This window comes from Canis lupus, chromosome 4 (assembly GCF_011100685.1).
Source record: "Canis lupus familiaris isolate Mischka breed German Shepherd chromosome 4, alternate assembly UU_Cfam_GSD_1.0, whole genome shotgun sequence".
Classification (NCBI taxonomy): Eukaryota; Metazoa; Chordata; class Mammalia; order Carnivora; family Canidae; genus Canis; species Canis lupus.
This window is the reverse complement of record NC_049225.1, coordinates 39,020,120-39,308,477: the sequence shown is the minus strand read 5'-3', so window position 1 is coordinate 39,308,477 and position 288,358 is coordinate 39,020,120.

The window sequence follows — 288,358 nt, the reverse complement described above, 5'->3', positions numbered from 1 at the left end:
CGTTCTGCTGTGTCATCTTCCAACCTGGAGGGGAGGGCTGAGGGAAAGCCGGGTGCCCCGGTGTGCTTCTCACTGCTGCACTCAGCAGCTTTTTCTGAGCAGGCACCGTGTGCCCGGCCCAGAGTGGGTGCTGACATGGCCCCTTGTTGCAGGGAGCCAGCAGCAAGGCCAGAGCAGGAAACTGACCTTTATCCAGCCCTTTGCACTCTACCAGAGCCTATGGTGTGCACACAAAGCAGTGATAGCAATTAGATTAACAACCACTAGACTAGAATGCAAGTTCCCTGAGAGCTGGGACTCACCTTGCTCTCTGGTGACTCCCAGGACCCCGCCCAGCACCTAGCACGTCAACAGGTGCTCGGAAGATGTGAAAACTTGGAGCAGAAATGGTCCCGACAGAAGACCCAGGTGGTGGCAGATCTTGTGCTGGGCCCTCCATTGAATATACTTGACAACAACCGTAGAGAGCAAGCAACATCCCTTTCCTCATCATGTGGGAAATAGCAACATAGAGGTAGTCAAACCACTAGGGTCACACGCTTGTGCATGGCCAGACCAGGATTCCAAGCCATTTGTGTCCAATGCCAGGGCCTGTCTGTGAGCCACATTGCTTCTGAGACTTGCTGGTGAATGCCTGTCACTCTCTATGGCTTGAGTTATAACAGGTCCAGACTTGGATGGGAATGCTGGAGAGGGAAGGGTTAACTCAGCCTAGTGCAGAGAGAGATTGTGAAAAAGGAAAGCAAGGAACTGACATTTGATCTGTGTTGATTCTCTGTACTTGGCTTCCCCCCCACCCCCATGCTGGTACTGGTTTAATTTGGATTCATTAAATGAGAATAAAAATTAATTGACTTTATTTGGGAAACTATTAAAAGGCTCAAGTCTTGCCTGCAGGAATAAGTCACCAAATGGGGCCTATAGCTTGATGGTAAGACATTTTTTGTCATTGCATATATTTTAAAATAAGTAATCCTTGCATGTAGAACAGATTTTAAAACATGCCTTTCTAGCACCATTCCCTGCCCCCACTCTCCTCCCTGTTTTCTTCCCAGAAAATAACCACCAATACCAGGTTTCTGTATGTGACCATCCATACACTCTCTGTGTGCGTGCAAACGTATAAAGAGATACTAAGTTTTCACACAAATGATCGCATATTTTGCATTCTGTTCTACAATGTGCTTTCCTTCTCTATGTTTTTATTCACCTAAGTTCATAAATAATTTTCTTTTTCTTCTTTAAAATTGTATTCCATTGTATGGCTCTCACCATGGCTTATTTAAACAGTCTCCTATTCATGGGCACTTCGGTTGGTCAATCTTCCGATAGCATAACACTGAAATACAGAACTTGGTACCTACTTTGGTGTGCAGATGTTGGATGGTATTGCTGTAGATAAATACTTAGCAGTGCAATTTCTGGATACATTCGGAGCATGCACTTGTGATTTTGACAAGTAGAGCCAAAGTCCACTCCCTAACATCTGGACCATTTTACACTCTCACTGTGAGTGTGCCTGATTCCCCACAGCATCGTCAGCATCTGGGATTATCAGACTTCTCCATCTCTGTCAATTTGTCTGGTGCAAATAGCTTTTCCTGTCTCTTACCACAAGTAAGATTTAGGATGTTTTCACCTTTTTCAGAACTACCTGAGCTTCTCTTCCTGTGGATTTCTCTATTACTTGATGGCTGCAGCAAGAGATGGAACATCATCCATTTGGATGGTTGCTTTTTCTGTGCTTCTGGGAAGAGTGGTCAGATTCTGCTCATGACTCATCAGGGGAACTTTCATGGGAGATCTAGCCCTGACTTTGCCATGGAGGCTGCAGATGGTGGAGGGGAGAACCCAGGCTTTCACAGTTCCCATACCTGGCCTCCAACTTCACCTGTTTCACTGTTATGGGTTGAATTGTGTCCCTCCCAGATTCATATATTGAAGTTCTAACCTCCAGTATCTCAGAATGGGACTGTATTTGGAGATAGCGTTTTTAAAGAGGTGTTTCAGTTAAAATGGGGTTGTAAGGCTGGACCCTAATGCAACATGTCTGTTGTCCTCATAAAAGAGGGAAGCTGGACGCAGAGATATGTACAGAGGGAAGACAGTCATCTATAAGCCAAGGAGAGACGTCTGGAATTGATTTTCTGTCACAAGCCTCAGTAGGAAACAACCTGCCTATATCTTGATTTCAGACTTGTAGACTCCAGAACTGTAAATAAAATACAATTCCATTGTTTTAAGCCACAAAGTCTATGGCACTTTGCTACAACAGCCCTAGCAAAATAATACACTCACCCACTTGTTGGTGTCCTGGGCAAGGACTGGGGTGGGGAGGGAGGCAGTCGCCTCTCAGGGGCTATTGTCTCATCTACAAAAGGGTAGTAATGATCCCTTCTTCATAGATGACTACAAGTGCTTGGCTCATGTCAGAAGCTTGTGGTGTAGCATCTGAGAGATTTGAGTCTGCTCCCTGGCAGATCCAGAAGATGTCAGTTTGGGTCCTAAGAAGGAATTGACTTGTCACCAAAGAGATTTTTCAGATGTTATATATATCTATATCCAAGGTTAAGGCCATTCAGCAGAGTGGATGGTCTGAGAACTAGGTTCTCTCTCACTTCTGCTATAAATTGGAGGCCTCTTAACCTTTCTTGGCCTCAGCTGGTGAGAAGAATGTATACAATGATCTCTAACAACACTCTGACTCTAATATTCTGTACTTAGCTTTGAGGAAGATAATCCGACAAATATATTCATTCTCGGCAAGCAATCCCATAAAAAGAAGTCCACAAATTTTTCTAAAGCTGGTGCTTCCATGGAAATGATTCCCAGAGGAATGACTTGGAAAGAGAAAGCCCATAAAATGATCTATCGGTATAGATAAGCAACTCTGTCTGAAAAAAAAAAAAAATCAATTACTTACCTATAGCTACTGTACTTACTACAATTGTCCCTGAACTCCACTACCCGGTATGGGAGGTAAGACATAGCAATATTTTTCTCCAGCCTTGCATGGCTGAAGCTGTTGAGTTGGTTCAACAAATGTGTATCAGGCACCTAGGGGGTCTCAAGGATTGCCATACTGGGAGTGACTCCGACCCAGCGGAGTCCCAGCCCTGTCCCATGGCCACCATGAAGCTTTGGATAAATTGCTCCTCATTTCTGGGAGGACATAATAATAACATCTATTTCATAGGATGGGGGTGGGATTAGAGGTGACAATGTGCATAAAGGATCTGGCACCCAGTAAGAGCTCAGTTCAGGTGGCTGTTTCATTTGCACGATGTCGTTTCTTCTCTGGTGGCCGTTTTAGAAACAAGGCTCCAGCACATCCTTTCAGGAGTGAGAAGATCTAATTAGTGTCTGGGCCTGCTGCTTCCAATTCTAGCCTGGTCTGTGAGTCATCATCAATTACCCAGCAGCCAGGGGCCAGAGCAGAGCCTGGCAAGGCAGGACAGAGCATTCCAGGGTAGGGACCACATGTCAGTCACCTGGGTGTCTGTCACATGGCAGGGTAGGGAGGTGGGGAGTAGAAGGAGCACAGGCCTGAAGGATAATGTCTGTCTCCTCCTTCTCTGGGCCTAAGAATTCCCCTCTGGGAATATGGGTGCCCTCTGAGGCCTCAGTTAGTGCTCACACTCTGGGATTCTAGCCAACTGCTCTTGATGAACATTTTAGACATCTTTCTTTTTAAAATTTTAATTGTGGCAAAACACACATAACAAAATTTATCATCTCAACCATTTTTAAGTGTGCAGTTCAGGGGTATTATGTGTGTTCACATTGTTATGCAGCTGTTCCAGAACTCTGTCCATCTTATACAACAGAAACTGTGCCCATTAAACCACAAGCCCCCATTGCCCCTCCTGCCTGGGCAACCACCATTTGAATTTTTGTCTCTATGAGCATGGCTACTCTACCTCATCTGAGTGCAATCATGCAGTATTTGCCTTCTTTGTGATTGGCTTATTTCACTCAGCATCATGTCCTCAAGGTTCATCCAAGCTGTTGCAGGTATTAGAATGTCCTTCTTCTTTTATTTTTGATGCTAAATGACACTATTTTTGTATGTGTATGTCACATTTTCTTTACCTACTCATCTGTTGATGGACACTTGGGTTGCTTTGACCTTTTAGCTATTATGAATGATGCTGCTGTGAACATGAGTATGAATATCTCTTTAAAATCCTGCTTTTAATTCTTTGGGACACATACTCAGAAGTGGAATTGCTGGACTCTATGGCAGTCCTATCTGTAGTTGCTTGCGGAATGGTCATACTCTGGTCCATAGCCGCTGCACCATTGTACTTTCCTCCCGGCAATACACAAAGGTTCTGGTTCTCCACATCCTTCTTGCCATCACTTGTTATATTCTGTTTTTCTTTTCTTTTTCTTTTTCTTTTTTTTTTTTAATAGAAGCCACTTTAAGGTTGTGAGGTGGAGATTTAGAAATATTTACTTGGCCTGTTCTTGGTAAACCCAACCACCACTGTTGAGTATAGCTCTCAGACCACTAAGGGAAGTATTAGGTAGACAAAGCTTTCTGTAATACTTTGTAACTATTTACTGTCTGCTTGGGGTCACCAGTCTGCTAAGTGATGGAAAGGCGATCAGAGTTCATGCAGTAGCCATTGCTTGCCCTGGAGTCACATCCAAGTGGAACAGTGCAATAATGAAGTGCTCCTCTGGTCCTCGCTACTGGCCTGTGCTGGCACTCACTGGAATGTCCTTGTCTCCATTGCCCAACACATGAGCTGCTGCTTAGTCACTGTGCCAGTCAGTATTCCAGAGGCTGAGGACAAAAATCCACCACAGAGTAGGATCTATCAGAAGGTGTAAAGTTGCACAGAATCTCTAGAAAGACCTGAGAACAGAGGTAGGTTTCTCCCATCCAGGGACAACACAGCCAGGAGAAATGCGAACCACCTTAGGACTCAGGGGGAAATGCACCACTGTCTATGCTGCCTGCCACTTGGCCTTGCAGTGTGGGGACCAGAAACTGTAAATCTCCTCACAGCTGCCCCAGCAGAAGCAGACCCATCCCTGGCCCTTCTCACTACTGGTTACATCCTCCCCCAAAGGCTTTCTTTAGTGCCCTGCAAGGCAGCTGGAGAAAGTGGGTGGCACCTGCAAGCCTAATCTACAGTAGAGGTAGGACAGCTACCAGGGAGTTGAAAGAGGCAGTGAAGGGGCAGACTGTGGGCACCATCACCCATGAATGCTGATTAAGAGCTCTTTACACATCTTTGAGCAACTCTCAGGCACCCCCGAGAGGCCTTCTGTCCAGTCTTATCATATAGGTTCCTAGCTCTGAGGGTTGTAACCTCTCAGGGCTCTACCTGGAAAATACTGGTCATGGCGCCCATGCTACCAGGTCTGGGAATCCCATCTTCTTTCCTACTCTGGAGAGAATCCACAGCCAGCCTTCTACGGGACCCACTGACTTCTAACTTCTGCTCTCTTCTGCCCCCAACTCCTCCTCCCAGAACCAAGATAATCTGGTCTGGCTTTGCTGGTGGGGATCGTATCTATGTTGTATTTTTCTACGTTTATTGTATTTTCTAGAATTTTTGCACATTCTCCACGAGGCCTCAACTTTTGGAATTGAAAGGCTTTTGCTTGGCATTCCTTCTCAGCGATGATGAGCCCCTGAGCTGTTTGGATGAGTGGGGACCAGGGCTATAAGGAAATGCAAGGTCAAGAAAGATCTCAGTTAAAATCCTTCAACATATGGGGACGCCTGGGTGACTCACTAGTTGAGCATCTGCCTTTGGCTCAGGTTGTGATCTGAGGTCCTGGGATCGAATCCTACATCGGGCTCCCTGCATGGAGCCTGCTTCTCTCTCTGCCTGTGTCTCTGCCTCTCTGTGTGTCTCTCTTGTGAATAAATAAATAAAATCTTTTAAAAAAATCCTTCAACATATGATTCTACCAAGTTCCACCGTGTCCTTCCCATGTGTCTGGTCTATCACCAATACAATCCTTGTAGGTTGAGAACTCCTAGCAGAGAAGGAGAGGTGGCACGCACCCTAGGCCGTGCAGGCAGGGGCCAAGGCAGTGTGCACGGGGATCCAATCACAACCCTGCAGGGCACATGTTATCATCTCATAGATGGGGAAAACTCATCTTACACAAACTATACAGTGACAGGGCAAGAGCTAGAATTCTCTACCCTATGTCTGTCTAACTCCAAATCAGGAGCTTTTGCCAAGAGCTCTCTTTGTGAACTCACTTGTTTTGAACTTTCTGACATAAAGCAAAATTCATTTTTAAATCATCTCTGCCTTGTTGAAGTGGGAATCCAAGAATGCTACACATTTACAGTCTGAAGGCTAAATTCCTCTTTGAGTTCTTTAGATAATTCTGATTTGTGCTCATGCCCCCGGCAGGGGAAGGCAGGAGCATAATTAGAACTGTGAAATTTGAAGATAAAGGAAAATTCTCTTTCCTTCTCCTGGGTCTGGGTTTGGCATTCCTGGCAGATGTCAAAACAATGGGCCTTCAGGGGAGGGGCAGGAGAACACCGGCATAGGGCTGCTCACGGAGCGTGGCATCTCCCGCTCTGGCCCATATTCCCCCCACCCCCCCTTGGATGGCTGCCAGCTGACCTGCACCGTTGGCGCGTGCAGTGGCCGGTGGCCCGTGCGAGTGCTCACCGACATCTGCTCTGCTTCCCTCTCAAGGCACAGAAGCCTGTTCTTCTCCATCCTCTGCTGTTGGCTGCGGCCGAATGACCAGTCCTAGCCAGTGAAACACGAGTGGAGTGACAGTACCGCTCCAGGGCCAAGATACTGAGAAGTCCTTCCCTGGTCTCTGGTCTCTTTCTTCCTGGAACACGGCAGATGTGGAGGGGACTTTGTGTTAGGATGGTACAGTCACGAGCTCAAAACAGCCGGAACTGCTGAGGAGCAGATCGTTTTCCCCGACAGAGATGCCTGGACCCCACTGGACTTCGCAAAAAGCATAAAATTGATCTTTGCTGTGTTGAGTCTCTGAGATTTGAGTTACTGTGAATGACGTCAGTGTAAGCCTGCTTATCTGGACTAAGGCTGCACGCCAGAGAAAGATTTCCCTGATTTCCCCGACATGCTGGGCTGCAAGGGCTCCACTTGGAGCCTGCCTAGGGCCCAGCAACCATACAGACCCCAGCCTGGGGCGCGGGTTGGAGCCTCTCCCCTCCCAGCTGATGTGGGAGGACTAGAAGGCAGCTCCCCGATCCAGAAGAATATCAGTAATTTTTTTGGTCCTTGTGGTACGTTGACAAATGCCAACCCCCCTCCCCCCAGAGGTGTTCACATTCTAATCTCCGATCCCTATGAGGGTCACCTTATGTGACAAAAGCGTTTTGCAGGTTTGCAGAAATGAAGGGGTTTGAGATGTGAGATGATGCCAGCAGCCTGATGTGCTTCCCATGCTCCTGGTAAAAGGGGCACAAGATGAATCAGTTAGGAGAAGACCTCAGGCAGCAAGAAACAGAGGTCTGCATGATGAGTTTCAAAGGTGGAGCAAGGAGCCAGCAGCTGAGGTGTACAGGCCACCCCTAGAAGCCAGAAAGTCAGGAAACAGCTTCTCCCCTCAGAACCTCCAGAAGGAACTGGTCCTGCCAACATTTTGACTTTCAGCCCCGTGAGACTGGGCTCATACTTCCGCAACCATAAGAGAACGAATTTAGATGGTTTTGAGCCACTAAGTTTGTGGTCATTGATTCCAGCAGCAATAGGAAACGGATACACTCATCATGCCCTCAAACAACCTTCTTATGGCATCAGTCACATGATGCAATTCCAGCAGTTTTTTGCCTTCTAGGTAATCTTGAGGCTGGAACAACATGGAAGCAAACCACAGACCTCAGGGCAAGGGGGTTGAGGATGTTGTAAAGGAAGGTGGTCATGATTGACCAGGGCATTTAGGTAAAAGGAAGAAGGGATGTGAAGGAGGAAGGGACAATGACAAGTCAGTAAGACTGTAGGCCTTCCTGGGGCGTGATCCCAGGTCCAGAGATGGAGCCTCACATCAGGCCCCCCCACAGGGAGCCTGCTTCTCCCTCTGCCTATGTTTCTGCCTCTGTCTGTGTCTCTCATGAATAAATAAATTCAATCTTTTAAAATAATCAAAGAGTGTAGGCCCTGCTGGATGGAAGGTTGTGGGTTTGGGGTATTGGAGGGACTGGGCTGAAAAGTCAGGGGGCAGGGAAGGAAGATGAAGTATCCAAAGCTTTCTTCAGCCCAGGGATTTCTGCTTTCCCACCTATGACTTTGGCCATGTCATTCTCTCCATGTGGAACGTGTTCCCAAGACCCACCTTCTGTGGATACCCATAGATTGTACAATTCTCCAGTATCCAATCCCCTTTCCCAGATGTACCTAAATTTCCTGGCTATGGAAGTTTAGTGAAATTGACTCCACCCATGGCTCCAAGGTTGAGCCCTTACTGGTGTGAGTCTGGCCACAGTGATAGCTTCAAGGATGGACATATCACTTAACTCGGGCCAGTCAGAGACAATATGACTCACCTTTAGGTTAGTCACCTTTCACATTAATTAGTAAGGCAGATTTTCTTTACTATTAGATTTGCATATGGAAGCACATGACCTGGGAAATTGCTGGTAGGCAACTTGCAACCCTGAGCCTGTGAGACTGAAACCATTCTGAGGGGGCAGAAATGTAAGATGCTAGGTTACATTATTAGAGTGGCTAGATCAAGCCTCTCCTGAACGTGACCCTGAACAATTTAGCTAGGCAAGGCACTCAGTTCTCTTTATTGTTAATGGCTATCCTCTTTCCCAACACCCTACAAATCCAATGTCCAAAACCTCTAGAAAGGGGGGGACACCCCTTTTTCCTTTGATAATCACTCATCCTTTGGCTTTAGGATCTTAGGATGTATGCAGGTAAAGCCACAGAGACATTTCTCTTTCCTGTAGCATTTCTCTTCAAAAATGAAAATCCATAAAGAAGATATTAAAATGGAGTCTTGAGACTCCAAATAACTATGTAATAGAACTTTGTTTTCTATTTATATTCACCAATTCTTTCAAAGGAGAATGAAAAGACAAAACGGGAAAGGAATGGATCCTGTTAAATGAAGCTGGAGAAAAGTGAAATGAATCCTGTTAGATGAAGCAGGACCTAGAGGAGAGTGAATTATTCTGCTTAACGGAGGGAGAAGATTTTTGAGTTTTCAGAGCAATTCGAGAGGAAAGGAAGAGAATGACACAAGGATGCAGATGATATAGGGAAGAGGCTGTCAGCAGAAACTCTCCACCAGCAGCCAGAGTAAGAGAGGGGGCGGGGAGAGAAGCACATTTGAAAGGACCTTGCTCTGTTCCAATCAGTATTCTCCATTTTGAGGATTAGGATTAGCACCCACAGGATAGGTGCTAATATTTATTGAATGAGTGGATGAACAAATCAACCAAAGTTACAAGGATTTTGCAAATGAACATCAAGAAAAATAACTCTGGGGTTAAGCAAATTTCTAGGTGATAAACCTTGAAGGTGTCAGCTTCAATAAGTGAGTGAGGGAGGCACCCATGCAAATGCTATTCCCAAATGTAGATTAATCTGCCTGAAGTTACACCCGAATCCCATATGCCTCAATAATATGAAGACAGAATGAAAGAAATAGAATTGCAACTGATGCAGTCTCCTTCCGTAGAGAACCACCAGCAGCTGATTTTCCTAACACTCAGTTCCTACTGAGGGTGACAAGACTGGAAGCTGCAGTCTTCCAGGCCTGAGGCCACAAGGACGTCTTGGTGCTCACAGAATGAAAAGCTCCAGAAACAGCTTAGGCATTTCTCAGAACAAAATTCATTCACTCATTCAACTGCATTAGTGCACAAGATGCTCACAATCCTTACACTCATGAAGGAGGAGAAATGACAAGCCATCATAAAAACAAATGTAAATATTTAAAATTCTACTTTATGAAAACCAATGATAAATGTCCAGAGAGGAATGGTGACATCTACTGCAGTCTGGGGCATGAGGAAAGTTTGTATCTGTATCTTCCCATTATCCCCTAGCTCCTGGCAACCACCATCCTATTTTCTGTTCCCATGAAATTAGCTTTTTTTTTTTTTTTTAAGTTTCCACGTATAAGTAACACCACACAGTGTTTGTCTTTGTCTGTCTGGCTTAGTTCACTTAGCCTAATACCCTTCAGGTCCATTCGCATTGTCACAAATGGCAAATTTCCTTCTTTTTTATGGCTGAATAATATACATATATATAAATAATTCATATTCATATATGTGAATAATATTCATATAATACTATATATAGTATATATATATTCATATATATATATATACTAGTTTAAATGAAAAACATTATGTGAGTACATGCTGCCTTTAGGGCATCATGCCTCCTGTGCTGGATGGATATTCTCACCCTAGAAAAGGTCTGAGTTGAGGTGGTAAGTGAATCAGGCTACACCTGTGTTACGAGCCTCCATCAAGTGAGTCTGGAGGGGCAGAGAGGGGTGAGGTGAGGCGGGAAGACCCCCACAGTGGCTACACTGTGGGAATGGGATTAGCTGTTTATGATTACTCTGGCCCCAGACATGGCACAGTCCCTTTGCCTTCTAGGTCCCCCTCAGGTCTTAACATCCTGGACAGCCCTCCACTCCTTCCTTCTCTAAGCCACCACACCCTTTGATCTGTCCTGCCCAGGGTCTGATATCTGTCACAACAATGTGTCCCTCATCTATCTGCACTTATCAGGACTGTCTGGGTTTCAAAGGACAGGCCCCTGGTTGCCACTGACATAGGGAGTAAAGGGAACTTCTTGGCTCTGGGTTCATATGGTGGCATCAGCATGCAGCCCCATGACCCATGCTGTCTCCCTCCTCAGTAACTCTTATCTCAGCTCCTTTCCATCTGTGGGGGTGAGAAGTCACCACAGTACTGCCTCAGAAAGGTCATGAAATTGCAGTTCATCAATTCTGGCAGGTTGCATGCCCTTCCCTGGGCTAATCAAGAGGCCAAGAGACAGGTGCTCTGTTCAGCCACACCTGGTCATGCACCCATCTCTTGAGGCAGGAGAAGAGTCAACTTCTCCCAAAGCTGATGGACTGATCACAGGCGAAGAGATTGTCTCCAGTGTGGATGGAGGTGCTCTTCCCAGCAGAGCCGGGCACGCAGGGGCGGGCAGAGCAATACACAGACAGTTGTTCTGTACTCTCGTGGTCAGCGGCCACCAGGAGAGAGGGGCCACATTACCCATCTCAGACACTTGGAGTGGCCATGATAACACTGTGTCGAAGTCCAGTCAATATTCCCAGTAGAGAAGATACCATCTTGGCCTTATATAGCTTCAGGAAACCTCCCCAGACTCTAGTTCTACTCCAACACCACCTCTAACCTGCTCGGTGACCAAAGAGAAATCTCTTAGAATCTCGCGGGGCTCTATTTCCCTATCCACAAAACAGGGATGCTAACAAAGGCCTGAATGGACATCTGAGAAAATGTCATTCCTTCCCCTGTGTCTGTCTGTACAGTAATATTGGTGTGGTCACCTCCCCTGTGAGTATTTGGATTTCTTGGGGTCATGAATTGCATATGATTCATCTCCATATCTCAGCTCCCCTCACCTGTAAAGTGGAGGCAGCTTTCTCCTTTGAAGACATCTGCGAAGATTACATGAAATAATGTATGCAACCCACTGATTGAGAAAGAATGGAAATGGAAGGAATGGACAAATCCATGAAACATGAAAATTATGCTAAGACAGGAGAAAAGGATGGGGGGAGGGAAAGCGGTGCTGGGGGGAGAACTGGAATGATTTCCCTCTGTGTTCTCTGCAGTGGCAAGTAAAGGCAGCCCCCAGATCTCAGGCTTCCGTGGGGTGTGGACTGCCAGAAAAGCTGTGATTCCCAGGCTGTTAATTGCTGGAGTGTTTGCTTCTCTCCCCAAGGCATTTTGGCTCCGGTTTAATCATTTTTTCCCCGTTTAAGAAGTTTCAAATGTGTAAATATCTCAGAGAACGTTACATCCCTCCAGGAGGGAGGGGTGGAGGGAAGAGATGCGTGGGGCTGTGGAGGCAAGAAGATGCGAGTGAGGAGGTGAGGAGAAAGGCAGGTGGGCGGAGTTACCTCTGCGGATGGCCCCGCCCCCCCTCCCTGCAGGCCGGAAAGGTAGTACGGGGTAGAGCAGCAGCTACCCCAGTAGCCTAGGCCACCCGGACCCGATTTTCTGCTAACCCTTTGGAGTCACGGAGTAGCTTAGAAGATAACGCGCTGGCAAGAAAGTCCAACTCCCAGGATTTTAAGAGATTTCTTTCATGGCAATTGCTATGTGGGCCCACCTTCACTGAGAGCTCCCTGTTGGCCAGGCACTGGTCAAAGCTCTTCTTTAATCTCCAGAAACATGACAGAGACTAGGGTTGGGGGCTGTTGAGGGGCCTAGGGCACCAAATCTAAGGAGTGCTCACTGCATTCACAGTAAGAGTGAGTACCTTCTTAAAGGGCCCTCTTGTCCCAGTTTTGGCCGTGTCCGCAGAAATCACTTCAGACGCAATCTCTATTCCATTTCTACGGATGGGAAGGCTGAGGCACAGAGAGGTTGAGTGAGTACTGCAAGGCCACAACAGGTGAGGGATCCAGAGGATTCAAACCCAGACCCGAAGTAGCAAACCTGCATCCGTGCCTCAGTAGGGTTAGAGTGCCCTGCCCCAGCACAGACCTAAAGCAGAAAGGTTGCAAAACCATTTCTCTTCCCTTTGTGAAATTTTGTGATTTTCCCTCCATTGGATCTCACTCAAAACTCCCCAAGGGGATAGGAATTGTGGCATGGGGAGACTGGGAGGGTAAAAGTCAGAGACCGGTCCCCTCTGCCCAGAAGGCCTCCCCTTGTCACCCCACCAGCACTCTGCACGGAGGCCTTCAGGTCCACCCTGGCTTAGGACTACCTCTACTATGTCCCAAATCCACGGGTCACGTAAACATCTGGAATTTTATAGGACTTAATCTGTCAGCTGGAAAGAAAGGGAAGCAGAGGCAGAGTGGCTTTTTAAAAAACAGTTTATTGAAATACAGTTCACCCATTCGGAGTGTAAAATTCATTCACCACGATCAATTGTAGAACATCTTAATCACCCCCAAAAGAAACCCTGCACCCCTTAGCTATCACCCACCAAACCTCGCAGCCCCTGTAAACTACTAATCTACTAATCTTTCTGTCTGTATTTGCCTATTAGGATCTTTCATATAAATGAAACTATACAATATGTGGTCCTTTGTGTCTGGCTTCCTTCACTTGTCTTGTTTGCAAGGTTCGTACATGTCGTAGCATGTGGCAATACTTTCCTTCGTTTTTATGGCCAAATACTATTCTGTTACACGGACGTGTAATGTAAAAAAAAATCCATTCATCTTTGGATGGGCATTTGGATTGCTGAATAGCTTTTTTATGGGTAAGATTAATGTTTCCACTTGGCAGAGGAAGGATTGCCTGAAACATGGTTTAATCCTAGAGTTGCTTTAACTCCAAACTTCTCGAGCTTAATCAGGGAGCTCCAGAGAGCTCCCTGCACTCAGAGCAAAGCTCCCCACCAGCTAATGGCCCCATATTACAGATCAGGACCCCGAGTCCCAGGAAGACGGGGCACTTGAGCTCAGGGTCAGGTAAGTGCCACGAAGCATCAGGGAGGGGAGCTCCGATGGGTATTCTAGCTCCCAGGCCTCCCCAGCCATCTTGCCAGCTCATCGTTCTGTTCCAGAAAATCTAAGACACCATGGGCTGTGAAAACACATTTCTCCAAGAAAGAGAAAATGCTGCCAGCAAAACTATGACACGTGGCTTTCTGGACACATCACGCATAAAATGCATTCCAATTCCGGAGATGTTGCCATGTGAGAGAACACGTGTCCTGAAGCTGAGGAAATATGGTCTCCTTTCAGCAGGTGTTGGGAGGTCTGCTCATCCTCTCTTCCTCCCCGCAGTCCGGCTTCCTTCATTCTGATGCTTGTCTTAACGTGGTACATTCCAGGCCTCCACCAGTAGTCCCAGAGTCTCCCTTTGTCCTCCTCATTCCCTCTACTTGCCACCTCATCAGTCACCTCTCCTGGCAAGGGCTCCTCACACTGGCCAACCCCTCTCCATCCCCACTGCCAGGGCCCTGCTTCTGGCCTCTTCCTCATCTGTCAGTGCTCCTGCAGCCTTTCCCATCCTCTGTGCTGCTCCCATCACTGGTGGGACAACACTGCTCTGCCCTGCGTAAGTCTCTGACTTGGTGCCCCTACACCTATGGAACAGAGTAGAAACTCCCTAGCACAGTGTCCGGAGGCTGACTTGCCTCCTGGATCTCCCTCCAGGCTCTGCTGTGGGTGCCAGACTTGCTGTTTGAGGAGAATGCCCTGGACTCCTTGCCTTTCTTCACCCAGGAATGCTTCCACCAGGAATGTTCTTCCCTTTATTCTTATTTGGGACATCTAGGTCAAGTTACTCTGCTTCTGTCTCCCTGTCCTAGCTGAACTGATGGCACCCTTCACTTGACTCCAAAGCTCCTTGCACAGCTCCCAGGGACAACAGCTTACTGTGTTCTGGAACACACAGAGGAGAGACTATGATTTATTGAAGCTTGAATCTGTCTCCACAATTCAGCCTCCGTGTGACAGGTGAGGTGACACAGGTGAGGTTACACACTCTCTGGGAGCTCTGGCTTGGGGACCAGCCCTCAGTGCATACTGGAAAAGGAGGAACACAAGCTACAGAAGGGACTTTTCCCATTATACCACTCCTTTCCCCAGCTTCCTTCCAACTGAGAAAGAGAAGTACAGTTGCAGATCCCTAAGAGCCAGGAGCAGCCCGGGTGGCTTAGCGGTTTAGTGCCGCCTTTGGCCTAGGGCGTGATCCTAGAGATCGGGGATCAAGTCCTGTGTCGGGCTCCGTGCATGGAGTCTGCTTCTGTCTCTGTCTCTCATGAATAAATAAATAAAACCCTAAGAGCCAGGTGCTCCATGGGGCCGAGGGCCTCTGTGCCTGCAGGATCAGCATGCTGGGCACAGTGCTCTCTGGCTTTTTGCTTTCAAAAGTGGAGCCTGGCTTCCAGGCTTGCATCTTTCTTCCTTGCCTAGGAAGCTTCATGGGCAGATGTGCTCAGGAGCCTGGTCATCATTCTTTCTGTGAATCAGCCCCAGTTCATGCTGGTCCAATCATGCTGGTCATGACTTAGATTTGGAAAGGGGGCAGTCTGACTGAGAAGAGGTTTATTGAGGCTTCCAACCATGCTGCATGATTTCAGCCCAGGTTTTGCCAGAAAGCTCTGCTTTTAGAAAGGTGGGTAAAGGGAGCTGTTGGTACCAGACAGTGGCTCAATTAAGCACTTCTTTCCCCCTTAGCTCTTGCTGCTTGCACACTGCTGTCTTGCTTCAGAACCCTGTAGGGGCAAAGGTGACAGCAGGGCTGGATTGAGGTATCCCTGGACCTCCATCCCAGTGCTACCCAGGTACCAAGAAAACACCTCATCTCACCTTGAATGGTCACCACCTTCATCTTTACCCTCCTCATCTGGGCCTCCCTGTGAAGACTGTGGACGCCTGGAGGAAATGTGCGTCTTACTCATCACTGTCTGCACAAGGCCCGCCTGCAGCAGGGTGGGTGCTCCACATGCTGGCAGATCTGAAGCAGGATTTAGGCAGAGCTGCCCAAAGGGACAAATGGAACCCTGTTCTGAAATGCATGTGACCTATTGGATGGGGGGAGGGGATAGCCATGTAAATCATGAAGGAAGTATGACTCTGACATGTGACATCTGCATTTCCGACTGGCTTGTCTCCTCTGAGTGGTGTGGACCTGTGCCTCCCAGGCTCCACGTGCCCAGAGCCCTGAGCTTCCCTTTGTCTTTCAGGATGAAATCCAATCCCTTCGCTTCTTTATCAAACTACAGCTCCTGGCATCTCTTCTGTTCATTGTGAGTTTAATGAACTCCGGGAACCGGGGAGGTCCAGCAAGCCCTAGTGACACCCATACACGTGCAGCTTTATGAAGCAGGAAAATGAGAGAATATACAGAAAAAGGAAGGAGGGCTGAAACATTTCTGGACTTTAGACCCTCCTTGTTCTCTCCCCTTGAAGAAATCCGAGAGAGATGAGACTTGATCCACACTATTCAAACAGTTGGCATTCCTTATGGAGGTTTCTGTTTGGCTGGGACAATTGTGAAGAGCACAGGGACAATGGGACCAGACTGGGTGTGCTGTATTTTGCCTGGTGACCGCCCTTGGATTGGAGCCTCTCAAGACTCAGAGCAGAGACCAGTAAGCCTTGAACTTTTCTTGGCGGCTCATAAAACCTCACTTTGGCTCAAAATGACCTCAAACTAAGGACCTGTATATCCCATTCTACCCAAATACCCAGTAGGTCTGTGAACTTATCATGTGTCCATGTGTCTGTCCATCTTGCCCCCAGTCATCCTGCCACATAAATGCTGATTCCATGATCGTGGTTGCTCAATTTAGAAACTGGGGACCTATTAGAGATTCTTCTTCCTCATCTTCTGAGAAAGAGGCAATGTTCTGGGTTCCTGTCCCCTTGTCTTCCCCAACCTCTTCTTCCTCCCATCCCCACTTCCACCCCTGCTCTACCCACCCCTTCCCCTGCTCTGTCCACCGTCACCAGTGGACACATATCTGTTTTTATATATATAAATTTATTTTTTATTGGTGTTCAATTTGCCAACATATAGCATAACACCCAGTGCTCATCCCATCAAGTGCCCCCCTCAGTGCCCGTCACCCAGTCACCCCCACCCCCCACCCACCTCCCCTTCCACCACCCCTAGTTCGTTTCCCAGAGTTAGGAGTCTCTCATGTTCTGTCTCCCTTTCTGATATTTCCCACTCATTTTTTCTCCTTTTCCCTTTATTCCCTTTCACTATTTTTTATATTCCCCAAATGAATGAGACCATATAATGTTTGTCCTTCTCCGATTGACTTATTTCACTCAGCATAATACCCTCCAGGTCCATCCACGTCAAAGCAAATGGTGGTTATTTGTAGTTTCTAATGGCTGAGGAATATTCCATTGTATACATAAACCCCATCTTTATCCATTCATCTTTCTTTTTTTTTTATTTTTTTATTTATGATAGTCACAGAGAGAGAGAGAGAGAGAGAGAGAGAGGCAGAGACACAGGCAGAGGGAGAAGCAGGCTCCATGCACCGGGAGCCCGACGTGGGATTCGATCCCGGGTCTCCAGGATCACGCCCTGGGCCAAAGGCAGGCGCCAAACCGCTGCGCCACCCAGGGATCCCTCCATTCATCTTTCGATGGACACCGAGGCTCCTTCCACAGTTTGGCTACTGTGGACATTGCTGCTATAAACATCGGGGTGCAGGTGTCCCGGCGTTTCATTGCATCTGAATCTTTGGGGTAAATCCCCAACAGTGCAATTGCTGGGTCATAGGGCAGGTCTATTTTTAACTCTTTGAGGAACCTCCACACAGTTTTCCAGAGTGGCTGCACCAGTTCACATTCCCACCAACAGTGTAAGAGGGTTCCCTTTTCTCCACATCCTCTCCAACATTTGTGGTTTCCTGCCTTGTTAATGTTCCCCATTCTCACTGGTGAGAGGTGGTATCTCATTGTGGTTTTGATTTGTATTTCCCTGATGGCAAGTGATGCGGAGCATTTTCTCATATGCATGTTGGCCATGTCTATGTCTTCCTCTGTGAGATTTCTCTTCATGTCTTTTGCCCATTTCATGATTGGATTGTTTGTTTCTTTGCTGTTGAGTTTAAGAAGTTCTTTATAGATCTTGGATATTAGCCCTTTATCTGATACGTCATTTGCAAATATCTTCTCCCATTCTGTAGGTTGTCTTTTAGTTTTGTTGACTGTTTCTTTTGCTGTGCAGAAGCTTCTTATCTTGATGAAGTCCCAATAGTTCATTTTTGCTTTTGTTTCTCTTGCCTTCATGGATGTATCTTGCAAGAAGTTACTGTAGCCAAGTTCAAAAAGGGTGTTGCCTGTGTTCTCCTCTAGGATTTTGATGGAATCTTGTCTCACATTTAGATCTTTCATCCATTTTTGAGTTTATCTTTGTGTGTGGTGAAAGAGAGTGGTCTAGTTTCATTCTTCTGCATGTGGATGTCCAGTTTTCCCAGCACCATCTATTGAAGAGACTGTTTTTCTTCCAGTGGATAGTCTTTCCTCCTTTGTCGAATATTAGTTGACCATAAAGTTGAGGGTCCACTTGTGGATTCTCTATTCTGTTCCATTGATCTATGTGTCTGTTTTTGTGCCAGTACCACACTGTCTTGATGACCACAGCTTTGTAGTACAACCTGAAATCTGGCATTGTGATGCCCCCAGATATGGTTTTCTTTTTTAATATTCCCCTGGCTATTCGGGGTCTTTTCTGATTCCACACAAATCTTAAAATAATTTGTTCCAACTCTCTGAAGAAAGTCCATGTTATTTTGATAGGGATTACATTAAACGTGTAAATTGCCCTGGGTAACATCGACATTTTCACAATATTAATTCTGCCAATCCATGAGCATGGAATATTTTTCCATCTCTTTGTGTTTTCCTCAATTTCTTTCAGAAGTGTTCTGTAGTTTTTAGGGTATAGATCCTTTACCTCTTTGGTTAGGTTTATTCCTAGGTATCTTATGCTTTTGGGTGCAGTTGTAAATGGGATTGACTCCTTAATTTCTCTTTCTTCAGTCTCATTGTTAGTGTATAGAAATGCCACTGATTTCTGGGCATTGATTTTGTATCCTGCCACTCTGCCAAATTGCTGTATGAGTTCTAGCAATCTTGGGGTGGAGGCTTTTGGGTTTTCTATGTAGAGTATCATGTCATCGGCGAAGAGGGAGAGTTTGACTTCTTCTTTGCCAATTTGAATGCCTTTAATGTCTTTTTGTTGTCTGATTGCTGAGGCTAGGACTTCCAGTACTATGTTGAACAGCAGTGGTGAGAGTGGACATCCCTGTCTTGTTCCTGATCTTAGGGGAAAGGCTCCCAGTGCTTCCCCATTGAGAAAGATATTTGCTGTGGGCTTTTCATAGATGGATTTTAAGATGTCGAGGAATGTTCCCTCTATCCCTACACTCTGAAGAGTTTTGATCAGGAATGGATGCTGTATTTTGTCAAATGCTTTCTCTGCGTCTATTGAGAGGATCATATGGTTCTTGGTTTTTCTCTTGCTGATATGATGAATCACATTGATTGTTTTACGAGTGTTGAACCAGCCTTGCATCCCGAGGATAAATCCTACTTGGTCATGGTGAATAATTTTCTTAATGTATTGTTGGATCCTATTGGCTAGTATCTTGTTGAGAATTTTTGCATCCATGTTCATCAGGGATATCGGTCTGTAATTCTCCTTTTTGGTGGGGTCTTTGTCTGGTTTTGGAATTAAGGTGATGCTGGCCTCATAGAACGAATTTGGAAGTACTCCATCTCTTTCTATCTTTCCAAACAGCTTTAGGATAATAGGTATGGTTTCTTCTTTAAACCTTTGATAGAATTCCCCTGGGAAGCCATCCGGCCCTGGACTTGGGAGGTTTTTGATGACTGCTTCAATTTCCTCCCTGGTTATTGGCCTGTTCAGGTTTTCTATTCCTTCCAGTTCCAGTTTTGGTAGTTTGTGGTTTTCCAGAAATGCGACTGGACACATATCTTAGATGCATTTCCCATGCTCCTCTGCAGCTGGTCGTGGTCACATGACTGACTTCTAGCCAGTGCGATGTGGAAGCAGTACCACCACTTCCCGGAGGCCTGGCCCAAGAAACTCCTTGCACGGGGATCCCTTTCTCGTTTTTCCTGTTCACTTGCTTGGACAGGACTCTGAGGGCCTTGGGGACAGCAGAGGCTCAAAAGGGAGGGCCTGAGTCTCTGAGTAATTATGTGGAGTGTAGTCACCAACTGGACTTTATATAAGTGAGAGATAATTTAAGTCACTGAGATTTTGGTGCTTATCACAGCAAGTGTTACTGTATCTACACACTCTAAATATAATTGGATCCGAAAGCCTGAATTAAGGTAGAGAATAATGCTCTTAAATATGTTCCATCCTTGCAGTATTTCCCAAGACCACCTCACTCTTCTCAAGGAACTGGTTTATTAACCTCCTGTCTTCGGTTTCCATCCTGTCCCCCCAACCCACCCTCAAGCCTCCCTACGATTTTGTCTCTCATCATGTCCCTCCACTTTGATGATCAAAAGCCTCTTTTTGGCAGGCAGGACAAGGCCCAAACTCCAAACTCCAAGACTCCCCAGCCACCTGGTGTCATCCCCATGCTGGCCATTCTTCTGGAAACACTAGAATACTTTCTGCCTCCTCAGTTGAGAATGCCTTCTCCTGCTTGTTCCCCAGACAAGTATTCATCTTTTGAAACCTTGCCTTTGAAATCGCTTGCTGGTAGCTTCTCTCTGACATCCCAAAATAGAAATAATCACCCTTACTTTTCCTGGTCACTTTTCTCCTTGTCTTAGGACACTGACTCCATGCGTTATTTTCTGTGCCTGCTTCTTCCCCATAGACAATGCATTTCATTTTTACCTCCCATTGCTTTGCCTGCTGCATGACAAGAGCTGCACATTTACAAATTTACAAATGAATGAATAGATGCAGAGGCAGCAGGGATTTCAGCTTGAACCTGGTTATAGCCTCTGTTCAGTTTCAGCCTGGATGTCTCTATGACAATCATAGGCCAGGTGTGACAGGCATTTAGTGGTTGGCATTAGCTGGCTGGGAGGCTGGGAGGCTGGGAGGCCAGTCAGTGGGCTAACAATGAAACAGGATAGAATACTGGTATGCTGCCAAGAAAGTGTGTCTTCAAGGAGTGCTCTTAAGTGTTGTTTCCTGAAGCGCTCTTGGTTCAGAATTCCCAACCAGACAAGACTGAATTTACCTTTTCAAGGGGAACAGACTCAAGTGCCCTCAGAGGCCAGATAATAATGAGAATGATTGATGAGAGTCTAGGGTGAGGTAGTAGGGAGTGGTGGAGTGGTGAGGACCGTGGCAAACTGGAATGCAATATACTTCGTTCAACAGGAGCAACAGCCTCTCAGTTCTCTAACTAAAGGCTGCCGTTATTTATCAGACCTTCTGAGTTTTTGGATGGGAGCTAAAGAGAGAGCTTTTGGGAGAAATACCGTATCTCATCAAATTTAAGATATCATCTATTATAAGCCGCATCATTATTTTATGTACCATTAAGAAAGAAAATTGTACCAGTTAAGCTATAACACAGGGCTTTCTTACCACAAAAGCTTTATTTTATATGTCTAGAAAGAGCTTTTAGACTTATTTAGATACAAAATTTCTGTCATATACCAAGCTTGTATATATATGAGAAGGAAATCATATGCAAAATTAATTGGGTAAAGTTCTTCTGAAATAGCTTCCCATTTAGAATGTGCTTTGTGTCGGTTTCTCTGCCAGCATTGTGGGACTATGCATTTCTGCCACACAGTATCATCCTCTGTGCCTACTCTACTGTTGCCTCCACAATTTTTTTGCAAGCTGCTAACACCCATTCTGCAAGTATCAATGGAACATGCACAAGCAACGATGTGTCACAGCGTATGCCTCATCGACAGTGACTTTAACATGCATCTTGATTTCAGGGATGCTAAAATGAGAAAAAAGAAAAAAAAAGAAATACAGGAATTCAAATGGAAAAAAAAAAAAAGGAGCTAACAAGCACGGGAAGCATTGACATTACATGAGAAGAAATAGTACATCTCTGGGCCAGATTTGGCCACACAGCTGGCGGTTTGAAGGCCCTGATGAGTAAGCATCCCTTTAGAAAGTCTTTGGGTTCCCAGTGAAATGGCCTACTGTCTTTTCTCCACTATTTTCTCCAGTCTTTACAATCGATCCCCTCTCCCACCATGAGCAAGCAAGGATGTGGTCATGAAGTCCAGTGTCCAGTGAACTCTCAAGTAGCATCAAAAGCTGGCAGGCTGGCAAGAACAAAGGGACTAGGGCAGGATGGGGCAGGACGATATGTGGGGGAGCTCAGCGGCTTTGGAATTACAAAGAACTGCATCTGCCTCCTGGTCTTGCCACTTGTGAGCAAGGTGATTGTAGGCTATTATTTCCCCATCTATGAAATGGGGAAAATAATAGTACTTTCTTCTTAGGTTTATTGTGAAGATTGAGTGAAGTCTTGCACATAAAGCATGTGGCACCTGGCATTTACTAGGTGCCAGTGAGTGTTAGGACCATTATTCATTTCTGATCCAGGGTATTTGGCTGAGTAGAGGAGATTCTGGGAGTCAGGACTACATATAATGGGCCTCATTTTTTATCTTCTGCTGCATGTGCCCTTCTTGCCAAGTGCAGGGAGCTGAACCCAGTATCTGTGATGTCCGTATAAGGTAACATTCACAGGTTCTGGGGATGAGGATGTGGATATCTTTGGGGGCCATTATTTACACTCTAATGGCCAGCATGGAGGGGTGGCCATGGCTGGTGCCCATCGGCAGCATTGGGCAGCTACAGCAGTCAGTCTGAGTTACTCAAAACATGCGTGTGAAGTCCTCTCTGGAAAAGACTTAGCTGAGATTAGAGAGGGACAGAGGAGAGGCAGAAGCAGAAGAGACAAATGAGAAAGTGTATGCGTGAGCCAGGTGAAGGCAATTAGCCAGTAATTTAGCCTTTATAGCCAGCCTGTCAACGCCAGAGAGGAGACATCTTTCCAGGTCTTGGGATAAAGTGAAGCAAAAAGGGAAGATGGATGGGGTCCCCTACCCTGAGTGCTGGCAACCCACGTTATAGTGCAGGAGTGGGAGGCCATCTCTGGTAAAGCTGACCTGAGATTGCTGCTTCGCTGAGCTCAGCTAATGGCAGGCCTTGGGTCACCCTGGCCTTGCATCCCTGATCAGCCTCCCAGACAGAACTCTCATCTCAGGCCCCCTGAATAGCTCGGCATAGGGAATAGAACCAATTAATTAGAGAAAGTGGTCTCCACACGCACACTTTCTGCAGAGAAGATAATTGGATTTCTGTGGTTATGAAGACAAACTCGGTTCAGGCTTCTCCAAGAATGGGACCATTTTCAAGATGAACACAGAAGACTTCCTCCTGCTTCATTGGATAGGATTCCATCATATGATGGGGTGCTTGGTATATAATGGGGGTGAAGACTGTCAGGGGCATGAGGTCCAAGGATGAAGTCCTCCAGGACCTCCAGAGTGAGGCCAAGTCTCTAGGGGGACAGAAGAACCTTCCTGATGTCAAGGCCATATAGGGATCTGGCTCTGGAAGACAAATATATTTAGGTAACTCCAATCATTGTGGGGTAACAAGTCATTGAATAGCTGTCTGATAGCCAGCTTCCCTACTTTGGTAGCAGCTAGTGATTCTAGTTTGGGGACCTGTTCTGACCCCATGCAGTTTTCTGGGGCTTCACTTTCAGTGTCAGAAGTGGAACTCCCTTGGGCCAATCAGCAAATTCCATCCCCAAGGCCCTCCTGGACACAGTGACCAGCTCAAGGATTGGGCACAGGCCTGGGGCCAACACAATCAAATTGGGTTGGAGCCAACCAAGGGGCTATGCTTATGGCCTCCAGAGGAAGCATTTACACCTTCCCTACTGGTTGTAGAAATGAGAGGGTAGGAGGAAGTGAGCACAGGAGCTGTTGGACACAACTTGATGCTAGGGTGAGAGACTGTGGGATATGGAGCCAAGAGTGGGACATCCTGGAGTACAGCCTGTTGGTATTTGAGCCCCTGGATCACATGGTGCCTGAAGCTGTAAACACCAGATTTCTTAATTATAAGGCTGATACGTTCCTTCTTTTTTTTCATTTTGGTAGTTTTTAAGTCAGTTTGGGGGGGATTTTCTGTTCTTAATAAATTCTAACTACTAAAAGAACTTACAGCTTTCTTAGGGCTAGTCACTGTGTGAGTCTAGGATGTGCTGCAGACTTTCATCACCATCATAGTCCTGTCAGTGTGGGTGAGGTACAGGGGAAGATGGCCAATCAGGGGCAGAGCTGAGTAGGTTGGACCTGCTCTAACACCATCCTCCTCTGAAGCCCTCTGCAATGTAGACAAAATCTGCCCTAAACCCTAACCTCAGCTCCTACCACCTCATCCCCAGAACTGTCTGCCCAGCTGAGGTGCCCCTGTCCTTGCACACCTGCCTGAGAGAAGAAGCACCTCTTACCTCGGGGCCTGCGGCCCACTCTGGGTTTCTCATGGGGGCCCACTCTTCTCCCCATGCCCCGCTTTCAAGGACTGGTGAGAGGGCAAAGGACAGAGCCCTCCTGGGCTAGCCTTCTCTGGGGAGTAACTGAGGCTGTCACATTATTTGCTAGGGTATGCGCAGCTGCTGGGGACTGGATAAGCTCAGAATCCTGGAGGGGTTTCACGCTGTTTTGGGAAGAACATGAGTTCACTTAATTCTCCTGCCTTGTTAGGCAGCATCTCCATTTTTCTGATGAGCCAACAGAAACTCAGTAAAGGGAGGTGACTAAGTTCCCCTAGCTGGTGGTGGGTGGCAGAGTCAGGGATTGCCCCAGACCCAACTTGTTCCCAAGCTCCTGCTTGTTGGTGCTGGCCAGGGCCTCACTGGTGGTGGTTGTGTGTATGTGTGTGTGTGTGTGGGGGGGGGGGGGGGGGCTAGCACCTCCTGTCTGGAAAGCCGAGGCCCTGTTAGTAGGAGCTGGAAGCAGCAGGTCAGGCTTGTCGCCAAGATGACAGGTATGGGGACCTACTAGAACTCCATCTCATTCACTGAGCCAGGCTGGACAGCTGGAGGCCTGGGTCTGGGCTGGGGGTGGGGGGTGGTTCTGTGTTCTCAGAGCCTTTGTGTTTCAGCCTCCCCAACCCTGGGGGATGGCCCACTTTGCTGCTAGCTCTGGAGTCCCCACACCAGGGCCTGCCCTGAGGCAGGGTCAGCCGGCCGGGCTGTGACATGAGTCCCGCACCTCAGGGCCGAGCACAGCGCCGTATGCCCGTCCGGGGCTGGGGTCCTGCCAGGGGCAGAAAGCCCGTCTGGAGCCCCGCTGCATACCTAAGGCACTGTCCCTATCAGCGCTTCACCTGCATGTCCTCCTGCCGCCCCCCGCGGACCGTCCACCCCGCCCACCCCTTCCAGATGAGGAAACTATGCCAGAGGGGTGAGGCGAGTGCCCAGGCCATGCCCAAGTTGGAGGAGGGAAGGCAGCATCCACACCCGCCCCGGCCCGGCCCGCAGCTCTCCCGCATCCTCTGTGGGCCCTGAAGGCTTTCTCGGAGAGGTGGGCTCCTGGCCTCGGCGTGTTTAGGGGCCGCGATGCTGCGGGTACGTGTGCGGGGGGGTGCCAGACAGCAGGCTAGGCCCGCCCTGGATTGCCGAGATGCCCCGCGGGGCCTCCTAGCTCTCTCCGCCTCCGGGAGGAAGGCCAGGGCCCGGGGGGCCGTGCGTGCCGCCTCTGAGCCCCCGGGCTGGGCAGGGCTCTGGAGAGGCCGCCCCCGTCCTAGGTTTCCAGCTAAGAGCAGGGAACCCCGGTCTTCTGGGGCCACACTTAATGGCCAAGTCTCTGAGGACTCCCCCTGGGAATTCCCGAGGGCTATCTTCATGTGTTCCATTCTCCTAACGTCCCTTGTGCCTCTCCTGCCCCCAACACAATTAGTGACCCCCCTCAGCTGCTCTCCCCAAAGCTGCCCCTTCCTTCCTACCCCCAGCCCTTCTAGGACTGACTGTGACGTGTTAGCAGATTCGTCTTGAACCTGTTTGTTATGGGCAGCCCGGGTGGCTCAGTGGTTTAGCGCCTCCTTCAGCCCAGGACCTGATCCTGGGGACCCGGAATCGAGTCCCGCATTGGGGTCCCCGTGGGGAGCCTGCTTCTCCCTCTACCTGTGTGTGTGTCTCTCACGAGTTAATAAATAAAATGTTTAAAAAGGAAAAACAAAAAAAAAGAACCTGTTTGTTTGGTACCAGGGGGAGTTGCACAGAGCGGGGAAACTAGTTATTCCAATCCCTGCTCTTAAATATTCCACCTGCACTCAATGACTTTCTCCTGGAGCCACTTTCTCCCCACAGCCCAGCCTGCTCCCCTGTGGCTGGGACCTTCTTTCTTTTCCTTGCTTCTCTGGATCTCCCAGATCCTCCCTGCCTCCTCATTGCCCAGCAGAAGCTCCTCATTCCTCTGACTTGATAATGCAGAGAAATGTAGCATCCTCTGGGCCTCAGACAAAGCTCTGAGCTTCCTTTGCCTTAAACCCCAAAGGGCTCAGAGTGAATTTTTCTAAATAAAACAGTCATCCACCCTGGGTCTTTGCCCTGTGAAATGAGGGACCTACAAGTCAGTTTGAAAGCATGATTGTCTTTTGCTTGTATCAGGTCAAATTTCTAGGCAGGCCTTCTTCCTCCAGCAAAGAGACAAAATGTCCTGGGAGGCTGATCTCCCTCCCTCCCTCCCACCCATACCCCCTGGACTCCACAGGGAAGCAGGGCCTAGGGGCAAGCATGGTGGCCTGGGGCTTGGGGCTGGCCTCCAGCAGAGGTGGGGATTTGAGTAAAGGCCACAGGGCAGGAACTGGAGAAGAGAAAGAAGATTCAAGGTCAAAGACATAACGTGAGAGACTTCTAACTCTGGGAAACGAAATAGGGGTGGTGGAAGGGGAGGTGGGCGGGGGGTGGGTGGGGGTGACTGGGTGACGGGCACTGAATGGCACTTGATGGGATGAGCACTGGGTGTTATTCTATATGTTGGCAAATTGAACACCAATAAAAAATAAATAAATAAATAAATATATATATATACACACACACACACACACACACACAAAACAAACAAAACAAAGGTGAAAGAGCTAGGAGAAAGCCCCAGAACCAGAGCAGGTCGCCAGCTGGGTATTTCTGGGGAGAAGTCTGGTGGATCAAAATGCAAGATTAGATCAGAGTGGACTTGCTAAATTTGAAGAGATGGTTCTTGAACACGAAGGAGTTCACCCTGTGGGGTGGGGAACAAAGGACAAAGGCAGGAAGTGTTGAAGGTATAGGATCTGGAGAAATATGATTTAGGGGATAGACTTTGTACAGCTCCACACTGACTCAGCTGTTTAGCTGTCCTGGAAAAATGAAAAAAGATACAATCCACAGCCCAGCTTTAGAAATCATATCAGAATTGAAATCTACTGAAAGCAAGTGCCTGCAGATGCCAGGCAGGTAGCTCATGTGGGACCTGCCTGACTGCGCCTGGGAAGGCCACGGGAGCAGTTCATGGGGCAGCTACCACCATCAACAGACACTCGAAGTAAAAATACTCAAAAACCCTGAGCCATGCAGACAAACACATGAGGGCAAACTCGAATGGCCATGCCAAGCAGCAGTACGATATTGCTTTTAAAGGCCCACTTAGCACAAACTAAGAAAGGAAGTCATGGAGCTGCTTGCTGGCTTGCTGGGGAATCATCACTTTGGAAGGCGCTGGGTTCCACAGATGCTTGCCGGATGCGGTGTGATTGTGCTGCAGGGGAGTGCTGAGCTGCGTCTGGAACAGGTGGATCCTTTTTGACACACGGTTTCTGATTTCCGAATTAATTGCTCAGGAGAATCTATTAGTGTGTGCATCCATTCGTATTCAGATAACCACCAGGCCACCTACCTTTCTATTCCCTTCACCCCAGACCTGCCATCGCCATGGCTGTTACTGGCAGATGTTTATAGAATCCCCACTCAAGGCTGGACACCAGAGGTGGACGGTTCTAATTCATCCCACTGCTTGGAGGAAGTGAGGATTTCCTCATCCAGCCTTCCTCCCATACCTTGGAACTAGGTATGCTCTTTGAAATGTGAGTGGCTGTTAACTCGGCTGGCGGGGAGCCCATTTGTCTCCCATGTCCCCCACACACTATCTGCTTTCTCTTACCGCCAGCTCGAGATAACAGCTTATCCCTCCAGGACCCAGCTAGGACCGGGATATAACTGGGAGAATAGAAGCCATGTGCAAGTTTTTAATGACATCATACCAGCTTTGCAATACCCACGCCCATATTTCTTTTATAAGAGAGAACTTATTTCTATCTTTTCAAAGCATTCTTTTTTCTTTTCTTTTCTTTTTTCTTTTTTTCTTTTTTTTTTTTTTGCTTTTCTATTTGAAGCAGCTGCACATAATACTGATATCCTGAATATGTGTGGTTTCTGCCCGACATCCGTTCACTCCGCTTGAAGCCACTTACCAGTTGCCTTCCGTCGGGCCACCTCCTTCACCACTTTCAGCCTGTGTCTTTCCGGAGGAGTTGACTGACCCAGGACTGAGTAATCAACATGCCATAGCCACTGGTGACAAGGATTGATTAATTTGGGCATCAGCATGTACCCCCAAATTTCCAATCAGAACAGATTCCAGGATTTACTAAGTAGGCTGCCTCAGTGAGGCTTACATATTTCTGTTGGCTTTGTATTCAGATGTCTGAGCCCTGAGAGCTTCAATTAGTTATTTATGATCATAGGCAGCTTGCAGAGAAGGAAGCCACACTGAAGAAAACAGAAGTAACAAATGGACAGAGAAACTCATTCTAGTCATATAATTTTGCCCCTGGATCAAGCCTTGCCTGAAGCCTCCAGACTATGGCTGAGGAGGGACACAAGAAGGAGAACTGACAAACTACAAAGACCCATCCACAAACTGAGGGTTACTGCAGGGAAGGTGGGTAGGTGAATGGGATAACTGGGTGACCTGCGTCAAGGAGGGCATGTGATAGGATGAGCACTGGGTGTTATACTATATGTTGGCAAACTTAATTTAAATTTTAAAAATAAAACAAAATAAATAAAAAACGTTCAGGTCAATGCCTGTCATGCTCTGACCTAAGATCCAATGTTTATCTGCAAAAAAAAAAAAAAAAAAAATTAAAAACTTTATTTCTAAAAATAAATAAATAAATAAAGACACACACACACACACACACACACACACACACACACACACACACACACCTTGTCTATGCCCCAGGGGAATTTTCCTCTTACACAGCAAACATGACAGTCTTTCCCAAAGCTTGGCTCAAATAATACCTTGCTGGTTAATAGGGTAATTTCTGGTGGCGTGTGAATTTAAAAATGTTTTTCTTTGATAGTTTTGAGCTGTGTAATTTCAAAATCCTGTTTTTTTCTACTTAAAGTAAGGTGATAGCCTTTTCTCTTAAAATACATTGATTAAAAGAAAATATTAAGTCATTAACATCGAAAGAGGTACAGCATTTTGATGAGATTGGGTTAGCTATGTGCCAATGACTGGGGTGTGGGAAAACCACATTACTTCTTTCAGCTTTTGCAGTGACCCGGCTCTTCTGGGGAGAATATCACCCATTCTACAGAGCAGGACAATGAAGCCCAGTGTGGTGAAAGGCAGAGCTTATACTGGACTTCAAAGACCTCGATCCTTCCATGAGCCCCCAGTCGTAGGGCACAGGAGCTCTGTCTGGGACCCCTGTGAGAAAGCCAGGCCAAGCAGCCCCCTCCAGAGCAGCTCCCTCCCCCGGGAACTGGGGGTGGGGATGGCTGGAGACCCCCAGCAGTGGGCTGTCATGGAGCCGGTGTGCAGTAGAAAAGAACGTAAAGCCTGACCTTTCTGGGGAACTGCGCTATCCTTTGTTTGAACAGTTTCCAGGGAAGCCTAATTAATCCCATTGTTGATGCTAATGCGCTGCTTTTTTAAGACTCAGAGTTGATGCTGCAAGCAAATTTCTCTTTGATTTAAGGCTTTGGAAAGAAGACAGAAGTTTTATCAAACGTGCCTGGATTATGCTGTGGGTTCCATGCGCTGAGAGATGAAGGCCCGTTTAGCTGTGGTGGGGTGGCCAGCCCCCCTAAAACACCGCTTCTTATGGTGGTCACTTTCCAAAGACCTTTCTCTGTTTGGATTTTCTTTGGTGAATTTTCACTCTGTTGACTTGTTTTACAAACATATGGATTAAGAGTCAGGCAACCACATAAATTTTGTACCCATGACAGCAAAATACTTGTAATAATAACAGTAATTACAATGATAGCAATAGCTACCATTTATTTAATTCTTACACACGCGGACATTTAAATATTTGGAAACAGTTGAAATATAGGAAACATTTTCTGAATGCTAATTGTGTGCTGGGCATGGAGAAATGAATTAGACTTAGTATGTAGGGAAGGATGAGGTACAGACTCACTCCCCAGCAGGCAGAAGATCTTCAGCCCCTGGCTGGGGTGTCTGCTGCCATCCTTGGTCACTAGTTCCCAGGGGAGGGGTCTGTGAGGCCAGGACTGGGGGCTAATGGAAAGATCTAGGTCTTTGAAGTCTGGTATAAACTCTGCCATTTACCTCTCTGGGCTTCATTGTCCTCCTTTGTAAAATGGGTGTGATATCCCCCACAGGAGAGCAAGGTGGTCACGAAGATTAAATGAGATAATATAGTTTTCCCAAACTTCAGTCCTTGGCACAAAACTATCCCCGTAAGCAAGGCAAGTGGATTCATAGCACTCTGACGAAGTCGAGGAAGGCTTCCCTAAAGAGGGGCCGTTTGGACTGGGTATTGCTGTATGAGTAGGAGTGTGCTGTATGAAGAGTAAGGATAAGGGGCAGTCAAGCCTGGGGAAAGCTTCTGCAAAAGATCACAGAGTGGCAGTGTAGAGTCCCATAGCTATGAAGGGATAGAGCAGGGATTTAAGTTCAGGCTTCTTGGACTCGGAAGGCTGGGCTGATGAGCAGCAGGCTCTTCCACTGAGGAGGTAGAATTGACACTACTTGAGGAAGAGCGCCAGGAAGGACTGAGGCTCCACTCTGAGCAACCGAATGGATGGTATGGCGGGGGCTGCACGTGCTTGCCCACTGCTATCCATTCTCACCCTCCTCTTCCATGATAAAGCCTCCAGTTCCTTGATGGATATCTAGAAGAGGCATCCCAGGAGATAGCTGTGGAATGTGGTTAGCTTCCGGGCAATGGGATGTAAGCAAAAGGATGGTATGGCAGCTTCTGGAAGGCATTTTTAAACGTAGCTGGCCCATTTGTCCCCCTTTCCCTCCTTCCATATCCTGCCCTTTGGAATATGGATATGAGGGCTGGGATTCCATCTTGAACCACGAGGCTGGTACAGTTCCTAGGGGTTGGGGGGGAAGGAAGCAGGAGATAGTCTGGGCCTATAACTAAGATGCAGGCATCACACTGGCCCTGGATGACTTATTCTGGACTAGCCATATGTGAAAGAGAAATGACAAGTTCTATGTCAACTCCCTTGACCGAGCTGGCATGACCTAGGACTTCATCCATCTAGTGGCTCTGGTTATAAACCTTGGAATCATCCCAGACTTCTTTCCTTCACTCCACATGCATTCTTGGCGGCTCCACTTTCAAAATGTACCCAGTATCCAAGTGTTTGGTTACTGCCATCACCCTGGTCTGAGGCACCATCCCCCTATGGTAGGAGCCTCCTAAGTGAGATTCCTGCTCCCACCTCTGACCCCTCCAGTCTATTCTCAGCATGGCAGCCAAGGTGACTCCAAAGGTAATCCCATGGCATCCCTCCTCTGCTCACAACTCTGCAGTACTCCCACCTCATTCAGAGTAAAAGCCAAAGCGCTTCCATGGGCCTTATGTGATCTTTGCCTGGTCCCCATACCTCCCTGGTCTGTACTTTTTCAAACTCACTTCACTCCAGCCACACTGGTCTCCTTGCTGTTGCTCAGACTTAGCAGGCACTCTTCTGCCTATTGCCTTCGCTTTGGCCATTACATCTCCCAGCCATGCCCTTCCCCCTGACACCCATTGGCTGACTCCCTCATCTCCAGCAGGTCTTCACACAAGTGTCTCCACCACTCAGTTCAAAGTGAGAACCCACTCCCTCTCTAACTCCTAAACCCCCTTGATCCACTGTTCACAGTTTCTCCTATAGTCTTAAACATAATAATCAAATTCCTAGTCCCTCTTTCCCCACCTGAAGAGCTCCGGGAAGGCAGGAATCTTTGTTTTGTTTCTGATGTATTTCAAGCGCCTAGACTAGTGCACAGCATATGGTAGGTGCTGGACAAAGTATTTGTTAATGACTCTTGCTGAAGGCATTATTTTTCAAAGTGTTAAAAAATTACAATATATTTCAAATACACATAAATAATGTGTATAGAGAGATAGAGAGAATAGAGACAATAGGATAGCTCCCTCTAATATATCCATCATCCAACTCTGACAACTGTCAATCATGAACAACCTTTTGTCATCTACACCCCCTTCTATCTGCATCCCAGATGATTTTGAAGTGAATCCCAAATGTCCTATCATTTCATCTGCAAATATTTCAGTGTGCCTCTCGAAAAGCAAAAACTTCTATTTTAGCAGCTTTAGCGAGATATTACTGACATATAAAACTTGTGTATGTGTAAACTATACAACTTGATGGTTTGATATACATACACATCATGAATGATCACCACAACCCAGCTATATAGCATATTTATCACTTCTACATGTTTACCGTGTGTGCGCGTGTGTGTGTGTGTGCAGGCGTGTGTAGTGAGAAGATTTAAAATCTATCCTCTTAGCCATTTCAAGTACTCAGGACAGTATTTTTAACTATAGTCACCACGCTATACATTAGATCTCCAGAACTTATTCATCATGCATAACTGAAATCTTGTACTCTTTGACCAGTATCTTCCCATTTCCCCTCCTCCAGCCCCCAACAACCACCATCCTACTCTCTGTTTCTAGGATGAAACCCCACCCTTTAAAATCACAATATCGTCATCACAGCCCAGAACAGTCGATAGTAATTTCTTCATATCATTAGTCATCTAGTCAGTGTTTATACTTCCCACTTACCTTATACATGTTTTTTAAGTTTATTTGTTTCAGTTGAAATCCAAATAAAATCTATTCTGTGATTAGTGTGTCCCCTAAGATTTTTTAAAACTGTAGATTCTTTCTTCATCCTCTTGCAATCTCTTGTCATTGGAAGAACGGATTCATTTGGCCTCTTAGTTCTCCCAGAGTCTGGACTTTGCTAATTGCATTCCCTTGGTGGCATTTAACAAGTTCCTTTGTCCTCTATATTTCCTGTAAGTTGATGGTTGGCTCTAGAAGCTTCCCAGGTCTGGATTTGCTGCTCTGGCAGCCCCACTGTGTATGCAGAACTATGTGCAGGAAGCAGCTTAGATCTGACTGTCTCTTTTCCTGAGGTTAATGTCCTCTCATTATTAATACCGAAATCATTCTTTCCTTAAGGGCTGCAAAATGGCGAGCAACCAATTATACCTTCCTTCTTCCCAGGATAGAATGAGGAGTTTCACTGCATCAACTGAGATGCAGTATGTTTAGAACTTCTCAGGGTTTTTACTTGTGTCCAAACCAGATCCAATCACTCTAGATGGTGATGCCACTACACATGCTGTGAGAAGAGCAAGTGGGAGATGGGGGAGGGAAAGAAGATAAGTTTGGGGTTGTGTCACAAACTGAAGTGGTTTTGTTTATTGTGTGGCCTCAATGAGGCCAGAGCTGATGGCAGTGTAGCACCGTCCTCAGTGTCTGGTTGGTAGGAGTCAAGGAATGGGTATTGCCTGGCCCAGAGCAGGTGTCTTCTGTTGACAAATGGTTGGGTGGATGGATGGACAGATGGACATAACTAGGGATTACTGTCATACACCAAGTGGTCATAATCAAGAGATTACCTAAGGAGAGATAATATAGAAGAGTCGTTGTCATCACACTCAGGCTCTAATCTTCTTTTTTTTTTTTAATTTTTATTTATTTATGATAGTCACACAGAGAGAGAGAGAGGCAGAGACACAGGCAGAGGGAGAAGCAGGCTCCATGCACCGGGAGCCCGATGTGGGATTCGATCCAGGGTCTCCAGGATCGCGCCCTGGGCCAAAGGCAGGCGCCAAACCACTGCGCCACCCAGGGATCCCTCTAATCTTCTTTACAACGCCTTCACAGAAGAAGAGCAAAGACTTTTTATTTTAGTATTTTTCCACTCAGAAAATCAATATTTTTAATTTTTTCACTTGGAGACGTAACATTTCCCTTTCAAGGGGCTATTTAAATTTCCAAGGCCACGAGTTGCTTCCTTGACCTGCAAAAACAGCTCCTGACTTGTCTGCGGCCACCTCTGTCTTCGGAGCTCTTGATCCTGGTAATGCAGAGTAGAGACCCGCCATAATGTTCCCTGGCTCCCCCATTAAATGCTAACGGCTTGATGGCTTGGGGGAATAATTGGCAGATTTGCAGCTATCTGATCCAGAGGGAGGAAGAGAAAGAAAGAGATTTAGACTCCACTGATGAGCAAGAGGCAAAATTATGCCAGTCATGTCTCTGCCTACTGACAGCCCTGCTTACACAGTCCAGAGGGCATGGTTTTCCGCTACCTGTTCTTGAGGATGCCCTCTGACCACCACATGCTGTTTATTCCCAGTCGCTGCTATGGTTGGCACTCAACAAGTATCAGGAAACCATACAGCCTGGTGGGTAAAACTCTGACCTTTGCATATGATGAACTGAATTTAGATTCTCTCTTAACAGTTGCATGCTGTATCCATTTGGGTCAGGCATGTAATCTCCCTGAGCCTTGATGTTCTCATCTACAAAATGGGAGAAACTATCCTTACCTCGTAATGTTTTAGAAATGGTCAAATAAGAAAATGCAAGTTAAACACCTTATGTGTTTTCAATCAATAGTAGTTGTTTCTGTCATTGTCTCTTGTCCTGAATTGTGCTTTTTCAACTGCGACGTTCAGCCACCCATAGGGGATTTTCTGATGGTGCACCAGAGGATGGATATACACATTTGTGGGATAAAGCTCTTCCTGAAGCTTTGTGTTTTTTAAAAATTATTTTTGATGATAAAATGAACATGATACATTATGGACTAGAACGCACACTTTATGTTCATTTTTAATGATGGCATGGGTTTCAAGATCATTTCACAGATGCAGTAGCTGCTTTATACTGTTCCCCCAACCTTCTAGAATTGCCCGTGCATTCCTGTCTGCCTACTGCTCCTCTAAAAAGCTTGAAAAATGGTCATCCCACAATCTGGTGCCACAGAGACCCTCATTGTCCCCATTCTGCAGACAAAAGAGGAGTTTCAGATATTTGAAGAGGTGAGAGCCAGGATTTGAAACTTCACTAGGAGTCCACCCTCTTTGCCATGACTGCCATTATACTAGAGCTGAGAAGAGAATAATTACGTAATATGAAGTGTGTCAGTCAGCGTTGTCCAGAGAAACAGAACAATAGGGTAGATGTAGAATGAAAGAAAGAGATTTTCTATGAGGAGCTGGCTCATGCAGTTATGAAGGCTGAGAAGTCCCCTGATCTGCCATCTGCAAACCAGAAGCCCCCGAAGCCAGTGAGGAGTCCCAGTCTGAGTCTGAAGGTCTGAGAGCCGGGAGCACTGATGTCTGAGGGCAGATGAGACAGATGCCACAGCTTGGGCAGAGAGCAAACCAGCCCTTCTTCCTTCCATCTCTTTGTTCTATCCAGCCCCTCAGTAAATTGGCTGATGCCCACGAATGCTGGTGAGGGTGATCTTTACTCAGTCTACCAACTCAGATACTAACTTCTTCCTGAAGCAATATAATAGACACACCGAAAAAATAATGCTTTGCCAGCTATCTGGGCATCTCTTAGCCTAGTCAAATTGACACGTAAAATTAACCCTCACAGAAAGCATTCCCGACTGAGGCCCCACTCGCCTCTGGGCTGGGTCACTTGGCTTCGGTCCCAGCTACCGCTTCCTCAGCAACATCTAGCACTGTTTCCATACCTGTAAAGCCTGGGCTGCAATTGCTGGGGACTCAGCATCTAAACCGGCTGTGGTGTCAGTGTTCCTCCACCACGCCTCCATGGTGCTCGCTCGTAGCAGGGAACACTGCAGTGCTAGCAGCCCAGACCCACGGGGGCTGCCGAGGCTGGGTGACACCCTCAAAAAGTGGAGAGGTCCAGTCCAGTGGAGGATGGAGATGGGCAGTTGAATTAGGTCACTCTCCAGAGGCTGATGGAAATTTCTGAGACCCAGATGGGTCTATATGGTCTTCCAGAATGTTCCAAGTGATCAAGTAACAGTAATGAACCGTCTTCAGCAGGTTGCATTGGCTTTCTCTCCCCTCCCCCTCACTTTCATGACCCTTATTGTGCTCCTTTGACATTGTAGCCCCAGGACCCCCAGTGGAATATTAGCACATAGCTTTTCCTCCAGCTCTGTTTTCTAGAAGACCTAGTTTACCATTGCAAATTGAGCCTTTCTTTTCTAACTAGATGTCCTCAGGCTGGCTCATGTCCTCTCTATGTTGTTGATGGTTGGTTTCTATGCTTTTGTGAGAATTGCATATAGGAAAATACACATGATTATGGAAAGAACAGAGAAGCATGGCAGTCAGGGATCTATCCTGCCCTCTCTCTGTCGTTTTCTAGCAGCATGACTTTGGGCTTCTGGCCACTTCAGTTTACTTAGTGGGGGTGGGTGGCCAGTGCAAAGTGTAGAACCGCTTTCAGGTAAGGCAGACATGGGCTCAAGTCTGTGGCTTTGTCACCTTCTTGCTGTGTGCCTTTGAGCATATTACTTAATTTCTCTGAGATTCAGTTCCCCTTTTTATTAAAAATAAAAAGGATAATATACTTATCTGTGAGGTTGCTCAGAAGATGATGTAAGATAATGCAGATAAAAGCCTACATAATGGATCTTCATCCATCTAAAGAAATAAAGGGTTTAGATGGCTCGAGCATTTCTGAATTCTTCAGCAAGTATCCCTTCTATTTTTTAAAAAATTGTATTTATTTATTTGAGAGAGAGAGAGAGAGAGAGAGAGAGAGGCAGACTCCCCACTGAGCAAGAAACCTGATGCAGGGCTTGATCCCAGGACCCTGAGATCATGACCTTAGCCTAAGGCAGACACTTAATCAACTGAGCCACTCAGGTGCCTGCCCCAAGACCCCTTCTATTTTCCCCTCAATTATTTTGAAAGATTTACCTGCTTTTCAACAAGAAAACTATTCAACAAGAGTAATGGTTCTCTCATTTATTCATTTTTAAGCAAAGATGCTCTTAGAACTGCTCATTAACATAAGGTAATCGATGTGACCTCACAGAACATAGACTGTTTCTAGGTGGCAGCAAAAACACCTTCCTTCCTTCCTTCCTTCCTTCCTTCCTTCCTTCCTTCCTTCCTTCCTTCCTTCCTTCCTTCCTTCCTTCCTTCCTTCTAGCCTTCCTCCCACTGTGTGCTGGCTCTGTGCTGGATGCCAAAGCCACTGGGATGACCAAAAGCAGACATGGTCCTTACTCTCATGGAGCTTTGCATCCAAGGCAGAGTTAGATATTCATCAAATAACCCACAAACCATATAGTCACAACTGCTGTACAGGAGGGACATACAAATCAAGGGAGATTAGAAACCAGAGACCTGCTTGACAAAGAGTGCTAGAGGTAATGGAGTTTGAGCTGGGCACCGTAGGATGAGTAGGTTAATTATACAGAGAAGGGAGGGAAAACTATTCCAGGCAGAAGGAACAGCATGGGCAAAGAGCCTGTGGTGGAAGAGAGATTGATGTGTACAGGGCACTGATTAAAAGGCAGAGTGGCTGGGACACAGGAGCAAAGGGCCATGTGGTGAGAGGTGAGGCTGGAACCCGGTCTTGTAAGGCCCTGGACCCTGTTAAGGATTGTGTTCTTCATCATAAGATGTGAAAACACTGATATGATATAAGAAGAGGAGTGACATGGCCAAAAGTTTATACTTCAGCTACAGTGTGGAAGGAGTTTGGAGCAGACAAGGGAGAATGGAAGCAGAGTCCAGGTACGAAACTTTACAGTTGCCTCGTTGAGTGATTTTTGGAGTAGGGTGAAGTCCAAAGGTATGGAGGGAATAAGTGGTTTATGAAGTGTTAGGAAGGGAAATCGACAGGACCTGGTGATCATCTAGATACACAAAGAAAAGGAGAGAGCGTTGCCAAGGGGGATTTGTAGGGTTCTATTGTATGTGGCTCAATAGAGCAAGTCGCCTTGTGTCAACAGGAGAATGCCAGCAAAGAATCTGTTTGTGGGGGCCATGAGTAACAGGGAGGAGATGAGCTGAGCTGGGATGACTTGAGAGCTGCAAGAGGAGAGGCAGTGTAAACAGATTTGGATTCAGACCTGGATTCTGGAAAAGGGGTCTGTGCTAGAGGCAGAAGCCTGTGAGTCATGGCTGTGAAGGTGGTGGATGGAGCTGAGGGTGGATGAGATCACTGCTTGACATTTCAGGGAGCAGTCAGTAAATGGAGAAGCACTATTAAGCTTTGTAAAATATTTAAAAATAGCTTCTGCTCTACCACCTGTCCTACCCTCATCACATCAAGAACTTAAAAGATTTTAGAGGGCCAGGTCTGAAACCAATAATCTGCTGGGTTTTCAAACTGACTTTGGCTGTGGGATTTTCTATTCATACGAATAAGCTCAATAAGTGATAAAGTCCACAAAGTAAAAACAGAAAAGAAGGTCTGGTTAAAGCAGGGTTGTGAAGGGCAGGTTCCCTGCTGCTCAGACTTCTCCCACTCACAGGTTATCTCTGGAGACTCTCAGGGTTTCAAGTGTCAGGGTTTCAGTGTGCAACTGGCTGGCCTGAACGATTTTCCTGTTTGCCTCTACCTCTGAGGGGTTCTGGGTCTTTGATGGTCTGATAGGAGTGTACTGAACATCATCGGTAGGCCCAGGATGGTCCACAAGGACCCCAGGACCTCATCAGAACTCTGGATCATCTTAGCAAACCTCAATGATCCCTATCTCTGAACTTCTGACACTTCTAGAAGACTTCCAGCTGACAGAACAGGCCAGCTCTTACACAAGAAGCAATTTAGAAATCCAGCTTTTGTCAGCCAAGAGTCTCCTTGACAGTGAAGGCCTGTTGGGTTTCCCGAGTGGCACCCTATTTAAAAAAAAATGCAATTTAACTGTCAGCGGAACTAAGGGTATGTGTTGGATACTGCTCAGTGGTGCTACTTCTGCAGTGACAAAGAAGTGGAGAATGCCAGGAGAAGCTCTTGGGTCTGGGAAGAAGAGGGAAGGGTAGCATTTGGGGAGTTTGCTAGTGCTAAATTGCTCCATCTGTTGCATTAATAACCAATCAGTCCAGGGGGTTGGGAAAATGGGTAATTGAAGCATACGGTACCTATTAGGACCTATCTGCACATATGTAACTGCTCATTTCATCTGTACAAATGACTGCTTACTTATGCAAATGGCAGGTCTGAATGCCCATATTGGGGAATTCTGCTAGGAAAGCTTTTCCTCAGGAAAGGCAATGTTCGAACCCCCAAAATGCTGAAAAGTCTAGGACCCACGATGCCATACATGCAAAAAAGAAAAAAAACTACAGGCAAGGTGGAAAGAATAAAGTCCTGTTAGAAGGATGAGGTATTGAAGGATATGCTTTTCTAAAAGGGGCTGGTGAGCATGGCTTGCATTGGCCAGAGTGAGGCAGACTAAGGTAAAGTGAAGCACTCAAAGCAAAGCTCACTGAGGGACTAGGGATCCAAAATTTGGGAGTGGTTGGGCCAGATAGCTTAGTATGATTTGTGGTATAGACACAGGTATTAGGAACGGTAACATAAGTAGTCATGTGAGCCTGATATAGCCTGGGGCTATATTGCTGAGATGGCAACGCTAAAGTCTAACTTAGGGAACTAGATGTCTCTTTGTGATTTGGGGGCAATTCATGGGGAAATACTTGTGATTCTTTCTGTCTTCATTCACCTGCTTTCTTGTGTGCTGTTATTTCACTTATTTCAACCTATAATCCCTAGAGGCCACAATCAGCTCTGTCACTAGTTTGTATATGTGGTCCACATTATGTGGCTTTTGGATGCTTGTACTGGAGTGGGCAGATGTGAGGACTGTCCAGCGGAAGGTGTGACAGCATGCGGTTCCTAGATTTCCGCCATCTCCTCATTCCCTTCCCTCCTTTTCTCCTCTTATTCTACCACTTGATGCCCTTCCAAGCACAAATAATACCCTCTCTGTTCTGTTCAAGCTCAAATGCTTCACATTCTCTGCTGTGACCTCAAACACTTACCAGACTATTTTCCCATTAAAATAGTGATCACTTTCTAAGAGGAGTTTTGGTAAATGCAATTTTCTTTGATTTGTTACATAAAAATGGACCCTGATTCAAATCTAATATAAGCTTCTATGTATAACATTGATCATTCTTCTATTTCTGTTGCTGGAAGGAAAAGTGGGTTTAACTAAGTATTATTGGGTCTTGGACAGAGGAGACTTAGGATACTTTTGGCTTCAATTCAAATTCAGTGATAAGGCAATTTATATCTCACCTCATAAGAACTCTAGAAGGGAGGCAGCTCTCTCTGGGTTGGCTAATTTGGTAGCTCAGTTATTGAACTGAAGATCGATATCTTGCCACCCTCCACTCTGCCACTTTCGGTAAGTGAAAGTTGTTTTTACATTGGCCCTCCAAATGCACGCTAAGTGGTAAAACACTTCCAGGCATGATGATACACAACCATGTTCAGAGAAGAAAGAAATCCAGGCCTTCGTCATGTCCCTTTGGAAGAGCAAGAAACCATTTTGCAAAATTCTATAGGAGATACTCCTCCCTATCCTAATGGACCAGTAATCTGCCATATGCTCATGACAATATTTCACTAGTGTGGTAAACGGACTCAGATTAGCCTGGGTTAATCAGAACACAATCCCTGCAGCTTAAAGGGCAGAGGTTGCCTCCCTAAAGCCCAAGGTCTTGGCTTGGGGGAGGGGAGTTCCTAAAGCAAATCTGGACTCTGTTGAAAAGAAGAATTGAATTTCTTTCTCTCTGGACCATGAATGCTGGGATTTGAGCAAACCTTTGACCTTATCTTATCTGCCAGACAAGCCCAGTGGCAATTTGGTTTCGTTCTTTTCATTTACCAGTCTTGTAGCTTCATCACTGAACACCATCCTTACCCCAAACCTGAGCATGATGGGTCCCCTATAACTTGTGGATTCTAATACATCAACTGCATTTACCAAAATGGGCATGTCTGGGGTGGGTTACAGAATTAAAGCCATGAATGATATGCTGAAAATGCCCCCCTAAAGATCCAAGACCTGATTCCTAAAACCTGTAAATATTACATTATATGGCAAAAAAAAGGTGCTAAGGATCTTGAGCTGGGGAGATTATCCTGGATTATCCAGATTGGCCTTAAATACAATGAAATATATCCTTATGAGAGAGCAACAGAGGGAGAGTTGAAGCAGAAGAGGAGAAGATGATGTGACCACAATGCAGGATTTGAAGACAGTCTCTTAGAAGAATGAAACGAGCAGCTGCAAACCAAGGAAGGCAGCAGCCTCCTGTAGCTAGAAGAGGCAAAAACTGGATTCTTCCTTAGAAACCCCAGAAGGAGGGCAAACCTGTTAACATTTTGATTTTGTCTCAACGAAACTAATTTTGGACTTTTAGCCAGCAGAAGTGTGAGAGAGTACATTTCTGTACATTTCTACTATGTTTGTTATTATTTGTGACAGCAGTCATAGGAAACTAATACACCAGATCTAATCAGAAGGACAGTTGGTGTGAGAGGTGTGGGTGAGCAGGTCATGTTGCCTTAGTTTTTTTTTTTTTTTTTTTTCCCCAGGGGTTCAGTCTTCAGGATACAGTGAATGAGACTGACATAGATTGAACCTTGATTGTTTGACAGATGCCCTGTGGAGATGCCCACCTGCACAGACCATATATCATAGAAGACACAGGAGGTGTTTGAGCTCTGGTCCCACTACCTGAACAGCAAGGGATGGCCTCAAGGCCATTGGAGAAAATGGCCAAAGGGACATATTCTCCTCTATACCCAAGGGGAACATGCCCTTGGGAAGGGGCTTCTTATTAGTGGTCCAGCTTGTGAGAGAGAGCCAGAAATTCCATTTGGAGGAGCAAGTCCGGAGACTTCAGTGTATTTTCCAGGTTCATGGAGTTTCAGAAGGCGTTTGTTACTTGGGTATTTAGGTAAGAGATTGGACTTACCTCATGCCCAGTTCCATTGATAGTGGCTGCTTGGAATGCCATTTTGAGAAGGGTTCTGAAAAAGATGTCCATGACTGATGATCAAGGTCCCTTGATGACCTGGCAGGGGAAGGGACAGCCCTCTCAGCAGGTGTCCTTTCCTGGAATTCCTGGTGCATCCTCAGAGTATAATACCCCCCTTTAGTTAAGAAACAACTTTCCACCTGACTAACTTACTGACCCATCAGTCAGAATCACAGAGCACATCTATGTTCTAGGATCTGTGCTCAAAGTTGTAACAGAGAAAAGTGCTTTGAGGTCCTTGCTGTCTAGAGGTCATATTCAAGTGGAGGTATGTCTTTTTTTGCCTTCTACGGTGTCCTACTGCTCATCTGGGATCACTGAAAGAGGGAGTTGAACAGTGGGAATTTAATCCAGTGCTTTCTACACCTGTAGATTTCTTGGAGTAATAAAAATAAATAAATAAATAAAACATTCATTTTTCCAAGTGATGACAGAATAATAACCCTATCATATAGTATGACAGAAGGATAATCTATGATGATAAAAAAGTGGAGTAAGTTTAGAATTATAAAGACTTTCCTACACTGTCCTTTCTTTTCTTGATTTCCTTCAGACCACTGGCAAGTTGCTCATGGGCTGTCACTGAAGCAGCATTTGGGGCCATAGCAACTTCCTCAGGCTGCCATAGTGAAATACTACAAACAGGGCAGCTTCAACAACAGAAATTTCATGCCTCAGGGTTCTGGAGGTTAGAAGTCCAAGATCAAGGTGTTGGCAGGGTTGATTCCCTCTGAGGGTTGTGAGTGAGAATCTGGTCTTGTTCCTGTCTCTTAGCTTCTGGTAGTTTCAGGCATTCTTGGCTTGTAGGTGACTGTCTCCTATATCGTCACACCATCTCTTTCTTATGTGTCTAAATTTCTCCTTTTTTATGAGGACATCTGTCATTGGATTCATGCCCACTTCAATGAGCTTACCTTACCCCGACTGTCGGCAAAGACCCTATCACCAAGTGAGGTGACTTTCACAAGTAGTGCAGGTTAGGACTTCAACATTTTTTAAGTAGACACAATTCAACCCATAATAGGACATTCACTTGTCAGACAGTTTACAAAATATTTTCATAGCTGTTAAATTCTCATGACAATCATGTGGGGCTCCTAAATTAGGTATGCCCATTTTACACAAAGACTCTGAGGCACAAATCCTGTACAAATCCATGAGCCATTGGTCAGTGCCCAGATAGGACTGAAACCCAGATCCCAGTCAGCTTCTTTGCCAGGGCTCTTTTTGGAGTCCATGCTGATGAGGGAGCAGAAGGCGAGCTGAGAACAAAGCACAAGCTGACACTCCTCAACCCCTCCTCCCACCAAGTGGGATCTATGTGACATTCCTCAGGTACTCCTGGCTGCCCTAAAACTAAGGGAAGGGAAAAACAAATGGTTAACTAATAGAGATCACAGTCCTGCAAGACAGGAGTCCCTATAAGTTCAACAATGTCTTAGTGATTTACAAGGAAAAAGCATTCTTATCAATAGCCGAACTTCCAGAGACCCATAACTCAATTTCCTGGAGCCCTAACACCACCTTATCCTCCACAGTGACATGGGAAATAAGGGTAGAAGGGGAAGTAAACAACAACAAAAAAAGACAAATACTTGAGGCAGGCAGAGTATAACGCTCCTCCAGGAAATTTCCAACTGTCTTAAAGTCAATGCTTTACTAGAGGAAAAAACAACCTTAGATTAAAGATAGCGGGCAGCCTCGGTGGCTCAGTGGTTTAGTGCTGCCTTAGGCCTGGGGTGTGATCCTGGAGTCCCTGGATCGAGTTCCATATCGGACTCCCTGCATGGAGCCTGTTTCTCCCTCTGCCTGTGTCTCTGCCTTTCTCTCTGTCATGAATAAATAAAAAATCTTAAAAAAAAAAAAAAAAAAAAGATAGCAAGGCCTCCAGTATCCTGAGACTCTTCTTAAGTATATCAAAGTCGTTTTGAACACCTCCCTTTTTCCTTACCTCTCCCAAGTCCCAAGTATATAATCAACCACCGTGCACATCCCCCAGGCAGCAGCTCTTTCTTTCCACCAGTCCTGTCCCCATGTCTTTATAAAATCACCATTTTTGACCAAAGATATCTTAAGGATTCTGTTTGGCCATCAGCTCCAGATCTCACCAAGGTTCCAAAACTATATCACGTGTTGCTTCTCTCCTAGGAACAATCTGGCCAGAGGGAAAGAGGCCACCTGAACAGCAAGCATGGTGGTGACCATGAAGCAAGCATTAGAGCTGGAGAAATTTCTATCTGACACCATGTTTGTTGCAGGTTGATTAACCAGCTGAGTTACCTCTTTCCCAGACCAAAGCCAGTTAAAAATGGAGGAAGCTGCTGGGGTACTGTTGGTGTTTGGTCTTGCCGTGATAACATTTTCTCCCATTTCTGGTTCTGTGCTTTGTAAATTATTTGGCTAATTAATTTTTCCGGTCCCTTTCTGTCTCCTGTGGCCATCAGGAAACTCGTGGCTTCATGACTAAGTGTGTTAAGCTCATGATCTGCACATCCACACCCCAACTTCTTTGCTGTTCTTGACATTCTCATGGGATGCATATTTTCTTCGGTCCTGTTTTTTTTATTTATAACCTCTACTTTATTGAAAGCATTCATGTAAGCTGCTTCTATTCCTTTTGGGGTTGAAATAGGGTATAAAGAAATAAAATATTTTTCTAGAGAAAAAAGATGTTTTGGAAAATGAAAGTTCTTTTTTTTCATGATAGGAATAGAAGATAAGGGAAAGATTATCTAATTTCAGAAGCTTTGTGCTCTGGAGAATACAGGACTCTGATGCTCACTATTAAATGCGTGGGCTACAGCATAATTTCTACAATCAGAATAATTGTGCCAATGTTGTTATTTTCATCCCCATTAGAACTTTTACATGTTGCTATTGGGAAGGGGGGAAAAGTAGGATTTGAATTCTTTCATTCCTTTTATTCAAAGTCAGGTTTATTGAGATTTAATTTACAAAGAGTAAAATTTACCCTTCTTAGATGTGCCATTCATTGCATTTTGACAAAGGTTTAGAATCCTGTAACTGCTACCACAGTCCCAGGTATAGAATATTTCCATCACTCCAGAATGTTCCCCAGTGCCCCTTTGCAGTCGGTGGCCTCTCCTCCCCTCCCCTGCTCCTCATCCAGTCCACTCAGTTGATTTCTGTCCCATAGTTTTGTTTTTTCTCCAAGTAACATATTAATGAAATCGTATCTCACGGAGCCTTTTGTGTCTGGCTTCTTTCAATTAGCATAATGTGTTTTGAGAATCATCCATGCTGTTGCATATATTAGTAGCGGATCCCCTTTTATAACTTAATAATATTTCATTGGATAGACATTTATTCATGAGTTGAAGGATATTTGGATTGTTTCTAGGTTTTGATGAATAGGGATAGAACTCCTGTGAACATTTGTATACAGGTTTCTTGTGGGCATAGCATTTTTCTCGGGTAAACATCTAGACTAAAATTGCTGTGTCATACATACAATTGGTGTGCAACTATATAAAAAATTGCCAGTCGTTTTGCCAGAGTGGCTGGATGTACCATTTTGCATTCCTGCCAGTGATGTATTCCAGTTTCAATTGCTCTACATTCTTACAAGGTGTTTGTCTTAGTCCATTCCGGCTGCTCTAAGCAAGTACCACTGACTGGGTGACTCTTAAACAACAGAAATTTATTGCTGGAAGCCTGAGATCAGGGTGCTACCATGGTCTGGGGAGAGCCCTCTTCAGGGTTGAAGATTTCTCCTTGTGTCCTCACAGGGTGGAAGGTGTGGGGGAGCTCTGTAAGATCTCTTTTATGAAAGCACTAATCCCATTCATGAGGACTTTACTTTTATAACTTAATCACATCCCAAAGACCCCACCCCACTAATCCCATCCCCTTTGGGATTTCAACATAGGAATTTTGAGGGCGGGGGTGGGGAGGTGGGGGGGTGAGGGGGGGATACAAGCATTTAGACCATAGCGGTATTGATGGCTTTTGTTTGTTTGCATTTACCATTGTAATAGGTGTGCAGAGGTATACCCCTGTGGTTTTGAGTTTAGTTAATGGCTAATGATGGCAAGCATTTTTTTCATGCGCTTATTTTGCCATCTGTATCTTTACTTTGAATGAGTGTCAGTTCAAATCTTTTACCCATATTTTGAATAGTGTTTATCTTCCAATCATTGAGCTGTAAGAGTTCTTTATACGTTCTGGACACAGCCAAGTATCAGATAAGTGTTTCACAAATATTTTCTCCCAGTCTGTGGCTTGTCCTTTCATTTTTTTAACAGTGCTTTATGAAGGGCAGAAGTTTTTAATTTTAATATAGTCCATTTGATGAGTTTCTTTTTTTATGACTTTTGCTCTTTGTGTCCTATCTTCTGTAAAAATGTTTGCCTAAATGAAGGTCACAGACATTTTCTCTAGTGTTCTTGTCTTGTGGCCTTAGGCTTTACATTGAAATCTAAGATTAATTTTGAGTTGATTTTTGTATATGGTGCGAATTGAGTGTTCACATTCATTTTTCCCATGTGGGCATCTAATTGTTCCAGCACGATTTGTTGGAAAGTCTCTTTCTCCTTTGACTTACCCTGGTGCCTTTGTGAATTCTCTCATCCTTGATTTGGAATGAGATGCTGTCATTCACATCCTGCCCATGCTTTCCAAGTTTCAGCCTGGCATTGAGCCTATATGGAGACTTTTGTTGCATTAGGTAACCATCTGTAAAGGAGAAAATGTTTGCTGTAAGTGACTAATAAAAAAGCCTCCTAAAGCCTGATGAATTGGCCTCGACATCTAAGTGCTTCCCCCAGGTTTTAAAAGAGAAGGCTGAAAGACATCCAGTCTCACCTGCTCAAATGAAATTCAGCTTCCTCTGATTGGATGGTCATAAAATCTGCTTTTATCTGCCGCCTTAGCCTTTTCAGAAAGAAATCCAATTTAGCAAGTAGAATGTAAAACCATTCCAGCTGATAAATACAAGCTGGTGGCAAGCCATGGACAGCCTCTCTGCTCTGGCACCTAAAGACTGGCTGAGATGAAGATGGTGTGCCTGAGTCCATGGTGGGCCATCCATCTTGGGACCTGGGGCCAACTGGGGCCATCATAAGCTGTAGGGAAGGAGTCTATGGCATCCAGGGAAGAAGCAGAGGGCTTCAGAGTCACCAGGTTCTGTCATGGCTGAGTTTTCTGATCTTGTAAATTGTTTCCCCTTTGTAAACCTGTTTCCTCACCTGTAAACTGGAGATAGAAGGACCCCGTGTCAGGGTGAAGAGAAGATGCAATGCAAATGAGATCATGCAGGTGCTGGTCTAATGCTTAGTACTTAGGAAGTTCTCCATGTTGATAACCTGGTAAGAGAAAAAAATCAGGTGGACTTGGAGAGTGATGCCAAGGTTTAAATCCCTGTACTGTGACTTACTACGTGAGTGATGATAGAGGACTCTCTTCTCTAATCCTACTACTTGTAGGGTTGCTGAGTGGATGAAGAATAATCTTGGTTCAGTGTTCTCAGCAGTGGAAGCACTTGATTAAGGAAGTAGTATGAGTTATTATTTATGGGAAACTCAATAATGCTCCTCCCCTCAAATATGTCATGTCCTCACCCTTGGAAACTTACATGGCAAAAGAGACTTCACAGATAAGATTATGTTAAAGTTCTTGAGATAGGGAGATTGTCTTGGATTATCCAGACAATAAGCCCCAAATGTAATCACAAGGGTCCTTATGGACGGGAGTCGAAAAGGTTGGGACCAGAAAAGGTGGTGTGGTGAAAGCAGAGAACAACTGGAAGATGCTACACAGCTAGCTTTGAAATTGGAGGATGGGACTGTGAGCCAAGGAATGCAGGAAGCTACCAGAAGCTACAAAAGACAAGGAATTGGAGCCTACAGAAAGAAGGCAGCTCTGCTGATACCTTGGTTTTAAGACCTCTGACCCCCAGAACTTTAAGCAAATAACTTTGTTTTGTTTTAAGCAACTAAGTTGGTGGTCATTTGGTATAACAACAATAGGAAGCTCATACATTTAATATTATTATTATTATTATTATCATTTATACTAGTTATCAAAGAAGTTACAGACCCTCTTCTATGCATAGCAATCCTATAGTGTTCTCTCTGCCTTGGAATATTAATTACACAGCTTTTTGTCTTCAAGGGCCACCTTTTTGTTATTGCTATTGTTAAGGCTTCCCCACTCTAGGCTTCATGCTTTGAACCTGTGGATCATCATAAAAATGTACTTTTAGCTTTGTACAGATAGGCTATGAGTGGGACTCCCAAATGACCCTTCAGTAGGTTGAATGATTCAAAGGTGGACCAAAGTGGTAGTGGATGCCTTGAGTCATTCTGTCTAAAGGTTTTCTCTCTGATCAGCATTCCAGGGATGGCATGCAGACTGGGCAGACTTAGGAATCAGACCTGGGTCTGACTCCTCCTCTACCCTCACAGCCTGAGGTAAGTTACTTAATTTGTCTGAGCCTCAGTTTCCTCCTCTGTCCCATGGGGAAGTATGATGGCTCCCCTAAGACAGCACCTCTGGGACAGCTAGCACGGAGGGCTGTAGGGTGGGCAAGCCGCCATGGGCATCCCCATATGCTGTGGCATCTGCTGGGCATAGTCAGGCCTTATAGATCCTGGTCTGGAGGATTCCACCACTTGGATAACTGTGATCATACTTCTGTTCCCTCACAGCTTGAGGCCTGTGGTCACACTAGAGACCATTGGTTTAGACCAGCGCTGTCCAGGAGAGCTTTCTGTGATCAGGGAAATGTCCAAAACTCTTACACAGATACAGCTGCAATAAGGCAGTGAGCTCTTGGAGCATGGCTAGTGAAACTGAGAGACTGAATCCTTACTTTATTTAATTATATCAATTCAAATTTAAATAGCCAGGCTAAGACTCAGAAAGTCATGCTGGGTTTAAATAGCAACTTCTAGCAGAGTCAAGAATGAGGAAAACCACAAAGGTGCCAGGGTAAATAATGAGGAAATCAGAGTTTCTTTCACCAAACAGATGCTGGATATCTATCTATTTTTTTAAATGGCAATTTAAATTTAACTTTTATTTTATTTTATTTTATTTTAAAGATCTTATTTATTTATTCATGAGAAGCACACAGAGGGAGACAGAGACAGAGGCAGAGGGAGAAGCAGAATCCTCCTCCATCGAGGCCCAATGCGGTACTTGATCCCTGGACCCCAGAATCACGCTTTGAGCCGAAGGCAGATGCTCAACAGCTGAGCCACCCAGGTGTCCCTAAATTTAACTTTTAACCAATTAAAATGAACCAGAGTAAACATTTATTTTCTCACACTAGCTGCATTTCAAGGGCCCAGTGGCCACACATGGCGAGTGGCTACTGCGTTGAGCAGTGCACACCATAGAACATTTCCATCTCCCAGATGGTTCTATTGGACAATGTTGATCAATACAAGACCATCTCAGATTTTACAGTTTTGTTTTTTGTTTTTTTCTAACTCAGATCCTTTGCAGTGGCTGTTGGTGGGCTCTGTTGAGAAGGACTCTGAGTTGGAGTCTGGGCAGGGCAGGAAGGAGTACACGGATGGGTTAGCAAAATCTGCCCTGGGACTGGATGAAGAGTACCTGCCAAGGCATCTCCTGTTTGCGCAGCCTGACACAGAGGCTGGGACTCTGGCCACACTCAGCTCCTTCCTTTCTTCCCCAGCCACATCCCTGAGTGCTGGAAACCCCAGCAATCTGGGTCAGCCAGAGCTACACGCTTCCTACCAGCAACACTGGAGTCTCCTGTGAGCACTGGCCTTGCCTTCAGCATTAGCTAGCTGGTCCATTTCTGAAACCCAATGTGCACCTGGGGGTGCTAATCCCCCTGGAAAGTGTTCTCCAGTCAACTATTTGTACTTAGGAATGTCTGAGTGTCTCCTTGGTTATTTATCAGAGTGGAAAATGCTCCCTGCAATTCTCAGGACAAATGCTCCCCAAGACTACAGGCTTAGTACACTTGAACATTTCCAAATCACACAGCTGCCTGTAAAATTCCACTTGGGCTTTGTCTGGGACTCAAGGCCCCCATGGACTGCTTCCTGTACACTGAGCTCACCGCCCAGGAGGCCAGAACATTAGCTGATTGCTGTTCCTCCTTCCTTCCCTCCTCCCCTCCTTCCCCCTTCCTCCCTTTTCTTCCATTTGTTAGCACTGATGATCACATAGGAACTTTACGCCTCTTTTGTGAGCCTCGCGGTAGCCCTGTGAGATACCTTTTCTTCTCAGACCAAGAAATACTTTCATAACAGTAAGTTGGGAGAGAAGATTGCCGCCAGGACTATTTCACAAAGCAGGGGAAGGAAAGGTGCAGGATAGGTGGTGTCGCTGTGCCCTAACAAGACACACGGGATTCTGAGGACTGTGAGCAACCAGGGTAGCCACATGCCAGTGGGTATATAGTAGGATACCGGGTAACCAATGAATCTGAAAAGAGAAAATGGCACCAGATTTGGAAGGCAATGAATGGCAGGCCAAAGAAGTGGAGACTTTACTGTGCCAACAACAGGGAGCCACTGATGATTTTCAAGCAGGAATCTGCATACCTATGTTTGAATTTAAGAAACATTATGTCGGGGGTGGACTGAAGGAAGAGACAAGAGGCAGATAAATCTAGGAATCAAACAATCAGTCAATGGATAAGAAAGGAGAGGAAGGAAAGAAAATACAGATGAGTCAAACTGGTTAATCGGGAGTATCTTCCTCTGGAATGGGATTTTGCAGCTGGTCTTTCTGAGATGCAGAGAAGGGCACACAAGCACCATGCCTAGGCCTCTGAGGCTGGCTCTACATACAATTGAAGAGCTGGTTGTCAATGGAAGGAAAGCCATTTAATGAGCCTTCCAGTGTCTTACAGAGATCATAAAATTCAGTGTATATACAAATCATCTGGGGCTCTTGTTAAACTGTGTAAGTATGAGGTGGGGTGTGAGAATTTGCATTTCTAATAAGCTCTCAAGTTAAGTGGAGGCTGTTGGTCTGAGGATCACATTTGTAAGACTGAGGACAAATCCTAACATAGTTATTATAGTAGTTATATAGCATCTTTTTTTCCATTTAGGAAAAACCCATCAGGGTATAAGGCCATACCTATTGGATATCATCTCCCACTCAGAAACAGAGTAGCAGATGCTGTAGGAACATGAGTCTCTACTTTAAAGAGGACGGAGTCTGACAAAGAAAGGTTTAAATCTCAATCCCTCTACTAATGGCTGCGTGACCTTGAGCAAATCATGTACATTCCCTGAGTCTTCCATCCTCATTGGTAACATGGGGCTGCTAAACCTCATTCTAATAATGAAAGATGAAATGGGGATCCCTGGGTGGCGCAGCGGTTTGGCGCCTGCCTTTGGCCCAGGGCGCGATCCTGGAGACCCGGGATCGAGTCCCACGTCGGGCTCCCGGTGCATGGAGCCTGCTTCTCCCTCTCCCTCTGCCTGTGTCTCTGCCTCTCTCCCTGTGTGTGACTTTCATAAATAAATAAATAAATAAAATTAAAAAAAAAAAAAAAAAGAAAGATGAAATGGGAGAGCAGGTCTAAGTCATGTGTATGCTCATCAGATACATGTACTCCCCACAGTTTGTACATTCACATGACATTTCTTTGCTTTTGGAAAGGCCTACATTAGTACCCATTTTTGCTTAATGGAAAGAAATCCAAAGAGGATTTGTACTTTTGAGGGAAAAGAGAAACAAGTGAAAGCAGTGTTCCATGTTTGTTTTGCTGTGAGGCATTGTAGAGGGAGGATGCACCCTGGGCAGGGAGAGTGGCCCCACCAGCCCCTTCCCCGGGAACCACTCAGCATCTCAGCGTCAAACTGCCAGAACTCTGAACTGTGTTTGTGAGCATCTGGGCTTTATCTCGATTTATTTTGTGCATCCATTAGCAAGATATGTCCTAAGGTATCAGAAAAGCAGAAGAGGTTATTTTTTGGGTCTGGGAATGCTAAAAAAAATTTCCATATTAATGAATGTTAACTGCTTCTTTGATGTATGCTATTGAGACTTGTGAAAGGTTTTATAGGAATGCTCTGTTTTCAGGTAGCAGGGGACACCTATAGCCAGTGTCTAGGCCATGGGAACTACGGGGTAATATATGCATGTGGACAGCCTTGTCTTACCCACAGCACACAGGGACTCTGGCTGCTTCCCTGCCTTGGGCGGTATGGATTTATATGTGTCACACAGGACCCCAGGGAAGGACGCTCAGCACAACAGAATACATTTTTTCAAAGCCCTAAAGCTGCAAGATAAGCATTCTGCTTGGTTGGCCAAAGCATCCTGGAGAGATAAGGAAAACAAACAGGCCCCCAAAGCAAGATTCTTTGAGTCAACTAACCATGATGTAATTTAGAGCAGCTTGAAGATTGGATGTACTTTTCGTAGTAGAAAAGGGAATTGACTGCATATCCATCAATTCTCATCCCACTCTCCAATTGCTGAGCATGTGGACAAAATGGGAGAGGGAAAAAAAAAACCCTGTAATCTTTTGCAAGGAGGCATCACGGCACCATGCCACATCAGTGTGGCTCTGAGTTTCAGCTCTAATACTGGCTGGGCAATCTTGGGTGAGCTGCTTCATTTCTCTAAGTCTTGTTTTGTTATCTGTGAAGTGGAGATAACACTAGCTCACTCCCAGAGTTGCTAGAAATGAGATCACACACGAGAGAAGCGGTGCCAGGCGCAGGGAATGCCCTGACAAGGCTTTCTGAGTGAAAGATTTCACGTTACCAGGCTCACTGTAAATGTCTGGAGGGCAGCAAGTTTTGTTCATTATTTACAGCCCACTGTCTTAGACATAGTAATTACTCAGTAAGTGCCTTTTGAGTTAAATTGATGCATCTGTTTCTCTGAGATTGAAAATAAAGTATCCTAGGGCTAAGGAAAATGGGTCTTTTTTACTGTCTTGAGATCAGAGTCATTTTCCTTAAGCACAAATATAAGCCTGGTGGCTCCTGCATGTACCAGGCCTGAATGTCTCTCCAGTCTATGGCAGGGATGCTCAACAGTTTCCATCTCAACGTTCCAGCTCGGATTGGTTGGCTATGGTTACCTAGAGTGCTGTGTGAGGAAGACTAAAGGGCTTAGTGGAAAAGATGCAGGGGCTGAGTCAAGATATCAGGTGTAGTTGTGACAGGTGACAGTGATGGCACATGTACTAGAATTGGACGTCACTGGCCTACACAATAAAAGCTGTGAATGTTTAGAATTAAAAAACAAACTTCTGAATAACGTATGACTTCATAAAGACAAATTCATAAAGAAAAATTTAAAAATACTTAGAACTGAGTGATAATAAAAATACTATGTTACAAAGTGTGAGATGTAGTTAAATTGCTTTTTAGGAGGAATTTTATAGCTTTATAGCTTTAAATAATAATGTTAGAAAAGAAAAAAAAAAAAGATGAGAGTGAAACAAATGAGCTAATCATCCCACTTAAGAAATTAGAAAAAGTATAAGCAAATAAACTCAAAAGCAATCAGAAAGAATAGATGGATTTAAAAATAAAGGCAAAAATAAGAAAAAGAAGAGGAAAAGAAGAGGACAAGACCCATAATCAGTTTCTTGAAAACTATAAAAAAATTAATAAACTTCTAGCAATATTGACAAAATCCCAAGCAAGACAGAAGGCTCAAATTTTAAAAAGCAGTTGAAATGGGAAAACAGACAAATGCAGATTCAGCAGAGGTTTAAGCAATAAAAAAATAAGAGACCCCAGCAATAATTTTATCTTAATAAACTTCAAAGCAGGCATAATCGATAAGTACTAGCAAAATATAAATTATTAAAAATGACACACACACACAAAAAAAAACAGAAAGCTTGGGCAGCCTGGGTGGCTCAGCAGTTTGGTGCTGCCTTCAGCTCAGGGCCTGATCCTGGAGACCCGGGATCCAGTCCCACGTCAGGCTCCCTGCATGGAGCCTGCTTCTCCTTCTGCCTGTGTCTCTGCCTCTCTCTCTCTCTCTGTGTCTCTCATGAATAAATAAATAAAATTAAAAAAAAAAAAGAAAAAGAAAAAAGAAAAACAGACAACCTGGATGGCCTATTAACTATTATGGGAGTTGATGATAAGATTAAAAATTTTTTCATAATGGAACAGATAGTTTCAAATTCCACACAAGTTCAAAGAGGAAACACTCCCCGACTCACTTTCTGAAGTTCTTGCAACCTGACATCTAAACCAGACAATATTTAAAAAGCCAAATGTGGACCCATCTTATTCAAGCATGTAACTGAAAAAATTCCTAAATCAAATCAAATCCCTCAATCAAAATTAGAAAATGGAACCCAATAATGGATAAAAATGTTGACATACCATAATTAGGTTGGTTTTATTTCAAGAAAGCAAAGTTGATTCAACAACAAGAAAACCTATTTACATAAATTACCAGATTAACAGATTGAAGAGGGAAAAAAAATCATCTCATCAACCTATTAGATGCAGGAGCAAGGTTTGACAAAATTGAGCCCCCTTTATGATTAAAAACAAAGCTTTTCTAGAAGTTAAAAGTAACTTCTTTTGCCTGATAAAGTTTATGTAAAAAAAAAAACAAAACAACAGCGGCAATAAATAACTACTGAAGATACCTTCCTCAAAGGTACAATGTTAAAAGCGTTTCTTTTTTTCCTTTTTTATTAAAACAATTTTTGTTTTAATTTGAGAGAGAGAGAGCACGCACATGCATGTAAGAATGAGCATGAGTAGGCGGCAGTGGCAGAGGGACAGGGAGAAGCAGACTCCCCAGACGTGGGACTAAATCCCAAGAATGTGAGATCATGACCTGAGCCAAAGGCAGACACTTGACTGCCTGAGCCACCCAAGTGCTCAAAAACATTCCCTTTTTATCTGTAATAAAACAAGGAAGTTTGCTATCTCCACTAATCATCTTACACTGGAGGAAAAATAAATGACAGGATGTGAGGAACAGAAACAAAGAAACTGTAATTATCTGTAGAGGATATAAGTGTCTACTTAAAAAAATGTATGTAAAATTATTAATGAAAATGTTTATCAAGACTGTTGGGACATACCACCAAAATATAGAATTCCCCAGCAACAATTAGAAATTTTTAACTTAAAAGACCTATACAAGTATAAAATTTATAAAGATATACCAGGACTTGATACAAAAAATTATGCAGAAAATTATACTCTGCTAAATATATTTTTTAAAGACCCAAATAAGTGGTATGACACACTGCATTTATGGGTAGGAATAATCAATATTCTAAATATATCAAATTTCCCCAAAATGATCTCTAGACTTGATGGCTTACCCATCAAAATGCCAGCATCATTTTTCATGGACATTAAGAAGCTGATTCTAACATGAAAAAGCAAAGGGCCAAGAGCAGCTAAGCAATTTCTGAAGAATAATAATATGGGGAACTTGTCCTACAAATAACAAAATGGTTTGATGTGACACAGGGATAAACACATAGCTTAGTGGGAAAGATCAGAGGATCCCAAGGTGCCTTGAGTTACCCTACACATGTATGACAACTTGATAGGTGACAGAGATGGTATTGTAGAGTAACTTAATAATTAGTGCAGAGACAGGTTGTTATCCACATGGGAAAGATGAAATCAGATAACTTCCTTATAGAAAAACCAATATGGGATGGATTAAAGATTTAAATGGGAAAGGAAAAGTTTTAAATTTTTAGAATAAATTTTGGAACTTAGAGGAGGGAAACTTTTTAAATGTAAAATAAAAATGCAAGCTGTGTCATATGATGGGCATTGAGGAGGGCACATGATGTGATGAGCACTGGGTTTTACATGCAACTGATGAATAACTAAACTCTACCTCTGAAGCCAATGATGTACCATATGTTGGCTAACTGAATTTAAATTTTAAAAATGCAAGCTGTAAAGAAGAATTTCTATAAATTTAACTATTTGAAATTAAGAAGCCTTAATGAATGGAAGCAAATCACAAACAGGGAAACTTATCTAAAACCTAAAAAGGTTTAGTGCTCAGAGTAGATAACAGAACTTGTAGGCATCAAGAAAACACTGTCACTACTGATCACAGCCAAGCAACCTACTAGAACAAGAGGCAAATAATCTGAACACATGATTCAGAGATGAGGAAATACAAATGGTCAAAAAGCATATGAAAAGATATCAATCTTATAAGGAATCAGGGAAGTGCAAAATACAGCCACAATGAGATACCATTCAGTACCCAAAACATTTGCAAGAACCAAAAAAAAAAATCAGTTATTAAATATTGGACAGCATGTGAACAATAGAGGTCTCATGCTCCTAGTAAGAGTATAAACTGCCATGAATACTTTGGGACATTATCTAGCAAGTCTTAATATGGCCCACTGTGCGAGCCAGCAATTCCATTTTTCTGTATAGGTTCCAGGCTAGCCAGGCATTGCCACATTGTTTACAATAGCAAATTAATACAAACTGCCCAACCGTCCATTAGCAGGAGAATGGATAAACAGGTATGAAATACCATTTGACAATGAAAATGAACCACAGATAACTGTGTCATATAGCTACATTGATAAATATTAAAACCAAAATATTGGTCAAATATTGAAAAAATGGTAAAGTATGATTCCATTAATTCAGACAGCATGATTCCATCCTTTTAAGAAACCCCAAATATGTAAAATATTGGTGAAAATACTGATTTGGGATGCATATATAGATATTTAATAAACCTATGAGACACAAAAGTGAATGATTAACACAAAATTAGGGATTTAGGTAGCCACAGGTGTTTAAACAGGGAGGTAGGGCACAGGTGTTAAACTTTATTATGTTCTATAATATAAATATAAATATAAATACTATATTATTATTATTTGTTTATTATCATGTTATTTGTTACTATACGTAGTAGATGATGTACCTCGTAATTTCCAGGATTAATGTGAGTAGGTGTGTAGGGTACCCTGTGCAGTGACTTCCTGTCCTTTCTTCTTCACACTGATCTGACACACCAGCCACCTATTTCAATTTTGGTTCAGTATAAGTGATTATTTTTTAACTTTATGTCCCAAGAAAACTACTTGATTTTCCTGTCTTCTCCTTCCATTTCTCTTTCTTTTGTGCCTAGAACAGACCCCAAAAGGTATTTTCTGTACAAACATCATTGCTCCATAAATGCAATAAAACCACATCATCTTCCAGCAGGGTTATTTGTAAAGGTTTTTTTTCTTGCTTGCTTAGCAATTTGATTAGAAATAAACTAAAATTGTTAACTTTTAGAGTGATTTGAAATAGAAATATAAAATCGTGGAAGGGACAAAACACAACAAAAACAGCAATTTTGTGGAAAGCAGTATGTTTGAACTAGAAAAATGTGGCATCTGATACCACCATGGTTTCTTGTGTGTCTGACTCCCCAAACCCAAGCTGTTAATCACTGCTGCATAATCCCTAAATTGATTACCTTTGGAGGCTTGGTCTTTTTATCTGTAAAATGGCACATTGTCTCTCTGAGTCTGTTCCCTTATCATGATCTCCATGTCACAGGCTGTTGTGAGAATAAATAAGAACATGTGCATGGGTCCTACAAGATGGCAGTTCCTCAAAAAACTGAAAATAGAATATAATCGAGCATTTCCACTTCTGGGCACATACCCCCAAAAAACTGAAGGAAGCAACTGGAAGAGATGTTTGCACAGCCATGTTCACAGCAGCATTATTCGCAGTAGCCAATAGGTGGAAGCAGCCTTAGTGTTTCCTAACAGGTGAATGGTTACACAAAATGTGATATTTACATGCAATGGACTGTTATTCAGCCTTAAAGGGGAAGGGTATTCTGATAAGTGCTGCAACATGGATGAATCCTAAAGATCTTAAGTTTAGTGAAATAAGCCAGTCACACAAAAAAACAAAGACTATGTGATTTCACATACATAAGTTCCTAGAGTAGTCAAATCCATAGAGACGGAAAGTGGACTAATAGTTGCTAGGGGCTGGGGGTGATTGGGGGTAGAATAGAGAATTGTTTAATGGGTACAGAGTTTCACTTTGGGGAGATGAAAAGAGTTCTAGAGACTGGTTGTATAACAGTGTGAAGGTGCTTAATGCTACTGCCACTTAAAAATGGTTAAGATGGGATCCCTGGGTGGCGCAGCGGTTTGGCGCCTGCCTTTGGCCCAGGGCGCGATCCTGGAGACCGGGATCGAATCCCACGTCGGGCTCCCGGTGCATGGAGCCTGCTTCTCCCTCTGCCTGTGTCTCTGCCTCTCTCTCTCTCTCTCTCTCTGTGACTATCATAAAAAAAAAAAAAATGGTTAAGATGGTAAATTTTATGTTATGTGGACTTCACCACAATTAAAATATAAATAAATAAATATATATATATATGCCTATTGTCACAGTGCTTAGCACATAGTAAGAATGCATTATGATTTATCATTCTACCTTAGAAGCTTACTTTTTTTTTTTCATGTTATGAGCTGGAATTCACTCCATCATGAAGACCATATGGTCATTCTTACTTTAGAAGTGCCATCAACAGATGACCTAACTCCTCCACTGGTGGTTATGATGTGAACAGAGGCAGTTATATATAAGACACTAAAATGTTTCTCCCAGAGAGGCACATGGCTGCTGCCCCTTCACAGGCCAAGCCCTGGAACATGTTTGTGCTTCTTCTGAAATCAGTTTTAGGGCTTCTACATGCTAACCCTGGCATCTCTATTCATAATTGACAGGGCAGAGAGTGAATTAAAAATTAATTCAAAATGCTTGAAAGGAAATGAAGCCGATGTTTTCATCCGACTGTTACCATTGCTTGGAATGTTCCACACCTCTGTTTAATCCTGGCTCAGAAAAATCTCAGTGGTCATGCCTGCTTGACCACCTGTTTTCTCTCATGCTTGGAGGAGGACAGAGAGAGAGTTCCCACAAAACAAATAATCTGATTACAGTTAGGTGTTGCTTCTCTTCAGAATGACTGAAGAAATAGATCAAAAGACAAGCACCACTCCCAGGCTGTGTCCTCAGCGTGATGCTGTCTGCAAAGATTCCAGGACAGGTAAAAGGCTCCTGATTCTTCCTCCTTGCTCCCATTCAAGAAGGAAGGCTAATAGGATTGCATAGAGCCAGGTTCATTAACTCGAGGATAGGAGGGGTCATGAAAACTTCATCTCTGCTGGAGGGCAAGCTGCCTGCCCTGCTCTGTTGATCCAGCCATCTTGGTGTTTTTTCATGTCACATGGTCTGCTACCCAGCTCGCTGGCGCGCGCTCTCTCTCTCTCTCTCTGTACACTTAAGCATGGTGACCAGTAGATGTTCCTGTAACAAGTGGTTCATGCAACACTGACAAGATTGTAAACTTTTAGTTAGGCTTAAAGAGAAATACCAGTCCCAACTCAGGCCTTGAGGTTAAGCCATGTACCCCAACCAGCTTTACCAACCAGACGTCCAAGCATTGACAAAGTGGTACACACTTTGGTTCTCCTTTGCCAATTGTCCTTATAAGAATAACTGCATCTGCAGCCCTGTGGGAGATGAAGAGGTGGGCCAGGCACCATCCAGGCACCCCTGCATACTTGAGTTGATTACCATCAACCCAATCTGAACCCTTCATAGTAAATGTAGATCATATCAAATTATATCCAGAGAGAAAATGTTCCATGTTCTGTTTGTTGTTTGGCTGAAGCTCAAGAAGACAGTGTGATAAAGAACAGTGTTACACCCAGACAGCTCTAAGTTCAAACTGGGGCTCTGTGTCTACTTTAGAACCATAGAAAGTTACTTCTTTCTTTCTTCCTTCCTTCCTTTCTTTTTCTTTCTTTCTTTCTTTCTTTCTTTCTTTCTTTCTTTCTTTCTTTCTTTCTTTCTTTCTTTCTTTCTTTCTTTCTTTCTTTCTTTCTTTCTTTCTTTCTTTCTTCTTTCTTTCTTTCTTTCTCTTTCTTCTTTCTTTCTCTCTCTCTTTCTTTCTTCTTTCTTTCTTTCTTTCTTTCTTTCTTCTTTCTTTCTTTCTATTTTTAAATATGTTATTCATTTTTTTGATAGAGAATGAGAGAGCGCATGAGTGCGGGAAGGGGCAGAGAGAGAGAGAGGGAGAAGCAGGCTCCCCACTGAGAAGGGAGCCCAGGACCCTGGGATCATGACCTGAGCCAAAGGCAGATACTTAACCAACTGAGCCACCCAGGCTCCCCTACTTCATCTTTCTGACATTAATTTTATTATGTTGTAAGTGGAAAAAATAATAGACTGTAACTCCAACTCTGGGATTTGGAGTATTAAATAAAATAAGTCATGGAAATAGTTTGTTGGTTTCTCATTATTGGCTGCTGTTAATGTCACCTTTATTATTGGGGCCCAGATTGGAAAGACTCTGAATGGACTCTGGCCAGTAGTACACTTTGCTGTTCTGATGACCACTGAGAGTAACTGTCCTTCCTTCCAAGATGATATCTGAGAAGGGGACTGCTCGCTGACCAACTTGTTGGGCGATTATTTTACTCTTCCAAGAACTGGTTTATAAACCCTGTGTTTGCATTGATCTAAGAGTCCTCTGAAAACCATTTCATCTCAAGTTGCCCAAAAACAAATGACTTGGGGGAAAGGGAGACACTGACCTTATTCTTCTCAAACCTTCACATTATGCAGGCATCATCTGCCTTCTCCTAGCAATATGCTACTTTTGGGTGTGTCTATGCTTTTGGAGAGAGAAAGGGGATTTTGATAGTACTTACTCTGTTACAATGAGGTATCTGGTTGAAGCAAATATAAACACAGGCTCAAATTCTGGAAGAGGATATTTTTCTTTGGATTTTTTCTTTCTTTTGATATTATCATGTAACAAATGTTATTAGAAGAAAATAAATTAAAAATTAAAAAGAAAAAGGAAAAAATGACCACTCACATATCCTTACCACTCAGAAATCACCAGTGTTAATATTTTTAAGCATTTTAAAAAGATTTACTTATTTATTTTAGAGAGAGAGAGAGCATGTCCAAGTGGGGGAAGAGGCAGAGGGAGCAGTAGAGAATTTCAAGCAGACTCCATGGTGAGTGCAGAGCCTGACAAGGGGCTCAATCTCATGACCTGGGCCAAAACTAAGAGCAAGACACTCAACCATCTGAGCCACCCAAGTGCCCCTGTTAATCCTTTCAGATATTTTTCACTATTCATCTATCATCCTTCCTTAGAGAAAAAGTGGGGGTGCTCCCACATAAGCCTTTTTATATCTTTTTTTTACTTTACCATTTTCCCACAGAAATAGATCTGTATAGTAACTATACGCAATGGCTGCCAGACATTCCATTTTGTGGTTATATCACACTTTAACTGGCTACTACCATTGCATATTGTAATGGACACTTGTTGATTGTTTATCCAGAATTCATTTAAGTATTTTTCTAATAGTCGTCTAATTTTCATTCAGGAGACCACATGTCCTCCCTGTAGCTGAGGGACTAGGGGGAAACTGACTGCATCCCCAGTTCCAGGAGTGGGTGCCAATCAGCACTCTACATTCCCCCAGACAAAACCCTTTGTGGTTGTCTTGTCGCCTCAGTTGGTCCAATTAGTCAGACTCATCTCACTGTTATTCTTATTTGGAATGCTAGAACAGATGTTTCCTCTCTTTCTCTCACAGATGAAAAAACAGGTAGCCCTAGGAGATGTTGGCAACCGTCTTGCAACAACAAAGGGAACCAGGCTTAAAATGTCATGTGCTGCCTGATTCCAAGACTGAAAGGCATTGTTTCATATATTTTGTACATTTTTTTAGTTGTCTCTGATAGGAGGCTAAATCTGATCCCTGGCACTCCATTTGGCTGGAGGTGGAAATCTGAAGCATCTAAATGTCAAATGGAGGACAAAACTCTAATTGCTACCATAAGGATCATACATCTTCTCCTGTGACCTAGTTTATGGAGGGAAAAAAGTCACTAAGGCCACACAGAGTGGACATGGGTTAGTTCATTAAAGAAAAAGGGCTCAGAAGGCAAGCTCTGCCTATTTTAGCATCTTGCTGGATTGTCATGATGGTTAATTGAGAAACTCTATGAAGAAGGAATGAACAGGCATTTCTTTCAGCTATGTTTTGTAGTTTGAAGTATATAAGTCTTTAATTTCCTTGGTTAAGTTTATTCCTAAGGACTTCATTCTTTTTGATGCTATTGTAAATGGGATTATTTTCCTAATTTCCATTCACATTTTTCATTGTGGACGTATAGAAATACAACTGACTCTTGTGTGTTGATTGTATTCTACAACTCTGCTGAATTTGTTAGTTCTAACAGATTTTTGTTCATTTGATTTTGGTGGGGACTGTTAAGGTTTTGTAAGGTACATGTAACACCACATCTGTGTGAACAGAGATCATTTAACTTCTTTCTTTCCAATTTGGTCTTTTATTTCTTTTTCTTGCCTAATTGCTCTGGCCAGGACATCCAGTACTATGATGAATAGAATAGTGAGAATGGACATCCTTGACACGTTCCTGATCTTAGAGAAAATTGTTTTCACTTTTTCCATGGAGTGTAATATTAGCTATGGGCTCATTCAGCCTCTTGTTCACTGCAAGAAGCCTCTCTGCAGCATTCATAGTGGATGGCCCTTTAGCCTCTGCTTGAATAGTCCCATGAACAGGAAACTCACAACCATTTTATTGTTGAATAATTCACCTCACCCATCAGGTGCACACCCAACCCACAGGGCCTTTACATTTCCTTTGCTAAAGCCCTCCCTTCCTTCAAATCTTTGCTCAAAAATGCCCTTAGACCACCATATTTAAACTGTAATCTCCCCTCTATCACTCTCCAGCCCTTCCACTCTGATATATGGATTTGTTTGTTTGTTTTTTCATAGTCCTTATCACATTCTGATATAATCTCTACTCTCTTTTCTCTATTATGCTTATTTTCTGTTTGCTTATATTAGAATATGAATTTCAAGAAGACAGGGATTTTTATCTGTCTTGTTCCCAATATACTTCAAGTGCTTAGAGGAGTACCTGACATATAATAGGCTTGATAGCTATTTAGCAAATGACTAAATTATTAAGCTTATTTTCAATTTCTTGTATCACTTTTATTTGTTACCTATTTTTCAAGCCCTTATGAGCTCTGGAAGAAAGAGAGTAAATGGGATACTATCCTCACCATCAGGAAACTCAGATTTCTGTGTGATGGCACCAGTGAAATTACAAGGTTATGGGATAAGCATCAGGAGCAGCTCCCAACCCAACTGGGCAGAGGACCTAGAAGGGGCATAATGCACAGGGAGGTTTCCTGAAGGTGAAGTTGCCTGCATTAAGTATCGCAAAAGAAGCAGGAGTTGCGCAGTGGTCAGATTCTGAATAAACAAATTTCAAATAAATAGAGAACAGAAGGTTGAGAGAAATATTACACCTTGTTTTTTTTTTCCTCACTGAAACAAAACAAAACACAGCCCCACTGGCTATGAGGATGACTGTAATTATGGTAATCATTATTTTCCTCTTCTGGCATAGCATAGTTCAACCACTATAGTCAATGGGCTTATATTGTGGGAAGGAGATGAGGGGGGCATTTTTCACTCTCTCATTATCAAGTTTTTTCAAATAGAGATGCCATTGGAAGGTGACAGCAGAAAAACACAGCCATGAATTATTCACTATGCCTAATCTCACATGATTTCATTTTCTTTATGAGTTACTAATTAGCCAATGCAGGTTATTTAAGGAACAGAAAATAGCTCTTTAAAGTCAGGGAAAAGGAAGTCCTATGCTCCTTGTTTAAAAAGTAAGTAAATGAAACTGCAAACAAATCCCCTGAAAATCCTCAAGGAGCTGGCTTCCTGGGCCTGGCTGCTTGTGGGAACGTCTCAGAGCTGCAGGGCTCATGGAGAAGAAAGGCATTCAGGGTCAAGGCATCATTCGTGGTGGCCAAAATGTCAACACTTCTGTGAAATTCAGGCACTTGGCAAGATTTTAAATCAGTAGAGGCTTGAACATCCAAGACATTCTGCTGGCCTAAGGAGTTTGCACCACTGTGATTGGGCACATCTACATAAGGCATAATTATAATACCTGGGACTGTTAGGCAAGGGTGTCTGGGAGCTCCCATCCCTCCATCCCCTACTTGGCACTCTTTTTAAGGAAACTATCCTGAGTGGTGGCTGGGCAGAGATGGGCACCAAGGAGTACTGATAGCCAGCACCTCCTATAACTTTCTTATTTACAGAGCTGCGAAGAGGAGCCAGTGACATAAGAAGTATCACAATTTTGGGTTTTAGCTTGCACATAGGAAGTGGTAATTATTATATTTGTATTGTTAGTGATAGAGGTGTTCTTGATGTTGCACAATTGAAAGGTACAGTAAGATAAAAATATCAAGGGTTGTCATGCTAGTCATTCTCTGCTTGTCCCCATTCCCAGACCCTCTCGTCTCCTGGCTGAGGCTACACTCTATCTGGCTCCCTGTTGGCTTTCTAGCCTTCAGGCAGTGGGCTGCTCTGATCAAAAGAAAGAGGGGTTGTGCATTCTCCTCCTTCCTCACTTACTTCCTGCTCTACTGCTTTTTGGTTGTTTCTACTGCCATGGCCTCTCTTTGCTTCCACTGCTGTCTCCAGGCTCTGCATACTCTGTTCCCTTCCCTAGCTCCTGTTGTGCCCAAGATTGCGAATCCGAGAAACCACCAAGGAGCTGACACGGATGCAAGTGTGCAAGGGTTTATTAGCAAGCTCGAGCTTGGGTCCAAGTATACCCTCCACAGCGGAGCAGGAACTTGGACCCTGAAGTGGGTTACAGCTGGGTTTTTTATAGTCTGGTCTAGGGGATTTTCAGAAGGGGTGGAGGAATTTCTCAAGTTCTATATACATTCTGATATGGGGCTTTCAAGGGCATTGAGCTCTGTTCTCATTCTAATGTGGGACTTTCTACCACCGGTGTGGGCTCTGTTGTCTTTCTGATATGGGATTCCTTGCCAAGGACATTCTTTAGTTTTTCCTGTAAAGTTCAGCTCTTATTCACAGGGGCCTAAGATGGCTGTACTTGTGCTAATGCTAAACTTGAGGTGGAATGGCCTTAATTTTTCTCGGCCTCCATAACTCCTTAGGCCTAGGAGGGTATGAATCAGAAGATCAGCCCCTGTGGGTTCTCTTAACCCTGCCCACACCTCCATAAATACCCTTTCCATTCAAGCTCCTCAGCTAAACCCTTGAGTCTGTGGTCTGTAGCCTGTCGAGACCCTGACTATTGAGTAATTTAAACCAAATTCCCACATAGTCTTCAATATTAAGCAAAGAAGGAGCCAAATATGGGACTAAGCCCAGAGATTCTTGATTAATTCTGCCCAGCATGTGGCTTCCACTGTGCCCGAGGCTGCTATTATTGGCCTAGTCTCAGCTAATACTGTCCCATGTCCCACTCCATCTTCAAAGCATCACCTAGTATTGGCAACCTTGGCTCTCTGAGTTAAGAAAGCTGTGAGATACAAATAAGAGAGCATCCAACAGGAGCTTAAGCACATATAGAACTGATTGTTTTCAAACTGGAAGCCTGATGATGGGCAGTGCAGGCTTGGGGCAGTGGCTTGACAACACGTTGAAAGTTCAGATTTCTCTGTCATTTCTCTGTCATTCCCTGATAGCTTGTTGGCTTCGTCTTTCCATAGTAACATATTAGCTCCTTTCCAGGTATCCCATCCAGGTTCAGAGAAGGAAGAGAATGGGAAAGGCATGGTACCTACTGTGTATGCCACTTTTATGTAGAAAATAACAGCTTTCTCTAAAACTAACCAGCAGATTAACACTTACCTCTCACTGGCCTGAGATCAGCTACATGTAGCCCTTAACAGCAAGATTAGATGGGAAAATTAGTATTTAGCTTCAATGGTTGAACATACCAAGGACTGCTGGGTCACTGGAAGGTAGACTTACATTACACTATCCAGCCCCTAACCCATCACTCTGCATAAGAATCAGTAAAATTGTACTAACAGCATTATCTATTATATTAGCATCTGCCAATATTGCCATGAAAATAAACAAAAACCCCCAGGTTGGTTTTGTCCACCATTTACATCTCTTGTGTCTGTCATAGTTCTCTACATGTGGTTGATGTTTAAAAAAATTAACTGAAGGTAACGATGCAGTTAAGTATTGTTATAAGCTTTAGTATGAGCAAAGAGGCATACTAGGTATATATAATTTCATCTTATTTTTAAAACAGCTTATGAGAAAGGGTTTATTAATTGCATTTTAAAGACAAGGAAACAGAGATTCAGAGGGATGAAGTCGCCAGCCCAGAGTCCCAAGAACTGGAAGCCTGGTCAGCCTGCTTCTCAGTCCAGTCCCCGGGTAGAATGTGTTATGGCCTCTGATGGAGGGAAAACCAGAGAGAACTGAGAAAAGCTTCAGACCCCTGCTCTGAAGGTGTGCATAAAAGCTGTATTTGGGGGAGCATCTGGGTGGCTCAGTGGTTGAGTGTCTGCCTTCGACTCAGGTCATGATCCCAGCGTCTTGGGATCAAGTCCCACATCAGGATTCCCGCAGGGAGCCTGCTTCTCCCTCTGCCTATATCTCTGCCTCTCTTTCTGTGTCTCTCATGAATAAATAAATAAAATCTTTAAAAAAAAAAAAAGCTGTATGTGGCTACAATAATGTTTCCATGGAATTCTTGAGTTGTGATTATGGCTTAGCACTGAAATGGCAGGAAAATGAAAAATAAAAATAAAGGAAGGGAAGAGAGAGAACAGGTGTATGTAATGGACCATATTTTTTTTTTTACTTTATGAGCTCATGAGAATTGATCTGTAGCACTGTCTCCATTAGATGCCCTGGCTCTCAGCTAGACCACAAACATCTGGCTCCCTAAGAATCTGGCCCTTCTGGAGATTCCAAGACCATTGCTGGAATATTTGAAAGAAACTAGAGCTCTGATGAAATTCCTGTGGCAAAAATTCTATTGGCAGTTTGCCAATTGACTCAAAACCTGCCCAGATTCCACAGAAAGGCTCATTATCTTGGGAGTAACACTTGGTAATTAAAAAGGTATGATAAATTACCCAAGGACTGTCTTCCAATAGTGTTGCACCTTGGGGCTGGGTCTGATGGCTGCTCAAGGAGTTTTTGCTTATCAGATTAGAAGTAAATGTGCTTCTGAGAGGAGGAAGCAAAACGTCTGGGAAGATTGGAAATGCCAAAGCTCCTTACACAAAACAACCCTCTCACTCTGTGTCTTTAACAAGAAGACTGTCAGTGACCCCATAATCAGGCTTTCTACTTCAAAAGTGTAAGTCTTTAATGGTCGCTTAACAGTTAGGTAAGACTCTTGTTCCCAAGGCCACATTTACTGTCTATCCTTAATGTTCTGGCCATTATGTTGGAAGTTGGGACCCTCAGCTATGCAAAGAAGCAGACAATGTTTCAAATTAATCAGTCACTGTCCATCTACCTATCTATCCACCCATCCATCCTACATAACCATAGCTCATTCAAAAATTTTTACCCATCCATGTAACTACTCACCTATCAATTAGCTTATTCACTCATAATTACATACGTACATTCATTGATTGAAAAATCCATCCATCCATCCTCCTATCCATCTATCACCTGTCAATCAGATCATTCATTTATAAATTTATATCTACTTACTGATTGAAAAGCCCATCCCTCCATTCATCCAACCAACTCTCCACCTACCCACCCACTCAGCCAAACACCTACCCATCCACCAACTACTCATCCATTCATTTGACTACACATTCATTCACTCTTTTATTCAACTAACATTTACTAAGAACTAATAATAATGATAAACATTTTAAGATATGCCAGGCACTGTGCTAAGTACTTTATAGGGATTGTTTCATTTGAGTCTTAAAACAAGACCCTATGGTAGGTGTTATTATCATTTCCATTGTAGAGATGAGGAATCTGAGTTTCAGAGAGATTGAGTAATTTTTCCAAGGGCACACAGCTATTAAGTGGCAGAGCCCATGTCCTTCCTCCCTACTTGCCATCATAGGCTATGACCCAAGACCATGGAATGATACTGTAGAGGCCATGGTCCTTAAGATGCTCACAGTCCACGGAAATGTCAGACACATTAAAAGAAAAATTTTTAAGATTTTTATTTATTTATTCATGACAGCGAGAGAAAGAGGCAGAGACATAGGCTGAGGGAGAAGCAGGCTCCCTGCAAGGAGCCTGATGTGGGACTCAATCCTGGATCCTGGGATCACACCCTAGGCCAAAGGCAGACACTCAACCACTGAGCCACCCAGGCATCTCAGAAAATTTAAACACAAACTTCCATTGCCTGTTTTTTGCCAATGGGGACCTGACTTCAGAGAGGTTGACTTTCCTAAACTTATACAGATAAGAGTCAAACTCAAGACTGCCTTATTCCAAAATCACCTTTCCACTCAGCCAGTGTCACCTAATCTTCAGTTAGTTAGATAATGTCTTTAAATTCTTTTTGCCATTCTTGTACCTCCAAATTCTTTAACATTTTTCTTCAACTCAAAATCTTAAGCATTGCCCTGAGCACTATCATCTATGATTTTGGGGGTTTTAAAAAGATTTTGTTTGTTTGTTTGTTCGTTTAGGGATAGCTTGAGCAAAGGGAGAGGAGAGAGATAATCTCAAGCAGACTCCATTCTAAGTGCGGAGCCTGACACAGGGCTTGATCTCAGGACCCTGAGATTGTGACCTGAGCCAAAATCAAGAGTCAGATGCTCAACTGACTTCGCCACCCAGGTGCCCCTGATATTATGTTTTGATGTGTCACTTATTTATTTTTTCTTGGCACACATTGTATTAGTAGTCTGCAAGGGCTGCCATAACGAAATACCATAGATGGAATGGTTTAAACCACAGAATGTATCTTCTCACAGTTTTGGAGACTGGAAGTCTACGATCAAGCTGCTAACAGGGTTGATTTCTGGTGGGACCTGTTCTCCTAGCTTACAGAAGGCCAGCTTTTTTCTATGTCCTCACATGGTCTATCTACTGTGCATGTACAAGTCTGGTGTCTCCTCTTCTTATAAGATCACTAGTCCTATTGGATTATGACCCCACTGTTAAGACTTTACTTAACCCAATTACCTCTTTAAAGGCTCTGTCTTCAAATACAGTCACTGTGAAGTTTGGAGCAGCATACGAATTTTGGGGGGAATACAGTTCAGTCTCGTTAATGTTCAAGTCTGAAAATATTCAAGTCTGAAAATATTCAAGCACATACCCTCCAAAATCATTCTACACACCACCAACAGAATACTCAGGGGAACATGGCACTACCCAATATTGATGTTCATAAAATAGTGATAAAACAGCTGTTGGAAGTGCTTGGTGGATACAGACATACACCCAGATGGAGGGAGAAAATTGGGGTAAAGAGGAATAAGAGTCCCCAGTGTAGTAGCGAAGTCATAATTGCTGAGCTGCTCCCCAGGGACACTGATTAGCAGGGGAAGATGGAGCAAAACAGGTGTCTGGATAGATGGGACCCAAGCAAGGAGCCATATTTGGCTCTATTAGAAATGTGCTCATTTGTTATAAATTAGATGCCAGCCAGGCTGGAGCTGTGCTCTGCCCGCTGCAAAGTGGAGCGTAGGTCTTTGCTGCTGCCCTGTTTATCCTGCAGCTGTTGCCTTCCTGCTGGGGCCTACATGGAACAAATGTTTGTTGTTCCCCTAATGAAGCTGTCCCCATATTTCTTCCTTTGGTGACAGCACAGTCCTTGATGGACTCTGTCACTGTAGGCCAGAGTCTTTCTGGATATTTCACTCGTGTCTATAATGCTTGAATGAAAGCCCAAGGGGTCACCAGATTCTCAGGAGCACAAGAAAGTACTTGGAGAAGTTGGAGACTAACATAGGAGTTGGCCACTGAAGAAAACCAGAGGATGATAGTAATTTCTGTAGCTATTATTATCCTAGTCTTCATCGTTGGAGGGTCTGTTAGATGGCAAACACTGGGATGGGGTTTGTATGCACTGGATCTCTAAGTCAGGTGACTTCAGGGAACACAGTACTGATGAGATTGAATGAAGAAAGCCAGGTGATGTGGGATGGTGAAGACACATTCCATCCCAGGGGACCCCTGCTCTGCAGCTGTGAGCAAACATGTGGAACATGTTGGTATGTGGGCCACTATGGTTAGAACTTTCAGATTTTTCAAGAGAGATCTGAAATCTGCATTTTTCTTTGACAGCTCACTTTTTATAAAAATATTGGCAGCTACATTTTTAACATGTGAAAACATAGTGGTCCAAAGAAAGTACAGCTGTGGGTTGTATCTGCACTTTGGGTGCATTCTTATTCTCTGGAACACTGGTTAAGACTACTGGTTTCAGTCCCAGCTCTGCACCTCATGCTCCACCTTTCACTGACCTGCTCTTTCCTTTGGCTTTTTCCTAAACTGGCAGCAACCCGACAACTGGGACCCTAAGTTTGTCTTCCATCTATCCTTTGTGCCACTAGGACCGAGCACAGAAAGCATGCTACCTGAACACTTGCGCATTTAATTGAATTAAAGCCCAGGGCTTCAATAGGGAAACACTGAGTCAGCCAGGCTTTCATTGGTTCTGGAGGGTTCTACGAAGGGTCATTCCAACCAATTCTTACTTTGCTTGGGAGTGAGCCTGCCAGGTGGGAGACTCACCCAGGACTTTGATGCTTCCCTGACCACCTCTTGCCAGGTTAGATTACCTTGTTGTCTCATGACCTTGAGCCCTTGCAAATGCCATTCATTTTGCTGGAAACACCCTTCTAGCACATTTCCTTTAATTAGCCAACTCCTACACTTTCTTCAGAACTCAGCTTAGGCATAACCTCCCTTAAGACTATTGTACATGACCTACCAGACAAAATTAATCCAATCTTTTACTACAGAAAATACGACCCTGCCTTGTTATCGAAGAATCTTTAATTCTTCATCCCTCTACTAGACAGTGAGTTTCCTTGAGGGCAGCGACTCACGTCTGAATAAATAAGCCAAGTATTGTCCTCAAATCCAGTGTTATTTCAATCATTGGGCTCTGCATGGGTCCTTTGGGAAACTGAAGCCTATTCTTCAAAAGTGCAAGCACTTGGGATTTTTTTTTTTTTTTTTTTTTTTTTTTTTGCCTCCAAAAGCCATGTCAGACCCAAACAGGGGAGCTCTGGGGAGCCTGAATTGGAGGACAAACAGATGTGCCCATCAAGGGCATGGGAATATACTGTTCACACTGCCAAGAATGGTCCTGCCTCTGTCTACCATGTGTCTGTGGAGCCCTGCATGGCACTAGATCAGGGATGAGTTCAACCAATAACTCTACACTGAGCAAGTAAAGATAAATTGACAAAAATGTAGAGAACTAATGTCCTATATAACTTGTTTTTATGAAATTCTCTTTAGAGTGGTTTGCTTGCTGACATGACATGGTTTTCTCTCTCCTCCAGCCTGGAGCTGAGATGATGGTCATCTGGACCTTGCAGGAGCTGCCATGTCCCAGGATTTTGTGTATGTAGAGACAGGGAACTAGTCTTCCTTCTACGTAAGCTGTAGGAGTAATGGTTCTTAGATGATGCTCCATCTATGACTCACTCTGGCCTCATTGCTGCTACCGCTCTCTCTCTAATGTCATTTTCCACCCACAGCACTCCCCCGATGATGAGCCAGGCTTTGTCAGATGTAGGGTGGTGAGGCCACTGTGCCCTGAGGCTCCTCAGGATGGAGGATCACCCTGATTCCCCAGTGCCGACTGGAGTTCTTGGCTTATTGCTTGTGCTCCATGAGCACTTAACAAAATAAACCAAATTGCTTCTAAAATTAAACAATCTAGCTTGGCCTCCCCTCTGCCCCCATTTTGCCTAATGAGTGAAAACAATGGCTGACACTTCTTGCACAGATTTTCTGCCTACCCTTCAAACCGGTTTTTACTGAGATTGGACACAAGTGGCATACGGGATGCAAACAAAACAAATCAAAATTAATGAGAAAACTTAGGAAACCCGCTTGGGCTTAATTTGGACATTCCTTTTATAATTCATTATATTTCATAACCTGCAGATTAACTCTATTTAAGCTTTACAAGTAGCATAAAATTACTGGTCAGATTTCTGCCAATAGTATCACTCCCGGTCCAGATGTCCCTTCCTCACTATGCTGTATGATGAGCCTATGACCTGCAGGGACTCCACCATCTAAAGAAGTTTAAAAACCTTTGTTTCCAGAAGCTTTTTGCCATCTGCTCTTTCATTTTTCTGTATAAACTCTCTCTCTCTCTCTCTGTCACACACACACACGCCAAGATGTTTAAAAAATATCCCTATAAAATGTTTTTGTGTGGGCACCTGTATGTTGAGAAATATGATTAGCTTTTTTGATTTGATCCATGACTTCTGGAGGTGTTGGAAAGCTTGCAGGCCAAAGACATCCATCTCTCCTTCACACTGGTTTTGGGACCCTGGCCAAGTCACTGTATAACCTGTCCAGAACCATAAAACATGTGGTTGCCCTGAATAAATTTCTACAGAGAGAGCCAGAAGTCTAGGATTCACAGAAACTTTGAGGTCAACTCCTGTACTATTGCTCAAGAGGGCACAGAGTGTTTGTAAACCCCAAGCCCCAATACAGACATTCAAGACATGAACTTCTATTTGCCCTAAAACTGGCTTTAATGTCTATCTCTAAGCTCTGTTCTCCAATCCGTTGTGGGTAATTTAATAATTCTAGCTTGTTCCAGATGATCTCATCAACTTAGAATCTCTTTACCCAGGGCAGCCCAGATGGCTCAGTGGTTTAGCGCTGCCTTGAGCCCAGGGCGTGATCCTGGAGACCTGGGATGGAGTCCCACGTCAGGCTCCTTGCATGGAGCCTGCTTCTCCCTCTGCCTGTGTCTCTGCCTCTCTCTCTCTGTGTGTCTCTCATGAATAAATAAAATCTTAAAAAAAAATAATCTCTTTACCCAAGTTGGGGGCTTTCTTGCTGCCTCACCTTCCCAATGTGTCTGAGTTCTTGGAGGCTTATGTAGGGCCATGGCATCATGGGCAGTGGGTCATCTCATCCCTACTTGTTTGAAGTCGATGCTGGCACAGTCTTAGTGTCCAGCACTCCATATCATCCTTGCTTGTCCTTGCCTGCACCTGTCAGTGGTGTCTTTACTCCTAACTCCTCATTCTTTCCAAGTCCTGCTCCCTCAGCTGTCCTTTGGTCAGGGAAATGGGAACATTTCTGATCACAGGAGGTGCCACATGCTTATCTCTGTCCTTCCTCATCTGGCTGTGACATGTCACCATTTCTACTCTACCATGCCTAGGGGACAAGTTACCCAGCAAACTTGCCACCTCCCTGGGCCCTACCTGGAATGCAAGGAATAGATTTTGTCCACTCTCAGAGGGTCCCCAGTGTCCCCTGGGCTTTCCATGCCTTCTGGTCTGTTTCCTCCCCCAGGGCTCACCAACATCTTTGTCTCTGACCCTTTCTCTACCCACCCTAGTCCTTATTTCACATATTTATCTAGACTCCCATTTCAGGCACAAGAAAGTAAGCAGTGCTGGTTTTGCTGGATGGCATGTTTTTCCAAATCTTTTTATCTCACCTGGACTTCTGGCTTTTAAAAATCTGAGAACTTGACTCTTTTGTTCCAGAGTTCCAGTTCCACTGTGTCAGTCTCCTTTTGAGACACTTGCAGCCACAGCCTTTAGGGGAAAAAAAAATATGTATATATATATATATCTGCGAATATATCAAAATATCGTCTCACTGTGGCTTTATTTGGGGAACAGTGGCTGGAGTGAAAAGAATCCGTATCTGACAGTTCCCATTGTCTCACTCACATTTCCCCAGTTCGTAAGTGGCTGTGAAATCTGCAGACGGAGCCACGTTTGCCAGAGGGTGATGCGCCATTCAAACCTGGCACAGTTGAGCTGGAGCTGAAACTGTGGGAGGAGGGAGGGAGAGAGAATGAGTTTTCTCCCCTCCACACTCGAGGCTGTATTGCCACACCATCTGGAGCCAGAAGGGGAGAATGGGGCTGAATAAATATAAGGTGTAAACGCACAGAGCGTAAACGCATGAAATTGGCAATGACTAATTCATCATTTCACAAATCTGTCTTTACAAAGAGAAATAAAAATCAAGTCAGTTTGAGCAATATGGGAGGAATACAGCTCTTCCAAGAATAGCTAATGAAAGGGGGGAGGGGAATGAGAAACTGATTGGAAAATATGCAAATTTATGAAATTGGCAGATTCAGATGACACTTCGGGGTGATTAGTATGCTGATTGGTGCGCTTTGGGGAGTACTAAGGAAACATCATATTGTTCCTTTAAAAAAAATAATAGTGAAGCAGAATAAAAGAGCCCAGTGCTTCCTTACTGGAGGCCAAGTCTACAATGTCAGCTGTGCCTTTGTGAATGGTGAGACGTGCTTTGTGTGAGCACTCTCTACATCACGGAGCTGTCTTAGATGCAAAGCTGGCATAAGCTACTTTACTTACTTACTTATTCATTCAATTAAGGTTTGGGTGCAACTCCTCTATGCCAAGCACTGTGCTAGGTGTTTAGGGCACATGAAGAATCGGGCACATCCTCTGACCTTGAAGACCTTAATGTCTGGTAAGAGAGAGAATGTAAGTTAGGTCCACTGGAACAAGCACTACAATATGGGGATTTGAGCCAAGTGATGCTATAGCACAGCAGAAGGAGAGTTGCATTAACACAACAGAATGAGTTGGTGGTGATGGGGAGAAAGGAGGTGGAGAAGCTTCATAAAGAAGGCTGACATTTGAGCTGAATTTGAAGGATGCATAGATTTTTTTCCAGATGGAGAAGTAGGCAAAGGGTATTCAAGGCAGAAGTAACAGCATAAGCAAAGGCATGGAAGCATGAATGTACTTAACACAGTTTCTGGAATGACAAGACTCCTGGTAAATGGTTCTTCCTGAGCCTGCCCACCTGAGAGTAATCACTGGATGCATTGGTGAAGCAGGATGCTGGGGCAGGGCAAAGCTCAACAGCAGTGGTGTGGCAGAAATGCCCATGATGGGCTTGGGACTCACTGGTAGATCCCTCATATTTCCCAGCTTTCTGGACATCTGGGTTCCTGGAGGATAATGACAGCCATCTTAAATTTTAATTTTGGCACATCTCCTAAAAATCCACAGGCCAGCTAGAAGAGAAACACACACACACACACACACACACACACACACACACACACACCTAGTCTACAGCAGCTGTAGCTTAACAAGGAGGAAGAAAAGGTACAAACTTCAACTTAACACTTCAATCTAGAAACATGTACTTGAGTTGACAAGGGTTGGAGTCAAATCCTGACCAGCACAGGGAGAAGTACTGGGACTAAGAGGAAGAACAGTCTGAAGCAGGGCCCTACAAGTGACAGAACCCAGAATACATTAGCAAGTTTCACCCAAAAGGAGAGAGGCCATCCCTTGGTCGGGAAGCAATGAGATCGGTTTTAAATGTGATGGGTGAGCAAAAGTGAGGGATTTAGAAGAAAACGGGAAAACGGGACCAGAGGGACAGTTGATTGTGGGAATGCATTGTTTTTTTTCATCATGACCTTTTTTTCCTTTTTTGTCTAGTGTTACCTCGGTTTTCATATTGGAAGCCTCGTATCCTAGGAAACCCCTCATTCCCAGACCAGCTGGGAAGATGGATCACCCCATTTTTCTGTACAAGGGAAGGAAGACACTTAGAAGAAATTATATCTCAACACAGAGATTCCATATATTAAAAAAAAGCTACCCTTCACAGTAGAACAGAGAATCTTGGAATTGAGAAAGTGGAAAAGTCACACAAACACCTCTTCCTCTATCCCTTTTGTCACAGGAAGCATTGTTAATAACTAGTTCAGGAAAATCCCACACACTCAAATATGAAAAAAAGAAGAAACAAGACTTGGGAGGTTTTATACGAAAGATGACAGAAAATGGGAATAAAAACATCTCCAGAGGCAGAAGAACACCAGAAGAATCCCATGAAGAAGCAGAGGAAAACTGAAGCATAATATTCTAACCTAGATTTAAAAATAATTATGTAAACAATTGCAGATACCTATTAAAAGACACCACAGAACAGAAACACAAAAACTCATAGAAATATGTAAAAAGGTAACTGATAAATTTCAAAACAAAAAAAAAAAACCAAAAGACAAAATCATTTCAGAAATACAGACTCAATTTTAAAGTACAAGAGGGAGGAAAAATATGTCTCAGCGCTGTCAGGGGACCTAGAGTACAGAAGTGAGCAAAGCTGAGAAACTGAATCAGAAATACAGATAAAAAGATCAGAGAGGACATTGTAGCTATAGGAGACATGCAAAGAAGATTCAACATAGAACTGGGATTCCGGGATCCCTGGGTGGCACAGCGGTTTAGCGCCTGCCTTTGGCCCAGGGCGCGATCCTGGAGACCCAGGATCGAATCCCACGTCGGGCTCCCTGCATGGAGCCTACTTCTCCCTCTGCCTGTGTCTCTGCCTCTCTCTCTCTCTCTCTGTGACTATCATAAAAAAAATAAATAAAAGAAATAGACTTTCTTAGTCTATTAAAAAAAAAAGAACTGGAATTTCAGGAGAAAAGAAACAAAACAAAACACTTGGACATAATATTTAAAGCTTTAATTTAAGAACATTATACAGAAATGAAGACCCACATCTCCATATTGAAAAGGCAGACCATGTACTTGGAAAAATTGACCAAGAGAAGCTAAACCCAAAGCATCCTGATAAAATTACTAGCCTTTCAGTATTTTTTTTAAAAAAGAATTTATTTATTTATTCATGAGAGACACAGGGAGAAAAAGAGAGGCAGAGACACAGGCAGACGGAGAAGCAGGCTCCATGCTGGGAGCCTGTCGTGGGACTCGATCCCCGGTCTCCAGGACCACGCCTCGGGCTGAAGGCAGCGCTAAACCGCTGAGCCACCCAGGCTGCCCTAGCCTTTCAGTATTTAAAAAAAAAAAAAAAAAAAGAAAAAAGTATTCTCTGGACCTCCAGTCAAAACAAAACAAAACAATTAAAAACAAAACAATTAAAAACAAAAACCAGGAGGGGGAGGAGCAAGATGGCGGAAGAGTAGGGTCCCTAAATCACCTGTCTCCACCAAACTACGTAGAAAACCTTCAAATTATCCTGAAAATCTATGAATTCGGCCTGAGATTTAAAGAGAGACCAGCTGGAATGCTACAGTGAGAAGAGTTCGCGCATCTATCAAGGTAGGAAGACGGGGAAAAAGAAATAAAGGAACAAAGGCCTCCAAGGGGGAGGGGCCCCGCGAGGAGCCGGGCTGAGGCCGGGGCGAGTGTCCCCAGGACAGGAGAGCCCCGTCCCGGAGGAGCAGGAGCTGCACCGACCTTCCCGGGCGGAAAGGGGCTCGCGGGGAGTGGGAGCAGGACCCAGGAGGGCGGGGATGCCCTCGGGCTCCCGGGGACAGTAACAGCAACTGCGCGCCCAGGAGAGTGCGCCGAGCTCCCTAAGGGCTGCAGCGCGCACGGCGGGATCCGGCGGGACCCGGAGCAGCTGAAGGGGCTCGGGCGGCGGCTCCGCGGAGGGGGCTGCGCGGCCCCGGGAGCAGCTCGGAGGGGCTCGGGCAGAGGAAGAGGCTCCGTGCAGAGGGGGCTGCGCGGTTCCAGGAGCAGCTCGGAGGGGCTTGGGCGGCAGCTCCGCGGAGGGGGCTGCGCGGCCCGGGAGCGCGAATCCAACAGCGCAGGCGCCGGAGCACAGGGCGCCGGGACACAGCCCAGGATCCGGCCTCCCCCGGGACAGGCAGAGGCCGGGAGGGCCCAGGACAGCAAGGACGCTCCTGCCCCGAGCTGAGCAGATCAGCGGCCCCGCCCGGAGCCTCCAGGCCCTGCAGACGGAGAGCTCTGGAGTTACTGCGGGGACTGAATCCAGGTTTCCAGAGCTGCCCCGCCACTGGGGCTGTTCCTCCTGCGGCCTCACGGGGTAAACAACCCCCACCGAGCCCTGCACCAGGCAGGGGCACAGCAGCTCCCCCAACTGCTAACACCTGAAAATCAGCACAGCAGGCCCCTCCCCCAGAACACCAGCTAGACGGACAACTTCCAGGAGAAGCCAAGGGACTTAAAGAACACAGAATCAGAAGATACTCCCCGGTGGTTCTTTTTTTGTTTGTTTGTTTTTGTTTTTGTTTTTGTTTTGTTTTGCTTTTTGATTTGTTTCCTTCCCCCACCCCCTTTTTTCTCCTTTCTTTTTCTTTCTCTTTTTCTTCTTTTTTTTTTTTTCTTTTTCTTCCCTTTTTTTTCTCTTTCTCTTTTCTTTCCTTCTTTCTCTCCTCTCTTTTTCTCTTTTTCCCAATACAACTTGCTTTTGGCCACTCTGCACTGAGCAAAATGACTAGAAGGAAAACCTCACCTCAAAAGAAAGAATCAGAAACAGTCCTCTCTCCCACAGAGTTACAAAATCTGGATTACAATTCAATGTCAGAAAGCCAATTCAGAAGCACTATTATACAGCTACTGGTGGCTCTAGAAAAAAGTATAAAGGACTCAAGAGACTTCATGACTGCAGAATTTAGAGCTAATCAGGCAGAAATTAAAAATCAATTGAATGAGATGCAATCCAAACTAGAAGTCCTAACGACGAGGGTTAACGAGGTGGAAGAACGAGTGAGTGACCTAGAAGACAAGTTGATAGCAAACAGGGAAACTGAGGAAAAAAGAGACAAACAATTAAAAGACCATGAAGATAGATTAAGGGAAATAAACGACAGCCTGAGGAAGAAAAACCTACGTTTAATTGGGGTTCCCGAGGGCGCCGAAAGGGACAGAGGGCCAGAATATGTATTTGAACAAATTCTAGCTGAAAACTTTCCTAATCTGGGAAGGGAAACAGGCATTCAGATCCAGGAAATAGAGAGATCCCCCCCTAAAATCAATAAAAACCGTTCAACACCTCGACATTTAATTGTGAAGCTTGCAAATTCCAAAGATAAAGAGAAGATCCTTAAAGCAGCAAGAGACAAGAAATCCCTGACTTTTATGGGGAGGAGTATTAGGGTAACAGCAGACCTCTCCACAGAGACCTGGCAGGCCAGAAAGGGCTGGCAGGATATATTCAGGGTCCTAAATGAGAAGAACATGCAACCAAGAATACTTTATCCAGCAAGGCTCTCATTCAAAATGGAAGGAGAGATAAAGAGCTTCCAAGACAGGCAGCAACTAAAAGAATATGTGACCTCCAAACCAGCTCTGCAAGAAATTTTAAGGGGGCCTCTTAAAATTCCCCTTTAAGAAGAAGTTCAGTGGAACAGTCCACAAAAACAAAGACTGAATAGATATCATGATGACACTAAACTCATATCTCTCAATAGTAACTCTGAATGTGAACGGGCTTAATGACCCCATCAAAAGGCGCAGGGTTTCAGACTGGATAAAAAAGCAGGACCCATCTATTTGCTGTCTACAAGAGACTCATTTTAGACAGAAGGACACCTACAGCCTGAAAATAAAAGGTTGGAGAACCATTTACCATTCGAATGGTCCTCAAAAGAAAGCAGGGGTAGCCATCCTTATATCAGATAAACTAAAATTTACCCCAAAGACTGTAGTGAGAGATGAAGAGGGACACTATATCATACTTAAAGGATCTATTCAACAAGAGGACTTAACAATCCTCAATATATATGCTCCGAATGTGGGAGCTGCCAAATATATAAATCAATTATTAACCAAAGTGAAGAAATACTTAGATAATAATACACTTATACTTGGTGACTTCAATCTAGCTCTTTCTATACTCGATAGGTCTTCTAAGCAAAACATCTCCAAAGAAACGAGAGCTTTAAATGATACACTGGACCAGATGGATTTCACAGATATCTACAGAACTTTACATCCAAACTCAACTGAATACACATTCTTCTCAAGCGCACATGGAACTTTCTCCAGAATAGACCACATATTGGGTCACAAATCGGGTCTGAACCGATACCAAAAGATTCGGATTCTCCCCTGCATATTCTCGGACCATAATGCCTTGAAATTAGAACTAAATCACAACAAGAAGTTTGGAAGGACCTCAAACACATGGAGGTTAAGGACCATCCTGCTAAAAGATAAAAGGGTCAACCAGGAAATTAAGGAAAAATTAAAAAGATTCATGGAAACTAATGAGAATGAAGATACAACCGTTCAAAATCTTTGGGATGCAGCAAAAGCAGTCCTAAGGGGGAAATACATCGCAATACAAGCATCCATTCAAAAACTGGAAAGAACTCAAATACAAAAGCTAACCTTACACATAAAGGAGCTAGAGAAAAAACAGCAAATAGATCCTACACCCAAGAGAAGAAGGGAGCTAATAAAGATTCGAGCAGAACTCAACGAAATCGAGACCAGAAGAACTGTGGAACAGATCAACAGAACCAGGAGTTGGTTCTTTGAAAGAATTAATAAGATAGATAAACCATTAGCCAGCCTTATTAAAAAGAAGAGAGAGAAGACTCAAATTAATAAAATCATGAATGAGAAAGGAGAGATCACTACCAACACCAAGGAAATACAAATGATTTTAAAAACATATTATGAACAGCTATACACCAATAAATTAGGCAATCTAGAAGAAATGGACGCATTCCTGGAAAGCCACAAACTACCAAAACTGGAACAGGAAGAAATAGAAAACCTGAACAGGCCAATAACCAGGGAGGAAATTGAAGCAGTCATCAAAAACCTCCCAAGACACAAGAGTCCAGGGCCAGATGGCTTCCCAGGGGAATTCTATCAAACGTTTAAAGAAGAAATCATACCTATTCTCCTAAAGCTGTTTGGAAAGATAGAAAGAGATGGAGTACTTCCAAATTCGTTCTATGAAGCCAGCATCACCTTAATTCCAAAGCCAGACAAAGACCCCGCCAAAAAGGAGAATTACAGACCAATATCCCTGATGAACATGGATGCAAAAATTCTCAACAAGATACTGGCCAATAGGATCCAACAGTACATTAAGAAAATTATTCACCATGACCAAGTAGGATTTATCCCTGGGACACAAGGCTGGTTCAACACCCGTAAAACAATCAATGTGATTCATCATATCAGCAAGAGAAAAACCAAGAACCATATGATCCTCTCATTGGATGCAGAGAAAGCATTTGACAAAATACAGCATCCATTCCTGATCAAAACTCTTCAGAGTGTAGGGATAGAGGGAACATTCCTCGACATCTTAAAAGCCATGTATGAAAAGCCCACCGCAAATATCATTCTCAATGGGGAAGCACTGGGAGCCTTTCCCCTAAGATCAGGAACAAGACAGGGATGTCCACTCTCACCACTGCTGTTCAACATAGTACTGGAAGTCCTAGCCTCAGCAATCAGACAACAAAAAGACATTAAAGGCATTCAAATTGGCAAAGAAGAAGTCAAACTCTCCCTCTTCGCCGATGACATGATACTCTACATAGAAAACCCAAAAGTCTCCACCCCAAGATTGCTAGAACTCATACAGCAATTTGGTAGCGTGGCAGGATACAAAATCAATGCCCAGAAGTCAGTGGCATTTCTATACACTAACAATGAGACTGAAGAAAGAGAAATTAAGGAGTCAATCCCATTTACAATTGCACCCAAAAGCATAAGATACCTAGGAATAAACCTCACCAAAGATGTAAAGGATCTATACCCTCAAAACTATAGAACACTTCTGAAAGAAATTGAGGAAGACACAAAGAGATGGAAAAATATTCCATGCTCATGGATTGGCAGAATTAATATTGTGAAAATGTCAATGTTACCCAGGGCAATATACACGTTTAATGCAATCCCTATCAAAATACCATGGACTTTCTTCAGAGAGTTAGAACAAATTATTTTAAGATTTGTGTGGAATCAGAAAAGACCCCGAATAGCCAGGGGAATTTTAAAAAAGAAAACCATATCTGGGGGCATCACAATGCCAGATTTCAGGTTGTACTACAAAGCTGTGGTCATGAAGACAGTGTGGTACTGGCACAAAAACAGACACATAGATCAGTGGAACAGAATAGAGAATCCAGAAGTGGACCCTGAACTTTATGGTCAACTAATATTCGATAAAGGAGGAAAGACTATCCATTGGAAGAAAGACAGTCTCTTCAATACATGGTGCTGGGAAAATTGGACATCCACATGCAGAAGAATGAAACTAGACCACTCTCTTTCACCATACACAAAGATAAACTCAAAATGGATGAAAGATCTAAATGTGAGACAAGATTCCATCAAAATCCTAGAGAAGAACACAGGCAACACCCTTTTTGAACTCGGCCATAGTAACTTCTTGCAAGATACATCCACGAAGGCAAAAGAAACAAAAGCAAAAATGAACTATTGGGACTTCATCAAGATAAGAAGCTTTTGCACAGCAAAGGATACAGTCAACAAAACTCAAAGACAACCTACAGAATGGGAGAAGATATTTGCAAATGACATATCAGATAAAGGGCTAGTTTCCAAGATCTATAAAGAACTTATTAAACTCAACACCAAAGAAACAACAATCCAATCATGAAATGGGCAAAAGACATGAACAGAAATCTCACAGAGGAAGACATAGACATGGCCAACATGCATATGAGAAAATGCTCTGCATCACTTGCCATCAGGGAAATACAAATCAAAACTACAATGAGATACCACCTCACACCAGTGAGAATGGGGAAAATTAACAAGGCAGGAAACAACAAATGTTGGAGAGGATGCGGAGAAAAGGGAACCCTCTTACACTGTTGGTGGGAGTGTGAACTGGTGCAGCCACTCTGGAAAACTGTGTGGAGGTTCCTCAAGCAGTTAAAAATATACCTGCCCTACGACCCAGCAATTGCACTGTTGGGGATTTACCCCAAAGATACAAATGCAATGAAACGCCGGGACACTTGCACCCCGATGTTTCTAGCAGCAATGGCCACGATAGCCAAACTGTGGAAGGAGCCTCGGTGTCCAACGAAAGATGAATGGATAAAGAAGATGTGGTTTATGTATACAATGGAATATTACTCGGCTATTAGAAATGACAAATACCCACCATTTGCTTCAACGTGGATGGAACTGGAGGGTATTATGCTGAGTGAAGTAAGTCAGTCGGAGAAGGACAAACATTATATGTTCTCATTCATTTGGGGAATATAAATAATAGTGAAAGGGAAAATAAGGGAAGGGAGAAGAAATGTGTGGGAAATATCAGAAAGGGAGACAGAACGTAAAGACTGCTAACTCTGGGAAACGAACTAGGGGTGGTAGAAGGGGAGGAGGGCGGGGGGTGGGAGTGAATGGGTGACGGGCACTGGGTGTTATTCTGTATGTTAGTAAATTGAACACCAATAAAAAATAAAAAATAAAAAAAAACAAAAAAAAAAAACAAAAACCAAAGTTTCCTCCAAAAGTAAGAAAATCAAGTTGTCATTAGCTTTCTCAAGAGCAAGAATGTCGAGTACATCCATAAGACATGCAAAGAATGGTGCTTCTGGGATCCCTGGGTGATGCAGCGATTTGGCGCATGCCCTTGGCCCAGGGCGCGATCCTGGAGACCCGGGGTCGAATCCCACGTTGGGCTCCCGGTGCATGGAGCCTGCTTCTCCCTCTGCCTGTGTCTCTGCCTCTCTCTCTCCCTGTGACTATCATAAATAAATAAAAATTAAAAAAAAAAAAAAGAATGGTGCTCCTGGGTATCTCAGTGGGTTAAGCGTCTGACTTTGGTTCAGGTCAAGATTCTAGGGTCTGGGGATTGAACCCCATGTCAGGCTGCTTGTCCCTTTGCCCCTCCCTCAATTTGTGCTTTCTCTCTCAAGTGAATAAATAAAAATCTTTTTTTTAAAAAAAAAGACATGTGAAGAAAAAAAGCGAGTTCAGGATTTTGATTACAGCTAAATTCTTTCAAGTATCAAGGCGAGAGAAAAAATAGTTTGAATATGCAAAAGCTTGGGGACAACTATACCCTTGAACTCTTCTTAAGGAATCCAGAAAATATCAAACTTTACCCAAGCAACTTTGGCAAATGACAAGAGCAGACTGGAGTAAGGGGAGAAGAATAGCACGCACACGTTAAGTACCCCTACATAAGAAGTATAACACAAGTTTTAAAGTGGGAGAAGGTGGAGGTAAGAGGGAGAATGGGAGCCATTCACTGTTCGTCTTTAAGGTAATAGACGAGGGAATCAAAGAACATGACTTCAAACTGACAAACTAAACATCGGAAGGTTAAGTCTACCTAACAATGGAAAGGTCAATAGAAGAGAGATCTGCAGATGGAAAGTGGGTGGTGAAGGAGAGGGGGAAGAAGAGGAAGAGCCTGTGGTCTGACACATACTGCTCAGAGCAGAAAGCCATTGACACCATCAAAAGAGAAAAGGTGACTGCAGGCATTATTTAAGGAGAATAACGTAAAGGTGATCACGGAAGTAAACAGACACATCTTCCTAAATACTAAAAGAAATACAAAAATAAAATATAGAAAAGCAGAGACCATATGTGAAAGGTTTTAAGATATTTATCTTGCCACAAAATATATAAAATAACTAGAACTAGGACCAGATTGAGTAATTGTAACCATACACACAAATGGGCTTCACTTGGATATTAAAATTTTCCAATTTCTTTTTTTCTCTTTAAGGGTATTGGAACAGGTATTACTGAGCCCTTGAACATAAATAGGGTCCTGGAGATTCTTAAACTTATTGACTGAGTGGGTGCTGGAATGCTGGGGAGGAAAAGGCATTCTCATGAAGCCAGGAAGTGATCTGGATCTGCCCATTGTAACTATTAGAGGCACAAATTTGTTTTTAACTTAGCTCATGAAATCAGACATACCAGTTAAAGTGAGATGGGGGTCCATATTGAGTAGGCCCCCCACTTATCAGAAGCCCAGTCCCATTGCCTGCATGTTCCAGCCATAAGACAGGCTCCGAGACTCCACGTCACCACCAATGTGCACTTGAGTTCAAACATCCTTTGTGCCTGGTGCTCCTTGTCCACCAGACCGTTCCCTTCTGGCACTACCCAACCCTGTGATTTGGACCCTTTAGACTAGAAGGACTTGGATTCATCTCTCCTCTTTGAAGCGCAAATATCAAAATCTCAACTGAAACAAATTTAGGAAAAAAGAAAATGTATTGACTCATTTAATTGAGAAGTCTAGGGATATTCTGACTTCAGCCATGTCCATCTTCTCTGGTGATCCTTTCATTCTTGGACAGGCTTTTCCTAAGTGTAGGTGGAGATGACCACCAGCAGCTCTGAATCCAGCACAGGAACAGAGCCCTTCCATCAGATTTCATCAGCTTCCTTCAAGTCACATGTCCATGAGAACCAATGGTCATGGCTTTGATTAACAGACTGGGTCACGTGTCCAATCCCAATCTTGTAGTGGAAAAGGTGAAGTCAGCCTCACTTGAGCCAAATGACCTAAGCATGAGGGAATGGTGATTTACAGAAGAAAATGGAGCAACTGGCCTCTATAGGGCTGGACTTATATTATTTGGCCAGAAGAACTTTGGGTCATCAAATCTAAGTCTTAATTCTGGCTCAGTTGCTTAAAGTCATATGACCTCTGGCAAGTCTCTTAACTTTTCTGAGGCTGAGTTTTTCTTCTGGTTAAAGGTAGCTAATAGGTACTTCTGGTTAAAAGTAGCTAATAGGTATAGTAGTAACTTCTCTTATAACTATTATAATTGGGCCTATTGTTCACCCTCATATGCCAAATATAAGTTCTGCAGTCACAGTATAACTTCAGCCCAGAAAATGATGCTAGCTTAGCTGGGTGGTGGCAGTGGAGCAAGCACACTTCCCAACCCCACTGTCTCTATAGTATAAACTGTCTATACTGGAATCACTCCTCTGAGCCATCTGAAGTCATTTTTATTTTTTATATGGCAGGCTGAGGGTGTGGATTCACCACAGTTCAGCAAGGTGACAGCATATTTAGCAACATAATGGAACACCTCTCTACAAGCCCACGCTAACAGGAAAATCCTGTTGCCAACAGTAAGAGTTAATTAAAAGTTTATCACGTTCAGTCAAGCTGATATCCCTTTGGAGAGAATCACCAAAGGTGTTAATTACTTAAATTTTGAAGAGCCAGATTTTAATAATTTGTGCAGCAATAATAACTCAAAAGGCAAAAGTTAACCTTCTGGCTTCCCAAATAAGCTCTGGCAAAGTAGCCATGCTTGCGGTCAGGATCTCATGTGAATAAAGCCTTCACGGACAGTAACAAATACCTGCCACCTATCCGAGGGTCACATAACTCTCTGTCCTTGTCCAAGACGGGGTTCAGCTTCTGATGTGACCACTGCTGGCATAAAGACCATTAGAAACATACGTATAGCTTTCAACTTTTTCTTTATTGAAATTTGAGCCATTTCATATGCAGAATTTCTGGAACTGGAAAATGGGACCCCTAGGGGTTGAATTGTGTCCTGTTCCAATCCAAGTTCCTATGTTGAAGTTCTAATCCCCAGTACCTCTGAATGTAACCTTATTTGAAGATAGGCTTTTTAGAGAGGTAATCAAGTTAATCAAGTTAAAGTCAGGTCATTAGGGCGGTCCCTGATCCAATATAACCAGATCCTTAAGTAAAGGGGAAATTGAGAGACCAACAGCAGAGAGAGCACCATGTGCATATGAAGATGGTCTTCTACAAGCCTGGGAGAGAGGCCTGAACCAGATCCTTCCTTCACAACTTTCAGAAGGAATGAAACTTGTTAACACTTGACCTAAGATGTCTGATTCCAAAACTGAGAGACAATACATATCCATTGTTCAAGCCACCTGATATTTTGTTACAATAGCTCTAGCAAACTAATACATGTGTAGATAAAAACTGGAGACATTTTTGTTCACTGATATTTCTCTAGAACAAAGCATCTAATTGCACCTGCTGAGGGCCTTGCCCTCCAGAATAATAAAGCCACAAAAAGTCTTCCCTTAACTTCTATGAATGATAAAGGTTAAGAAATTTGTTTTGATCATATATGGAGGTAGGAGAAAATGCTGCAGAGAGTGGGTAAGTGTTACCCTTGTTCCGAGATCCATGACCCATACATCTTCACTGAGATCTATAGAGGTTCTCCAACTATTTCACCCAAATGGATTTCCTTTAGACACCACCAATGCTGGCACTGAGTTTTGTGTCTCAGTTGTTGTAGGACCTGAGGTAGAGAAGTCATGGGTATTTAAGCCCTCCTAAACTGGCAGAAATCTAATGAAAGAGTCTGGTCTGCCTAAAGCCACAGGATGGTGGCTCATGACAATAAGATCTATAGATATGAGGATGCCTGGCCAACCTAAGTTATACTGAGAACAGTAGTGACACCCCCCCCCCCAAAAAGGAAATGGAATATTAAACATGTAGCAATGTAATTGTCATCAAATGATTTCCAGAGTCTACACACTGGCATTCCAACGAATCAGGACTCAGCAGTGTCCCATCATTTGGTTGCACAGACTTGATCTCAGAACTTTGCATTTGGCTTGAAGTACAGTAGAGGGGAAAGTGATGAAGTCTGTATAGATCAACTTGGATCAGTTTGATTAAAAAGAAAAAGATGCATGATTATGATTAGGTCCTGCTAATGTCATTTACATGTGGGCTGCTCCATTACAAAATATTGAGGATATGGGGAGAGAGTGACAAGGGCAGAAAAATATGACACAGTGTAATAAGATTTTTTGAAGTGGTTCACTCTAGAGGCATATGAATAGAACCTCTAGAACCATCATCTTTTTTAAACCACAGTCTAGTGGTTCTATTTGTGTGGGTTCCCCCCCTATTCTGCCCATTGCCAGAATGGCCCGTTCCACTAACTCCTGAAGAATCATAGCTCCCCCAGGGTCCCCCCAAGTTACAGAAGGAGTTTCAGTAATCTTAATGCCCTCACCCCACCCCATTAAGAACAATGAGGTTGTGCAAATTGGTAAATAATTGGTAAACATGCCAAAAATTGTGTTCTACCTTCCTCTTCTTGCTCTCAAGTCAGTAACTCACTCAGATAAATTAAAGCCTGCAACTGAGGACTCAGTCCCCTTGCTATAGTCTTTCAGTCTGACAGCTTTTGTTGCTTGTCACTCACCCACCACATGAAGAAGGCTGAGTTTTGGGGAATGAAGGAAACTGCATTTGCTGGGAAACCAGACAGGGGCATGATAGGAAATCCCTGTAAGAAGATCCTCTGAAATAGAGATGAAGTCAAGAAAAAGAAGTCTAAATGAGTCTAAATATACTCCAGGATGAACATAAAAAGAAGACAAAAACCGATGAGTGAGTCATTTTTAAAACAGATCCTTTAGGGCGCCTGGATGGTACAATTTGTTAAGCAACTGACTCTTGGTTTTGGCTCCGGTCATGATCTCAGGGTGGTGAGATGGAGGCCCATGTTGGGCTCTGTGCTTAGTGAGGAGTCTTACCAGTGTGTTTGAGGTTTTCTCCCTCTGCCTCTGCCCCCACCCTCTCTCAAATAAATAAATAAATAAATAAATAAATAAATATTAAAAAAAAAGAAAGAAAGAAAACCTGACATCCTTGAGCACATACCCCTAATAGTTCTTTCAGTAATGAGTTGTTGAGTAATAGGTGCTGCTAGGTCCTTTCTTGAACATCATCCCAAGCTCATGCCATAGCACGGCAGAAGAAATTAGCTTCTTATTTCACAGGTAAGACAACTAAGGTAAAGAGTATTGCCCGGAGACACAGCCAGAAAGAGAGAAACAGAGGGTAAGGAATCCCATCTCAGACTCTAATGCCAGATCTTGGCTTCCTTTCATGATATTTCTATTAGCCAGGTGTTAGATTAGTTTCCTAGGGCTGTTGTATTTACAGAGTACCATACACAGAGGGACTTAAAACAACAGAAATTCCTTCTTTTCCAGTTTTGGAGCCAGAGGCTTGAAATCAAGGTGTCAACAGGTCATGCTCCCTCTTCAATTCTGAGTAGAATCTTTGCCTCTTCCTAGCTTCTAGCACTGGTAGGCGATCTTGGGCATGCCTGGGCTAGCAGCGGTATCACTTTCATCTCTGTCTCTGCCATCAAATGGCAGTAACCTCCTGTGACCTCACATCCTCTCTTACAAGGACACCAGTCATATAGGATGAGGGGCCTGCCCTACTCCAGTATGACCTTATTTTAACTAGTGATATGGATCTAAATATTCAAGTGAATTGTGGGAACTCTATCTTCCTTTCCCTCTCTTTCTTTTTAGTATATTTCTGTTATCACTCTTTCCTTTAGAGATGTTATCCTGATATGGTGGCCCTAAGTAATCCCATAGCTATATTCTATTTCTGCTATTTAAAAATGCTTCTCTTTCTGAGTAGATAGGGCAGGATCGAGAAAAAAATCCTGACTGGCAGGCTTGGGGTATGTGTCCATCTGGAAGAAATCACTGGTACAGCCCAGGGAGGGATGGGGTGGATCCCCAAGGAAAATTATTATTAGTCATAAAGAATAACTTAACAGATACCTTTAGAGCATGATTTGTGTTATGAGTTTATGCACAACAATCCTGGGAACCCAGTGGGGCCAGCTTTCTTGGAACTGTTCATCTGAATAGAGCTCTGGAGGATTTTGTGCGTGAGCAATTTCCCAGGCATCAAGGCTGGGTCCGTTTACCGAGATCCAGACAAAGCTTTCTTATTAGTCACCTGTTCCCTTATTTCTATGGCAACTGTGAGATGGGAGGCTTGTTTCTATGTGGGCTGTGCTGTTTTTATCTGGCACCACTTTGGAGCTATTCAGCTAAGGTTGAATTTGGGCTGCAACTAAATTCATGGGGTGAGTAGGAAATTCAAGACCAGCAAAATCACAGTAGGAGAGAAAAATACCAGTTCACTTCAGTTTCAGTGTCTTGGTGCCTCTGAAGCTAGAGAAAAGAAGAGCATTTCTCTACCCTCTGTTTCCTCAATTTTCTAAGACTCAGATTGCTGAGAATTGAAGAAAGTAAGATATTTGGAAAACAACTCTAGCCTTAGAAGCATCTCTCAGGGACTCTTGATAAATAGCTGGGAAAGAGGTTTTAGAGTCAGATGTCACAAAAATAGTGTCCATTTAATGAGCATTCATGTGCCAAGCACTGTGCTAAGGAAGTATGTATTAGTTAGCCAGTGCTGCGTAACAAATTACTCCAAAATATTATAATTTAAAATAACACAATTTATTATCTCAGTTTCTGTGGGTCAGGAATCTGACATAGTTTAGAGGGTCTTCTGCTTCAGGTCTCTCACAGGATGTAATCAAGGTGTCCTCCAGAGCTTTAGACATCTCAAGGTTCAACTAGGGATGAATCTGCCACTAAGCTTTTATATAGTTGTTGACAAGATTCAGTTCCTCATGGATTGTTAGCCTGAGGACCTCAGTTCTTCACTAGCTGCTTACTGGAGATCACCCTTAGTTCTGTGACATGTGGGTTCCACATGATACTTATTGTATCTGGTGGAGCATGAAAGAAGAGCCAGGAAGAAGAAGAAGAAGAAGAAGAAGAAGAAGAAGAAGAAGAAGAAGAAGAAGAAGAAGAAGAAGAAGAAGAAGAAGAAGAAGAAGCTGGAGGAGGAGGAGGAGGAGGAGGAGGAGAAGAAAGAAAGAAAGAAAGAAAGAAAGAAAGAAAGAAAGAAAGAAAGAAAGAAAGAAAGAAAGAAAGAAAGGAGAAATCGAGCAAGTGCAAGGCAGAAGTTACAGTCTTGTGTAATCTTATTTTAGAAATGGCATTCCATCATTTCTGCAATGTTCTATTCATTAGAAGCAAGCCACTAGGTGCAGCTCACACTCAAAGGGAGAGGATTACACCAGAGTGTAACTATCAGGAGGTGAGAATCATGGGAGTCAATTTGGAAATGTCTCCCACACCTAGGCATACATCATAGAGTGTCAGCTCTCCACAACATTGTCTAGTACCCATGCTCCCACAGCCCATATCCAACTTGCAAACAAATCCAGGTGTAAACTGAGCCTGTCTTTGGGCCATGAAAATGAATCCTCCTCATACCAAAACATCAGGAGGAACTGTAAAGGAACTTGTATTGTTTCTCTGTGAAAGGACATCCCCAGGGTCTTCATGGCCCCTTTCTCCATCCTTTATTCTCTCCTCCAGTAGGGAAGTTGAAGAGAGAGAAGAAATATACCTCTCTCTCTTTCACATCTGCCTGACTTCAGGAAAAGAGTATTTTGGTCTATTTGCCTGCTAACTTAGCAGAGCTCTGTCTGAAGTTTGGGCACATAAATTCAATTCAGGGGAGCTTTAACAAACCATTTGTCATACCTAAGCCAAGTCCTCCATCACAGCTCTTTCAGTAATAATGTGGCACTTTGATCTCCATCTCTCTGATCCTCATTCCCTCCCAATAAGCACAGGAGGTAGATGGGGTTACCTACCAACAACCACTTGATCTGACCTAGGTTTTCAAAGAACTCTTCTCTCTACTGCTTGGATTGGACTGTAGAGGCAATGGTAGGATCAGGGAGGCCTGAGAGGGGGCTCTTGCAATCTTTAGGCAAGAGAGGACAGTAGCTAGTCCAGGCTGGTGAGAAGTGAGAAGCTCTAAGAGTAGAGACAACAGGAGCAGCTCGTAGATTGGAGGCAAGATGTGAGAAAGAGGGGAGCCAAGTGTCTGTAACTTTGGAAAGGATGGACTCATCATCCGCTCAGACTGGGCTGGCTGTGGGAGGTGCTGGCTTGTGGGGCTGGGGGAGCAGAAGTTTAGATGTGGATGTGTCAAGTCTGAAATGTTAGACAGTGTGACAGGCAGAATAATGGCCCCTGAAGATGTCCACACCCATGTCCAGAACCTGTGAATAGGTGACCTTACATGGCAAAGTGGGATTAGAGTTGCAGATGGAAATGTTTACTAATCAGCTGACCTTAAAATTGGAAGACTGTTCTGGATTATTTGGATGTACCTTGTGCCATCACAAGGCTCCTTGAAAGTAAAAGAAGGAGGGAGAAGAATTAGTGCCATGTGAGGACTCAACTGGCCACTGCTGCTTTGGAGATGGAGGAAGGGCCAACAAGCCAAGCAAAGGTGGAAGCACCTAGAAGCTTGAAAAAGCAAGGATAAAGTTCCCTAGAGCTCTCAGAGGAACATTACCCTGCCAACACTTTGATTTTAGCCCAGTGAGACATGAGACACATTTTAGACATTTGACCTCCATAACAGTAAGAATAAATCTGTGCTGTTTTAAGCAGACACTTCATGTCTTCTCCCTCTTTTAGGGTCAAGAAAAGAGGAGGTCTCTGCTCACTGGCTGCTCTTGTTCCCTCAATCTTTTGATCATCACTGCTTCTTTGGACATTTGTGGTAATTTGTTACAGCAGCAATTGGAAATTAACACCAACATCCAAGTGGTTGCCTAGTGCTGTTGGCTAAATAAATTAGTAATTAATGTAGTGAGAAACTGAGGGAGAGATAAAAGATGGAGAGACAGAGACAGAGGGAAAGAGGGCTGGAGATGGGGTCCTGGCTCTTGAAGACCCGCCTTCAAGAGCTAACCCATTATTCTTTCCTGATTATGTGAGCAATAAATCCTTTTTCTGCTTAATGTAGTTTGAGTCAGTCACTCCAGTCCTATCTCACACATAAGTTTGTAATGTGGCCTGAATGGGACACCATCTACAAGGTGCTTGGCTGATGCTCAGAGCTATCCAAACACTATAGGTCATCAGAAGTCTGGTCTCAACTGTTTAGAACTATACCTTCTTCTCTGGTTTAAGTTCCATCTTTTCCATCCTTCTTCTATTTTCCTTAGCACCAGTCAGACTGGAGTCTTGGGAGTGGGGAGAGAGTATAGTCTGCTCTTCATTTCTTTCACCTCTTCCTGACTTTGTAGGATGGTGAGCTATTGCCATCTCTCTGAGACACATCTTGTCTGCTCCCTCTTCTAGAGTCAAGAAAGAGGAGTGAGAGGGAATAGGACAAGTCTCTGCTCACTAGCTACTCTTGTTCCCCTCAATCTTTTGATCATCACTGTTCCTTTGGCCAGCACTGATGGGACTTTGATGGCCTCTGTGTGGAAGGTGTTGGAAGGCTTCTCACAGGGGCACACATTTGGGCCCTGGAGGAGGAAGGATGAAGCCCCCTATACTCTGAACTCAGATGATGGCTCAAAATTCCAAAGATCTCTTCTTCCTTGACTTCTTATCTTCTGCTTTATGTAGCCAGGAGGTGTAGGATAGGTTTGGGGTGTTTTTGTGGTTGCAATTCTGTCCTTAGTAATCCCTTGAGGGAAGTCTAACCTTGGACATCTGAGGGCCCCAGTCAGTTGGCCTTGTGTAACTGCCTTCCTGGATCCCGAGCTTGGAGAAGCCAGGGAATGTGTCCACCTCACTTCTGTGCCATGGAGCGTGAAACAGATGCCAACATGTATTGTTGAATGAATAAATGAGGGCATTTAGTGGCTTTACAAAGCAGAGTAATTGAAAGAAAACAGACTGAGATTTATCCAAGGAAAGGGAACTTAAAAGTATCCACCATCTGCCAGAGATGTTGACAAAGAATGGAAAAGCAAATTTTAACAACACACAGCAGAAAGCAGTGATGAGAGAGAAAGGAGGCTTCATTTTTATATCCCCACCAAATCCACAAATGTTTTAGAAAATGTTACATGACATGTATTATTTCACTTACCTCTTGCAACCACCCTCTGAGGGCAGATATTGTTCATCCACTGTGCCATGTGAAAATGGGCTCAAGAGGCAGAGTGCCTGCCCAAGGTCACGCAGATGATGGCTATGGTACTCAAACTCACAGCTGCTGGCCCTAGACCTTTGATGGCTCCAAGATGCTGCCATCAGCAAGAATCACCGAAGTCACTTAACTCACAAAGAAGACTCATCCTGGCAGCTCTCCTCAGCTCTTCCAGGAAGCCAGACAAGGCCAGGGCAGCTGTGTCAGAAAATATCTCTGCCTCAAGGTTTGAAGATCTAGGAGTTCTCTGACCTCAAACCTTCAGAGCCTCTGAAGTGACTTAAAGAGACAGTTACAAGCTTCTCCAGCAGAGAGAAGATGTTTCTTGGGAACTCTTTTTTCTTTTTAATATTACATATGTCTCCTGCGCCCCTCCCCCCACCACTGGCACTCAGTTTTTTTCTGTCAAGATGGTCTTGAGAATGGCAGAAAGGCAGTGGTCATCAAAGTAAAAGTGATGGGTACAGGGGAATCACTGTTAGTCTCTCTGCTTTTACATACATGTAAGATTTGCATGGGCTGAGGTTCTATAGCAGGGTGGATCTGTGACCTGTAATAGATGGGAGCATGGCTCTCATGATTTTCATGTAGTGGGAGAAATAGTGTTTTTGATTTCTGTCTAGGTCAGGAATTAGCAAAGTACAGACTGCCTCGTTTTTTGTTTTTTGTTTTTTGTTTTTTTGCAAAGTTTTATTGGAACACACCAACTCTTTCATTATATACTTCTATAGCTTCAAAGTGGGCTTCAAAGATAGTCGAGTAGTTGAGACCAAATGGCCCACCAGTCCTACGATATTTACTTTCTGGTCTTCTTTCTTTAAAAAGATTTTATTTTTGTATAATCTCTACACACAACATGAGGCCCAAAGATCAAGAGTCAGCCCCAACATCAAGAGTTGCCTGTTCCACCAAATGAGGCAGCCAAGAGCCTCTATTATCTGGTCCTTTGGAAAAAAATGTTTGCTAACTCCTGGTTTAGATCAATGTTGATGAAGAAGAAGAAGGAGAAGGAGGAGGAAGAAAAAAGAGAAGGAGGAGGAAATGAAGATGATGAATATGGTGGTGATTATGAGGATGAGGATGATGATACTGATGATGATGATGGTGATGATGAAGGTAATGTTGATGTGGATAGTAGTGGTAGTGATGATGGTAGTGGTGATGATGATGTAACTGACTTTCTTCAAAGCAGGCCAAAGAATACATGGGTGCTTACTTGGACCAGATGTGGCTCCAGCAGCAGGGAAGACCAGCTCGGAGTGGCCTTACATTCTGCTGAGAGGATCTCCTGGAAGAGGCAGCTAGCACTGAATGCAGAAATGGTTCAGAAAACAGGGCCTAAGGACAGACCTGTCAGACAAAGGAGAGACATCACCATTATAAGTGTTACAGCCAGGGCGGTGTGGGGGGAGAGTGAGGGGCTCTAGCACGGGAGCCTCCTGAGAGCCCACGGAGGCACTCTCATAGAGAAAGTCAGCTTTAACCCCTGTGCAAGCCAGAGAAGCAAAGCCACTTACCAAGTTGAAACCATTGCTTCCCCTTTCCTTTCTCTGCTCCCACCCCTGCTGGGATATGAAAGAGTGCTGGTGAGTGCGTGGGTGAGCAGACATTGTTATTTCCAGAATTAAAGCTGTGGCTGGGGACTTAAGTGGGTTATGCCTGTCTCTACTACCCCAGAGAAGCATGGTGGCCACCCCACTAATGCAGGAGACAAAAATAAAGTTGCTTTAGGACTACATCCCATGAGTCATTCCTGTTCATTGAGCACCCAATCAATAACAATGACGTCTTACTGACACCCACACACTCTCTCTGCCTTGTGGACCCCTGGCCCGCATGACAAAGTCCCTGACCTTCAAAATGATTGTCCTCTGATCTACCTGTCTCAGTCCTCCTGTGGCCTGCCTCACTTGTGTGCTGAGCTCTGGTCCTGCAAGTGCTGAGGACTCGCTGGTCTCCTGGGATCAGGTCCTCCCTCTGCCAAGTACTTCCCTCTCCTTCCCCTCACAGTCTCCTCCGAAACCCTGAAGACTTCCTGATCACCCAGTGTAAGGTTTCCACCCTCTCTGTCTCACTGATCCCCCTGCATGGCTCTTATCACTGTCAAATAATGTCACTGCCATGTAATGCTTGCCATTGGTCTGCCATTAGTGCTTACCATCGATCAACCCAGGCCTCTTCCCTCTTCCCACTGTGCTCCCGCACGTAGCTGTGTGCTCTACATGCAATTTTCTCTTCACAGTAGAGGTATAAAAATTTTTTTAAATATAGTGCAGGCCAAATAAAACCTGTGTCCAAACTGGATTCATTGCATAGCCACCTGTCTTGGATGGACATTCCAGGAAACTTTCTGAAATCCTAAAGAGGGGGCAAGGACCTATGGCATCCAGAGCTCAGGAGGCCACAGGAAAAGGTCCTGATGAGAAGAGAAGGTGGCCAGGTGGAGAGAAACAGAGTGGCCGGAGGAAGGGGGAGGGCTCCAGGTCCAGGGATCCTTCCGGAATGGCCCCTGTCTCAACACCTTCTGTCCAATGACACAGTCTCTGCCATCACCAAGGGCAGTGGCTTGCTGGCCTCTGCTCCAACTTGAGCTCAGAAAGAATGCTGCCTGTAAATCCAGAATGCCAGTACACTGCGTTTGTGATGCATGACCAGGCCCCAAAATAGCATCTGTGCCTGCACCCTTCCTCCCTGGAAAGCCCTAAGGTTCTGCTTCATTATTTTGGTGTCACTGTCTGCAGTCTGCCCTGTTTTCTATTCCTTCCTCCATCCTGCACCCCCGGCTAACTCTCAGTGGGGAAGCTGTGAACTCAATTCTTAATTAAGTTCCCTTGCTGCCAAAAATAACTAGACCTACACACGCGCTCGCGCCCATGCACACATGTGCACACAGGCATGCATGCACATGCATACACATAGACATGCATATACATGCATGCACACATGCAAATGCACATGCACACACATAGATAGACATGCATATACATGCATGCACACACATGCAAATGCACATGCATACACACACGTGCACACAGACACACATACACGCATACACACACACACACATGCATGCACATGCACACGCAGAGGCTCCCCTGACCCCTTTCCCGGTGCATCTGACAAAGCTGGATTTGGAGAAGAGAAGATTGGTGCAGAGGATGCCAGTTCCACGGTTCATGCTGCCCACTTTCCATCCTTCATCCCAACCCAGCCACACTTCAGGGCCAGGCAGTGAGAGAGTTTGGGATAGTGACAGACTACTCAGGTTCATCCCAAGTCACTTCACCTCTCTGAGTCTCTGTGTCCTCATCCACAGTGAGGAAGATCATATCCATATGGCATGGCATTAAGTGGTAAAGGTCCCGTAAGGTGACTCCCACTCTATAAAGGAGAAAATTGACTTGAGATGATGCCAGGACTCACCCCCAGCTGTATGGTGTGCTGGAGGTTCCAGCTTGGATTGGAGGTCCCCGGTCTGTTTAGAATCTGATCACGTCACTTAGTTGTTTGAACTTCTTCAGTGTTTCCCACGGTTTTAGGCCAGAGACCAAAACCACTGCCAATCCTATCAGGACTTGTGTGGCCTGATTCTTCTTCCCTTGCCCTTCTTTGTTGGAGCCCCATCTCCAACCTTTGTTTTTACCGTTTTTTCCACCTTAACTATACTGCTTTTGTTTCCCTTGCATGTCCTATGTTTCCTCCTGCCTCAGGGCCTCAGGCATGTACTGTTCCTCTGCCTGGATGCTATTCCCACACCGCCACCTCCGTTCCTCCACTCTTTAACCAACATCTCTTCACACCTCAGGTTTTGGCTCAAACTTTCCTTTCCCAGAGAAATCATCTCTGAAGGGCCCCAGACAGAGTCTCATGTCTCTCTCTACTTCTTGACATTTATAGTTAAACATCATTTGTGGATTAACTAAGATGACTGTCACTCCCATTAGCCTGTGAGCTCCTCAAGAGCAGAGGTCACACAAATCTTGCTCACCATTTGATCTCTGAACTTAGAAATGTGTCAGGACCACAGTGGAGGCTCCATAGATATTGTCAATATGCAGAGATGAATGATGGAATTGAGAAATGAATGTACCTGAATGCCCTCTGAAAGGAATCAGCATGGCCTTGAAGGCCCACATCCATCAGCTGGGGGCTCTGACACCAAGGGGTTCAGCTACTACTTCATGAGGTGGCCCCATGGGCACCCAACACCGTGCAGATGAGCCTGCCTGGCAAGTTGAAGGAAATACTAATTAATAAGCGACAGGCACTCTGGAAAAATACAGCTGGTGCAAATGCAGCTGTATGCAGCAACCTCCACCATGGAGCTCAAGGCGATTTCCACTTGGCTCACCCATGCTGTCATGCTTCCCCCATTCCTGTCTCCTGCACAAGGTCCTGGGCTCTGGTAGGGGCTCTGATGTCAGTGAAGGGGATGAGGACTTGCCTTTGTCTTTTCCCAGACACGCCAGCCCCAGCAGATTCTGCTTGCCTTGGGAGGCAGCTTCCAGCAGGGCTGTGGCTCCTGCAGTGCGGACGCCAGGAGGGAAATAGGATTTTGGCAGCAAAACCCATAGAGCCAGCGGAGGAAGCTGTGTTGCTGGGGCTTCAGTTTTCTTAGCTTTCCAGTTTTTGTAGTTTTCAGGAGCAGGGGAAGGATCCCTCTTTGTGTTTTCCCTATCAAGATCACCACCACCGCCACCACCACTACCACCACCGCCACTTCACATCAGGAAAATTGGGGGAAATAGATGGGAAAAATCTCCTACAAATCCAGTGCTCTAAGAGTGCAAGGCTGCATATTTTGCAGGCTCTGACCACAGGCAGCTCTGTTTTTGCACAGCTGAGATCACAGTGCAGAATCAGTTTTGCTTTCACATTGTTTCTTCATTCAAGGTCACACACAAACATTTCCCAGGTGGCTTCATGGTGCTTCCAATTATCAGTGTCAACTGCTGCAAAATACAGCTTCCCCTCCGTGGCAGTGCCCTGTGTCACTGACCAGCCTCACCTTCTAGCACTTCCAGACCTTCTCTCTCCCACGACCCAAGTCCCTGCATGCTGGGCCTGCTGTGGCCAGAATCTGGGGGGAGAATGGGGTCACTTGGGGGCAAGCTGTGGGAACTTTTTGAGCTCCCGTATCTTGATGTTTACCTGGAGGACAGTAAGAGTGTGTTCCTTGCAGGCAGGGCTGCTGTGAGGATGAGCAGAGCGCATTCATATCCTAATGCTGATACAACAGATAACCACAGACTGGGTGACTTCAAACTACAAAATGTGTTCTCTCACTAATCAGGGGGCCAAATGCTCTGCAGGTGTTGATTCCTTCCGGAGGCTGTCAGGAAGACACCATCCTATGCCTCTCTGTTGGCTTCTGGCAGCTGCCAGGTAAGTGCAGCTGGCAATCCTTGGTGTTCCTTGGCTTATGGACACAACTCTCAATTTCTACCTTCATCCTCATGTCATTTTCTCTGGATCTCTGTGTCCTCTCCTCTTTTTTCTAAGGACACCAATCATTGAATTTAGTCAGGATGATTTCCTCTTAAAGTCTAAAAGAATGTGAAAAAACTCTGTTTCCAAAGAAGGCCACATTCTAAGCTTCCAAGCAGACATGGGTTTTCAGAGGACACTAGTGAACTCACTAGATGACACTAGGGAGTTATAGCACCAACAAATCTATCACTACCAGCAATGGCAGATGTTCAATAAACACGGAGTGACTTAATGGGGCTGCTATTGGGGTGGACTTATGTACCAGGTGACAGCCGGCCTGGCTGACCCTTCATCACCCATGCTGACATCAGAGCCCCTGGCAGAGCCCAGGACCCAGTGCAGGAGGGGATCAAATAAGACATGAAATGTAGGGTGATGGAGGGGAGGGGAACAGATATTCTTAATGACCCATGAAAATGTTTCAATTTATTTTAAAGTAAGAGAAAAAAAAGCAATATTACCCAGCTGGAATTGTATTTATCTTTATACCAGTATAGTCATAAAATGTAAATTTTAAAATTATTTTGTGAGGAAGGAGCCTGTGAAGGCAAGAACACTTAGGACCCATGACAGTCCCAGTGGCATCCTAATGCCTGTGTGCGGGGCCACACGAGGTGCATTTATTGTACTGTCTCATTATATCCTTATACCGTGATAAGTATCATTATTCCCATTTGGGGGTGAAGACACTCAGGTTCTGCAAAGTCCATCTGTATTAGCTCCAGATTGGAAGTGACTTTGGACACCTCTCATCTGGCCCCCAGGATATGGCCAGCAAGGTCACGGCACTTGCCCCAGGCTGCACTGAATCGGGACAGAGCCGAGTCTCCAGCCTGGCTTTTCCTGACGCTGGGTCTTATGCTCATTGTATTCACACTTGTTTCCCCTGGAAGGTACACGTCTCTATAACTCAAAAAGATACGTGGGCTGCTTTCTCTGTAAATCCACCACCTGACCTACAGACAGACAGACAGGTCCCTGCCGAGTCCCCAAGAACCTCCTCCATGGGAAGGGACATCCCTTGTGAGGCCAGTGGTACACTTGCTCGGCACAGGCCCAAGGGAGGCTCAGTGGTCCACATCATCAGAGGAGCTGGATCTTCCTGTGAGACTCCCTGGTCTGTCCCCACATATAGTCTAGGTCCCATCTTGTCCCCAGCCTGGGGACCTACAAATCACTGGTCTTCAAGACCACTCAGTCATGAGGGCTTCCCCTGGGGATGATTGTTCAGGTGAGACCTAGTGATGGATAGGTGAAGAAAGAATGTGTGTGTGTGTGTGTGCGTGTGTGTGTGTGTGTGTGTGTGTGTGACAGGGTAGGTGGGAGCCCATGTGTGCAAGGCAGGTATGCACAGAACATTCCAGAAGGGAACAGCAGCTGCAAACTTGGGGAAAGAAGATTGGGCCAGTGAGGTGGAAGACAGAGGAGGAGGAGGCCAGAGAGGTGGGTGAGGATCAGCTCATGCCAGGTCTCAGGGGCTTGGATTATATTCTGCATAAAATGGAAGCTGCTGGAAAATTTAAACAGGGGAACAGTGTGCTCTGACCAAGGTTTTTCCATAGTAACTCTGACTGCTGGGGAGACCAGATTAGAGAAGGTGAGAGGTGTGAAGGGGATATAGGGAGATCTGTCTGGGGGCTCTTGTCATCAGCTGAGTGACAGGTGTTGTGGGCTCAGCCCACAATGCTGACAAAGAAGATGCCAGAAAGCTGAAGGATTTGAGACATTCGGTAGAGGAGAAAGAGTAAGCAACTCTTCTGGGGACACCGAACTCAGAGATTGAATCAGGGAACATACCTCAAAAGAGGTGGTGCGGAATAGGGTTTTGGAGGCTAAGGAGAAGGCTACTGAGCAAAGGAAGGTGAAGAGGCTCCTCCCAGCAGTGACTGGAGCAGGGACGTCACGGAAGGACAGTCCTCAGTGGCTGGAGGGATACAAGACCAAGGGGCCACCAGCGGGAGGACAGAGTGCGGGCAGGTCAGGGCTGCCAGGAGCCTCGAGTGCCGTGCCCCAGTTTGGACCTGGCCTCCCAGAAGCCACGTGTTTCGTTCACGCACTGGCTTTCCACGCAAGGACTGGGAACCATCTTCCAGGCAGAAGGCATGAATGAATGACTCCAACACCCTGTAAAATCCCTTTCACAAAGTCCAGAGCTGATAATGGCACCTGAAGGAGAGCTGCCAGCTTCGCCTGCCTCGTCTCCCCACCGTCCCCCCAGCAGTCCCCAGGCACAGGACCCGGAGCTGCGAGCCGCGGCCGGGCCTTCCCCTCGCCAACCGGGGGCCTTCCCCGGCCTGCCCGGCCTGAGCGCAGCAGCGGGTTTGCCGTCATAACCCCCTGAGTTTGTACCTTTGTAGCAGCGACACTTTCTCCTTGACACGTATAAGGAAAAAAGATAATTAGCTCATCAAAACCATTCTTTTACACATCATGTTCCTGAGATGGAGCTGGATGTACATCAGTATAAGAAAACGAGAGGGGCGCCCGGGGGGCTCAGCAGTTGAGCGTCTGCCTTAGGCTCAGGTTGTGATCCCCGGGTCCCGGGATCAAGTCCCGCATCGGGCTCCCTGCGAGGAGCCTGCTTCTCCCTCTGCCTGTGTCTCTGCCTCTCTGTGTCTCTCATGAATAAAATAAATAAATATCTAAAAATAGATAAATAAATAAATAAATAAAACCAAAAAAAGGAAAGAAAAGAAAGGAGCAGGATGGGGGTGGTGCTGACATGGCAAGGTGGTAACCGGAGCTCAGGGGACACGGCTTTGTTCTTTGGGGACCCTCCTTCCTCTCGGCTCCTGCACCAGGCTCTGAGTGATGCATGCTCACACTTCACACACGCCCCAAGGTGTGAACGTGGGCTCTCTTCTCTGGAACCCAAGCTCAGAATGGTTGACACAGAGACACTTCCTATGGGAAGGACAGCACAGAGTGTGGAAGGGTGGACAAATGTCTCCCCGCTCACAGAGTAAAATGACGGTAACAACAGTAAACGCGAACACTTAATAACACGCCCATTCCATGCTCTGTGCCCTTTACACGCACTTCACCATCTATTCTTCCCCCAACCCAGGGAGGTAAGCATTCTTACCCCTTCTGCACAAGTGAGGAAACTGAGGCTTCGGGCGATCAGGCAAGTTTCCCAGGTGACCCGGCTGTGGCAGAGCGAGGATTCCAGCCCAAATATGTTGACACCAAAGCCCAGAGTTTGAATGACGAGCTGGAGGCCAGGCTGAGTTGCAGATGTGTTTGGTTTGGCCGGCTCAGTGTTTAATTCTTTTCTAATTGGTTGGCAATATCAAAGGATTGAGAGATTTCACATGAAAATCCATCATCCTGACTTCTCTAAGTGGAACTGGGCGATCGGGCCACAGGGGCCCACCTTCTCACCTGGCGACATGGGTGGGGCTGCCCCGACTCACTGTCCCTCCCCACGGAACCCCGCCAGTCCCCAATGCGCCGCTCATGCCTGCCCACCTCACCCACTTCTAGAACCAGATGGGGCGGGCATCTGAGTTTGGAATGTCCACTCTGCCTTGTCCACGGTGGCACAGAGAGAGTCCGGGCCTCCTTGGAAAGGCCTGCTTTATTTCTGCTCAGCCCTGGCTTCCATTTATACCTGAGCATACAGCTTCCCTGTGTCCACAGCCTCAATGGGGAAACAGAGGCCCAGAGAGGGGAGGGCATGCATGCATTTCCTATTACTGCTGTAACAACTTTCCATGAATTTACTGCCTTAAAACAACACACATTTATTCTTTATGGATCTGGAGGCCAGAAGTACAAAGTGAGTCTCACTGGATAAAATGAAGGCATCACATGGGCCCTTCTTGGGGCACTGGAAGAGTGTCTTAGTCTGTTCGAGCTGCTGTAACAAAATAGCACAGACTGTCAGGTCAAGGTGCCAGTATGGTCAGGTGGGGCCCTCCTCCCTATTGCAGACTTCTCATTGTGTCCTCGGTGGTGAGAGGGGCAAGGGAGCTCTCTGGGGCCTCTTTTATAGAGGCACTAACCCCACTGGTGAGGCCAGAGTGACCTGACCATCTCCCAAAGGCTCCATCTCCTAATACCATTGCGTTGGTGGTTAGGATTTCAACACAGGAGTTTGGTGGGGGCACATTCGGGCCATAGCAGAGAGAACGGCTGCATGCCTTCCCTAGCCTCTAGAGGCTGCATGCATTCCTTGGCTCATGGTTCCCTTCTCGATCTTCAAAGCCAGCAGCACATCCTGTTCAAATTTTTCTCCTGCCTCCCTTTCACAAAGAGCCCTGTGACGACACTGGGGTTCCTGGATCATTTCCCCCTCTCAAGATCCTTGACTCAACTACATCTGCAGAGTGCCTTTCACCATGTGAAGTGAGATTCATAGATACAGGGGATTCGGATGCAGACACCTTTGGGACAGTCACTGAGGCTCCCACGTGGGACTTGTTCCAGGGACTGCGTGAATGATAGGCAGGGCAGGGGGCCCAACTTGGGGCTGCGTTTTTGTCAGTGCTCTTTCTTGACACCATGCAGCTTCCCTTAAAAGAAAATGCTTACATCCTGATGTGTCACAAAGAATGAGCAGGAAAGGACAGGAGCAAGGATTTAGGTAAAAGCTGATCGAGGAAGCCCCCAGATTGCAGGAAGCCAGAGGGTGTGGGTGTTCAATGGTAGAGCACACCTGTGAGTATAACAGAAATGGAAACAGCCCAGCTCTTTGGTCTTTGGCTGACTCCTGTGTTCACCTGCTCTATCCATCACCCTGGGGGACTCCTGGACGCCCCCTGGCTTGGCCTGTCTCACCCCTCTGATCTGCATTCCACAGGCCTTTCTAGGAAGGCAAATCTGAGTACTCCGCTCTAAATCTGCCACGGCTCCCAGGGTGAAGTTCGATCTCCTGCATTCAAAGGACCCCCAACTGGGCCTCACCATGTCCACCCTTCTGACCTGGATTAGGGACCAGGAACTCAGTGCCTCTGTTGCCCTGACTACATCAGATACATCCACATTTGGGGTATTATTCCTTCACTACCTGAGCAAAATGCAGTGTGTGGCTGACCCCATTTCACAAATAGAAAGTGTCCAGAGAGGTAGAGTGGTTTCCCCAACATCACACAGCTAGTGAGAGGCAGACTTGAGGTTTGTACTGAGGGGTCTTTATGTCCACTGCCTGGAGTACACTGTGGGCTTGGCAAATGAGGTCACTAGGACTGCCTGGGGGCTCTGTGAGCATCTTCAGCTCTGATGCCAGCAGCCTCCTGACAGGCAGCATTGTAAATAGAAAGCCATAGAAGTTACCAGCACCAGTCCTGGAGAGTTATCTTGGAAAAATAATTCAAGGCATATGACCAGGGCTTAAGACAAAAGGCTGCCAGCGTGGGCCCCATGCAGGGTGCCCTGCCCTGTACTGCCCCAGGATGCAGTTCGCAGACCTGGTACAGATCCAGAGCCCGGGATGGTGGTGGTCCCCTCCCTGCCACCACCATGGTAAGGCCAAAGCAAGCTGTCCCCCTCTCTGTGCTGACCCCTTCCTCTCTCTCCATGGTTGCCTCTAGCTCATGAAAGGGAACAAGCCAGACAGGGGAGGCAATCCAGGCTCATGCCCACAGGAGGGTGTGAAAGCGGCTGTCGCAGCAGGCTGGCAGTACCCTCAGAGCTCCAAACCCACTGGTCGGTGCAGCCCTTCCACTGACAAGCCCAGTGCACCATGCATCTCCTGACCTCCCGCCTGCAAGCAGCTAGCAAGGTCATGGCTGGCTTGTCCCCATGGCTGACTTTAATGCCTCTAGCGAGTATTCTTTTCATGATCCCATTAGCAGGAGGAAGGGGCCCATGACCATGATGCCCGGACATGGCAGCCTTAGCCTGGCCCTCCTGCTCCACATGGTCAAACTCCAACTGTGTTCTTGGCTCACTGCATTCCCACGGGAACACTGACACGGGCCCTCCAAAGCCTCCGTCCATCATCTTCATCTTCGCATGGATCATGCACCAAGATGGTTTTACTAAAGTCAACGATTTCAGTCCGTTCTGTTTCTGCTATTAAAACACACAAAATGTTTGCAAAGTACAGGCCATGTCACTTCCTGTCTATAAACTCTTTCACCAAATACACTCTAAAGGATTTCTTAATTCATGTGTAGCAGAAGCATTCTTCCTCTTCCAGACGAGCCCTCACTCCTGGCCTGGGGATGGTGGGGAAGATGGGGATGACGTCACATAGTCCCTTGGTCTGAATGTTCAGTCATTCATTCAACACCTCGGTGGTGTGTCGGGCAAAGTGCTCTGTGTGGGGGACACCAAGGTGAACAAGATTGACACTGTCCCTACCACCTGGAGCTGAGTTGAGAGGGGAGACAGACAATAATAGTCATACGAGACAGGGGGAGAATAGCCTGTGTCAGGTGCTGGGCCCCTCTGAAGACACAGGATGGGGAGGTACCAGAGAGAAGGGGAGAGTCCTTGAGATCATAGGCCAAGGCCAGGAGGAAGAGGGTGGGCCGGTTCCAGAAGGATGGCACAGCACTGTAAGGTGCAGTTGGAGCTGACATGGGTCTATCCCCTGCCCTGTGCCTCAGGCTTCTCATCTGTGGCCAAGGCAGCCTTTCGACAACTCTGCAATGCTATTTGAGGTTGAAATGAGGAAATGCACAGCAAAGATGTTTTCCAGCAGAGGGCGAGTGTTCACTACCCAGCAAGCATCACCTTTGGGTCTGTGTGGGTGGGAGACCAGGAGATGCCATGCAGATAGCCTGCCTGGGCTGAGATGCCAGCTCGGTTGATGGCCAAGTCTTCTTCCCGGTGCAGGGTTCACCTTGGGTCTGCAAAGGACTCCCAGCCCAGGCCAGGGGCAGGAGGCTGGGGACACCCTTGGGGCACCTCCAGGCACCAGGGCACCCCTGGAACCCACAGAAAGATGGACCAGCAGCCACCAAGCTGTGCCAGGGGGCACAGGGATGACTCAGATGTGGTCCTGATCCCAACGGGTCTCTGTCCCCAAGCAGATCTTCCCAGGCCTCACGGTCAGCGCCGGGATAGACACAGGCACTGGCGGCTCTCCCAGCCCAGGAGCCCAGGCAGCTGGGGGATTTCTAGGAAGGACTGGTTTCGGGGCTCCCTTTGGACACAACGCGGAAGAAGGTTTTATTTGGGGGGAGGGGGTATGTCTACATTTGCATCAGCACCGCACACAGGAGATGCTGTCGCGCCCGCAGGGGGCTGGGGGAGGGGGGGCCGCGCCCGGGCCACGGAGCATCCATCTGCGTGTGCACAAGGTGAAGTCCCCGTGAAAGCGAGGAACTGGGAAGATCTTTGAGCCAGGCCCCGAAGATGACAAGAGAGGGTGGCGCAGGGGGGCGCCGCGGGGCTGCGGCGGGGCGGGCGCGGGCGGGCGGGGCTCACCCGGCCCCGGGCGGTGGGTGCGAGCGCGCGCTGCCCCCTGGTGGCCGCCGGCCCTGCAGCCCGCGAGCCCCCCCCCACCCCCACCCCGCCTCTTTGTTTCCCGCGGCGGCGGGAGCCCGGGCTGCCTGGGGGCTCCGGAAGGCGGGCTCCGGGGCCGGGGGCGCCCCACCAGGAGGCCAGGACCGAGGGCGGCGCCGCGGCTCCCGGGCTACAAGACCTTGGCTGGCTCAGCCGCTGACAGCCTCCGTTTCCCCCTCTGTAAAATGGGGACAAGGAGCCACCCAACTCATGGGACAGTGGGGGCACTGGATGTGCTCCAGACGCTGCCCAAGGTCTTCTGGCCTCTACCCCTCCTCCGCCCCGTCCCCGTCCCCGTCCCCGTCCCTGCATCAGCTAATGGGGGTTTGTCTCCTGACCCTGGTTCCGGCTCCTACGCAAGTTCCATTAAGAACTCCACTCCCATGCATCGTTTTGTGAGCTTGAGTGAGATCTTGGAGGAGATTCGGGGGCGGGAGGCCTCAGCACCCGAGGCATGACATCCCTCCCCACCTCTCCCCCCTGCATTCTTCTGAGCCCCCGCCATACCTTCCCCTTGTCTTAGAACCCTCCGTTTAGAAAATATCGTTTGTTGCCGGGGCCTGCCCTCCTGGTTTCATCCTACACACTCAGACATTGTTCCCGAGTAACTGCCGTGCTCATCCCGGGAGGAATCTCGGTGAATGGCTTGTGCTCCGTCTTGGCCTCCGGGAAGTGTGTGGTGGTGGATCTCTGCTCATTAAATCCTTTCCGGAGCCGGATCTGCCGCCAACTCACTTGGAGACTACTGTTCCCTCTTTAACTCGATTTTTTTCTGTCCCACCAGATAAAAGAGGAAAAAAAGAGACAGAAAGAAAGAGACAGAATGAATTCATTTGCTGAGGCTGCCATCAGTAACTAGTATCACAGTTAGACAGTTAAAACAACGACAGAAATTGATCTTTTCACAGATCTGGAGACTGGAAGCCCAACATCAAGGCGTCAGCAGGTTTGGTTTATTCCAAGAGCTCGCTCCTTGGCTTGTGGATAGATCTCCATCTTCTTCCTCTGTCTTCACACCACGTTCCTTCCATGTCTGTGTGGTCATTTCTTCTTATAAGGACACCTCTTATATTGGACTAGGGCCCAACCTTGTTTCAACTTAATTGCCTCTTTAAAGACCCCGCCCTAAATACTGTCCCATCCTGAGGCACTAAAGGTTAGGACTTCAATACACGAACTTTGGGAGACAACTCATTCCATAATCAAAAGAAAGATAGAAGCAGGGTGGGGTGGGGGTGGGGGTGGCAGAGAGAAGAACAGTGTTGCCCCATATTGCTTCTTGCTTTCTCCAACTGGAGCCCATTTCCCTAGGGGCATTGCAGTTCCCCACACTGCGCACCTGTCCACCCCACTCATCATCGTGAAGGGGCAGCTTTGTCATGGGGGCACCGGCAGACTTGAATGAGCCAGTGGATGGGTACCTGGGGAAAGGCATGCTAGACAGAGAGAACGGAGTATGCAGAGTGTTTGAGGAGTGGATGAGAGGCTGGTACCTCCAGACTTCCAGTTACAAAATAAGTAAGTTTCCAGGGATCGGATGTACAGCATGGTGACTATAGTTAACAACGCTGTACTGTACACTTGAAAGTGGCTGAGACAGTAGATAAAAGTCCTCACCACAAGAAAAAAAAATTGTAATGATGCGTGGTGACAGATGTTCTCTAGACTTACTGTGGTGATCGTTTTGCAATGTATACAAATATTGAATCATTACATTGTACACCTGAAACTAATAGAATGTTGTATATCAATTATTCTCAAGTTTTAAAAAAAGAAGTAAGAGAAAAGAAAACAGAGAGCAATACCTGAACCAGACAGAGGTGGGGAGTGGACAGGGAAGTATCAGGGTATCAGGGAAGTATCAGATGGTGAGGCCCTGGTACGGCTAGGTGAGGACTTTGGATTTTATGTCAAGTGAGATGGGAGCCGGTGGAGAGCTCTGAGCAGAGGAGAGAGAGGATCTGACTCATTCTGACAGGACAAGTCTGGTCCCCTGGAAGCAGCTGAGGAGGCCCAGGCCTGGTAATAATGTGGCTCACAGTGGGGGGTCAGTGTATGGGGTGAGCAGTGCTCAGGCTGGAGCATTTGCTGCATTTACTGCATTTGCTGACTGATCAGATGTGGGGCAGGAGAGAAACAGTTAAGAATAAGACAAGGTTTTGGGCCCAAGCACTTGAAAGTGTGGAGATGGGGGCCCGCAGGAGGTAGGGTTTGCTCCTTTGCACTGCCAGCCTGTGTTGGGCACTCGCATCTCTGTCCTCTTCAGGCCTCAAGGCAGACGACGGGTGGGAGTCCTGAACACCGTCTATTATGAGGCAGGGCAGAGGAGAGGTGACCCTCCGCTTGGAACAGGAGCTGTGGGCTGAGCTGTGAAGATGCGCGATGAGATGTCAGCATGGACTCTTCCACCCGTGCACACTGGTGCCAGGCACCCTGCTGAGTGCTCTCCCTGCAGATCCCCTGTCAGGCCCCCCACCGCCGTGGTACAGGGGTGGCCCTGCCCCAGCTGGCAGATGAGAAAGCCAAGCTAGGAAATGGGACATGGCCACCTGACTGCGGACCTCTGAGCTCGGTGGTCTTTGCAGGTGGGCAACATTGGACACTGAATTTTGCTCGGCACCACACCTTCCTAAGTCTGGGTGGGGCTCAGGAACGCTGTCCTCCCAGTGTGCCTGCTGTTGTCGGCATGGGACCGTGCTTGTCACGCTGAGCTGTTACAGGTTGACAGGCACCCGCCTCTGTTGCTCAGTAACATGGAAAGATGCTGCCCTACAGGTGAAGACCCAGCACCTCCCTGTGTGCGTGCACATGTGCGTGCAAGCGAGCATCTGACGGGAAAGAGGGAAGGAGGGAAGGAGGCGGGTTTTGAAAGGCACCTTGCCCTGACCCTTCCACCCTGCCAGCGAGCACTGCTTGTGCCCAGGGGAAGGAAACTGAGGCCCCCTCAGACCACAAGCCCATTAGGGTGAAAGCTGGGGGTTTACTCAGCACTGTTGCAGGGCCCTGCCTACATCTGGAGCAGGACAAATGTGAGCTGAATGAGGGCATGAGTGGGTGGCTTCTTTGTTTTGAAGCCCCGTGTACTCACACTCACGGAGAATCTCACCAGCACTCTGTGATTGCAAGTGTCACTTTACAGGGAAGGGATCACGACTCAGGAGCCCACCGAGGGGGAAGCGGAGGGGGGAGGGGGTGGAAGGGGGCGGCCCAGGCCCCAGAAGGGTTGCAGACCCTTCCCTCTCTCCCTCCTCCCAGCTGAGCTGAGTTAGGGAGGAGAGCCTTGTGGTGTCACCTGGGCCAGATGTGAGTCCTTGCTTGTCCCCATTCTTGGCGTAGCCTGGTGACGGTCACGGCCCTTCTGTGCCCCTTAGTCTCATACTCTAGAAAATGGAAGATAATGACACACACCTCCGAGGGGGGGCTCGAGAACAGGATAGATCATCGCTGCGTAAGCTCTAATGATGATGCCAGCGGCCGGATGCTGAGGACTCACCTTGTGCCAGGCACCCTTCTACGCTCATTTAACCATCACAGCACGCCCCGAAGGCAACACTAATATCCTCCCTGCTTTACAGGTGAGGAAACCGGAGGCTCCCAGTGCCCAGGGTCTCGTCATGGGGTCTCTAAGGGGAACCACTCGGCTTAACCGGTAATGCGCTGTGGCCATGATCAATTTTCCCATTCTTGAAATCAATGCTCTTTGAGTGTAAGGACACTAAGGTTTCAGTCCTCTCCCCGGCACCCCCACTGTTTCTCCTGCACCCCCGGGGGAGGGCCCTGGGGGCTGGGGGTCTGCAGACCGAGAGCGCAGGCGGGGAGCTCCGGGGGCTCCCCTCGGGCTCTTCCGCGGTGTTTGCGCTTTGGCTGTGGCAACACTGGCCCCCAGTGGTGAGGCTGCGGCATAGCCCCTCGCACAATCCGGACGCTCAGACCCCTGAATCCTGGAGAGAGGATGGTGTCCGAGACGAACCACAGACTCCTGGCTCATTGGAGCGGACAGATCTTCCGTGCGCTGTGAAATTAATCTGTGTCCATGCATTTCTTGCTGCAGGGAGTAAGCGTGTCTTTGAGTAAGTAAGGGCTTCTGCTGACAATGCCTACACCCCCCTTTTCAGCTCCTGTGGCAATAACATGGCAACAGCTTCACAACCGGCTCCCAGGAGGTTAACCCTTACCGAGCAGCCTTTGCCAGCTTTCCGTGGCACAAATGCTACTAGGGTGACCATCCCTCAGAGGAGCCCCTTGTGCTCGGGGCTGTGGAGTCCTCTCCAAGCGGGCTTGGGGTTTTGCTCTGTGCTCATCCGTACCTTCACATTTGCTGGGACTTTCGTATGACATAAAATGGGATGGTGTCTCACACATTTCTCTTCCATGTACTATTTTTGCTGAAGGATCAGGCCCGTCTCTCCGGTTGGTGTAGACAGATCCGTCTCTTGCTCTGTAACTGGTGCAAAGCAACCCTGTTGGAGGGATTACTTGGATGTATTTACCCAACACACACCAAGGAGCATCCAAGTGCAGGCTGGGTGAATCCCTCCTCTTCTGTCTCCAAAGTCGAGGTTGAAATATGAGTCTTCATACTTGTATCCTCATACTCTAGAAGATGGATTTTCAAGAGTGGGATTTCTGGACCCGAAGGGAAGTGTGTATCAACCTATAATAAACAATATCAGAATTCCTTCCAAAACAGTGGTGGCCGGTTAGCGCTCCTACACCCACTGCGAGAGAATGTTCCTTGCCCCACGTCAGAATCCGTTCACCATTTTTTCAACATTGCAGATCTAATGGGCAAGAACAATATTGTGTTTTATTCTGATTTTGCACTTCCCTGATGACAAATGAAATGGATTTGCCTTAGTATACCTTGGTTCATTTTTAGATTACATCGTTTGCCTTTTATTTATTAATTTGTAGTTCTTCATATATTGGGGAAAATGGACTCTCTGTCATAGATGCCATGTTTCTCTAAATCTTCTGCCTTTGTGTGGAGAACTTTTTACTCCACAGAATTTAAGCATCTTGGGAAGTCAGCTCTGTTTCTTCTCCTCTAAGGCATCTGGGCTTTCTGTTTAAGATGCCCATCTCTATCCAAAGTCATTTTCCTAAAATGTCATCTGCTATTTTCAGTTTGTATTTTACATTTGGATTCTGAATGCACTTTGAACCTTTAAAACAAATTACCATGCTTCATACAGTCCAGTTTTTGTTTTCTTCCAATTGTAAAGCACCATTTGCTTCTCACTGCAATGAAATCTCACCATTTTAAATATTAAATTCCTGTGTAAACTTGAGTATATGTCTAAATACTGTATTGTGCATCACTGTTCTCTTATTGGTCACTGCCCTATTGGACCTTTGCTGCCCCTTGTAGGTTTTTTTTTTTTTTTTAATATCTATGGTCATGCCATACTGTCTTTATGACACTGGGCTTAAGATGAATTTAAATATTTTCCGTTTTCAAGACTATATTGAATTTTTGACATTTATTCTTCTTCCATGAGAACTCTAAAATAATGTTGTCCTTTCCCCAAAATATTGAGATCCTAATTAGAATTCAATTAAACAGGAAGAATTCACATTTTTATGGTTCTTCATGTTCCTCTTCAGGAAGGGAGAATTTCTTTCTGCTTGTTGTCTTGTGTTTTGCTCTCAATAAGATTGTGGAACTTTATTCTTAGAGGTGCTGAGTCTTTTGGGTTAATTATTGCTAGATATTTCATATTTCGCCTTTAATGTAAATAATTTCATTAAAAAGTTTTTGCTTCTAAATGGTTAGTGTGAATGCAGAGAAAAGCTTTTAATTTCACGAATATCTTTACAATAGCATAGGGTGCCTGAGTGGTTCAGTCAGTTAGGCGTCTGCCTTCAGCTCAGGTCATGATCCCAGGGTCCTGGGATCGAGCTCCACGTTGGGCTCCCTGCTCAGTGGTGAGTCTGCTTCTCCCTCTGCCTGCTGCTCCCCCTGCTTGTGCTCTCCCTCCCACCCTGTCAAATAAATGAATAAAATATGTTTTTAAAAAAAGAGAGCATTATTGGGGAGATTGTTGTTTCCCAGACCCTAGTTCAAGCCTGTAAGAGGAGAACTGAGCTTCAGCTGGACCCAGTTGGCAACAGGACATGGTGATCACGGGCTGGGTCTGGCAGCTTCTCTAGCAGAGGCAGCCTCTGATCCCCTCCGGGCCTGTCTTGCAGCCTCCCAGCAAGGCCTAAGCTGGAGGGAGCCATGATTCAGGCCCTCATCATAGTTGATCCTTGAACAACACAGGGGATTGGAGCCCTGACTTCCCACACAGTTGAAATGAATTTTGACTTCCCCAAAACTTAACTACTAATAGCTTACTATTGACCAGAAGCGCCACCAAGAATATGTATGTCAACCCATATTTTGAATGTTACATATTATATACTGTATTCTTACAATAGTGCAAGCAAGAGAAAAGGAAATGTTATTAAGAAAATTATAAGGAAGAGAAAATACATTTACAGTATTGTACTATATTTATCAGGAAAAAATCCGTGTATAGGTGGCCCCACTCAGTTCAAACTCGTGCTGTGCAAGGATCAGCTGAATCACCTATGAGCTGGGTGTGCTTGGCGGAGCTCTTTTCCTCTCTAGGCCTCTGTCTTCTCATCTATACACCAGAGGTGATAAGCCTTGGATCACAGAGCTTCACACATCATAGGAACCCAATTCAATTCCCTTCCTCCCTCTTCTATTTTATCAGGTAAAATCTGTATTACTCCTGACACCCACGCCCGTCCTTCTTCGTTTGCCATCTCGGTAAATCTTAGTCCCCAGGCACATTCAGAGCCCCCTGTGTTGGAAGGGGAGTTGCCTTACCTCTGCACCGGCTTCAGCCATTGGGTAGAGGTGGCATCCTCCATATGGCTGTGGCCCCTGCTCAGCAGCCACAGGGCTGCCTTCAGAAACCGAAGGAGTACAGAGCCGGCCCTGAGAGGTCTTCAATGTGCACAGTGGGCTCCAAGTGACTTCCTGAAGACAGCAATCAACTCCTGTTCATGCTTGCTCTCTGGTTGGCAGGCTCCTAACAGGTAGATGGAAGATGACATCGTGGCCGAATGAGGCTGATGTCCGTGTCCATCCCTGGACATTCCCTGAAATGACTTCTATCACCATGTGGGACTCAGAGAAAGCCTACAGTGGCTTTGGGAGGTGTAGGTTTGTCCCCCTGCCTGCTGGAAGAGACTGGAAAAGATTTGTGTGTGTAAATGTGTGTGTAGGGTGGGGAGGTCTCACCATTGTGGCTGCTGCTCCTGCTATTTTTGCTCCATTTGTCCATCTATCCATCCATCCATCCATCCATCCATCCATCCATCCATCCATCCAGGCCCTTCCTCGGTCTTTCATTCATGAGTTATTTAGGGAACACTGACAGATACTCCAGGTCCTGGAAGGGTCACCAAGGGATGGAACCTTGGATAGCTCCTCACACCAATTGTTTGTTGACTGAATGCATCAATGAATGAGTACATATCAAGATGAGGTTCATACTCTTAAGGGAAATACAGTGTTGAGATAAGTGCTGCTGTAGACCAGACAGGACATGAATCCGACAGATAGAAGGTGGAGAAGCTGAGGAGAAGCTGAGACTAGAGCATTCCAGGTGTTGACTGAGACAGAGTGATGGCAAAGATTCTCCCCTTGACCAGACTCCACACAGGCTCCTCTGAGCTCTTTTTCAATGAGGCCTTGGACTTCTGTTTTGCCTCTGCATTGCCCAATTTTAGCAAGAATCCTGCTAAGTCAATTTAACCAGAATCCCTCACCCTCAATATCCAATTAGATTCCTCATCCCTCCACCCCTGCCCCCCCCCCCCCCCCCCCCCCACCAAGGTGATGTCTGAACACCCTGGCCTGTCTTCAGCAGGAATCTGGTTGGGTCAATTTAGCTAGAATCCTTCTGTTGAGAGTTTAGCTCAGCTACTCCCTGGTACTGCTGCCATACCAGGCAGCTGGGGGGCCTTACACTAATACTGGCCCCTCAGGCAAGTGCACACCCCCCCCCCATAGTAGCTGTAACCCACATGCTAATGTAAGCTTCCATTTACTTCCTCAACAGCCTTTGTGATCGGCAGTCACCCCTGCCTCCCAGCACCTGTGTACCTTCTGCCCCTCCTTAGATAAGACCCCCAGGGGGCTTACCAAAACCCCACTCATTTGGTGTGAATTGGCCAATCTGGCCCTAGCCCTGGGACCCCTCGAGGCATGCCATGCATCTCCTCCAGGACTTGTGAGCACTAAACTTTTCCATTTGTTTTTCTTGGGGTCTGTTGTGGAACAGAGGCTCACCAGCTGTCATCCCTGTGCTCCACTTAACTGGTGCTCATTTGGTGATGCTAACATCTCCCTGCCCCAATGTGTCCTTCATGCCCTGGGCCCCCACCCTGCTCCTTGGCTATGAATCCCCACTTGCCCATGCTGCATTCAGAGTTGAGCTCATCTGTAAGACCCTGCTGGAGGACCCCATTGCAGCAGCCCCTAGACCTATGGGCATGGTTCCTCTTGAATAAAGTCATCCTTACTGGCTTCAGCAAGCGTCCTGGTGAAGACTGCAGGATGGCAGCTCACTTCCTCCCACGGACACACAAAGTCTATATAGGGAACAATCCTCTTTAAAGATCCCTAAGGACTGGCTGAGTGACAACCACACATTGGGTAAGCGAGAAGAAAGCCACATCAAAACAGGTAGGAGACGCTGGGACCCAACCTTGCCATAAGGTCACAGCGACCCATGTCCAGGAGGAACTCCAAACCCAGAGCTTCTCCCTGAAGAGCAAAGGGTTCGAACCCCATGACAAGCACTGCAACTTTTAAGACATACATTTGAGAGGAAACAAATAAATAACAAATGTCATAAATAATTTTTTATAGTCAGTGGCACAGGTTTGGTGATGACAGCTGAACCTTCAGTCTACAGCAGCCCCACACTGGTTGTGTGCACCTGAGAAAGTAATTTTACTTCCCTGAGTCTCTGTTTCATTATCCAGGAAGTGAGGTTAATAAAGTCTCTCTCAGGGTCATGTGGAAAGGGTTTGGCTCAGGAATGTCTATGGGGGAGGGGATGCTGGGTTATCAATGTGCTTCCTGCCCTGAGGCACACGTGTGGGTAAGACCAGATTTCCTCTTGCTAGTCTGAGCTGGGGGCGGCAGCGGTGGTGGTGGTGAGGGGTGGTGGTGGTGGTGGTGGTGGTGGTGGTGCTGCTGCTGCTGCTGGGATCCTTTGCCTTTCTCCCCAGACAGGGATCTCTTTATTTTCCTGTGATGCATCACGGCTGGTAGGAACCTTCTCTGCATTTTTATGTGCAGGGGAATCCTCTCACCTCGGCACTGTAAACATTTTTTCCTGTTCTCCTTTGCTGATATGTTTTTTTTTTTTAATTGTATATCATTGTTTCACTTAAATTTTGAAAGAGTGTGAAAGCCTAAATTCCATTCTCCACTAAGAGAAACCAGAGGTCCTTGGAGTGATGTCTGACTCCAGGTCTGGGACTGGGAATTACAAGATGAGTGTGAAATATCTCATCCTGCCTGAAAGTAAGAAGCTATCAAAGACATCTAGATGGGGAGAGAAGCCAATCTGAAGGACCTCTCTTCTATCTAAAGATGGGATGATTCTAGCATCAGAAAGAATAATGACTGCAAAGGATGGAAATACAGCAAAAGCATAATGATGTTACTATTCACTTTTGGAGGTTGCTAGGATACCAGTTCATTATTCTGAAAATTAATAAATAAAGGGAAAGAATAAGACATTTATCTTGCCTTTCCTCTACAGATCATATTTCAGGATGAGCAAATGGCTTATGAAGAAATGTTCTTTTTAGTAGAATCAAAGCTAGAAAAGGCAGGTGGAATGATAGACTTGGAAAATGAACTTCATGCAAATAAAACACTTCATCTTGGCAATGGTAGTTAATGTCATTTGCTTGCAAAAATCTCACAACCCTGTAGGCTGGGGATCTTGCTTTTGCACCCCATTCCAAAGCTTCAGTGAATTCACCCAACATGTAGGCCACCTGTTTAACATGGGACCAAAAAGCAGACCATGTTGTCAAGATACTAATTGGGACATAAATGAAATGGGCCCAGAGTGCCTTTTCCCCAAGCTACAGAGTGCAGGTTGGTGGCAGGCATACGAATTCATGCCCATCTTCCCCTGGGGCAAGTTCATCAACCTCTCTGGATCTCATTTACTCTTACCCTTAAAGTTAACAAAAATCTTAGTCCTCAAGACAAAATGAGATCACATCTGCAAAACATTAGCTCAGTGCCTGGCACTAAGTGCTCTATAAAAACCTCTCTTCTTTCTCCTCCTGCTGCTACCGCCCTTACGTACTACTGCTATTTGTGTTACCATCCTCATCACCGTTATCGTTTCAATTATTTCCATGAAGTGCCCGGCCTTACAGCTTGCCCCAAAGACCTCTCCTTGAAGCCGCTTCTCTGTGCTGCCAGAAGAGGGCGCCATTGCCCGCCAAAGGGACCCCCAGCAGGCCACACCCACCCCCAGCCCTATTCCACAAGTGGGATCAGGTTTCTCGGCCTGGCCTGGCCGGAGGGCCCTGGAGAAGGAGGGCCACATGGCTCTGGGGCCCAGGGTATAAGTCAGCCTGCGCTGCCTCAGACCTGTCACTGCCCTCCTGGCCAGCACGGTCCTGCTGGAGGAGCCTCTGCCTGGCCTCCAGTTGGGGGACATTTTCTAACAGGCTACCATTGGACTCTGTCTTTCACCTCTTACCAACCCATGCCCTAGTTTTTAATGTGTCCTGGAGGAGAATGATCAGAAAAGGGTCTATGTGTTGTCCACCCGCCTTCCGAGGTCTTTCTCCTGGATCTTTCAGTATGGGAGAGCCAGGTGGAGCTAATCCCTGCCTGTCCTGCTTCTCTAATCACAGGCCATGCAACCCTGGGCTTGCTGAGCTTCAAATTTCCTCCTCTGTGAAAAGGAGAAGAGCCCCACGTGAGACTTGGAGGAGCGGATGCTGGCAGACGTGCTTGCCCCGTCCTGAGGGCTCAGTCGGCAGGGCACGTCTAGGTTTCCCCTCCGTGCTTTGGAGACTCTCCTCTAGTAGTCCATGTAAGGAAGGTTCTAGGGGAATCTAGTGACACCCGGTGACAGCTGGTGATGACAATAATGCTCGATTAGCCGGCCATAGTTCCCCCCAAAAGTCGTCACATTTATTTTTTTAATCCTTACAAGAACTCCATAGAATAAGATGTATTTTTACACCCATTTTACAGCCAAAATGTTAAGGTGAGGTGGGGGACCATTTCCTCAAATGAAAGGTGAATGGCTATTCATTCAGAGCTTTATGTTCTGGTTGGGACATCGTTGTCTCTGGCCTGTCTGTGGGGACGGCCCCTAAGTGGCTTCTCCGTGCCAGGAGCTCAGATGGTTCTATGCAGGTGTCCTTCTATGTGTTCCTCATGGCAACCTTAAGAGGTAGGGGGTTTCTCCATCTGTTTTACAAAGAGAGGGAGCTGAGGGAAGTCAAGGAACTTGCCTGGGGCGCCAGGGTTGGAAGGCAGGGTGCCTGACTCCAGATTCATGCTGGGGCTGCAGCCCACAAAAAGGGAGTGAAAGGAAAGGCATGCAGAAGGGGTGGGAGCCACACTCTCACAAGACTGGGAACCTGACCTTGATACCCCCTCCCTCTGGCAACCTTCTAAGATTCTCAGCCTCCCGATTTGCAGAGAAAGATCTGTGCTTCCTGCCAACATCAGGAATTATTCTGAAGCTCACATGAAGGAGCAGATAGAAAATTGTTTCCTAAACTGAGTTGGAGAGCGAGGATTCAAGCTGAGCCCACTCTGGAATTCAGACAAGCCTGGGCCTGTTTGGGGAAAGCCTGGACAGGCCAGCAAGGAGGCAATTTCGTGAGATTTTTGGTTTGTTTGTGTTTAAAGGAGAACGGGGATATGGCTTTGCACGCCAGGGTCTCAGGATGGCAGTGGCCAGGAACCCCCAGTCTCTCCTGGATATTGTCCTGCAGGCTCAGCTCTGGTACCTGCGTGCATGCCCAGGGACCAGTGATGCTGCTGAGGGACTTCTTTGGCCAGGGCATCCCTGAGCAGGACTGGAGCAGCCACAGAGTGAACATGAGACCAGGCAGGACACAAAGTGACCCTTGAGAGGTGGCTGGAGCAGAAGGCAAGAAGACTGTGTGAAGTCTAGTGGAACCCTTCAGGGCTCTGCAAAGTATGTGTACACCTGGAGGCCCAGCAGAGCCCACCTTTAAAAAGCTCTGGTGGCATGTTGGCTTGTTTTTCATTCTCAGGAGAGGAGTCAGAAACACGAAATGATCTCCTGGCTGGGTCTCCAGAGATGTGCCACCAGTAGGTGCTGCCTGCCCCTGTCCTGGTGGGAGGCAGAGTGTCAGGCTTGGAGTCACCCAGTGCTAACTTCAAAGCTTCACTCCACCTTTACAAACAAAGTGGTCTCACCTCTGTGAAGGCCGCTCCCAGCCGCTGTGAAATGTAGGTGAAGACCCGTCACTGCTAGGTTGTGGAGGCTCCTTAGCAAGACGTTGAGTGATGTGCCTTCCATAGCAGGTGGTGCTCACCCATGTTTTCCAGTCTTTCTTTCTCCTCCCTCCCCAATCCCTTTTCTTTCATTCATTCAAAACAACCCATCATGCCGTGTGTGGTTCTTCAGGCTGTAGTCAAAGTGTCCTGACTCTTTGTTCAGCCAATTCATAGTCACTGCAGGAATTAGATTCAAACGGGCTTCTGAGAAATAATCGTGTCAGTGCATCTGGGGATACAATCTCAATGCAGCCCATTGTTCCCTTCCAGAAACAGGACAGGTCAGGAATCTCCCTGCGAGAACCTGGTTTGCATCAGTTCCCCATGAAACTGTTTTGCTCTGTTCCCTTTTTAATCACAGCTGATCATGATAATTTGCTCATTTGTCTCTACTTTTCACATGCCCATTTCATGGAGAGGCCAGCTGAAGATCTGGACATCAGAGAAGTCAGTCTGCTGAAAAAGGATGTGGTGTGATGTGTGGGAAATGAAGAAAAAAGCACACAGAATAAAATCAATAGAGGATCTATTTAGAGGATGGGATAGGTAGGAAGAAGTTAGCTTCTGTGTTTGCCAAAAGGCTTGGGCAGGGCAGAGATGTTCACATCCTCTGCTGCCAAAGGACTAGAGGAGGATGGCTTTCTTTGCAAAATCAGTTACCTTTCCAAGAATGCAAAATCAAATAGTGGTTCACTGTAATAAGTTAGATGCCTCTGACATCTAAGGCCATGTGCTAGTTGGTACAGAGGAGTGATGGCCCAGGGGATCAAGGGGCTGCCATTCTTTTAAAAACGGTGAGGGCCGGGGGATCCCTGGGTGGCGCAGCGGTTTGGCGCGATCCTGGAGACCCGGGATCGAATCCCACATCGGGCTCCCGGTGCATGGAGCCTGCTTCTCCCTCTGCCTGTGTCTCTGCCTCTCTGCCTCTCTCTCTCTCTCTCTCTCTCTCTCTGTGACTATCATGAATAAATAAATAAAATCTTAAAAAAAAAAAAACAAAACAGTGAGGGCCATACATAAAAACCATGATAATATCACAGTGAAGTAAAAGCATTTTGCCAAGGCCTTTTTAAAAATTCCCTTTCTCAAGCCCATGAACCAGATATTTAAAAGAGTACAGTTGATAATTTAGGAAAAAGAACAAAGAAGGTGAAAAATTTTGAGGAAATCTGGCCTATCTTTCTGTCCATTTGGATAAAGTGAATCTAAGGCTGGCCTGGGTGGTGGCAGCTCAGGGAGCAGTGGGAGAGGGGGCAGCATTGTTGGCCGGGCACAGGGTGGTAGCTGAACACACCGATTTTTAAAGCCAGATGGCCCTGGGTTTAGATCCCAGCAACACCGTTTGCTAACTGTCAGACACTGGGCAAGCTTTTGTAACTCCTCTCAACCTCTGTCTTCTCATCTGTAAAATGGGATAATCATGCTGACTACCTCCTAGGGCAGCTGTGATATTAAGAAAGGTAAGAGTCTACAGGGAGCCCTCCATAAAGGGGCATCATCATGTTTGTAATTTGCACAGCTGATCACTAGGAGGCTCTTTCCGCTTCTCCCTCTTCATTTTGCTCTTCCTTTCCAACCAGTCACAAGTAAGATTAAGACTTTCTTGAAAATATCTTCCAAATCCATCCTCTCCCTTCCATCCATCCTTTCAGTGCTTGTTTTGGCTTCCACATCACGTCTCCTGGACTATTCGACAGCTGGCATCTCTCCTCCAGTTGCTCTCTTCCAGCCCACCACTCAGAGTATGCCAGGAGAGCTCCACCACAGAGAGCTGACCACAGCCTTGACTTAGAACCCTGTAGTGTCTCTGTTCCCTTCTGGACAAGACCCAAGTGCCTTAGCAGGAGTATTGTGTTTATCAGAAAATGTTCAATTGAAGGCGACAGAAATCTACTTCAAACTGGCTTAAGGAAGTAAAAAAGGGGGGGGGGGCGGTAGGAGAGTTAGTTCAGGTCCTCTAAGGAAGCAGATGCCAAGAAGGGAATAGATTTGCAAGAGACAGAAGCACCTAGGAAGGTTCAAGGGGAGAGGCAAGGTGATTCAAGTCTGATCCTGTGAAGGAGAGAAGGAAAGCAGCCAGGCTGGGTGGAAAGAGTCTCAGACACAATGCAATTTCTGAATGTTTTGGCCCAGCCAATGGGCAATCCCACAGCCAAAGTCACCAGATCGAGGGGACCCTCAGGGATGAGACATGGGACGTTACTGCTATCCCCAAATGCTCAGTCATTGGCTAGAAGCAGCCCAGGGTTGGTGTATTAGGGGGTAGGGGTGGGGGTGAGGGCAAGGCTTGGCCTGGGAGCAAATGGGGTGGTGGATGCAGAAGGGCTACAAGTCTACTATGCTTCACAGCAACAGGTCTAAGAGGCACATATTCGTGGCCACCACAGGAAAAGACTCGAGTGCTCACACAAGTCCAGAAAGAGCATTGCTCCAGGTCTGGCTCTATCTAGGTTTCTAGATGACATCTCTACAATATTTCTTCATTTGGTGGCTCTGCTTTCCTCAGTATGGGCTCCATTCTCCAAAAGGTTTTCTCCATGAAGTGGCAAGAGAACCATTAACAGCTCCAGGCTTACTTCCTCTCAGGTTCAGATTCAGCCAGAAAGAGCATACCTGTTTCTTTCCCTGATCTTGTATATAAATGTCCCAGGAATAGCTCTAATTGGCTCTGACTGGATCATGTGCCCATCTCTGAACCAATCACCATGGCTGGGGGAAGCTGCGCTGGGGTTGACCAGGGGTTGGCTCTGCCCCGGGGGCTGGGGGAATATGGGCATGCCCACCACACCTGAGTGTGTGTGTGTGCAGGGGGGTTCCCTGAGGAACACTGGGGAAAAATTGGGGCTGCTTAGCAGAAGAAAGGGAAGTGAATGCAGAGTGAACCCAACACATGTCCTCTCCCCCTAGATCTTTACATTTCTCCCTGAGATACATCCAGTGGGGTTTCACTTATCTCTTGATGGGCAACAAGCCACCCCTAAACGTAGTGGCTTAAACCGAATGATCACCACTAGACTCTGAGCACGCTGGGCATGTTTCATCCCAGGGCTGGGCCCAGGAAGCCATAAGACAAGTGAGCACAAAGCCTTTGGGACTGGCAGAGCCAAGTCCTCATCCTGCCGGTAGCACTTGTATGCATGAAAGTGCCCAGCAGCAAGACCCTGCCTGTCTACTCACAGCTGTTTCCCCAGCACCCAGCACAGTGCCTGACACACAGTAAGTGCTCAATAAATATTTGGTGGACAGATGAATTAACCTCCCTGAGCCTTATTTTCTTCACCTGAGAAATCATGGTAACAACAGTAACAGTAACATCTAACACAGTCAAGATGATAATGCCAAGACCCAACCTCTCAAAATAACCTGTGATACTCTGCATAATCTGGCCTCTATGTACTTCTTCAGCCTCATCCCCTATGAAGTAGTGTGGCTCTCTACACTCTAGCCACTGAACTTTGTTCCAATTTCTCATATTTATCCATGCCCTTACCTCAGGACATTTGCACATGCTATTATCTGTACCAGATGCATTTTCCTCCCCTTCTTCACCTAGTTAATTAACTACTGGCTGTCTCTAACATCCCAGCTTTATTGCCACTCCCTGGGAGAAGATACCCATCAACCCCTGGACAAGCTGGACACTCCTACTGCATGCTTTCAAGACTACTATATGACTTTTCTTCTTGGCTCTTCTCAAAGGTGGTCTTGGGGCTCTCCAGAGAACAAAACCAATAAAAACAGAACACACACACACACACACACACACACACACACACACATCCTATTTATATGTAAAGAGATTTATTGTAAGGAATTGGCTCACATAATTTTGGAGGTTAGGAAGTCTACAATCTGTTATTTATAAGCTGGAGGCCCATAAAGCCAGTGGTGTCGTTCCAATCTGCATCCAAAGCCCTGAGAACCAGGAGAACTGATGGTGTGACTTCCAGTGCGACAGCAGGGGAAGACTGAAGTCCCTGTTCAACAGTTAGAGAGCAAATTCTGCCTTCCTCTACCTATTTGTTCTAGTCAGGCCTTCAACTGATTGGATCAAGCCCATATGTGTTAGAAAGGGCAATTTCCTTTACTAGGCCTACCAATTCAAATGCTAATCTTATCTGAAAGCACCCTGATAGACACACCTAGAAATAACATTTAACCAAATATTTGGGCTCTCCATGTTCAGGTAAAATTGACACATTCCATCAACCATCACAGAGATGGTAGCTACAGTGCGCCTGTTCCTGTTTGGTTAACATCAGTCTTCCCCGGGAACAAACCACCCTAAACGTGTCCTCGGCTCTGCAAGGCTAGTGATGTGGCTGGTTTGCTCCATCATGTAAATCCAGAACTTACAGGTACCTGGCACATAGTAGGTGCTTGACACGTATTGGACTGGAAGGATCAATGGGTGACTGCTTGGCATGGTGCATTGTGCCAAGAGGGCACTCACCCAAATGTCAGTCCCTTCAGGAGGTATTAGTAAATTCTATTTAAGTAAATGAATGAATGAATGATCTAGTGAATGGCTGGAACCAATCTATTGTACAAATTTGTGGGAGAAGACAAAATCAGAAATGTAATTACAAAGCAATGAGCAAATGTCAGAAGAATTTAAGCAAATAACTGTAGCAGTTCCCCAGCTGTCCCTCTCATTGTTCTGAAAATAAAAGAATTTCTGCTAATGGGGATGGGGGAAAAATGAAAAAGCCACATGAATGAAAAGAAGTGACCCCAAGAGCTGGCATCCCAGGAGGACAAGCTGGAGCCATCAGTGACTTCATGACAGGCTGTCATCACCGTCACCATGAAAGCCAGCAGAACTCCCCTCGAGCCATCCCAGCCCCACGGAGCCAAAAATGTACCAACGTCATGTCTGCAGTTGACCTCGGTTCCCAGTGCCCTTCCTCACATTCTTGGGGAGGCACTTGTGAAACTCAACCCAGATGCTGCACAAGGACAGGCGAGTGAGCGCTTTGGGAAGTGAGCGCTCATCCACATACCTTCCCCAGCTTCCCAGCTGCAGACTGGCAGGCGCCTCTGCGGGGCCCACGCCCACCCCAGAAACCACCCCTGGGCCAGGCTTGAACCCCTACACCAGTGTGTTGGAATTGGAAGCGGCTCCAGGAGCCTTTGGTCTGCTCCTTTTGTGCAGAGAGGGAAAATGCATGCCCAGGGTCACACAGCACGTTAAGTCAGCAGCATCTGCCAGGTCATAGTGAAGCCTGAAGCAAAAGGAAGGATCGGTAAAACTGATTTTGTTTTTATTTCAAAATTTGGTATTTTGTTTATCACGGATTTTTGCATTAACTCTGATATTGGAAAATACTGAATTAAAATATTATTAATCTTGATCACTGAGTTTTTTTAATGCCCCCTTAAATTCTGCTCCAGAGGTGGGTGTCTCCCCCGCCAGTGCCAGCCCTGGGAGTCAACCCACATTTCTTGGTTGGGAAGCCCACCACCTCTTTTCAGACAGGCAGCACACACTTCCGGGGCAGAACTGGCTTTGTGGGTAGGCCCATCTGGATCCTAATTCCACCTCTAGCAGGTCACTGAACTTCTGTGAATTTCAACTTTGTCTTCTAAAAATTTGGCCATCCCTCATTCGTCTAAGTGACCTTATTCAGGCTTCCATCATGTGCCTGGCACAGAGCCTGGCCCTGAGTATGTCGAGCTATTGGCCAAATATACTGGGGCTAAATACACTAATTGCCCGGGGCAGAGCCTAAGGATAGGGCCCCGAGTCATTATTACCCTCTCCTCTTTTCCCTTCTGAAATGAGGCAATAGGCACTTGGTGCTTAACATCCCCCAAACCAGCCTGCATGCTCCCAGCAGATTTGGCAAGAGGCTCTGGCCCAGCGTGGGCTGTCCCTGTTCTGCACGGGATGCTCCAGAAATCTGACCTTCTGCCTCTTGCACCCTCCCCTCCCTGCCAGCCGCATTCCCCGACTCTCGAGCAGGAGATAAGGCTGCTGTCTCCTGCTTCTTTCTCTCCTGTCTGGCCTGCCTGAGTCAGTGTGTATGATCTTAGTTTTCTATATTTATAGCAACAGGGGTGGGGTGGGGGACGTGAGCAGGGGGTCGGGTGGCTGGCCCGGAGCTCCTGGGCCGGTGGAAGCCGCTGGCCACAGGGGGTATTTAACTCTGGGCCCGCTGGTTGTAATTCTGGGGCTAGTAGAGCTGGTTGGGACCAGGTCCCTCTGGCTTCGATGACAGGCCTTCGGCAGGCACTATGATTGCAGAGCTGAAACCATTCATTTTCTCCCTGGCAAGCTATAGTTAAAGAGGTGCTAGCGGGCAGCCTGCTTGTCTGCAGGGAGGCTGATCAAAGGGCTCAAGGCATCTGTTTTGTCTCTGTTTTCTTTCCCCCACCCCCCTTTGAAAAAAAAAAATAGTTAAAAAGTAATTGATGAAAATGAATACCTGTCCTTCTCCCGAGGCTAAAAGGCAGCCACATATTAGAGATATTAAATATGCATCGGGTGTTTTTTACACTTCGGTCAGTTTTATAATGAGAAAATTGGACCTAGAGAATGCTCCCAATGTGTCTACTCCCATTAAAACCTCTCTGCAGGGTTTTTATAATATTGCACCCGACTTTTTTTACACCGTAAGGATTTCTTGAAGAAGATTAAATTCTCCCACTTCCAGCCTATGATTGGTGATAGTGTCCTGGTGGGCCCCTACCCCTCAGACCTCTGCAACCCACCTCTCCCCCTGTCCTGGAGTCCAGCACAGAGGCTGCCCTGCGAGAGCTTGTCCAGGACTCCAGCCTCTCCCCGCTCCCAGAGCCCCGAAGCTATGGAACTTGCTCTTCACTCGACTGCTCGAGAAAAATTTTCAGCTTAAAAATGCACACACTTAACTCTTGCATACTTCTCACTTGGTTTTGTAAGAAGATAAAGGGGTTTAGGCATGAGGATAAAATATCTTGAGCACAGGTGAAGAAGAAACTGCTTGGGACTCTCAGGAGGTGGGATACTTTTAAGGAGACCTTAAGAGAATAATTTATTAAAAACAACAAACAAACAAAACACCCAAAGGGGCATCTGGGAGGCTCAGTCATTTAAGTGTCTGTCTTTGACTCAGGTCATGATCCCAGAGTCTTGGGATTAAGCCCTGCATCGGGTTCCCTGCTCAGCAGGAGTCAGCTTCTCCCTCTCCCTCTGCCTGCCGCTCCCCTTGTTGTGCTCTCTCTATATATAAAATTAAAATAAAATAAAATAAAATAAAATAAAATAAGTCTTTTAAATAAAAAAAAAAAAACTAAACTAAAAACATATGTGACATCACTGAGCTGTGGGAAGTGAGGAGAGGCCTCATCAGCCATCCTCCATCCTGCACGCAGGCCTGTGGCCTTGCTTAGAACTTTAGTTCGATCGTTCATTCCCTCAGTCATGTGCACGTGAATGTTTCCCTATACCAGCCCAGGAGCTGGGAATACTCAGAAGTCCTGGTCTGCTGGCACCATGTGTGAAGGGCTCACTGTGCTGGCTTAAAAGCACCCTGTCCTATGTTCCTTTTATGTCCTTGCATGCCAAGATTTTACTACGCTACCTCTGTAGGCACTCAATATGGACCAGCTCTACCTTGGGGGATTTCTAGCCTGCCACGTATAAGGGTTAATTCTCCACCCTCCTTGCCACTCTTCCTCTTGCTCTCTGAGTCCCTTTGGAAAAAGTAAAATAAAACCATCTGTGCATGTATGGACAGAGAATATATAGTTTTCAGAGTATCTTCATAGCCCTTATTGCAATAGAATCTCCACCATGATCCTTTGAAATAGACATTGCTGTTTCCATTTCACAGATGGGGATAATCAGGACTCTCAGGTCACATGGCTAATAGGTTGTAGCACCCACATCTGGGTAACTCCAAAACAAGTTGCTATGTTACAACCAGACTCAAGAGAGTTTTTCAATGAAAGAACCCAGGCCTTGGCACCTGGCACCCTGGTTGGAAACTGACTCTAACGTTGGGCAGGTCACTTTCCTAACTTATCTCAGTGTCTCAGGGTTTGGAGGGGCCACAGTAATCTAGAGCCTGGCAAAGTGAAGGCTCCGGATAGACGTTATTGTCCTCCCTTTGATGAGGTTTGGCTCAAGGGGCAAAAGTCACCTATTTTGGGGTCTTCCAGCCATGCTTGGACCATACAGTTTTTCCTTCCCTCCCCTGGTCTGAATGTAGCCTTGGAAAATAAAACAAATTGCTCAAGCCTGTGGGCGTGGAGATGACCAGGCACTGGTCCCTTCTTGACTTCATGCCCACTCACTTTCAACAGGCCGAGATGCTTATTAGCATAATTCTGCTGCCTATTGGTATGGGCCATGTGAATATTCTTTCTGGTTCCCCAACACCCCAAGGAAAGGAGGTCTGTGCCACCCCCACTGTTTAGTAATTCCATTAGATGTGCCAGGATGTCGCTCCATGTGGAATGGTCCAGCCGATTGAAGTATTTTCTTCTAATGGGCTTTAATTTTCTTCCAGAATGAATGCCCTGGTGTGTCAGCTTTCCATTCCATAGACTCTGGACCTCTGCCCGAGGAAGCTCAGCTAGATGGAATGGAGACAATCTCCCCACTTTCCTGACATGCAACACACGGACTGGGATGGATTCAGGGGCTACCTTCTCATCCCCTCTCAGCATCTTGGTGGAGACTAATGGGTTGATTAGATTTTCAAGGACAATTCCTAGCCATGGGCTAGTCCAAACTGAGGGAAAAAATGAACATCTACTATGTATCAAGGATTGTACTAAACACTTTACAAATAATTTCTCCATAATGATATGCAATGTGCTTACCATGTGCCTGATCTTGAGGTAAATACTTTCCACACATTATTTCTCATTCGAGCTTCAGAAATACTCTTGAGATCTATACTACTATTATCCATATTTTTAATGTAAGGAGACATAGACTAGAATAATAACTTGCCCAGGATCACAGTTAACCAGCAGTAATACACCTGAGTTTGTGTGATTCAAAATCCTAGTATGTAAACCAGTTTTGGAATATCAACTAATGTGATCTTTATAATAACCCATGAGAATGAGGTTATAAATTCCATCCTATAAGTGAGAAGATTAAGGCACATAGGTGGTATAGAACTTGAGTGTGTCTCTGAAGTCATGTGCCTGCTAAGTGGGAAGGATAGGATTTAAATGTATGAAGTCTGAGTTAAAAGTGATACTCAAAAGACTAGGCTCTAAAGCCCCACCAGATTCTTGAAGCTTCAGTTCTCTCATGGCTAAATGCTCTTTCTTTGCCTGTTCTAAGTAGTGAGCTTCTATATATCACTCAAGACCCAGTTCAAATGTCCCTCATCAGGAAAGACTTCCCTAATTATTCCAAACATGTTTGTGCTTCCTTCTCTGTGTACTTAGATAACCAAGACTGTATACCCTATTGTCACTTTTATTTGTATCTGTCTCTTTCATTAAATAGTAGCTCCTTAATGGTGGGATTCAAATCTTATTTGTCTGCATATCCTTAAGCATAGCAAACAGAATAGACATCTAAATAATGATGAGGTATAGAGATTAGCTCATTTCTTTCAGCCACTTTGGGATCTTTGAATATATTACTTGATATACTATATCCATATAATCTATTTAGTACTTATATAGATCAATGATTTTCGATTGAGAGTACACATCGCAATCACATATGGAATTTTTAAAAGTTCAGATTCCAGGGCTAAAGTCAAAAACAGAAGAAACAACAAGTATTGATGGGGATATGGAGAAATAGAAACCCTCGTGTACTGTTGGTGGGAATGCAAACTTGTGCAGCCACTGTGGAAAACAGTATGGAGGTTCTCAAAAAATTCACAGTAGAGCTACTCTATGATCTAGCAGTTGCACTACTGGGTATTTGCCCAAGGAATACAAAAACACCAATTCAAAGGGATACATGCACCCCTATGCTTATTGCAGCACTCAGCCAAATTATGGAAATAAGGTAAGCTTCTATCAACAGATGAATGGATAAAGAAGATGTGGCATATATACATGATGGAATATTATCCAGCCATAAAAAAGAATGAAATCTTTCCATTAATAACACAGATGGATGTAGAGAGTATAATGGTAGTGTAGTAAGCCAGTCAGAGAAAGACAAATACCGTATGATCTCACTCATATGCGGAATTTAAGAAATAAAACGAATAAACAGAGGGGGGAGAAAAGAGACAACCCAAAAAACAGACTCTTAACTATGAGAACAAACATATGGTTAATGGAGGGGAGGTGGATAGGGGGATGGGTGAGATAGGTGAGGGGGATTAAGAGTACACTGTGATGAGCACTGAGTAATGTATAGAATTGTTGAATCACTATATTGTACACCCAAAATGAATATAATGCTGAATATTAACTATGGTGGAATTAAAATTCTTTTAAATGGTTAAGATTTCAAGATCCTTCCTGAAGCCTACCAAATCATATACTGTCATAGCTAATATCATATCTGTCCAGGACCCAATCATTCACCTTCTTACTAGACAGGTAGAAACGTCACCTCAGTTGAAGCAATCAGAGTCCTTCTCTGGGAATTTCCAACTAGAACCATTGGGAAGTGTTTTCTTTGTCCTTCCAGTCATAGAGCTGGGAAAATGTGACTCTGTGGCTGGCAAAAACTGTACTCCCCAGCACCCATGGAAAGGCTGTCTTCTGTAGGAGGTAGGGTGGGAAGAGGGGGACATTGAGAGAAAGAGAGAGAGAATACCCAGCCATCCTCAAGGTCCACTCTAGTCTTGCCCTTTGGGAAGTTTGATGGAATGAGATGAAGAATTCTCCTCTTTTTATTAAGCTACTTTATAAGAGGTTTCTGTCACTCACAAATACTGTGTGTGGTGTGTATATATATATTATGTGGTATATACACATTTTAATGAATTATAATGTGAAACAGTACCTTTTATATGAAAAAATAAATGAGTGTGGAAATACTCCTTATACCTTGACCCAGTGGTATAATGTCATATAACACTTAGCTCGGGAATACGTGCCTGTACACAAGGAGGTCCTCTCCCCTGATATGGTCTGTGTGTGTGCCCCACAGATGGAGAGAGTGGAGAGGATTTCACAGGTTTGAGGAAAACCATCACAACTGAGTGGAATTCACTTTTGTGAAGACAAGTCTCTTGAAGAGTAATAAAATCTTGCTTCTTTAAAGAGACAACTGGATGGAAAATTGAAGACCACCACCAAAGATGGATTGAGAAAATCATCTGTGGGTTAGATATACAAAGGCATGTTTTTGGGTTTTTGGTTATTTGGGGGGATTTAAGATATTTTCAGGGCGAGTCTTGATTGTTCCAACTTTTACTTTACTTGTTGACTTCACATTCAACATGATCAGCCTTCATGGTACCTAATAAGTAATCTCTTAATGTTGTCTGTCTGTTGCTGGTGGCCTTTCAAGAGTGTTACAAATGACCTCTCAGCCCATCCCCCTCCTTCAGAATAATCTTCCCCATGTTTCTCCATATCTTTGTGTTCACTTATCTTTTATAATGAATGCAGGTGCATCATTCATTAAGCCATTAGCTAAGCATCTGCTAGATGGCCAGCCTTGTGCTGGGTTGTGTGACATCAACACAGATCAAAAGTAGCTCCTGCCCTCAAGAAGGTTATAATTTCTTGTCTTCTGAGAGGCAGACAAGGAAATAGAGAGTAGCATGTGCTGTGACAGAGGGGTTGATAAAGGGTGGTCCAGGCACAAGTGGAGGGGTTCCCTAGCACTAGCCGCAGCTGATGTCAGGGGAGTTCACAGAACAGGGCAACTTTGATCCAGGCTTTGACATACATGTAAGAGTTTACCAAGTAGAACGAGAAGAAGAGCATCCTAAGGCTGCATTCCAATATATCCTAATCCAACTTCAAAAACTATGTCCCCAAACATGTACTTCACAGTAAAGGATCTTTTTTATTCTTACAAAAAAAAATGTTTGGAGGAGGGAAGAATTTATATTCTACTTGGAGATTTGTCTGGGGCCTTCTCCTAACCTACACAACTGCCTCCTGAGGAAAGGAGAATCTGGCAAAATATCTCATGTCTAAAATCCACAAAAAAATACAGAGCAGAAGCCAAGTTTGACATATAAATACATTATATAAATGCATTCACAGCTCAATTTCCTCACCCTCTGACTGCCAGTAATTTACTCAGACAGCTTCAGCTGAAACCATTTCTCACTTGATATAATAATCTGGAAAGGTGTGTTAGAATTTTCTTCATTCTGCAGGACTTTATTCTTTCCTCGCCAAGAAAGCATTATATCCTTTAGCTTTTGGCTTCTCTGATTTGAGGTAGGTGGAAAATAGACCCAACTCTCTCTGGCAGGAAAATCGAGTGATTTCTGTGCTGGTGGATGTTTTCTCTCAGTTCAGTTTTGATTGATGTGTCCAGTGCCTTAGAGCTTCTTTGAGGATTTCATCCTTCGTTTACAATGACCCAGGGAGAGGGTCCTATGATTCACCTTCTTTTATAGGTGAGAGAACTGAAGCTCAGGAAAGGAGGAAGAACAGAAGGAAGAAGGGGAGAGAAAAATAAAGACCAAACAGGCACTCGTTTTTGCAGGTACTTTTCACACATGAGATCTGATAAGTCCCCCAAACAATCTTAAAAAGCAAGTATTATGAGCCCATTTTACAGCTGAGGAAACCAAGACATGAAATGAACCATTAGAAATCAGCAAGGTCCTCATGTGACCCTGGGCCCCTCACCAAGCCCCTGCCTGATACCTGGAGCCAAATCTCATGACTCTTTGACACCATCATGTTGCCTCCACAGGACTGTCCTAAGGACCTACTGTGTGCCTATCAGTTGTGGGAGATAAAGAAAGGTGAGAGATGGACGCTCCTCTCCCAAACCCCGATCTGGATGAGAAGGAAGGATAAAGAGAGACATTTCCAAAGGAGGGAACAAATGAAAACTGCCTCCTCTAAAGTCCTGACACAAGCCAGATGCTCACTGAGGGAAGCATTTGGTCAATTCTCCTGACAGTCTGGTAGGTAGAAGTGAATATTAGCTGAGATTTTTTTTTCTTAAAGATTTATTTATTTATTTGAGAGAGTGAGAGAGAGCAAGAGAGTGAACAGGGGAGCGTTCCAAGAGAGAGGAGACAGAGACTCCCCAAGCAGACTCCCTGCTGAGCATGGAACCTGATGCAGGGTTCAACCCCAGGACTGTGAGATCACGACCTGAGCCTAAACCAAGAGTCAGCCACTTAACTGACTGAGCCACCCAGGAGCCCCATTATCTGAGTTTTATAGCCCAAAGCCTAATGCCTCGAAATCCGCAGTGGATTTCGACACAGGCTGCTTGATTCCAAAGTGCAGGGTAAAGTCCCAGAGCTTACTCAGTCTTAGAGTCACACTGCCTAGCTCCATGCCTGCTCCTGCCTCTCATTAGCTGTGTGTGCTTGGGCAAGTTACCTCCCCTCTCGGAGCCTCCAATTCCAAGGCTGTAAAATGAGCAATTGACTAGAGGTGGTGTTGCGATGATTAAATGTTGAGCACCTTGTATGGGTGAGAGCCCCCTTCTGCCTTCTGGCCATTCTGGGGACATATCTACATACCGATTAGATACACTCTAAGAATGAGGGAAAGAGATACACCTCGAATGTTCTCGTCTTGGATTCTGGACCTGCTCTTTAGCAGAGGGTGGCCAGTTTCTCTGGAGGTAGGGAGAGCTGGATGAAATGTTGCAGGTCTTCCTATCTCCACCCATACCCACACCCCCCCAGCACACACACAGCCAACTTCCACAAAGGCAGCCAAAGAAAAGAACTTTTTCTTCCTCTCAGAATTTGTGAGGTCTGACCCTCAGGAAAGGTTTGCTGGCAGGTGAGGGTTGGGGGGGGGGGGCGGCAAAAGTGTGCCTCAGTGAACTGTGCCTAAGAACCAAGCAGAAGGAGCTTTTCCCTAAAATGCCATTGCATTTGGGAAGCAAGCTCATGCCTGGGTTCCTTCCCTTAGACCTATCTATCCCTCTTATTTATCCTCCTCATATGTGTTATTCAAGGCAAGTAAAACAGATTCGCAAGACTCTCTGATGGACTGTAATGAGGAACCCTATTGTCTGTGGGGGAGCTGGAAAGAATCCCATGGGACCAAGCACACCACCTGCTCCCCACTGGCTGCGTTGGAACCCAGCTCAGCCACCTGGTAACAGTGTCACCGGACCTCTTTTCCCAGAGGAAGCCCCAGTTTACTTTTTTGCAACATGGGGGTTTCCTATGGCTGCTATAACAAAGTAGCACCAACTAGGTGGCTCTCAACAGCAGAACAGTATTCTCTCACAGTTCTGGAGGCCAGAAGTTCAAAATCAAGGCATGGTAGGGCTGTGTTTCCTCTGAACGACTGAAGACTGAGGGGAGAACTTATCCCTTGCCTCTGTCCTCCCTTCAGGTGTTGCTGGGAATTCCTGGCATTTGGCTTGTAGATGCATTCCTACAACCTGCACCCCTGCATCTCCATGGACACATGGCCTTCTCCCCATGTGTCTCTGTCTCTCTTCTTGGTATAGGATGGGGGCCACCATAATGGCTTCATCTTTTTTTTTTTTTTTTTTTTAAGTGTCCAACCCCTGATTGCTTTCATTCGGAGGCTTGTGAATTCATTTCTCCCATGTTCCACCCCAGTGTCCCCAGAAACATCTGGGCCCCATTTTGTTGTTGTCTTTTTTTTTTTAACAAAATGTATTCGCTTATTTAATTATACAATAGTATATACTTGGAAAAGGAAAAAAGTCTCGCAATATAAAAATATATTTATATGAAATGTCTAAAAAGGAAAATTGATAAAGACATGAAGTAGATTAGGGTTTGCCTCGGGCTAGGGGAGGGGGGAGATAGGGTGTGAATGCTAATGGGTAGGTATGAGTTCTTGCTGGAATGATGAAAATGTTCTTAAAATTAGATTATGATAATGGTTGCACAACTCTAAATACACTAAAAACATTGGACAGTATACTTTAAATGGAAAATTTTCATGGTATGTAAATTGCATCTCAATAAAGCTATTTTTTTTAAGATTTTATTTATTTATTCATAGACACATTGAGAGAGAGAGGCAGAGACACAGCAAAGGGAGAAGCAGGCTCCATGCAGGGAGCCTGACGTGGGACTCAATCCTGGGTCTCTGGGATCACGCCCTGGATTGAAGGCGGCGCTAAACCGTTGAGCCACCCAGGCTGCCCCTCAATAAAGCTATTTAAAATATATATGTAAACAGTAAGAGAATGAACCTCCTTTCCTTCTCCCATCCCTACAACCCTACTCTGCTCCTCACAAGAGCCATTATAAATAATTTCACTATATCGTTACAGATTTGTTTGCTGAAACATTTCTATTCCTGTCTACGAATATATGCAAATGTGTAATTTTGGGGTACAGATTTATTTTTTACATTAACAAGATCACCTCACGTGTATTATCTCTCAACCTTTTTGTTATGATATTTGTTATGATATGAAATGTTTCTCCATTACTAATATATCCAGGACAGATTTCATTCTTAGCACACAGAGGGGGACTTTGTCCATTCTAACGGACACATGGCCCTCCATTAAAAGACAGGAATACAAAATTTTCAGCACTCTCCTATTTAGGGGACATTTTGATTGCCTGCAGTTTCTCACCATGGCAAAGACATTCCTGTAGGTGCATGTGCGACTCACCCATGCTTCACTAGAAGCTTCCTTACTGCTTGATGCCCAATGTAACTGCCCCCCCCCCCCCAACCCTCACTAGGCCTACTGAAACTTCAGGGCTCCCTGAGTGCTGAAGAAAAGATAGTTGCAAGTTCTGAATAGATTCAAAAGCGGTGCCATCCCAGTAGAGCCAAGGACCTGTATGCTGGTGTGTCACCTCCATCACCACTCTCAGCCTCTCTTGGCCTTTTGTCTCTTTCACTGCCTACTAAATTGGTTTTACCATGAACCTCCCAAGATTTAAGACCTATTCTTCTTGGTCAAGGAGCTTAGCAAAATTCTGGAAAGGCATTCTTCTCTGGGTACCCAAAGTGGCTGCTTTCCAGCCAGTCTAAGGGTGAGAGACCTTGTAAACAGATTAAGCCTCTGGCAGCAAAATGCAGCCCACTGAATTTTTCCATTCCCAGGACACAGTGTTCAGCTGGGTCTCCAGCAGCAGTTAACCTCCAAGGTCAAGTGAACTTGCTGAGTTTCAAAGGCAAATTAGACAGAAAATGTGCCCATTTTGATAAAGAGGTTTATAACAAGTCATTTGGAGTATCCCCCCCCTACCTTCTCCTCACTTTCCAGAGGTAAAGAAAGCCTCCATCCCGTGGGCAATCTACTTGTTACCCAATCATGAAAAATAAAAGATGGACTTTAGTTACAGAATCAATTGGAATTTATCACTTTAGGCTAACACAGGTCCCATAAACCATCCTGCAGACACCTTCTATATCTATTCACCAAATGCATTCCAAGCCCTCCTGTGAGTAGTCCTAGCTAAGTGCTGTCTGGTCTGGCAACCTCACTCGCTCCTCGCTGCTGAGGAAATGAATATGGATTCCCTCATAAGGCAGACAAGGAAACAAGGAGAAAGAGGCTCAAGGTTCACCCAGCTGGTAAAAGGCAGAGCCAGAGTTTGACTTCATATTTCTCTATGGCCAAAGCCCACTGTTTCCTTCTTTTTCCCCCAGTTTTACTGAGGTGCGATTGATGAAGGATCATTACATATACTTAAGGTGTACAATGTGAGGTTTTGGTATATGAATACACTTTGAAATAATACCTCTAATTCAGCAGAAGCACCTTTTCACCACCTCTTGTTGTTCCTTTCTGTGTGAGTGGTGAGGACATTGAAGTTCTACTCTCTTAGCAAATTTCAAACATAAAATACAGTACTATTAGCTAGAGTCACCATGCTGTACATCAGACAGTCAGATCTTAATCATCTAGTATTGGACATTTGGACCATTTGACCGGCAGCTCCCTGTTTCCACCACCCAGGCAGGCACTGCTCTGATCTCTGCTTTCATGAGTTTGACTTTTTTAGATTGCATATGTAAGTAAGATCATGCAGCATTTTTCTAAGCCCACACTCTTTCTACCGGCCTTCCCCAGTTTCTATGAGGTTCCAGACAGATTTTTTAAATCATTGAAAAAAATTGTTATTAAAAATATTAAATAAAGATCCCATTATTCTATCAACCTAACACAATCTCTGTTTGTTTGGGTGTATTACCTCAATTATTACCTGTCCTGTCTCAGTTTTAGCCTTGGTTGAATAGTTGGAGGGATGGACAAATGGACAGATGATTGGATAAATGGGTAATGGAAGAATGGATGAGGGGTGCATCCAGAACTTCCCATGGTCTAACCCCCTTTCATTTGAGCCTTGCTCTATACAAATACACTGCATGTTCCCCAGCACGACTTCCGTTTTCTGTCCACTAGATTGATGGGACATCAGGATCGAGGAGGCCACCTTCCCAGTGTTCTAGAGCACAATATGTCTGTGGTGAGAACACAGGGCTGAAAACAGCCACATGCAGAGTCAAGGCCTTTCCAGGACCACTTGGTTGTACAAGTGTTATGTCATAGAGTAGAATGGGCAGCTGAAGCTAGATGAGAAGGTTCCCAGGAAAACAAAGAGAGAGAGAGAGAGAGAGAGAGAGAGAGGCTCCCAGGGAGGCAGCTGTTCCAAGTGCTGCAGAGCTAGAGCTCTTAGACCAGGAGGAGGTAAAAGCCTGTTCCAATTCCCTCTCTTAAAGACCACAAGTTGGGAGGATCTGTGAATCCCATATAGTAGCCTTGGAATTGATAGCCGGCCTTCCATCAGTTTAAGACTGGCTCCAACAGCGTGGCAGATAGGTATAGTGGAAAGAGCACTGATTTAGGAGTCAGACTTGTATTGTGTCCTAGCTCTGCCTCTGATCCTGGGAAAATTTCTTAGCCTTGCTGGGTCTCAGTTTTGTCTATAAATTGAGAATAGTGATCATATCTACAACAGGGCTGTTGGGCTGGGGATGTAGGGGACGCAAGGTTAGTGTTGCACTGTACAGAATGGGCAAGGTGCCTGGCACATAGCTGGGAATTCACTAGGTGCTCAATAGATGTAAGTCTACTCCTTGCAGCACCCCTGGCCTTTGAGGCTGACTTCTGAAATATAGAAATGGGAATAGCTCTTCATGTAAATGCAGTCTGAGTTTTTTGTTTCCTTATACACTGAATGGAAATTCAATGAGTTTGGTCTTGGTGTATATTTCACTTGCTAGATCCTGCTTGGCTAAAGCTGATGTCTCTCAGTGGAGACAGTTGGAAAGGACTCTAGCATCAAAATGTTTAGAATAAGATTCTGAATTTTCTCCCACTCCCCACAATGATACAAAAAGTTGGTTTTCTTCTTCCCACTCCACTGACTCGGCAAAGATGTGATCCTCTGAAATAACAGCCCCAGCCGAGGAAAAGGGAGAAATCCACACTCTCCATCTGTGATGTGTCACGAAAAGGAAAGGAAAAATAAAGAAACCTTTAACAGTTTGGCATATTGTATGCTTTGGAAGAGCCTGGTAAACTTTCTAGCAAATTGCTTCTAATTATAGGAAACCTGTCTTTGGCTTCAGGAAACACTCGCCAGCATCATCCAGTTCTCAGTTCTTGGCAGAAATATCAGTTTCTCCCATTATTATTTCAGTTGGCTTGAGCTATCGACAATGCATTTATCAAATGGGGCATGAAGCTGCCTCCACGGAATAGCGTTCTAGAGAAGGTAGTGTTTGGGAGCCAGATGAAAGGGGCCAACAATCAACATAGTCTTGATGCAATTTCCAGAACCCGAGTCAGCTCATCAGCAATGATCATCCGTCCTATAATCAATCCCTATTTAAGAAGTTGCCGAGTGCATACATGCTTATTATCTTAAAATCTACAGAAAAAAAATCACAGCAAAATATCAAATTCCCACATCCTCCCTTCCCCAAGCCCAACCACTCCCCAGGGTGGTTCACCACTCCATGAACTTTTCCTGATGTTACTCACACATTGCAAGAAGCTTCCTGTTGACCACTGCTCAGTGCAACATTTGAGTACCCTCTGGTCCCAAACACCTGGGATCCTCTCAGATACTTCTCATCTTTCCCTTTGTAATGTGTATATGGTTTTTTTAATGCGTTATGCATTTAGTTATGCAACTTGTTTTCTCAGTAGTAAGTTTATATTATCAATCGTCCTTGACAGTATCTATAGTTTGATCTTATTCACATAATAGTTACACAATAGTCCACAGTAGCACAGCCCGATAGAAATATAATGACAGATACCGATGTCATTTTAAATTTTCTAGTGGTTACCTTAAACAAAGTAAAAAGAAACAGGAGAAATGAATTTTAATGTCCCACACATCATCAACCTTTGTTGATGCCAAGCCAAGAAGCCAGGATCTTTCCTGCCACAGCCGCAGGAGAAAGTGGAAGAACGTTGAGTCCTTGGGCAATGATTATTATTGTCCCCGTCACATCTATTTTCAAGTCTGTCTTCCTCAGCAAACGGTGAGCTCTTCTAGGTCATCAGCTGTATTTCATTTAGCTTAGTAGCACTGAAGCCTACCATAGGTTCCAGAAGGTGTAGACTTCAGTTGTTGAATCAAAGACTTTTTTAAGGGAAAAAAAAAAAAAAATATATATATATATATATATATATATATATATATATATATATGCAAATACTTAAATGGGCAGTAACTTTCCCAAATAGCACTAGACTTGTGGTGCTGATACTGCCAATATACTTACCTTCCTCCCTTTCAGGGGATAGCTTATTTTAGTTACAAGATCTCAGAATATGTTTTATATCACATAAATGTTTTAAGAACAAAAATTATTCTTACTTCATTCAATATATCCTAGTTTATTCTATGTCTTTCTTTCATTTTTTTAAATTTAATTTAAAGCTGATCATGAGCACCTCTATTGCTCATTGCCCTATTTATTTCACTACCCTATCAGTTTTGCTATACATTTGCAAACAGTGCCTTAGTCTATCTTGGGAAGGATACTTTTTCTATCTGCTCTCCAGCACCCCATTCATATGTGTCCTCAAATCAGCAGTGGGATGCTTCTTGCTTTATTGCTGGTCATATATGGGCCTTCTGGGGTATCGTCTCATCTTTAGAAAAATCTCCCATCCCCATGGACTACCTGTAGAGAGGTGAATGTGGGTCCACATTGCGGGGAGGGGCAGTACTCTGGTTGTCTAGCTCTCAAAGCATGGGTCAAGTTGGTGTGAAGTCACCATTCAGAACCCTGCCGGTCTTCCTCTCCATGAGTTGCAGTCTTGCTTTTCTGTTTGCCCAATTGTTCAGAGGGCAACTGTTGCCTTAAATGTGACCTAGTGGCATGTGTGTATGTAGACACATGCGAATGCACCCACCCACATGCACCCACACAAGCCCAATAAACAAGCATGAATTCTCAGAGAAAATGGAGTCTCTGGTCATAAGGAGGAAAAGAAAGTTTTTCCTAACACCAAATAATTTGTACAGTGTCTCTTTCTCCAAAGAGTCAGTATTTTGTGTTACTATTTTGAGTTGTGTTTAATTACTAGTCTTCATGCATTACCACTTTCCAATTGTGGCCCTAGAGGTCTGCCAGGAAGAGGTAACAAGCCTACTCTGCACCCTCTTGATGACTCTGCCCATGCACAAAAGATGACTTGAGCTGGCCATTCTGGGAAGAACTTGATTCTATTCCTGGCCAAGTGCCCACGCTGGCCTTGGCTTCTGACTGTGGGGACAGATGGGATGATTCTTTTCCTTCAGACACATGGGGGAGATGAGAGAACTTTGCTGAGAATTGGGACTGAGCCCAAGATGGCAAAGAAATGACTAATTTGTGGCTTCCTAGGGTGGTGGGCCTAGGTGGCCACAGATGCCCCCAGGAAGGAGGGCCATGTGATGATGGGCATGATCTCAGTAGCCAGCCACTTGGCATGGGCTCAAGAAGGGAGCATTCTCTGCCACACAGCTCTGCTGGATCCATCACAAATAAGAAGGGGGAAGAAATTGACAACTGTAACAGCAGACATGGCTCAAGCCACTGACTTAGGCAAGTCAAGTGCCCTGTGAGAACCTTCGTCTCTTGGTCCATAAAATAAAGACCACACTTTCCCCTGCCAACTTCACAGGGCTGTTAGTAGGTGTGCATGAGACCCACGCAGGATAATAACATACAATAAGGTATGGTTCCCTGTAAATGTAAATACTATTATTTTTAAAATAATTAAAGTCATAATTAACCATAAGGCCTATAACATCCACTTGCCTTCCACAAATGAGAGAAAGGAGCTAACATTTACATGTAGGCATTCAACTGGGTGATTTCATAGACAATATCTCACTTCATCTTCATAATGATAGTATGAGGCAAATTATTTTCTCCAAGTCACAGAGGAAGAAAAAGAGGTACAGGGAGATGAGGTAACCTGCCCAATTTCACAGCACAATAAAAGAGTCTGAGCTGGGAGGTTAAGTCTGATAGCCTGATTCCAGAGCTCTTGTTGCCTACTTCTACTCAATATCCATTAATGAAAAACTAATCAGGTACACCCAGGGCAGACCCCATTACACAAGGCAGAAATCTTACCTATTTCAGGCAAAAAGAACCTGACAGTGTGACTCTCTACAGAAGGTTCCAGGATGGGCAAGTCCTGAGCAACATGAATGTACTCCAATAGAATGCAATTGTTTTCTGACCTCTCTTTCAGACCTGATATTCACAGACTCGGAAGACTGCAGAAAAGGAGTCATTTCTGAGTTGATCAGGGAATGCTGCTTCTTGAAACCACTAGACTTTCTTAGTCCTGTCCTTGAGTGACACCCCTTGACAGTGATCACATATATCCTGTCCATTTTGTGGACTTATAAGTCAATCTCTAAAACACTTGACCTTGGCCTTCAGCTTCTAAACTGAAGTAGGAGCTACTCAAGGTGGTTGGGATCCCGAGGATTGAACTCTTGGATTTTGGAGATACCTCCCTGTTTTTGGAGAAGATTCCTTTATTTTTAAATATTCCCTGATAGTAGTTACTTGAACTCTGCCAGCTTCCTAGCCCCATTCTGGCAAGAGAGATGAGCTGCCTTGGAGAGGTTGTCTGAAGCTTGACGAGACGCCACCCTCTGAAGTTGTTACATCCCGTTGGTCTGTTTTTAGCAGGCTCTTGAAAAGAAGAGATAAACTGCTTGGTGTCCCTATCCATGATAAGAGGATGGGAAGCAGCCTAGCTGCCTGGATTTGATGGCAGGGGGAGCTGGGATCTTAGGGACACTGGTGATCAGTACCAGCCCCCTGACCCTAGCTCCAGGGCAGTTCAGCCCCGTATAGTCTGGGCTGCTCTAGGAGCCATCTCTTTGAAACAACTAGATGTGAGTCACCGTGTCCCCCACAACACTCTGCTTATCCAAATTCTCAATAGACAACGTGGGGATTATCCATTCTCCTGTCTTTTTCTGCACGAAGCAGTGAGTATTTTGAGGCTGGGACCATGTGTGATGCACCCTGACAGCTTCAGATGATTGCATAGTTCAGTTCTTTCCACAGAGTAGACTTTTAGTTAATGTGAAAGGAGTCAGTAAGGAAGAGGAGGGAGTGAAGAGAATGAAATACTCCAAAAGAAATAAAGTGTCCATAGCTCCTTACTGCCAAAGACTCTAGAACACACTGAAGAGTATGCTCTCGGACCAGTCTGGGCCCAAACCCTGTTGTGGCCCAGCTGTGAGAATCTGGGCAGGTCACTTACCCTCCCTGTGCTTCAGCTTTCTCATCTGCACCATGAGGATGAAAAGACTGGTGAGGATGCACAGGGCCATATGCGTGAGTCACTCACAGACACGACAGCGCTGGGCGGGTAACACCAGCTGCTGTCACCATCCCGCAGCCAAGCTCAGCCATTCGTGGCACGTGGCCTCGACCGTGTCTCTTGAGGACCCAAGCTCCTTCTGTCTTGGTTCTGAGATTTCTCTCCCTGGTGCTGGCAGCTGGGGAAAGCAAGCCAGGATCGCAAGGAGAAGGGCCAGGTCTGGAAAGGGGAGGGTGGGCATCATACCACAGTCCAGTGAGCACAGAGGCCCAGGGCGCTGGGGCTCGAAGATGAGGGTCCACTGTGGGTGCTGAGAGAAGGGGAAAACACAAACGTGGGTGGGCATGGCGTTTAATGTCTCACACTTGACCTGGCACGTCTGAGCTTTCAATGACTGTAGCTGCTGTTATTAACAAGACAGAAGCCTGCTGAAAAACACCCACCGTGCCACTCGCTGAAGCGCGAGGATATTCTGCAGGTGGCCAACGGCCTGTGCTCCCCCCCTCCCCCAGGCATGGGCTCTGGAATCAACTTTTTTTTTTTTTTGAGTGTGTGTTTTGGAGGGATATCTGCATAGTTATCTGCTTGCATTCTTACACTGAAGATGAGTTTGCGCTCATTTTACTGATTAGGAAACTATCCCAAAAAGGAGGAGCAATGTACCGAGGTCACATGGAGAGGTCGAGGCAGAGCATCATTCCAATGATAAACTCTGCATCTACATCACCTCACCCAAACTCAGGTGATCCCCACTTCCGTGTCCTTGAAATGATTGGGTGGGGAGGAGGATGTTTTAGAAACAGTGATCTCAGAGTTTCCTCCTAGCTTTAAAAGGCCATTCTGTGAAATGAGGTCAATGAACAGTCTTTATGAAAAGAAAGGACTGGCGGTGGTTGTACTGCAATTTGAGAAAAACCTCTGGTGGACTGGGCATGTAACTGCAACAGCCCCACCTCTATAGAGAAAATTGTGCTCCTTTCTCCAGGGATCTGGCCACTGGTGGTGGTGCTTCTGCCCCAGGTTAGAGGTCTGTGCAGATTTGACGCAAATAGATTTTGTTGAGTGTGTTCCTCTACAACATTTGTGTTTTTTTTTTTTTTTAAGTTAGTAATGGCAATTAAGAAATGGCTGACATTTAGTTAATTAGTCAAAATAGATTCTATTGTCAACCAAAATGGCTCAGATCTCTGAAAGAAGCTGCAGGCTACAGGACAAACTCAATGGAGTTTCCATTTTAAAGGGACACGGACAGTTTTCTTTGAAGTAGTTTCTCTGGAGAAGCTGGTGTCTATCCAATGCTAGCCTGTTGGTTTGATCTGGGGTGCGTCTTGGTGTCATGAAAGCTCAATTTATTTAAACAATGCTCTGTTTCCATTGTTCACCCTTCTGTAAGGTTATTAAATATAGAGGCATTTTTGACAAATCATAGGCACTGGGTGTGCAAACAGTAGCTGGTTTGTTTCAGCTCACAGTTTTTAATCAAATTTGGGGAGCCAAATGATTTAGGGAAACATCGATACCAAAGAATGCCAGAATATTCCCAAAACTATGGTACAAACAATGGATGGCCAAATGTCCCTGATCAAAATGCCCCAACCAATCTAATGACTTTTCCTGGGGCTTTAGCTTTCAAAAGGCCTGCAAATGATCAGTTAGCAGGACCTCAGGCCTGGGCCAGAGGGGGCTTAGAAGCTGAGATTATGCAGTTATTGCTCTTCATTAAGAGTTTGTGGATTTTGAAAATGCTTGTGGGATTGAAGAGAGGAAGAGAGAGCAGAACAAAGGGAATTCATAATCATCATGTGTTCAATTTGTAACTCTGTAAAGAATGTAGACCAATGACACTTTTAACCTCTTGGGAGTAAGAGCCACTTTTCAGCCAAATTTAAAGAGGAAAATGATTATTTACTTACTCTTACAGATGCAATCCCAACATGCATTGGGCTGAATGTTGAGGTAGGGTTTGGTGGAGAACTTTTGCTTGGTTGCCCTTCCCTTTTCTAGAGAATTCAGCCAACTTTGCAAAGTAGACTATGTGTAGTAGCATAGTTCATATACTCCCTATGTTTCTCGAGTATCTACTATGTTCTGAGTACTTGGTATGCATGGGAAACAGGCTTGAGAACAAACAACATGTGGCACCTACTCTCCTGGAGCTACAGATTAGTGCAGAAACATATTAATAAGGTCATCACCGGGCGTCAGCGTGGCTCAGTCAGTTAACCGCCTGACTTCAGTTCAGGTCATGATCTCAGGGTCCGGAGATCAAGCCCCACATTGGGCTCCCTGCTCAGGGACAGTCTGCTTGTCCCTCTCCCTCTGCCTTTCCCCTTGCCCATTTGTGCTACACTCTTTCCCTCTCAAATAAAGTTTTTTGTTCTTTTTTTTTTTTTAAAGAAAAAGGTCATCACCATACACTGCAAGGAAAGTGATAAGAACTCATCATTGGATGATCCATCTAGCTGGCGAGTCAGGGAAGGGAAGCATTGGCTGAGATCTAAAGGAGGCTAGACAGGTAAAAACCCAGGGAACCACAATCTCAGCAGAGAAAATGGTGTAGACAAAAGTAGTGGGAGGCAGCAGGACATATTTGATAAACTCAAAGAAGGCCAGTTGTTTTGGGAAAAGAGAAAAAAGGCATGAGGCAAAGATCAATCAAACAGGCCATGTGGACGAGCTAAGCATTTTTGGTCCCATGAGAAGCCATGGAAGCTCACAACTTCAACAGAAGTCCTCACTGGGAGACAGACAAATCTCAGGTCAAAATTAGTTTCCAGAACCTAGTCATTCTGTGACCTTAGGTAAGTTTCTTCACACTTCAAGCCTCAGGTTCCTCATCTGCAAAACGAATGTAGCTCCAATTGTGAAAGGTCATTTGGGGAGATTCAATGAGAAAACAATACTTTAACAATACTTAGCACAGTATCTGATACCTAGTGCTTAAAATGTGATGGAGTGAGGTAAACAAAATTGATAGTATTTCTAACCTTCAGTACAAGAATAAGTTTGACAGCCTGCTTCTTCATAGAGTGAGGACATTGAACTCAGGAAAGTCTACAAAATTGGAGACTGTCCATTCCCATGTTGGCCTTTTTGAGAGGTAGAAAGATGTTTACTCTTCCCCCTGGAATTATAGGATCAGGAATTGTCAGGCATAAAAAAGACTTTGAAGGTGATGATGCCAACCCCCTACCCATTGGTATTGCTATAATGCTTATTCATTGTGAGAGCAGTATCTCTTTTCCCTTCACCTTGATCTCCTTTTGAGGAATTACATCTTCCATGTTAGATACAGCCTGATGCAGGTACTAGAAGATCCCATCCTTCCCTAGCCAAGGGACCAGGACAATTCTCAAGCCAATCCAATAGATCCTCCCTGTCTGGAAGTGGAATCTGAAGCCAAGAATGAAGGAATTGAAACAGGATGGGGCTCTTCTCCACACCCCAGTGGGTCCTGGACAGATTGTTCTTTTAGTAGACCTCCCTGTGGGTCTGCTTCCAGTCTCTGGAACTAAGAGACCTGAATCCTTTCTGTGCTCTATGTCTGCTATCCAGCTGCCCTGTGAGTCCATTGGCCCCTGTCAACCTTCCAAAATAACCTTCTTTTAGTTGCCAGCTTAGAGCCAAAACATACTAATTAATACCGGAATAAAGAAATTGAAACCTGGAGAAATTAAGTGACCCACACAAGGTCATAGCAAATTTGTCAGATCTGGGAGCAGAGTCACTCAACTCCAAAGCTGATGCTCTTTTATCTACAGGGCACCTAGAGAGTTTAAAACACGTGGGGTTCTGGGGTGGGGTAGAGAAAACATTTTGATTTCTACCTCTTTCACTTACTTCATAGAGACGGAAGAGGTTCTAGCTCAGAGCTTAAGAGGCTTTCTTTTGGGTCTGAAATTGTAGATGTTAATCCTGGAATTCAAGGCCTCCACAATATAATCACCTCCTATCTCTCAGCTTTGCCTCCCACATGTAACCTACTAGCCTTACCTTCTATATAAAATGTGTCATCTGCCAAAGGTGCCCTCTCCAGGTCCTCAGGTACATCCTGTCTTGTCTGGTCCTCACACTCTACTCAGGCTACTCTTTACATCTTTTTTTTTCTTCCTTCTTTCTTTCAACATTATAAAGAACAATTCTGTCCTGGGCTTGGGGAGTTCAACAGGAAGGAAAACAAAGGCCTTCCCTCTAGGAGCTCCAGTATAGCAGGAGAAAATAGATGAATAATAGACAGGCAAATAGACGAGTCCAACAGGGACAGTGTTGGTGGTACGGGGAGCAGAGGGAAGGCCCCAAGCTCTGCTGTGGAGACTAGAGAAGTTTGCTTAGGAGAGAGATTTTGAGAATGAGTTCCCAAAGGATGAGTAGGAAATGAAAATAGGAAGAGAAAATGTGCATAAAAAGCAAAGGGAGGGCAGCCCAGGTGGCTCAGTGGTTTAGCGCCACCTTCAGTCCAGGGCATGATCCCGGAGACCCTGAATGGAGTCCCATGTCAGGCTCCCTGCATGGAGCCTGCTTCTCTCTCTGCCTGTGTCTCTGCCTCTCTCTCTCTCTCTCTCTCTCTCTCTCATGAATGAATAAATAAAATCTTAAAAAAAACAAAGGGGAAAAAAGGTAAATATAATGCCCAAAGTACAAACAATAGAAGAAAAACAGATAAACTGGATTCGGTCAAAATTAAACTTCTTGTGCTTCAAAGGACGCTATCAAGAAAGGGAAAAGACAGCCCACAAAATGTGAGAAAAGTTTTCCAAATCACATATCTGATAAAAAATTTTATCTAGACTATTAAAAACTGTTCTAAAAAAAAAACTGTTCTAACTCAATAATAAAAAAGACTAATAACCTACTTAAACCTGTTCTAACTCAATAATAAAAAAAGACTAATAACCTACTTAAACATGGACAAATGATCTAAATAGATATTTCTATGAAGAAGATGTATGTGTGGCCAGTAAGCACATGAAAAGATGCTCAACATCACCAGCCATCAGGGAAATGCAAAGCAAAGCCCCACCAAGATACTACTTTCTTGGCTACCACTTATAGTATGGCTAAAATAAGAAGAGAATAATAAGAGTTGATGAGGGATGTGCAGAAATTAGAACCCTCATACACCGCTGGTAAGATTGTAAAATGGTACAGCTACTTTGGAAAATATGTTAAACATAGAATTACCATATGATCTAGCAATTCCACTTCTAGGTATATGCCAAGGGAAAGAAAAGCATATGTCTACACACAAATTTGCACATCAATATTCACAGCTCTGTGAATATACTTGTATAGTATCTATTTTTTTTAAGATTTTATTTATTCATTCATGAAAGACACATAGAAAGAGAGAGAGAGGCAGAGACATAGGCAGAGAGAGAAGCAGGCTCCATGCAGGAAGCCAGATGTGAGACTCGATCCCGAGACTCCAGGATCGCGCCCTGGGCCAAAGGCAGATGCTCAACCACTGAGCCACCCAGGCGTCCCATATAGTATCTATATTATAGTCCTTATCATTACCCAAAATTTTCTTGCTTGTTGAAGCACATGTATCTGCATGTTAGTTGTCTATCTTTCTGCCTGTCTGTAAAGTCCGTGAAAGCCTAGACCTGCTGGCATGCTCAGTTCTAAGCATAGAAGTCGGCATATAGGAGGGCTCAATAAGCACTTGATCAGTTTGATTAACTGATTAATTAATTGGAAATCTACATGGGTAAGACCAAAGTCATTGCTGAAATATAAAGTAGGTAGCCAACTCAAAGGGCTTTGGGAGCTAGGTACATGTAACATGCAAACAATGTAATTACAAAGCCATGAAAACCATGGTGCCAGTGAGGGAAACTATAGTGTGGCTAAAGGATTCAAATTTCCTTTCAAAGGGTGGTATTGGCCAAACAAAACAAGTCAATGAGCAGATTCAGCCCAGATGTCACCAGTATGAAACCCTTGCTATAAGGGCATATTCCCCGTGCCTATTCAGATCATTTGTCCATTTTTAAGTCGGTTATTTGATCTTTTTTATTATTGAATTAGAATAGTTCTTCATAGTCTAGATAAAATTTGTTATCGGATATGTGATTTGGAAAAATTTTCTCCCATTTTATAAGCTGTCTTTTCCCTTTCTTGATAGCATCCTTTGAAGTACAAAAAGTTTTAATTTCGATTGGATCCAGTTTATCAATTTTTCTTCTATCACTTGTACTTTGGGCATTATATCTTGACAATTCATTGAGGGCATGCCTTTCCTTCTTAGATAGAACTTTCTATTCCAAGAGCATGAAAACATCTATAGTTCAACTAGTTTAAGAGTTGGAAATATGAAACAAACCTTGCAGAAAATCCAATTATGAATAAGAAGGCTGATTTTGGGGGAGGGCACTTGTCTTGACAGTCACAGAGAAAGCTTGTGGGACCACTGGGAGTCTTGAATGCCTGCATAAATGCGCAAAAGCATTTACTGAAATGCTGTTTATAAACACATACACACACAAAAACTCCTAAATATGGTATTGCTTAAATAAATTGGGGTAAAAGAATTAGATGCAATAATATTAAGCAGTAAATTAAAAATCATACTTCTGAAAAATCCTTGGTAGCAGGTTAGAGGTGTGCATGATGCTAGAATATGTACAAAGTATGATTCTAAATTTTAAAAAATCACCTGTGTCCCAGCTGAGCCAGAACCCTTGGGATGTAGACATGTTTCTGTGTGTTAAATGAACTTATTAAACAATATCAAATTGTATGAGTTTATCTCGGTGGAGGAAAGGAGACATCAAAGAGGAGATTTGGGGAAGAAATGGGGAGGAGTTGGGGGGAGGACAGCAAGCTCCCTGGAGCCCCCTGTCCTGTCTTGTGGGTTCTGGAGTAAAAGGGGGCTTCTTATGGACACTGAAAGAGCTATGTGCCAGGACTCTGTGCCCGGGGACCACCAGCAGCAGGCCCAGAGGGTAAGCTGGCATGTGGATGGAGGAGGCAGGCCTTTCCCTTTTCAGTGATTCTGATCACCAGTTCTAATGTGTGTGGCTCTTTTTACACACAGCCAATTCTTTGACACCAACTGGGTGTCCTATAGTTCCACTGAATTCTGACACTCTACCTGCAGATAGTGTCTCATCCCACAGGTTAAGGGCTCTGTCCTATAAGACTGTCTCCACCCTCACATACCCCATCAGATGACAGTCACAGGTCTAGATTGTCACCTGTGCTTCTGACCAACAGGCTATAGACAGGAGGTTCTAACAGCCTCCACTTCCTTGGGTTGGATTAATCTGCTAGAGTGGCTCACAGAACTCAGGAAAACAGTTTACTCACTAGATTATCAGTTTGTTGTGAAAGAAGTTCTCACCACTCTTCTCATATCCCAAGTGTTCACCAGCCCAGAAACTTTCCAACCCTATCCTTTCAGGTTTGCTGGAGGCCTTCTCACATAGATGTGATTGATCAAATTGGCCATTGGCGATGTACTCAACCTCCCACCCCTCTCCCCTCCCCTGATGTCAGGGAGCCCTGAAAGTTCCAACAGTCTATCCCCTCTGACAACCAATCCTCTTCCTTAGGTAGGGTCCTAGAGTCCTCTCATTAACATAACACAAGACATCTTTATTTTTCTCACCACCTAGGAAGTTCCAAGAGTTTTAAGAGCTGTCTGCCAGAAATGACAAACATCAATATATTTCTTATTATAAATCACACTATTATACACTTCTTTGCACAGAGCTCTGGCCCAGGTCTAGTGAAGGTTCCTGGAACTCAGGATGGTTTTCAGGTCCCTCAGGGGCATCGGAAGACAGGCTTTGGGCCCAGATGTCACCATTGTCTCAGAGGACACTGACATGGACATCCATGGCTAAGGTAAGAACAGCCCTGGAAATGTTTCCTAAACAGGGCATAGAGTAATGGGCACAGAATAGCAGAACAGGAAGGCCCTATTGTAAGCTTGTCTGAGATTCCCCTTGGCTCCCTGAGATGCCTCAGAGATTTCAATAGATGGGGGCAAAGATAGCTGCAGTTAAGTTGTTGTGACCTCATTCGTACACATGTATTGGTGTGGAAACTTGGAGATATATTTGGATTTATATCACTGGTTATAAACACCACAGAGTATGAACAGTTTCTTTGGATTGAAAGAATGGTGGAAGATTTTCATTTTCTACAGATAGTTCTGCATTTGATAATTTTTTTTCTAAGACGAACAGATGTTTCTTTATAAAATTATTATAAGAAAATCCAAATTATATTACTTTAAATATACACGATTAATGAGATCAGATATTTTCAGCAATGACCCAAGAAACTGACTTATAAAAGTGTGACTGAGAAGTATGGAAGAGGCGCAGAGCCATTAAAGGTGACTATGTGACATCCTTAGCACTGAAAAGTTGTTAAGTGTGATATGAACTGGAAGCTCCCACTCCTGGTGGATTATCACACACTGTTTTCTGGTTGTTATTGCTTTTAATCCTCGAAATAGCTATGTAGGGTATTATTAGCCATACTTTAGAAGTGGGGGAACTGAGTCTCAGAGACCTTGGAAGGGTCTTATTATTAGAAGAACATATTATCTAATCAGCAATGAGATGAAGTTTCAAACCTGGGTTTTTCTATTATTTCCCTCTTGATTTTTTAAGACAATTATTGTCTTTCTACAAACTCTGGCTTCCAGAGTCTGGGATCTTCACCTGGCCACAAGAAGGCTTGTAAACTTTTCAAAATTAGATCCAGAGTTTTGCATGTGTGCGCTTTCTCCGAAAGGATGATTCCCAGTTCCACCACCCCCTCCAAAATTAAGAACTGCTAATCCATGTTGTCCAGAAAGCATCTGCATCAGACAAAGTGCTGGAGATAGGAAATGCTTCCCCAATAGCAATACCATGACAATCTAATGGCAAACAAACCAGCAACACGTGGATTGAATTTCTCTTAAATTACGCATGAACCAAATAATATGAACAGTTTGGCAAAATTTGCTTGGGGTTTTCTCAAACCCAAAGCGTTTGAAAAGAAATGTTGGTATTTTTGATGAACCCTAAACAAGCCTTGTTTGGGGATTATTTGTTGGGTGGGTGTGTTTGTGGTATGAATTTGGCATGGTGTGCTTTTGACTTGGGGGCACTGGTTCATGTGGAGATGAATGTTGCTGGATTTGTGGTGCGGTGGGTGTATAGTGGTGGTGGTGGTGTAGATTACGGTGAAAGAATGAATATTCCACATTGCTCTCTGCCATGGTTTATTCCAAGTTGTTTGTTACAAGAAGGATTTGTCCAATATCAGAGCCCAAAGGAGACCAGAAGAAGGTGGACCACAGCCTCTCCACCACATTGGCCAGGCCATGAAACCACATTGGCAAGGGGGAGCGCCAGTACTTGGATGTGATGGTGGGGATCACCAAGAGGTTATTCTGAAGAAACTCAGTAGGGAACAAAGAAACAGTAGTACTAATAATCCTGTAGGTTCTCGGTCACTTGAGGGAGTGACCTGGTGATTGCAGTTGCTTATATTCCAAGACGCCATCAGGTATATGTTAAGATTCGCTGACTTTAAACACCTGTCCTATGCCAAGGGCTCTCCTCAGATAGTGGGCAAAATGATGCTACCCAGATCCGCCTTCAAGGCAGGACTTGCTGCCCCACTGTGGGAGTATGATCCACAGACTGTGACCTGCTGTCAGCATCTTCAGGGTCTGCCTCAGCTATAGAGAGCGTCATCATCTGAGGTCACCCCCTTCCCCCCCGCCGCTTGCAAATGGTGACTGAGCCAGGAAAGGGTGTAAAGACCTCAATGTTGGGGACACTGTAATGGCCATCCTCGTCTCAAATCCTCTGACCTGTTGACTGAGGCTCTGTTGGACCTGCACTGCTGTGTGTCTGATCCTGGTGCCTTGGACAGCTGCTCCTCTTCTCTCCACAGATGTGGAAAGAACCATCCTGTGCTCCCAGAGGCCTCACTCAGCCTTTGCTTCTGGAGACCTGGATCTACACCATTCATAGTTCATAACCTCCATGACCATCTTATGAGGTAATAATTATTATTCCAATTTAATAGACAGGGAAAACTGAGGTTCTGGGGAGCAAACCTCCTTAATCGAAAGGACAAACATCCTGGAGGTAGGGTGTTGTAAAACTGAGATTGGGACCCAGCTTCATCCCACTCCGAGTTCACCACATAGGCCACTGTCCTAAGTGGCCTTCCACATTCCACGGCCATTTTCCACCTTGGCCATGGCATACACTGGTAAATTCTTCTACAGTTCAGTGAGCTGGCAAACAGGAAGTGAACAGTAAGTTATATGCAGAGAGAATATTCCACATTAAGGGGCATCAATAAATGGTTATGGACTCATCAAAACTTCATTATAACCGAAGAAGCTGATGCTATTCATGTGCCCATCGAGGAAGTTGGCACAGAGTGGGGAGTCACTTGCCTGAGGTCTCTGGCTTCCAAGGGTCAAGGTAAGACCATCTGCTTCAGACCCTGTACATTTCCCCGCTTGGTACACGGCTTTGCTAGAGAACAAATGTGTAGCCATATCCCCATTCTGTAAGGAGAATACCTAAGGCTCCAAATGGTGAATAAACTTATTTAAAAACTTGGCTTGTGAGGTTGGAGCCGGATCCCAGTGCACATATGCCCACCTCCAAAACCTATGTCCTTTTTACCAAGAGATGGAAAATCTCATCTGTTGTCCCAAGAGGACTCCAACCAGATCTTACTTTAGGTCAAGCTGGCCAACTCCAGAGGGAAGGTGTGGCCTTGCTGGGAGAGTAGGGGATGCTGCAGAAAGGCAGCTGCCCTCATAGCCAGGAGTTTGCAGGTAGATCTTGAGCAGATCTGAATTCACATGCATTTATTGGATGCTGACCACTGTATGCTGACAACTCCCACAGGGGTAACCATCTCCAGGTTTTTCTTCTGAGGTCAGGAGTAGACTCATGTATTCACCAACCTCCCTTCTGGAGAGCTCCACCCTTGTTCATCTGTTCATTCAGCAGTTATTGATGGTGTGCGTACCCGACAGGTGTTGTCACGTGCTCAGGATTCGGAGGTGAGCCAGACATGCTTTTTACCTGGCAAACAGTGCAATGGGGGAGCCAGACATGTAAGCAGACTATTACTGAGGCTCATTGAGAGGCACCTCTTCTCCCTAGGCCTTGGAAACATATTCTGGGTCATAGGAGAAGAGGCACACACAAACCAGATCTCACATTTTCACACATAGTTTTGTACTTTCTCCCTCATTGAAGTGCAGTAATGATTTAGTGATCTTGAGGGCATATGCTCGGCCCCCAGATGTGCTATGACCCCTGAAGACACTATCATCCTGTGTTGTAAATGGGCCCCACCTGTCCTCCAGGTGCCCACACCAAGGATCATCCTCAGCTTTCAAACATTGTCCTTCCTAGGGCTTTCCAGGTCTCCAGGTATCCTGGACTCCCCTCAGTCATTGTCAAAGGATGTCAGGTATAGCCCTTTGAATCTATTATCACTTTGTTTCATTTCCATTCCCACCATTCAAGCCCCTGTCCGTCTTGTGAACCAGCCTCCTCCCTGATGTTCCTGCCTCCTATCTCTTCTCGTCCAACACCCTGCATGCCAATCACCCTAAAACACAAGTCTCACTATGTCATTTCCATACTCTAAAGGCTTTCCTGTCTCATCTTCAGCTTGGCATCATGGCTTTCCATGTCCTGGGACCTGTTGTCTTCTCTGCCTTTCTTCATCTTCTTTATCAAATCCACCAGGACTTCATGTCCTGGTGTCTTTGCACAACAAGTTCTCTCCAAATGTACCCTTGACCTCACCTCTGCTGGAACACACCCCACATATACCTGAACCCCTCTTCAGTGTCCCAGATGCTTCCTTCCATTGGAATACTTGTCCTAGTGTTGCAGGGGCCTGTGAGTAGGTTGACCTTCCCATCTGGAAGGTGAGAGCCCTTGAGAGAGGGGACAATGTCTTCCACAATATTATATTCTGGGACATTATAGTCCAGTACATAGTTGGTACTAAAAAACTTTCATGAATAAATGAATGAATGAATAGAATCTGACCCTCCAGTTGGCTCTGTGATGAGGAAACACTCCTAAATATTTTGTCCCCACCAACCCCAACCACGAGATCTTATCTAAAAGTCTGCCCCTGTCGCTGTGTCAATCTTCCAGCGTGACTTGAACCTCAGGACCCACTGGTAAATCATTTGCAGCAGCCCAAAGCACTCTGGAGAGAATGAGTCATTTGGTCATCGCATGCACAGGCTGGTGACCCGCAGAGAGTTTGTCTGCAGACACCTTTGTGGGCAGCCGTTCGATTTCCTGAGCATGAGGAGGCCTTTATTTCAGATTCCAAACTTTATTGCAACTTCTGAGTGACTGCCTGACCCCATTTGTAACCTCACGGCACTTACAATGATTCATCTCTCCAGGAAACCATGTCTCCCCTGGGTTCGCCCAGTGATATTGGGACAGGCATGCCGGCCGGGAGTGGGATTGGAGAGAGGAGAAAACCCTTTCACCATGTGCTGTCTCCTGAGTGGCCTGAGAAAAAGATTGGCTTCGGTCGCTACAGAGCAGAACAAAATGGCAAGGAGCTGGCCCCTGGCCCCAGCCCAGCAGGTAATCTAATGCAATCGCTAAATTCATGGCAGTGGTCCCCATGGCCTTCTTCCGATCATCCAGTGGTTCCAAGCCATTTTGGCTCAAATCTTTCCATCTTTTGAACCCAACACTTCACTTCCTCAGCTCTCCTAGAGTAGCAGAAGACAATGTGTGTGTGGTATCCTTTAAAAATGAAAAATTCTGGGATCCCTGGATGGCTCATCAGTTTAGTGCCTGCCTTCGGCCCAGGGTGTGATCCTGGAGTCCTGGGATCAAGTCCCACATCGGGCTCCCTGCATGGAGCCCGCTTCCCCCTCTGCCTGTGTCTCTGCCTCTCTCTCTCTCTCTCTCTGTCTCTCATGAATAAATAAATAAAATCTTTAAAAAATAAAATAAAAATGAAAAATTCTGACATAAAGCACACTGTAATCTTTAAAACTTTTTGTTGAAGAATAACACATATACCAATAAGTATACAAATCAGAAGTGTGCGGCTTACAGAGTTGTCTCAATGGCACCTCTGAGGCTGAATTCCCACCTTAGTTGCCCATACTTGCCAAGTCACATATCCTGTCTGAGCTTTGGTTTCCTTAATTCTCAAAAGAAGTTAAAACCAGTCTCTCATAGAGTCAAGCTTTCATTACAAACAAATCTGAAACCCTATCCATTTGCCTCCTTCCCTAACCCATGATCACGCTATCCCCTCACCCTGGGTTTATTGGTCTTCACAGAACATATCACCATCTGACATGTTATTTGTTATTTGCTTAGATTTGCTTATTTTTTCTCTCCCAATTAGCGTGTCAGTGGAGGGAATTTATTTTGTTCACTCTACTAGCCCCACAAATTACGACAGCACCTGTGTGTTCGAAGCACTAAATGAATTTTTACTGGGTGGATGTAGAGAGAAGTTTTGAGGGCTGCTAAAAGTGGTGTTTTAAAATCTGGGAAATGCCACTAGGGTGGCTATTGTAAGAAGGAAGGGGGGAGGAGGAGGAAGAGAAGGAGAAAGAAGAAGAAAACAAATGTTGCAGAATTTGTGTAAAAATTGGGACCAACCACTGTGCATTTGTTGATGGTGTAACTATCAATGTAAAGTGGTGTAACTATTGTGCAAAACAGTAGGGAGGCTCCTCAAAAAATTCAACATAGACTTCCATATGATCCAGCAATTCCACTTTTGGGTATGTACCCAAAAGAATGGAAAGTGTGTCCTCAAGCAAATACATGTACACCCATGTTCATAACAACATTATTCATAAGAGTCAAAAGTAGAAGCAACCCAAGTGTCCACTGATGGATTAATGGAGAAACAAAATGTGGTGTATGCATCCAAGGGACCACTACTCAGCTGTAGAGAGGAAGGACATACTGCCACCTGCTATGTCATGGATGAACCTTGAGGACATTGTGCTGAGTGAAATCAGGCTAGGCACAAAAGAACAAATCCTGTATGAGTCCACTGATATGAGTACCTAGAGTAGTGCCATTCACACTGACAGACAGGAAAGTGGTCATTGCCAGGGCCTGAGAGGTGGAGGACTGGGGAGGTACTGTTTGATGAGGCCAGTTTCAGCTGCAGATGAAAAAGTTCTGGAGATGGATGGAGGTCATGGTTGCACAACACTCTGAATGTACTCGAATGCTACCAAACACTTATAATTGGTTAAAATGGCAAATTTTGTGTTATGTATATTTTGCCATGGTAAAAAGTAAGAATTTTTTAAACGTGAGAAATGTGAAGTGGTAACCCAGTAGACACCATAGCAATTTTACACCTCTGCCCCAGGTCCAACCTATTTCAGAAAATCTTCCCTAAACCTCTTAGTATCAAGACTGTGCAATCTTTCGCTTGGCTTTATCCTGTCTTCCATTCATGGGTGAGTCTGGGCTTTCAAGCAAGAACTTCCAGTGGGGCAGAAAGGAAAAAGGAAGAGAACCACAGATACGCTGTGTACCCACCTCATGTCAGGTGTGGGGCTGGTGGCTTCATTCTGTCCTCTCATTGCATCCTGACAGCAGCCCCGGTGTTACAGAGGATGAGTAGAAAGCCCAGAGGGAGATTAAGCATCCCTTTTAGGAGCTCATTTTATTCATTCCTGCAACCATTACTGAGCATCTACCAAGAGTTTGGCACTTTGCTGGGTGCTGAGGTTCTGGCAATGAGTGAAATCAGTCTCTTGGCCTTAGGAGCTTCTTGTTTTATGGAGAAGGCAGGCAATTACACAGATAACCACAGTAACATGCCACAGTAACAGGTGGCTTGGGGAGGACAGGCAACATAAGCAGGTCGCATGGACAGAACAGGCTAGGGAGGCATAAAGAAGGTCTGGACTGTGAGCATGTGAGTGAAGTGTCCAGAGAGGAGGCCAGGGAGCCAAGGTGAATGTAGGGGTGGAGTAGACACACAGGGCCTATGGGCCAGGCTAAGGAGTTTGCATAAGATCCTAAAGGCAATAGGGCTACTGGCAGTTTTAACTCCCAATAGGGCCTTCGGGAAGTCATTAGGTTGTGAGGGTGGGGTTAATGCCCTTTTGGGAAGAAACAAAAGCACTTGTTCTCTGTCTCTGGAATGAGGACACAATGAGAAGATGGCCATCTACAAGCCAGGAGGAAGTCTTGCACCAGAAACTGGATTGCCTGGCACCTCGATCTTAGACTTCCAGCTTCCAGAACTGTGAGAAAAAAGTTTAAGCCACCCGGTATGTGGCATTTTATTACAGCAGTACAAGCTAACCAAGCTGGGCACCAAGATGGAATCCACATTAAACTCCAACATCCCTCATCTGTTTTCACCATAGTGGACCACTTCCCAGAATTCAAGGAGTTAAGCTTACTTCCCTGCCTTTCCGTATCATCAGTAATACTCTAGGGCCAAGCACTCTGTAGGTGCTTTATGAATCCTGTGGACCAGTCTTCGGGGTTCCCTGGAGGACTTGGGGGTCAGAAGCTCTGTGGGCACATATGATGTGTGGCACTGTGTATACTGTGTGTGTACTGTGAAGTATGAGAAATGCCATCATCATCTGTCTTTGGGAAAGGCTCTTTGTTGGTAAGATTTCCAATAAGTTTGGTGGCAGTTGCCACAGAATTCTCATGTCACAGTTGTAGTTGGGGAGCTGAGGGGAGCAGAGCTGGGAAGGGGGATCAAAGCTGTTGTGACTTGATTTAGGAGTTTAGACTCTGGTGGTCTGATTTGCATTTTGCAAAATTCTAACAGATCCTCACATGCCCACCACACTCCCTGCTTGGGTTTGCACATTCATTTCCCCTAAAGCACTCCACAAAGAATTTGGGCTAGAAGGCTCCATTTAGAATCTAGTTGTTATCAGCATTAAGATCTGCATTTCAGAAGACCATGAATTGCTTTCTGTTTTGTAATTCAGAGCTGTAAGAGGGGACTCCAGTGTTGAATTCTGTAATAGTCACACCATGATTATGGGTATCTCACCCACCTACAGATTGGTCAAATCACTAGATCAAAGTCACTCAGAACAGAAGTCCTGATAGAGATCACCACCTTGCTGCAAGATGGGATACTGGGGCGCATGGAGAAGACCCACAGGCCTGACTTACTGGGAGAGCCAATTGTTGACTGGGCAAGAATGCACTAAGCTTCTACTAACGTGCTGGGGTATCTGGGATACAAATGACAAGTAAAATGCTGTCTTCTTATTAACTAAGAATCCTATATGTTCCCACTTCTTGTTGATCATGCCTTGATTTCGGTTTAGGTTTGTACCCCTTTGTGTCTTACTGTAAGAATCTCACATTCATTGACCACTTATTCTGTGCCAGGAATTATGCTGGGCTTTTTGCAACCACTAGCTTGTTCAAATATTATCAAACTAAGAGATAAATATAAATATATGCCCATTCTATAGATGAGAAAATTGAGGCTCAGAGAGGCAATAAATAGGGGCCGCCCCTATTTATTATTTTTTAAGTAAGCTCTAGGCCCAAGTGGGGTTCAAATTCACCACCCCGAGATTAAGCCAGTTCCACTGATTGAGCTGGCAAGGTGCCCCTCCTTACAATTACTTTATAGGCTCAAGAAATGCCTCCTGACTAAAAAGTTGAAAATACTTTTTAAAATTAGCCTTTGCAGGGCACCTGGGTGGCTCAGTGGTTAAGCATCTGCTTTTGGCTCAGGGTGTGATCCTGGGGTCCTGAGATCGAGTCCTGCATCAGGCTCCCTGCAGGGAGCCTTCATTTTCCCCTGCCTATGTCTCTGCCTCTCTCTGTGTGTCGTTCATGAATAAATAAATAAAATATTTTTTTAAAAAATCAGTCTTTGTGTCCACTTTCCCACTTTGTCAGACTGAGCTAGCCTGGGGCAAGCAGCAGCAGGCCAGGCACAGGGGAGATAGAGTGGATGAGAAAGGCAGCCATTCGGTGGGCTCCAGGGAAGAGGAAGCCCTTCTCAAGGCAGACAGGTAGGCTCTGAGGAAGCTTGTGCTCCAGGGAGAATGACACCTGTGGTTAATTCCGAGGCTGTCCAGTTTGCCTCTCTGCTTTGGTTCTTTGATTCGAAATGGTTTAGCTCATTCCTTTGCGCCCTTCCCTTGGGCTTATGTCACCCAGGTGAACAAAGCTTCTTTTCAAGGACCCTGAAGAAACCAGATTATGTTATGGGTCCCGCAAATTAAAGGCCTGGAGAGGAGGCCTCTGATTTGGGGATAATCACCATTCACTCTCTGTTTGACGACTTACTTCAGATAATTAGAGCTTCACTTTCTTTACTTGAAACAACCTTTTCTGTTTTCTCTTGTCCTCTGCTTGCCAGCCCTGGAGCTGACTCTCATGGATGCCATGGTGAGCCATGTGACGCCAGGAAATGTGTGCTGGGTCCCTACCCTTTAGCAAGAGCTGCAAAACAAATGCTATGTCTACAGCCTTTAAAACTTGGCACAAGGATTCTAGGTAAGATATATGTTCAAACCTTCACTAATTCAAATCTTCGGTGAAAACACACATGTTCAGCATCTTTAACACACACAGCTCTAGACTAAGCAAACTAGGGTCCTGTCTCGTGGAGCTGATGTTGTAGTCGTGGAGATAGAGAAAGGACATGAGGAGCTTGACTCGCCTAGAAATAAAAATATTTTAACAACAAAAATTGTTCAAAAAGTAAAATCCTAAGAGTTGATCGTTGCTTTTCACATACAATAGCAAGAGTGAGGGGATCCCTGGGTGGCTCAGCGGTTTAGCACCTGCCTTTGGCCCAGGGTGCGATCCCGGAGTCCCGGGATCGAGTCCCAAGTCAGGCTCCTGGCATAGAGCCTGCTTCTCCCTCCTCCTGTGTCTCTGCCTCTCTCTCTCTCTATGTCTATCATAAATAATAAATAAATATTAAAAACATAGCAAGAGTGATAATAGCAAAATCATCACCATAATAATAGTAATAATCAGATTTTCTTTACCTAAATTAAATGACTATGTCAAATCTTCTTCAGTATTAAACTAGATTGTGCTGTGTAGAATCTTGCTAAAAGGAAGTGACCAATATCCAGGACCTAGTACTATTTTTGTTAAACAGATTTGTTCTTTAGTGGTATATGATATAGTCACAGGAAACCTGAAGGTTCTGGGGAGAGGAGTTTTCAATTAACTGAATTTTCTTGGGGTCTTTTATGGAAAAAAATCACTACTAATAATACAGTGATGATTCGCTGTCTATCTAGGCCTTTAGATCATTGTTCCAAGTATTAATGATTATTCAATTCAAGTCAATTAATATTTATTTCTATGAGGTTGGGGCTCCAGTGAGAAGCAGGTGAAAGAATTCATCTCTATGGATAAGGAGATTTAGGGCATTGGAATGACACGTACTCACTCCAGATAATTTTGGGAGTAAGGGATTTTTTTCCTCATAATAAATAAATCTCAATCTTGCCTAGACTTCTATCTAATATAATATCTTATTATGTGTCCTTTTTTAAGGAGATCTAACTTGAGTGAATGAATATGTAGTTGCTCAATGAGGAAAAATACTTAGAAATTCAATTAGGAATTGACAAGTTCATAGCCATCATGGAGATTTTAATATACTTCTCAGAAACAGAAAGATCAAGAAAGAAAGCAAAGAAGAACCATATAGAAGATTTGGCCAACATGGACACACACAACCCCCATCTAATGAACATATATAGTGTTCTGAAGTTAGTAAAACAAAGCCCATTGCTTTATGCCTAGAACACACTTGGAACATATATATTTTTAAACTGACTCACTGGTAGGCAGTCCCATGTATAATAAGCTTGCACAAAGAAAGGAGGACAGAGTCTGAAGGAAAACTAGAATAGTTCCTCAAGAAATCAGATCGTGCTAATGTTAAACAACAGCAACAACAAACCAAAAACACCTCTTACAGCAGAGGGTACATTAGTCGGCTATTGCTGCAAATTACTTCAAAATTTAGCAACTTAAAAAAAAGACGCAAACATTTATTATCTCTCAGTGTCTAAGGGTCAGGAATCCAGGAGTGCCTTAGTCAGGTGGTTCTGCCTCAGCGTCTGTCATGGGTTGCGTAAAGCCATCAACTGGGGCTATAGCCATTTGAAGACTCAACTGGAGCTATGGAATCTGCTTCCAAGTTCACTTGCACAATTTATTGCAGGCTGTTATGTTCTTTTCTGGGTGCTCCTCACTGGCTGTTAGATTCCTTGCCACATGGGCCTCTCCAAAGATGTGCTTACAACAGTGGCACCTTGCTTCCTCCAGAGAAAGGGATTTCAGAGAGAGCGAGCGAGCCAGTCCCCAAGATGGAAGCCACAGTCTTTTATGACTTAATCTCTGAAGTCACATGCCCTCTATCTGTTGTTGGTCACACAGACCAACCCTGGTACAACGGGAGGTGGAGCTACACTGTGTGAATACCAGGAGTGGAGATCATTAGAGGTCATCTTGGAGGCTACCTACCGCAGAGAGGCTCAAAACAATGGAATTTGTGCTTGGCTGCTAATCCTCACCACAGTGGAGAATAGGTGAGAAAAATCAATTCCAACTGGACAAAATCGTTAGACTTACTTTGGGGATTCAAATGATCTTGAAATTTAAGAAGGGATGGTGGTCTCCGGGTTGGATTTCTTGGCATTTTGATCAGGACTTAGGTGAATTCTGTTATGTTTTGCTTTTACTATGAACTTTTAAAAATATCCATTTTCCCTCCAAATAATTTTAGTTCACCAAGCCCCTTAACACATTTTGCCAATCCACTCTCCTCATCATTTTAAAGTTGATGTCTCCTTGAAAGGAAATTTGATTTAAATGTTTTCGATTCCTTTACATGAAGGTATAGAAACTCAGGTTAGCAAGAACTTGTTGATAGCCAACAAATCCTCCGATTTCATATGAAAGTCACAAGGCTTATTTTTCTCAAAAATATGAAATCATGCTCTGCCAAAGAGTCAATAAAATACTGACCCAATGAGAGTTAAGTTTAACAACCCACAAATCAAAACATCTTGCTAACTTTAGGCCAAACAATTTTTTGTTGTTGGTTTAAAATATCAAATTGACCATCCCACCCTCTCCTCCATGTAACTGAATGTAAAATCATCTTCTGTCTTGTGGACATGTAGACATGGAAAAAGTAAAGTGCTGAATTAAGATAATTCAATTTCTTTAAATACCTCTCAGAGATACGAGCTCTTTGTCTCCAGTTTCTTCTTACTTCAATCCATGCTACCCTGATATTATTGTTATTTTAACTAAGACACAGAGCCATTCTCATTTATCCCTCCCTTGCCCATTGGCTTTTTGTTGTAACTTTTCACTGCCTTCTCATTATCTTCAGAGAGATCCTGCCATGCCACTCAGGACCCTGCCTCATGGAGTCAATGTCTTTTCCTAACATCCTGTTCCTCTGTCTTACCTGGGCTGGTTTAACCCCAGTCCTGCAAGAAGAATGCAAAGTCTTGCCATTTCCTGAACATGTCATGTGCTTTCAGACTCAAAGTCTGTGTAGAGGCTGTTCCCTCTGTTTACAATGCCTTTCCCTCACTCATTCCCTTGAACAATCCCATTCCCTCTTCAAGGCACATTTCAAAAGTCATCTTCCCCCCCTCCCAGGAGTATTCTCTGACACACCTCCTTCCTCAATACCCAGCAAATCTTCTAATTTGATGAGAAATTGTGAACATCTTTTGGTCTCAAAAGGAAGTAGTTCCACTCCTCCATATTCTACAAAAGCTTATGTATACTTGCATTACCACATTTTCCTATTTGCATTACAAACTGTCTAGAGTATTAACTAAAGTAGTGCTCACTGCTCAACAGGTATACCCCATTCTCAGTGGCTTAACACAAAAGGAACTTATTTCTCACTTCTATTAACTCCAATTGGCATCCAGGGCTGGAAAGACAATTTGCTCCATGCAGCCAGTCATGGAAGGACCCAGATAATGGAAGCCCTGCCTTCCGCAATCCTTGGCTTCCAGGACCATCCTGGTATAGACAGCCAGTCAGCAGACAAAGAGTTGTGGTAGAGAAGCATGTAGGAAATTTTATAGAGAAGGCTTTGAAGTGGCACAAATCTCTTCCATTCACATTCCTTGGGCAGAGCTTGGTCATATGGCCTTACCCAGCTGCAAGAGAGAATGAGAACTATAGTCTGCTGTGCACCCAGGCAAACAAAGCAGGTGTTTATCTGACTGAACAGATAATCAGTCTCCTTGGTCATTGTCCTCAGTAAATTCTGAACACCTAGAAGGCAGGAGCTAGGTCTTCCCTATTGTCATAGCTTTAGTACAGAGCTCAGGTGCTTAGCATATATTTAGATACTTTGTAGATATTTGTCAGATATACACATTAATGGACACAACTGTCATTGCTGAAATTACTAGAAAATTTCCTCACTCCTCCACTCTACCTAGTCTTAGGATCTATCTGTGCAGCTCAAACAAAATGGAAAATTGAATCAATTACCATAATCCTGTCAAAAAGTCCTTCTGACTATAATTGGTTAAACAGATTTGCCCACCTTCCCCCTAAATAATCAATATGATAATCCAGATCATAGCTTCAATGTCCAGCCTCTTTTCATTTCTTTGGGCAAAGTTTTAATAGCAAACATGCCTTTTTCCTAATGAATAAGATTACTTTTCAGCATTTGTTTTCAACAAAGCAGCATAGCATTCCCTATCCACAAGCAACATGGTAACCGAAGCTTCCATGCCTATATTTCCTTAGATTTTCCAATAGCAGCTACTTCTGGAGCTTGGTTTTCTTTATATGAAAGTAGGAATGTGATATAGAAATGGGCAGGAGGTGAAGATAAAATGAGATTGCTTCACTCAGAATCTACTGATTCAAATGCTAATCTCATCTAAAAATATACCTTCAAGGCAACTCTAAATTGGTGTTTGACTAGTTGGTGTCTGATCATGCATAGCCAAGTGGATGCATGAGCTTAACCATCATAGATCCCCTGTCCTTAGGCCCAAATACTCAGCTCAGTGACTCCTCTGCCTAGAGACTTTCCAACTCCCCAGATGGGCTTGGGATCTCCTTTAATTTCCCCCCAAAAAGCACATGCTCTCAAGTATTTTTGTTGTCTATTATTCATCTGCTTCTCCCCAAAGCAAGAATTTCCAATAAATGCCTATTAAAAAGAAAACAAAATAGGAATGTCCTGGAAATCTATGAAGCTTAAGCTTTAGGCTTGGGGACGCCTGGGTAGCTCAGCGATTGAACGTCTGCCTTTAGCTCAGGGCGTGATCCCAGAGTCCCGGGACCAAGTCCCACATCGGGCTCCTGGCAGGAGGCCTGCTTACATTGGGCTCCTGGCAGGAGGCCTGCTTCTCCCTCTGCCTATGTCTCTGCCTCTATCTCTTTCTGTCTCTCATGAATAAATATTCTAAAAAGAAAAAAAAAGCTATGAGCCTAAAAAGAAAGAAAAAAATAAAATCCTCCCAAAGTCAGAAGATGAGACAAATTGTATTTTCAAAAGAACCCACTGCACAGGCTCTTCTTCTGACATGCCAGTCACACTTGCCATTGAGGGATAGAGTCTACATTCCCTCCTCTTAAACCTATGTAGGCTTTTGTGACTCTGTCAAAATATGGATGATGTGGTTTTCAAGGCTAGGTATAAAAATTCAGCCCACTTCTGTCTTGTTTTCTTGGATGCTTACTCATGGAACCCAGCGGTCCTCATGCAAGGAAGGTAGGTAGTCACATGGGCCAGCACCAACCAACCGCACAGAGGAGTGACTAATGAAGTCTTCGGATGATCCCAGCCCCCATGTCACTGTAGCCTTCCAGCTGCTCCTGCTGACACCAGGAGGAACAGAAAAGAACAGACCCCACTGAGAATTGCCCAGAATGCAGATTGCAAGCACATAAATGACCCTTGCTGTCACATATTATTAAGTTTGGGGTAGTTTGTTACCCAACAATAGATAAGTGGAACAGAAGGGCCAAAGGGCAAAACTGTAAGGAAGGCAGGAATGCAGGAAGATTCAACAGATGGATGGCTGGTCTTGGAAAAGAAATCCCCAGATCTGGGTAGGCTGGACCTTTCCTTTCTTTGTTGCCTGGTTTATTTGATTACTGCGTTCACTGTAGCCTTTGTGTCTTTCTTTTATGCCATTAAAGTCTATTTATTTGCTTTGTGTAAAAATATAAAATGTTTTCATGTTACATTGAATAGAATCTTGTTTTAATCTAATATTCCACTAATTTTAAATAAATACATGGGTGATAATTTCTTTTACCAGAATAGCCAATCTTTTCTTGAGGCTCAATGAATGATAGATAGAAAGACAGACACATACATACAGAGAGACTTACATAGAGATAGATAGACCTACACTTATAAGAATATTTCACAATATTTGGGGGGATAAATTTTTAATTATTTAAAATTATTTAATTATTTAATTTGAGGATAGCTTTATTGAGCATCCATTTTTCTATATGGCAAGCACTAAAGGGAAGGTTTTATATGCACCAGCTCATTTATGTCCTCCCGAGCATCTTTGCAAGCTGTATACAACTAGAGCCCCTTTTATAGATGAAGAAACTGAGGGTCATATTGGCCAGGCCACACATCTCAGTGGTTAAGCTGGGTGACCCCAGGCAGTGTGATTCCAGAGCCATCCTCCTACCTCCATCTAAGGCACTGTCTGAACATTACCTGGGGCCGAAGAGATGTTCAACCAATGCCCCATCCCTTTCTTTTATAACAACAATCCAGCCCCTAGGAGCCCAGCCACCGCAAGCCTGTGTTTATCTTCATTTTCTATTCACAGCAGTTTACACACAGTAGGTACACCTAAGTGTGTGTCAATCTCTGCTTCTAGTGAGATGGTCCTTTTGCAGTCAAGGACTCCAAGCATCCACGGAGAAGGGAAGGTCAGTAGGTAGGGAGCCCAGAGCGTCAGAGAAGGGCTTTCTTCGTTGATGGTTTTTTGAGAGACAGCACATCTTGGACACATTAAGAAGTAGCATGAAAACAAATGGCACCTTCACTCAGTCCTCATTTGAGGGAGGAGGGGATACGAGGGAAGAACCTTCCCTTTTAAATATAAAGAGAAATAGCTGAATGAAAGTGCGTGGTTGGCCCCTGAGAAGGGTGCCCCTTCCAGCAGGCTGAAAGGCATTTTTCACCAAGCTCTGCGACAGATGAGGGCCAGTGCTAATGTCAATCCTGCCCTGGCCCCAGCCCCCTAGTAAAGACGATATGAAACAGAGGCCTTCAGAGGACCACGCTGAAGCGTATTGCGTGTTCCGGCAACTGTTATAAAGCAGGCCAAAGCCACGTCAGGTCCAATTAGTGTCAACGAGGAACATCTGTATTTCGGCACCCACGTTGCTGAATGCAAACATTTCGTAATTACAGCCTCTTGCACACACGGTGTGTTATGAGATGTGGTGTCCCAGTGTGAATCACAGGCACATTTTTCAGAGTCGTCAGCAGTCTTGGTCTGGACGGGATGCCGCTTACCAACTGCCCATAAGAGCATTTCTCTAAAATATTGAATTAAGCACAGTCCGGCTTTTTCCTCTTATCTGTGAAATCTTGTGGTCAGGGTTTGACTGTTTTTATAAAATGAAATATATAAAATGTATAAAATGCAAATAAAGTTGAGGTTAGAGTAGTGTGCCTTTTTTCTTTCTCTCTCTCTCTTTTTTTTTTTTTTTTTTTTTTTTTGGAGAAAGACATCTGGTTTTTCTCCCCCCACTTTTCCCTTCAGTGTTTTAAGCTGAAATGTAAAGGTTCAATTGTCAAGTGCAGTCTGAAAGGCTCCAATTCCAACTGGTTTTTCACCTCATCGAGAAGCAAGTCTGGTTATAAGGACCCAACTGGCCTGGGCTATTTTCTCATGCATGCTTTTTTCCTGGGCAGAGCGATTGATACTGGCTTTGCAGTCAAGGGAAATCCAATAGCCCTGGGTTCAGAGTTGAAGGTACTTTAGAATTCTTATGGCACAGTTTGGTGAGGCCTCACAGAAATAGAAGCTGTGGATGGGGGCAATGAGGATGTTAAGACTCTGTCCATAAACATGCAACCATCTGGACGATGTTTTGTCCATAAGCCACCCAAGGAATTTGAAACTCCCCGCATTGCCACTTTGGCCTATTTTGGATCTTTGTCTCCTGACCCTATTTCCTGATACAGCTCCAATTTAGTCAGCAGACAGGACCCCAGTGGCTGCTCCTCCAGACTGACCTCCCCTTCTCCTCACATGTCTTTTTCTCTCCATCTTGAAGATTGCCCCTGATGCAACCTGATGGCCAAGGACCCAACCTCAGCACAGCTAAGGGCTCCTTCTCCACGTCTACCCTTATCTTAAGGCAGGGAATAGGACCGGGCTGATATCAGAATGGAGTCGCTTAGCTTCTGATATAGCTAAGCTTTGGGGCCAGACAGCAAGTTATTATTTATTTACTTATTTGTCGTTATTATTTTGTAAGCCGACATTTAGTTTATCGTGCCAAAGACAGTACAGATGGCAGATCTTGTCAACACCTATTTTAGACAAGTATATTAATATACAGAACAATTTTGGGTGCCTGGGTGGCTCAGTTGGTTAAGTGTCTGCCTTTGGCTCAGGTCATGATCTCAGGGTTATGGGATCGAGTCTGTCCCTCCTCTTGTTTGTACATGCTCTCTCTCTTTCAAATAAATAAATAAAATCTTTTTAAAAAAACATACAGAGCAATTAACAGTTAACCAACCCTTCCATGTACTTTAGCTGGTTGTATGTGACAGAAACCCAAGTCAAAGGAGTTAGACAAAAAAGGACTTTATGGGCTCATAGAATCCAAGGAGTGATTGGAAGACTAAGTTTCAGTAAGGACCAGTGCAGCCTTGGGACACAGAGCCTGCCAGGAAAAACTCTCTCACTCCTTCTTGCTCCTGCTTCTTTCTGTGGATTAGCCTCCTTGTCACTTCCTACGAATTTGACTTTCCCATTTTTTTTTAAACTTTCAGGCCAGTCAAGACAGTGCAGACCATTTTTCCCTGCTCCCTCCTGCTAAATACAAATATAAATCCTGGAAATGGCACAAAAGACAACACTTATGGCTAGTTTCTCCTTAGCTGGGCCACAGTGCCTGAATATTCGGTCAACCGTTATTTGAGATGTTTCTGTGAGGTTGGTTTTTGGATGAGATTAACTTTTAAATTGCTGGACTTTGAGGAAAGCAGATTGCTCTGCAAAATGTGTAGACCCCAGCAATCAGTTAAAGACCTGAACAAAACAAAGATTGCCCTCTCTTGATCAAGAACAAATTCAGCCGGCAGGTGGCCTTTGACCTGCAACTGTATCTCCTCCCTGAGTCTTCAGGCTGCCTGGGTCCTGCCTCAGACTTGGGACTTGCTAAGCTTCCACAATCACATGAACCAATTCCTTTAAAAAAAAAAAAAATGTCAAGTCGGACTGTCTTTCTCATATGTATATATTCTAGAGGGATCAGAACGAAGAGTTTAGCAATGGCTCTTTCCACTGAGTGTCTTTCTAACATTTCTCCCCTTCTCCCTGGGATGAAACCTGAACCACATCTGTAGAGTCAGACCTATGCAAGCGTCTCTGATAAAGGTGGTGTCCCAGGGGAGCGCGACCAAATGATTTGTCCCCCAAGCCAATGATTTAGGGAGCAAAGAAGGCAATATTAGTTATTGCCCTGGGATAGCAGATATAAAGTGAGACTTTGCTGGGCAAATGGGACCTCTGGGCACTCTAATTGCATTCCTCTGCTTCTGAGATTTCTTCTTTTTTATATTTCTGAACTTATCTGAGCCCCATCTACTTTGTGAGGGAGGATTGAACATGAAGGTTGGTTATTCCCACAATCAGAAGGTTGCTTCAAAACAGGGAGGTAGGGATGCCTGGGTGGCTCAGTGGTTGAGTGTCTGCCTTTGGCTCAGGGCATGATCCCGAGGTCCTGGAATCGAGTCCTGCATCAGGCTCCCTGCGGGGAGCCTGCTTCTCCCTCTGCCTGTGTCTCTGCCTCTCTCTCTGTTTAGATCATGAATATACAAATAAAATAAAATTAAAAAAACAGTGCAGTGAAAACAGGGAGGTATTCTGAAATTTCTTGTAGCCTCTCCTGGGTCAGGCATGATTGGGAATGAAGACTCTTCATCTTTGGGCCATTACCACATTTCAGGCAGGTTTAACAAGCACTGTTTTTCTATACAGTAATACCTACTATAGCACTGATGAGCTGTGACATCCCAGCCTGCTGACCTGAGCTGAAGGCAGTCACTTAAGCCAGCAGGCACCCTAGCTAATTGAATTTAAATTAAAAAAAGAAAAAGGAAGGATAGGAGGAGAGTTTAAATATGGGAGACAGTCTCCAAAAGATAGCTCATCATTAGAGGTTGTAGCTGTAGATGCAAAGAAGAATTAAACTCAGCCTAGAAACCCAGCTACCATCTCCATTGGTCTGTGGCAAGTCACTCCTCAATATCTGTCTCTCCTCATCTATTAAATAGGGATAGGAATAATTTTCTCAAAGATATTTTAGTTAAATGTGAGTGATACATAAAACATAGCCTGAGGTCGAGTAGTTAACGAACTAAAGTTCCTTGTTTTGATTTTGAAGTATTTCAAGCATATAGTATAGGCAATATTTAATAAACTCTCATTAGTCACCATCTAGCATTGTCAAGGCCAATATTTTACCTTATTTGCTTCAGATGTTCTTTTAGAGAAAACCATTTCAGATATGACTGGCTCTCCCTGTGTACCCCTCCCTGATTGGATTCCCAACTTTGTCAAAGGTGGCTGTACTGCTTATCATTTCTGGGCTATTTCTAAGTGATTACTATTATGAGAATTGCCAAGATAACCATCTCCCCCCCAAATCTCTCAGCAAATACGTGCTGCAAATGAGAGGTTTTATTGCTTCATATCAACAACGGATTTCCCCAGGCTTCTTTATCTGTGCCAGTCTGAGGGCGTTATTTTTTGTCCTAAGGAAAAATAAATTGTAACAAGATCTGCACCTCTGGATTTTCCTGGACTGTCCTAATTCAGAAATAATGGACTACTGTGCCTATAAGCAACAACTGGTTAGAAAAGTTAGTGAATAGTTAGATCAAGAGCTATGGCTCCAATAAATGGAGAGCTTGCAAACCTGAACCTAAGACCATGGAGTGGTCTGGGCAGAAGAGGACATTGAGGGAATGGCACTCACCTCTTCCAAACCTGACGTTGGTTTCACACATGAATATCCATCGTGCTGATTCTTGCATCCTGAGTACTTTTTTCCTCTAAGACTGATCACTGGGGGGAAAGATAAATTTAAAAACATTCAGAGACATTAATCAATTCACAAGTAGGGGCTTGATAGAGATGATGAAGACATCATCTTTGTGTTTAAAGAGCTCAGGGCCTGAAGGAGGGGATGTAGGCCAGGTGAGGGGTGCAGGGCACAGGCAGGAGCAGGAAAGAGGAGCTTAGCAGGGCTGCTCTACCTGATGGTGAACCTCCCAGAAAGGGAACAGTGTCTTGTGAGATGGGGCACCTGGTCGGTCAAGGGCCACATGAGTGAAAGGACAGACATGGACAATATGGAACCTGGGTCTGCAGACCCCACTGAAAGATAACTATACCTGATCGGGGACCCAAAAGGAAGAGGGGCCACAATGTACCTTTAGTGGGCAGTGGTCGTGGCACAGGAATTAAGGTTTAAACTTCCCCTGTTTGAAGACATTAATTCATTCTGTTTTTAAAGTAAACCCATTTAGATACTGCCTTTGTCCATACATCATCAGTTTACAGCCTTTGAATTGCTCGAATTCTCTAATAACTGCCACCTATTGAACGCATACCTGAAGCCAGGATGCTGCTAACCTCTTCCTGTATTATCTTCTCATGTTATCTCACTGCACCTTCAGACCTGCCTCTCCTGTTGTCCCTGTTTACAGGTGAGGGACAGGGAGGTGAGTCACATAGCTGCCGAGTGGCAGAGAAGACTAAGGCCAGTTCTGTTTGTCTCTACGGTCTGGGCAACTTTGTTTTTGTTTGTTTTGTAATTGCGTAAATGAAAGAAGAGAAGTCTTCTCATAAATGTGACATAATTTGGATCTTGTTGGAGGACTAGGAGTTTGCCAGATGGAAGAGAGATGGACTCAAGTAGAGTACTTCAGACAGGAAGTGCACATTTGGGAGCTCAGAAGTTCTGTGTTTCTCAGGGCACCACATGAGGGTCCTGTCGTGGGCTCACATGTGATGCTCCCGGGGCTCCCTGAGACAATTCAGGGGTGTGTGGAGGGAAGAAGGTTAGCAGCTCCAGGCACAAACCAACTATATTTGAGTGAGCGTGACCACATTTGTACACACAGGTTGATGTGGAGACTTGGAGATATAGTTGCCTTTATATCATGGATCATAAAAATATCAAAACACAGAGCCTGTCCCATGGCCGGTGCTCAGGAATTATCCTTGCAATAAAGACATGACTGTTCATAAGATACAGGCCAAGAGTTCCAGAAACAGTGCTGCAGGAGAGTTCCCATTTGGAGCAGCTCTTTTCTGGGTGTTATCTCACTTCCTGGAACTTTATTCTTGTACTTCAAAGATGACCAGTTTCATCACAGAAAGTTTGGAATCCATTTAATCATGATTTCTAATGTCAGGGTTGACTGGTTTTTTACCATATTTGAAGATCATCATTGCCTAGCACAGTCATGAGCTCAATTTCTGTGCTCAGGGAATCATATTCTCCTTGGGAGCAAATATCAGCATTGAACTGCAAGAATGCAGTGCACGGCGCTCCCACAGCTTCTCGGCTTCTGACGGGATGTACTGCTCTAAACAGTGAGGGGAGGCCCCTCCTGAGTCTGGGGACCCAAGAATAGTCCAGAGGGGGAAGAAGGTTCCGGGAGATTCCCTGCAGGTCCACAGTTTATTGCTTATGTCACGAAGAAGGCAAAGTCAAAGTCTTTCCTTCCAGACCTGTCACAACCTCCCAGCTTTCAGTAGGGCTGGGCTCCAGGGAAACAATGGCTTGGAGACATCCCAGCCATGAGCTCAGACAGGAAACCAACATCTCACGTCAGAATTGGTCTAACATGAGCTCAGCCTACTTGGCATGGCAGCATCTATGCTTTATCAGTGAAAGCCTTCACGATAGGCACAGAATGCTCCAGGCTCAGGGACTTTGCAAACCTATGAATGATTTTTGCTCTGCTCGGAGGCCATTCACTTAAATAATATTCCTTCCTTTGGTGCAAGTTCTCCTTGGCCCAGTCCTTATGTAGATCTGAGATGATCTAGGTGCAGAGTAAATGACTGATGTTCAAACACAAATGTGTTGAACAGTGGGGGAGAGATGGTGGTTAAGAGAAGGACAATGACCTAGAAGTTTCACATGTGGGTGTACACCCAAAAGGATTGAAAGCAGGGACTTAGATATTTGACTGCCCATGTGCACAGCAGCATTATTCACAACAGTCAAAAAGGGGAAGCAGCTCAAATATCCATCAAAGGATGAATGGATAAGCAAAATGTGTTATATACATACAATGGAATATTATTCAGTCATTAAAAGGTAGGAAATTCTGTGCATGCTGCAACACAGATGAACCTTGATGACATGATACTGAGTGAAATACACCAGACACAGAAGGACACATACAGGATGATTCTACTTCTATGAGATGCCTAGAGTAGTAAATTCATAGAGACAGATAGTAGAATAGAGGTGATCAGGGGCTGGAAAATTGGGCAAAGAAGGAGTTAGTATTTCATGATTACAGAGTTTCAGTTTGGGAAGGTGAGAAAGTTCTGGAGATGGACAGTGGTGACAATTACACAGTGGTGTGAATACACTTAACACCATTAAGCTGGACTTAAAAATGGCTAAAATGGTAAATTTTATATTATGTATATTTTACCACAATAAAAAAAGAGAGAGAGAAATGTGGTTGAGAAATGCAGGGGAGCCAGTAGCATAGCAGGACTCATTCCTGGCTGCCCCATGCAATCACTTGGGCATTTGAATAATCTTGATGCCCAGGCTACACCCAAACCAATTACATCAGCATCTGGGTTTTCTTAAGCACCTGGGTGATTCCAAAGGACAACCAGGTTGAGAACCACTCTTTTAGAACCTAAAACTCCCACTGACTGAGCCCCTGCCATGCACCCGGCTTCTGAGCTCATTTCAAGCAGACATCAGGCTTACCAGGAGGGTAAGTGCACATCCTGGGTCCCCATTCTAGGATATTCTCATTTATACCTGTCCCAGTAGCATTATTAGTTGAGCCCCTTTTCACTCACAAAGATGTCCTGAATTAAATAATAAATTATCCGAGCACCTGCCTGTTAGGTAGGTACTATCTCTCTGCACACTGATTTTGATGAAGATAAACCTGAAGAGATTTGGAAATGTATCCAAGGTCACACAACTATTAAGAGGTAAAAATGGGACTTGATCTGGGTTTCTCAATTACCAAAGCCCCCATTCTCTGCCCTGTGACCATTTACCTACCCAGGAGCTAGATCTGAAAATCTATTTTCAGAGGCATCGGAATGGTTATATTTTTTTCTTAGAGAATTTAAAAATGGGATTTCTCTCTCTTTTTTTTTAAAGATAGGGACATGGAGGAGAGTGGGAATAAAATGCCCATTTATTTACTTATGCCATAAGTATTTATTGAGCACCCATTACATGCCAGGTGCTTCTCAAAGCACTGGTGATACTGTAATGATAAAATTATGCTTATGCCCATCGTGTATGAAACCAACACAGAGCAGAATCACCCACCCATCATGAGCAGGGCTGTGGGGGAAAAACAGACACTCTGACTGAGAGAAATGGATAAAGGTGAGGGCAATGGTCAGTGAAAATTCTCTGGGGATGTGACATTTAACACAGGACCTGAAGAAGAAGAAAGAAGCCAGTTAGGCAATCTCTCTTTATCAGCAGCATGGTTTGCCTTAACAATAGAACTTATTTTCTGGTTACTAAGCTCATTTCTTTGAAAATGTGGCTCATGTTTCATAGACAATCCTGAAACAAAGTCCAACTCTGAATTTGTATGAAGATTCAGTTTGAGATGTTCAGGGTCGAGAGACGAGATGCAAGTGTACCCTCCTTGGGTCTGGAACTCTGCTGTCAACTGCTGTATCAGTCCCTGCTCCCACCTGCCCATAGAAGGAGGATTTCTGTGTCAAATGATTATTATTTAAAATATTTTTTGGGCAGCCCCGGTGGCTTAGCGGTTTAGTGCCGCCTTTGGTCCGGGGTGTGATCCTGGAGATCTGGGATCGAGTCCCACGTCGGGCTCCCTGCGCGGAGCCTGCTTCTCCCGCTGCCTCTGCCTGTGTCTGTGCCTCTCTCTCTGTGTGTGTGTCTCATGAATGAATAAATAAAATATTTAAAAATAAATAAATAATAAAATAAAATATTTTTTAAATTTTAGATTGAAGTATAAACTACATGCAGAAAAATGCTTCTCAATGAATTGTCAAAAGTGTACCCTCCCATGTACCACCATCAGGAAAGAAAATGTTTCTAGCACCCTAGACACCCCCACGCCCATCCCCATCATAAACACCTTCCTTTTCCTCCAGATAACCACCGACTTTGGACACCACACATTTGTTGTGCAATTGGCATATTTTTAAAGCTTTGTATCTTACACCTGACTGCCATAAGGCAAAGCTGGCTACTTATATTCTCACTGACAATGCATCAATTGCCTCTTTCCCCAAAATACCACAAACCAGGCCATTATCACCCTTCTTTTATTTTGACCCATCTGGTTGATGAAAATAAGCTCTCATGATTCTTTTGATTTGCATTCATCTAATGATGAATGAGATGCAATCGTGCATAGCATGTTTAATGACCATTTGAATTTCTTGTGAGAATCTTCTGTTCGTGTCTTTTGCCCAATTTTCCTTGGGAGTGGCTTATTCATTTAAAAGCATCCTGTGTGTAGCAAGCATACTAATCCTTTGTTGACTTACACATGGCAAATATTTTCCCCAATATGTCATGTGCTTTGTAAGTATCTTTATATGGTGCTTGGGCCGTCTCTCTCCTCCCATCTACTTTCACTCCCTTGGTCATCTCATCAGATCTTATGGGTTCAATCAATACCATTTGAAACTGCTATGGACTGAATTGTGTCCCCCCAAAATTTACATGTTGAAGCCCTAACCTCTGATGTGACTGTAATGGGAGACAGGGGGCTTTAGGAGGTAATTAAGATTAAATGAGGTCAAGAAGGTAGAACCCTAATCCAGTAGAATTGTGGTCCTATAAGAGAAAGATCTCTCTGTCTCTTTCTCTCTCTCTCTCTCTGCCACCTGAGGACATAACAAGAAAGTGGTCTGCTACTAGGTAAGAAGATAAGTCTTACCAGAAATCAATCATGCTGGCATTCTGATCTCAGACCTCTAGCGTCCAGAACAAATAAATGTCTATTAAGCAACCCAGTCGGTGATATTTTGTTATGGCTGAGCTGCCAGACACTGAACCTACCCCAATCTCTGTTCCCAGCCCAGACCTTTCTAGTGAATTTCACACTCTTCTATCTAGCAGTCTTTTGACTCCTGGATTGTGTCTATGGCATGCTCCAAACTCAATCTGTCCAAAATGGGATCCTGATCTGCTCTCTGCACAACTGCTCCACTTAACAGCCTTATCCATTTTTCCAGGGGCTCCAGTTGTTCAGGCAAACATAGCTGGAAGGCATCCTTGACATTATTTCTCCCCATTCGCTCCCCATCCAACTTCTTAGGAAATCCCATCCACTCTGCCTTTAGAGTGTATCTGGATTCTGACCATGTTCACTGGACTCGCCTGATATACACTGCCCTCATGACTCACCTGAATGGCTGTAGTATTTTCCTGACTGGTCTCCTTGCCTCTGCTCTTGACTTCCTATAGTCTATCTTCAACATAGCAGCACAGTGATCCAGTTCAAATGCATCAGAAAATGGGAAAAAATGGATAAAATGATTATTTAGTTCAATTTAATGGATATGTATTAAACTTAGTACTTCCAAACAAAGAATATGCATTCTTCTCAAGTTTCTTTGGGAAAACCACCACTCTCTAGAGAAAAATCTTGAAAACAAACCTCTTTCAAATTAGAAAATTTATAGAAATACCCTTTGACCACAATAATAGAGATTTGAAACAAAAATAATAATCCTAAAATAACAATAGAAGTATATTTATGGGAAATTAAAAACATTAAGCTAAACAACTCTTGAAAACGGAGAAAATTAAAAGTGTAATAATGGGCTGTTTAGACAAAAACAATGGAAATATGTTAAACCTGATGAGATGTGGTCAAACTTGCACTTGGAGAAAAGACGTAGCCTTGGATTCTTGAATGAATGACAATAAATGAGCAGAACACCCCTCCCCCGCCCCCCAAAACCAAACAACAACAAAAGCAACTTAAAAAGAAAATAATAAAGTAAGCCTTTAAAAAGTAGGCATTGCTCAAAACAAAAGCACAAATCAATTAGATACAAAAGGAAAAAATACCCAGTAGAATTGATAAATCTGAGAACCAGTTATTTGAAAGGCCAAAAAAGAAAGTTTTATAATTTTATGATTTATAATTTTATAATTAAAAGTTTGTTAACTAGTGTAGCAGTAAATAATCAGATCAATGAAATGTAATAAAAGGCCCAGAAATGAAATTAAGTATATTACAAATGCAGGATAAAAAAATTAATCTAACATCTTATATCAAAAAAAGGAAAGATACTGGAAAACAGACAAGCCATGGATTTTAAAAAAGTATTTCCCTACATCACACTAGACAATAAATTAATTCCAAAATAGACTAAATAGACTAAAATTCTAAGTGTGTAAAATACAGCCATAATCTGGAAGGATGTATATGGGTGGTCAGGGAATGCTGCGTCCTCTCAGTGCTCCCATACTCACGAGTTGAGAGGGCATCTGGGAAGACTGATGGATTTGGCTTCTAAGTTTAAATTTATCTATTTACTTATTAAATCAATAAAGAAGGTCTTCAATGTCCAAGTGCCATTAAAGGCACTTGGGGAACAGCGGTGAATAAAACCAAGAGAGATCATGGCCCTACCAGTGTGGGAGATATATAATAAACAATAATAAATATCTAAGTCAACTCTACAGTTTTTAGAAGGTGATGAACTGTACAGTTTATGGGTGTATATGTGTGCTTGACTCCCAAAGAGAAGAAAGATTGCTTACTGATCCCTTCTCCCTCGTGTTCCTATGGATTTCAACTTGCCTTTCTGACTTTTTCTCTTGATGTATTTTGAGTCTATGGCTTTGGAAATATCATTGTTGATACATGAATACGCATAAGTATATTTTTGTTGGTGAGCTGCCAGTCATGTATTTTGCCAGTTTCTCTGCTGAGGTGTCCATGTTCTTATTGACTGGAAAGAACTTTTTTTCTGTATGAAGCATACTAGCTCCCTGCTCTGAGAGTTAGAAATATTTCCCAACCTTCTGTTTTTTTGGAAAAATGCTATTGATATATTTAATATACAGGTACTTTTATCCTTCTTTGATCAAATATGCTTTTGCTTTTGTTCTTAAAATAATATGGTAAGGAGATTTTAGGTGAGGGGCAAATGTCCTGGTTTCCTCTCATTGCTCAACCTTGAACTTCTCTGCCTGTTCGGTTAAGTGTCTCTTAATTGAGTCCCTATTTTCAAGCTAATATCCCATGCTACCTCCCTCTTCTGATCCTTCAGGATATTCCAGGGTCAATCCTTCCTTAAGGAAAGAGGGAATTCCTTTTATCTTGTAAGACCTAAAAATAAAATTAATTCAGGACAGCATTTGACACTCTTGATCAGTGTGTAGCTAAAGTAGCATACTCTTTTCTTGTTTCCCTGTTCTGAAGGCTTTTGCCCCAGATCTTAAAATTTATACCTTTCTATCCACACAATACTGTGTGTAGAGAGGATTTTTAATGAAGGTTTTGAGGATACAGAACAGCAATTTCATCTAAGCACTTACCGTATCTTAAAAGTGAGTACATCTCTGTACTTAAAAATTTCACATCCATTTCTGACTTTTTCCTTTTTCCTTTTATTCTTGCCTCCCTTCACTCCTGCTTATGCCTAATGCAGAGCAGCACGATGTGTGTGTATGCGTGTGTGTGTGTGTACCCTGTCTTTTATGTATAATTAAATGTATTTTTCTTAAGAAAAGCAGGTTACTTCTTAAGAGAAATTCTGACGTCAACCGTTAATATATTTTTTTCGTCTCATAACAATTATAAAAGGAATACCAAAAAGGTGCCTGTGATTGGGTTTTTTTTTTTTTAAACATATTCCCTATAATAAAATGTTGAAGAAAATGCAATGCTAGGAGTGGATATGTTGGAGTGGTATTGCTTTGGCATGTCATTTGATCTCTTTGGATCTCTGTCTTATAACCTGAAAGGACCCACCCTGTATCATTGGATCTGGGCTGAATCTAAGAAAGTACAAGCCATGTGACGTTGTCAGGTTATTGAACCAATACTTACCTCACTAGTTAGTCAGCTTATCAGTGGTTGGCTTGAAAATCCACATGCTGGCATTACCTGAAACATAGAGACGAAACTGCCTCCAACTTTTATGCCCAAATTTTGTCTACAATAAGCTCTCAGGTCTTATTGCCCTTTTATTTCCTTTCACATTCATTGAGTACCTACCAGACACCCTATATGTTTATGTTTGCACATTTAAGGTTGTCTCCCCAGCATCCTGTGTCCTTCTTCCTTTGTAGAACCCCATCGTGTCCAAGTACCTGTACAACCCCACGCAGTCATGTAAGTCACCAGGGTTGGGCTGGTAAGTCCAAGAATGATTCACTTCACTGACTGCCAACTGCAGAGGAAGGCTTGTGACCCAGCTCAGACTCACAAGCTATGAGCTACAGTTTGGTAAGACATTGCTGGGAAGGGTTCTTTCTTCCTAAGAGAAAGTCCTCTGGAAGGAAACAATCCTCTGCCTTCCTGTGAACATTGTCACATCTGGAGAGGAGACAGTGCAGCAGCCATCTCACTATCACTCTGAGGCTGAAGACGATGAGGAGGAGGATGGTGGAACAGAGAAACTAAAAGAACCTAGGGACCTGGTGATAGCATTAAGCCACTGAATCAATCAGCCCTGAGCTTGTCCTCTGTCTGGCAGGGCTTCTCTTTTTGAAGAATGTTAATTACCCTAATGGGTTAAGGCCATTTGGGGACAAGATCATTGTTACTTGCAGCTGACGGCATCTAACTGAAAAGCCTAGATATTTTCTTTAATAATTTCATGACCCTTTCCTCCAGTTCACAGTCTAGTTTGTAGGTGCTAAGTTTGATGCATTTCCACAAAATTGAACTAATAATCATTTCATCCATTTTCTGCATCCATTTCCTGTGATAGAAGCAGATGTCTAAAAGGATTATTTTTTTTTTAAAAAAGGCACTGTTCATGAGAAAGGGATAAATGTGCAGAGTTCTAAGAGAATAGAGAAGAAACAACTACTTTGCCCTGGGGGGTCATTGCAGGCTATGGAGCCAATACTGGGGTGAGTTTTGAAGGCTGAATAAGAATTTACAAGAATAAGAATGGTAAAAAATAGATAGATAGATAGATAGATAGATAGATAGATAGATATTATAGATATAGATATATATAGATATAGATATAGATATAGATATAGAGACAGGAAAGGCACTCCTAATAGAAAATTAGCATGTACAAAGGCCTGAGATGCTTCAATCTGTCAATCATGGACATTTGCTATTTTTCATGGAGAAGCATTTTCTCACTGAGAGAAGAAAGGACAGCATTCATTCATTCACTCACTTATTCATTGGACACATATTTTGGAGCATCTGCCATGCACCAGGCATTGTTTTAGGTGCTGTATTAGAGCATTGAGTAAAACTAACAGAAAAAACATGGAGATGACAGAGAAATAGTACCTGTATCTTCCCCCACTCCCATCCAGTCCAGCATGACAACTTTTGACTTGAAATTGGTTGAGTTCTCCCTTGCTGCACTAGCTAACCCTCTATAAAATGATCAAATGGCCAGCTTTGTTCTGAAACACCTCTACATTCCTGCTTCCAACCCTTTCTTTCGTTGACGATGTCTCTTTCCCACGGCCCACCTTGCCCCTTCCCACCGATTCTTATCGGTGACTAATAGGATATACTTGATCCATTCAAGAAGATTTTTATTTTTACCCAAATTCAAGCTATAAACTCAATTAATGAAATTCTATTGGTGGATTGTCAGAAGTCAGTCAGTAAACAGGGGTCACATTCTTTGGAAAACTGGAGACGTTGTCAGTAGGGCAGCCGAAGCTGCATTCACAAGGCCAAAGTCTTCAAGACTGACCTCAGCAGCTCAACTGATCATGGCAAAATAAGCTCAGAGAACTTGACTGTGACTCTTTGGCTAGTGCACGGACCAAACCTTAATCCTCACAAGAGACTCCTGTGGTGAGGGAGCATGGGGCAAAGGACTCTGACGACAGGTTGCCTAGATTCAAATCCTCACTTATGATCTGGAGCAAACTTCAAAACCCCTCTGAGCTTCAGATTCCTCGTCTTTAATATGGGACTCCTAACACCCCCTTTGCAAAGCTGATACAGAGATTAAAATAATTTGTATGCCTGAGACAAAATTTGTTTTGTTTGTTTAAAACAACTACAACAGCAAGAACAACAAAAAATATGGCCAGCATTGTGTAACTGGAAGCAGCTCGACACCTAGTATTTTCTTGCACTTGTGACATCCAGAGTCCTTCACCAATTAACAAATCAATATGTTCTCTTTCTTCCAAAGTGGGGGAAAGTTGAGAAAACTGATGAGTCCAGCATGATACTGGATGACTATCATTTTCTCTTTATGGTTTTTTTTTTTAAGCTCTATGTGGAACTGATTCTTAAACAGCCCTCTCCCCTCAGCCCCCCAAGCTGTAGTCTTCCAGAAAAAAATCTCACAGCCCAGGGTGAAGTTATGCTGCTCTGCTGGCCTATGGGCTGGAGCCTGCTGGCTCCTGCGGTAGATATATCACAGTGAGGAGGTGTGGGGAGTAGACAAGCACTGCCTCTCTGTCTCCATTTGGAAAGACCAAAGGACCCGGGGTTGAAAACACAGCAGATCAAAGGCCCTTGCAGGTCTGAACAGAGGCAAGAGGAAGGGAGGCCAAGGGGAAGAGGGTTCTGGAGGAGGTGGAACCTGGTTTCAAGATGACACATACTGAATATCTGCCCCACACCCGGCCCCATCACATCACTATCTCATCTAACCCGAACATCTGAATCCTGTGAGAAGAATATTAAGAACACTTGGAGAAACTTAGGCTCAAAGTGGGTTAAGTGACTTACATGAAGCTATAAAGCGAATTGGTGGCCCAGTCAGGATTCAAACCCACATCCTTCTGACTCCAGGCCCAGTGCTTTTTCCACAGACCTTGCACCACCACCTTTCCCTTTTAGGAAGCCAAGAATGGGAAACCAGTTTGGCGCAGGGTAGGAGCAGGGAGAGGAAAGGGGGTTGGGGGTGGTGCAGGAGGGGGAGCAGGAAGGAAAAGGCAGATTTAGTGTCTGTCCCCTGGTGGCTGACCAAAGCTTGCCCAGCGTGCTTTGTCCCTCAGACTCCACTTACTCTACAAACCCAAGTCAGAACCAAGGGGAGGCCTTCTTACAGTGTAGCTCTCATTCGCTTGCATTCCAATATACTAGAGGTCACAAATTGGCAGCCTGCAGGCCAAAACTGGCCTAAGGCTGTGTTTTGTTTGGCTCTTAGAAGTTGGATCACACAATATATTTTAAAAACTAGACCTTTTGCCAACGTTTAAAAATTGGGAGTTATATCTTCCGTTTCTAAGCTGTAATGGACTGGCTCATCTCAGACCAACTGTCCTGCCACGAGGAGAGGTGGGCTTACAGAACTGTCTGTTGGACACCACTGAAGAGCAACCAAGGATGCCAGAGTTTAACAGTCTGCATTTCCAGAGAGAAGGAAAACCCTTCAGAAGGTGGCCGAGGTGCTGAAGTCTTCCGCCAGTTCCTGAGCTGTGTCATCCTACAGGCTGAGAAGCCACCATGGGGACAGCAGCAAGCAGGAAGCACAGAAGCTGAGTAGACCTTTTGGGACTCTCACAGGCCAGAAAACCAACAGGTCATATTTGGGGCCGGTGAGGCGGCCAGGTCTTCAGGAGCCGAAGGAAATACAGAGAAGTGAGCCCAACATTTGTGGTGCCTTCCCTGTAAGGTTGGGGGGACTGAGTACAGCTTCTGGAAGTCTTGGGGATGTGGGGAGACTTTTAAAAGTGGAACTCAGGACCTGTTAAGGAGGAGGGGCCTTGGTGAATACCCAGGACTCTCAGCTGGGATCCCTGAGGTTGATATCCCAGGAGGAAGGGAAACAAAAGCAAACCGTGCCTCCCGAGGACTGAAGCCAGCCTCACAAAAGCTGAATCCCTGAATGAGAAGATGTGATTCGCCCCCACTCTGCCTTCCAGAAGCACCAAGAATCCTCTCTGGAGGGAGATAACATCATCCAGAGATGGTAAAGTGTTTCATCTGTGTCCCACAGGGATGTGTGCTTACAATACCTAGAGAGGATTATTATGAGTGAAAGATGAAGGAGGCATAGATCCAGGACTGGGGACCATGGATGCGACTGTCTCTGGAATGTGTAGGTCCCAGGAGAAAAGGAGATAAATGGTCTTCTGAACTTTCCCCCAGGGCAGGTGTTTGCTCTGCAGACTCCCTGTGAAGTTCCTATGCAGCTGTGTAGTAGAGCAGAGTTGTCGCTGAGTATCTCATGGGAAGGAGCACCCATCCTGAGCAGAGCAGGTGCTCAGGGAACGCCTGTTGGATTGAGTTGTATCATGTGGCCAAGTGCTGAAGCTGCAGCCCACTTGTCGGGAGTTCACAACCAGTGGGGTCCTGGAGCTAACTCACTCCTACTCAGGAGAGCTGACTGTGAACATCTCTTCCCAACCAGCATTCAGTGACCTCACGTTATCACGTAGGTCTCTTGGAATCAGCCATGGTAGGAGTATTTGTACCATGGAAATTGGCTATGCTGTAAATCAGGGCTTCTTCCCCACTGCAGGGCCCATTGTCAAACATTTCCCAGCACACCATTGCTCACAGCCATTTTAGGTTAAAACTGTTTTAAAAGCAGGGAGAGCAGAGTTGCTCATTTACACACACGAGCATGCATGTCTGTAGCTTCTTTATCCATGACTGATTGAAATTTCCTCATGAGCCTCATTTTGCTGAATATCCATGAGCACAAGAAGAAGAGAGAAGCAGTAAATTCTGTTGAATCCAGTAAACTCAGTTTGACCCAATAGTTTAGATCTATAACTCTTTCTTTGGGGTAAAATGTTCAGGTGTTCAGTTTGGTTTTTTGTTTTGTTTTTGTTTTTGTTTGCCTTCTTTTGTGCAATAGGTTAAGTCCCAGAGGATCAGCCTGAAGGATAGAGAATCAAGTACATAATTTTATAGGAAGGAAGTGCTCTCAAAGTCAGTGCTCTCAGAGAGTGAAGGAAAACGACTGAGTAGATGGGTTGAACTGAGAGACAGTGACAATAAAGACCTCGGCTGCTCCCATAGATACCCCACAGACTAGATGGATCACATGTAACTGCATGAAGTTTTAAATGGTTTTTCACTAATTATTAACATTTTAGTATCTTTCCATAAAAAACAGGCTTCCCAGTTTCTATGGAAAAGTTGGAAGATGTGACAATGATAGACTGGAGCCAGGGCCTGGCTGGGCCTTCATATGGTGCTTATGGGTTCAGTTACTATGGTCTGTACCTGGACAACTTCACAATAATTAAGAAATACAGCTTTGGAATCAAATAGCTCCACACAGAAATCCATGTCTGCAATTTTATAGCTGTGTGACCTTATGGAAGTCACTTAACTTCTCTGAGCTTCAGTTTCCATGTCTACAAAGTGAGGATTAAAACTACCTACCCCCCTAGGGTTGCTGTGAGGATTAAATAAGATCATATTTTGAAAGTTCTTGGCAGAAAGTGAGTGCGTAATAAAGGGTGCCTAGTTATGCTTCACTGATTCTAATCGTCTCCAAATCCTCTCTAGATTTTGATTTATTCCTGGAAAATATAAGAAGTAGCTCCACTCGAGCTATTACAGCCTGATGAAGGCTTCTGCATTTTACAGAAGCAAACCAAGAAGCCTTTCATTTTATGGAATCCTAACTACAGATGTGAATTGGTTTTATAAATTCAGTCAACCTTCTGGGTATGTCATCAACCACCTATGTAAGCAAGATGAAAACAAAAAAGAGAAAATACTGCCTTAGGAGAGAAAAAAGGGGGGGAATTCAGCAAACCCTAATGAGATACAACTCCCTAAAAATGAAAGTTTTCTTTCCATTGGATTCATGTGTCCTTCACATTTTGGCCAAAGCAATTTTCTTGGAGTAGATATCCCTTGATGATCATGTTGCCAAGTGAGCACCATGCCACGTGAAGAAACAAGTTAGCAGGAGAAACCCACTAGCTGGTATCACAACCTTGTTGTAAAAGAGTTTCTGGGGACTATTAGGTATGCAAGTATCCTTCTACATTCTTACGACTTTTTAGTCTAAATAAAACCCTGAAGCAATGGTCTTCGACATTCTTTTTGCCCTCATACCATCCTAGACCAATGGAGTCCCTTTGGCACTATATCTCATAATGCACAGTGATTCAGTTGCCATGTGAAAGAAGGGAGGCCAATCTTGGAAGTTCACATCAGATGGGAGTGGTGGTGTGCACTCAGTCTGGAGGCAGTTCCTCCAGCTGGGGCTTCAGATGTGAGCTAACTTGGGGCTGCTGCTGCTAGCAGATAACTTGTCCTGTTGGGCAACTCTGCCATTAAACACCTTCTGAGTCTCCCCTTACTTTGGACTCATCATCAGTCATTCATTCATTCACAAAGTTTTATTGAGCATGTATTATGTGCCAGGCACGGATCATAGTGAATAACCGAAGGCCCCAGCCATTAAAGAGCAGAACACACTCTTATGGGAAAGACAGATATGCGGACAAAGAATTGTATACATGATACTTACCAAAAGTTGGTGTCTGTGCATTCAAGGCCTTAAACAGGGAGGAAGTTGGGACTAACTCCATCTGGGGGAATTAGAGCACAGAGACAAACTGGCATCTGGGCTGGGTCCTTGGGGTGGATGGAGAGGAGCTCACGGAGTTGCAGAGGGAACTGTGAATTAAGGGACAGTGGGGGAGTGCCTGTGTAGCTCAGTCAGTTAAGCATCTGTCTTTGGCTCAGGTTGTGATCCCAGGGTCCTGGGATCGAGTCCTGAATGGGGCATCCTGTTCAGTGGGGAACCCACTTCTCCCTCTCTCTGCTTGTGCTCTGTCGCTCTCTCTCTGTCAAACAAATAAATAAAATCTTAAAAAGGAGCCAGGGGACAGTAGGGCGTGGAACAAAGGCAGAGCCTTTGAGGCAGAGTGGATGGTTTGGCTGGATTTCAACAAAGAAACCTGTGAGGAAGAGTATAGGAATCAGGCTCGGCAGGGCAGGCTAAGTGCCAGATTGTGCAGACCTTGAAAGCCACGCTAAGGTATATGGATCTTTCTTCCAAGTGGAGAGGAGCCACTGATGTTTCCAGTTGGGGCGTGCCATAGTCAGTCTCCCTCTTAGAGGTAGGACTGTTGATATTTGTCACTTCCAATTCTGTGTCAAAATTATATAAAGCAATCCTTTGAAGTCAGCAAGCCTGGTGGAAAGGGAGAAATTGGAGGGAAAAAATGCTGTAAACCCAGAACAATGTTTCTCAAACAGGTATGGTCAAATTTTTACAGTCCAAAAATGGACAGAGGCAAGTATGCATACTTCAAAATGGCAGCAACTCCAAGAGGCTCCTTTATAATTTACTTGGTGTGTCTTTATGTTTACATATGATGTGTGTCACAAATTCTGCGGACTTGTTTCAACCAAAATGGTGACTTTTTAATAGAGGATATTTAGGAAGCTGTTTGAGAAATCTTTCACTTCTAAGCTTAGCATCAGTTCAGACCACTCCAAACTGACCAGATCGATATAAATGAACATGAGAAAGTGTCAAGCAAGGTCCATGGCTCATAATGGGTCCTCTCTCCATTTTTCCTTAAAATGATGGTTCTTGGATGCTAGCACACAATCAGATTTACCTGGAAGGCTTGAGAAAACACAGACCAGTGGACTCTATACCCAAAACTTGTGATTCATTGGTAGTGGGGAGGGGAGCATCAAGAATTTGTATTCCGGGGATCCCTGGGTAGTGCAGCGGTTTGGCGCCTGCCTTTGGCCCAGGGCGCGATCCTGGAGACCCGGCATCGAATCCCATGTTGGGCTCCTGGTGCATGGAGCCTGCTTCTCCCTCTGCCTGCGTCTCTGCCTCTCTCTCTCTCTCTGTGTGTGTGTGTGTGTGTGTGTGACTATCATAAATAAATAAATAAATAAATAAAAAAGAATTTGTATTCCTAGAAAGTTCCCAGCTGGTGCTAATGCTGTTAACCAAGAGGGTACAGTTTGAGAACCACCGTCTTAAAACATGAATAATATTTTAGAGATGTTGTTCCGGTTCGGGGGTCTTTCTTGGATAGTAAGCCCAAAGAGGCAACAGATAAATTGTCAAAGCACAAGGTGAACTATTCTAAATGTTAACTGTTTATGATCTTCTGGCAATTTTGCTGGGCATTGTGTGGGGTTGGGTCTGTTGGAGTGGCTGAAGCTGGAAGTCCCTTCCCATTTTCTCCTGACCCCTTGTGCAGGAATGGCCATGGGGCAGTGCTGGGGTCCTGGAATGTCTCCTTATTTCCCTTCTCTTCTCTCAAAGGAACCCGGCCCCCCTGCTTTCCCCATCCCTGGTAGGCACAGGGCAGACCAGAGACCCTAGGACTCGGGCTTTTCCATAAAGCAGAGCCGTGTCTGGTTTTAGTGAAGAAAGAGCTCAAAGAAACCTGGGGTGGGGTGGGGTGGGGCGGGGTGGCCCTGGACCCCTGTGGGGAGGAGTCACACCGGGTCCGCAGTCGCTCTCTGGGTTGTCGTTGCTGGAAGGGCTGTCTCAGCCCAGCTCTGGGGTGCCGGGGACAGGCCCGAGCCCTGGCCCGCGGCTCGCCGCTTCCTCCGTCTGGGAGGGCGCAACGCGGGGCTGGGCACCAGAGGGCGCTGTGGCACCGGTCATTCCCGGAGGGCTCTGCCCGCCAAGGGCTCCCCGCCCCAGGGCAGCCCGGGGCCTGAGCGCCCCATCCGACGACATCCCACAGACTCAGGGTTGGAAACGATCCTGAAACGGGAACTTCGCATTGTTGTCCAGTCCAAGTTGCCATCGATGATTCAGCAGCCTGTTTGGAGGAAAAGAAATAAAAAAGATTTACTGCTATGTTAAATGCACCCATAGATTTTTAAGACCTGTTCTGACTTCAGACCCGTCCAAAAATGGAAAAAAAGCTAATGTGTGCCTTGCAAACAAGAAGATGAGGCAGTAGTCACTGGGAAGACTCCCACGGGGACCTACGCAGATGGCCGTCGGCAGGGCTCGTGGCTGCAGGAACTCACGGGGGGGTCAGGAACATCCCAAGAGCCCAGGAAATAGCCGCAGACACCATCCGAGGGGGTTTCAGCCTGGGCAGCAACAAAGGAGTCCCACTCCCCACACGAGGGGAAGCTCAAGTGATAATCGTTACTACTTATTGAGCCCTTACTATCAGCTGAGTGAGCTTAAAAAATGTTTTCATGTGGATTATCTCATTTCATCCTCACGGAAACCCTCAAAGATCTTACTGGTAGACCTCAGAAAAGCTGAGTGGAGCAAGACCAGCGGGTGAGCAGCAATGCAGGACACAAGCCCGGGTTTCCGTGGTGGTGCCGAGGCACACACCCATGACCCGCGTGCACGGAGCTTCATGCATCAGGTCTCACTTCCTGTCCTTGCCATCTCACCTCTCAGCTGGTGCCCTGGAAGCCAGCAGTGCCTATGACTCCCTCAAGACAGTGGGGGATCAGGAATTGGCACAGGTGGTCAGCTGAGAACTCACCATGGGGCTCAAGGGCACGTGGGTGGGGATGCTGTGCCAGCAGATGGGATATTTCTGTGTAGAAATCAAATAAAACAAGTTTTCCAGGACAGTCTCATTTCAGATACTCTGCAATATCTCCTGTCAGATGATAAATGACGGGTCTGATGACATGCCCTGCTTTTCAGGCTGCAAATTATGAAACTAGATGTTCTAGAAAGAATTGAGACTCTAGAAAGAGGAGCCTCAAGTATAATCCAAGTTTGGCAGTGACCACACTTCATGAGATAATGAATGAAAAGGCCATTGAAATCAGAAAGCACTGTACAAAAGAAAGGAATGATTATATGTAATGCTGTTCAGAACCACCTTTCTCTCTCTCTCTCTCTCTCTCTCTCTCTCTCTCTCTCTCTCTCTCTCTCTCTCTTTCTCTCAAGAACACCTCCTCCCTTCCCAGGGACAGGCATCCTCCATGCTACAAACAAGCATGAGTTAAAAGCACCTTCAAATCTCCACACTGCTGCTTCCCAGTAGTGCAGCCCTGACAAGTGGTTTCACTTCTCTGAGCCTCAGTTTCTCCATCTCTTAAGTGGGAATAATAATCATACCCCATAGAGCATATGATACTATAGACTGCACACATTACTAAAGCTGTGAATCAGGCATTGTGCCCACTGCTGTAGAGTTTTCTTCTCATTGTATCTTCCCCATGACTCCTATCACCCTCCAACCTATCATCACAGAGGAGGGAGAGAGCCAGAGGGGTCCAGCAGCTTGCCCGAGGACACACTACCCCTGAGGGACAGAGATGGAGCTCAAACTCGGGCTTATCAGACCTTTGGGCTTAGAATTTAGCCACCTCCTGATTGGTCATAGAGGGAGCCAGGGATGAAATCTGAGCAGGAATGTGACAAATTGGAGTTTGCACATGTAGAAATGGGACCTCTGACAATTTAAATGATATCATAGGTCCTAACCAATTATCTAATGGCATAGAATGAATTTTGTTAAAGAGAACAGGAGGGAGAGGAAAAGAGCTTTCTGGTGGTCTTCTTCTTTTTCTTTCTTTCTCTTTGTGCCGAACCTCATATTTTCCAAGATAGCTTACGTACGTAATCTCTTTTCATCCTGATGCTAATCCAGAGAGGTGCACGAGGCAGATTTCCTTATCTCTGTTTCACTGAATATTAAATGGGCTCTAGTAGCTACATGCCTGACCAAAGGACCCACTGGTAACAGGGATACAGGGAAAATTTCACGGGATTGTTATAGGATTAAAGGAGACAGGTCATGAGCAAGTACCGGACACATCAACTGGCACACAGCAGGTGCTCAATAAATGCCTACAGGATCTGAAAGAATTTGAAAAGGCTTCCTGGACCATTCTCATTCACTCTTACCCGAGCACAGATCTGCTACAATGTGGCATGAGGACAGGTCCCAATCATGGTGCAGAGAGAAAGGTTTGGACATGAACCATTTGGTGAAAACTCAGGGCAGTTATGAGTGTTGTCAGAACCAGGTGGACAGGGCTGCCAGTCCCTCCGGAGAATCATAGAGCTGGGAATAATCTGGAGATAATCTGGCCTAGCATTTTCCGTTCTCAGCCATTGCCAGCCACTCCGAGATGGCCTGCCATATCTGAATACCACCTGCATTGCTATTTACTTATGGTTTGCTCTAAATCAACTCACTTTAATTCTTATGTGTGCCTTTCTATATATATTCATGAATTCATGGATTTGATTCCCTGGATGTAGATGTTTCTAATATAGGCTTCTGTTCTAGTTCACGTAGTTCTAATAAATAACTAGAACTACTGATTAGAAAATTAAAATATTCACTATATTGTACACCTGAAACTAATAGAAAATTGTGCATCAGTGATACTTTAATTTAAAAAAAGAAATTCAAATGTGTCCATGCTCCACACTTCTGGAAACTTTGTCAAATATCTTCACAGTCTAAAAGAGAAAAGTCAGCACCAAACAACACATGCACAGATATATAGTGACCCAAGGAGTCTTAGACTCAAGTTTTGTCCCTTAGAAACCAGGGCTCTTTGCCACTACATGGTCCCTTTTTGACCTTATGATCTGCAACATTACCTAGCAAGCATGGTGATGGACCAAAGTGTCTGAAGGTGGGAGATACACATACCCTCAAGGCTTCCCAGTAGGTACTCCAGGCAGGAGAACTGTGGGCAACTTAGATTTGTTCTTTGTACTTATTGGGCTATCCTACCACTGGGTGTGTGGGTTACTTACACAATTTCGGTTGCTACATGAAAAAGAAAGAGTTCGGGGCACCTGGTGACTCAGTTGGTTGAGCGACCGACTCTTGGTTTTGGCTCAGGTCAAGATCTCAAGGGGTTGTGAGATCGAGCCCCACGTCCAGCTCTGATGGGAGTCTTCTTGAAGATTTTCTCCCTCTGCCCCTCCCCCAACTCATGTGTGTGTACACATGTGCTCTTTCTCTCTCTCTCTCAAATAAACAAATCTTTTTAAAAAAAAAAAAAAGAAAGTAGAGGTTTTTGTTTTATAATATATATACCTCATAAATCTAGAAAGATGTGCATTGCTCTTTAAGGGAAAAATTCACATTTGCTATTCACCAAGTGTGTACTCTCTGATAGAAATACCTGTCGATTGAGTGTATGCTTTGCGCCTGGCATTGGGTTAAAGGTTTGTCCAAATTATTTAATTCTCACAATCTTGGAAGGAAGATATTGTTGGTGCCCTCCAGCAGCCATAGAAATGGGGTGTGAGCTCAGGGATTACCCTCCTACCCTGATTTCTTGTCGCAGACAGGACAGGTCTGATAACAACATTGACACTTGCACAATGCTATCTCTTCTGAGCCTGGCCTTGAGGTGGGTGCGATGTTGTTGGTTCCCATTATCCAACTACAGAAGCTGACATGCAAAGAGTTTCCACGATTTGCCAATAAAATCACATAACCGAGGCTGAGGATTCAGGCATTTCCGTCTGGAGTTCTTCCCAATGGCCAAGAACGTTACCTACGCTTGGTTGGACACATTTAATCTAAAGATGGAAGCAGAAGTAGCAGTGGCCAAGCACGCCCGGCACAGACTGTGCCTGCCTGGGCGAGGTGGCTTTGTTGAAGGAAGCGCCTGTCTGCTGGCCTCCCTGCAAAGGGCGACATCAGAGGAGCTTGTCATCTGATAGTTAACTGCTCATCCTGCCCATCAGGTGGAAGTCAAAACATAGTTAAAGTTTAGTGGACTTAATCTATTTAATAATAAAAATAATAATGGCCCAATTAATAGCAATCCTATGCACTTTTATGGATGCTTTCATCTGAGAATCAAAGTGGTTTGGAAAAGAAGCCATCATTAGGCTGATTTTACAGATGAGGAAAATCGACATAAAGAAGTTAAATGACTTGCCCAAGGTCAGCGCCTGAGTCAGCACTGGAGCCCTGGGGAGAATGCCAGGCTCATTGGGGCTCTGGCCCCCCCTTCTTCCCTCCCCCGCTCTCTGTGCCTGGCACTTTGGTAGTATCCTTCATCTGAGAATCTTAAATTAATCTCCCAACAATTATCACCATTCATCAGTGGCCAACAAGAAAAAAAAACCCTCAACTTTGCTTGCCAAGCAGTGGAGCCTCCATCCAGTCCTGTGCTGCCTCTCCTGGGCCAGCAGGGAAGAGTCAGCAAGACCACCCTCTGGGCTGGCCTGGGGTCCGGGTCTCCCGACTCAGAGGGGCTGGGGCTCCACACAGCCAAGAGACCAGAATGAAAAAGGCAGCAGACCCAGTATTTAAAACTATTTCCATGTAATAATTCTGAAAATCATTTTGGTGATACTGGCTTTGACTTTCTGTTTCTTGGTTTGCTTATTCCAACTCACATAAATCCAGACATTATGGCATGGGGAAAACAAACAAACAAACAAACAAATAGATTTTGGGGTCAGATACACCTGGATTAGAATTTTGTCATTTACTATCTGTGTACCCTTAGACATATTGCTTGACCTCTCTCTGGGCCTCATTGTCTTCATCCACAAAATCAGTATGGCTGTATCTTAGGTATCTTGGATTCCTACAAAACCAGCCATACGTGCTCTCTCTCTGTAATGGAAATCACTGTAAAATGATATTTTGCATATCTAGTCCTTAATATATACCACATATTGTTGTATACTTTATATATGTACATATATACATCCCAAACCAGATATATCAAAATTGATGGGTGGTTTTTAATTTTTCTTTTTTAGTTTTTAAAGGATTTTTCAAGAATGATTTTAACAACATTCAGATTTTCCCTTACACTGTTTAGGAGCTATAATGTCCTTCCACTATAATAGCCATTTGTGATTCTCAGGAATTTCGAAAGAAGGTTCAGGAGCCGCTAGACAGTCCACCATTGGGAGTCATTTTTTGTAGGCATAGTCTAACAAAAGTAAAACAGTTAAACAATAAAATAAAATAGAGGCATCTGGGTGGTTCAGTGGGTTAAGTGTCCCACTGTTGATCGCAGCTCAGGTCTTGATCTCAGGGTCATGAGTTCGGGCCCTGCATTGGGGTCCATGCTGGGCATGAAGCCTGTTTTTAAAAAAATAAAAAATAAAATATCTTGCCTGTAAGTAGGAAAAAAGGGAGCTGAAAGAAGGAAGAAGAGATAGCAGAAGGCTCAGAAGAGCCTCCCCGAGCAGCCATGGCAGGCCAAGACAGTGTGGGGCTGCCCCAATGGCAGCTCAGCACCACCAATGCACCAGAAGACACTGGGGGGACCTCGCCCCACAGATCAGAAGGTAGGTCAGAGTCATGACAGGACCTGTCCAAGTTCACAGAGCCAGTAAGCAGCCCTACACGGATCTGAGAGGCAGCCCATTGTCTCGTCCCAAGATGGGGTTATCTGATGGAGCACTTCTTCATCTGACAGTGCATGTTTCATAGATTGGATGGTGAAGAGCATTTCCTTTTATAGCCCTAGGGTCCCTACAGGAAACAGCTGGCACACTCACCTGAACCCCTGAGAACCAATCAGAATCAAAGGTGTGGGCAAGGTGAAGTGCAATACTGGGATGGCTACTGCCCTGATGCCCAAAATGATAGGGGAGGCAGCAGCTCCTGGAGCCTGGAGAGAGAGTTTCTATAGAAAGGGCCCCCTTCAGCAAAAATGGGGCAGGGGTGTAGAGAATAAGTATGCAACCGCCTTTCTCTCCTTCCTCCATCTCCAGCCAGGCTCTGTGTGATGGAAGGCAGAGGGCAGGGGAGCTTGTCTTCCAGGTCAGCCTGCTGGGGCAAAGAGCAGACTAGAGAAGTGTAGATGGTGATGTGGGGCAGGGTGATGGAAGGACCAGTCTTCTCTCAATCATGAGCAATCCCAGGGGTAAGACTGCCTCTCCTCCCAGAGTCAGGTGGTCAAGTCCCTGCTGGTCAGCCCTAAACTTTGCTGAGAGTCCTCGAAAGATCCTGTCAGTAGGCAGGAAAGCATCCCTTGGAGCTGGCTAGATAGGGACATCCAGTCCATTTTACAGCAAAAAAGTTGAAGTCCAAAGAGGCTAAGCCTTTGGCACAATCAGGGGCATCGCCAAGAAGAGAAGATGGTGCATTAGTTGCTCATTCTGGCCTGTAGCTGGCATGTCCATTTACTCATTCGTTCATTCGTTCATTCAGCAATTATCTGGTTATGTATAGAGTAGCTACTACATTGCAGACACCCTATTCAACTGTAAGCCTGCCAGGGACAATGACGTTTAATAACCTTTCTATGGTTCAATTTTAAATAGTTATAATCACTGACATTTATTTAGTACTCGCTGTCGGCCAGGGGTATGCAAAGAACTTGCCTCTTGCATGCATCACTTCATTTCATGTTCACAATAGCTCTTGGAGGGGGTAGAATTGTTATCGTCTCATTTTTACAAGCAGGAAATCGAGCCCCAGAGAGGTTAGGTAACTTGTCCACAGTCGCCCAGCTGGGAAAGGATGGGACTGAGCTCAAACCTAGATCTTCCTGACTCTAGAAGCTAGCGTTTCACTCCTCTGCTGCCTGTCAGAGGCTCAAACTGGAAGCCAGCTACAGCCCAAAGTCATGCTTTATTTTAATTTAAATTAAGCCAACGTTCAAAAATGGAAAGATTTGGGGTTTTAAAAATTCATATTTTCTTACTTTCCTTGTAAAAGTCTGGACTACTTGGCCACATGGGGCCTGCGTTTCTTCCTGGCACAGCTGCCCGCCTGTGTAGCTTTGCTCATAAACACACTCCTCTCCTCTCCACCCCACCCCCACCCACCCCCCTCCATAACCAGCTGGGTTGGTGGTCCTTGCTGGTCAGCCTCTTTAGTCCCTGGCAAAATCCAATACCATGATAGGAGATGACTGTACCCAGGATGGGCGTACCAGGGCTCTCCATGCAGAGGGTGCCTTTTCCTTTCCACTTGGCCAAATCTATGGGAAACCTGCAGACAAAGGGGTCAGGGCAGTAAGCAACTACTCCTGTACCTTTCCTCTGCTCCTCCTGGCCTGCCACAGCAATGCAGCACAAAAGGCAGCCCCACAATGCCAGGAAAATACCCGACCAAAGAGGCCTGTCTCCAAATGCAGCCCATGGCAACCCCATTGAAGGCAGATAAAACACTTTCAACAATGTCACCTTTTATCTTCACTTTGTGGGCCAAAGGAATAAAACACAGTTGCCAAACACAAATTAATGTATAATTATTTTCCTTGCCTGAATCATTTGCTTTCATGTGTCAGAGCATGCTGAGCAAATAGCACCACACCTTGGACTTTAATTGTGGTAATCAGAGCTCTGAGCCACAAGAAAGACTTTTCTAATGCCTCCTTTAGCGCTTTCAAGTTGAAGCAACTGATTTTTTTTTCTCCCCCTCCTCATCTCTTCTTTTTAATGAAAAAAGACATATATTGGGGGATGTCTCAAGGCTCCTGCAACCAATCTCATGCCCACTTAGCCAGGGGAGCATGCCCATCCTCCCAAATAGGAATGCAACCACCTCCTACAGGTAACTGCTGTGCTAATGACTGTTCTCTTATTCATTTGGTGACTAATGATTTGCTTAGTAAAGTTAAGACCACCTATCTTTGTATTAATACTATAATGGGATGCATGTTACATTGTTTATCTGCTAAGATGGTCTTGAGGTTTGAGTCCCATGAAAGCAATATAGGGAAGAGAGGAAGGACGGTTCACCACAGGGCTCTGTCAGAAGGGGCATCAGTTGTGCCTTGTCATCCTCTGAATCTCATGTTGTAAGTTATCTTGAGCTGTTCTTTCTTCTTTCTGCCTCAGCAGACATAAGGTGACACTCCTAGTTACACAATGATGGTTTGGACAACAGAAACCAGGTCTTCCCCTGTCACAGGACAACCACGTCCCTCTTGTCATTGGGGATGGCTGCTTTCAGAGACATTTATGGGGAATCAGAACACAACCGCAGATCTACTTTACCTCTATTCCTCAGCTAATGGGTATGACAATGTCACCGAACAAGAGTCCCATCAGTTTTTCCCAAGACTCATCTGGAGTCCTTGAAGGTAAGGGAAGATGCTGGAGTTGATGACTTTGCTTCCTTTTAGGTAACAGATGAATTTCAATGCTGTTTTGAACATGAGACAGAAAAGTCCCTGAGTTTGGAAGTGTTTTATCCTCTCCATTTTGATGGTCTTCATCACAACGGGAGTTAGTATTAACACAACGGTCACATGGTAGGTACTCAGCAATATATGATAAGTAGAGGAATATAGTATGCCTACATGAGTAACTTTTAAAGAATATTTTATTTTATTTATTCATGAGAGACAGAGAGAGAGGCAGAGACATAGGCAGAGGGAGAAGCAAGCTCCTTGCGGGGAGTCCTATGCAGGACTCAATCCCAGACCTCAGGATCACAACGTGAACCACAGGCAGATGCTCAACCACTGAGCCACCCAGGTGCCCCACATGAGTACCTTAAAAGTGTTTTTTCCTAAGGGAGATTGATTGGGGATAGGGCTTATTCTTTTTTCATTCAGTGGCATGTGCATGTATTCATTTATTCAACAATTAGGGAGATCCTATCCCAAAAACCAGGGAAAAGAAAGACTCAACCTCTGCTCTCAAGAGGAGCAAGGAGGAGGTAGACACAGGTGGACAGTTTCAGAGCCCTGGGCAGGGTCTCCTATGGAGAGAAACAACTGGCTCTTATAGCCAGAGGGGGGCACCCCACTGGTGGAATGCTGCTGAGTGCTTAACAACTGATTCATGGAGGTAGTTTTACTTTCATTGACATTAACAATGAGGATGAAAGCAAAACACTGAGGATCACTTTGGAACCCTGCTTGTTTGTCCATGATGTGAGCATTTTCTTTGCTAAATTGGTTGCTAATTTTCAAATACTGAACGGATGTTTCTTCAATGGTGCTGGGGGTGCTATTCACAATGTAAGGCTACAGCCATAACACCCTCGTAAGTTTAAACTGCATTATTTGTAGTATCTCCATCACTTTCTTCAGTCTAGACAATCAACACAACAATAAACTAAGCCCTGATTGGTAGCATCTGCCAATTTCTGTAGTGTAAATACTCAGGCCATGCTGCTTTCAAAGGTACCACTAGGACGTCACTGAGAGATGCACCATTATATAAAATTTCCACCACACATGGGACACCTGGGTGGCTCAGTGGTTGCGTGTCTGCCTTTGGCTCAGGGCGTGATCCCAGGGTCCTGGCTCCCTACATGGAGCCTGCTTCTGCCTCTGCCTGTATCTCTGCCTCTCTCTCTGTCTCTCAGAAATAACTAAATAAAATCTTAAAAAAAAAAAAAATTTCACCTTACAGATGCAAAGAGTGTAAATAATCTTAAGAGCATAGATAATAGTAAAATGTAATAAAATAATTAGGAAGTGATGAGTTTTGACTATCTATGACCTTTGTTTTTAATATAATTCATTTAATTATAAGTGCTTATAATTTAATCCTTAATAATTGCTGTGTTTAACAACCAGCTTGCAAAATTCCCAACAATTTAATAATTGGCTCTCGTGGACCCGTAAGGGCAGGCTCCAGCACATTCCTGTGCCTAATCCAACAGGAGAGGTCAAGGAGAGCTTCCCAGAGAAGGAGATCCTGAGCTCAGGAGAAACACCATGGTGTAGAAAAGACATTGATCGGGCTCCAAACCCAGCTTCTGTGACCTTGCTGTTAGTTGCTCAGCCAATCTCGGCCTCCATCTCCTGTGCCTTAAAATCAGTATGATAAGGCCTCATCACAGGGTAGTTCTGTAGACGGAGTGCCTGGCCTCGAGGAGGTGCCCTCACATGCTAACTTTCTGAAAGACAAGTTGGAACCCCGGTGTGGGGAGCATGGGGAGCATTCCAGACGAGGAAAGCTAACACCCAAAGTAGAAGAGAGCCAGCTGGGTGCTTGTGGAGATGGCCAAGTGATCTGCATGAAAATACAAATGGGGCTGGGAGAGTGTGCCGAGCCTTGAACGTCGTCACACTCAGAAGTGTCACCTTGATCCCTCGATTGTGGACACTGGAAACTGAGCACTGGAGCAGCGGAAGGGTGCCCATCTGGACTCTTCTCCTCATCCTTAAAATAGAGCTCACTCAGCCATACCAGCATTTGGGGGGGATTGTGGAGCCTAGGGGGACGACGGTTGGTAAAGTGCTCGATGCGGAGCCTGGCAAACAACAAAAATTGGTTTGTTATGGTTGTTTTCATTATCCCCGGAGCTCAGTGCAGGGAGCAGAGGGGCAGTCTCTTCGAGTCCCTTTGGAAGAGCAATCACACCAGATGGTGTCCCCAGCAGGCCACACGAGCCTCCTTACAAGTTCCCGATTGGCCGCCAGCTGCCCCTGGGGTCGCGGCTGCCCGGAGCCCTGCACCAGGACGGGCCTTGCTCCCGCGCCAGGTAGATGGTGGTTTAGTCTTAGGCAACGCAAACCAAGGGCAACAGAGATTCAAGGTGATTCCCTGGATGATTTCGGGCCCTAAATGCCGTTGCTGAGGAAACAATCAGAGACATTTGCTTATTTGTTCTGCATGAAATAACCAGTTTGCCTGTTTATAAAAAGCTATTCAGAGCTCTGCCGTTTATCTGGCCCGAACAGCCACAGCCAAGAACTTGCTGTTGCTTTTTTAATTAAATACCTACTGTGTGCCAGGGGCTTTCGGGGGCGAGTCCCAGACTACCACCCACAGTCGTGAGAGATTTCTGGAGATAAGCCTGGTCAACAGAAGAGAAATGTTGTGTTTACAAGCATCCGCACGTTATTGTCTCATCCAAGCCTTAGGACAACTCGGAGGGGCAGGTGTTATTAGCGCCATTTCAGAGATAAGGAAAATGAGCCGCAGAGAAGTTGAGTGAATAATGGGAACCAAGATTATTTTTGAGCGTCTAAGACCGTGAGGTAGTTTTGCATGCATTAACCCATTCCTGAGTGGCGGCAACTGAGCGAGTAGATGCTATTATTGTCCTCATTTTACAGATGAAGAACTCTGAAGCTTAGACAGCGTTAGCTGCTCTGTGCTAGAGCAAGGATCCCAGGCCTGATATCTTTCCAGACTTCAGCCTCTTCACCACCATTGGCAAAGGGCCCAGGGGCCGGGATGTGGGGTCTGGGTTTTTCTCCAGGGCGCTGTGTTCTCCTCATTCTCCCGCCACCCCTGAAACCTCATTCTCTGAAGTTGAAGTGACATGACCGGGGGCTAAGAGTCAAATGCCAACACCAGCGCTGTGTGGGTTCAAGTCCACTCGCTGTTTCTGGGTTCCACTTGAGCTAGTTCTCATTCATTTCCAGATTTCAGTCAGAAAATTAGAGTGAAAATAAAATCCTCTGTCCTCCCTCAAGCTCCATCTCTCTCCCAGGGAGATGCAACCCCAGGGGTGAACGAGGAATTGCCCGGTGCCCAGGGGGTGCTGAGGAGATAGGTGCTGTGAATGCATGGCACCAGATACTTCTATATCTGCGCTGCTGGCCAGGCTGAGTGATGGGCTCCTCTCTGCGCTGCCAGCTTGGCTACTTCTCCCTGCAGCCTCTGCTCCACACCTGCACCAGACATTTTATCATATACATCTCCTCCCAAACGACGTCTTGTGTACTTTTTTCCTCTTCCTTTCTTTTTGGCCACAGCATACCAACTTAAGAGACCTCGTTCAGCCTCCTGAAGGTAACTAAACAGAGAAAATGAGAGGGGGTGAGGCTGGAAGAACATGATGCACGCAAGACCAAATATATACTGTGTGCTAAATGCTACTGAGAGAGAGGCTTCCCCATTTTTTTGTGTTTGCCTCAACACAATCTGGTTTTCATAATAAAAATATGGCCAAAAGTGACCAGTGAACTCCTCATCTTCGCGGAGGGTGGGGGCACTGAGCCTGGAGCCATTTGGAATCCCAGCTCTGCTCTCTGTGGCTACAAGACCGTGGGCAAGTAGCTTAATCCCACTCAGCTCTTGCAGCCTCTTATGTGAAATGGGAGAACACAGACCAGAGCTGGTTAAATCTTCCCTGAGCCTCTCAGAGCTCTGTGGGAGAAACGATTATCATGTACATTTTATAGATGAGAAAACTGAGGCACAGAGAGGTTAAGTCACTTGCCTGAAGTCCTAGCACTAGAAAACAGCAGAGGCAGGATTCAGATGCAGGCCCTCTAACCCCAACATGCTCATTTTAGGCCCCTTTCCTTCTTATGGGTGAATCTGGATGTGGCAACTTTTCAATATCATTCCTTTGCCTCTGAGGGTCTTAGAGGTAGGACTTCTGAGAAAGGTCTGGCTCATCCCCAGGATCCATGGAGAATCACTCCATTGTCAGCATCCCCCTCCTCACTGTATAAACAACAATTCCATTGTCAAACATTTTCAAAACAGAGTAAAGCCTAATTAATAAATTATAAACAACCCATAATCCTACCACTCCAAGGTAACAACTCCCAATTCCTTGTGAGCTTTAATCCAGACCTCTTTTCTTATACAAATCCATACTTTTAAATATCTAACAAAAATCATATGATATATATTACATATATATCATTTTATTATATGATATGTATTATACAATATATAAGCTTTTATTTTGATTTTTGGTCCTGAAGTGGAAATCGCTTTATGAATTTATATGATTTTACATATATACAATCCAAAAATCATGTAGGCGATGCAGAAAATGACAAAGAATCAAGTGAAAAACCACCCCAACCTCACCAGCCTGAAGTGATCATTGTTTACTTGGTGATGTATATCCTTCTCAGCCTTTCCCTATGTAGGATAATGTATATACACTACATTTTTTTATACAAATGTGACCATACTTGCAGTTTTTTGGTTATTTTTTCTGTAACATTATATTGTGGGCACTACCCCATGTCAATAAATACGGCTCTACATTATGGTTTTCAATGGCCACACAATATTTCATTTTTTACATGTGTCAACTTGTTTAACTATTCTCCATTGTTAGCCATCCAGATTATTTCTAAAATTTTTCTTTTTACAAACAGTGCAGTGATGAACAGCCATGTGGCTGAGTTTTTGAGCATTCTTAGTTATTTCCTTAAACTTAATTCTAAGAATTAATACAACTGCATTTAAAAGTATGTATGCTTTAGACAGTCATGAGTTTAATTTAAGCACTCTGCTTCTGAGATACTCAGATGCAAAGATTTTCAGGAAGAGCTCAAGAATTGTGGAAATGGTGAGCCCACGGCAGCCAACTCCAAGAGAGGGATCTACAGGGTGAATTTGAGCCATTGGTGTTTGTTTCTGCCCCCCTCAAAAGGGAATTCTATTTCTCAGTTGGACTTTGTTTCTTCCTCTTTCTAACATTCACATCGTGCAGGTTTATACCTGTAGCTCAGATGCCAGAGAGGCTCACTCCAGCTCTTAAGATCCAAACATGTCAAACCCTCAGCATCGTGTATTTCTGAACTGTCTACATTTCCAGGGCTTATGTCCTCCCCCATGTCACTCTGGGCACATCTTCACCAGTTTCCATGGCAAAACACTGCGTATCAAGCATTTCCTCCATTCCTGCAGAATTTCCTGGGGGAATCTGACAAGGAATAATGTTCATCCTCAGTTTTTAGTCATCCCTACTTCTCCAGGGTCCCTCTTCCTCAAACTTCCACTCCCTATGGGGAGGTCTCTTTCTTTGCCTTATACAGTGCACCACACCCAGTTCTCTCTCTATTCTTTCTCTTCCTTACTATCCACCAGGGACTTCACATTCGTTGCTTGAACACTCCCCTAGAGTCTCACTTTCTATCCTAAACAAGATATCAAGGTATTTCTTCCAAGTGAATGTAATGCTTTCCCAAAAGAAAATTTTGGCTGAATAAACTTTCAACATCTGCCTTACATGTCTCCATTTTATACAGAATAAATCTGTGGGACTGTCTCAATTTAAAATAGCTTATTCACGAATGCCTGGATGGCACAGTGGGTAAAATGTCCAACTCTTGGTTTGGGCTCACGTTGTGATCTCAGGGTTGTGAGATTGAGTCCTGCATTGGGCTTGTGCTCAGCATGAAGTCTGCTTGAGATTCTCTCTCCCTCTCCCTCTCCCCCTCTCACTTGTACTCTCTCTCTCTCTCTCCAACATAAACAAATAAACATTTAAAAAATAATAAAATACAGGGACTCCTGGGTGACTCAGTGGTTGAGCATCTGACTTTGGCTCAGGGTGTGATCCCGGATTCCTGGGATGGAGTCTCGCATCGGGCTCCTTGCATGGAGCCTGCTTCTCCCTCTGCCTGTGTCTCTGCCTCTCTTTCTGTGTTTCTCATGGATAAGTAAATAAAATCTTTTCTAAAAAAATACAATAAAACAGTTTATTAGTTGTCCCCATGAACCTAACATGTATCCTTAGAAATTTCAATAAAAATTTGTTATTCACCCTGCCTCTCCCAATCAAAGTGAATACAGCTGTCATTTGTGTGTTCTAAATTGGGTTCTGAAATTATATTTAGCACACATCACACAAATAAAATATAATTTGTAGAATTTCAGCTCTTTTCTTAACAGTCTGCCTTACATTAAGATTACTTCTTTATATTCATATTTCCACCTTCTTCCTCTTCCACCGGGTTGTAAATTTCTTTAAGGTAAAGACATAATTACTTGATTTTGAACCCTTCAACTTCATCTCCCTAGGCCCAAGTATGGTGCCTAAGATAAAATTGTCTTGCAGTAAATGCCTACACATGTAATAAGCTATGATGTCCTTGGGTCTTTAGGGTGCTCACAAAACTTCTCAAGAGGATCTCTGAATAATAACATTGTCATTAACATATACAAAGTTACACAGACTATGCCAACAGTAAGCTAGGCAAATGTTTTTGTTTTTGTTTTTCCATCTTAGGAGTTACTTCCCTTCTGGCACATAAGGGAATAAATAGAGATCACACTCTGAAGACCAATAGGTTGGGATATTCCAGATGAGGCTTTCTTTCCAGGGTTCACATTGGGATTTGCCCTTAAAGAGTTGAGGGGCCTCCAGTTTCTATCTCTCAAGTCACTAGGTCTCCTGCATCTAACCAGAATTTTATTTGGAGTCATAGCTAGAGGATATTTTCTAGCTACAGAAGATAAGGATGCCCAGAAGGCAAGAATTATGAACTTAATTAGGGTTCCTTTCTCTGGGCCAAAAAGGGCCACATTCTCCTACTCCTTTCTTCAGATTTTTCCATTTTACATAGCATTTCTCATTTTTTATCTCAGTACCTTAAATTTGGAGGGGAAAAAAGGCTATCTAAAACCTTAAATAAAACCGTTACATAAGGGGATCCCTGGTTGGCGCAGCAGTTTGGCACTTGCCTTTGGCCCAGGGTGTGATCCTGGAGACCCGGGATCAAGTCCCACGTTGGGCTCCCTGCATGGAGCCTGCTTCTCCCTCTCTTTGTGTCTTTGCCTCTCTCTCTCTCTCTCTTTCTCTCTCTGTCTCTATGTCTATCATGAATAAATAAATAAAATCTTTTTAAAAAAACTGTTACATAAGATGAGTTCTATTGTATGCCTGGAAAATAATTCTTTGATCCCTCAAAGATAAGAAACTTTCTAACGTTCCATTTCCCCGAATCTGTAATTTAGAAAGTATGATCAGGTGCTTTCACATGGTTTATCCCATTTATTGCCTACAATGATTACATGAAGTAGGGAGAATAATACCTATTTCAAAAGATCTGGAAACAGAACCTGAAGAAGGCAAAGTGATTTAGAGCTTGGGACTGTTGCTGGTATAAGATAAGGCCAGTACAAGACAAGTTCACACTGTGAACTTCCAGTCCCTCTCTAGATGTTGCAGTGTATATGCCTTGTCTCTCTTAACCAAAATTTTCATCTCCTCTGAGGATATGACTATGTATTCAAATTTTGTGTCCCTCCCTAGAACAAGGTTGAATTCACTGTCAAGTTGATAAAACACAATTTGTAGTCCATTATCTCCTTACTTGAAAGCTATGTTTCTCATTTCTTTTTGCTTTTTTAAGATTTTATTTATTTATTCATGAGACATAGGCATATATATATATATATATATATAGAGAGAGAGAGAGAGAGAGAGAGAGAGAGAGAGAGGCAGAGACTCAGGCAGAGGAAGAAGCAGGCTCCCGGTGGGGAGCCCGATGCGGGACTCAATCCCAGGACCCCAGGATCATGACATGAGCCAAAGGCAGGTGCTTAACCACTGAACCACCCAGGTGCCCCTATGTGCCCCTTTTCTTCGCTAAAGAAAACCCAACCCAAATTCGTGGGCTGAATAGCAAAAGTCCTCTAAACTGATCCCAATCTCTCCTTCAAACATTTTTTTCTCAGGATTCCCTTAAACAAAATTTTTATTCCAGTCAAACTGGTGTGTTAAGGATTCCTCAAGCCTGTCTTGTGCCTTCCCACCCCAGTGCCTTTGCACACACTAGTCCTGCAGCTTAATCCATCCTTTCTTCTCTTACTCCCTGCCTCTACTCCTCTTTACCTCCTGACCTTTTATTTCGGAAACAAAAGTATAATCAGATTCTGAATTCAGAAGGTGCATTTCTGGGGACAGAGTTAGAGGGCGTATGGTGGTAACACTGAGTGGTGAGAAAGTAAACATCAAAATAATGATCTACCCTTCTGTCACTTTTTCTGTGCATATCGCAGTCTGACCACTGATGGGCCAGTCATACTACACATTTCTCCTGCTAATATCTTTTCATTATATTCTTAACAATAATTCTTTCAGTAAATGCTACCTTTAAACATTATAAAGATGGCCATTTTGGAGACAATGTTAGGGAAGAGTATGTGCTTCATTTTCCCCGTTTGTCTTCCCAAACATGTTTCTGCTTGGATATTGTCACTTCTGGGTAGTTTTCTCTATCTTCCCAGCACTGAGTCAGGGCAGTCCTTGGGTTCTCACAGCCCTTGGTCTTCCCTTTCATGATATTTACTACACTGAATTATCATTGTACTTTGATATTCTATCTTTTCAACCAGATTTATGACCTCTTAAAGAGCAGAAGTTGTGAATATTTGTCTCCATAGCCCCAAGAACCAGACAAGGCTGGACACAAGTGTGTATCAGGAAAGATTTCATGAAATCATCATTGGCCAGAGTCCCTTAGTGCTGGACTCTCCCATTGCTTAAGTGGTCAACTCCCCTTTCCTGGATGGGCCCTCCCTGTGAGAGCTGCTTTGCAACTTCATCTAGGTCAAAGGCCACTGCTCAGGGCTCTGTGAAGGATGCTCCAGTCTGGCCAGAACAGATGACATACATGCAAATAGCATGTGTAATGTACACACAGGCCCTCCCAGTGAAACCTGATCGTGCTGTCTGGCTGCTGCCCTGACTCGTGTTTCATATCACGTCTTAAGAAGAGGTGTCTTAATTTTCCAGCGGCCTTGTTTGCTTGACTCGTGCCCCTCTCTGGGGTGGGCCTGAAATGGGACAGCCAGAAAGGAGCTCTTTTCACCCAAATAGGCTGTCGAATTACTGATGACTTCAGATGCCAAGAGGCTTTGATCAAGATTTCTGCACCAGGCCCCGTATAACCACCAACACTTCAACCAGACTGCTTTTCATTATTATGTGAGCTCAACAGGGGCTGCTCTGGGTTTTTTTTTTTTTTTTTTTTTTTTTTTTTGAATCATTTAGCTGGTAATGGCTTGCACAAAAAGAGATGGCTCATTTAGCTCTGCTTCTTGTCCAGTTTTCTAAATGGGAAGTAAGTTTGCACTAGAGGAGTGGGTTTTGATATATTTCATGTTCTCTGGGTGCTACTGCAGTGGACCGTGCTGTCCCCACCTGTTTCGAATCTTTAGGAAACTTGTAAGGGGTTTTGATTGTCAAAGTTTGATTGGGTGCTAGGGTTGGAGTTGACGAGGTAGGAGTAAAACAAGACCAACTCAGTTTCCAACAGCCAGCCTCAAACAAGCTGGTATTTGTTAGAAGATATTTTTGTATGACAAATGCTGGAAATTGTAATGGCCTTTAATAAAGTGTAATCAACAATCCATCAAGTGTAGAGCTAGCTGCTTCATGGTGGGACTACTATGATTCTCTCCAAAGGAACTCTTCTCCCTCCACCGATAATACATAATATCAATAAAATCCTGGGAACCTCCAGAATGAGTTAATAAGCTGGCTTTAGGTCACCACCATCACCATCAGCCCCACCTTGAAGAAACAGAGCTCAGGAACTTCTAGAAGTAATATTGATATTTTTCAGATGGCATGCCAAGATTATAGATGATGCTGGCAAAGAATGACCCATGAGATTTAGTACAAATCGTTTATTGAACCAGGGCCTTAGTCTCACCAGCAGCATATTAATGGAGAAAAGATTATAAAAAGGGGTCTGGGTAGCCCCTAGGTCTGTAACTCTGAGTCCCTCTTCCAGTAGGAATCTGTGGTGATTAGCTAGAAAGTGCTCTCTGACTGTGGAGTTGGACAGTTTGGATTTGGTGCTTGGTCTGCTAATTCCTGGAGATGTAAGAGGAGTGGGTGGAGTGGTGGCCACCCACGAGATGTGTCTACATCCTAATCTTGGAACCCACAGAATGTACAAACCCAAGAGTGAACAGTAGCATAAACTGTGGACTTTGAGTGATAATGACACATCAGTGTAGGTTCATCAGTTGTGACAAACGCACTGTACTGTGGGAGATGTTGATCGTGGAGGAAGCTATGCATGTATAAGGGAACGGGAACTCTCTGTACCTTCCTCTCAGTTTTGCTGAGAACCTAAAACTGTCCTAAATAAATAAATAAATAAATAAATAAATAAATAAATAAAATAAAATCTCTGAAAAAATAAATTAAAATAAAATGAGCAAATAAAACCAGAGACGTTAATATCTCCAGAGCTCTCGCTGAGCCTGTCTCTGAGGACAGTTGGCATTATTTCTTCCTGCAGACCAACTTTCTGAACCAAGTGACAACTGGGAGTTTCCTACAACTTCAGAGTTACATCCTCCTAAAAGTATTCCTCTTGATATGCATTCAAATTCACCTAGGAGTCATCAGCAATACAAAAAAGCAAATGTGCAGGTTACTCATTATAGTATTAATAAGAGTAAACCATGGGAGCACCTAAGTATCTAAACAGAGGTAACTGGTTAAATAGACCCTGTGTGTGTACATGGTGCATCACTTAAATGGAAAACCTCTCTGACCTGATATGTAGGGACTTGTGGGATGTGTTGCTCAACAGAAGCATTCATATGCCAATTCTTTAAAAAAAGAGACATAAGAAGAAGGGCCAGAAACTTTTTAAAAAACTGCTTATAACCTATAAGAAACAGGTGTGAACAGCAAGGTGAAACGACAAGAAAGAGAGTCTGAGCAAACCTTTTAATGTCATATCAATGTCCTTTAGTCACAAAAACAAAATTAAATCAAAAAAGATGAAATAATACCCTAAAACTGAATACAAACAAAAACAATGAACCAAACTGTTTATGACATTGCTAGCCATTCCAAAAAAAAAAAAAAAGAAAAGAAAAAAAAAAGTTAAGTGTTGCAGAAATTATAGGTTCTGGGAGTGGGATTTTTATTATCCAAAGACTCAGAAGGCAAAAGCATTGAAAAAATAACACAAAGGCTCAAAAGGGAGTAACTGTACTGATACTGCATACAATTTGGTATGTTTTCTTGAGAGCTCCAAGATACTGGTTTCTGGAGTTTGGGGTTAAAAAAAAAAAAAGAAAAGAAAAGAATCTCCCAGGAGGGATTCTGACCGGTCCTTTGGGTCAGGGTCCCGCCTGGGTTGGGGGCAGTTAAGTGGAAGATGTATTTGTGGCCTTGACTGGACATGATACACTGCGCTTACCCCAAAGAGAGGAGAGAACAGGGCAGGTGGGGCCGTAGCCACCCACCTCCCTGCATCTAGCAATGTTTAGAGATGCAAAATACGGACATTCCCTTCATCAACCAACCACCATCCTCCCGGTTTTGATTAAATTATGTGATGGAAATGTTCAGAGCTGGAAAAATTCCAACTTTTACAATACTTGTCATCTTTAAAATGGAGTGTCTAAGTGGACAATGCAGCAGATTTTGCCTCCTTTTCCACAGACCTTCCTGCAGGAAACTTGTTTCCAGTACACAGATTGGGGAGAGGATGAGAGAAGAAGACTGAATTGTAGAGCAAAGACTATGAGGCCAGGCTTGGGAGATTTATACCCAAGTCCTGGCTTTGGTTCCAGTGCTCCAGGCCCCAGTCTGCTTCTCTGTAAAACAAAGGTTGGAAATAACCTTTGACTTTTCTGAGACTTCACCACATCCCCAAGTGTCTTCAGAAGTATTGATGGGAATCCCAGTAGCATATTCTAAGGGTAGCTCTACAAGAGTCTATCCTCAAGAGTCTTCATTATGGGCTGGCTGTAACTGAGGGGAGTCGCCCTGGTTATCCTACTCTTACCGTAAAGTAGACGAATCTATGCTTAATAAGATATTAATTATTCCACTATAAACACAAGGATTTTTTTTTTTTAACTAAGACTGGGGGAATGAGGTAAGTGTGGGGGGGAGGGGGATGATCAAGTGAATAAGGCTCAGCCAGATGCAAAGTTGGCCTGGAGTAACTCAGCAGCCAAGAGGCACTGACCCTGGTCAGTCTGCCTCTCAACCTGTGGTCATAATGGCCCCCACCCACACCTGAACCAAGTCGCCTCCATGTGCTCTAGTAAGGGTCACATTCGAGATCCTCGGACACTCCTCCTGCTACTCCTCCCCAGCCTCCTCTGTCCAGTGCAGGGTCAACATACTCTGACCCAAGTCACCAGCCAGGAAGCTTATAAATGGCCAGCCCTGGGGACAGCATGACTAACACAGAAGGCTTTGTCAGGTAAGTGACCTCAAGGGTTTTCCTGATTATGCAAGAAGCGGAGAACACAATGCAGACTCTGGGAACCACAGAAGATGGAGGACCTCACCTAAGTTTGAGTGGGCACAAGCAGACCCCACCTCTGTCTGAGGAGCCAGAGGAGTAGCAGAAGCTTGCATTATCTCCACATCTAAATCCAAATATTACCTTCTTTGGCATTCCCCATTCTCCTGCCAGGCGTTTCTCTTCCTCCCTAATGTGTTCCCTGGGCACTTTGCTGGTCTCTATCAAAGTACTGAAATTACAGTGAATTACCATCGTTTTACTTCTCTGCCTGCCAGACTGAGCCTCCAGCACAGGGGACAGGAAATATTAACTGACTGAATGAATGATAAAATGAATGGAAAAATAGACTTGTTTCTTCTTGTCCTCCTTTGCCTGGGTGCTTAAGCGACAGGGCGTGAGATGTAAGTGAACCCAGCCTCCTAAACAAACCTACTCCTATCTGCACTTGGCAGGACCCAACTCTAAAATGTTTTTCTCGCACTCAGAGAATGACTGTGTCATTAAGAGTCCTGTGACTTTCTTCATAAGATAAGTAAAATTGCCCCAGGATATTTTGGGTTTCCATGAGCCTAACCTCAGGCTATTCTAAATTCCTTACAAAAGACCTTATAATGTATAGAATTGTGAATCATTATGTTATACACTTAAAACTAATATAACGTTGTATGTCAATTAGACTTCCAAAAAGAATAGCAGGGAAAAGATGCTATTCAGAGTAGTAATAAAATATAAAGCTTAAAAAAAAAAAAGACTTTGCAGATCTTGTAGAGGAGGTGGGAAATGTTTTTTGCCACTGGATTGACTGCTCTATGAAGCCTAAAGGCATCTGTCTTATTTGTTGCTGTAATTCCAGAGCTCATCCCAAAGCCTGGCACACAGAATGTCTTATAAATAATTCTTTTGTATAAGCTTAGGCTCTGCCGAGCTGGCTTTGGTTGATGGCAAGAGCAGGGGAGGGTCATAGGGCTCTAACAGAACATAAGTTCTCAGGGGGTCCCTAACTCTTGCTTCAGCTGGAGAATCTCTATTTTTATCTACATAACATATCAGGCATTTGAATGAGTCTTTTTGAAAAAAAGAGGTCCGCTGCCAAATAAGTTTAACAATCAATCATGTGAGTAGATATGCTTCCTTTCCCTTCTGGCCCTGACAGTTGGCAAATTAACACCTGGTCCCATTAGCAGAGGTGGAGGATCGCCACCCCACACACACACCCCAGGATGGGTTCATTGTAATTTGTTTTTATATTCATTTCCAACTGCCAAGTGATCCCAAATAAATGACAAAAACCTAATGTATTTGGTTTTCAATCTTTTCCAGAGCACTTGTACTTGGAACCTGTGTGATCAGAGTAAAGAAACCTCCAAAGAGGTTCCTGTTTGGTTCCATCTGATTGGGTCCCATTCCAGCCAGAGTGCTGTGGCAGCCCTGGACTGTCAGCAATGCTTGCAATTGGTGGCCGGCCCCACAGAACCATTGCCTTCTCGAGTCCCGCTGTTGAGGCGATAGAAAATCTCCCTGAGTCTTTCTGTGATAAGATAGGGGGGAAAAAAAAGATTGGTTGTTACATTCCTAATGTTGATATCAGAAATCTTCTAAGAAAAGGAACTGCCTTTGTTTGGAGGGACCCCCCTCCTGGGTGTGGGTGGGAAGAAGCTGGCACATCGAAAGCCAGAATACAGTAGAAGAGGGTGTGAGTACGTTCGGGTTGGAAGGCCTGGGAGTTGCTCTACTTAAGACAAGGAGAGAATTTGTTGCTTTAAAAGGGAGAGAGGGCAGAGAGAAGAATGAAGTGGGGAGGAACAGTCTGAGTCCATAATATTGAGAACACGAGGGACTCAGTGAAGTGATAGGTCACAGAAACTCCCCCAGGGACAAATGTGGCCAAAGGACATTTTCGGAGCGATGAAATCGACCGTTGCGTTTCAAGTTGCTTGCACTTTCACAATACCAGCATTTTCTCCCTGCTCCATAGACAAACAAAAATTTTCATGAATTTTCCTGCAGTACCATTCGTGAACAGACTTCCTATTTGTTGGAGATTCTTGTTTTGTTTGAGGCATTCAAAAATTTGGGCTGGAAGGACATGGCACAGAATGGAGATAGCACCCAAAATGACAAAAACCTCAGGAAACTGATACCCAGGACAAGGAGGAGATGAAAGTGTAAGCCCCTAGAGATAGACCTTTGGGTGTCTACACGCCCTGGAAGGAGAGAGATTTGGACAAGATTTACCCAGTTTTCAGGGAGCAAGGGGACTTGAGTGACCCCTGGTTTGCATGTCTTCAAAACATTTCATTATCCACACATGGTATAGGAATCAGCTGGAGCTAGGCTATGGGGAATCCTGGGTGCCTTGTGGGAAGCCACATCTTCAGGCAAGCACACTGCTTTTCCTTAGACTAAATTGATCTGGTGTGGCTGGGAGGGGCTGATGGAGATAAGGAGGAGGAGCACCCACTAATCCAGCCAAGCCCACACTTGCTGCTTCTGGTCAGTAATGCCCTTGGACCCGGACCCAGGGAAGGCTCTGTGCTGCTCTGAGGATGCAACATGTCAAAATTACACAAAGAAATACCTGAACTAAATATCCCACAGGTGTTCAATCCCTGCGGACCAGGCGCCCAGCACAATCCGCAGCCCTAAGCATCCACTGCACTGTTAACACCATTCGGGCCCCGGCAAAAGGCTTCTCACATCTTTTGCCTTCTGTCCATGAAACAAGCAGGGGTTCATCCAAATGCTTGGGGAGACCTGGGCCTTGTACCATCTGGACCCTGGGGCTGCTGTTGCTTCAGCGAGCATAGAGTATGTGGGTCACGGGAGGTTGTGGGTGAGAGAAAAGGCAAGTTCGTCCACTAGCTCAATCCTTCCCAGAGAGTATGAATGGGTGGTTTTCACAACGAAGCTGCATTTCCCATTTTATTACTACTCTCTTCAACTTTCCAAAAGAAGTTCTAGACAAATTCATGAATTTTTTAAAAAAATTTTTATTTTAGAGAGAGAGCATAAGAGCAAGAGTGGGGATAGAGGGAGTGAGAGATGCGGACGGAGAGGGAGAGAGAGAATCTTAAGGAGGCTAAATGCCCAGTGTGGAGCCCAATGCACGGCTGATCCCAGGACTCTGAGATCTTGACCTGAGCCAAAATCAAGAGTTGAATGTTCAACCCATGGAACCACCCAGGCACCCCAAGACATGACTTGACATCAAGTTTGCCACGGTTGCACCAGGATCCTGAGTAATGTCACAGTACCAGCAACTGACCCTCCACTACAGTTTGTACAGGTGCGGATCCAGACCTAATATGCCTGAAGCATACCACTGACTCTTTTAGTAGGGTGGACATTGAAACTTTTTTTTTAAATGTTCAAGTGTGAGACTATTTCAAATGTTTAAAACTTGTGCTTTTTAAGGAAGGAAATTCTGATATATGCTACGATGTAGCATGGTAGGATGAAACTTGCCATTCCAGTCACTCAGAATATAAGTCACCAAAGGACCAGTACTGTACTAGCTATTCCATGAGGCGCCTAGAGCCCTCAGACCCATAGAGACAGAAAGCAGGATGTGATTCCCAGGGGCTGGGGGAGGTGTGGGAAGTTACTGTTTAGTGGAGACAGTTTCTGTTTTGCAACATGTAAAAAGTTCTGGAGATGGCCAGCGGTGATAGTGGCACAGCAGTGTGGATATGCTTCATGCCACTGACCTAGACACTTAGAAATAGTCAACATGGCCAGCTTTATGTTACATGATTTTTACTCCAATTTTTAAAAATAATGTAAACTTACCGTTTATTCCATTTAAAATAATTTCTATTCGTGTTTGATACTCATTGATTGTAATTTATATTTTGCCTTTTAACTTTAATAGGTAACTTTGAATATTTTAGAAGACATTTTTTTCAGAAAATATATATAAGAAAAATAGTTTTTATTGTTTAACTATTTCCACTTACTTTACATTTCTGATAAAATATGCTCCTATTTTGTATTCTTTGGAGAGAAATATTTTATTCACTAAATGAATGATTTTTAAACCTTCAGATACATTACAAATGTAATTGGGGTGTCCCCAATTTGTCTCAGGTTCCAGATCCTGCAAACAGAAGGGCCTTCCACTGGTGATAAAGGGTCTTCCCCAAATACCTTAGTCTTCTTGCTTTTTATGCTTACTCTGCCCCCAAACCCCTTCTGTCCATTCTTTGCTGCCTGAATGCCCAACTTCACCTCAAAGCACAGTTCTGATATCACCTCTCCCTAGAAGCCCTCAGTCACATCAGGCAGGATAAATGTGCCTCTGTTTCCTGCACACTATGCCTACCCTTCTGTTACTAAACACATTTCATTGCATTATTGTTATTTCTTCCAATCGGTTTTCTGCTCCAGGCAATAATATCCTTGAAGTCAGATTACTATGCCTTATTTATCTTTACTTCTGAATCTTGAGGCCACTGAAGATGATCAACAAGTGGCTGTTGAATAAATTTTCATTTTCTTAATAATGCAAAGTCATCAATTTAAATCTAAGAATCCTTTGAGCTACATGGAGCATTTTTCCTAAGCACTGTGAGTTCTCTCTAGACTTTGCTTTTGGGGGCAATCCTTAGATTGTCTGTCATTTGTCACTGCTGGCTCCCTGGGCCAAAGACCTTTCGTCATCTTTCTGATTTGCTACTGGAGAAAATGAAGAGCAAATAAGTTCTGAGTAAGGAAGAGCTGTGGCTCACCTCCAAGTATGACAAGTAGATGTTAGTGCAGGATGAGCTTTGTGACAGCTGGTCCAGCTCCCTGTGGAACTACCACTCCCTCCAGCTGTGTGAAGACCAGATAAGTGGGGTGACCATGTGTCCTTATTTTCCTGGCGCAGCCCAGGCTTATACCTATTGTCCTGATGTAATTATTAATAGTACTTGCTTTCACTCTCAAATGTGTCCCAGTTTCACCAGAAGTGAACTACAATGAGTAATCTTTGAAAAAATGTGATGTTGTGACATTGCCTTCCCTAGGGCATGTTATTATCATAAAAAGAAGAAGAAGAAGAAGAAGAAGAAGAAGAAGAAGAAGAAGAAGAAGAAGAAGAAGAAGAAGGAGAAAGAAGAAGAAAGAAGAAGAAGAAGAGGAGGAGGAGGAGGAGGAGAAGAAGAAGAAGAAGAAGAAGAAGAAGAAGAAGAGAAGAAGAAGAGTTGGAGAAACAGGAAATATGTTCTAATCTAATTTCTGAATGGTGAATGGATCTTTTCTTCCCTCTCAAATCAATCTATGTTCATAATCTTGAGGAGCCTGAGTGGGTCGAGCTTCCCAAGTAACTCCCTTCCTCCCCCTGCACACACATAAATGTTCGTGAAACTCCAAAAATTGTATACTTAGAAGCTTCTAGAATGTAAGCTGTTGAAGGGTAAGTGGTATGCTGCCCATCTTTGTCAAGGAAAATACAGGATGGAATAACTATGGGTCTGGAAAACAGTCTCAGTTTGTAACCTGGGCAGATATGTGGCTGTTTTGAATCTTTTATTGCAAAACAAGTAGGTCATGCAAGATACGTGATGACCCAGACTCATTTAGGGTAAACAACCTGGCATGTGGCCTCCTCAGAATCCCCCGAATAGATCCTTTCTACCGCACACTGTGTCATGTCAGGAATCTACTGTGGGCTGGGGATCCCTGAGTGGCTCAGTGGTTTAGTGCCTGCCTTCCACCCAGGGCGTGATCCTGGAATCCCGGGATTGAATCCCACATGGGGCTCCCTACATGGGGCCTGCTTCTCCCTCTGCCTGTGTCTCTGCCTCTCTCTCTCTCTCTCTATGTGTGTGTGTGTGTGTGTGTCTCTCATGAATAAATAAATAAAATCTTAAAAAAAAAAAGAATCTACTGTCGGCTGAGTGCTACTAAACGTTTTGATTTGTTTGTCCGTTTCAGGGAGAGGAAGAGGGAGCTCAGAGGAAAATGCCAATTTCGTACTGAATCTCTACAAGTCAAAGAAGGGGAGGAAGTAGAGGGGGTGGAGGAGGAAGGGGAAGATGGAGAACGGGGAAGGGGGAGGAGATGAGAAGGAAGAGAAGGAGGAGGAGAGAAAGAGAAGGAAGAGGAAGAGAACAAGGAGGAGCAGGAGGAGGAGAAGGAGAAGAAAGAGAAGGAGGAAAGGAGAAGAAGAGAAAAAGGAGAACAAGAAGGACAAGGAGGAGAAGGAGGAAGAGGAAGAGGAGGAAAAGGAGGACGAGGAGGAGGAAAAAGAGAAGAAGGAAAGGAGAAGAAGAGAAAAAGGAGAAGAAGAGAAAAAGGAGGAGACGGAGGTAAGAGGGAGTGGTAATTACTGTCTGCCCCCAGGTCCTGACCGAGTGGGGAGTCTCTCAGACACTCGAAGGAGGCGCCACGCGTTGTGCAAGTGCTGGCCGGCTGGCGGCCTGCCCAGTTCACATGACAGCGCTATCTGATGGTTGGGGCAAGCCAGGGTGGGGTGGAAAGGTGCCTGGGCTCCAGGAGACACAAGGGGGAAGGGACGGGATAAGGAGAGTCTGGAAAACGAGGGATACAAGGCACACAGAAGTCTGGAGGCGGGCGGCATCCCTTTACCCCGCGGATCCGGGACACCCCTGCCTTGGGCTGCAGGCCACCCCCATGGTGCTCGAGCCCAGGTCCCTCCCTACTCCTGACCCTCACCCCAGGCCCCCAGTGTTCAGCCTCGGGAGAACTGCGAAATGCCCCCTCCTGACGTCCTGCTGGGGTGGCCTCCGGCTCAGCCTCCTGCGCAGGGATTTTGAAGATCTCTGCTTCCGGAGCAGTGGGGGGAGATGGAGTCGGAAGGGGAAGGGTTCCAACCCCAAGCTGCCACCTCCTGTGTCACACGCTGTGCTGGCGCAGGCGCACATCCCTGCCACCACCAGAAGTAACGATTTCTATTCCCATCGAACACAGAAAGACAGAAGCCCAAAGGACTTCCGGCTAGCCCAGCCGTACCAAGACTGAGATTTGAACTCAGGGATTTCTGGCTTTTTCCAGAGGGTTTGACCCCTCTGTGACCACAGGTACTCGGAACATCCTCTACCAACAACCCGCTGTTCCCCTCTCTGCATCTCTTTGCCACGTCTCTCTTCCAGGCCTGGGTTCACACTGTTCCCTCTCCTCTCCACTGTCCCCTTCTCTATCTGATTCCCGAGCCACCCGCCAGGTCCCGTGCGGAGATCCTACGTTCTGACGCTTCCCCAGCCTCAAGGTTGCAAGCATTTTCCATTTCCTCAGCCCTGCGTGAATCTACTGTAAGATGTATGAAATTTTTCTTTCTGTGCTAAGAGAAACTTTTTCCCATATTTTATCCTCTCTGATATTGGAATCTGAATCTGCAATATAGTCCTATATTTTCCATAAAATCTTGCTAGTAAGTCAATAGCATTTGACACAAATGGTGGTCATAGAATTGAAGACAAATGGCCCTTCGTGCTGGTGGGTGTCAGAATGAATTTTCTGTACCCCCATCTCCCTCCCCACACAGTGAGCTTCTGGCCAGTGGCCCACGTCTGGCCCCTCTGTATCCCAGATCCAGTCCAGGTCGGGCAACCAGACCCTTTGGGTAAATGCACTTGGTAAGGAGAAATGCTTTTATGCATTACTAAGAGAAGGGTCTTTTATTAAATCCTTGGATAGAGTCTATGAAATACCTATTTTTATTCCCTCCTTGCAGGTGAGGAAACCAAGTCGCCTCAAAGTCAGAGATCCTGTGAAGGGGTGAGGTTGAACGTGGATGCGGGTGTGTCCAGTGTCATAACTAGACTCCTTCCTCTGTCTGCTCTCTGACTGAACACTGTTCATGGGAGGGAAGATACACTCATACACATGAATTTTTAGATTATTGACATACACAATTTGCTCTCCAGAAAGCGATGTGCTAATAATTTGTGTTCTCACACCTGCAGTACCCCTGGAGGCCATGGCATCCATCACACAGCAGGTAAGCAGATTCATTCACTCATTCATTCATTCATTCATTCATTAGGCAAGCACATGCTGGTCTCCAACTTGGTGCAAAAGCCCTGTTGGGAATGCAAAAAGGGACCAAATGTGATCCAAGGCACAAAGACACTAAAAGCTATAATTGAACTCCATTGTATTTCAGGTATCTATTGAGCATCTACTCTGTGCAGGAATCTGCACTAGAATTTGGGGGAAAAAAAGATGAAAAATCATGTTCCCTCCTTGTGGAAATCATTAGAGTTGCAAGCAAAGCACTGGTACAAGCAGACTCAGTGACTTCCTTCTACCCCATTCTCAGCCCAGTTGTACAACCCAGACCGCAGGCTATGCCATGGCTCCTACACAGATACTTTAGGCCTGGCCTTCCTATCTTCTCTTCTTCTGGGGCCCTCAGAAGCAAAAATGTAGATACTTCATCTGTCTTTTTCCAGTATACCAGGAATGATAATCATCTAAGTACTTTATTAAATTATTTAATCCACACCATCACCCTAAGAGGGTTATTACTATCCCAGTTTTGCAGATGAGGAAATGGATGCCCAAAAGGTTAAATAATTATCCCCAGGTCACACAGCCTAAGCTCAATTGACTTAGGCAGTCTGGGTATATTGACACTGGATGGCAAACTCTACATAACACAGAAAAAGTAACAGAAGAAAACATCCAAGGAACTGTAAATAACTATACAAGGCCTAGTAGAGTCTAATGTGGGCTTCAAAGTCCATTTCTTGTTCTAGTTTATGTATTTAAGCGTCTTCCCAGATGACACTGGCTTTAAACTAATGCCATTCAACTGGCTGCCTCTCACTAGCCTAAATAAAGGGAGAATCAGAGCTTTGATCTGGCAAATCTAGACCCCAGACTCAGCTACTAGGGGGGCAGAGAGGAAGAATTTCCTCTACCTTGCTGTCTCCCCCCATCCACCCCAGGACTTGCCTCAGGCTCAGCCTGGGGCCAGACCTTCAGAGCAAATGTACAGCTTCATCTGGAATTGATGGTTCATTGGTTTGCAACTGTGCCAGGTGCTGCTTCATACGTTATATATATTTTTAAATTTCCTGGTATTCTTTGGTGCCATGCCATTTCACTAAGGGGACTTTGTCATACTTTCAAGTGATCCAATAGGTCATGTATTAGGGGTAGATTATTGGGCAGACTGGTTAGAATCCAAGTGATTCACATCTATTCCTCTTCATGAGGCCAGAGCCATGGAGAGCAGAACAGGTATTTCAAGGTTCCTGCTTCTCAGAACAGTGAAAACGAACATGCTAATGTGCAGCAGAGGACCCACTGCAAAGGGGAACCAAACACCTGTTAACCAAAGCAATGAATGAATGAATGAATGAATGAGAGAATGAACAAAATATGTAGTCCAGCCAGTGTTGTCTGAACCAACCACAGTTTGTACTAAAAATGAGATGGCGGCCCCCTCTAGGCTTTAGAATAAGAGTCTAGCACAGTGGTTTAATTACCTGAATTCTGAATTCAGATCAGTCTGTGTCAGAAGATGGGATCTAGCTCCTCCAGTGAAAACTTGGGCAAGTTCCTTCCTAAATCCTTGAAAGCCTCAATTGCTCGGTTATATAAGGAATGGTGATCACACACCTGCTCCCAAGGTCTGTCATAAGAACTCAAGTAAGTCCAGAGCCTGTAACCTACCTCTCAGTTCATAGTCAGCCTCAGCACACATGACCAGCTGCTACATCCTCACTTTTTTATTAAAAAACAAAACAAAACAAAACCTTATTTTTTAGAGCAGTTTTAGATTCACAGCAAAACTGAACAGAAAGTAGAGTCCCCACGTACCCTTGCCTCACCCCCAAGCCTCTCCCACTATGGAATTTCCCCACCAGAGTGGGACTTTTGTTACAATCGATGAACCTGCAGGGAGGCATCATTATCACTGACAGCCCATAGTTTACACTATGATCCACTCCGGAGGTGTACATGCCATGGACAAGTGCTACGGGCACCCACCAGTATAGTATCGTACAGAGTAGCTCCCTGCCCTAAATCTTCTGTGCTGCCTGTTCTCCCCCACCCCACAGCACAACCATTGATCTTTCTACTGTCTCCATAGTTTTGCATTTTCCAGAATGTCAGATATTCTGGAAATCAGTTGCAATCACCAAGTAATTACAGATTAGCATCTTTCACCTAATAACATGCATTTACATATCCTTCATGTCTTTCCATGGCTTAATAGTTCATTTCTTCCTAGCACTGAAAATATTCCAGTGTCTGGATAGATCACGGTTTACTTATCCATGCCCCCAGTGAAGGAAATCTTGGATGCTTCCAGGTTTAGGCAGGTATGAATACAGCTGCTGTAAGCCACCATGTGTAGATTTTGGTGTAGACTTAAGTTTTCAACTCCTTTGAGTAAATACCAAGGAGTGCAATTGCTGGATGATATGTTAAAGGGAGGTTTAGTATGGTAAGAAACCCCCAAACTCTCTTCCAAAGTGTCTGCACTCCACTGTCACTCCACTGTATTCCCACCATCAATAAATAACAGTTCCTCTTGTTCCACACCCTTGTCTGCATCTGGTGTTGTCAGAGTCCTGGATTTTGGTTCTACTAATAGATTTGTATCTCATTGTTGTTTTAATTTGCATTTTCCTGATGACATATGATGTTGAGTCATTTTCCAATTTTTTATGACTCCATCAATTTCTGTAATGATAAAATGAGCTAATAGAAAAGTAGTTAGCACTGCCTGGTCCATAATAATCATTCAATAAACTGTAGCTTTAAAAAGGAAAGTACCATTGCTGGCTTATTAAGTCATTTTGTTTTCTGGGGCTAAAGAACTCAGGGTCACTTTGGTGTCCATGTTGCTTCCCACTCAGTTACTAGTCTTGCTAAATACACTTTATGCATCCCACAGAATTTCACTCGTCAGCTTACACCATGATGTCTTTTCACATCCTCCTCCCCCACCTTCAGGGAATTCCTTGAGGCCAGGTCTGTACCTTCCTCAAATGTCCATCGCTGGCACCTGGCACAGGGTATGGTATCCAGCAGGTGCCAAGGCATAGTTTTTTAAAAAATCTGAAAATGCTGAATGAACTGCTTCCCACTAGAGTTTGGCCCAATGAATAGACTTGGGATCAGAAAAAATAAGCCAGAGGAGACAGTCCTGGTAATTCTCTCCTCTGCATCTCCCAAAGCCTGTCATTGCCTGTTGTACGGTGACAGATCAGAGTGAGCTCCTGTCTATCCCACTAGGGTGCGAGCACCAGGGGCGGGCTGACTGGGCACAGAATTGACTCTACTAGAAGGCATTGAAATGAGTTTGCTATGTATGCCCTGATTGTCCAAGCTTTGCCCTCTTCCTCACAGAACCACCCACTCTTCCTCCCTCAATGACATAAAATAAAATAGAATGGAATGGAATGAAACGGAATGAAATAAAAATAAAATAAAACAAAACAAAACAAAACAAAATATTAAGATAAACACTGCCCTCTTTCTTTCCCCGATGGGGAGCTTGGCTTTTGATGGTAACTAAAAGTCTTTCAGAGAAGGAAGCCAATCGCCATATGGAAAAAGTTTATGAGAAATTGCTTGTTATCCATGTATTTGCTAGTATTTTACAGTCCTTCATTAACTGAACCCTCTCAAGGTCACTGGGAAAGAAATGATAAATGTAGTTTCACCCATTTTAGAGGCAGGAGGATGTGGGTCACTCGGATCCCAGATCACGGTCCCAAAGTTAACAAAATTAGCAGAGAAAGGGACGCTTGTTCTGAGGCAAAGCTCAGGAAAAGAGAGAGCAAGCCCCCATTCTGTGACTGGCCGTAACGCGTGTGCTTCCCCCAACTCACTCCCCAGCACATTTTCCATCAGACATTCTGCTCCATGTTTGATTTATTGTTCAGTTGACATCAAACCCAACAATAGTATAATTAGAAGGTTCAGATGAGGGTGCCTGGAGGGAGAGTAATTATTTGCTGAAAGATGAACGTGATAAAGGAGCAGCCCAAGCATAGTTTTCTTGTGCCGAGAGCCTGCCATTCCTAACTTGTTGACACCAAAATAGAAAGGGAGATTTTCTCGAATGACTCCACTTTTTTCCTTAGAAGATGCAGTTTAGATTTTCTCTGCTTGAGTCCAGATTTACAAGCGTCCACCTGACTCTTCTCACACCCCAGTGCCACAGAGAGAGCTGTGAGTATGACTCTTGGGACCCAGGCTGATGGAGGAGCCTTGCTGGCCCGCATTTCTTTTCTCTTGGGACAGCACTCTGCCTGCCCAGGATATGACCGCCCTTTCCAATGGACATCACACTTGCCACTGGAACCAGCTTGCAATTTCTAGGGTGGGGGTGGGGGGACGGGGTGCTCAGCAGGTAGGCTCGGACCTGGAACAGGCAGCATGAAGGGGATTAATATTTATTGAGCCTCTGCTCCTGCACTAACCCATTTAATCTTCATGGCATATTGGAATGTGGGGGTTCATATGCCCGTTTTATAGATGAGACAACAGAGGCTCAGAGAAGTAAAGAAGTTTCTCCAAGGCAACGCAGTCAGCAGTTAGGAAGGTGAGGCTCTAAACGCACTGGTGCTCTGTCTGGTGCTAAAGCCCCTGCTTCTTCTTCTGATTCAGTCTGTCTCCCCAAAATGGGACAAGAGACCCTAGGGGGTTCAGGGAGAGTATGCCAGAATTCTCTTCCTCTCCAGACTGTTGGAGGTCTCTTCTCCTCATCCTTGGTTAGATCCTGGTTCAAAGACTGTTGGTGTTCCGGCACTCAAGTGACTCAGGTCATGATCTCAGGGTCATAGAATCGAGTCCTGCATCACGTACACTCACACTCGCGCTCTCTCTCTCTCTCTCAAAAAAATTAATTAATTAAATATTTTTAAAAAGAGAAGAAAAGGAAAGGAAAAGACTGTTGGTGTTGTCATTGTAATTCCTTGTCCAGGAGGGGACACACGGCTCATGATGACTTTACAGAGCGCTCCATTCTAAGTCATGATGACCCTGATGCTCCCGGGCTCCAGGTGTGTCCCTCCCAAGGACAAAAGCCAAACTGTAGGGTGGAGGTGTACCAGGGAGTATGCTGAGCTTCCCTACCACTGCTAGGATCCCATTGTAGCCTGGACAGACCTTGGCCTGACCTCTGGTGGGGCCTAGCCTCCTGTGGGCTAACATTATCCAGTGCAGGCTTTGTGCCAACCAGTGTCCTGGGTTCCATGCCTTTGCTAGCGATCTCACTGAGTCCTCACATATGCTCTTTAAGGTAAGGATGGCAGTCTCAGAGGGGGAAACTGAGGCTGCAAAATCCAAGAGACTGGTTGTATGTCATGGTGGGATGGCATTCGGAGTCAGCAAGACCTGGTTTTGAGAAACAGATCTGCTACTCTCTAGCTTTGTCCCTTTGGAAATGATAATTCAATTCTAATTTCTTTGCCCACAAACCAGGGCAAAGAAGAGAACTGTCTCTTTGGTTTGTTAGGATAATGAAGTAGGGTTTCACTTAAAGTATGTGGTTATTTAAAATATGTGCTATATTGTAGGTACCCACTGGATGACGGCTAATGCTATTACAGGAATGGTTGGTCACTGACATTAACATCACATCTCAGTTTTGAGAGATGCCAAGAGACCTGTTTTGGAATCTATTCTGAGCCCTATCAGGGAAACAATGCTGCTGTCCACTACTCAGGTCCTCCTTAGCACGGGAGGGGGAGTGGCTGCAAATGTACCACACACCCAGGCCTGTGTCAATATTATTGTCCAAGGTCTTACTAGGTGGAATTTGATTCTGGGTCTACTTCTATCCAAAGCACTTGTTCTTTCTACTGTACTCACTTTCGTCTTCCCTAGTAGTAATTTCCAGGATGTATATGTTTCCTAGGGCTGCTATAGGGTAGCTTGAAACAGCAGAAACTTATTCTCTCACAGTCACAAAGGCCAGAAGTGTGAAATTAGTATTGCTGGGCCAAAATCAAGACTCCAGAGACTTTAGGGGAGAATCCACTCCTTGCCTCTTCCAGCTTATGACAGCTGCTAGCATTCCTTGGCTTGCAGCCACATCACTCCCATCTCTGCTACCAGAGTGTCAAACCTCCCTCTGCCTCTCTCTTAGGACACTGATGATTGCATTCAGGACCCAACCAAATCATCCAGGATAATTTCTTCTTCCCCAAATCCTCAATTTAATCATATCTGCAAAGATCCTTTTTCCCTGATAAGGTAACATTTATAGGTTTAGGCATTAGCGCTTGCTATCTTTGTGGTGGGAGGCAGGAGGCAATTTTCAACCTATTACACTGGGTTGCATACCCGTTCTCATCAAGATTTACAGTTGAGCAACTCAATATCCACCTAAAGATTTTATTTCAACCCAGAAAAATAAATCATGAGAAATCCTAAGTGCATCAGCTTGAGTCCTGCTCCTACTGAGATTTAGGCCCTAACCCTAGAACCCAGCTTTGACTTTTTCTCTAGAGACCAAACCCCTACAAAGTATTTCTGCCCACATATTGAGCCTGTACTTCTGATTCCCCATTTAAAAACCCTCCTGTAGCTCTCCACTGCATCTAGCATGGAATGTAGTCTAAGCCTGGTCAGGGTCCCCCATGGTTTGGGCCCTTGTATCGGGTAATCTGAGCACCTGTAACACATAGACCCCAGTACATGGTGGCTCATCACTATAGAAGTTTTCTTGCTTACATCACTGCCTCGATGTTCTGATGGACAGTGACTCGACTCTATATTGTCTTTTGGGGACTCCTTCCACTTTTTGGCCCTACCACTTCCTAGGAAGGTGAGTAGGGGCATTGATAGTGTGTATTTGCTTTCCCTGCTCTTCCTTACTTAATTGTAAGACCCTTGAGGCCAGTCCTCAGAGGCCCTTTGGGTTATCCAGTTGTCCCTGCCTGGGACTTTGAATTTTAAGGAAGTGAGTAAAAAATGCTGGATCAATTAAGATCAGTTCTGACAGCATCATCAGCACCATCTGAATGGCCAGTGGAAGTAATACCTTAACCAGAGTATTTCTACAAAATCTTTGGAGTCCTGCCACCACTAGTTACCTTGGCTTACCCATTTTCCAGGCCACCTTCTCCAGTCTCGCCATTGATACATGGGCTCCTAAAAGCTATCCATTTCCTTTTCTGAGTTCCTAAGTATCAGTTTCTAGTACCTGAACTAAGAACTCTGCTTGGTACACCTACCTCACAGGGCTCATTTGCAGATGAAATTAAGAGAAATAGAATTAAGGAGAAATAGTTCTTTATGTACTTCAGTGTTATGTCAGAGCAAAGAGATTAAAAGTGGTTGTGATTTATAAGCTCTAGCACTTGCACTCCTAGGCATTTACCCAACTGCTTTGAAAACTTATGTCCACACCAAAATGGGCCCACTTATGCTTATAATAGTTGTATTCATAATTGCCAAAAGTTGGAAGCAGCCAAGATGTCCTTCAATAAGTAGATGAATAAACAAATTGTAGCCAACCATAAAATAGAATATTAGTCAGTGATAAAAAGGAATTAACCACCAAATCATGCAAAGACATGAGTAAATCTCTTTTTTTTAAAGATTTTATTTATAGTTGAGAGAGAGAAAGAGAGAGAGAGAGAGAGAGGACAAGCTGGGGGTGGGGCAGAGAGCGAGGGAGAAGCAGATCCACCACCAAGCAGGGAGCCCAATACGGGGCTCAATCCCAGGACCCTGGGATCATGACCTGAGCTGAAGGCAGACTCTTAACCAGCTGAGCCACCCAGGCACCCCAAGACATGAATAAATCTTAAATGAGTATTTATTCATGAAAGGAACCAGTATGAAAAGATTATATACTGTATGATTCCATTCATAGGACATTATTAAAAAAGGCAAGCTATTATAAACAATCAGTAGATTAGTGGTTCCCAGGGGTTTTGGGGTTTGAGGGAGGATTAAACAGAGGAAACAGGGATATTTTTATGGTGATGAAACTATTCTGTATGATACTTTAAGGATGGATACATAACACAATTCATTTGTCAAAGTCTATAGAACTTTCTAACCGAAAAAGTGAACCTCAATGGAGGTAAATTCTTAAAAAGTCATTTAGGATGTCAGAGGCTCTTAAGATAGAATGTAGATTGTGACCAAATAATCTAACTGTATTATAATTGCATGAAACAGCCTCCTGGAAGTAGGTGGTGATGAAGGTAGCTGTAGAAACTGTGGAGTCTTGTAAAACTAAATGCAGAAGGAACTGCACATAAACACTGCCCTCTGGTTCATAAATTTGTTTCCTCTGGGGGGCAGATTGACAATTCTGAAACCACTACACATGCACACCTAAATTGAACAATTAAGTAAATAGATGATCGGTGGTGGTAGCCACGTTTCTCACTATTGGAGTAGGATGTTACAGACAAGCAAGGGGAAAAGGCTCCAATGACCTGTGGAATAATGGATAAGAGATGGAGACATCAGTATAAACTCATGTTTAGCTCCATATGGGTACATACAGATATATAGAGAAGTATTTATAAATGTGAATAAACATGAGTTACTATACACACCTATCTTTCCTTTCTCTGTCAGCTGAGAGGACCTAGAAGCAATGATCCCTCTGTAGCAATGAGCATACCTAATACTCAGATTTTGGTTTCTAATACTATTCTTCAATAAAAGGAATGAGAGCTCCTTGGAGAAATGGCTGATCTTGGACTGGGTCAGGAAATCTACAAGGTAAGCCTGGAACATTTTGTAGTGGCCAAAAGTAAGGGATTGCTTAATTTTTTTTTAAATTTATTTATGATAGTCACACAGAGAGAGAGAGAGGCAGAGACACAGGCAGAGGGAGAAGCAGGCTCCATGCATCAGGAGCCCGACGTGGGATTCGATCCTGGGTCTCCAGGATCACGCCCTGGGCCAAAGGCAGGCACCAAACCGCTGCGCCACCCAGGGATCCCCCTAAGGGATTGCTTAAAAGGAAAAAAAAAATGATGGTATGTTAAAGGAGCCAACTGAAAGAGCTCCCAGTGGTCAAGGCTAGACTAATTTGAGGAATAAAATAATGTTAGCTTAAAATGCAAAGTATAAAGTAAATACCCATGGATTAATACTGATGTAAATAAATTACTGAATAAATGAATGGGCATGAGCCATCACTCCCATGCAAAAATATTCTGAATAATTTCCGTAGCTAAATTAGACTGCCCCACTCCTTACATATGGACTGCACATAGGGATAGCCCTCCAACGAGAACATTACAGACACAGGAAGAAGGAAAGTCACTTTATAGAAACCTGCCAAACCACTGAGCCAGGTGGTCAGGATCAGCATCAACAATGAGATGTCAAGTTGATAGTATGTACCCTTGATAAAAGTGATGGGAATGGCACGGCTCCTTCTCTATAGCCTTCCTCCCCCAAACCCAGAATTCTGGTGTCATTGTGAGAAAAAGAGCAGCTAAGCCCCAATTAAAGGACAGTCTATGAAATACCTAATCAGTACTCCTCAAAACTGTCCAGTTTATCATACATTTTAAAAATCTGAGAAACAGGGATGCCCAGGTGGCTCAGTTGGTTAAGCATCTGACTCTTGGTTTCAGCTCAAGTCATGACCTCAGGGTCGTGGGATTGAGCCCCGTACTGGGTTCTGTGCTCAGCACACAATCAGCATGAGATTCTCTGCCTCTACCCCTCCCTCCCTCACACATGTGCTCTCTCTCTCTCTCAGATAAAGAAATCTTTAAAAACAAATAAACATAAATGAAACACAAAAGTATGAGAAGTGGTCACAGCCAAGAGGAGCCTCAGGAGCCAGGATGACTAATTATAATGAGGGAGCCTGGATGGGATCCTGGAACAGAAATATAGGACATTAGGCAAAATCCAAGGAAATCTGAATAAGGTGTGGTCTTTAGCTGATGGTAACGTATCAGTATCGGTTCATTTGCTGTGGCAAACTTACCATGCTCATCTAAGAGGCTAATAATAGGGGAAACTGGGTGTGGAGTATATAAGAACATTCTGTACTATCTTCGTGACTTTTTTTTTATAAATCTAAATCGATTCTTAAAAAAAAATGTTTTTGAGTCCAGCCTCAGCCAGCCTCGTAAGTAACTTTGAAACTGCCTCAGACCTCAGGATTTGCATTGGCTTCCCTTCCTTTTCCACTCTGCTTCCTCCCTGCAGATTGCTGCCCTTTCCCAGCAGCCTCTGGGCCCTCCCTCCTGCCCCCCACCCCAGGGTGTTGTGAAGGCACCCTGAAGCCTCGGTCTGCATCCTTGCCGTCCTTTGCCAATTTGGAGCATGCAGGAAGAGCGCTTTGGGCTGGCGGGCACGGCTGGTGGGCGCGGGGGAAGGTGCTGGCAACAAGCAGAGGCTGAAGACAGCCCCCTTCGTCAGCGGGAGGCATACGCAGTACTTAGCACAGCTCCTGGCAGGAGGGATTTTAGCTTTAGAAGTTTTTGTAAAAAGAAATGATTGATGGCGGGAGCCTACACTTCAGTGCTCCCCCTGTCTGCCTCTATAAGCTAAGCTCCCTTACCTATAAGCTCTTGGAAAGCATTCAGTTGCTTCTTCAGTGAACAGTGACCAAGTACCTCCTACGTCTGAGAACCTGTGTGGGTCACGCTGCAGTGGCAGGAAGTCAGGGATGGCCCGGGCCAACAAGCTGCATCTGGCCTGGGGAGCAGTGCTGGGACGCAGTGGCCATCACGTGAGTGTATCTGGGGACCTAGGAGAAAGGCCCGCGATGCTGCCTTCCATGTTAGTCAGGGCTGTGGACCTGGTTGTTGCATGCCACCCCTGGCCTAGGGAAAAGTTTTCACAGTGAGGGCTGTGGCCTCCAGGACTCCAGCCATCACCCAGCGTCTGGTGGCAGGCCTACACTGGAGCAGCGTGGAAAGGCCATCAAGCTGCAAATGGCTTTCTGAAACTTTCCTAACAATTTGGCAGTAGACTCTTTCCATGTTCCTCCTCCACTTCTAATTCTGCAGAATGTCATAGTCAAAACGTGGCACAGGGTCTTGGGGACAGGATGTGTTAAATCCAAGGCTTCTGTGAATAGCGACCATGAAGCAAGCAGGGGCCATGTGGCAGGCACTGGGGGGTGTGCTGTCCTCCGTATTGTCTCCTCTCATTTCATCATCACAAGAAGGTGTCGTCAGGCAAGACGTAGCAGACGCGAGGCACACATCTTTGATTTGTGTGTAAGGTCCAGAGTCTTAGTGATAAGTCCCTGACATCCTCACCTTATTTCTTCTGTCTTATTGTAGCGAAAGAGGTAACTGAAGAGGAGGGTGCCACAAGGGGCATTCTCAGCAGGAGAGTGCAAGGAAAGGAGCACAAGCTCTTGGGATCACAGGGTCCTGGTCCCAGCATGGGGCCTCTCCTGACGCAGGAAGTGGCCTGGAGTCCCATACTTGCAGAAGGCAGCTGGCTCCACTAGCTGAATGCACCGTTCACCCGGGCCATGACACCTGCAAGTCCATTCAACCACTGACAATTTAGGAAGTCAATATTTGATTCACTTTGTCCTTTTTATATTGGAAACAAAACATAAGGCCACCCTGACTTTCCATCAGTGGGACACGCTGATGGCGAAAATACTTTTGAGATTTTCTTTTTCTGTAAGTAGCTGTATGATGGTAGTCAGGAAATCAGCCTTTAATTTGCTGAATAATACTTAGTGAGTCATTTTCCCTTGGGCTTTATTTCCCTTGTATCAAAATGGCCTGGCTGTGATTATATCTAAGACATAGATTCTGTGCTGGCCCAGGGTCACACCACTTTCATATGTTCCCCTTAATCTTACAAAGACCCCAGTGAAAAGTATTGGGGCTCACTGCTGCTACTCCATTGGGAACTACCTTGGGCCTGGGCTATCTCTACAGCCTTCTAATGGCTCTCCCTGCTCTGACCTAGGCTCCCCACAGCAGCGGAGGATTCCTCTAAATTGCCCATGGGTTAATGATTCTCCAGTGACTTTTCTATCTCTAGGTCCTCTGTGGCCTGACTCTTCCCTCCCTTCACTCCAGCCACACTGGCCTCTTCCTGATACTCAAATCCTGCCAAGCTGTTCCCCACTTGCGCAGGTCCTTTGCACATGCTTTTTATCTTTGCCTGAAACACTTCTTCCCAAGATAGGCATTGGGCCCTCCCTCAGTTCGCCCAACTCACATGGTATCTCCTCATTGCAGGCTTTCCTCACTATGGTAGATAACTCAGAAGACCTACTTCCCTGTAGGATCTCCCCATTTCTCTTCCCTGCTTTGTTTAAACCTTATCACCACATGACATATGATATGTTTACTTGTTCATTGGACTTTTATGGGTTTCCACCTTCTAGAGTGCAAGCTCTGGGGGCCAGGACTTAGCTTTGATCACTGGTGCATCCTCGGTGTCTGGAGCAGTGCCTGACTCAAAGTAGGAGAACAGGAAGCCTTTGTTCAGAGAATCAATGCATGTGAGCCAGGGTCTGAAACCAAATATTCAGATAGAAGTGCCAAAGATAGTTGCATCCTATAGGGAATGATCCTTCCACATTCTTGTCACAGAAGTTTTCCAGGTAACAGGTAGGAATGAGGGAGAGATGTAACCACAGAAGACCTGGAAGAGAATGAATCCATCCATGTTCCTTTATAACTAACAGAAGGACCTGCCTGCTACTTTCACACAGAGACCTGTCTGCAGAGAATATTGACAGGAAGTGCCTGTAAAGAGAGACACAGGTCACAGGAACATCGAATACACAGGACATTGCTGTCCACTACGGCATCTGCACCAGCCACGTTAACCAACACCACCTCTCTCCCCTTGCTTCTCACTGTGTGCTTTGCATGGCCTCAATACACCATGTGCTACAGGAGCCCTTCTGCGTGGTGGTCCCTGGAGAGCCTGCCCGAAGGCGTACATGGTGACTGCCATTGCACCAAGGAGATTCCTCTCCACAGCAAGCAAAGAGTGCAATTGCTTCCTGACGTGCCCCTGTTTAAAGCCCGTGGATGATGCCCACTGCACTCACTGCAAAGAGTAGCCTCCCTCCTGGGGCAGCAAGGCCATGGCCAGGTTGTGCCCCTACCTGCCCCTCAGCCTCACCTCTTGCCATCTCTTCCATCTCGCTCAATGCCCCTTCGTGCCATCCGTCCCTATTTGGGACCTTTGCACTTGCTGTCCTGCTGGCGGAGAGAACCCTAAGCCTCCTTCATCTGGCTCCCCCCTGCTCCTCCTGGCCCAGGGAGTCTTTCCCGCCCTGCCCCCCATTCCCGACTGGGCCAGGTTGCACAAGGTCCTGTTCTTACTGCAGTATTTATTCAGCACAGATGATAACGATATATTTGTCCACTTAATATCTGCCTCCCCAACGAGATTTAAGCTCCCTTGAGGGCAGATACCATGTCTGGCTCACTCTGCCTTATTCTAACACAGTCCTCAGCCACTAACTTTGCACTTGACACGTAATAAGCACTCAATGTGTTTCTGTTGCAACAACAGCACATAAATGAGCCCTACCATGTGTGAGGGCCACTTTACCTGCATTTTCTCAAATCCCCACATAATGATTCTCATTTCTCTTTCCCTGCTGAAGAAACAAATCAGAGAGGGAAGTCACTTGTTGCAGTTCACATCGCTGGCAAGCAATAGAATCAGGATTCTAACCCAGATATATGTGACTCCCAAATGTTGCTCTCAGCCACAGCCATTCGGTGGCCACAGCCAAGGTGGTTGGAACTGCAGGAAGTCTGAGACTTAATGCGCTGTGAATCAGGCAGCTGGGTCAATAGAGAGTGTCTCTCTCTTTCCTCTGGAACCCTCTCTCTCGGTCTCCCCGTGGCTACTTCAGGCTCATCATTCAGATTTTTTTTTAAAGATTTTACTTATTTATTCATGAGAGACACACACACAGAGAGAGAGAGAGAAAGAGAGAGAGAGAGGCAGAGACACCGGCAGGGGGAGAAGCAGGCTCCATGCAGGGAGCCCGACGTGGGACTCCATCTGGGTCTCCTGGATCAGGCCCTGGGCTGACTGCGGTGCTAAACCGCTGCGCCCCCCGGGCTGCCCTCACCATTCAGATGGAGCGGAGTTTCCAGCACTAGCTAAGAACATTCAGTTATGCTTTACTGAGAACAAGAGAGGAAGAAATAAGGCTGCTGGGCGAAACGAAGTACAAATAGGAAGGAAGCAAGTGGCTGAGCTGGTTGAGCAGAGCGCCTGCCCGGCACAGGGTAGGAGCAGGGCCAAGGGCCCCGGGCACACGGAGCGGCTCATCCTCTTGGGCACTCGGTGCGCCCAGGGCTTAGCTTGGCCACCGTTATGGACAGCCTTGCTGGCCGGAGGTGCCCGGTGCCCGGGAGCCTCGGAGGAAGCCGGGCCGGCGGGGCACACGGCGGCGGGCGGCCTGTCCCCGAGCGCTGGGCGCTGCTTCGGGCCCTGGCGCCCGCCCAGCCCGCCGGCCCCGCGCTTCTGGCCTCCGAGGTAGGCTGAGGGCGCAGGGGCCGGGGCCCAGAAGCACCCCGGCCCGGGAGCCAGGCGCTCTGCTGGGCGCCCCACCGCAGCCCACCCTCCTCTGGCGCCTCGCCTTGTGTTTCCAGCGGATTTCGCAAACCATGGGGTTCAAGCACCTTCCTCTGGTCTGGGGGTCTCTTTGGCGGGCTCCCGGAGAGCCTGGCTGGCAATGGACGGGGCTGCCGTCCCATCGAGGGGGACCCCCGTGGAAGGATCGAAGCTCAAATGCCGCAGGGGGAGGGAGGGGATCCCAGAGGAGGGTGCGGCTACTGCGGGCCTCCCCCGCTTTCTTTCCCAGTGTGGCTAGGGCGGAGTGGGGAGTCGCTTCCTCCCCGACGTGGTACATGGAGCCACGGAGTCGGGATTCATGGCAAATTAGGCTGCTGATTTGTACGTTAAACAAGGTTAATTCCATCCATTAGCCAAAGATGTTTTCAAAGTGCCTGGCACAAGAGTGAGGAGCAATTAGTGTCTTTGTATTAGTGGATGTGGGCATGTGGCCAGGACATTAAGGGGAGGGGGTTGAAATTTATACTCTTTATGATATCATCAAAAGTAAATGAATTATGAAAACAAAAGGGCCAATCTGAGGCTGCCGGTGCTAATTACTGGGTAGGACACAAAGTTCACCGCGAAGGAGGAAGGGAGGATTCGAGAACCACAGGATGCAGGTCAGTCTGATCCACAGGTGTCTTCTGACCAGACTGTCCTCTTCCCAGCTCCACCTTTGGATTCAAGGAACTAGCTCCGACTCTGCCTCAAATAAAGAAACTGGATGGTACAGGGGTGACTTCATTTGGCGTTGCTATTTGTTTTAGGTTTTTGGTATTGGCTTTTGGCTTCCTTTCTGGTCTGAGCCTTCACAATGCTGGACAAGTCAGTGGACTTGGTTCAGAGGGTTCTTCAGACCTAGTGGGAGAAGTCAACTGATACAGCCCTGAAGCTGCCTTTTGTGTTATGACAACGGTAATAATAATGATGATCATGATCATGATGATGTCAACAGGGAGCTTGCCACTTCACCAGGTATTGGGGGATGTGCTCAGGGGCAGCCTTGGGGGCACGGGGAGGCACAGGTTTGCGGTGAGGGACAAGATTTGATTTTGTGGGCCCCATGGTGCAGTGGGACATTAAAGGACACGGACCCACACAGGTGAAAACTATTTCCCTTTTTGATATTCTTCCAATTTTTCTCCTTAGATCAAGGACAAGGATTCTATGAGGCACTCACCTATCTCCTTTCTTAGTAATTGCTGCCCCTCTTGTCAACGGAAGACTGGCAAACAACAGCATGAAGCTAACATTTCACAACAATTTTGCATGTGTTAATGCATTTATTTGTACGATCATCTTCTGTCAATGTAAAACGATCATGGTCTTCCATCTATGGTAATGATAGAAAGTTCTATGTAAAAATAGGGAGTTGATTTTTTAAAGGTTATCAAGTACCTGATTTTAGGGATATGAAGGATATGATCACTCAGCAGAAATTTTGAAAGTGATAATTGGATTACTGTTGTTTGGAAAACACAAGTGTAAAGGAAGAAACACTGACCAAGGGATTAGGAGAACACAGTAGTTCTGTTCTGATGCTGTGTGCCTTTGGGCAAGTGAAATCTCATAACCTCTCTGTGCCTCAATTTCCTGTTGGACAATCCAAAACCCTGCCAGTTGGACAAGATGCTCTCTCAGAGACCAACCTGCCATTTTACCATCCTTTCTGTCTGCACAGTGGAGATGAACAGCTGAGTCTCAGAAAGCCTGAGAGGTGTGGGGAGGGGGGGGAACTAGGGGGGGTGGAGGGGGCAGGATGCCGGCATAGACCTGGCACATAGTATGTGTGCCATAGTGCTAGCTGGTTCCCCCACCTCCCCTCCTGATCTTGCCCATCACTGGGGAAGTAACCCCAACTGCATTCCTCACTGACAGGAGATCTGCAAACACCAACAAGTGAAAAATGAAAGGGCAAATTCAGTAAAACCACCAGCTATTTTGAAAAATTGTGAAACAACCGGCTATTTGGAAAAATAGCTGGTCCCTGTTACAGCTGATTGTTTGGAAAGCAAGAGATGTGTGTCACCCACAGAAAACTTCTGGTAAATGTTACTGCTAGTTTTCTAAAAGCACACTGGGTCACAGTAACTGGTTGTTTTCAAAATAACTGGCTGTGCTACAGACACAGGGAAACCTGAGTCGGGAGAGCTATATAGGGAACACTCGATAACAGTGGGGCGTCCCAGACGGGGCAGCTGGGATGCTGCTCTACATTCTCCTCTTGAGCACATATTATGCTGTGTGATGTCAGGGGGCACCCAACAGAGAAACGAATATGTATGCTATATATATGCATAAAACACATATTGATATTGAGATGTTATATACATCACATAGATGATATTGAGATAGATATATTTATTACATTTGGGGAAGGGGGACGGGGCAATATCTTTAACAGAGATTATAAACTCAAGTGTTTATGAGGTCCAGATAGAAAATTCATGGCATAGGGGCGCCTGGGTGGCACAATCTGTTGAGCAGACTGACTCCCGGTTTTGGCTCAGGTCATGATCTCAGGGTCGTGAGTTCAAGCCTTGCGTCGGGCTCTGCACACAAGCCTGGGACATTCTCTCTCTCTCCCTCTCCCTGTGCCCCTCCTCCAAACCCCCTTGCTCTCTCACTCTCTCACTTGCAAATAAATAAATAAATAAACAAACAAACAAACAAACAAATCTTTAAAAAAGAAAAACACATGGAATTAAGCAAAAATCAGTGAAGGAGGCAAGTGGGAACTAGGGGAATTGAGGGGGGTGGTGAAGTCCAGAAACCGGCAATGACTACAATGTCGCCCAAAGGTGTCAGATGGGCCAGTCATTTAAAAAAAAAAAAAATAGAAATCCAAATTTTAATGTGAAGCCTCCCTTTTATGGACAGCTCAGGCTTTAAAGATTCTATATTGGGGCACCTGGGTGGCTCAGTGGTTGAGCATTTGCCTTTGGCTCAGGTCTTGATCCTGGGGTCCTGGGATCTAGTCTGGCATCCCTCTGCCTCTCCCTCTGCCCATGTCTCTGCCTCTCTCTCTGTGTCTCTGGTGCATAAATAAAAATAAAATCTAGAATAAATAAATAAATTAAATATTCAATGTAAATTAAACAGACTGACCTAAGGGCTGCCAGTTTGAAGTCTCTGCTTTAAATACCTAGAAAATCCATCCTGAGGTTCCACTTTCTCGGATCCCTGGGAAAATGAAGAAACATGGAACTGTCTCTCCAGGGACATTTTTGCTCCATCCAATGGTGGCAGGGTTGGGGCATCTCTGGTGACTTCTTCAGATACCCCTTCCTTGGTGCTGCCCCAGTTCAAGCTTTACCAGATTTCAAAATAGCTGCTCCCGCCCTGGAATTCAGAGTAGAGTTGGCCTACTTCCTGTTTGCCCTCCTGGGCTGGGAGTGCCCTGAGGGCTGGGCTGTGGGGGCTCATGTCTGTTTCCTGGCACCTGCACAGGGTAAGTGTGCAGTCAAGTTTTGGTGAATGCATGAGTAAATGAATACAGATAATACTGAGCTGCTTTGGGAGAATTTAAGTGATCTTCAATTAATACAGTGAATGAAGGGCAAGAAATCACAAAATTGTGGGTGTGTCTGTTCCCATGGCTTGGCCATGTGTTTTTATTCATATGCCTACTTGATGTTTCACCTTTGAATGTCTCTAGACAAGCATTTCTCTAAAAGTAGTCTGTGAATTTCTCACACTCCAAGAAGTCTTGAAAAATCTCGGGTACAGCTACAATTAAATGTGCCTTTTAAATTGCAGGACTTCTCCGAGCCTTGAAATGCTAATGATTTCCAAACTCATTGCACTCTCTTGACTGAGAAGTAACTCATGCTGACAAGTATTCCAGGATAATCCAAAAATGAAAAGTCCGAGTTCCAAAAGGACTCACCTGTGTTATCCTCGGGTCTCGTAATCAACAGCCAGCTCTGCCTTGGCAAAGCCAAGGCATCAGGTTTGGCTGGAATGACATGCTAGGGCCAAGAGCAGGACATCAGTGCCTGACCTGTTAATGTCCACTGATGTACCCAGGCTCCTTCCTCCTGCCTTAACTCACTGAGACTCAGAACAGACAAGGCATGCGTTCCGCCTGCTATTTTACAGGTGAGGAGACTGAAGCTCAGGGAAATTCAAAAGTAACCAGTATCTTTTTTATTGTGGCAAAGTATATATAACTAGCATTTACCATTTTAACCCTTTTTAAGTGTGCGATTCAGTGGCATTAAATACATTCACAATGCTGTGCAATCTTCCCTACTATCCATTTCCAGAACTTGGTCATCTGAAATGAAAACTCTCTCTTTATTAAATAATAGCTCCCCACTCCCATCTTCTCCAGCATCTGATAACTTCTACTCTATTTTCTTTCTCTATGAGTTTGACTCCTCTATGCACCTCATGTAAGTGGAATCACACAGTATGTGTCCTTTTGCATTTGGCTTATTCCACTCAGAATCATGTGCCCTAGGTTCACCCAGGCCGCAGCATGTTAAAATTCCCTTCCTTTTTAACAAGTGATTATTCCTTTGCATGTATAGACCACATTTCGTGTGTCCATTCATCTCTTCCTAGACACTTGAGCTGTTTCAATCTTTTGGCTACAGTGAATAGTGCTACTACAAACTTTGGTATACCAGTTGGTGTGCAAGCTCCTGCTTTTAACTCGTGGGGGTATATACCTAGGAGTGAAATTGCTGAACCCAATGCTTAATTTTTTGAGGAACTGGCAAGTTATTTTCCAGAGTGGCCACACCATTTTACATTCCCACCAGCAATGAACAAGGGTTCCCATTTTTCTAGGTCCTTGCCCACACTTCCAGTTTTCTGATTTCTTTTCTTTTAAATGTTTCAAAGTATAGGCATCATAATGGGCATGAAGAGGTAGCTTATTGCAGTTTCGATTTGCATTTTCCTGATGATAAGCTGAGCATCTTTTCATGTACTTGTTGGCCATCTGTGTACCTTCTTTGGAGAAATGCCTGCTCAATTTCTTTGCCCACTTTTCAGTTGGGTTGTTTGTTCTTTTGTTGTTGAGTTGTATATTATATTCTGTATATTATATTATATTATATTATATTATATTATATTATATATATTAGTCTTTTATCAGATATAATTTTCTCCCATCCTAGGAACTGTCTTTTCATATTCTTAACAGTCTCTTTTGTTGCACAAAGGTTTTAATTTTGATGAGGTCCCATCTATCGATTTTGTCTTTTGTTGCCTGTGCTTCTGGTGTCACATCTGAGAATCATTGTCAAAGTCGGTGTCATGAGAATCTCCTCCTATTTTTTCTTCTGAGTTTTAGCTTTTACGTTTAGGCCTTTAATCTATTTTGAATTAAATTTTACCTGGTGTGTGGTATGGACCCAACTTCATTCTTTTGCATCTGGATTTCCAGTTTTTTCAACACCATTTGTGGGTGATACCTCCCCTATTGCGTAGTTTTGGCACCCTTGTAGAAAATTAATTGACCATATGTGTGTGGTCAGCACACATTGATTTTTGAGAACTTAGAGTTTAACAAGCACAGTTTGAGGCGTTTTCACATGGTGATACTGTGTCCAAGGTCACACAGGTGGCAGATGACAATGATGAAATAATAAAAATTCAGATCTACTTAAGCACTTGCTCTATGCCAGGCATGGTGCCAAGGGCTCTTATTTGTATGCTCTCAGTGACTTCCTGACAAACCTATTATTATCTTCATTTTACAAATAAGAAAATAAATTCTCAGAAGAGCAAAGTAACTTTCCCAAGATCACACAGCAAGTAGGACTAGAGGCTGATGATGAAGCCCATGCTGGTATCCGCTGGTTTGTCCTGTCTTGTCCCTAGGCCTCCTGACTACCAGCCATTATTGGGCCACATAATGGCCATGAATTGAAACACCTAAGTTTTCCATTTGTGTTCAGTCCTGCTGAAGTCCTATCAGGGCCAAATTAATAATTTATAGGGCCTGGTGTAAAATAAAAATGCAGGGCCCTCGTTCAAAAAGTAGAGAAAAAGATTTTTCCTTTCATCCATAAACTCTCTCAAAACATCAAGGCGTTTTTTATTTGCCACTTAATGCTGTGGTCACTTGGGCATGAACATAATTGTAGAATTATGTTCTAGGAGATGCCAGGAACCCTGCCCTGCAACTCATCCCATGGGCCACCAAATCCAACCCCGGCCCCCTCTGCTGTGCCCAGGACCCTGCTGGGTGCAAGGGTGACAGTGGTTACCAGATGGAGCAGGAAGTGGGCAACTGAGAATCCAATCCCAGGAGCCAATGGAAGATGGGACCGGGTGTGAGTTGAGAAGCTGAGTCACCAGCACATGTCCCGTTGTCCTGTCAGACTTCACCTACTAAGCACAAACTCAAAAATAAAATGGTTAAGAATTGCAAGGCAGTGGCCTTGGGGCATTAAACCTAAGCTGTCTACACACCCATGAAGTCGATTTTGGACCCGTAAATGCAAAGGCTGTTTCTTTAGTGGAAAAATGGGAAATACGATTCCTCCATTTCTCTTCCTTCCTTGTTCTGTGGGAGCCTGATTCTCCCATACTCTGATCCCACCACCTCCAGCAGCCCTTTACCTTTGGCACACTTCCAACTTGGGGTTCAAAGAAAATTCACTAATTCGATGCCGGGGCCACCCAGTGCCAGGACTTAAACAGGAAGTCAAAGCTGTTTTCCTCCTACCAACTAACAGTTAGTACCCCGATTACTCTGACTTTGGAAATGAGACGCCCCACAACAGCTGAGGAACACTTGTCTCCCTATACCTGCAGGAGACTGGGTCTGGCCTGGCATCATCCTGCAGTAGGGAGCTGAAGGGCTGGCTTTCCTCTTTCTTCTCAAAGGACAGAGTGGCAGGAAAGGCACCAGACCCAGGTTAGGAGCTCTAACTAGCTGTGTGAAACTGCCTCCAACCTCCACCCCCCCCCGCCCCCTCTCTTCTCTGATCCTCAGTTTTTCCTTTGAAAATGGCGTGGTAACCCCACCACAGAGCCTCCCCATGACCATGGGGAAAAAAATTATTTAGAGGCTATTGCTCATGATATAAGAGTTTGTCATTACAATTATTCTGCCTCATTTAACAAAGACTGACCTGGCCGAGCACAGCACCAGGCACAAGAATCAAGAAGTAGAACAAGGATGAATCTGATGTGGCCAGTCCTCCCCTCCTGATGGCCCAGAGGCTCTGGCGAAGCACAGAGGGAGCACTGGAGGCAAAACCCAGCTGTCATGGGATTTACGGTGCACATCTGTGTTAGCCTAACACTCTCCATCTCCCTGACAAGAAAGTTAAAGCTTCTAGAGTAAAGTGATTTTCCTAAAATCATGTAACCAAGTGAGAACTCAGCCACTCAGAGCTTATTTTGAATACTGGGGAGACATTTCATTGCTCTGTAACATGGGATGCAAATGGGACGTCTGAGAGACGTTCTTTGCACAGGGAAGGCTTGTGACTGTTCCCAGCCTCCGTACCCCCTCCCTGACCACTCACACCTTCTACCACCTGTGACTTGGTTTCACAGATGTTACCACATTCCCCCACTCAAGGAGAAGACAGGACTTTCCCACAAAGGGAGAAGTTTGATTCTTCCAACTGGATTCTCCAAGACAGAAGCAGGATGGTGGGTAGAGGTGGCCATTCTCCATGAAACCACGAAGCACCCTCCACTTTTATTACAGTTAACTTGCTGTGTGTCCGTGTCCCTGTTAGGCTGTAGGCTCTGGGATTCAAGACTCTGATGTAAATTACCTTTTATCACCTCCACATTGCCAAGATCAGTTTTCTTCCTTCTCGCTTCCCATTCATCAAGCATATGATCAACTAATGATGTATAAGTGAACCCAGCTCTGAGCACTGGGTGGTCATTGAATGATGGTGATGGTAAAGAGAAGTGTAATAATAATAATAAGATAAAGGAGGTGGAGGAGGAGGAAGGGAAGGAAAGAGGAGGAAAGCAACTAACATTTGTTGAGTGCCTTTGTGCCAAATATTTGGCAGATATTTTCCCAGTCGGTCCTACATAAATCTGTGACATGCATCTTATTATCCTCAGTTTATAAATGAGAAATTCAAGGATCTGAGAAGCCCAGTTTATACAATAAATAGCATCTAACTGAGACTCTAGAGTCTGGGAGACTTTAGAGACAGCAGTAAGCAGAGACTGTGGTAGTGTGTGGAAAACTATACTGATTGGTACCCAGTAGGTGCTCAATAAATGCTGCTTGAGTTGAATTGTATTAGGTTGGTTTAAAGTTGGCATCCAAGAGGGGACTAGACCCCTTCCAATTTGCCTCTGGGAGTCCAGGGCTTGCAGAGAGAGGGAGAGATGGGCCTGGCAGCCCCCAGACCCAGCTAAAGGGCACCTCCTACAAATCCCACCTGGACAGAGCGCCCTTTGTTTATTGTGCTTCCACATCCTACCCAGTAATTAGCATTGGCAGCTTCAGATTGAGCTTTTGTTTTCATAATTCATTTGGCTATGATGACATAATAAAAGGAATATTGATTCAATCCCAGCTCCTCTTGGCCAGAGGCCCACATCAACCAATAAAAAAGAATTGCTAATTGCAGAGTGCGCTTGCCCAGCTGAGGCATTGGAGCAGGCCCTCTTGATAGCGGATGAAGGGCAGGCAGCTCAGCCGCTGAATCCCCCTTGGTCTTGGCACCCAGCACTTTTCTGGGTGCAAGGCCCCCTCCTCCTGGGAGGCCAAATCCAGCTTCTCCATAGTATCAGGAAGAAGAGCAAGCAGGGCCGCCAGGGTGGAGCCCCAGGAAGGAAAATCCTCCACAGGCCTGTTGACAGATGTGGTATCAAATGAATTGTTCTCTGCTTAGACACGACTTTGATATTTATTGGTTCAAATTGCTCGGCTGACTCAGTCTTGCATAAGTCTCCATGGTCCGTTTTAATCTTGACGTTTTGGGAAGCCACACTGATGCGAGTAATGACTGGGTTTACCTGGGATCAAAATGAAAAAGGAGAAGGCGGGGGTCTGGAATAATTATAGTGGGGCGATGTATATTTTTGTGTAATCTGGAAAGGCGATTTATGAGGCTGATAAAAATGATAATGTGCTCCGAGTGGAGCCAAGATGGATTAACTGCAACAGAGCTTTCTTTGCAGGAAATGAAGGGGGTGAGGGTGGGGGCTGTTTATTAGACAAATAGTTGTTCAGGATCCATTTTTTTTTCACGTCTCTTCTGAAATTACTGAGATAAGGCACATTGGTATATAGATCTCTGCCCTCCTTCAGTTACTATTAATTAGGATTTCTGTTTCCGGAGGGTGGGATTTGTGTAATTAAGACCAGAGATGACTGCAGTGGGGAAGGGGATCCTCCAACCCCCATTCCCGCTCTATCTTTAGAATCAAAGTGCAGCCCCAGCTGATTGAGTTAAGCCTGGCCGGAACAAGGATTCTCGGTTCCACAAGGAAGCTTATATAACTTCCTGGGAGGTCTCCTCCCGATCAGTGCATGTTTTGCTGACCCAACTGTAAATGAATCAGAAACATTTAGATTCTAGCCCTCTGAACTGGTGGCTCATTATCTCAGAGGAAAATAGGAGAAGCAGCACCCAAGCCTTTGTTGAACTCAAGATGGGACAAAAGTTTTCATAGGAGTTTTGTTGAACTGGATTTCTCACCCTCTTTCCCAAAGTGCTCCTCATTCCACCTCCAGAGTGCCTACCAAACAATGGGCCCTCTCAGGCTCACCTCTGCCCTAGGTGGGGCTCAGAGTATCAATGGCAAAGGAGCCCCCACCCACAAGATTCATGTGGAATTGCCCCTGCCCCACGTACATATGTCAACCAGCAAATACATTATCTGGGCTCTCCGTCTACTTGCACACTAATCTCAGATGTGCAGCCTTGGGTGTCCCTGGAATCCAGTCTCTCTGACACACCACCTTCTCTGTTTTGCTTCTCTGACTTGGGCTAAGAAACACACATTCTTTCAAGAAATGACCTTCTCTCCTCCCAGACTCTGAAGGGAATTCAAATGGAGAGAGAATTACTTTCTCTTAAGTCATTCTGGAAAGTCAAGGGCAATAAAAACTCATCATTTGCTGCTCATCCTCCCTGGTCCACCGTGACAGAGACATCAAAGCCCTCTTTCCCATGAGCCAGCCCAAATATGGTCCTGAAAAATTGGACAGAATGTTCCTAGCAGCCACACATCAACCCATCAGAGTTGGCCTGTAGGCAAAGGCTTCTCCCCATTCCTGCCAAAGGTCATGGGATGCCTCCCTGGTACCTGGTACCTGGTACCTGCTCCTGACATTATGTCAGATGCTTGGCAACTTTGTTCTATCCAACATCCACATCACCACCACTGAGATGGATTGATCTTGTATTATAGATGAGGAAACTAAAGTACAGAGAGATCAAATAACTTGCATCACACGGGCATTAAATGGTAAAGCTGGACTTCTTACACAAATCTGACATTGGTTTAAATTCATCAATACCAATGCTCCTTCTCCCGAGGGGTCTTAGGTCTAAGTCAGAGAGGGATGCTGTGGGATGTCAATGCTGTATGTGGAAGGAATAGGAAGAAATATGTTGAAGATTATGCTAAAACACCCACCTGATGAACTTAACTCACAGGCTTTGCGAGTTCTCTGGCAGGAGAGAGAAGCAGTGAGATTGGGAACTACCTTCACTGAATCAAATGACAGGGTTCTGAGGTTTTCCCTCACATTGAAAGTTTTACCAGATTCTTGGCAGATTGCTGATGGGTGTGTAGCACTGGATGTTGGAGATACAGTAGATCCGAGGTGCAGCCCATCTCTTCTCCCCAAGAACGGTGAGAATATCTCTGTATTGAGATCATGTATATACATGCCCTCAGTGCTGTGCGGAACACACTGAGAATGTAAGAAGGTGTTAGATTCATTCACTGAAAGGGCATTTATTGAATGTTCACTATATGCCAGGCTCAGTGCTAGGCTCTGGGGGACACAGCAGTCCCAAGACACAGTTCCTGTCCTGAGGGTGGGAGGGAAAGTGTTAGAGACATACAAAAGCCAATGTGCAAAGGCCTAGGGGCAGTTGAGAGAAGGCCTTCCCACGTGGCAAGTGGGATGCTGGTGTACAAGAGAGACTCAGTAAGAGTGGAGCAGATGGGGCCACAGGTCCAGATAAGACAGTCTTTCAAAATACGGTCCTGAGTTATACACTTTCCTGAGGTCTACAGGTTTTAGGTAGGAGGTGACATGTCAGATCCTACTGACTGAAATGGGGACATTGGATCAGATGGGAAGGTGGAGAAAGGGCAGGGAGGGGATGTTGCACTAATACAGGAGTCAGTAGGGACTTGGACTAGGACAGAGCAGTGAAGGCAAGCTCGTAGCTCTTGTAATAATCCCTTAGGGTCCCACACTCCACTCCGGCTCACGCTGCTTTTAAACAAGCTATCTTACTTAATCTGTACATTAACTCTGTAAAGAAAGGATTATTGTCCCTCATTTGCTGCAAGGCTGTTATGGCTCCAGGGTTAAGCTCCAGGGTTCAGCGCTGAGTCAGGTTTGAGATCCACATCATCTTATTCCAGTTTGAGGTGCATGTAACTGATCACAAAAGTCATTGCTGCAGCAGAGTGAGACCTCCCCGAGTGATCTGATCTGCCTTTGAGGGGTAAAAGTTACATCGTGGGCAAATGATCTTAGGTTTACATTCTTCATCTATATACTCTTTTGCTCATTATCATGATGACTTTTTGAGGTCTTTTTGTCCTCGTCTTACAGATGAGGAAACTGGGGGCTCAGAGAAGTTAAGTGGCTTGCCCAAGCTCATGGAGAGCAAGAGAGAGTCAGACTTGAGGCTCAGACTTAGGTCTTCTAGCTCCAGGTACACTTTTACATCTTTATGTGATTCTATGAATCAAGTATTTGACAACAAAGGACAAAAGAAGGATAGGTTTACAAAACTCACATTATTTTCACATAATAAATCTGTCACAATTAGGTTAACAGGGATCAGAGATAGATAGATAGACACCTATCACACATTTATCAACGCCTTAGTATACACTAAGCACTGCGTTAAGTGCCAGGACATGAAATGGCTTCATCTGATCATCCAGTAGCTCATTAATTGATAAATATTGATTATGTGTCATTTGCAGGCCAAATTTGTCATTCACTCCCTGTGCCAGTATATAATTTGAATTAACTTTCAAAAGGGGTTGGAAGTTGGCCAGGTACCAGGGCATCCTAGGCAGAGGACAGAGCCTCCAGAAAGGCGTGCTGCATTAGGTGGGGTGATGGTATCCATGGGTGTGCGAGTGCAGTGCAGAACACAGTCAGAGGGCACAGGCTGGCTCTGGTTGGGAGGTTTGGTCTATGAAGCAAGAAAGGTTGGCTTGGGTCCCTTTATCCCCATTTAATCAAGAGGCTATTTTTTCTCCCTGCCGTCCCCTTCTTTGCTATATACCATGACCTCCGGGCCTAAACGCCTGCAGGCTGGTAATACTCAAAAGCGGGGGCTATAAGGGAGCTTCCTTGGAAAATAAATGTCCTCTATCGCATAGGGGTTTGTGTTCATGGCTGTATGCACTCATCAACACTTACGGACCTTTATACTTAAGATTTGTGCATCTCACTCTATATAAGTCTTATCCCAACAAAAGGAACTGTAGACAAGTACTGAACTCTAGTTAATGATATGCACGTTGAAGTGTTTAGAGGTGAAGTGTACTGAAGGCTGTAACTTTGAAATGTATCAAAAAGAAGACAGATTAATGAATGGTTGGAGGGATGGGTGGAGGAAGATAAGTGAACAAGCAAGCAAAGTAAAATGTTAATGATGGAATCTAGGTCTTGGGTGTTTGCTGTGCAATTCTTTGAATTTTTTGTAGTTTCAAGTTTGTTACAGTGTTGGGATGAAAAGCGCATTAGGAGGCCAGGGATAAGACAGCAGGGAACAGTGGGAAATTTGGAGGCATGGGTCTCTCCTACTCAGTTATTATTGCCATAGGTGATTATAGGCTTAGTGATGCCCGATCCAACCCTCATTTTTTATGTGAAGTCTTCTGATTTTTAAGCATCGAGAAACAATTCATACCAAAATGTCAAGAAAAACCTGTCTGCAAAGAATTTGGCACACAGACCACCACCGTGCTACTCCTGCATTGAAACAAGAATTCAGAGCATGCACTTTGGGACTAGGTGGTGCTCCCACCCTGGCAACCCCTCCTCGGCGCTGAGGCCTTGAGCAGGCATCTCATCTTCCAAAGCTCCTTTTTTCTTCGTCTGTGACATGGGGCTAAAAATAAAGCCATAAATCAGCAGGCTGAAGTGAAGCTTATCATGGTCTCTGGAATATGATGAGCACCTAATAAATGGCAGCTATTGTAGTTATTGGCCTACAATGTGGCCTCCAAAATGTCATACTGGAGAAGAAAATGAAGCAGTCTTGAGCTCCTGTGGCCACAGGGACCATGACGTCTGCCCGCTCGGTGTGATGAGAGGCAGCCCAGCATTCCCTGAGTACCCCTAATCGTCCAAGCTTTCTTTGCCACCACCGTACAGTCCTGCAGAAGGCTCCTCACAGGTTTGATCCTGATATTTTGGGCGATGCCACTTGCTTGTATGGTGCAAGTGCCCTACCCCGCTCTACCTGGAGCCAGTATCACCTGCTTGCCCTTTGAGATGCTGTCCTAGCCAAGCACATATGTGTGTGGGAGGGCCCAGGCTGTTGGCTTTTACAGTAATGCCCTTGCTGGGCCCTTGTAGGCTTGGCTAGGCCTCAAGAAATTAAGGCTACTCTTCACAGGATAAGCGGACTTGAAGTCCCACGTGTCACCAAGGAGCTCAGAGCAAGGCCAGCCAGAATAGGGATTCCCTGGACCACACTCTGAGAACCAGGAGAACAGTGCATGAAGGCTCCAGTCTACAGATGATCTCCTGTAGGACCCTGGCCTATGCATAGGTTCGCAGGTATTAGAAATGGAAACATCAAGTCACACATTTATCCCCCTGTGCCATCTCTAACATCTTCCCCAAGCCTTTTTAAAAGATTTTTATTTATTATTTATTTGAGAGAGAGAGAGAGCATAAGCAGTGGGGAGAATGGCAGAAGGAGAGGGAGAAGCAGACTCCTCGCTGAGCGGGGAGCCCAGCCCTATGCAGGGCTCAATCCCAGGACCCTGAGATCATGACCTGAGCCGAAAGCAGATGTTTAACCAACTGAGCCATCCAGGTGCCCCTGAAGCCATTCTTGATAAAAGGAAAATCTAGGTGAAACCAGCATGTTTGGGAAATGAGCACAAATCAACTCTCCCAGTCCCACTTCTAATCAGCTGGCCATCTCTAAATCTCTCCTATGTAGACATTCTAGAGTAGAGCCATCTCTATGAAAACAGCCTTGCTGATTTTTGAGACCAGGATAGGAAACCTCCCAAACCAAATATTTCCATGGCCAGGCAGATATTACTAAGGGAAGCTAACGGGTTCTTACCATAGTTTATTTCACATTCTCTTAAGTTGTAGTTCGTATGGATGCTTCTTCAGTCATGCATGCATTCATTTCTACATGTTAAAAACATGCAGATATTCTTTACTTTGAAAGATGCCACTGAGCTTTATCTTTATTTTTTTAAGATTTTATTTATGTATTTATAGAGACACAGAGAGAGAGAGAGGCAGAGACACAGGCAGAGGGAGAAGCAGGCACCATGCAGAGAGCCTGACGTGGGACTCGATCCAGGGTCTCCAGGATCACACCCTGGGCTGCAGGCAGCGCTAAACCGCTGCGCCACCGGGGCTGCCCGAGCTTTATCTTTAAAAATTCAGCCCTCTACGTCCAGTTTTTACCATCCTATTTTGACAGGGAAGTGGACACAAGAAATATTTCCCTTCCCTCTTCATTAGAAGAAAAAGATAACTCAAGAGAGATGACACATGACAGATGACCTATGGTGGCAGCACTGGGGACAAAGAAGTGGTGAGGACTGCGGTGAACTGGGTGCCTATCACAGAGGCAGCTGCTACCCACATCTACCACCAGAACGTTCAGTCCAGTGGTGCTAGAGCCTCTGGTTGTTGTCTGCCGCCACCCACCCCAAAGGGAAACCAAAAATAAGAATTTGTATGTCAAAAAAAAAAGAATTTGTATGTCAAGTATTCTTGTTTTAAAATTTGACAATTGTTTTAAATTAAAACTAAAAACAACAACAACACCACAATGTAAGCTGAAATAGTCCATTGGCAGGTCCAGCCGTGGGCCACCACTTTACAACCTCTGGTGTAGCACCTGACACGATCTGTAGTTACGCATCCATAGACATGTTGTCTTGCTCGTTGTGCGCACCCCTTTTGATCTTAAGAGACATAACCGCTAGCCTGAATCTCTTCATTTCCAACCTTCGTTGTGGGGGCTGAGTCAACTCTCTACTCTTCTCAGGGCCTCAGGGTCTCCATGTGTGATAACAGTTTAAACGAGGCTGGGTTTTTCAAACTCTTCTGGTCAAAACGATCAACGGGTCACAGAAAAGTAGCCACAAATGGCTCTTAAATATGTGAACAGAGCTCAGCCTCATTCATCCTGAGGAAACGCTCATTACCCTGAGACACAGATGTAAAAAGCTAATGATGTGGAGAGTGTGAGCAAACCATCTTTCGCATCTGTTGTTGGCAGCATGCGCACTGCTACAGCCTCTCAGAGACAATGTGTCAATGCCAATCAAAACCGCAAATGCACAGACTTTTGACCCAGTCGGGCCTCTTCTGAAACCGTTTCTGAATCACGTACACATGTGAAATGATGTATGTACAAACTGACTTACTTCAGCATCATTTGCATTGGCAGGAGATCAGAAACAACCCCAATGTCTATCAACAGGGGATTGATGAGAGTTCATCTATACAACAGATTATTAGGCAACCAATAAAGAAAGGAAGGCACACTTTATGCATAGTGTGCTGCTAAACGTGTGACAACTCGTACCCTGGCTGGGGAGACCGGGGAAGCCAGAGGGTAGCATTCGTCCATGGGGAAAACACTTCTACCATGGCCAGCTTCGAGCTACCAACATGAGGTCAGTGAACTTGGACTTGCAAAGAGATAGGTCTTTATTGGCTCTAGCATGTCACTGCTTTTATTAACTGATCTCCAAGATGTATTGAATGAAAAAAAGAACAGTGTAGAATGTGTAGAACAGTGTGTATAGTATGATATCATTTATGCCAAGAAAAAAAAGGGGGGGGACAGGATAAAGAAGATAAAGAACACAACATACACACACGCACATTCATTCTGGCTTACAGAGCACGGATTTCTTCTTTGGAAGAATACACACGTATGCATACGCATAGAACCATTATTTTGGTTACGATTGGCAGTAGGAACCCAGTGGCTTGGGGACAGGGTAGACAGCAATGCTTTACTATTGCCCATTTATACCATGTCAATTATCAATGATATGAATATTTAATATATCCCAAAATTTAGTTAAAAATGTCACGGAAGGTTTACTGAATACTGATCCCCTGGCCTCTCTCGGGGAAAGTCTGATCTGACATCCTTAGTTCTAAGGCTGAGGAAATCTGTTCTTAACAAGTTTCTCAGATGGTTCTTAAGATTAGGCAACTATGGGCGGCCCTACCTTGCCCACACTTCCCATTTAACAAGGACTAGAAACCGTGGCCCCCCAAAAGCAAAGGGCCTGGCCCCAGGGCACCCAGGGAGTCAGGGGTGAAAGCAGAGCCTGCACGTGGCCTCACACCCCCAGCTTGGGACATGCCCAGTGCTACCCAGGGGCAGACCTTTAGAGGCCGAGACAGACCCAGGGAGAGGTGTGACTTGTCTGGGCCCACGAAGCCACAGCCCAGAGGAATCCTACCCAACTCTACAAGAGCTCTTCCTCACACTGTCCTGCCTTCTTGATCTCTAACCCACATCCCGAAAAACTGGGCTAATCAGTGTCAATCAAGACTATTCTCAGATGACAACACTGACCCAGATGACATGGGACAAGGCACAAGACCCCTTTTGTTAGCTATGGCATGTAAAGTGTCATCTATTACCTTCCCGGCATTCATCGCCTGCTGCTATTTCACGAAGAAGATGACAATGGGAATGAGGAGGGAGAGGGATTGGGGGCAGTGTTGGGCAGTGAAGGGAAAGAAAGAAGGAAAAAAACCCATTTCTCCCCAAGCCCTTTGTCAATAACATCTGATACGCTTGCCTGCAATTCGGTCCCTCCGTGTCCCCTGTGTCACTGTACCTGCGCTTTACACACGTAATTAACTGTGTGTTGTTCAGAAATGGCAAATCATGCCTCCGTATGAAACAACCGACTCAGTCCCAAGACAAATTGAATCAAGTGCTTGGGGCATTTTTTTCACTTCAATTAACGCAAAGACTGGAGTCTATCAGAGGTGCAAATCTCCGTGCGTTATGTGACCACAAACAGGGGATGCAGCAGAATGTACACCACGAATTATGTCTTTAAGTGCTCATTGGAGACACTTGTAATCATGTTTTATTACTGGTCTCCTCCCCAGCATAATGAACTTTGATGGAATAATGAAACAGCCCTGGCGCCTGAGCAGTCAGCCTGGCGGCCTCACCAGCTAAGACCTCCCATGAGTACAATAGCTCGAGCTGGGTGCCTGGCTCCAGCGGCAGCGGCGTGGAAAGCCCAGCACCCCGCCCTCTGCTCCCCACCCCGGGCTGCTGGGCCTGCCCCCTGAGTCACAGAAGTGTTTCAGCCAATTGGAAATTGGGAACAGGCCAGGAGATATGGGGCTCCTAGAGTCACAGAACGGGAGGTGGGACTAGAGGTGGGCACCCATCTCTCCCACCACCCCAGTTTGTCCAGAAGGGGAGCCTGAGGCCCAGAGAAGTGACATGACCCTGCTAAGGTCACAAAGTGGCAGAGAGGACACTAGAAGCCACTTTTATTTGGCTTCTGTGGAGTCTCTTAACCAGTGAGTCCCAACCCCAGAGAAATTTTGAAATCTCAGATCCTGTGGCTCTACCCCTAGATGCTGATTCAGGAGGCCTGTTGGCAAAGCCAAGCTATCTGTGCTTTCCAACTAATTCCGGAGGGCAGCCAGATGTGGTGGAGGAGTCAGAGGTGGCAGGATGTTTAAAGTCCCTGCCAAATGAAGGTTTGCTAGTTCTCCTTGCCACTTTAGGGACGGTCGTGGCCTCAGGCATTGGCATCTCTTGGGACCTCTGGAATCAGACTCTGCATTTTAGCATGACCTCCTACAGTTTGAGAAGCACCGCTATATCCCTTAGACAGGGCTTGGGGTACATGCAGAGGCTCTAACTCCATCATTATAGAGAAACAACACCTTTCTACAGAAGGCCCGGGCGATGACAACCTCTGCCATGAGCAGCTACGGCCCAGATGCTGTGACCTGCAAGAAGCTCAGATTATCCCCATTTCACAGAAGGAGGAACTGAGACTAAAGAAGTGGTTAAGAACTTCAAATCCGGGGCACATGGGTGGCTCAGTGGTTGAGCATCTGCCTTCCACTCAGGTCATGATCCCAGGGTCTTGGGATCGAGTCCTGCATCAGCCTCCCACAGGGAGCCTGCTTCTCCCTCTGCTTGTGTCTCTGCCTCTCTCTGTGTGCGTCTCATGAATAAATAAATAGAGAACTTCCGGTCTAAGGTCTTCCAAGCTTTTGTCTTCTGTACCCCCTTTCTTATTGCTGGTGTATGTCTAGGAGGAGGGGACGCCTCCTGTGAAATTTCAGCTACGACTTATATTTTTCTGCTGATTTGTTTGGAGGATTTTAAAGGGGACCCCAAAGCCCCTTTGGTGTCAGACTGAATGAATTTGTTTTTTCAAAAGCACAAATATGTAGATGGAGGTATTATAAATGTCTTGGGAAAGAAATTTCTTTTTTTGTGTGTTATATTGTCTATAATTAATTTGAAATGCATTGTAAGCAGTGAGGTGAGTGTATCTGTGAGTTCATTATTTTATTTTTAAATGACTTTACTGAGGCACATTTTATGTACCGTATAATTCTTCTCAAGGGTATGATTCAGTGATGTTCTAGTAAATCTACAGGGTTGTCCATCATCACCATAAAGCAGTTTTAGGACATTTTCAGTACCCCAATAATGTCCCTTGTGCACATTTATTGGTAACCCCTCACCCCCACCCCAAGGAACCCCTAATTTCTTATCTGTCTGCACAGAATTTTTTTTTCCTGGATATTCCATATAAATGGAACAGTCTCTTGTGTCTGGCTTCTGTCACTAAGAGTAATGTTTGAGAGACTCATCCATGTCATTTCATGCATCCACAGCCCATGCTTTTTTTATTGCTGAATAGTATTCCACCGTGCGGATGTACCTGGGTGTGTCCACCCAGCATGTGTGAGTTAGTTGCATCTGCACCCAGGGGAAGACAGTTAATACTTAAAGGACCTTTTTGGGGAATCCACATTCCACAGGAGCTTCCAATCTTCTCATTCACATCTGCACCAGCCGGTTGATTGTTTAGAATACAGGGTATTGGGGGCCATTTTCCTTTGGTAAAGCAAGTGCTGCTCAAGAAATGTGGAAGGGCTAGATGGACTGTACAGGCAGCGTGCTCCTCTCTGTCCAGTGCTCTGCCTCTGTTGCCTGGATCCACAAGAAGGTCAGCTTAATCCGCCAGGAGACCACACAGCCTCTGCAGAGCAAGCCTGTCCCAGAAAGGACTTGTCAGGGCATCTAAGGACAAAGAGCTAGGACCTCGCTTCTTCTATAGGAACTAATGCTCATTTGTGTGTCTGTTGTTACCTCGGAAATGATGTCCGAGTATGAAATTCAGCCCAAGACTTGTTTTCAGTATACCACACATTATTATGAGGCTGTAGGGAGGTGACACCCAGTCCACACCTCGCTGACCTCCCCCAGATGCTTGTCAGAAGATGCTGACAACTAGTCAGATTGGCCTAGATCGGTTTGTAGTACTTCTGAAACGATCTATCGAGTGCCTCAGTACTAGGTGCTGGGTATCAGGGTGCGGGAGACATTCCTACCGCCAGCTCTGCAGGTGTGCTGTGGACATGTGGCTGGCTCTGGACAACCAGATGTGGGAAGGAGTGGAAGGGGCCTGGGCAAGGCTGTTGTTGCCAGTCTCGGGCTCCACCCTTTTTACAGGGAGCCCCAACTTCTGAGTTGAGAAGGCACATTCATAAGCCTGGGTACCTAATGGGACCCTAAGCAGAGCCTCCTGCCTGCTTGGACTGGACCTTCAGCTTGAGCAAGAAGTAAGCCTGCCTGGTTCTACGTCACCGGGTGGGGGAACTTGCATGTGATGCAGCAGCATGCAGCCTACCCTGATGGACCACACAGGTACACTCTGAAGCCTGGTCCTCAGTTAGACTCATGGAATTGGCACTGAGGTGGAGAAGTAGGATATTAATGAGACCATTAAACGAACAAATAGAGAATGGCAGGCTGGGACCTTCGGAATACAAATGGAAGGCTCCGAAGCTTGTCTGGGGCAGTTGGAGAGAAATCAAATTTGGATGAAAACCTCCCCAAGGAGGTGCTGGATTCTCCTTCAGAGGCAACACCAGGGTGATGGTCCAGGAGCTCAGAGTCCTTATCAGGCATTGATGAAAGCTGACGATGTCCCTGAGAAGAATGAGACCCGTCACCATGCACCTCTGTCCCTCCCCACATCCCCTTTCCCAGGTGAGAAAACCAGGACAGCAGGGAAGATGGTGGCCGGCTCTGGACACGCCACTCTCTCTGAGCAACCCCATAGCCTGAAAGGTGCCCCGATCAAGAAGTGGCCCTGATGCCCCTTCACATCTCCTGCCTCGGGATCCCAGTACTGCCGATTTTCACTGAGGAAACTGAAGGATCAAGCTGCCAATTGAAGAGTTTTAACTACAGTGGAAAGTTGCTATTCACACATATGATAATAATAGTATTTTGTCTTTGTGCTTTCAAGTTTACAAAACACTTTTACCTAATAATGAAAATGTTTTCGTGTATATTAAAAACACTCCAGCAGCTTCCTAGTCATTTGGAATAAAATGAAAATTTGTGAACATGCCAAGCTCCCCCACCTTGATGCCAGCTTTGCCCACCCCTGCAGCCACATCTGGACCCTCCCTGGAGTTCCTGCAGCTGCACCTGCTGCCTTGCCGCTTCTCATATCACCGTATCCCCGCTCTGAGCCTCCGTCTATGTGGCTCCATCAGGTGAGAACACTTATTCCAGATACATTGGCAGGAAGGCCCTTTCTTCTTAGGCTCAAACATCCTTTCTTCAAAGAGAAGTTTCCTAGCCACTGAATGAGATCGATTCCCAATACTTGGTTTTATGCTCTTCATTGAATGTGCCATCTGGTATAAATAATTTACTTCTCGATTGTCTGCCTCCCCAACCTACTGTGAGGGTGGAGACTGATTTCTCTTATACACCCAACACCTAGAATAGTTCATTGGATTGTCATGCTTTGAAGGCTATTTTATCTCCTCTTTGGCCCACAAAGGAGAAGTACGGTGGTCTGCCCACTATCCCATGGCTAACAGTTAATAGGCAGAGGGAGATTTCAGATCTTCTAGCCCCTGAGTCAGGCCTGCTTTACCCAACCCAGCCAAGCCTCATCATCCAGTGACTGGTGCCCTGGGCTCTCAACTGACAGCCACATTGCAAAGGACCAATGAGCTAATTCATACTAAAAGGTGATTGACTGGTGGTTGCTTATGTGCAGCCCTTCCCTGGAGGACTTGGATTTGAATGAAAAGCAAGAAGAGCAGTGCAATGCCAGTGTAAGCAGCTGGGGCCTGGCCTGGCACTAGCCACTGTAAATCTGGTTCTGAATGAAGCAACTTGGTGGTCATTATCACCTCAAAGCCATTTTACAGAGTTTTCCCAAATCAGCTCCCAGGTCATGGCAGTGAAATTGGGCCTCTCCCAGGCCAGCCTTAGGTAGGTGGCCCTTAGACCCAACTGCTCATTCACTGGAGGCCTCAATTTAGACTTAGCAGTAAACAGGGCAATCTACCTGTCACCTCAGACTGTTCACTTCCCAGCTTTAAATATGTATCCAGTTTCTGAACCAGACTTATCATTTTTTTAAATAAATTTGCTCATTACCTTATGAATAGCACAATGACATTACACTGTAACATTCTTGGCTATTCATTGTGAATTGAGGTCACAGTATTTATAACTCTGATTTGGCATTTCTGTATCTTTTGTAATATGTCCAGACTCTTCCCATCCCAATCACTCTATTTCTAAGCAGCCTGAAAAAAGAAAAAGAGGCAAAGCAGAATATGAAATTATTTGGAATGCCAGCTACCATTCTTGTGGAGAACCCTGGAGCACTTAGAGTGGGAGATGGGCCTTCCTTGTTTATAGGCAGTGAGTGAGCCCCCTCATGAGAGGCACTTGACCTGGATCAGAACCTGGACTTGCTTAACCATTCCGATGGTCCCTGAAAGCTCACTTAGACAGTCACCTGAACCCAGTCAGAGATGTGTCTGGGTTGTTGCCCTCCTCTTTCTTGTCCTTAGCAGGTGGGATCTGAGCCCTTCTTCAGCTGAACTCCTGCTGCCTGCCAAACAGTCTCCTGTTGTTGTATATTCCTGGGGGAGAAGGCTGATAAAAGAGATTCGTTGACTAATCCTGCTCCCTGCCCTTACACAATGCCGGCAAGTAGCTCTTCTGAATCTTGATGACTGGACACAGTCAGAAAGGACACTTGCAGGAGGGGTGTCAAGAGTATGAGAGGTTGGGGACAATAGCAAGGTTCACAGTCAGCAGGTGGACAAACATTCTCAGGAAGATGTGTAAGTGCATCCTGCATAAGAATGTAATCTACTGTGTGCACCCACATGTAGATATGTGTGGTGGAGATAAAGGAGAGAGAAGCTAAAAGCCCAAGAATGGAAAAGCCTTGGAGATCATCTAGTTCTAGGACCTATTTTACAGATGAGACTGAGACTGAAGCAGAGGAAAGGACTTGCTGGAGAACCAGCTCCTGGGATGTCTGTTCCCTAGTCATGGAAGATAGTGGAATTTTTCTGGCAGTCCTTACTTGCCACTTGTAATCTCTTAGAATTTCTCTCTCCCAGTAGATCTCCATCTTCCCTTTAGGGCGGGTAACCCTGTGCCCGAAGCCTGGCTGCTGAGAAACAAAATGTCCTTGCATGGGGGGGTGGCAGGGATGGTCACCACAGAGCCTGGCAGGTGCATGCCTGGTGAAGCAGCACAGCCAGCAGGAAGCACAGCTTTTGGGAGTGGTGGGGACTGTGGTTCACAGCAATAACACACCAGATCTACGAGGGGTAAGCTGCCACTCAGCAGCAAGCCAAACAGGTGTGGCTATCTGGAGCACAGGCCCAGGACCTCCAGACCTTAGGAGTTTCAAGAGAATCCAAGAACTTAGATTTTTATTTTTTAGGCAAAAGCTCTACTTTTTAAAATGTAAGCAATTATTTGAAGAAAAGTTCAACACTCTGATCAAAACAACATATCTGTGGTCAAGATGGTAAACAGTCCTCAGGATGTGGCCACTGATGGTTTTATCAAAGGGAACACTGAGGTCCAGAGAGAAGAATTAGAACTCATGTTTAATGCTGCCTGCCAAGGCGGAACTTTCTTCCACTGCATCATACTGTGTGTGCACATGTGCATGCACATGCATACAGGTGGCCACAATCTGATAAAGACCAGAGCTCTACATACCAATATTTAAAACTATTCTTGATAGAAAGAGATCTGTATCCAGATCATCTCCTCAATTGCAACAAACTCTAAATGTTGCCATGCATTTGCTCACTCTTCACCCCAGATTGCATAAGCATCCATCAAATAGCACTGCATCGGGGTCCTTTGCATGTATTTTCTCATTTGTATCCCTAACCCTGGGACAGAGGGGATCAAAGTAATACTATTATCCCTATCAAATAGATTAGGAGACTGAGGTCCAGAGTGGTGCACTGACCAGCCGGAAGTCACATGGGGAGTGAATGAGAAGCAAAGCTGGCACTCAAACTCCAGGCCCCCAATTCAGTGTTTGTACCTCCAAGCTACTCTGTTTTGGGGTTTCCCCACTTCCTGACCTAGAGGGCCTATTCCTATTCCTTCCTTGTCTGAGCCCTTTCAGACATTCTGAACACATGAGCCTGGGGTCCTCTGTAGACCCCAGGGAGACAGAAAATCCCTGGAGAGGCTTGGAGGCAGCAGGACCCAGAAGGGAAAAATCTAGGTCTTTTCTCTCCCATCACCTAGAGGCACAGTTTCGTTATTCTCCAGGATCCCCCCCTGGGGAAGTAGGACCTGTTTGAAGAGGAAGATTCGGTGCTTTTAACCCTGAATTCTCCCCACCTCTCTATGAGACTGGAGCTGAAGCTGGGCTTCAGTAGCACAGATTATCCACCAAATTCTAGATATTTGCAGAATCTGGTCAAAATTATAGCATGAAGTCCCTAAGGATAGGTACCTGGTTCATCTCATTTCCAATGTATTCTCAGAATCTGGGACAAAGCTTGGCACATAGCAGGTGTTCAGTTGATAGAGGAAAAAAGGGAGGGAGAGAGAAAAGAGAGGAAGGAAGAAAGGAAGAAGGAGAAATTTATGCATAGATGTCTAACTCTTAGAAGTAAACCCCTAAAACTGAAGACGGTAGCCAAGTCCCTGCTAATATGTAGAACACTACAGATAATTAATAGCAGAGTTCCAGCCTCAGTTATGCTTCAAAGAGAGGTGGCAGTGGAGAGCAGTAGTTAAACTTTCATGACTTCTGAATCATACTGCACCACTGACTGTGGACAAGTTATTTTATCTTTCTGAGCTTCAATTTATCCACTTTTTTCTTTTTGTTTAAGATTTTATTTATTTATTCATCACACACACACACACACACACACACACACAGACTGAGAGGCAGAGACACAGGCAGAGGGAGAAGCAGGCTCCATGCAGGGAACCCGATGTGGGACTCGATCCCAGGACTCCAGCATCACGCCCTGAGCCAAAGGCAGATGCTCAACCACTGAGCTACCCAGGCACTACTATCCACTGTTTTCTACTGACACTGTAGAAACACTGACCACTAAACTAGAAGCTTAAAACCACACCCACTTACTCACTTACAGTTCTGGAGATCAGAAGTCTGAAGTAAGTTGGCTTTCTTCTGGAGGCTCTGGGGGAGAATCCTTTCTCTTGCCTTTACAACTTCCAGAGGCTGCTTGCACCCTTGGTTGGTAGCCTGCATCCCTCTAATCTCTGCTTTTGTCACTGACAGTGTCCTTCTGCCTCCCTCCTATGAGGACCTTTGGGATTACATTGGACCCACCCAGATAATCAGGATAATCAATACACCTCAAGATCCTTAGGCTGATCATAGCAGCATAGTCCCTTTTGCTATGTCAGGTAACATATTCACAGGTCCCATGGCCATCATTCTACCACTGGTGCAGCACACACACACGCAATAACCTATTTTATAGGACTATTTTGAATATTAAGTGAAAAAATGCATGTTGACCATGGGACATACAGTAGGAACTTTATACATAGTACCTCTTACCAGGTCTCAGGATTATCCATCACATCATCCCTTGAGGGCCATACAATGCTGAACCATCTTTTTCATACTAAGAAATGTGACTGAATATCAAGGAAATATTTGAAAAAAAAGGGACATTCCTGGCATCTCACTACCTGAGACTAATTCTATGTACTGTTGCATGGGTACTTCTAGTCTTTACCCAAAAGCAGATATACTTGACATGGCTTCAATCATACTGAACATGTCCATTCATCAAACTTGCTTTAGTCTCTACTTCTCAGGGGACTATTGGCCTTGTTTCTTGTCAGTACACTCCCATGAAGTCATTTGCAAAGGGCTTTTCTTCTTCTGTCATGAAGTGCTGTAATTTCTTTAGCCATCCTCTAGAGTTGGATATGCTCAAGGTTAGTCTATTTTTTTGTATAATTTGGGGATCTTTTGCTAATTTTAATAATGTTGCTAAGAATATCTTTATTGAATTCATAATAAATGTGATATACATTTACATATTTATATATAAATGTATATGTTCTGCATTTATATAATACATGTTCATTATGATACATAATACATAGTTATATATGTACATAATTTACATTCTATTTTATATATGTAATTTATGTATATATATATTGTATGTTTAAATATATAAAAGTATATATTTATATATAATACATATTTATAGGTATATAAAATGCTTATTGAGTAAACAAATAAGTGAATGACTGGACAGATTAATACATGAATAAGAATCAATACACAAATAATGAATGAGTAATAATTTAATTAGTAAGCAAATTGCTGAGTCATTCGCTTGTTCCTTCTACAAATCTTTGTGTGACCAAGAAGAAGAAACACTTGGACAAGACCTGCCCTCATGAAGTTTACATTCCAGTGGAGAAGGGAGGCAGCATGAGCAAACAAACAAGCGAACAAGGTAATTTCAGATAGTGACAGATCGTGGGTGTACAGAGAATGATCAGGGGAGAAGTTTAGAGAAGGGGAGAGAGCTGGAGGGTGAAGACCTGTACATGGGCCATTTGCAAAGTCTCCTCTGAGGAGGGAAGCTTCCAAGCTGAGACCCAAATGATGAAAGGGGGCCAGCCATGCAAAGATCCTGGGGAGCAGGATTTAAGACTGGAAAGAGCTCAGTGTTCAAAGGATAGGAAGAAACCACAGCACAGTGAGCAAGGGTGAGGGTCTTCCCCAACGTGGGCTCAGAGGGTCCAGGACTCAGATCGTGAGGAGCTTGAGAGGCCAAGAGGAGCCATTGGAGAGTTCTAAGCAGAGAAGAGATGTGCATAAATTACAGAAATGAATGAAAAAATAGCCAAGGGAATGAATGAGTGAAGCCCAGAGACAAGAGTGTACGTGACTGTGTTACAGGATGTGTGTGGTGGCTATGAGATGTGCCCTTTAAATCCCCCTTTAGGAAGACACAGCCCATTACCTCAGACACTGGTTGTGCTGCCAGTAGACAGCCCTCTGCTCTCAGTGGAAGAAAGCCACCTTGCCCTCCTTCACATCCCCTGCTCAGGGCAGCCCACCTCTGACAAGTGATTAGCATGGGGCGGGGGTACATACAGAGCCTGAGCACCCGGCGGCATCCTTCCTTCGGCCTCTCCCTCCTGTAGGTGCTGATTGCAGGATACTCCCCGATAAGCCTGTCTGCTTCCTAGGGAACCCAACCTGGGGCAGTGCATGGAAGAACGGGTAAGTGAGCAAGGGAGTATCTAACTGAAGGAATACATGAGTAAGGGAATGAAGAATGAAAATGAATGAATGAGTAGCTAACTGAACGAGTGAACAACTCAACATGTGCGGGGTACAGCCCCTTTCCAATCTGCACCAGGAGGGTTTGCGCAGCGGCCCCCAGGGAGTCTTGCCAGGAACCCAGCCTCCCGAAGTCCCCCCCCCCCCGGCACGGTGTGTCACCCTCCCTGCACATCTGCACACGGATCTCGCACTTGACCGCAAGAGCCAGGAGCGTCCACGGCCGACAGAGGCCCTGGAGTCCACCTGACCCCGGTTTCTCAGCCCGCCAGCCAGCCCAACTCCCAATAATGTGTGAAGGGAACACAGAGGGCGTCCTTTGGGAGACTTTTTAAAACAAATTTTTGTTTAACCTCCTCTGTGACCCATAGAGTAAATAAGTTCCTGAAATATACTCAATTTCTGTTTATTTAAAGAAAGTTTGCTTATTTGGTGTTTGCTTGAGCAGAACCGCTGTTATCATTCATTTCACTGTGAGCGTTAACCTGATGCGATTTGCCTGGCATCTTTACTTAGGTAGATGACTTTGTCTCACTCTTTTTTGTTTTTCCTTTTTCGATTTTCTTTTTTTTAGGAGCGAGTGCAAGGCAGGCAGCAAATGCCAGCTTGAGGGTCTGCGAACTCATGGTGCTGGTTGTTAGAGAGCCGGAACAGCGCCGTGCCTCGTGGGAGCCCTGGGCACAGTGGCTGAGGAGCACTTGAAACGAGGTTTGTCTGAATCCAGATACACCGACAGTGACCCAGATCTTGAAGAGTTAGAAGAAAAAAGTAAATGTAGGGAAGGAGGGGAGGGGGATGGGGTGACTGGGTGACGGGCACTAAGGAGGGCACTTGATGGGATGAGCAGTGGGAGTTATGCTATATTTGGCAAATTGAATTTAAAAAAAAATTTAAGTATATGTAAAATATCTCATTTATACGTGTGTATATCCGTGTTATGTTGAAATAGTAATCTTCAGGGTCTTTTCTGTTAAATAAAATATGTTATTAGAATTCATTTACCTGTTTCTTTTGACTTTTTTTTTCTTTTTTTGACTTTTTTAATGCAACTACTAGATGATTTAAAATAACATGTGTGGCTTGTGTTATATTTCTATTGGCAGTGTTGGGCTGGCCCCGGGCATTGGTCATCACGGGTCCCTCCAGCCTGTGTCAGCGCAGGGCAAGGCCTTGAGCTTCCCCTTCCACCTGAGCGTGGCTGCTGCTCCCTTCACACAGCCAGACAGCTGGAGAGGAGGAGGAAAACCATTTGCTGATGAGGTCTTCTCCTCTCCCCCACCAGTCTCCTTTCTCATTTGGGTTTGCTTGCCCTGCCTCCTGCTGCGGGCCACATTTCAAACCAACGGTTTCCCACTCTTGCATTTGCAAGGGCTGCGAATTATCTCATTATTTTTGTCTAGCTCTCCTACTGACGCCAGCCTGCACTGGCATTCAAGAGGTGTCAGGGAAAGCAGGGGGCTGCCGAGGCCTGGGTTGGTGTTTGTGGGATGCTAGACATCTGGGCCGCTGGGAAACTTGTGCATCAGGTCTGCTCTCTTCCCATTTCAGCTTCCAGCCAGCTGTTTGGCACTGGGGACTGTTGTCTCTCATTGACTCGAGAGTATGTGGGAAAAGCTATGTTTATACAGTGGCAGACCTCGGGAGTGAAAGCAGTCAGGGCATGTTCTTGGAGACTCCAGTGGCTCACCAGCTTGGACAAACTGTTGCATTTAGATGGTCAAGCAGAAATTAATTGCAGAAGGTAACGTAGCAGAGTAGCTCTAGCCAAAACTAGCCTTGGAAGGTTTTTGGGGCAATGTTGAGATTTGCCCGGGCTTCTCATGTGATGGAGTTTCCATGTGCAGGCATCATCTTTATCTATGTACATAGGTAGAGTCTGGTTCCCAGACCAGTACGACTGGCATCTCCCAGGAGCAAATATATATATATGCAAGATGTCTGTATCTTATACACACAAGATATCGATACAGTATGTACATAAATAGCTAAGTGTATATCTCTATCTCATTGGAAGATGTTTATACCAATGACATGTTAAATAACACCAGTAAGGATGTTTTCTGTTAAATAAAATATATTATTAAAAATGGCTTGTTTCCTATATATATTTTAAATTCTAAATGAAAATTAAAATATATTATTAAAGTTCAAATATGTTATGGAGAGAAATAGACACAGATATGACAGGGAGAGAGAGAGAAAGAAATGTTTTAAGGAATTGGCTCATGTAATAGGGCTGGCAAGTCCAAAATCTGCAGATCCAGGAAAGAGTTGATGTTTCAGCTCCCCTGGAGACAGAATTCTTTCCTCCTCAGGGGACATCAGTCCTTTCTCTCCAGGCTTCCATGGACTGTATGGGGCCACTCTTATGATAGAGGATAATCTGCTTCGCTCAATGTACACCGATTGCAACATGAATCCCTAACAGTTACCTTCACAGTGACATCTGCACTGGTGTTTCACCAAAGAACTGGGTACCATGGCCTAGCCAAGGTGACACACAAAACTAAATTCCACCAACCACCCTCAACCCTAGAGAATAAGCATCTGCATTTGAATAAGATCCTCAGGGGCACAATGAACATCTGGAAAGGCTGAGACCTTTACCCTGGGTATTCTTCTCCATATGTGGAACTCCATTCCCACCCCAGATGCCCCCACTTTGCCCAAAACTTGGAACCAACATTATGGGGAGGGATGCTCAATCCAGCACTGTGAGATTCGTGGTCTGACACATTGTGATTTAACCTGAGAGAAAACCAAAGGCCCAGGAACAGCAGCACTTTCTGGCGAGCTCTCCAAAACATCCTGTGGAGAAAGGTGCATAAGGGCAAGGGCCATGTTTGTCTCATTTTCCTCTCTATCCTCAGCCCCTGGGGCGTAATGCCTGGCACTTAAGAATCGACTTAACAGTATTAAATAAATCCATCAGATAAGCCTCGGTTTCCCATCTAGAATAAGGAGTTACTCCCCGGTGGAGAAGCAATCATGTATGAGAAACACAAGGAAGTCAGGGACCGTGAGCTGGGCACATAGTAGGTCCTCAGGAAGTCACAGCCGAGGGTGTTCTATTCATGCCTGCTGAGTGAGCCAATGAGGTCCCATCAGCACACGATAGAGGGACAGAAAGGATCTGGTGCCCAGAGCTGAGAGAATGGAGCCCTGACAGGGTGGGTGACTTCTCATGGGGTTGGTTACATGTGCAAGGCTCTTGGCATCTCACAAAGGGTGTTAGGTCCTGGCAACCAACAGCAGTTCTGGGAGCTATCCTGATTATTAATATTGCTGTCACCATCACCTTGTAGAAGAGGGACACTCAGGCTTAGGAATATTCAGCACCCCATCTGAAGCTGATAACAGGATGGAGCCCAATCTGAGAATGCTTTTACCCTACATTTTCATATCTCCTACATTTCCATTTCTCTTTGAAAGAAGAGAATGTCCGCACACGTGGCTGGCTGGCTGCCAGAGTGTAGGCACATGTGCCCACATGTGTGGGTCTGGGTGTGGGCCCCCGAGAGCAAATATGGGGACTGGAGGGTGGGAATGATTGAATCTAATCCAGAAAGAGCCAACAGAACTCTTGGGTGTCCCTCGAAGTCAAGCTTCTTTCCAGGTCACCAAAGTTTACACTTGGGTAATAACACACGCGTAATTAACTGCACAAATATAATGAATCTATCTGCAGTGACATGATAGTTGGTGCCGAATCCTATTAAAGCACATTTAATTAAAAATGCATTAAACCTTCAAGCTTTGGAACACACCCTGCACTTCTTCAAAGCCTCCCCTCCATTTAAGCCTTCCCCACTATTAACTGTGAGTCAGCCTGTGACCCTATGGGCATGACAGGGTGAGATGAAGTGGCTCTTAAATGCCTGAACCAGTTTATCACAGGCACTAATGGATTTAAATCAGGGAGGTTAATTCCATTCACTGGGCTCCTCGTCTCAGAAACAACTGTCACGCTGAGACTAATTTCTAGAGATGGTTGACGGCACCGGGTGGACAGCCTCCTGAAGTTGGTTGGTGGCTAACCATCAGTTCTTTGGGCTTCTGTGCAGTGGGGATAGAAGGATGATCCAAATCCACAGACAACCAACCCAACAGCCATTGTTTACTATTAGCCTCCGTCATGTGGGCCCCCGAGGTCCTCCAAGCACAGGAGGCAGTGAGGTGCGGCGGGAGGCTGTCTGGGCTGGAATGGCAGCTCTTCTCCCTTGTACCACCCTCCCCCAGTCATGGGGGACTGCACAAGCTATTACCGCCTCCCCCCCCCCCCCCCCCCCCCCCCCCCCCCCCCCCCCCCCGCCAACCCCGAGTGCCTTTCTCCTTCCTCTTTGCCTGCTCCGTTTCTACCCACCCTCCAAATACTGCCTGAATGAATGGGTAAGTAAATAGAGGAGTGACCAGGAGCCTCCAAGAGGGAATGCAAACCCTACGCTTGGGCGGCAGCCACCCATTTTGCAAAGGGGTTGTAAAGGATAGAATTACCCTCACTGGCTCTACACCCCCTTTCTCTCCAGGGTAGGTGTTATTTTCAACCTCTCTTCCTAAAGCAGCCTTCTAAGACACAGAAAGGGAACATGAAATTGCTTCACGTCATTGAGAGTTAAGGGGCAAAAAGCCAGGATTTGAACCTCCTGTCTCCTGCTCCTGTTTCGTGCTGCCTCTGAGCAATCTCCAGGCACATTGCTTAATCAGCCACTGATTCATTAAGAGCTGGCAGAGGAGCTTCCTGCTGAGGCAGAGTGGGAGAAAGCCTGTCTCTGAGAAGTGCCTGGGCTAGGGGGGAGGGGGAGAAAGTGCTAGGAGGTGTGACCTGAGTGGTTCCGTAGAGGGCCAGGGCTGCTGCCACTGCCAGGGATACATGCTGCGCAGGCTGGCTTCTCAGGGGTGCGACCTGTGCAAAGTTAGAAGGGCCCCAGCTTTGCTGCTCTACCACCGTCTTGAGATGCTTAGTCATTTTTGAACAACGGCTGCCTCATTTTTATTTTGCCCTGGCTTGCCAATTCTGTAGCCAATCCTGATGCTGAGGGTAGGCTTGCCTAGGCCGTAGGAAGGTGCCCCCAGAGTCTCCCCACTCTTCCCTGACTGTCCAAATGCCTTACCAAGAAGCCTTTTCCTTCTTTACTTCCATCTTCCCTCGCAAAGCTGTTTACCTACGGTCCGGCACCTGGCACCCAGCACCCGGCACCCGGCAGATGCTTCATAATGGAGAGGCCAGGGGTTTGCAGCAGCCGTGTCAGAAGCCTAGTGAACCCACTGAGTCCTTGCGGGCTGCCGAAGCCTTCTGAATTATTGGTCTTTTTGAGCTCCATGGCAAAAGCATGATCCAGGAAGGCATTTCCAGAGCTCAGTTCTACAGAACATTTCTCTAGCTAACTGCAGTGTTCTGTGCTCACGTTCGTTTTGGAAATGCTACTAACCTATCCTCATCAGGAATCACAGTACACGTTAGCACATTCAAGACTCTGAGTCAAAGTCCAGCTGCAAAGACGTCTTCGTACTTTGCTGATTTCAACCTTCCTCAAACTTTAGTGACTATGGATGCATTTTTCCCAGATACACTTATTCATAACCCATGGAACACTTAGAAGGCAGTTATCCGGGCAGCCCGGGTGGCTCAGCAATTTAGCGCCGCCTTCCGCCCAGGGCCTGATCCTGGAGACCCGGGGTCGAGTCCCACGTCAGGCTCCCTGCATAGAGCCTGCTTCTCCCTCTGCCTGTCTCTGCCTCTCTGTGTGTGTGTCTCTCATGAATAAATGAATAAAATCTTTTAAAAAGGGGGGGGGCAGTTATCTGGTCCTAAAAGAGTGAAGATGAAGATGTGTGTGGAGAAGCAAAAGTACCAGTGAGGAGACACATGTTATAACGGAGCATCTTCACACACATAAATTTGTGTTAGCAAGTACTAACAAAACTGGGCCAAAACTTTGTTGCCTTTGCCTTGTTTCTTTCTTTTATACTAAGAACATGAGACTGTCTTCACCTTTCTGGGTTATTGAAGCAGCAGAGGGCACAACCCTGTCTGCAGGATGAGTTTCCCTGGGGACAAGAGAGCAGGGACTCTAAGGGAGCTGGGGACTAAAGGAATGCTCATAAACAAATGAGATCACTTTGAACAAAATAATCAAAGCATCAAATGATATAAACACCACATTAGGGCATAATGTGAATCATACTTGTGGTTAGACATGCACAGATCAGCTGCAGAGAGCAACCTGATCCCAGAAGCTCTGCTCTGAAGACTGGTGTGAAACACGAACAGAAAAATGGAAGGAAGCCTGCCTACACAGAAACTCTAAAAACTGAGCCCTGCCAAGGAATGTGGTCGACAATCCCAAGTCATATGTGGCTCCATGGAGGAACAAAATTTGAGTGTTCTTGGAACAGAAGAGAGAGGACTTTTTAGAAGGGTACACTGAGAACTGGAGAGGTTGGAAGGGCTTGCCTTGTTAGCAAAGGACAAAATCATGTCTCAGGTCCAAGTTTGTAAATCTAATTTTAAATATTTGTGCCTGCCAGTGTCAATCCCCTCAGCTGCCAGTATCAACCCCCTCAGCACTCAGCATCCTCTTGGCTTCTTCATGCAAGCACTGGTGACCCTAAGGGTTCTCTGGCTGCAGAAACATGCTGCTCTGCTTACAGAGGGGAGTGCAACCTCAAACACTGAGATGGAGAACTGGTGTAAATATCACACTTCCCATGCTACTCGTGAGGAGTTGGGAGCTCTGAGTCACAATCTGACATAATCTCAGAGATCTGCTGTGAAGCTGCACTTGGGTGCCCAGTCCAGTCATCTGTTCATTAATGTGACCTGTACTGGACTCTGTCCCTTCATGGTTCTCTCCTCTGCTCCTCCAAACATGTTTCCGTGGATCCTCTCCCAAATAAGCACTTGAATTCAGATCTCTGTCTCAGAATTGGTTTCTGAGGGAGTCTAATTGCAAATGACTTTCTTTTTATTATATTAGAGTGACTTAAGGAGTCTCTGGCCTTGAGACTCTTGCCTCTATGTTAAGGACACCACAGAGATAACATCTCCAGCATATGGCTCCTTTGAACACATTACAAACGGTCTTTCCATTTTTGTCCAGTGGTTACAATAGCTGACAGGAGATGTTATACTGCCATTCCCTTCTTCAACCCACAACGTCAGGCATGGGCTGAACAATGGGCATGCAGACTGGGTCAGAGTCTTCAAGCCTAGCAGGATAATGGCATATGTACTCACACGTATATTCATACATTTTTTCTCAGGTAACAAATATCTATTGGGGATCTATTTTGTACCCATCACTGTTGGGAATATAGAAGAGGAAAAAAATATATAATTTCTAACCTCCAATTACCATCCAGCAAAAGAGAATCACTTTAAACAGATAATAAAGTACTTGGATAAACATCATGTGGAAAAAAAAAAAAACATTCTATCCATGATTTAAGGGATCAGGGATGACAACTGGTGTAAAAATTACAGTCACAAAACCATGACCAAGATGTTTATCCTGTTAATTGCTTGAGATGGAGAATATAAACACTGAGTATGGCTGAAATTCCTATGAAATTTCATTGATTTGAGGGAAATGGGAACTTTTGCCAAAGTATGAGTCTTATATGAGGATGTGAAAAGTCCCATTTACCAGAAATTTAGGCTGCACCTTGAAAATCAGTCAAATGGGAGTGGAAATCACTAACTAATTTTGAGACACCAAGCACAGTGCAGAGGTGCTCTGCACATCCTCTTTAACCAGTTGATTGGGAATAGCTCCATTTTACCCAGAAGGACTGAGATGTCCCAAATCATCTCCCCCTCTTGATAATCCCATCCCTTAAGGGTGGGCTGTGCCTCATGACTTGCTTCTAACAAATAGAATAAGGCAAAGTGAAAGGATGTCAGTACATTGAATCTATCATCAAAAACCTCCCAATAAAGAAAAACCCAGGACTAGATGGTCTGACTGGTGAATTTTACCAAACATTTAAAGAAGAATTAATATCAATCCTCCTCAAGCTCTCCAAAAAAATTGAAGAGGAGGGAGCACTTTCAAAGTCATTCTATAAAGCCAATATTGTCTAGATACCAATGACAAACAAAGACACTATAAGAAAAGAAAACTGCATTGATAAGAAAATCCTCAACAAAATATTAGCAAATACAGTTTAATAACACATTAAAAGGATTACACAGCCTAACCAAATGGGATTTGTTCCTGGAATGCAAGGGTGGTTCAACACACACAAAAAAATCAGTCAATATAATACATCATATTAACAGAATGATGGGAGAAAGCCTCCACAGGATCATCTCCACTGATGCAGAAAAATCATTTAATAAAAATCCATATCCTTTCATGAAAAAAAAAGCACTCAACAAGCTAAGAATGAAAAAAAATTACCTCAATATAATGAAGACTATAGATGAAAAGCCCATAGGCAACATGATACATAACAGTGAAAGACTAAAAGCTTTTCCTCTAAGATCAGGTTCTAGACATGTATGGCCACTTTTAACACTTCTTTTCAATATAATACAGGAAAAACTAGCCAGAACAATCAAGTTTAAAAGAAGAAAGTAAGAAAGAAAAGAAAAGGAAAAAGAAATTCAAGTTAGGAAGGGAAAAGAAAATCATCTCTGTTAATGGATGGCATGATCTAATATATAGGAAACCCTGAAGACTACACACACACACACACACACACACACACACACACACACACTACCTGTTAAAGCTAATACACGAATTCAGCAAAGTCACAGAATAACAAATCTACACACAGAAAACAGTTGTGTTTATACAGATTAACAATAAAATCTGTAAAGGAAATTAAGAAAATAGTTCCATTCACAATAGCATCAAAAACCATAAAATACTTAGGAATAAACTCAAACAAAGAAGTAAAAGACCTGCACACTGAAAACATTGCTGAAAGAAGTTAAGGATGACCAAAATAAATGGAAAGACATTACATGTTCATGAGTTGGAAGACTTAATATTGTCAAGATATCAGTACTACCCAGGGTGCCCACAGATTCAATGAAATCTTTATCAAAATCCAATGAATTTTTTTTGTTGCAGAAATAGAAAAACCCATCCTAAAATTCATATGGAATGTCAAGGAAACCCAAATAGCCCAAACAATCTTGAAAAAAAGAGGAACAGACTTGAAAGTTTCACACTTACTGACTTCAAAACATATTATAAAACCACAGTAATCAAAATAGTGTGGTACAGGCATAGGGCAAACATGTGGAATAGCCAGCCCAGAAATAAACCTTGCTTATAAGGTTAGATGATTTTGATAAGGATGCCAAGACCATCCAAAGAAGAAAGGACAGTCTTTCCAATGAATGGTGCTGGGAAAACTGGATATCCACATGTGAAAGAATGAAATTGGACCCTTCCCTCATACAATTTCAAAAATTAACTCAAAATGGAACAAAGACCTACACATAAGACCTAACACTATAAAACTCCTGGAAATAAAAAAAAGAAAGTCAATGTTACCCAGGGCAATTTGCACGTTTAATGCAATCCCTATCAAAATACCATGGACTTTCTTCAGAGAGTTAGAACAAATTATTTTAAGATTTGTGTGGAAGCAGAAAAGACCCCGAATAGCCAGGGGAATTTTAAAAAATAAAACCATATCTGGGGCATCACAATGCCAGATTACAGGTTGTACTACAAAGCTGTGGTCATCAAGACAGTGTGGTACTGGCACAAAAACAGACACATAGATCAATGGAACAGAATAGAGAACCCAGAAGTGGACCCTGAACTTTATGGCCAACTAATATTTGATAAAGGAGGAAAGACTATCCATTGGAAGAAAGACAGTCTCTTCAATAAATGGTGCTGGGAAAATTGGACATCCACATGCAGAAGAATGAAACTAGACCACTCTCTTGCACCATACACAAAGATAAACTCAAAATGGATGAAAGATCTAAATGTGAGACAAGATTCCATCAAAATCCTAGAGGAGAACACAGGCAACACCCTTTTTGAACTCGGCCACAGTAACTTCTTGCAAGATACATCCACGAAGGCAAAAGAAACAAAAGCAAAAATGAACTATTGGGACTTCATCAAGATAAGAAGCTTTTGCACAGCAAAGGATACAGTCAACAAAACTCAAAGACAACCTACAGAATGGGAGAAGATATTTGCAAATGACGTATCAGATAAAGGGTTAGTTTCCAAGATCTATAAAGAACTTATTAAACTCAACACCAAAGAAACAAACAATCCAATCATGAAATGGGCAAAAGATATGAAGAGAAATATCACTGAGGAAGACATAGACATGGCCAACAAGCACATGAGAAAATGCTCTGCATCACTTGCCATCAGGGAAATACAAATCAAAACCACAATGAGATACCACCTCACACCGGTGAGAATGGGGAAAATTAACAAGGCAGGAAACAACAAATGTTGGAGAGGATGCGGAGAAAAGGGAACCCTCTTACACTGTTGGTGGGAATGTGAACTGGTGCAGCCACTCTGGAAAACTGTGTGGAGGTTCCTCAAAGAGTTAAAAATAGACCTGCCCTACGACCCAGCAATTGCACTGTTGGGGATTTACCCCAAAGATTCAGATGCAAGGAAACGCCGGGACACCTGCACCCCGATGTTTCTAGCAGCAATGTCCACAGTGGCTAAACTGTGGAAGGAGCCTCGGTGTCCATCAAAAGATGAATGGATAAAGAAGATGTGGTTTATGTATACAATGGAATATTCCTCAGCCATTAGAAACGACAAATACCCACCATTTGCTTCAACATGGATGGAACTGGAGGGTATTATGCTGAGTGAAGTGAGTCAATCGGAGAAGGACAAACAGTGTATGTTCTCATTCATTTGGGGAATATAAATAATAGTGAAAGGGAATATAAGGGAAGGGAGAAGAAATGGGTAGGAAATATCAGAAAGGGAGACAGAACATAAAGACTCCTAACTCTGGGAAACGAACTAGGGGTGGTGGGAGGGGAGGAGGGCGGGGGGTGGGGGTGAATGGGTGACAGGCACTGAGGGGGACACTTGATGGGATGAGCACTGGGTGTTATTCTGTATGTTGGTAAATTGAACACCAATAAAAAATTAATTTATTTAAAAAAAAAGAAAGAAAGAAAACAGAGGAAAAGCTTCACGCCATTGTATTTAGTCATGATTTTTTGGTTATGACAACCAAAGCACAGGTGACAAAAGTAAAAATAGATAAATCAGACTACATCAAATTAAAAACTTTTGTGCTTCAAAGGACACAATCAGCAAAGTAAAATGAGATAAAATATTTGCAAGTCACATATCGGATCAGGCATTATTATCCAGAATATATGAAGAACTCCTACAAGTCAACATCCAAAAATAAGCTACTCAATAAAAAATGGGCAAAATACTTGAATAGACATTTCTCTAGAGATGATAAATAAATGGCTAATAAACACAAGAAAAGATGCTTAACACCACTAATCATTAGGGAAATGTAAATAAAGACCTTAATGAGAACCACTTCACACCTTTAGGATGGCTGCCATGCTTTTTTTATAAAAAGGAGAAAGAAAATGATGTGTTGTTGGCATGAATGTGGAGGAATTGGAACACTTGTGCTCTGTTGATGAGAATGTCAAAGGTGCAACTGCTGTGGGAAACAGTATGACAGTTCCTCAAAAAATTAAAAATAGAATTACCATATGATCCAGCAATTCCCCATATGAGAATGTGCCCCAAAGAATTGAAGGTAGGTACTCAAAAAGAAATCTGCATACCCATATTTATAGTGGTATTATTCACAACAGCCAAAGGTGGAAGCAACCCAAGTGTCCATCAATGGATGAATGGATAAACAAAATATGGAATCTTATTAATCTAAAAAGGAAGGAAATCTGACACATACTACAACACAGATGAACCTTCAGGACATTATGGTGAGTGAAATAAGACTTTCGTGAAAAGAGAAATACTGTATGATTCCACCTGTATGAGGCAGCTAAAGTAGTAAAATTAAAAAAATCGAAAGTGGAATGGTGGTTGCCCGGGGCTGGAAGAGGTGGGGTTGGGGCATTGTTTAATGGGGATAGTCTTAGTTTGCGAGATGAAAGAACTCTGGAGATTGGTTGCACAACAGTGTGGATGTACTTACTCCCAAACTGTACTCTTAAAAATGGTTAAAATGGCAAATGTTATGTTATGTGTATTTTACCATTTACATTTTAAAAATGGAAAAAGATTAAATATAAAAAGAACATATAGGGACGCCTGGGTGGCTCTGTGGTTGAGCATCTGCCTTTGGCTCAGGGCGTGATCTCTGAGTACTGGGATCGAGTCCCACATCAGGCTTCCTGCATGGAGCCTGCTTCTCTTTCTGCCTGTGTCTCTGCCTCTTTCTCTGTGTCTCTCATGAATAAATAAATAAAATCTTTTTTAAAAAGAATATATAATGAATAAATAGCTATTTTATGAATGCATAACTTTTTTTAAAGGTTTTATTTATTTGAGAACGAAAACATAAGCAGGGGGAGGAGGAGGGAGAGAAGGAGGGGCAGAGGGAGAAGCAGACTCCCTGCTGTTCAGGGAACCCAACTTAGGGCTCAGTCCCAAGAGCCTGAGATCATGCCCTGAGCCAAAGGCAGCCACTTAATTGACTGAGCCCCACAGGTGCCCCTCAATGCATAGCTTTAAAATGAAGTTCCCATGTAGAGATTTCTATAACCTTTATACCATCCCAGTGAAATGTCAATTATTATGTGTATTTTAAAGATCTTTTTTTACCTCTTTGAATAAATGAATAATGAATTTGCTGAGGCTCAGAAAAGTAGATCTATATTTTGTTTTGAATAAGTGAATGATTGAATGAATTTTCTGAGGCCCAGGCAAGTCTAATCATTTAGCCAGTGTCACCATTTGGATCTGCTTCTCTGGTTCCAAGCAGTAGGGCCTGTCACTGCTTCCCATTTTACAGATGGAAAAACTGAGCTTCCAAAGATGAAAAGACTATCTCCAGGCCATGCAGCTGAAAGGTGACAGAGATAAGATTTAAACCCAGCGCTCTCTGGCTCTGGAGGCATTGCTCTTTATACAACACGTAGGAAAAGGTGCCAGGTGAGCTAGAAGCTCTTCCCTCATGGTCTTGCCTTATTGATTTCTGCCCTGATAGTCAGACTCCATGTTTTGGAACATCTCTACTTAGGAACTTTCCAGAAGCCAGTAGAGCTATTTGCCGGAGCAAAAACCCTTCAGCTCTGCCCAGCACCAATAGGTAATAGTCCCTCTGACTCTGAACTTTCTTCTTTTCATTCAATCATCGCTGTCTAAAATTATTTACTTATTTCTGTTTGTTGTCTGCACCCTTTCTTGGAATGGGAATTCTATGAAGGCAGGAACTTTGTTGTGTTTATCATTGCATCCCCAATACCCCAGTCTGTGACATGTAGATATACAATAAATCTTTCCTTCTTTCCTTCGTTCTTTCCTTCTTGAATAAATAAATGAATGATGAATCTGTGAAATTACATTCAAGACTAAAAGCATTCATTAGAGAAAGACTGTCATTCTGGCTTTATGTGTGCATGGAATGTCTCAGTCCTGCCAATTCCTCTGGCTAACAGGGCAAGCTTCTGCTCTGTCATCATAGTGCCATGTGGAACCAGGCAAGGCACTGCACCTCTCAGGCTCCCCCATTTGCTCACCAGGACAATGAGGAAGAAAAAAGGGGTCATGTTGGAGACTCCTTCTGTCTCTAAGATGGGGGATCTGGATCAGGATCAGCATGGAGAGTTGGTGGTATCAAAGGTTAGATCCTGGGGAGCGAGGAGAGGGCTGGGTGGGCCAACTAGTCTGACCAGCTGAGCTGGAGACGCTGATTCACTAGGCAGCTTTTTCAAATTTTCTTTAGCAAGACAGCCTAGGTAGGCTCCACCCCAAACCAATGCATACGAAGTGTCACAGTCAGGGTGAAAGCATTCTTTAATTTATTTTTCATTCGGCAAATATTTATTTACTGCCTATCTATTTTGAGTCAAGCCCTGGGGATAGTTTATTGAATAAAACATCCCATTGCTTCCTTTCTAGAGCTCAGGGTTCTCAAAGTGGGACTCCTGGACCAGCAGTATCAGCATTACCTTAGAACTTGTTAGAAATGCAAATTCACAAGCCCCACCTCCCTGTCTGAGCTATTTAATCAGGAGTTCTTCAGATTGTCCAGCAACTTGCATCTTAAAAGCCTTCCAGAAGAGTCTGAGGCATACTTAGCTTGATCTAGCGGGGAATCCAGGCTTTAGGTACCTAGTTAAAAGCCAAAACAAAAATTTTAATTCATTAAAACATTAAAACCAGGACCCATAAGTACAAGGTGTTGAAAAAATGCATGTCAAACGCAGAAGGGGACCAGCTCTGGAGTTTCCCATAGACGCTTCTTAGAAAATGAGAATCATTAGAAATAAACATGCAGATCTGTATGTACTAATACCAAACAACAGCCAGGATATATGTTCAACAAAGAAAAAAAAAGCCTGATGGAGAAGAGTGTATACATTATGTTCCTATTTGTGTATGTGCTGATGTGTTTGTTTAAAGTTATGTTTGCCTTTCTACAACCTATCTCTAGAAGGATACACAGGAAATTGGTTAATGGTGGTTGTGTCTAGGAAAGAGACATGGGAGTGAGAAGCAGAAGGGAAACTGACTTTGGCTTATCTATCATTTAATACATACTTTATTGGTTTCAGGACAATAATACAGCCAGTTAGGTTAGCACCTGCCCTGTCTACACATGGCATGGTGACAAGGCAGACAGCTTCAGGGGTGGGCAGTCTTTTCTTTCCTTTTTTTTTTTTTTTTCCAATTGAAGTACACTTGACATACAATATTATATTAGTTTCAGGTGTACAACATAGTTATTCGACAATTCTGTACATTATGCAATGCTCACCAAGGTAAGTGTAGTCACCATACAAAGTTATTTCAGTATCATTGATCTATGGAACTTTGTACCTTTTACTGCCCCTCACCTATTTCTGATGGCCAGCCCTCTTTATTCCTTCCTGCAGTTGGCAGTTTTTGGCATCCAGTCTTCTCCAAAACCCTACCCTGAAGGGGCTTCCAATCTGGTGGGTAAGACAGACAAGGCAAGGAGGAGACAATTAATAGGGAGGCAGGGTGAGCAGGGCAGAGTGGAATCCTCAGAGTCAGGTCTTGGTGACCTGGGAGGAGAGGGTGTCAGATGACAGTTTTGCAGAAAGAGTGAAGCATCATCTTAAAGGCAGAGGAGGTGTTCAGGTAGGGACTCAGTCTGCTTCAGAAGTTGCAGGTGTTTTCATGGAGGAGGTGGTGCTAGCAGAGGGACAGGGAGACCCACTGTTCCACTTTGCCAGGACTGAGACATCTGTCAGGATTAGAGACATTCAGTGCTGCAACTGGGATAGCTGGTCACCTTAGAACACACATTGCTGGTATGTGGCCAGAACTGAGGCAGGACAGAGAGGCAGCTCATGTGGGTTTGGGCAGAGACTGACTCAGGGAGGAACTTTGACCAATGAGCTGGCCTGGCTGAGTCAGGTGACCTGATAGTCACTGCCCCTATCTGCCACTCCCCCATGACTCCACACTACCCTCTTCAAAAGGAAACATCCAGAATACCCAAGAATTGAATATATACCCTCAGGTTAAGTGCACGTCCTACCACCCAGGTTTACACAAGACAGCATCTTATATCATTGGAGAGGGTTCATTTTTCAAGTGCAGTGTGAGAGTTTGGTGTGCAACTTTGTCATAGTTGGCACCAGTGGTCCTGGAACCCTTTCTCCCACTGTAATGGCCAATATTCAGAGAGTCCGAGATAAAATCTCAGTTGTGACCATGACAATACAGGAATTGGCGCAGGTGCTGGATGCGTCAGAGGACGGTGAGATAGGAGACCTTTCCTCCATGGCCTCCGGCTTAAACTGGGTGTAGCACAGGCAATTAAAGCTATTGCCCATCCCATAGCTTTTTGATGACCTAAGTGGAAAGGGTGGGTGACCTAATTCCACATCCCAGGGACTCTAGTCCAGCCTCAGGTCAGTCCAGTGATTGGTCCCCAGTGACTGAGTCTGCATTGGGGTCCTCTCTGCCCAACTCAACAGAGTGCTTGGCCATGGAGATTTGGGGAATTGTCTGTTGGGGCCTCCCCAAGCCAATCATGAAGACCCCCATGGGGAAGTATGTCCTGGTTGGAATTCTCTTTCAAAGGCAGTTTCCAGCCTCACGTGCCTGGCTGTAAATTGGAGTCTGTATCAATTTCTACAGCCTTTGGGGCAAGCCTGGATCTAGAAGCTGAGATTTGTTTGGCACACATAGGACTTCAGGGCTGAAAAGCCCTTGGACATTATTTCATGACATCTTATTTTGCAGATAGGTAAAGAGAAATCAGAGGTGGGAAGACACCTGCCCAATGTCACTGTTACGTGTTGAATTGTGTCCCCATCAAAAAAATTCATACGTTGAAATCCTAGCCCCTGGGACCTCAGAATGTGACCTTATTTGACGAGAAGGTCTTTACAGAAGTAATGAAGTTAAAATGAGGACATTAAGGTGGTCTCTAATCCAAATATGGCTGACATCTTTATAAAAAGGGGAAATGTGACCATAGACATGCATATGGGGAAGACGTCATATGAAGATAGGAGGTAGAGATCAAGGTGATGTTTCTAAGAGCCAGAGAATGCCAAATGTTGCCAGAACATCACCTGCAGCCAGGTGAGACGAATGGAACAGATCCTCCCTCACAGCCTCAGAAGAAACCCACCCAGCCGCCATCTTGACCTTGGACTTCTGGGCCCCAGACTGTGAGGCAGCACATTTCTGCTGCTTAAGCCACCAAGTTTGTGATCCTTTTTGTGAGGACAATAGTCATACGGGATTAGGGCCCACGCTAATGTCTTCATTTTAATTTGATTTCCTCCGAAAAACTCTCATCTCTAAATAGGGTCACACTGCACTTTTGAGGGTTAGGGCTTCAACATACACATTTGGCAAGAAGGTGAAATTCAACTTGTGACAGTCGGCCAGCAAGGTGGTAGCATGGAGAAGGCAAGAACCCATCCCACACTTGACTTCCCACAATGCCCCTCCCAGGACCTGCACTGGTGGGCGCCCTCCCTGAGGAGAAGGGTTCCATTGGCCTGAGTTTCTCTCTAGACCTGGTTAAAGATGTGACCCGGTGACTCCTTTCCTTCCATATAAACAGCGTCTCATTTCCTCTCTATCTGGATAGAGAGGCCTGGCCTGCGGCTCTCAGGGTGATCACCCAACACTCTGCCCTGCCCCCAGCTTCTGCCCCAGGTTCTTGGCAGGACACAGGAAGTCCCGACTAGTCCCCAGCTCCCTTCAAAGCATTTTTCTCCTACCTTTGATTTTTATTGGTTTGTGTCTTAAATGCTTTGTCTGCAATTACACAGTTTGCTGCATGTCTTGTTTCATAATGACTAATATGAAGTACATGTACCAGCAAAGGGAAGCACCTAGCTAAATGAACATTTAATAATTAGTATTCATTAAGACAATTATTTTAATAAATTAGACTCAGTTAAATATAATCATTTTACCCTGATTTCAAAAACAAAACAAAACAAACACCTGCTTACTCCAACATTACAGCAAGAGAAGAGAAGGTGGGGAAGTGAGGATTCTAAGACCAGGACAGAAACAGGAAGGGCTTGGGAGAGCAGAGCAGATGCAGATGTGTTGGCAGGACTTTGGGAAGTCTAAGTTATCATGTGTTTTACATCAGTAATGAGAGAGAAACCTATAAAGGACTCACTAAATGTCAAGTCCATCGCCTGCATTATCTTATGTTATCGTCACACCAGATCAAAGAAGCAGGGCCTTTTATTATTATTGTAATTTTACAGACGGGGAAACTGAGGTGTCCCTGAGCTCATGCAGCTAGTAAGTGGGTAATGGAGCTGGAGGTGGGACCCAAGCAGCCTCCCTCCAGAACCCGCCCTCACAAGGCCCTTCCACATCACTGGTGTTGGAAGATGGGAATAAGTGTACTCTCTGGGAGGTAGGAGATGGGCAGTCAGGCTGTGGAGCTTGTCTAATTTGGAGCTTAAGGTGGCAATGAGGCCTCTAAACTCCTGCTGGGGCTTGAATTCCAGGGTCATCACTAATCAGGAGGGCCCCCGTTCCCAGTTTGCAAAACACAGTGATAATAGTGCCCGCCTTGTAGCATTGCTTGTGAAGGAAGGTCTCAGGAGCTACCAAATCAGTCAGTACACTTGTCTAGCCCTTGCTGCCATAGCTGATGATAGCACCATGCTGAGGTTTGGCCTGAGGTCCATCGATGGCAGCCACAGAGACGTATGGCATTTGTCAGCTCTGATTTGTAATCTGGGCAGTTGCTTTTTCCTGCTCTGCCCCAGACATAGAAAGGAGTGACCTCTAAAAATTTCTCAAGAGACCCTAGGCCTCAGAGCCCTGACCACAGGTACAGGGATGACCATGGTGCAGGTGATATGTCACAAAATGATCAGAATCATGACTCCTTTCAATCATCAAAAATGATCCAGTCTTTAAAAAAATATATATTATTTATTCATGAGAGACACAGAGACAGAGAGGCAGAGACACAGAGGGAGAAGCAGGCTCCCTGCAGGGAGCCCAATGTGGGACTCAATTCTAGGACCCCAGGATCACACCCTGAGCCTAAAGCAGATGCTCAACCACTGAGCCACCCAGGCATCCCAAAAATGACCTAGTCTTCATGATCCAATCCCCTACCCTCAGTTGAGTTCCCACCTGTACTGGGGCACAGGCAGGGTCAGCTTCATGGGCCTGCACCCCAAGCAGTTGCACAGAGCCCCTTAAAAGGGATCTGCACTTGATTTAAAATGCTGCTGTCCCTGTCTTGAAATTCCTACCAATTTTTTTAGCAAAGACCCCACATTTTCATCTTCCACTGGGCCCTGTAAATTTTGGAGTCAATACTCTGCAGGTTTAGCTGCTGTAACAAAGAGATCCAGAAATACAGTAACTTAAGTAAGATTGAAGTTTATTTTCTCTCTGATATAAAAACCTGGAGGTAGGCTGTTCAGACTGTAGGATGAGTTTCCATCTTCAATGTGTGGGTTCTTTTTTCTTTTCTTTTTTTTTTTAATATTTATTTGTTTTTAGGGAGACCGTGAGTGGCAGGCGTGGGGAAGGGGGGCATAGAGGGAGAGAGAGTCTTAAAACAGACTCTGTGCTGAGTGCAGAGCCTAACACAGGGTTTAGTCTTAACAACCTTGAGATCACGACCTGAGCTGAAACCCAAGAATCAGACACTTAAAGGACTGTGCCACCTGGGTGGCCCCAGTGTGTAGCTTCTACTTTTGAGGACAAGGCAACTGTCCCATTCTTGCCACCCTTTAGTCAATGGGAAGGAGAAAGAAGCCAGGGAAGCACATAGACAGGACCTGGATGTGATACGTATTACTTCTAGTCTTATCCCAATGGTCAGAACAAGATCACATGGGTATAGTTAGCCAACAGGGAAGCTGGGATGTACACTCATTAGCTGGGGTGTTTTGTGCTGAGATAAAACTCTACAATAACTAACACATTGGCGGACTACCAAATTTTCTTCAGGCTCTGATGTTCTCATGATAATCAGCTCTGCAGTTTCTGGAAAAGCAAGATGCATTCCTGGAGTTCTTAAGGATGAAGGAATTCTGTGTCTATAAAACCCCCTACAATTGCATACAAAATTGCACATATATTTGCATTTTCTCTAGGAGAGGGTTTATAGGTTCTCAATGAGCTCCCTCTCTTTATCCCTTATCCCCTACTAAAGTATAAGAACCATTAGTATAAAGGCCTCAGTGTTGAAACTTGTTTCAGGCAAATGTGAAGAATATATTGAAGCTAAGTAGGGAAAAGGTCGCTTGCTAGATAGAGGGCTAAGTAGAGCAGGGGGTGGCAAGCTATGGCATGTCACCTATTTCTGCAAATAAAGTCATGTCGGCCTAGTATCAATTGGTAGATGAATAGATAAAGAACACACACACAGAGAAATATTACTCAGTCATAAAAAAAGAATGAAACCTTGCCATTTGCAACAACATGGTTGGAGCTAAAGAGTATAATGCTAAGCGAAGTAAGCCAGTCAAAGAAAGACAACTACAATATGATTTCACTCATATGTGGAATTTAAAAAACAAAACAATGAAAAAAAGAGAGAGAGAGAGACAGATCAAGAAACTCTTAACTCTAGAGAACAAACTGATGGAACAGAGGGGATGTGGGTGGGTAGATGCGTGAAATAGGTGATGGGGATTAAGGAGTGCACTTACTCTGATGAGCACTGGGTGTCGTATGGAAGTGTTGAACCACTATGTTATATACCTGAAACCTATATATCAATGAATGAATGAAAGTCGTCCTGGAGCACAGCCACATCCATGTTAACACGTCGTCTATAGCTGCCTCCCCACTACAATTGAAGAGCTGCATAGTGACAACATCAGAAGCTACAAAGTCAGGAAAATTGACTATCGGGCCCTTTCCAGAAAAGGTTTGCCAACTCCTAAACTACATAGAGCTACACACGTGTGGGCTAACTGCTTCTACTTTTTATTATTATTGCTGCCATTTTACAGATAAGGAAACCAAGGTTCACCTAAGCTCTCACAGTGGATAAGTAAGTAATGGAGCCGGAGCCTAGGCAGCCTCCCTCCAACTTTGTCCAACTTGTCCTTTTAACCTGTTAACTTAAAGGCCTTCACATTATAGGTGTTAGAACACAGGAAGAACATCCCATCTGGAATCTGGCCACAGAAAGGTCCATGTGTTCAGAGTGGAAGTCCAGTGAGAACTGGCAAGTCCCCAAATGATGAAGGTGTTGGTAATGGCAGCTAATGCTTATAATTAAGAGTTTCCAAACTCTCCCATCCACCGAGGACACAAGAGAGGTACACGGGAGGCATCATTGGGCCACAGGAAGTCATCTGACCCAGATTGGAGTCCAACCTCAATTATTCCCTAGCTTGCAAATGTCCTTTGCTTTGAACCTCAGTTGCCTGGTCTTAAAAATGTGGTTTCTGAGTCAGGCCACACGGGGCAATAGAAGCAAGATGGAACACAGAGGGTTTGGCACGATGACAGTTACCTCGTGAAGGAATCCTTTGGCGGCCATCCTGCAGTTTGGCTGGAGGTGAGCATATAAAGTCTCAGTGGTCAATGGGGGCTTCCACAGTTTTCTTCTTGGCTCTTCTTTTCACCCAGTGGCTTATGTCAAGAGTGCTGGATCTCAGCCCAGCTCTCCACCAGCTCACTGTATAAACTTAGACGAGTGTCTTAACCCTCCTAGGCCTGCTCTTTCCCTGGTGTCATGGGGTGGGAAGGTTAATTATTAGCTGGTTCCTAACACCAGCATCTCTTTGAGTCCCACCCTGTAGTCACAGGGGTGCTTCTTTCTAAACTTTGTCCAAACCCTCCTCCCTCCCATACCTCCTGGTGTCTGGAAAAGGGCCTGGCCAGGCGCATAGTTAGAGGGCATGTTACTCCATGGATCCCGAGGGCCTGTTCCCGTCCTCGAACACAGCAGTGGAGTCACCTTTCTGACTCATGGGGCTGCACTGCCCAGACATTAAGGGATTTCAAATGAGAGGATGAGGTGCTGCTGGTTTAATAGGATGAAAGAATAGTGTGGCCTTGTTAGTAATACAGTAAAACTACGTTCTCCTAATGCTTGGGGTGCACTGGCTAATTGGACATCCAAAGTGTCTGAAAGCTCAGCACAGTGGCTAAAAACAGAGGCATTCTGGCACATTGATTCAAGTCCATTCCCTCCTCTTTCACTAACTCGCTGTGGGAGGTTGCTCTCTATTAGTCTTCAATTCTCTCCAGAGTAAAAGGGAGAGAGTAACAGTACCTAGCTAATAATAGCGTTGTTGCCAGAATTAGATGACAAAGAATTCAATGTTGCAAGAGCAGAGTAATCCAGAAGTTTCCAAACTTTCTCTGTTCATAGTGCCCTGGGCACGTCAGTAATTTTTCATGGTGCCCTCAGCAACTAGAAATACCTAACATTTCCATTTGTTATGCAGTTCGTGCCAACAGTTTAATAAGTATCTGTTCTAAGAAACTAGTAGTCACTTGGGGAGAAAAGGCACACAGAAATTCATTCTTAAGTAGCCACAGTTGCTTCTTTTCTTAAAAAAAAAAAAAGAAAAAGAAAAAAAAAAAAGGAGGGGGGGCAGCCCGGATGGCCCAGCGGTTTAGCGCTGTCTGCAGCCCGGGGTGTGATCCTGGAGACCCGTGATCGAGTCCTACGTCAGGCTTCCTGCATGGAGCCTGCTTCTCCCTCTGCCTGTGTCTCTCCCTCTCTCTCTCTTTCTCTGTATCTCTCATGAATCAATAAATAAATACTCTTTAAAATAAAATAAAATAAATATTTTATTTCTTTATTTATTCATGAGAGACACAGAGAGAGAGGCAGAGACACAGGCAGCGGCAGAAGCAGACTCCCTGCTGGGAGTCCTATGCAGGCCTCAATCCCAGAACACCGGGATCATGCGCCCTGAGCCGAAGGCAGACGCTCAACCACTGAACCACCCAGATGCCCCGCTATAGTTGCTTCTGACTGGACTGTGCCTGTGGGTTACTACACAACTTCTCAAAGCTTGGAGAGGGGACGCTGCCACCCTCACTTCCTGTTCTACATGCATTTCCGTGTTGTATTTTATTATAGCGGCTGCTGAAAACCAAAACTATGACATCAACACAAGGAATATAGCACATCCTGATGCTGCAACCCGGAACTATCTGGAACTATGAGTCTACATGGTGTTCTACAGATATCAAGTATCACTATGTTTCCTTTCTTGCACCAGTCATTACATTCCTCTCCCGCTCCCCCCACATTTCCCACCTGGGACCAGGTTTCCCTAGCCTCCCTACCCCCAGCGCAGGCAGTACCCTGCCTGAGTTCCTCTGCCCTCCCATCCCACCCTTCCCACCTGCACTACCTGAAAACCTGCCTGGCAGCCTCACCAGCCCTGTTCAACTCTCACTTGCTGTTGGAGAATCGTGAATGGATATGCCCTCTTGGAAAGGCAACTTGGAAATACCTATCAAAATTGGTCAGGCATACAGACTTTGCCCTAGCAATTCTATTTCTGGAATTTGCTATATATTTACTGTGCACTCATCACACAAGCGCTCAAAGACATTTTACAAAGATATTCATCGAAGCATTATTTAGTATAGCAGGAAAGGAAGGAAGGAAGGAAGGAAGGACAGTAGGAAGGAGATGAGATAGATAAAGAGAAAGAAAGAAAGAAAGAATAGAAGAAATAAAGAGCAAAAATAAGAAAGAAAAAGAAGAAGAAAAAGAAAGACAAGACAAAGAAAGCCTGAATCCCGAAAAAAGAGTGGAAATGAAAGAAAGAAAGGAAAAAAGGAGGGAGGAAAGGAAGGAAGGAAGGAAGGAAGGAGAAGAAATAGCCATTCTGTCCATCAATAGAGGGCTGATTATGTACAAGTAATTATAATAATAGCAATAAAGGAGATCAACAAGCACTGAGATTGCATGATCCTCAAACTATATAATTAAGTAAAACACTGTATAGCATGCTGTGGGGATAAGTTTACATACGTGAGATCTGAGGTTTTATGTGCAGGTAAAACCTGAAAAAGGCAGGGGCCTTTGAGAGGGATACTGGGGGATTGGCAGTAGGGGGAAGGAGTCTAATTTTCACTCTGTGAATAGATTCCCTTGACCGGCACCTTCTGAGACGTTACTAAAACTCTGTCAAGGTTGCGCTCTCCTTTATTGTAATTTCTAATAAACTTAGCTTTGTTTGAGCAAGGTGTTTTTTGTTTGGAGTGTGTTTTTCTGGGGAGATTGATAATGGACATTTCCTTGCCATGGCCTATAAAGTCATGTGCTTCTAGTCACCTCACTGGCTTCTCTCCCTCTTGCTGTCTGAGCTCCAGCCACAAAGGAAGATAATTTCTTTGATCATGCCATGCTTCCTCCAACCACAGGACTTTTGCATATATCATTCTTCTTTGTAAAATACTTCCACTGACCTTTACCTGGTGAATTCCTATGCTACTTTCAAACTACCTCACTTCTCCAGGGGAGCCTTTCTTCCCTGTCTCTATGAATAAGCTAAATCTCCCTGCTATTTGTTCTCATAACTCTTTGTCTCTGCTTTATAGCTCTTACCCCAGTTGTAGTTTTACCTTCCATTTTTAGTTATATGATTACTGTCTCTATCCCACATAGAATGTAAGGTCCCTAAGGGCCAGCGCTGTGTCTATTTTGACCACCCACCCAGTCCCCTGCCCTTTACCTAGAATAGATGTTCAGCAAAGAGTTCCTGGATAAATGAGTAGATGGATGGATGAAGAATAGCCAGATTTTGCTTCTAGTAAAAACTCATGGTTGTGTGTACGTATCAGTGTGTGTGTTGTATATGTGTGTGTCTCCTGTGTTTGTAAGATCAAGTTAGAGAGAGGAACATGGGCCAGGGTGTAAGAATGGTGACACCATTGATGCATCACCAATGATGCAGAGAGAGGGCAGGACTCTGGAGGACACATCAGTCTCTGAAATTGTTAGTGGAGTCTATCTTGGCTGTTCAATGTCAAACCCACTTTCCCTGACCAGCCACTAGTGAGAACTGAAGAGGTTTGGGGAGAACTTCAACCTGTTTCCCCTCAACTTCAGGCTAAGTGGGACATTTACTAGTTTTCTTGTATACCCATAGTTAAGGGCTGCACAGACAGACGAGAAACCCTGGCCTCAGAAATACTGGGGTACATAAGGATTTTGTTGTTGTTGTTCAGTTGCTTGGTCTTAAAACGTTATTTTTTAGAGCAGTTTTTAAAAGTTCACAACAAAACTGAGAGGAAGGCACAGGGAGTTCTCATACACCTCCAGCCCTCACACATACACAGCCTCACCACCATCAATGAACCTTCAGTGACACATCATTATCACCCAAAGTCCACAGTTACCCTGGGCCCACTCTTGGTGTCGTGCATTTCACGGGTTTTGACAAATATGTAATGACATGTCTCCAGCATTACAGAATCACCCAGAGTATTTTCACTGCTCTAAGTTTCCTCTGTGCTCCACCTGGTCATCACCCCTCCCCTTCCTCAGTCTCTGACAACCACTCATCTTGTTACTGCCTCTGTAGTTTTGCTTTTTCCAGAATGTTCTTTATTATGACAGAATCATACAGTACGTAGCCTTCTCAGATCTCTTTCACTGAGCAATCTGCATTGAAATTTCCTCCATGTCTTTTCGCGGACTGGTAGCTCACTTCTGTTTAGCCCTGAATGCTATTGCAGTGTCTGGATGCACCTACTTAAGGTCATCTTGGTTGCTTTCAGAGGCACATAGGTTTTTTTTCAAACTGGGAACACTGAAGTCATTTCATTTTAAAAAGGTGTTATTAAAAAACAAAGAAAGTAATTTATTTTGTTTGACAACTTTATTGACACATAACTGACAGCTAATAAACTGCACATATTTGAAGAGTACAATTTGACAAGTTTTGACGTATGTATATACCCATGAAACCACCAATATCATGATAGTGAACATATCCACCAACCCCAAAACTTTCCTCATGTTCATCCCTTCTCTTTCCCCCACTGCTCACCATCACTGATCTGCTTTCTGCCACCACAGATTAATTTGCATTTATTGCAATTTCTGTTTTTTAATTAGTATTTTTTAGACCTTCTCTCTCTCTCCTGCAACTGCAATGAATGCAATAGAAAATAGCAAAGGTAACACACCTTTTAGCCTGCAATCTTGCTTCTTTGAGCAGGAATAAGGTAACCCATTGGCTTCTCCTGATGCAGAGTCTGAAGCCCAGTAAGCATTGTTGGGAAGCAAGGCACGCCAAAGGAACTGTGTTGGTTTCTGTGAGCCAATAATCCCTATGAAAATGTGGATCCAAGAAGTTAAGCCAGAGAGTGGACTTAATAAACTCTCCCTCATGCAACAGGGCTCTGCAAGGTTACTTAGAAAATTTTGAGTTTGACCCACTTTAAGATCCTGGGTTGATTTGAAAGAATGGAGGCAGATGTGCCATTTGGAAGAATAAGCAATAAAGATAAGGTGAATGAACCCTTTAGAATGAACCTTTCCTTTTTTAAGTTATTATTTTTTAATTTAATAATAGTGACTTTGACACCCCATTTCAAAAGCTCACTAAAAGTTTTAGGAGGGAGGCTTATCCTAACATTACCCTGGCAACTGGCATCAGAGTAATTTGCAGGCAATTTATGGCTGTGTATTTGCCTGATGTTCACACGGAAAAGGTGTAAACTATTGACACGCTTCCTTGGCGAAGACCTGACAAACTCATTTCCTTCCAAATAGCTCTCAGGAACCTCCCAGCCCCAGGATAAGCCACAACTTGACAAATGCCAATGAGTTTATAACTCTTAAAAATATACTCTACATACATGTATGTATGTCTTAGTATTACCCTATGAGGAAACATCCCTTTTGTGCTTCAGAGGAATAAGCAACCCTTCACAAAGATCGGAGCACCAGTTGGGCAGCACCCTTCCCAGCTCTGGGCCTGTCAAGACAGAAGCCACAGTGGCAAGAACTATAATTAATAATAGCCAACATGAGGCTAAGCCCTTTCACTTGTATTGTCTTGTTAAATCCTGATAATAATTCTGGAAGATAAAAACTAACATTATCCCCATTTCAGGGCAGAGGAAATCAGGGCTGTGTGGGGTGAAGTGACTTGCCGTAGGTCATTTTGCTGGCTTGGAGGAGCTGGAATTTGGAGCCACGTCTATCCTCTGGCATGTGACCTTCCAGCTCTCTGCCTCTCGCTGACTGTAAACGTGGGCAGCAGATGCTGGCCGTACCTCACCTAGAGGCCCTTGCCTACCACTGCACCCTGGGCTACTCAGGACCACCTTGGAGGCTCACCCCCAGCTAGCTCCATGGTCCTGTATCCACCCTCAGCCATGACTGATGAGCAGGCTTGCAGTCCTGTCCCTCGCACCTTTGGGCAGGATAAATTCTGGTGCCATTCACCTTTCAGAGCTCCTAATGGGATCTGGACCCAGCTAGACTTCTATAGAATCCACACCTTTCCCTCTGCCTATATCTCTGCTTCTCTCTCTCTCTCTCTCTGTGTGTGTGTGTGTGTGTGTGTGTCTCATGAATAAACAAATAAAATCTTTAAAAAAAAAAAAAAGGAAAGAAAAGAAACCACACCTTTGCCTATCCTTCCCTGCCCTATACTGCTGCCCTTTCCTTCCAAATTTTAGGAGGAAACACTCCCTCCATCAATCACCCTCCTTGGAAGCCCCATCTCAGGCTTTGTTGCTAAGGCACTGACCTAAGACAGAGTTTCTCAGGGAATGGCAGGTTAATGATAAAGGGAGATAAGGGAAGGTCACTTCTCTGGAAGTATCTCTTCTCTCTGCCTCAGTCATGACTTCAGAAGCTGCCAGGGTCCATGGGCACTCATAGGGCTGATTTATAGAGTGAAGTAGAACAGGGGCACCACCCTAGTACTTGCCTTATAGAGATATGATAAATGTTCTAATGCATGGAAAGGATTTGGGGACAATGCCTGTCCCAGAGAACTCACTGAGTAAATGAGAGATGTATTCAGAGATTCCAGTAGAGAAGAGAATGTTTCCTGTCTCTCTTCTTCCTACCCTCAGCCTCCAACAGAGTAAAATTAGTAAAATCATCCTTTTCAAGTGGGAAAGAATAACACGGTAGATACCAATTAATCCCATTGGACTCCAACATCTAAAGTTGGGCTGGTAGGCTCTCATCAGGGAAAGTCTGAGATCACATTTTGAATACAAATGGCCCGGAACCCATTACCAAGCTAAAGAATGCCCAAGGAGGGGGTATATTTCTGAGATTAAACTGGAAGATACCAGGGGCTGGGTTTGGGATCCTTTGTGATCATCATGACAGAGTGTATATGATCCTCAGGATAGGATAAAGCGAGAGCCTTTCCACACAGGCTCACCCAACCCACCCACCTTTATTATCACTACAAATTCCAAGCCACCCTCAGATCTGTCCCTTTCTCCCATTCAGCCTCAGTGAGCAAAGACATTTAAGTTTGATTCAGCTCCTTGTCTGAGCCATAGCTAGAGAGTCATTCTTTCATGTGATGATTTAGCAGACATTTACTCAATGTCTACTCCATGCTAGTCACTCTTCTAGATCCTGGGGACACAGGGCAAATAAGTTGAGCCCGCAGTCTCATGAGGGGGGCGCACCCACGTTGCAGCTGCATGATTGTCCTGCTCTCTGATCTGCATTTACTGTTCCCCCTACTTCTCAATACTTGTCTGCTTGTTTGTGGCAGACCAACTACACTCACCCTTCAAGTCCCTCCTCCTCTATCACTGCTTCCTTCTCAAAGCCTCATCTGACCTTTCCCCCACCTAGAGCTCCTTCCTGTCATTTCTACAATCCCTTGTGCTTCCCTTTTTGTAGTCCTTATCACAGGGCATTACAATGATGTGTTTACGGTTCATGAGCTCCTTCAGGGCAGAGATCATGCCACTCATTCATTTAATCTCTGATGAGCAAGGGTCTACCCTAGATGCTAGGGTTTAGCAACGGTTCCTTACAGACAAGCTCTTGTTCTGTCCTGTCTTCATGGCACTCATATTCCACTGGGGGAAGTGAACTAAATGGAACTCATTTTCAGATTCCCATACTTTAGCAGGAGGCTTGATGGAGAATGGTTCCTCATTAAGTCAATAAAATGAATGGATGAGGCGGCCAGGAATTTCCTTTTTTGGGGCTAGGGACTGAATACTATGACTATGTCACCGTGGAATGAAATCAACTCAAGTGGAAATCTGATAATTGTCCTACCAAATCCAGAATTCCCTGGAAGAGTGATTTGTACTGTATAGACCAGGAGCCTAAAACTCAGTCACCTACAGGGAACCAGAAGGTTGAATGCGTATGTGACTTATTTCAGGTATGAGACCATTGTCTGCCTGTTTCTGGAAGCTGTGGTCAACAGGAGAGTGAACACTGGGAGATATGAAGCTTCCCTTTTCAGCTGATTCACTTGTTCCTGTAGGAACATGAACCTAGTCTTCCCCAATTTCTCAATAGAAGCCAAAAATTTAACATTTGACTCTAGATCTTCAAAATTTTCCCTAATTCTTGCCTTTAGACTCAATCTCCAGATTTTCAGTACTTCAGTTGTTTTCAATGGCTAGACAAATAAAAAGTCTGTAGATAATTGCCTGCAGCTACTGGTACTGATCCAACCTCAAACCAAAATCCCAGCTAGAGACACTTCTTTACAGTTAATGCTTCTTGTCTGAGTAAGTCCTGAAAGGAAAAGGAAAAAAAAAAAAAAAAGAAGAAATAACTGGAGAAGGCTGAGAAACAAGAGCTCTTACATAGGATGTGCTTACAAAGACATGCCCACCTCTACCTTGTAAAAGCCTGGGTTAAGGGGTTGGGGCTACGGTCTAAAGGAAGGAGCCAGGCCTGGCATCAGTGATCTCCCTAGGCGGCCACTCAAAGCCATTAGAGCAAGGGGAAGTCCAGGTGCCTCTGCTACAGGTTGTCTCAATGAAGAGGGGCCTGCCAGAGTGCAACCGGATAGCTTCCTGGTCCGAAGGCCTATTGGCCTCCCCCCTGCACTTCTGGACAGTATTAATTCACACAGGCCTACAAACAAGCCAGGCACTCTCTGGCCTATTGGGTTACGTACAAAGCACAAATGAACTTCCTGGGATAACTAATAAAGGAAATTGGAAAGGAAGGAGCAATCTATCAATTATCAATAGGCAGCTCACAGGAACTGGGCAAATTAAATAGTTAACATGGCTAATAAAGATGAAAAGAAAACTATAGGATTAAAAAATATATATATTCCTCTAGGATGCAACTGATGGAAAGAACAGGCTGCTTTTTTCGCTCCCACAATAACGTGCTGTGTCAGGTAAGGTTGGAGAGAAGGAGAGGAGAGTAAAGATGTGTGCCCTGGATACCTTTGCCAGCTTGGGTGCATCCTTACAATTACCTGGGGGAAGGTTCTCTACTGCAGAAGCTGCTGGAGGCAGGAGAGCTTGGGGCAGTACTTCCCCAACAGCAGAGACAGGGTGGTGGTTGACTGGAGGCAAGACTTAGCATAGCATTCAATGACACTGGATCACAAAATGGAGAAGCTAGTTCCTTCTTGATTCCCTTTCCATCTGGTGCTACTGACCTTCCACGCCTCCCTGACACTCGCGGACCCCTCTTGAATAACGGGGGGACACAGGCACTCAGCC